Here is a 254,009-nt window from a genome sequence, read left to right on the forward strand (position 1 = left end):
AGACCAATATCGATTGGTGTAATGTATAAAAATACGAAACAACAAAATTATTCAGTTACCCTTTGTAGCATTGAACAATGTGTATGGCCACAGGGTCATCGGTCGTTATAAAAGCAGGCGGAGGCTCGACTGGGGCGAGTGCGTCCGCGGCGCCGGGTTATCATGCTCCAAGACGGTTGATGGTTCATAAGGTGTAAGGTCAAGAAGGCAAGCTCTTAATGTGGGTAGTTTCGTACAAACGCAACATTTTTCTGTATGAGCTCATTATGTTCTGTTTTTACGGCTTTTAAAAATGGCCGAAAAGAAAATACTTAACTCGTAAAAGTAAATAATTTTACAATACCTGGCTATCTCGGTAGTTAATATCTCGTTTTTACTCGCTAGAGCGAAAAAGGGCTACTGGTTAAAAAATAACCGAACATAAAGTGGCTGCTGGTTAATATCTCGTATTAACGCTACTGGTTAAAAAATGACCCGCAAAAATGACCGAATATAAAGTGGTTGCTGGTTAATATCTCGTATTAACTCGCTAGAGCAGAAAATGGCTACTGGGTAACATCTCGCATTACCTCGGAGAAAAAAATGGCTACTGGGTAACATCTCGCATTACCTCGGAGCAAAAGAATGGCTACTGGGTAACATCTCGCATTACCTCGGAGCAAAAAATGGCTACTGGTTAACATCGCGCGTTAACTTGGAGCTAAAAATGGGTCAAAGTTACGCGTCGTGTCACAACGCTTATAATAAAAATGTACGAGCACTTGCACAAAATAGTTGTTACAACCAACCTTGTGTTGGGTCTAATTCTCGTCACTTCACTGCACAACTTAAAATAATTACGTTTTTTGTCGGTAAAAACGTCCTGGTGACGTCACTTAAACATTTTTCTTATACTGCGTGCGGTCGTTGCGCGTGCGCACAAAGGAATGAGACCGCTCGGACACCGAGCCCACAGCGTGGTAGGGGTGGGGTTGCCCGCTCTTTTGTTTTTTACTACGCTGAATATTGTGTGCGGATTGGCTTGTCGTACAGGGGTACTACTACACGGTAAAATAAATCTCGGAGGCGAAAACAGGATAATAATCTTCTTGACAAGATAAATCGTCAAACAACTTTGATCTGAATAATTTTGAACTTTACTGACGACCAGTTAAAGATTATTTTCTCTTACTCGAGATCATTCTGTAACATAGTTTCAAAAGGTAATATGTGCTCGCGATTCGTTGAAGGAATCAATTTGAAAACTGACGAACCTTTTCATTCCGTGACTGTACCTATTCGATATTGCAAACAGTTATTTATTAGGTAATCGATTAAATAACTCGTTTTAAAAAGCCAGAGCGATCAGTAACTAGCGTCCTACCTAAAACAATTGATTAACAAACCGCTGTAACCCTTGTTAGCCTGGCCACCCTACTAGCGCGTTTATGCTGACGTCATATTTCGTGTGACGACACCTAGCGATTTTTATTAAGCCTGCACTGAACGTGCCATCACCTCGTAAACTCGAGCTGGTTTATAGGCGTTCGTTACGATGCCCAATCTGATCTAATGTGCCGGCCAGCGACATCTGGATGACAGATTGTATGGTCACTTACCTATTCTCCCTTTCTTATGATTATTACTTACGTTATAATAAACGTCACTTAATAATAGAGTCTGTGTTACGATTACTGACTGATTTGTCTCAATTAGTGACGCAAATTATATTGGGTTATTTCACACTAAATGCTAATTTTGACCAATTTTGGTTAATAGGACGAATTAATTAGAAATTAGGTTGACAACAACCATTTCTCATAATACTTTCCCTCCCATAATAATACTTCCTCTAAAATCTCAAAAAACATTTGCAAGGTTTTTTGTATCACTCTAATAGTCATCATAGCATAGCATCATACTGTCTTAATTAAGTGGAAGGAACATATAGGAAGTGAATCCTTCGAGTGATTGTAGTGTAATATCTGCTGCCAAAAATAAATTTACAAGTATAAACAAAACTTCAAAAACAAAGAGGACACGGGCCACCATTCCTTATATTTTAGCTCAGCCAACAAATATTGTGAAATGAAATGTGAAAATGTCAAGAAAAATGAGGCAAAGAAACGACGCAGCATTTTCTGGAATATATTCTGGTGTTTCGTGGCACGTATGCTGCGATACACGAAACAAAGCGAGCGCACGCTACGAACTAACCGAAATTAAACGGTGCACGTGGCAGGCCCGATGCATTTACGCGCGAGCGAAGCGAAATATCAAATTACCCTCGCTCTGGGCCTCTGTGAGTGGCGTCGAAAAAATATCGAACAGGTAATGCGACTATCAATACCAGACGCCAACATTTGGGAACTGAAAGTTTGAATGGAGTTTTTGTTTGAAGCTGAAATCAGCACAAATCTATAAAGAGAGAGGAAAAATATCGTAATTTCGTTTATTTTATTCAATGAAGTTTTATCTTAGCACCAAATGAATATTGCATTGGTTAAAAGTACAATAATGTAGGAAAATCTAGGAAAATGTTTTTTCACACGGCAAATCACTTTAAAAAAGAAAACACAAACCTTAGGTACGGTGCAGACAATTTTCCGATAATAACGTACAATATTGCTACAGCTCTACTACTTTGCAAATGGGAATAAGCTACCTGAAGAACAATCAATCAATTTTAATTAATCATAATCAATATAAATTGGCTCTGACATCAAAGCTTTGGAACGAATTTTAGAGTAGCAAATACTTTCTTTATAAAACTCAGAATAATCTGAATTTATTAAAACAAAATCTCAATCCTTAATAGTATTTTCAGTAGGTCGATATTTGTTTGCAACGTTTACAGAACCCACGCAAACATTATCGAACAATATCAACACAGCGTTTGTCCCCGAATTGAATGCATTAGGATGGCCACACGGCCGTGACAAGAGGGACAAATCTGACTCGCGGTCACATTGTGACATTGTGAGTGATGTCTGCGACACTCTTTCATTTATATCCAGGGTCCATTTTTTGCAAATGGTATAAAATAAACTCTTTACGAGCATGTACATCACAGCGTTGAAACTGTTTACATATTTTGTTCAAAATGTCTGACTCTACCTAAAGCACTTATTGAGACAGTTTTTTGTCCTTTAGTAAGATAAAGTTTAAAGTTAGATGGCTTAATCCAGATATGGCACAAAAAGTTATAATTAATGGTTTAAACGTTGGAAGTTCGAATGATCAATTCTCAAAATATGTTCAAAATCCAGTTTAAATCTTAACTTAGATAACAATTAAATTATTTTATAATACACTTTTTACCTCGAATACGCCATCAATATTAAAATTTTAATTTCGGCATTAGAATACACACTTTAAATGCGGCTGTGACAGCATTTGAGTTAAAAAATGGCAGTTTAATATAATCTAAATTACCTACCACTTTTTTTTTTATCCTTTTCCTAATGCTATAAATAAACAAACAACGATCAAACCGGTCACATTTCCACTGTTATTTTATCATTGTTTATCTATATTTACGGCAACAATGGTGATGTTTACCAAAAGCCCCCACAATGCCGCGAGGCGTTTGACACGGAATTGTGCGCGTTGAATGGACAATCCGCTGTGACGGACGCTGACGGACCGATTGCGGTCACGCGTGTATGACGGACGCTACTCCCGGCGAATACATAACGTTGGCTATGGCAAACTTAAATCGAGATATTCCAGCCTTTGCCGAAGCTATTTTAGAATTTAACTGTCGACTGATATTCTAATAATTGAACTGATTGTCAAGGTAATACACTCGAAAATTAAATATTAAAATGAAAGACAGTTGACGCCAATAATTTAGCTTTGTGAGCGTTGAATAGGACGCCGTGACGGACTGATAAATCGAGATATCTGCAACCTAAGGCTAATAATGGTTAAATAATTCAACAGGACTTCAGAATAATACGCTCAAAATTGTCGGTGGGAGTTGGCGTCAATAAAATTGGCTTAGGCTGCTAATTCCTAAGTCGGAAAAGGGAGTTTATCAACAACATTTTACTGTACGTCCATTGAAATACCGTTATAAAAATTATAATTCATACTTAATGAGACACTTCACCCTCATTCCAATCATATTTGCTTTTCAGTAACAATCAGAAGGCACCATAGTAAAATCTGCTTAAACTCTAGCTAGGCATTTGTTTAAAAACAGATTTTTCAATTTTAAAATGCTCTTTAAATATTATTGTGGTTAGTGGTTCGAGGACAAAGATAGCATCGTGATAAAGGCCGACACTCAAGACAGGTAGGGTTACTAGCGAGTTTTAAAATTGTCTTGGAGCAAAAGGACAGCGAGAAAGCCCTCCGTAAAACCACGTGTCGAACCCATTTTGGGTGATGTGACAACAGCTTTTCTAAGGGAAGATAGCAAAATAGCTCTTATTTTTCTCTATTTGGTTTTATTCTATGAAGCGAGTATTTTGTAAAAAAAAAAATATAGGTGAAAATGGAGGATTTTAAACTTAAACCAGCCAGCCAGTATTTTTAGTCGGCTTAGTAAGGTTAAATAAAATTGGAATAAGGTTGTGTTTTCAACTTTTTGGTCATTTTGGGTGTCACGAACTATTTGACACTGACTGTACCTACTGATAATAATTGATTAGAATCTACGGCCTAGTTAATCTCATATTATCATACTGATTTTAACTGGACATTAAACATCGAGTTGTAGCTGTGGTTGTAGTCCGTCTAATAATGCCACTTGGTAAACTGTTTCAGCACAAACCTAACACACTGGCTTACGTAATAAAATAGGTGTTATTTTGACCAAAATACAGACCTACATGCTGTCGACTGTACATTATCACACCGTTCATCACACTACTACAAGCACTCACCGCGGTGACGTAGGCTGACAGCCGGGACACCGTGGACGTACCATTTACACCTGGAATTTGTACTTGAGAAGGGCGCGGCGGGAGTGCAAAAAGATTTCCATTCCACATTCAATTTCGAATTGGAAAAGGGATCATAGTATTTTTCCATGGATAAGTTCTTATGTTATGGTCCCGGTGTTTTGGATATTGCAAGATTGAATGAACCTAAGTTTGAAAAAAATAAAATAAAATGTCTCGGAGCTATGTCAGACGCCAATGTCATTTAAATAGTCTGATTGTGACCTTATTTGTTACAGTTCACACGATAGAAGAAGCGGAAGATGATGATGAAATAAAAAGAACGAAAGTTGTTGAAAAGGAAAGAAAAATCATATTCAAATCAGTAGTCAGTCAAATCACGTCATGATAAATAAATAAGGTCAAATTTATTTATTAAGGAAAAAAATACAATAGCTATTTGTACAATTGTTTTGTAAGCCACAATTTCGAATTAACCAAAATGCAGAACAAGCGAAACCCAATCGCGTGGGTAAACAGACATCGCTTTTAAGCCCGTAAAATGCATCACGAGAACAATAATTCCCGTGTCCCTAATGAATATTGTTTGCGTTGGTCGTTTGACGTTACAAATGAATGCGCATGGACAATTTTGTAAACTACCCGAGGCCGCGATAAGTTCGGGCGAGTCATTATCTCCTGCCTGCTGGCAACATCGATGACATCACGGTGGAAATAATAAATGACGATTCGAGTTTAATGTTGGCAACACTGTTAAAGTGACAGCAATCAGATAAGCGTGTTTTTAAACGGCAATTTTTTTTATATTCTGAAAAACGAAACAAAACTCCAATAAAAGAAAGACCTCGACTAATATCATAAATGCGAAAGTAACTCTGTCTTTCTGTTACGCTTTCTCGCCTAAACCACTGATGTTGATGGTTATTAAAGCTAATTGATTCCATGGAAAGGGACATAGGATAGTCTTGTCCCGGTTTTTGAAACAGGGACGGTCGACGGTCACGATAAAAAAATTCTGTAACAGAGCGGAATTTCACGCCGGCGAACACGCGGGATAAATCTATTATGTACTTGATAAATAAAACGTTTGCACTATTGATAAGGTTACGGCCTGCCACTGGTTGATTTTAATGGAAGCCAGGAAATTGGATCACCCTCTATCGCAAATCCTGAGATACCGCAACTGTCAGTCGGCGACATCAGGAAATTATTGCTGTAATCGTGTTTCGCTACGCAGCAGATTTGATTTATAAATCGAATTCAATCGTCCTCGTGCTAGCTGTTATTGTCTGTCACAAGACGTTTTGTTGTAGAAGAGCATCTGTTAGCATTTTACTCACCTTAAATAACTTACATTTACAATTTACCCTGAAATTCAGGTAATTTGAATTTCTTTAAATTCAGAATAATTTTGAAAAATTAATACTTACTCTAATACATATTTTTTTACTGTTGTTGTACTGTACTATAAGGCTGTAACTTTGTAAGCATTTTTAGTATGGAAATAGTTCGTGACGTCACTGTCTCGTGTAGTCAACGAACGCTTCAGAAACAGTAGGTTCCTAAAAGAAGCTTGACCGCTAATGATATTTAACCAACTAATTCATTTTTTTATCAATATGTAGACCTTTTTAGAGCACTTATACGCCCTATTATAGACTGATCCTCGTATACCTTAGTCCAAGATCCTCAAAGCCGTAGCCTGAAGGTAGACAATCAAACAATCCCAATTAGAATCAAACATGGCCGCAATTTGGAAGGACCGAGCACATCGTTAGGTATGACATGGATTTAATAAATGAGATAATTTATTCAGATTAATATGTTAAAGGTCCTTGCTACACAATAATGTACAAGCACATTTTGCGTCGAATTATTTCTTGGCGAAATATAATGTCCTTATCTTATTTATATTGTTCTCCTTTTCTGAATTGTAGGAACAATTGAGATCCCATCCCACTTAACAGTCTATTTTTTCAATCGTCGGTTGAAATCACTATTTGGCTGGTTAACTTTAACTTAAACTTAAAGTTAACCGTAATCCGTAGATAACTTAACCAATGGTCAAACTTTGCCAACAACAATTAAATAATCAGCGAAACGCATTTTTATACGCGGAACAAATAGTGATTTTACGCTATAAGACTTTAGAGTCATAATTCTCTTATCACTGTAACACGTAGGCACCTTTTTCTATACAAACAGCAATTCATTGAATCGAATCTTATCGAATTACGAAAAAATTGACATGGAAAAGGGAATGTAAATTCTCATCCCTTTCGAACAGTTGATTTTTGAAAAGGGAATCCAAATATAAGTAGATTTTTTCTTATTTACGAGAATTTTCCAAGTGTTCTCTTCTCGATCGTCACGTGTTACACCAATGTTTGAGTTCAAACATTTGATCAAACATTGGAACTCAAACAATACATTATCATTGGCTGATATTCGGAAGAAAATCCTCCCGCATTTCTTATGTAAATACGAAGAATGAAACTGCGTTTAATTGGAAAACTTCGATATTGGTTTCATTTGTGCGTCTCTGAGTGTTGATGTTTATTTTTTCTTACTGAATAATTACAAAACTTTTAAGTAGCAGCGTGAAAAGTATAAATAGCTTTTTAGCATTAATTAACATTGTTAACAATTAAATTGGATGTCTTACTGTATCGTAGGTATTATGTTACTTAGCACAATCGACAGGAATAAGTACATAAATTACTATTTAATACTTACAAGAACGCGTGTAACTTTAGATAAGGTAATGCTATAGAGAGAAATATTTTAATCTTTAACAATCATTCACAAAAGTAAACATTCGTAATAATAACTAAAAATATAGCAGCCTAAAATGGCCGGCCATTTCTGTCGCAAAACCGATGAAAGGTTGAGTAAACGAGATTTCGAGCGACCACGTCTCGGCAAACTTAGTGTAGCTCCGGCTCGATAAACCGACGACCTCAAGAATAATCTGGCAGTGGCTGGAGGAAATAAGCGGTAGATATGGCTTTTTGACGCGCCTTAGGAGAGTTATTTACGCCCGTATACTATGAGGTCTCACAGTGCGCGTGGACGCACAGGGTGACATATGAACCAATCACAGAGCTCTATTCAACGCTGTGCGTTCGATTTGCTACTTCAGTTAAGCAAGCATCGTTTGTGAATACGGGTGTTAGGTCCAGCTGCAGTAAACTTCAATGGAAATGGTGATGATGATGAATAATATCATAGATGTAGCAATTTGTTGGCATGCCCGAACTTTTGCGTCATTCCGATTACACGCTGTGTAAATTACTAAGTGATATTACAAATTGACTTCAATTTGCCTAACTTAGGGCTTAATTAATAGTGTAACTGTAGTTCCCTTATTCCATTACACAACTAGTTAGTTCATAAGTGATCCGTGGCAAGTGACAAACTACCCAAACGCACTTCTTATACTATCCATAAATTATTCCGTTTATGTAACTTCTATTAACTGTAATACGGGTCAAAGCACACGAAGATAAACCAAGAATAGCTAATCTTCCAATACTGATAGGGTTGTTTAATCTATAATTCATGGACCAACATAACACGCGGGCAGTACATTCATATCGGCGGTGAATATTTAACATACTATCATTTGCACGTCCCTACCCCTTACCCTTTTCATGGATCCCAAGAAATGTAAGGAAACAAGCTTTCGGGCCTGCACAATGGAATCTGTAATCCTATTTGGATGAAAATTTGTATGTAACAACGGTGAGCGGTCGACGAAATAGGTACTATCGCCCTGGGGTGTGCCCCGGCTATACGAGATTAGTGTCGTATGTAGTTCAGGTGAGTTCCCATATTCAATACAAACTTCCCTGGAATCTGGTTTGGTTTTGATACTGACAGTATCGCTACTAATGGGCGTCTACTAGATGTTTTAAGGGTAAGGGTAAAACTGAAGAACGCGCGTTTGCTTGAACCGAAACAAAAGCGAGATTTGTGATCCAAAACTTGAACATTTTATTTTAAATAAGTAAACAGCAGTACTTTTAACTATTCTATTAATTAACCAATCTCTCGACTCCCACCTAATGTGCCAAACACCGATCGCAATTTTATTATTTAAATATACATACCTACATAACAATGTATACAAGCCTGTGGAACTTTTAACGAGTCGCTGTGGGGTTTTCAAAAGTGCCGAAGTATAAATCGTGTATCGGCGAACCGTTGCCAACATACATTGTTACAAAATTGGTTCTTGTCGCAAACATTAGTTTACTGGGTTTTGTTTGTACGTGAATATATTTCCTTTTAGCGTTGATTACATGCATATTTAATAGGATACTAAACAATTAACGTACCTTCCATAACACGGAATCACTTTAGGACAATCAAGATGATACTAACTTGCAATGCCCTAAGTAACTAACCAAACTAGAACAAAATTAAATACTTACTAAAACTAAATTTTTCTTTTATTTCTGTATATCATCTGGGAATCGATCCAAGGATTTCCAACTCTCTACCAACTACTAGGGCACTATTTAAGTTGTGAGCCTCGACAACATAACGTGTTGTTAGACGACATCTGATACTTTTAATGAAAAGTTTGACATTTTTGACTACAACTTTATTCAAAACTTTTTATCATTTGAGTACGTTTTGTATTATTAACATTGAATTGAAAATTATCTTGACTACAAAAACATGAAATTGACTTGCGGAAATTTTCGCGCGAAGATTTATTATGACTTTCGACGTGGTTAATCAATACAAAACTGAAGCGGTCAGCTAAATTTCACTTTTGGTGATAAAGATCTGTCCTTTACCATTGTAAAACGCTAGTTTAAGAAGTATAATATTGTATTTCATTGGCTAACCAGTGAACTTTGCGAAAGTCGTCCAAAATGACTAATAGTGGCGGAAAACATTGATGTTGTCAGAAAAATATAAGAGAAACCTCGTCATGTGATATATCGTAGGATTGAGATAATCCTAGGCATTAATTCCACTAGCAGTAATAAAATATTGTATGACCATATTATGGTTAATACGTTTTTTTCTCGCTGGATGTCACAAAAATTTTCAAACACTCAATAGGACGCTTGTGTCGTTTAGTCCTTGGAAATGTTTGATAAATACGTTTAAAAAGCTTTTAAAAGCCGTTTTTAAAATTGTGACAGTTGACGAATTAAGGATCTATGCATAATGATCCTGAAAATAAACAGCTATCGACTATGGAGGTGTTTTAAGATGAACCAATTCCAACAAAAGTCCCATGCGCTCGGAACACTTTGAAACTTACGGTCGCCTATTTTTCCGAAATATCCAATTATATATCAAAAACGTCACTAGAGAAATTTAGAATGTTTAATTCTTAATAGTAAACAGTCACTTTGTTCCAAAAGTCTTCAGTTTAATAAGGGAAACTGACCAGCATAGTCGAATCGCCATTAGTGACGAAAATGTGAGCTTTTACACGTCTCGTCAAACAACTGACTATTTGAACACTCAAAATATGAAATAAACAGGTCCAACGCTACAAAATTCTTGCTTGGAATCTAAACACTTCTTTTGGTACCCATATATTAAAATTAAATGCGTGAACATCGATTTATGTAGCCAGAAGCAACTGTCGGTGCGGTCAAAAACCATGCTTTGGAGGTGCCTCAAGCTGAGTGGAAAAAATGCTATGAAAAGTGTTTTGGACACATTAAAAAGTACATAAATCATGAAAGACAATACCAATAAACGCAATCAATACCATTTTAATAATAAACTACTTTGTTTTCATAGTTAGGCTCACAACTTAAATAGTGTCCCACGTAAACTATAGTGGCATCTGGTAAAAAAGCGTTATGCTGTCAAGATGTGTACCAGCGTCAAAATCTGGATCTCGAAATACGAAAGGCACTAATTTATGATTCCGTACTTGCGAATAAAAGCGCAAAAAAATATAAAACCTCCCCAAGCACCGATAATCAAATGACACAAGAATCAGGGAGCATTCAAACCCGAGTTGAACCGGGGCAAAACGGCAAACGTAACGAAATCCTAAATGACGCTTTCAGTTGACTAACACGGATTCTGGAAATAAATTAATCAAGCACGGGACAGCCCACGTAGCGTAAATTTACGAGTAACCTCAATTCACCCCTCCGTACACAACTCATCAATTTCCTCAGGACACACGACTTGGAGTCCTGTTAATTAAACTATGCCGCCAAATTAAGGCAGAACAGTTGAGGGAGAATCGCGGTTTTAGAGCGTACGGCGAAAGTATGTGCATTAGCGTCTAACGATCAAAAGTTGGGAAGAATCGGCTACCGACCGGCAAGCTAAATACAGCTCAGAATCGGCACCCAACTAAATTCAGACCGTACAGAATCGGTACCCGAACTAATTTCAGACCGCACCGAATCGGTACCCAAACTAAATTCAGGCGGTACAGAATTGACACTCAAACTAAAATAGACAGTGTACGCCAGTTGTGCCGTTTATACGAGGCTTAATTGACCTGCAATGAGACAACTGAGTCCGTGACTGAGTCCACCCTGCTTATAGAATGAGAATCCTATAATTGCTCGAATTTGAATAGTCTAAATCTAGAAAGTATCTTGATAAATCTCTAAAGATTATACTTACAATTGTAGCTCTCAGAACCTGTAGCACAATAAGCGTCTTGTCAAAGAACCTTGGCATACTTGTTTCAAATTCAAGAGCTAAAATTAGTTTCAAAACGATAATAGTTACCTAGCCCTTTGCGAGAGCAATTGTACAGCTTCACGGAATGTTTCAGTAGTAAAAGTTTCTCGTTAAGTGCCGTTGTATTGCAACAGAGGGAAACTGTTGCCTGTAATATCCTATTAAATCGTACCGACTTTGTATTCTGTTACAATGAAGAATACGAGAATACCATCCACTCTCATTTCGTTTTTACGAGCTTTTATTTAGCTTCACCTGTCCCGTGTCTTGTAATCAAATCTTGCAATTTGTACCACTTCTCGGCGTTCGATTGAACTGATATCATGGAGTGTTGTACTCGGAAATTTTTTTCTGATATTTTGCATGGAAGGAAGGTGGATGGCGTCTGATAGAAAGAATTGTCTTGAAAATTGATTTTGGTAATAGTTTTTGCTGGTGGCTTTTCCCGTATATGTAGATCCATATTAGGTACCTATAGAAATTCTCATCCCTTATTTCATCCCCTTCGTGATATTTTTTGCAACAAAAATAACAGGTTTCAACTACAGAATTACGTTCAACTAGAGGTAATATTTATAACACGAAAATAGCAATTTAATTACGTGCTTTCCTTTTAATTACATCTCATTTATTGTAGATACTCACGACATATTATTATGTAGGCATAATTATTACCCATTCCGAAGGAGACTGGCCTAAAGCGGGCACTCCGCCTAAAGCAGGCACCCCCCTCTAAACTTACACTCATTTGCTCGACTTGTTGTTTTGTCTTGTTAACGTTATCCCCCCGCCCCGCCGCTCCCGCGGAAGTCGTATGCGCCACCTCCGAGTGACAACACCACGCGTGGACAGCGATAAACGAAATTCGTCAATTTTATTTGAAAACACAAAGGTATGTTCGTTGTGTTTTGGATTAAACTGAGTGACGTACGTTATTATCAATGTATGCGTAATGTGTTGCACCTACTTTACCGTGTTTTAAGGATATTTCCTTGAAAATTATTTAAAAGGAATTATAGTTTATGTTTTATGAAACGTGGTGTGGCGCAAAAGGCAAAGTGAGCAGGGCAAAATGAGCATGCTCACTTTACCCTCTTCATAGCCATATGAACTAACTTGCTTTTATTGTTAGTCCTCTATATTTATCGTGTAGGTATAGTCCGTTTTTCTTTGCTAGTCGAACAATGTAAACAATCTTTTTATAAATTTTAAAGTAATATCAGTGAAAAAAAAAAAAAAATTATATGATTTGAAAAGATATCGGTGTTCAACGATGACTTACCTATGTAGGTTGTGAGCTTTGTATTTATCTTATTATAAACGAATTATTTCGTTAAAAAGAAATATTAAGATTGTTTACAATATTGGACAAGCAAAGAAAAACAGACTTTAGTGTAGACATTAATCTCTTATTATTTGACTTTTTAGATGGTAAATAAATATAAAAGAAAATCACAACAAGGTTCTTGGAGTGAAGCTGTAATACTTCAGCTCAAAAGCTTCAAAATACTAGAAGATAATGATTCAAGACTGCATTATTCAAAGAGAGTTCCTTCTGATTAGTTTTATGTTTTAATTTTTATGTTGTTTGATGACTTTTTATGTCTAGAATCTATTTTTTTGCAATAAAGAAAGTATGATTCTCATTCTGTGTTTGAATAGAGACATTCCTTATTATTCAAAGGTCAAAATTATATAGTAAAAATATAAAAAAACTATTGTCCTCTGCATGCCCGTTTTGCCCGTGTGCCGGTGCTCGCTTTAGGCCACCCCCTCGGGCAAAGTGAGCAAGTGATAGTGTTTCGTATTTGAGTGCCTACTTTTTATATATTAGACAAATGAATGATTTGAAAACGCCATGTCAAACTACAATAAATGTAGTAACTGATCACGATAAAAACTTATTCCGTTTTGCTTATTCTGTGTGTTTTTTTCCTACTTTACCTTAAGGTGCCCGCTTTGGGCCAGTCTCCCCTACTGTATTAAATTACGTTCATTAACGTGTAATTATTGCGAAAATCATTTTCTGTAAAATCTTTTTAAGCTTAAAACTCGTTAACGTAGCATATTCGACTTCAATACATTATTATTATGGAAGTATTAAAAGCCCTGCATTATATTAAAAAGTTTAATTATGAAAATAAATATTAATGTTAAAATTATTTCAAGTAGAAACCAGCCAAAAAGCGAAGCAACTAAAATGCAGTGCTCTCAATACGACAGTATGATCAATGATAGAACTTCACGGGCTTTTACAGATCGATGACCTTCTGACTTATTTATTAGACACAAATCTATATTAATAAAAGCGAAATGTCACTGATTGACTGACTGACTGACTCACTTACTCATCACGAAATCTTAGAAACTACAAGTGCTAGGAGTCTCAAATTTTGCAAGGGGGTTTCTTTTAGAACGTAGGTGCTAACTAAGAACGGATTTTACGAAACGAAGGGGGTAAAACGGGATCCACGCGTACGAAGTCGCGGGCGGCCGCTAGTATTATTATAAATTGACTAAGCGCTTTTAACTGTAATTCGGCATGTAGATACCCAGTTCCTCTGTGGTTAAGAAATCCGGGTGAAGGTCACCTCCGCTTCGGCCTGATCATCACTTTTCATCAGGTGAGATGCAAGCCAAAAGCTTCTACATATTGGGTAAACAAAATATTTTCCACGCTTTAGACATTCTGAGCTTTTTCCGTATCGCTTGCACGAGCTTTCAATTAAGTTCCCTTTTGACTTTCGCTCTTTATTTTGCAATCCATTTGTCACGTACACTTTTGACCTATTAACATGCTCAAATACGACTTCATTAATTCTTAGGCTGAGTTGCACCACCTTATTTTAACCGTAACTATAACAATAAAAATAATATTTTTTGTAGGAGTTTTATAGACTGTTGAAGTTTGTTAAAGTTAAAGTAAGATGGTGCAACCCAGCCTTATACATTTACAGAAGCAAATAGACTGACTATTGAGTAATACGTAACAAGTGTAACCGCATGCCGTCTCGGCCGTCTCCACCACACGCGTGGTCGGGGCATCTGTTGGTGGCTTCCGACAATTACCCCAATTGTACTTGGTAACATACTCTCATTTGTATGTGCTATGATACAGCGATTAGATCTAGGAAAATGTACTTGAGTTATAAGTGAATGTTTAGTTGAATGATTTATCCATATTCATTGCGAGCGATTTCCTATTCAACCACTTACTTACGATGCGGTGCGGAGTCTGAGCGATATTTAATAAATATCAACACGTGGTTGTGTTCTAGTACCGCAATGCAAGCACGCCCCAGTTGTAAATTACGGGTATATAAAATTAATTCATGATTTAGGCCTAAGTTACATTGCACAATCCGCAAGAGATCTTAATTTTAATATTCAACGTTTCAGCCAAAAGACACGGACATCTTATCTTTTGACGAGAAAATCTAAAGGATTTCCACTACCAGTTCTGCCAGCATCCAGGCGCTTCTCGCAACCTTCACGAGATCGTTGGCTCACTGAGTAGACATCTACCGATCCTCGGTCCCCACTCAAGAACCATTTTGCCCCACTGGCCATCAGTTCTACGAGCTATGAGCCAATTATGTACATTGTTAAAGTAAAATTGCCACGCTGCGTCGCATGGTTAAACCCAGTTTTTTCTCTATGGGACAGGAGACATAGACATGCGCATCCCCGGGGGAGGTGTGCGTTGCCGGGCTTTAAGGTAGTTCGCTCTCTTCTTAAAAGATTGTAGGTCATATTCATATCGGTCTGGAAATACTAAGAACTAATGTAAAGCTAGACTTTAAACAAGATGCAAGTAACTTACCGATCAAACTGTGCCGGCTGGCGCCGAGGCTGGGCGCGGGCGGCGAGCCGGCCGCTCGCAGCGCGCCGAGCGCGCCGCCGCCGCCGCCGCCGCCCAGCGCGCCGCCCTCCAGCGCGCCTGCAACAATAAACAGAATTAATGAAGTCTTAAAACTTCAAGAACGGTTTTTGTATTTTCTAGATCACCTACGGATCTAACATAATCATGCCAATAAACTTATTGTCTACACTGCTGCACATACTCGTACGTAAGTAAAAAGTAAGTAAAAAATGTTTTATTTGACAAACAGAGCGACATCAAATTTACATAAATTACAAAAAGAAGAAACATTGTGCCCTGCTGTCAAATAGGGGCCCGCTCAGCATTTTCAGCGGGTCCCTTGACGTTGCTGCGCCCTACCGCCGAAGGAGAAGCACTCCGTAAAGTACCTGTCCGTCGGCGGGAACACGCAATAAGGGGGCGGCAAAAATGTAGGTACCCATAAAAAACAAACACAAAAATCTAATACAAAAATCAAATAAAAAATAATAAAAACAAAACAACAAATAAACAAAACCAACATTTATGCAATCCCATTGCCATCCACGACAAATCAGGGTGGCCATGACCATAAGTTCAATCCAATCGTCGGGACACAACACTATCTTTGTGTTGCAGAGTCCGTACTGTACTCGTACAAATCCTTCCATAATCATCTTCAATCTAAGAATTATTTTATCTTTCGACCGACAGGTCTAGAATGCCCGCTATGATTATATCGATTTTACATTTTGTCCTTTATAATCAATAAAAAATAACAAGATAAGATTTTATCGTATATCCTAGACCAGAAAGAAGGTCTTAAGATTTTTTTTTTCTGAATAGCATCTGCACTGCCACAACCCCATTCATATTCTTTTAATTTCAAACATAACGATGTCATAAAATTATTTTATTATGAATTTAAAGTATGACGATCAAATTATATAAATTCAGGAAGATGAGCTTAAGTTAGGATCATAGAATAGGTGACGTAATGTGTTTTGGTAGTTAATTTTTGTGTATTTACGAGTATACGGAACCAGTAAAGCGCATTACGAATGAACGTTGATTACACCAGTTTTAACGGCCTTCGACGGGACCCTAGCGGATGCCTTTTACGATGACGTCTTTTATAGTAAGCCTTCATTCCTTTGGGGCTTGTTTCCAATAAACCAGTATAATTCAATTCCATTATAGAATTTCAAAATAAATAGGTACCTGAATTTCATCATACAATGATTGTCAATACTAAAGTAGGGTTATTGGTAGGTATTAAACCTTAAAATTTTAAATCATTAAAAGGTATTTTAAAGAACCATCACTACCACACTACATTAAAGTGACCCGATCGCGTCAAAAACTACACATTAGTACACCACATATTCAAAGAAAATGTATGCACAAGTTCTCACCCATATAAAATGATATCCATATCAATGTCAATGAAAACTATCCCACTAGAGCAACGTCTGTAAATTTAATTGTCAGGGAACGTGGGAACACCGTCATCGACCGCCGAATGGCGACAAAAATGAGACAGGAAATTGATAGGTCCTTCGGCATCGGCATCCAATAACGCGTCGTGATAAGCGGGACTACTCCGAAAAACGTTCTCCGAAGTTTAATATGCTATCCCTTTCACGCAAAGCGAGGTACCAGTATGAGCGACTGTGACAGATAGAACCGACACTACGTAAATAGCGTTTCTTAGTAGTTCAAGGCAACTCTCTGGGGAGCTGTATCCTTGCTTTATGTGGAAACCCAGCGTTGGCCACCTCATCACAGATCCTGAAGTAAATTACTGTTTTCGACCTTTTTCTTGAATTGTCCATTATCGGCGAGAGTCCTCTATTAGTAGAATAGTAAAATCTTTCAGTAGCTGAATAAGGGTCTTACGGTGCACATAAAAACTCAATGGCCTTGGTTTGTCCTCTGAATCGCTGGCGATTGAAGATAGAGTCACTTTTGTTTTTGTTCATATTACGTGATATTACAAATATATGAAAATATCATAGTAAGTAGTGTGATAAATCCACGATGATAGAAAAGTGTTTTTCACAAATTGATGGCAACAGAACGACAAAATACTCATACGTAGCTACTTCAAGCAAAAACACATTAAAATTTTACCAACGTGTCTCGAGTTACATATAACGCATCTTAAGATTACATAGCTGAGTGCTAATGGGGAAAATATTACCCGGAACGTACAGCACATCAAGGTTAAGTAAAACAATATATCCTATTGTTGTTGTAATAGGTACTATTTTGCAACTGATAAGTAAGTCAAGTCTGATTTGTTGACTGTACATGAAACGAAAAACCAGGAAGTGCTGGAACTCTGCAGAGGAAAATAGGCCATAATGCTATCGACAAGATGTCTTTACGCCATCCTTGTTTATCCCAAAATAACAGTTTATTAAAGCCCTAAAACTTAATGTTGTATATACGACCGCTTCATTTTTGCTTATTTATGGCCGCCAGCGTTTACATAACAACACGAAAATAATTCATCCATACTAAAGTGGTAATGTAGTTCGCTTCTCAGCCATTTTCTTGTAAGCCATTAACTGAATTTATAAGCTTAAGTACCAAGCAGATATTGTTTACACGTGGCTTTTTTAATATCAGCTCAGAATCAACCCTTTTCATTTGTCAAAAAATAGAATGGTTTCATTTTTGTAAAAGAAATAATCACTTCCATCTTTTATTTCAACCATTCAGTATTTTTCCCAAAAATCTGCCAATAACGTTACTGAAATAAAGAAATATTTTTGTTTATTTCCTGTCGACCTGTAAGTGACAGCTCGAGAAAACGTTGACAATCAGTAGAAAGAGTGACTCATTCTCCGCAATAGAAACACCAAAAATCCAAGTAACTAAGGTCCCAAATGAAAAATAATTCTTCCAAAACTTATCCAAGAAAGACAATGCGATAATATATTAATTAGTCAAATGTATACTAATATTGTTCGATTTAAAAATTGATTTTGTGTTGGATAGCCTATTTATCGAGGAAGACTTTAGGCTAACATATCACGATACGATCAATAGGGGCGGAGCAGCGATGAAAAATGTTGCAAAAACGGGACAAATTATTCAAACTATTATCACGCGTACGAAGTCGCGGGCACACTAGTCATTCATGTATCGAAAAAGTACAGCATAGTACAAATTAAACAGTAAGTCATCTACAGTTTCAAGACGGCACACACTTCATAGTTTCATAATGTTACCCCGTTCCCAACCACAGTCTTTCCACACGCAACCCAAATATCGCCGGCTTATTTCCCAAAGTCCAGTCCTTTGCTTTTATGGGCCATGTGAAGTGAATTTATTGCTGTAATTTTTCCACATTTTCTATACGTATTGTTTCGTCTGGTAATATTTTTATGAACATTGTTATACTGGTGCTTTGATACCATATGCTGTAATCATTCCGTTTTATGAATTCATTGTTTCAGTTTTATGGGGCCGATGTTGCGGTACAACTTGACGGCGGTTATTGGAAAGGCTGAATTTTCATAGGTATTTTTAAACGATGTTCATACGTTTTTATATGATCACAAAGTTTAGGCGAACGATCACGTATCAAAATCTTTTGCACCGCAGACATAAAGTTGTAACTAAAATGGATATGCTTATTAAATTTGAATAAAAAATCCTAATTGCACATTTGGAGAGAACAAATATAGGTACCTACTGCGGGTTTTAGAATCGCTGAAAGGAGAAAACTGAAAAATTAATAGATACCTACGCCAAATGCAACTAAGTTATAACGACAAACTAATAATAGACCTAAAATAAAAGATGGGGCCTACATGATATTTTAGAAACAGACTAGATAAAACACAAGAAAAACTTTTACTTGCTGAAATAAATGAAAATTATGTCTACAGTTTACCTATACATATGAAACACATAATTTGGAACTTCTACAAAGTTACTGATATATTCTCGCTGTGTACATAAGTAGGTACGTCAGATTTCGATCCACGTGCCAAACATACCTACTCGTAGATTGTATCTAAAGGTATAATCAATCAAAGTTCACTAAAATAAACTGTATCAACACTGATAAAGACTATTATACCTATGTACAACATGTACTCTTTGCTGTAGTTAGCATTATGGTGCGTCCAGACTGGGCGAACGGGCTCGCGCGGCAAACTCGACATCTTGCTCACTCAAGAGCAGGGTGAGCAGGATGACCAGCGAGCCGCGCGAGCCCGTTCGCCCAGTCTGGACGCACCATTACTCGATGCCTTCATACACAGCTCAAGTTGTGCTTCCGTTCTGAAATCTGCCCCAATTTCCTGGCACCAATCAGACAAACCAACATGTCCTTGTTATTCCTGTGCAAATTACTTTACCGCCTGTAAATTTCATTTGCGAGGGAATTCATAATTCGCAGCACATTTTTAAGGGTCCCATATCATGGACCAAAAACCAAATGATAGCACTAAATATAAAACTCTGTTTCATAAGCAAAATTTCAGCAACTCTTCTAGAGTTGAGACTTCGTTTGAGTTGTCAGAAAATGAAACTTATTTGGGTGGTAGACAAGTATTCGTCTAACTTAATCACATTTTAGCCCCTAAATAACTTATAACTATATATTTTTTTTCGGTACACTTTTAACTTAGTTAACGTACTGAACCGTAGACCTTAAATCTCACTCGTTCCTCACTATTTTCGTGTAGGTACGAGTATCATGCCCTGTGACATCCCGCCACGAGTGTAACGAACAACCCGATGAAAATGCAAAGTGAATGTAGTTGAAACATTTACTTCTATTTACATATTCAACACGCGTCTCGGGCGTATTATTAACTTTAACTCATAGTGGTTAGTGCTCAGAGTTCATTTTGTTTACTGAGCAAAGATTTCGTCGAGGTTTTTAACTCATATCCCAGCTTAATTTAATAACTCTGGTCTCCAAGTTTTGAACACTCCGAAACTCCATCTTCTTATGTACAGCTTTGCCGTACATGGATAAGTTCAGTTTACAAAATTATATTATATCCTCCTACTCATACATAGCCACTTGTTATGAGATGTCTGTGTACTTCAACATAAATTATACTGTGAAGTTCTTTTACCCTGTTAGTTGTCTGAAAGAAATATATCCCCTCGGGACTATGACTTAGTTACGTCATTGATTCACTAAACAAACTTTCTATTACCTACAATCTACCAATTCTCAGACTTGGAAACTGTAGTTGCAAACAAAACTATTGACTTGATAAAACTTTTTAACGTTTGACAGTTTAATCAATACAAATTCAGACTTACCAACCTACACTCACTGAAATTCGTGAATTGGCTCACCATATGAAATATTTTCTGGTAAAATAATATCGTTGGGAATTCGGAAACTAAATTGCTTTCAGACGAATTGCCAAATGTGGCGTATCAGGCACACAAGATTGATAACCAATCTATCTCACAGTATTGAACGCGTTAACAATATCGCAACTGCTACTCAAGCGATCTTTAGGTTCATCAGACATTCGCTGACCTGAAAGCGTGATTCTGAACTAATCAATTAACAATTCCGTTAATACACCCAATGTTTTAAGTCTTAAAGTTCAAAATTGTGGCCAAAGGTCGAGCTTGTTGACCGCGTTAAGCCAAGCCATATTGCTTTCAAAGCTTAATTGAATTAACAAAATTGACAGGACCCTTGCAATTTGAATCGGTGCGCACTTAAGCAATCAGTCCGAAGTATGAAGTCATTTATTATTCAATTTATGTTTGGCAAATAGCAGAAACTTTGGCAAGTAAGTAAATGGTGATGGGTTTATCCAACGTAATCTTTGCAACATTGGTATAATTATTTTTATTTAGCTAACAATATATTAAGATTTCTCATTCCTGCTATGTGATCAGTTTTACGTAGGTACTCTTATAGATCGTATATCTACTAATGGATTTTCCTCCAGTTACTAAGGGCACGTGAGGCACACTCGGTGTCAACGAGTGAAGAAGAAAACGTTAAATAAAAAGCGACCAACAAATCGTTCCCAATCCGATATGCTAGGTATAAAAAAGATGCCAAATAATGCGAACTGGGTATGTTTCATATTCGATGTAGCCGCGGCCGAAATTCCAGCAGACGGGGAATTTCATGTCCTGTCTGTTAGGATCTGTCAATATCTCAACACGTGTCGAAGGTTTCATATTGGTAGATATACTGACAAGGTACTTATCGAGTAAGATGCCCTTGAGTTGTCAATATAGTTTAGTACTTAACTAGTGTTATAAGTATGTGGCACTTATATGATTTAGTACTAGCCTATTGCAAGTTACTCGGACATGGTAACTCAAAGGTACTCGTACATAATGCTCATTTAGTTATGCATTAAAAAGGTGTTTAATGCTCCAACCATATAATGTCTCTACCGTTTACGTAGCCTGTCAGTCAATGAGTAGAAGTTCCAAGTTTTCTTATCTAGCTCTTAATCAAAATCTTACCCAAAGGGTGCAGATGCAATCTATGACGAAGCGAGCTCCAATCGATAAATTGAAGAGGCTTAGTTCCTATGATAATGAAGGAGTCTGGCTGTAAGAGCAATCGCTTGAGCCGTTGAGGGTACTAATTGATCTAATGTACCTATTAGCGAACAAATTTTCCAGCAAAAGAACTTTTAATTTCCAAACACTATTATGCTTTAATAATGAGTATCTAAATGATCAATTATTAGGCTCTAAATTCTAATACATTTTTCGGTTGATCAAGGGTGGTCGGTCCTCCTCTCTCCTAATTGCCATGCCCTACAGGGCCCATAAAATATTGAGTATTGAATAAAATAAAAAAATAAGAAAATCTAGCCACATAAAAGGGTGGACCACACAAATACCATGATATTTTCCAATCATGAACATATTAACGCAGACGAACGAGCATCCAACATTGTATTTGCACTCGACTTATCGAGAGTTATCTAAGGTTTCCAGCTCTGGATTCCAAAGCGTCCAGTAATATGGTTCGACAAATTTATGAGTTAATAGCCAACGTAGACGTGGGTCGGGAATGGCCGCTTCCTAGAGATACGGCGCCAATACTACAGATATACATATAGGGTGGGTCAAAAATGTTTGCAAATAGTAAAACACGATTTCTCGAAAACGGTTCGAGGTAATTGGTGATGGGAAACTATGAATATTTTCATAAATTAGTCAGCGCTCCGCTTCACGAAACAACATCGAGCTGTTTGTGTATTTTTTTTACAAAACAATGATTCCTATGTGACTGTACAATGCTTGTTTGTAACAGTCGGATTACGCCGTGTAAGTGAATCTCCAAGTGTTAATTTAATCAAAGCTTGCGTCGAGAAGTTCGAGCAAAACGCGATCGACAACGAATATTAAACTCTAAAGAGCTGCATCGTACAGAGGTTGCTTTAGTAAAAAAAATACGCAAAAAGCGTATACTCACTCCATAGTGACTAAAATTTAATGAAATGATGCATAGTTTCCCATCATCTACACGTGCCTACCTCGAACCGTTTTCGAGAAATCAAGCGTTGCTATTTGCAAAAAATGTTGGCCCACCCTATACTTATATTGTGCAGATAAATTTAACTTAATAGTCCCGGGTTGTACTGCGGTTGCGTAAGTATAACTATTCATCTCGGTAGAACAATTTCCCCAAATGGAGCAAAAAGTTTGTTGCAGCCCGTTTTAACGGTCTGTTAATATCACTGAGGGTGATAACAAAAGCAAGGAAAGCAACCATCATAAAGTCTACAAGTTTCTAACTGCTATTGTTGTTAAATACCTACAAAATACAAGTTATAACATCTGAAATCGTCATAAATATTATTGACTCTACTTAATATTTTCCTATGCACCGCATCGGTTCGCAACGCAGAATTATAAATTTGTTGAAAATTTAACTCTACTTTGTATAAATTATACTACATTCCTTTTCGGTAGAGTTATTTCACTGAAAACAAGCAACGACAGACTAATCTATGATTTATTCTGCCATGTTTAAAATAATGAGCGCAATGATCGATGGCTAAAACCTCAAGCAGCTTTCACATAATATTTCGCTATCATTTTTCTTTACAAACCAAAAACAAATGGTTACAAAACACCCTCACATAATGTGTCAGACAACTTCGAAACTACATTGCGTGCAAGTCTACCAGTTTTTTATGAATAAAACATACTGTTTACTCGCGCGTAGAAATAAAAGTTAACTCTATCATTAGCGATTAACACTCACGACTTGCTCCGAACAAAAATGGTAGAAAGTGGTTGATTAGTAACTGCAAAGTTTTGTCTTCTTCCCTGGCAGCCAGCCAGCTAGAGAAGCGAGTTAATACAGTATATGTACAAGCGATATAAGTACAGTAATCCAATGAAAAACGGTCCCAGTGCGTCGAGTGCGGCTGGGAGCGGCATTTGAGAGCGGCAATGATTCAAGAATAACTTCAACGGAGTTTTAAGTGAAAGATATTATACGATATAGTTAAAAGGAACAAAAAATATCTCACAATTAGTAAGAAACGGGTTGGAAAAACTTTATAACGAAAAACATTAATTCAATACAAGTGATTGAAAAAATCTTAAATTACGACTAATTAGCCTAATTAGGCTTAACGTAAAAAATACAGTGTGGGATTTTTGTTTTTCACAACAAGACTAATGATTAATTAAAATCGCCCAATTCTTTTACCTTATTGTGAAATACTCTTCAAAGTTAAATACTTTTTAAGACCCTAATTATTGAAATAAACCTTTGTAATGCTTGTTTACCTTTAACTAAAACTAAAAACTGAGTTAAATGTACTCTCGTATTCTGATAAAAGTAGATAACTAGGTAGTATTAAAATGGAATATCCTTAAATACAGCACTTTTCCATCGCAATCCGTTATCTCCAAATTGCGTTTCTGTGTTGACATTCATTTACTCGTTACCGCGATTTTATAGGTAAATGGTCGTCGGGCTCTCCAGGAGGATGACGGTCATATCCGGCCGTGCTGGTCGTTGATTAAAATATAAATTACAGCAGATGCACCGAGGGCCTGCCTATAAATAAACCCTCGGCCATTACGAGGTATACAGGTTATACACCCAAGTTCTGACGTTGGTATGATACGCTTGGGTTTCGTAACGTAAGGGCTTTAACTGGTATGGTGTCAGACTTTAGATTGACATGATTTGAGCGCTAATTCTGAAAAGAAGTTCAAAATTAATCTTGGTTTTGAAACGAAGCTCAATAATTAATGTACTTCAATAAGTAAATGAGACCCTAATTAGATAATATAGTATTGTTTCAGAATGTTTATTGGACTTTCATTTGAACTAAATACAAATAAATAATTAAATAATATAATAACTAAATAAAAATAAATGCTCGTTTGCCTCATGTCACATAAAAAAAAGAAGAAAAAAAAAGACTTGCTATTGCCAGCAGTAGGTAGATGATGACACATAAAGAAGTAACAAGACAAATTATTAACAAACCGTTGACTTATCTATAAATTAACATCCATCTCACAGCAATTTCCGGCATCGGAGATACACAGTCGAGTTTTGACGTTAGCCTGATAGTTGATACGGCATTGTGATATTCTCTGATATAGAGATAGACTGGGAATTCAAAGGCCGACTCGCATTGAAGTTTGAGACAGGTATTATGGGAATAACCTATCGTGGGTGTGATTGACGTAAAACTAAGATGAGTACGAGGGAACGACTCGTAATTATTATCCAGTAAATGTTTATTTTGGCTGAGTATGATTTATTCAACTCAAATTTGAGTACGGTATATATTGACACCCAATTACGTAGCCCCAAAATGAGCAAGAGACACAATAACTCAATGGCAAGATTGCCAAGAGATCACACCAATTTATAGCCCCAAAATGCTTATATGGTGCATTTATAAAAACATATTATTATATGAACATACTCATCTGTGGCTCATAACACTAACATTTCACCCTGTGGAGTTCGAACCGTGTGGTCCCGTATGCGAACCACCAGGAAACGCATTAAATTTTTGAGATATTTTTAAGAGTCACAGAATTCTGCCTAAAACATGATGTTTCTTACTTAAAAGTTTCTAAAACAGCACCTTACAATATCGTCGAGTATATAAAAGTCGCCATTTCCATCTAATAAAGAATTGTAATTATCAAAACGCGCATCAACGCGCGGGCCAAGTTCTCAAAAACCACTCGAGACACTTTTGGCACGCCGCGAACTCCTTAATTTGAGAGATGCCAAAAGTGGCTGGGCGCAATAAAGATAAACAAGCACCGCCAGATATCCTTATGTACAAGGATTAACCGTGTCAGACGCAGCCAAACTTTCAAACAGTGTTTTCAGAAACAAAATCTCAAATAATCCAATTACTTCATTAGCAACACCCCTGTCTTCTCATTATACTTTAGAACATTCAAATTATGTGGAATTGAGTTACGAAATGTTCAAGTACAAAGTACTCACAGTGTTTGGCCAAAAATTGTAATCAAGTTATTATTACATAACAATTCCTTGAGATCTTTTTGTCATAATAATATATTATGATGGCGTTTACTACAAAAGGCACTTCTGAAAAAAACAGTGAGCTTTCAAATTATTTCAAATTGCCTATCTAGTTCATTAAATGCTTCAAGAACGAGTATTTTATGCTACAACACATATTACAATTACACGAAAACCGTATTTCCATATTTTCCTTTTAATGTATTACCTTACATGCACCGCACGCCTCTGTGCAAAGCCACAAACAAAGGTTAAAAAACCTTAACTTAAAACTTTTGAATGGCAACCACGGGTGACTAGAACTGTGTGCTTTAAATAGATACGGCTCGGAAGACCTTCTTAAAGATCCCTTATTTGTCCTAAATAACAGTGAATGTGGGACCATTTAATTGATCACCCATACACAGAAGAGTCAAAGTGCCGTAAGCTCCACCCGTTTGCGGTTCAACAAATCGCAGACCACATGTGAACGTTGAAGGATCGACGTATTTCACTATAGGTAGGTACTTAATCTAGTTCTATGTGTTACATTTTATTGATTTGAAAGTTTGCACAAGATGGACTTGTTTCTTTTTTTTTATTTTCAGCTGTTACTTGTATTCGATCAATCAAGAAGATATTAATGGTATATTTATATGATAATATGGCATATGATCATAAAAGTGTCTTTTTTTTAATGCCTAAATTCAATGTTTAGGCACAAACAAAATATTGTAAGTTCAAAGGATTTTAATATCATGTTATTCGTAGTTCGGTGTACAGACTTTAATTAAGTCAGAATAAAAATGGCGGACCATTTCAAACGTTCTCGGAAAAAGCTGTTTTCATGTTATTGGTATTTCCATGAATTTCGATTTACGCTGTTGAAATTCCTGTTCTAATATTTCGTTATACCTAAATGGTGATGTTGTTTTTCATGTCTATCATTTCTGAGTATCCAACAAACCAAATAATATGTACATACTACACATTTACGGTATAATTAAGTATATTACTACGAGCTACGAGTGTTTACTCTATGCTTAGTATATTTTGAAATTTAAAACGCTGAAGGAATTTTGATAAATGGTTACATAAATGTACATGAACTTTCCTATTAAAGAAAGACTTCGCAAGAAAGTTTGAAAAGGGGAAAAAAAGATGATAAATGATAAAAATAAACATAGTATGGTAGGGATCCTATCATTTCTCAATTTGGGAATATGAAAAGAAACAAAAAATTTTCACGCCCGTATTCTCAAACATACTTATAGTGCGCGTGGACGCACAGGGTGACATACGAACCAATCACAGAGCTCCATTCAATGCTGTGCGTTCGATTTGCTGATTCACTTAAATAAGCAAGCATCGTTTGTGAATACGGGCAGCAGTGTGTTTTGTCGTAAGACGCCCAACAAGTGAAGAAGCAAATGTTTGTGAATTAACCACGCCACTCTTTCGAGTCGCAACCTATGACGAATAAATGTACCTAGTTATTTGCAAAAATTTAATCCCAACGATAAAATAACAAAATCTTAAATTGTTCAAATATTCTCGTTACACTACTGCACGTATATCACAATGTCAACGTTGACGCTTCCAGTTGGCAATTATACTTCGTATCTCTCCCGAAGATGATTATGTTTTACATGCAGCAGTACCTGGGATGATGCCGTCCTTATCACACTTTTAGAGAATATTTATTTAAAAATATAAGTTTTAAATATAATAAAGTACGTGTTTTGACTCCTCAGCACCGTAGTACATTCCGCGGTCCGCCATATTTCTTGTCATTACTTGTGTTGGTGTTCGTCCGACTCACACGTACTTTTTCAATAAAAATAACTTAGCGTAAAAATGGGTAAAAGGAAACGATCAAGTAATGGTGATAATAGTGATATGGTGAAAAGTTTGTTAAGAAACCTCGTATGTACATAGACAACGACAAATTATAGTTTTATCTGATGATGATGAACCAGAAAAAACATCGTTGTCTCCATCGTGCAGTCACTGCAGATTTGCAGACATACATACATACATACATATTTAAAACATTCTGGTAAGTTGTGAATCGTGTATTTTGAAATTGTTATGAAATAATGTGAATAATTTCTATTTTTTGTATTAAAAATGAATATTTTCAACTACCCTCCGTGGTAATACTTTGTGTCCCGACTTAATCGTGTGTGGATACTAAACTACACGTACAAAAATCGTGTTATACAAAATACATAAACATCCCGACGTAAATCGTGTGTGGATGATTTATTGCTTATCCCGGCGTATATCGTGTGTGGATACTAAACTACACGTACAAAAATCGTGTTATACAAAATACATAAACATCCCGACGTAAATCGTGTGTGGATGCTTTATTGCTTATCCCGGCGTATATCGTGTGTGGATACTAAACTACACGTACAAAAATCGTGTTATACAAAATACATAAACATCCCGACGTAAATCGTGTGTGGATGATTTATTGCTTATCCCGGCGTATATCGTGTGTGGATACTAAACTACACGTACAAAAATCGTGTTATACAAAATACATAAACATCCCGACGTATATCGTGTGTGGATGCTTTATTGCCTTTGAGCGTATTAATTATCCCGGCATATATCGTGTGTGGATAAGATATTTTTAAACTGATTGCATTTTGCTTTGATTATTTTCCTAACGTATTATCATATAACGTGGGTAGACGTATCAACACGTCGTAAAATAGTATAACATAATTATAAATATAATAATATACAATATACATGGGGTATTTATAATTTGTTACCCTATCAAATACAAAAATCTTTATTGTGAAGTATTACTAAAATAGCATACAATAATTACCTACATCAGACGAAAATACCGGGTATTTTTCAAGACAAAGCCTTTCAAAGACTTTCACAAGGATCTAGCAACAGGTTGGAAAATATTGATTAATGGATTACCTACCTACACAAATAAAAAAGACTTGATGAAACATTATTTACTTGCTAAAAATTGCGCATAATAATTACTTCAACAAAGGCAGCAATACAACTGAACATCTGATTCTGCTTCTGTTTGCTGTACGCATCCTTATTGCAACTGATTTCACCGAGCCTTCAATATGATTATTGATGACCTAGCTATGTCACAAATGGAATAATATTCCGTAAGGAATTATGAAAACCTTGAGCGATGCTGGCGGTTACTTTGTGACACTCATTAGAGAATCACTGTCAAGAAGATACGCTATCACAAATTCCATTAGCAAGCAAAAAAAAGAGATATCATAAAAGGTTTATCAAAACGAATCTCTTGTTTGGTTCAGATTTATCAGACCACTCGAAATCATCTATGACTAATATAATTCAGTAATACCAGCCCAGCACGTCTACAACTCATCAGACTTTAAACGCAAGGGGGGCATTGTGAGCGGCAGCCGCTGAGCAGTGAGTGAACCCCGGCCAGCCCAGCAGCCGCCGGCTCCGCCGCCGCCGCCTGCGCCGCGGGGCCGTCTCCGGTTAACCCGAGACCCAACTATCATCAACCGAATCGGAGATGATAATTTTATTCAGCAGATAGGCACCAAGGTGCTAGTAACTGGTAGACTTAAATACTACTAAAATAAATGGCTTACCTTACATAACAAAATTAAATGATACTACTATTTTGTCCTGGATCAGGGTTATAAAATTCCATTTTAAACTTAACCATGCCAAGTTGGAGTACCCCAATGTAGGTCACATACTACACCTGAGGGGAGTAGTAGGTATATTCGACAACTGTACAAAAGCCAAATTGTAGACATAGATTTATTCTAAATTTAAAGGAATTAAATAAATTCATTAATATGAACTATTTTAAAATGCAATACTACCACTGACTTTACATAATTAATTATATAACAATACATTTTATTATGTGAAAACCTTAGATTTGAAAGACTCCTATCTTTTATTACCAATTGCTGAAAATGGATGAATTTGGCTTCGTTTGTCATGGAACTCCAAGCACTTTAATATTCAGTTGTTTGAATTTCTTCGTGATCGATCGTTTTTGTCTTACATCCGCATGGTGCCTTTTGTCTTTACAAAATTATTAAAAGCAGTTTTACACTTTTTGCAATCACTCGGCCATCTATCTGTACCAATACCTGTACCAATTTTTATGTATTGGAACGGTCAGAATGCTGGAATAATATTCAAACAACGGGAGATTTATAAGAGCAACTAGGGTAGGAGGACAAAAGATTTTTTATCTAATCAAAATAATAATGTTACCTACATTTCTAAAATTTACATTTAATACGATAGAAATTAATTTAACTTAACAAAAGTGCAAGACACTGGTAATGCTAAAAACTACGAAAAATATCATTCCAGTAATTTGCTTCATTCTTGGGGTTATTGACCTCAGCGTGCCCCGCCGTTAAAATTACGGCTGGATGTACACGAAGTTACCGGGAAAAACATCTTGGCACTCAATTACTCAAATAACTACAATAAATATTATAATGCATCTGCCAAGTATTTAAAACATAATTTAGCATAGTGGAGACTGGAGAGATTACATTGACACAGCACATCATGTACCCTGCAATCAAATGATTTGTTTCGATGCCTCAACCACTGGTCAACCTCAACCGCAATCGCGCATCGTGTAACAGCCATCGGAAATTGGTCCCAGTTACAGTTACTTTTACATTTAAATACCCTGGAATTGCTCGCTGCACTATATGATCTTGAAACATTTGCATCTCACCTACTTATTAAGAATAGACAATACAACGGTTATTGCCTAATAAAAAAAAGGGGTAGTATACAGCACACTTTAAATAATACTGTTCGAGAGTTATGGAATTGGTGTGGTTGGGTGTGAAAACGCGGTCACAGATTTCGAATCTCGTCAATCAAATATAGACACGTACTATGAATTTAGCAGACTACGCATTTACAGAAATTACATTACCTTTTGGTATTCCAGAATTCGTCTTATTTGCAAGTACATTTACTATTCAAAATCACCAATGTTCTACGAATGCATCTTGGGAGTTAGACCATATTTCCGAAGTTATTGATACTTTCACATTTAATGTAACTTTCTAAAGTTTTATACAAAAAAAAAAAAAAAAAAAGAATGGCGCTAAGGGCATAGTAGTAGTACCATTCTGACCTACTACCGTGGTACCTATTGTGGTCAAAGCTCCTCGTTTCAAAAGTCATACGTTTCGAACCTAACAAAAATCTGTTGTGTTCGCCCTTCAGAGTTGATCATCCTCTCCATGCGGATTTAACCCTGATGGTCGGCAACTTATCAGGCAATCGCAGTTGAGGCGAGGCGCACCTACTAATTCTCTGGATATGTTAATGACATCTTTCTCACATAGTACATACTAATATTATACAATATACTTCAGGTCTAAAATCATGGTTGTAATTCCAATTCAGCTCATTTATTGGAATACTCAACGGACAAATTAAATTATTCGTGTTAGTTACAGTACAGTACTCTCAATGGTTACCGTTTGACTTTATCTATACTGTTATATCAGGATATTACTACTAATGACTGTATTAAACGTTTTCTCAAAAGCGTGTTTCGCCTCAGACCGCCTAAATATGACACTACTTGGTATTAAATTATCATTTCCCTGAAAAAATTTACTGTTACCTCTTCTAGTTCTGGTTTCTGCACAGATAATGAATACTCCGAGTTTATCTAATAATATTACTAATAATATTTTATTGTATCCAGACTAAATATAAATTAGAGTAGGTAGATGAAATTGATGAAAACATTAAAACCGGACTCGATTAATTTTATCAACCATTTATTATTGTACCTATATATTACCGTACATTATGGACAACCTTGTACTATGCCCAGCCTCAACACTTAAATGTTACATTGACAGGACTATTGGTATACGCACAGATGATAATCTTTTTGTCAGTTACGAAAAACCACTTAAAAAGTGGTAACTCAGTGGAACTTCAAATTTGATAATATCGATTTTTATAGCGCTCATAATACCCGCCATACGGGCTACGTCTGCGTCCACCGGGCTGGCGTTAATTTATTAATAATAATTTAAAATTTGTAAGTCATTCGTAAGGCTTGCAAGCTGGTGGACCGAATCTTGTCAAGTATGCATTTCTTAAATATTAGACTAGAAACTTACTTAATTTAACTTTTTGTGTGATTGTGATTTTGTTAACTGTTCGTTTCAAAACCATCATTAATTATTACGAAAGTAAACAATGTTTTGTTTATTTACTAAAATACCTTGAACAAGTTAATAGTTTCTACGGTTGTAATTTTTTCGATGCTCTAAACATCTGCATGTAAAACATAATCATCTTCGGGAGAGATACGAAGTATAATTAAGAATCAAACGAACTTACCTGTGATGTTTGATATCTAATTATACGAGTGTCTTGACCGAAGATGATTACAGTCCCACCTCACCCGAGAATAATTACCCTTAACCGATCGAAAAAATTTGCTCTAAAATAATGACAAGAAATATGGCGGACCGCGGAATGTACTACGGTGCTGAGGAGTCAAAACACGTACTTTATTATATTTAAAACTTATATTTTTAAATAAATATTCTCTAAAAGTGTGATAAGGACGGCATCATCCCAGGTACTGCTGCATGTAAAACATAATCATCTTCGGTCAAGACACTCGTATAATTAGATATCAAACATCACAGGTAAGTTCGTTTGATTCTTAAGTATTCTCATAACTGGCTGGGGTGAAACGATTTATGAATGGACACTTGCCAAGTTCATCCTTAAAAAACTTGGATGTACGTATCTACGGTAACTCAAAACACGTGTTTCAAATGTTCAAGATTAGGTATTTTGTTAAAATCTCTCTGACGTTCTTATCACTGTGTTTCAGAAACAATGTTCAGTCAAATAGTTCCTGAAAATATAATTTTGTGTATATTGAATGAATGAAATTAAATTAGCTGAATGACATATGTGTTGCATAACTTGTGACAACGATATCAAATTATGAAAAAACCGAAAACATTTTACACTCGGAAAAGTACCTACAATAAAACAAGAGGGCCCAATGCCCAAAGATAGATGCCTTCCCAAGCAGAAGTAGCTTCTAATGCACAAACATTATTATGGACCTAACAGACATACCTGGATAAACAGGGAAATCTGTTATGACTGTACAAAAACGGGTACCTAATTAGTTCGAATTTGAATACTACATAAAACTGCGGCATTTCGAAAACTGCCAACAAGTTCATCAAACTTTACTAAAGGGACTTTTTATGGAATTTGGTGTGCCGCCAACAGCGTACCAATGCGGACGTGGCCTATTTTATTTTAAGGAATTGATTAAATTAGAATTTTAAAAAAGTTGTATTTTTATGGCGGCTTCCGATTCGTAAATGCATTGCCATAATCATTATTGCGTTCGTTTGTGATTATTATTAACTGTAAACAAAGTGAATAGAGAAACGATTAGATTTTAATTCTCTGTATGTAAACTGGAATGTTAATATTTTAATGTATGATCATAGATATCACCGTCTACTTCCCATGTGTTAAAAATCCCAATTCAAAAGACCTAATTCAAGATAGCTTTGCTCCACGAATTTGGTTCAATTTTGGAATCCGGATAAAAAATCCGGTGAATCGAAATTAGACGCTAAATTCCGACCAACAATTTCACCAGTGGCAGCACCACTGACCAGCCCAATCTCCGCTGCGTCATTTTGCACACCTTTGCAAAGTCCCTCAACTAGGGTTGCCATTTGCCAGGTGTCCGAATTAACTAGATTTTGGCTGTTTAGTAAACAGCAGTGTTTACGCCTCAACCAAATTATCAACGTGACCGGACGCGGACAGTTGCGTTACACTTTTCACGATTTTGACACAAAAATTCAACCGACAATTTTTCTTAAAAAACTGGTGACTAACACAAAAGTTCGTCATTTGTTTCTGCTGGATTTGGGAACGCTCTAGTTCGATTCCCGTCGACCGCGACACAAGCATTAAGTATATTTCGCTTATCGAAGGGTTATTAGGGGTATTAGTAATTAGTTTGTCAAAAAATAAGTTCTAAAAAAAGTTAAGCACCCGACTTAACATAAAACACGAGTCCAGCTATAATTTTTCAAGGGCTGACATTCCTGCCAAAGTGGTAACCCTGACTCGACAAACCCGTCGATATCGCTTAAGCCAACGCTGATTTATATTCAATCAGATTGGGATTCCCTTTTTTCAATTTGAAACTCTTTAAGCCTATTAATGTTAAATTAAACGATAGGTAGATTCGATGCTTAGCTCTCACAGCCCGTTTGCATCAGTTTTATCCGCAAGATTCCAAGTGAGATGAACGGACAGGTTTTTTGCCTCATTTAGGTATAGAACAAAATTACACCATGTGTTAGAAATAAACTCATTTTAGATTGCAATGTGACGTGGAAAAATGTCATTTTATCGAATAAGAGCCTATCATACAAATGTTCGTAAAAATCGCCACAAAAATGTATATCTGAAATCAATTTCAAACCAGACAATTTAGCTTATCTTTATACCTTGAATGAATAGCGTATGATAATTATGATAGATAAACGTACTCTGTTTCAATGGGTAAAGCCATAAAAATGTAGGTACGCTCATCTGACGTTAAGAAAATCTTATTTCATCTAATTACTAAGTTCTTTAAGACCTCTTCTACATACAATACTATTAACACATTTGCAATAGATTCTCACTTTCCCAGTAAATAATAAATAAGGCCAAAAAACTATGTTACAATAAAAATATTTTATAGTAAACGACATTCAACAGGAATTACGGCAGTCAATTTACATTTAAAATGAAATTTACACACCACAGTAGCCGTACAAAATCCATATTCGACCGCAGCAGACGCGGTAATCCAATCCGACATGCCCGCCCGCCCTACACTCCTGTACCTCTAGCACGAAAAACTTTCGTCTTCAAATTGTTAGCGTATTCGAATCGCTGCCATCGAAAAGTTAGATTTAGGCCGAGTTGCACAACCTTATTTTAACCGTAATAATAACAACAACCGGTGCTTTTGTATGGAGTTTGACAGATTTTTGACGTTTGTAAGGACTTATTACTTTAAGTAAGATGGTACAACCCAACCTTTGTATGAAAACTTAACAGCGCCCCTACGGCCGTATTGAGAACTAAAAAACAATATCACAAACAATTATGACATTATAGAATAGTGAACGTGATGTAAAGTGAACTTAGTATGAGAAATGGCAGTACGAAACTAATTTTGACAATCGAGATCGTCACGTTACATCTTTGAATTCGAAAGCTGGGTATTGAATTTTGTTTCGTCAAGAAGGTTGAATACGCAAACGATTCGAAGACGACAGTCTTTAGTGCTAGGGGTGCTGTCCACGCGTGCAGCCCGCCTTAAATTGTGTCGTACAACTTTATTAGGGCAAACTAGGTGTAGGTAAAACGCATAATCTAGGGTCTATTTCCATTTTACGAGTAGGAATGTACGCACGGTAGCGGCAATAAACATGTGTAGTTTACGATTGTAGGGCGACGTACTCGTACATCGTTGTGTGCGCCCTGGGGGTATCATCAAAACCTATTTGTCTAAGGTTTGAATAATGATAGGCATTTCTCGCGGGTAGAAGATACTTTGGGTACCTGCGTGGGTGAAAGGACAAGTTTTAAAAGAGACAATAATTTTTATTGAAGAGTACTTATTGAGTGGAAAATACCTTTGAATACATTTGCCAATTCAAAGTTCTGGCTACATAAAATAGGTAGTAAGTAGTTTGTTCTAGGAATATTAAAATCACAAAATCTTGAAGAATATGAAAATTCTTACTCATGGATGAGTGCTTAATGACAAGACCGCATGGACTTTTGCGTGTTTATCTTTCTCTGGTAACAAATGACGAATTTTATGAAGTCTAATGACCAATTTTGATTAGCTCTGCGTAAAAACAGTAGGCAGTACCTACACAAACAAGCGGCGCGGTCATGCAGAAGACAAACCACGTACGATAATATTATTGAATCGATATGTACTCAAACCGAGAATCCTCCATTTCCGCAGCCGCATTCGCTCCCCGTTTATTTACAACGATACATCCGAGTGCGAGTAATATTTCCAGAAGAAACTAAAATGAATAACAAAGTGATTCTTAGACAGCTGACTGTTACGGATAGCAGGCATTTATTAGGGCACGAAAAATGTACCATTGTACGTCACAAAGGCTCAATCCATTTACTTTCAAATGATGCCCCGACTCGATAGTACCCAGGCCCGAGGGAGGGCCTTGCGAAATTGCAAACATCAGATTTTTTCCTTCAACTGTGGTTTTGGATGCTAAGGTTTATTCACCAAGTAGGTCCATAAAATTGTCCATTGTTACACTTTGTAACTAGTTATGTACGTGAGGACTGTTTTGATAGGTGTTGTTGCGAACTTCGGCGGGGTCAAGCACGAACTAAATTAATCTTCGGCGAAAGTCTAACTAAAATTAAGCTTCGTGTTTATTGCTTTGGGATTTGATTTTGCTAACAAATGTAGGTTATTTAATTCAGACGCTCCAGTGTTGAGTGAGGAGATATCCGTTGGAAATAGCCTATTGATCATTTGGACGTTTGTTGAGGCACTCCAGGATTAATATAAAATTGGCAGGGAGGATGAATGTTTTCAATCGAAGGCTTTCAGCAATTATCTTAAAGACAAATGGGGCCGAAATTGTTGAGGCTTTTTCATCAAATATTCTTGTGGGCATTTTAACAATAAATTATCCTGTTTTCGCCTCCGAGATTTATTTTACCGTGTAGTACCCCTGTACGACAAGCCAATCCGCACACAATATTCAGCGTAGTAGTAGTAAAAAAACAAAAAAGCGGGCAACCCCACCCCTACCACGCCGTGGGCTCGGTGTCCGAGCGGTCTCATTCCTTTGTGCGCACGCGCAACGACCGCACGCAGTATAAGAAAAATGCTTAAGTGACGTCACCAGGACGTTTTTACCGACAAAAAACGTAATTATTTTAAGTTGTGCAGTGTAGTGACGAGAATTAGACCCAACACAAGGTTAGTTGTAACAACTATTTTGTGCAAGTGCTCGTACATTTTTATTATAAGCGTTGTGACACGACGCGTAACTTTGACCCATTTTTTAGCTCCAAGTTAACGCGCGATGTTAACCAGTAGCCATTTTTTGCTCCGAGGTAATGCGAGATGTTACCCAGTAGCCATTCTTTTGCTCCGAGGTAATGCGAGATGTTACCCAGTAGCCATTTTTTTCTCCGAGGTAATGCGAGATGTTACCCAGTAGCCATTTTCTGCTCTAGCGAGTTAATACGAGATATTAACCAGCAACCACTTTATATTCGGTCATTTTTGCGGGTCATTTTTATTAACCAGTAGCGTTAATACGAGATATTAACCAGCAGCCACTTTATGTTCGGTTATTTTTTAACCAGTAGCCGTTTTTTGCTCTAGCGAGTAAAAACGAGATATTAACTACCGAGATAGCCAGGTATTGTAATATTATTCACTTTTACGAGTTAAGTATCTTCTTTTCGGCCATTTTTAAAAGCCGTAAAAACAGAACATAATGAGCTCATACAGAAAAATGTTGCGTTTGTACGAAACTACCCACATTAAGAGCTTGCCTTCTTGGCCTTACACCTTATGAACCATCAACCGTCTTGGAGCATGATGACCCGGCGCCGCGGACGCACTCGCCCCAGTCGAGCCTCCGCCTGCTTTTATAACTACCGATGACCCTGTGGCCATACACATTGTTCAATGCTACAAAGGGTAACTGAATAATTTTGTTGTTTCGTATTTTTATACATTACACCAATTGATATTGGTCTAAATACAAAGGCTAGTAAGAAAGAAATAAGTATCAGATCAAAATACAAAGTGCATTTATGTAGATTCATTACTTGCTATTATAAGGTCAGAATAAAAGATAAATAAATCTTAGGCCGGTTTGTTGACCGAACCGAGTCGAAGTGGAAATAAATGCCTACTTTATATATGAAGTATGACAGTATGTCGTTTTTTCTATGCAACGACTCATATTAACTGACATTGTGATTGTGAGTACTTATCAGTCTCACATTTTTTTGTTGGAAACTTACAAAGATCTTTCTACATTTCCGGTCGGTCGACCAATTACATCGACGGTCGACAACTATAACTCATTATAATCCTCTAAAACGGGAAAAGAGGTATTTATTTGATATGACAACTAATCCAGGCTGCTGCATTGAATATATAATTTAAGCTTTAGCCGTTCGCATAACTGTGTGAATCGAGGCTTTATACAGAGGCCGTACCGACAAGCTACGCCCTGCTGTATGGTATGATGGGCTAAGACCTATCACCCGCCCGCGGCGCGACCACGCCGCCTTCCACAAGCGCAGGCGCCGTTATTTACGCCACAGCGCCGCGCCGCCGCCGCCGCATGCCCAGCGCTGCCAGCGCAACGCGGGAAGCGCCATTAAAGACCGACCAGAACACCAAGGTAACCCGCGTCCCTAGACGACGCGCCATCTATGTACAGGTATGTGCTGGCCGCTTAAAATATTTTTATTTTAAATGCAATGTACCTAATATCCGGTTACAGAATTTATTGTACCGAGATACCTATTCGATTCCCGATTCGAACCCAGATGAATTTTTTCATAATCATCATAACCATGCGAGTAAACATAATTAATTATACATAACAAATAATTATACACGTCGGCGCAGAGACGTTGATATTAAGAATATTCTTAATCGCATCCGTCGACACGAGTACATTCTGAGATTACCCACTTGTTAAAAAAAAAATGTTCCTAGATGGTGGACTTAGATAGCGTTTATATAAGATGCTAAACAAAGTTTATGTGGTTTAAGCACTTCAAAAGGGATGATATTTTAACCGCAACTAAACTTTTAACAAAAGATTCATTTATGGTTTAAAGAAACTTATTAATATATGTTTATTACATAAACACGATAGCCACTGAAAAGCAAATAGAATTATGGTCTTATTTTAACGGATGTTTGTTTGGATCTGAACAAACAGGCAACATTTTTGTTTGTCTCTTTGCGGCCTTTCTTTTGCCCTGATATTTTTACAAAGTTTATTTTTTTATTCATGACGTCTCACCAGCTTGTATCTATAAATAATATATAAAATCTAAGAGCTTCCTTAAACTGTATCGGTATCGGTACATAAGATGACGTCATTTTTTCTTGTATTGGAAAAACATTATTATGTAGGTTTGTACCTACTAATCAATGTATGATTAATGCTAATAATACTATTGATAGTCTTACAAAGTAAGGCTTCATCATCATTATTATTATTTATTTACTAAAAAAAAAAAAAAAAGAGGTCAGTTTTAACTCCATGTACTGTTTTACAATTGGTTCGTATAAATTATTTATGTTATAACGTTATAATTCTCATAAGAAGAGATGCGACATCATGAAATACATTGAATCATTTCTTATCTTGCTAAATCTTTTAGACAAGCAAAGTATCTTATTATGCGTTAAAGCGATAATAACTATGCCTTTATAAATATATTAACACAATAATAATTACATTGTAATCAATGTAATAGAAAATTATTGACGCATCAAAAAAGAAATCGGGCCGCTTGTAATAACAACCGGACTAGTGGACTTTGGTCAGTCAAAGAACGAATCAACCACATAAAACAAACTATGTATTATGTAGGTACCTACCAGTACTACCACTACTTGTAACCTTTAGTTTAGATTAAGGACATTTTTTAATAATACCAAAAAATAATGCGATATTATTTTACGAATCGATAACGCTGCCACAAACTCATAATAATGAATGAGTCTTTCTTCCCTTTCTATGAAGTATAAATTGAGAATTAGTATTTTGTTATTTTTTCTTAGCATGATTATAAAAATTCAATCATCACAGTCATAATACTGAAGCTGACTGAATCAAGGTGTCTGAATAAAGACACGGAGTAGGAGCTTGGTTCAATATTGTCTCAGAAAATGTTAGACGCTTTGGTTTCAGTACATGACATAAACCTATTTTTTGTTTCTTGAACTTTGTTTGATATTTAGTTATAATTCATATTTTATCGTCTGGCGTAGAGATTTCTACACGATTAACATGAATTAATTCCAATTAATTCGCCTTAGAATGGCGACCATTTTTTTTTTAGACGTTAATACGTTTCTTCACTAAAAAAAAAAAAAAAAAAATTGAATGCTGGGGCAACAGGTACATCAGTAGTACCATATTGCCCATTTAAGCTTACCTTCCTTTGGCAGTGAGTTTTGTATTTGGCAGTCGTGGATCAAACAAAACGTACCAGACTCCGCTATACACTCCGCAAATAATAAATAAATATCCTTCCTTCGACATTTTACACTACGCTCCTAGTCCCAAACTGAGCAAAGCTATGGGTCCTAGACAACGGATATAAACATACTTAAATACCGTTTTTATATACATAAGTACATAATTATACATAGTAACACCTAGACCCATCACAGAAATTAAAATGTATCAATTCAATTTCTGCCCGGCCGGGGATCGAACCCGGGACCTCTCGGCATAGTAGTCCGTTTCGAAACCACTACACCAAATGACTGACAAATAAATATTTTTACAATGCTCAATTACATCATTGTACCTACCTTACTCTATTTTCTTAGCATATTCTAAAGTCGGGTGCATCCTATAATAACATTAAATAACCACCGCTTAGCAATATCATTAGTGAAATCATATAATTTATTGAAATATATAATTATTTAAATAAATATTATAATTTATAGGTCAGGTTTCAAGAATCAAAAGATTGCTATTAAAAGGTGCTATTAAATAGAAACCAAACTTTTTCCTCGCAACAGTGTTACTTGGAATCCAAATTAATACTGTTTTGGAATACTGGTCAAACTGTATCCAAATAAATTAATAAGTTTTAATTAACCACATTATTTATTTATTTAATTAAAATGCAAGTGAGCTTATGTTTTACAAAAATCAGAGTGTTAGCCTTGCAATCACTGTGATCGATTCGGTGTTAACCACTACCGTCGTCAAGCTCAGTTCTGAGATGAAACTGGATAAATATAGGAAAGGAGTGTCGACACGAGGGTGTTCGGCCCACACAGCACGCGACACGCGGCAGTATTGCCTGCGGTTTGCGCCGCTGTCAACGTTGACACAATTAGCTAGTGTGCTGGATAGACAGGATGCTCTGTCAACTGTCTTGGCAACTTTTTACAATCAGTAGTCGTACTTAACAGTTAATAGAAGTACAAATAAATGTATAATAATAATACTCTTTAATGAACAAAATCTTGTTGAGACCGTGATACTTGTTATTGTTATGAATAAGTGATGCAATACGATTATAATACAAAAATATTGCTCTATTATGTATTTAGTACATTGACATTTACTCTCTTAACCATTTAACATGGACATTGATCCATGCTCTAAACATCTACACGGTAAAATAAATCTCGGAGGCGAAAACAGGATAATTATATGATCAAACGAACTTACCAAGTGAAGTTCGATCTGAATTATCCTGTTTTCGCCGAAGAGATTTAAGGTCCCTCCCAACCCGAAGATTTCTATATCTTCTTCCCTAGAGGTAAACGTCAATGTCATCTCTTCTCTAAATATAATGAGACCGCTCGGACACCGAGCCCACGGCGTGGTAGGGGTGGGGTTGCCCGCTTTTTTGTTTTTTTACTACTACTACGCTGAATATTGTGTGCGGATTGGCTTGTCGTACAGGGGTACTACACGGTAAAATAAATCTCTTCGGCGAAAACAGGATAATTCAGATCGAACTTCACTTGGTAAGTTCGTTTGATCATATAATTATAACTGGTGTCAGAATGCATTTGCTGAGTTTTTAACATGGGTATTTTAACGTGGTTAGTTTTCTTCTTAAAACTAAACTGTTTTTTTTTTCAGCTTTTTTGAAACGTAATCATTATTCTTGAGTTTTTATTTTCATAATAACGATATTTTAAGATAAAATCAAGTCTTTAGGAATCTTCTACCCATAAAACTTATGCAAAACATATTTGGTAGCCGATATTAGCCTACACAACTTACTAGGTACGCAAGTCAAATGTTTAACATGCTTTGAGCAAAGAGTGAAAGGGTTAAAAATATTTACTTTTGCATTATCGTCTCAAGTCCTCTACAAACAGGGGAACAACACGGCTTTAATTATACCCGCCAGTTTCACCGAGGCATTAAATTTTAACTAGAAAACAGGCCTGCTAACGGCTTCAACATGCTCACGTAAGCAACTTTCAGATGGTTTATTTTTCTAATAGTTATAAATAGAACATGAGAAAAAGGTTTTTGTAAATATCAACAGCGGACGCAACATGGGTCCGAGCGAACGCAGCCTATACAAACTAACAAGGGTTTTGTAGCGTTTTAACTGAACTGCCTCCGACTCTCTCATTTTCTTCGACAAGTACCTTAACTTATTCATGCATGTCGTAGAGAAAAGTTCTCGTTGCCAGGGAACGAATTTCCACTCATGCATGCCGAGAGGGCTGCCGAAAACTTGCCAAGGCTTTGTAGTGAGAACTTGAACGAACGCTCAAATATTTCTGGTTCGTTTGTTTATAATAAACCGCACACGAAAGTCTTTCCGAGAATTTAATGTAATTCAATACGCTTGAACCTCAAACTCGTGCAAACGAAGTGAGGCTCGATTGGCTAAATAATAAATAAGTAAATGTTTTTACAAAATTTTACTGACGTCAAACAAAATACAACCCCACGCGTTGTCTAGATTGCCTCGTCTAATCTTCCCTCATTCGTCGCCGTCTTGCCCCATTTGTAAGTTATTTCTATTCACCAGATGTCGCCTCTAGGGATTACGAAATCTGCGGTTTCGGCGACGTATATTTTTTTCAATATCTTCATAACAATGGGACAATATAGCCTCACAAAAGACAAAAGAAGTCCCCTGCGAAATCACCTCATTCACGTCAAACGGTCCAGTTACCAAAGCCCGAACGCGCTGTTAATAAACGGGGACTTTGCCAAATTAAATGTTATTCAACAAAAATATTTTATCGACTCCCTGGAGGCGGGCACTAACTTTTTGTATTATGGTTCTCCCTTCAAGTTGTGCTTTACACAGCTGCTGGCCGGTCGTCAAGGGAGCGTTCCAAAGTTTTCAGGAAAGGCAGTTTTGCACGCCCCGTCCGTGCTTAATTAGCCAGTAGGCCGTTTCATTAGAAAAATTAATAAGCATCACGCTTGAGTCCTGACCTTAACGCTCCGTGAATGAGAAAACTCCGCTACACTTGAAGCGAACCAGTTACCTTTCTGAAGGAAGATTTATTGCAACTCAAAAAAAGAACACTCGTGAATTTTTATTACACTTCTTACGTTCAAAGTTCAGGGAATATACTGGTAATAGCGAGATTGTATACAATGTTTACATAATGGATTTCAGAAAGTCTATCAATGGTTACGGTTAAGAAAGTAAAGAAAATAACTAAAGCGACTGAACGAAGATGTCCATGAAGTTTTTACATAAAGAAGTTTGAAATACTGATTTAGATTATTCAGCAGTTATAGTTAAATTCAGTAAAAGGCAGAGTTAGTGACAATAAGAGACAATTTGCGAGACGTCATGTCGTTAAACACAAATTGATTTCGCGTCAGCCAACGCCCGTGACTCCTAATTGTTGATTACCGGGAGAGACAAGGGCCATTATTACATTGGAACAAACGACAAATAAGTTTTAATGAGACGGGTATACGAACAAGAGTTATCGAGGAAATTTTCCCGGAGCTGGTGCGGCGTGTCCCGTTTTTTCCCTGGGAACGACGTGCAAAGGAGAGTTATGCGTTCAACAGTTCACATAATATGCCAGTCCTCGGTGGCCAACTGTTCAACTCGACGACCAAAATTTCCCATGGGCCTCGGTGAGGTCACGCTCACGTCGAGTGATCGCTGCCTATGTGTTTTGTTTGTAAACTTACTCTTATCTGCGCCCCAGCCCAGCAATGTTAACAAAACAAGTCCCAGAGGACACCTGAATACGTCTTGCAGAGCTTTTTATTCGTAACTAAGTGGCGGTAAAAAATATGCGAAAAGTTAACTATACCCCGGCCTTCGCTGAAATACACGTAGCAAGAAAAAGACATAAACCTTTTTCAAAGTAAACTGGGAAAATCTGGAATACGGAAATCATTGTAAAACGGCGGCAATGGAGACTCAAAAAATTGGCACGATAAAGCCTTGAGGTGGACATTCAAATTTCCGTTCGCGAAATTGATATCTAGATATGGATTCTGGCTTTTTATTACAAAAATTTCGTTCATATCTCTCTTTAAAATTCCAAAACTTGAGACAAATTCCAGATTAATTTAATACACTTTTACGAAGTCAAATCTAATGCTTAAAGTTTTTCGAATGAAGTACCTACCAAGCCGCGGCTGAGAGTGACTTTATTGTATTATTCAAAGTTATCGTTCTGATAAAGCCCTCTAAAACATACCCATAATTTGGACGTTGGCTAAGTTTTGCAGATATAATTCGATATCGGCGACCCTTGTAACTAAGTTTGTGAATTAGAGCAATCTGTTGTACGTCAGGAACACCAACCGGCATGGTTTAACATCATAAATATTCTTTACTGAACCCATGGTTGGGTTAAACCTATTTCCAACTGTTTGGGGAACTACAACTGTGAACTAACCAACTGTTATTATTTAATCCAAATGGGTTAATGCAAACTAAGATTTACATCCAAACAGCATATTTTATTCATACCAGCTAACTACCACTTCAGTCAAAGAGTTAAGAAACGATACCGTCGTAATGTTTTGGCAATTTGGGATCTTCAAAGCATCTAACTTCACAAATGTAACTAAGGTAAGGTGTCTCTCCCATTTTAAGCGGCACTTAACAGTACAAACACACATTAGTGACAAATCCTATGTATATTTACCAAGAACAACAGGGTATTTCTTGGGCGAATTGCTACAAAAATCTTACTCGCATCGGGAGTAAGTAAAGCTGTTGTTTAATCAATAGAGCGAAGCGAATGTCTGATTCTGCCCTACGATAAATTAGACGCCGCGACGTCTGCATTTATCTCAGTATATTTAGTACCCCAGTTACATTATGTATCGTACATACATTACGAAGGGAAACATAAACACTGTGAGCTTTCCTTGCTATCATAGGGTCTACTGTAAACCAAGAATTTTAAATGTGTTTATCTTAATTTATATGATAGGGTAGGATAAAACAAATTTTGTTCTGTATTTATCACATATCACGTATGACTTTGATCAGATTGAATGCATGACGTTAGATGACAAGCGCCTATAAAGTCTGACGCCAGGGTTTCATGACCTTCGTTGTTATAAGCCACACTGTAAAAGAACTATTAATGAGCCGGAACATTCGCTGACGTATGGCTTTTGTTTCAGATGTGGATCTCACCCTTGGATTTGCGCCTTGCAAAGATTGGAAAAAGCCGGTACGGTAACCTATACGTAGATTTGTTACGCTAACTTCTAGAATATATCGGTGATGTTTCAAAAATGAACCTTAGTACCTATGTAAGACTGGTTATTCAGTTTTCATGGTGGTACGTCAACGAGCGGCGCAGGAGTAGCTGCAATTGAAGGTCCCACTCATATACGAGTATTAAGCGGTGTACATGTTGGTATGTCAAATTGATATGTAGTGACATTTCAGCAAAGAAGGTGTATGCCAGCTGTCAGGTAATCTGTGAAGTGTCCGTTTGGCCTAACCCCTGAATATGGCGCTGGTAGTGCGATCGGATGCCATGATCGTAAGGAACCTAGGGAGTGGGTGGGCGCAGTTCAGCTAAAAGGACTTGACCAAAGGATGCACGCTTGATGCATGATGCGGGACTATTGCCACCTCTCGTTCCCACCTCTGCAACTCCTGTATAGCCAGGGTCTACAGCTTGACCGCCAATAAAAACCAACCAGTGAAGGTCAAGTTTGTCCCGGGGGAAAGTTAAACTGTCATTGGACCCGCAACGAAGTTAAGGTTCGACTTAAAATAGTAAGACATGGGTCTTAACGCGATCACGACGCGACGTTTATTATTGAGTTACATTATGTACTCACGGCTTGACGTTTCGGCTTCCGCCCGCCCGGACGACGCCGCGAACCGCCAGTCTGCTTGTGACCACGGCTGCAGCATCGCAGCCGAAACGTCAAACCGTGAGTACATAATGTAACTCATTAATAAACGTCGCGTTAAGACCCGTGTCTATTTTAATTGAAATGGAACGCGATAATTTAAAATCTTCCGACTTCCTTCCATTTGCAAAGCGGATGACAGGTGACAAACAAAGGTTTATGAACCTTTATGAACCTTGATGCATGATGGTGCGATAAAGTGTCAGCTTGTGACTCACCCGTGAATGTGGCGCTCGTGGTGCGATCGGCTAGGTCGGGGCGGGCCGGCGCGCCGCCGCCCGCATGCTATCAGCTGGCCGGCGCGGCCATCTCTTGCCCGCGCGCCTCTGCTCACCGCCTTGCACCTATTGACAGAAAAAAAGACAATCAGAAAAGAAACTAGCCATAATATGGACATCTTTAGGCAGTCACATCAACGATAGCCACATTGCTTGCTGTGTACCTTTGTTCAGTATAGCGTCTACCTACTGACTGACCACTGATACGAGTAACTAGTTACTGACCAGAACTGTGAACTGCTCTGGCTTAGATAATCCGTTATCTGATATTTCATAATAACCCATAGGAATTACATTGATTCTTGAATACCAAAAAACAGTACAATCTGTCTCATATTTAAGTATCAACTTATTCCCGGCCCGAGAGATTTCAATCTTTATTAATTATTACGCTTTTGTTCCAAAGCCAGAGCTACATTTGATATTTAAGCACTGACCCGTAGAATCAAACCTAATATGAAATACAGCTTTGTTTGAAACAAAGTAAACATCAAAAGAATGTAAATACAACAAAAATGTGAAGCCTCCAAAAGGCAGTCCGCGATGTCCGTTACAGGACAGAACAATTTGATTCAAACGCAGTCAGTTGTTTGCGAGCAGGTTTTGGGAACGTTATACTTACACTATAAACGTTTGTTAGTTGTTGAAAAATGTGCTTAATTTTCGGCAGTGACAAAGTATTTAGATTTAAGAAACTGAAAATAAATAGGTTTTGTGGAAAATATCCAGACTTCAGCGCCAGATAGATCATAAATCCTGTAAAATAATCGTAGCTTGGAAAGATAGGTACTCGTATCTTTTAAAAATAAAGCAGCATTGGATCATGTTATAGAGAAGAGTATGCTATACGGAAGATTTATTCACTAAAAATAAGAGTACCTACGTATATTGAAGTTGCATAATAGAGATGTTTTTATGGGAAAGGAGGCAAACGAGCAGACGGATCACCTGATGGTAAATATTACCGTCGTCTATGAAGACATCCGCAGGCCCGGGAGCGTTACAGGTGCGTTGCCGGCCTTTAAGATGTAAATACGCGCTCTTATTGAAAGATTGTAGGTCGATATAGCGTTGATTAGAAACCAACAATTCGAAAAATTCATTTTACAGACCACCAATTTCCGATCGATCTTATCAAATTGACGACATTTGTTATATTTAAACCTCCAGAGATATCTAGATAGGTATAACCTACGTATTTTCTCTTCTTTAATTTCTCTCGTATTAAATGTACTTAAGGTTTCACGTCGTCTAAAAGCTAATCAATGTGAGTAGTTTTGATTAGGTACCTAATAAACGAGTAATGTCTTACTTGATAAAGTTACCTTATACGAGTAAAAACTGGTTTTTAAGTTACGTCTCTAATGCTCGTTTCCCATATGATCAATCCTTGTCCAAATCCGAATTTCAACTGCCAAAAATTCAGTTTTAGATTAAAATATCCACAATTTTCGGTGCCTTTACACTTAAACATTGTTTTATAAACATTTAAAAATGTAAAAACATCGAAAATCGCATAGTCCAGTCAATAAAGCATTATAGATGGAAAACTGTAGAACACAATTTCTGATTTCAGGACTTTATTTAGACTAGTTAGGAGGTGAACATAGCAAAAGTCCCCGCCCTTAGCCCTTGAGCCGGCGGGGAGAGGGGGGTTTAAAGGTGCCACTTTTCGGTTTTTCGCTTAATCCTCGGAAACTATGCATCCTAGTGACATGACTACTTTGAACCAAAAAAAGCATATTCAATTTGCTACAGGTGAGATGGACAAGTTTTTCTAGAAATTGTATAGTTTTCGTGGCATCTGCTCTAGAAGGTCTGTAATATTGGAAATTTTATTTTTGTCTTACATGTTCCCATCAGGAGAAAATCGACTAAATCAACATTGAGCAATCATTCTAGACATGCGGGAGCATGTTAAGCCTAGTACCAGGGAGGGGACTGCACCGTGCGTATATTTAGACGAACCACTTTGAGCCACTTTTGACTCCTCATCACTCAAAAACTACTGTGCATTAACACTTCAAATTTGGCTCATGTGTTGAGACTCGCAAGATATACATCAGTTTCAAATTTCATAAATATGCCTCAAACGGTTCTTTAGATATTGACGTCCAAAAATCTACATGTCTGACCTGTAGACCAAATTCTAACCACTTCCAGATGACCTCGAAGGTTCAAATTTGGCATCCAGAAAGGTAGTTATGTAAATACAAAGGAACAAATAAAAAACCAGTAAATTTCAACATTTCACATGTGATAGATAGATTTTAGTGCTCTAAATATCGATTTTTGAACGTCAATACCTAAATAACCGTTTGAGGTATATTTATGAAATTTGAAGCTGATGTATATTTTGCAAGTCTCAATACATGAGCCAAATTTGAAGTGTTAATGCACAGTAGTTTTTGAATGATGAGGAGTCAAAAGTGGCTCTAATTGGTTCGTCTAAATATACGCACGGTGCAGTCCCCTCCATGGAACTAGGCTTATCATGCTCCCGCATGTCTAGTGTTTGCTCAATGTTGATTTAGTCGATTTTCTCCTGAAAGGAACATGTAAGACAACAATAAAACTTCCAATTTTACAGACCTTCTAGAGCAGATTCCGCAAAAACTATACAAGATATAGCAAAACTTGACGGTCTCACCTGTAGCAAATTGAATAAGCTTTTTTTGGTTCATAGTAGTCATGTCACTAGGACGCATAGTTTCCGAGGATTAAGCGAAAAACCGAAAAGTGGTACCTTTAAAACCCCCTCTCCCCGCCGGCTCAAGGGCTAAGGGCGGGGACTTTTGCTATGTTCACCACCTAACTAGGCTAAATAAAGTCCCGAGGTCAGAAATTGTGTTCCACGGATTTCTCTCTACACCGTCGTTAAGGCATTCATTGACTGGACTAGCAGATATTTTGACCAAAAACAAATTTGATTTTGACAGTTGACGGACGGATTTGGATTAGGATTGATAGAAAACCAGCATAAGCTGACAGCTAAACGCGCTCAACTCAATAATCTCCTCTACCCATTGCACTATCTATTGCAGTGACGAGCATTGAGCCAGCCCTTTGATCGGCATAATCGCAGGCTTACTATGGCTTAGTGTTGGCAAATGAACTACGTCAATAAATTAAGGGCCTATAAATTGCACCCTTTATTTGACGTCATTTGAATGACCTTGGGTAAGACTCTTGTCGCTGATATCTGGTAATTTGTTCAGGAATTTATTTAGCATATTACATTTGATTGTTAATTTTGGAAATTTTACCACACAGCTGTTTTTTTAAAGGTTCTTTTAGATGCTATTACATTTGGTTCTTTTCTTTCTATGTGATACCTATTACGAGTAAGTACAGTGAGTACAACACTATGCCTTTATTTTGCAGTAATTGTAAACTGGGAAATTTCAGTAGGACCATTTTAATAAATAAATTAAATAATGTAAGGCACAAGCATTAAGCCATAAAGTTTTTAGAATGCGACAAATAAAAATTAACAAATTAATGTGAAAATATTAAAATAATTTTGACGTCTCAATAATGTTTCATGAAAGGAAATAAACAGAATACCTACATCACATATTTTTAGTTAGGGGACAAGTACAGTACAATTGACAAATGCATTACAGTCTACAATAGCATCGGACCCTTTGACCGGCATAAGCTGAGGCTCACGCGGATTATTACAGATCTTCGCAAATGAACTCTGCCCATTACAGGGCTTACATTCGTATTGACATCACGTAGCCATCCCATGGCAAAGTATAATGAATCTTACAAACAAGTCGAAGAAGAAAATGGAATAGTAAGATTTTGTTTTCTCTTCCTCCACATCGTAAAGTATGTAACTCCAAAGTACAAAAGTTATCTACCCTATGTTACATTATAATAAAGCCCTCTTTCGAATTAGAGTATGTCTCGCAATTTGGGGTGCCTCTTGGCATACTAGGCCTCCTCCAGCTCCTTCCACTGGGCTCTATCCTCCGCTACCCTGGTCCAGCATGGTCCCAAGGTAAGGCGGATATCATCTTTCTATCTTCTTTTCGGACGCCCTTTCCTTCTACGGTCTTCTCTTGGGTACCATAGGGTCACTTGTTTGCTCCATTTGTTTATCTTGCAGCGCAGTTTATCCTATTTTAAGTGGTCTACCTTAGTTTTCCTTCTTACTTTAGAGTTTCTGATTCTGTCGCTGAGTTTTATTCCTAACATGCTCGCAAATGAACTCTGCCCATTACAGGGCTTACATTCGTATTGACATCACGTAGCCATCCCATGGCAAAGTATAATGAATCTTACAAACAAGTCGAAGAAGAAAATGGAATAGTAAAGATTTTGTTTTCTCCTCCTCCACATCCTAAAATATGTATCCAAAGTACACAAATCTACCGTATGTTACATTATGGTGATGCAAATAAATATATATCTATCAACTTACTTTTTGTATTTCACTATTTAGCGACTACCTACACGATTTGAAAACTTTAAATAACTTGAAAAAATCTACCTATCATGGATCCCACAATGGAAGAGCAGTCGCTCTACAAGCGAAAGGTTGTGTGTTCGATTCCCGCCTTAGGCAGTTCGATTTTTCAAGTTATTTATAGTTTTCAAATTAGTTTGAGATGCAACTCTTAATACTAAAAATTAAATAACTACCTACACGATTGACCTGACTATATGAAGTGGGTCGATTGGTGGTAAATATAAACCTTGACAAACATTATCGAGTTAAGTTTTTTCAAAACAACTTATATTAATCAGGAAATATTTATTCTAAGTGGGTAATACTACGTCATAATTTTATTATGTTATAGTTATTTATTATGCACTCTTGGTATTCTGAGCAATATACATAATACAGTTTGATTATCTCAAAAAGGATGTAATTCGGAAAGAAATCGACTGAGAGGATTGCCTTTGTCCACATAAATTCCATTTACATTGTATGTGTTACGGTTAATGTGATAAATTGAAAATTATTAATAATAACCGGTTATTATGAATAATTCCCGACAGTCGCGGTAAAAGTGATAAATTAATCACATTTAACAGTGATTATTTAATAATTCAACCTTAGTACTAACAAATTTCATAAAAGAGAACAACATCTTGTGTACGTGTTCGTGTACAGCCAAACTTTTGAACGTTTTGATATCATATATTAATATAATTTGACATAATGAGTTTGGAATGTTTCTTGCATAATATTACTTTTCCATGATGCCTATAACATAATGTTTTGATTTAAAGTGAAAAATAGGTTAAGGTGCGGCGGGGGTGGCCCTTGGGCCACCCCTAAGCCGCCTATTTAGTTTTATACACACATAAATGACCTCATATTAATCACATTTACCAAATCATGCGGTAATTATTCATAATAACCGGCGATTATTCATAATTTTCACATTTATCACTTTGACCGTAACATATGTACAAAAAACCCTTGTCCGACCCTGGTCTTTCAGTCCTGACAAAACCTAGTTTAAATAAAAATAACTGCTGGTTCCATTTTTGCTGGCTCCCCGCGATCAATACTTGGTATTAATAACGCTAGGCGTGGAGTGACCTGATCTATTTACGTTGCCCCTTTAGAGCCATATCACACTAACCTTCGTCGAGTGACAGTTTCTAAGGGCGCGTATCCTATAGGGTACTCTGGGTGGTAAATAAAAAAATATGAAAATCAATACACAATGAACTTTATGTAGAAATAAACATAGTTATACTGATTTTATGTCGTAAATATACATGATTTATTTATTATGTTAAAATTAAAAATTGATATTTTTAATCTGTATATCACGTGACTAAAAACACGAGCCGCCATGCTGTGACGTCATAATGGCAATAATCATTCGCTGTCATCTGTCAACAACTTTTTATTTTCTATTCGCATTCTATGCGTCAAAATTATTCAGTTGATATTTATTTAAATCATACGAAATAAGTTAAATACTACTAAAAACACGAAATGGAAGCCGGTTTCGTAAAAGCAGATAGTACGAACTTACCAAAAATCTACACGATGATGGTTGCAAAGTTCTTTGCTTTGCATGTAATCCAGATTTCTGTTCTGCCGAATTCCGGAATATATAAACATCTTTGTAAGTATTACCTTTATTATGTTGTTTTTAATGAAATAACAGCTATATAGGTATACCTTATTTGTAGAAAAATATCGGAAAGTTATAGGTTATGTTTTGTTTTCCAATGTTAATTAAGACTTGGTTATCCACAGATCTGCAAGAGAATCGTATGGCGACGATGCTATCGGATACGTGCAACTACAAAGGACCCAAGTTTTATGTACAATATGTCCGGAACATAAAGTTCGTTCCAAACCACATTCTGCAACTCTCATTGTAGATGATGTGCTACAGGTGACATGCCATGATTGTCCTGTGTCTGCCGGTGGATGTAAACATGCAGTAGCGTTTTTAATGTGGTGTCATCGTAGAAGTGAAGAGCCATCATGCACTTCAGTCCAATGTTATTGGAAAAAATCGACACTATCAAAGGTCGGATCTTCAATAAAAATTATGACAACGAAAGAAATGACAAAAAAGAAGCTAAAAAGTGCTGAAACTAATATAGGTGACAGTGTAGTTGAAGATTTTATAATTAAATCTAAAAAAAGAAAAATTACTTCTTGTCAATATTTAAAGCATGAAAATGACAATAATGTAAATATTATAGAGATTGCATATGATCAAATATATGTGTCAGAACTGCTCCACAGTGTTATTTCATTTTGGAAAAGAAATATTTTTCCCATTTTATATGAAACTGTACAAATATAATAAAAAAAAGTACTTTAAATAATAAGCAAGTCTTTTATTTTACTCTTAAAATACCTAAATGTTAGTTTACAAAGTATCAGTTGCTATCAGTGGTGTTCATTAACAGATAAAATAATAGTTTACAATATACATAACGTAGGTATACAGGTGCTCCCACACTGTTGTTAAAAAAGATACTAACATTAGCATACATTGTCTTAACCAAAATTATGACTACAAGATTAAGAAAATACTAAAGGAAAATATTTGTAGATGAAAACTATAAACTAAACATAATTACAACAACTAAATAAAATATGTACCTACTACGTCAAGTTTTGTTTACATGCCGAAATGACGTCATAAACATGGCGGACAGCGCAGAAGCCTGTTTTCGCGGGAATAAATATATTCAAAATTTTGAAGTATTTTTATGGCATGAAAGCGGGTTTATTTCGCCGAAATATTTTTTTTGGTGGCTTTTAACGATGAAAAGAACATATTATAGTACTTTGCCAAACAGAGTGGAATACCCTATAGTCTATTGTCTCTTTTAGGGCGAGATATACGGAGGGACATAATGATATCTTGTTATTTGGTTTTTTAAATGTTACTAAAAATAACTTGAAGTTAATCGCTAAGAGGCTGAAAATTTTAAAAAATTTTTGCACTGGGAATCTTGGACTTAATCTAGTCTAAAATGTATTACATGGCATCCTTATAACGCGCCACGTTCAAAAGGAAGCCACAATATCTTAGGACGCCTCATGGTCATATTTGAGGTCAAATGCAGTCAGTCCCATGTTTTCACGTAAGACAGACAAAGGCTCTACTATGTGCCCTGAAGCGCTCGTAAGAAGTGCATATGTGTGCTCTGCCGCTGCGTCTAATGTGCCCTCCCCATTATTCCCGCTCAATGCCAGTGTGATACCTCTAATCTATTTATGTCCCTAACCCCACCGACGCGGGTAACCCGTTTCACGGCCCTTGAGTGTAGTGGACTTCTAAAGAGAGCAAGGATATGAGTGACGGCTGGTGAGAGTGACGGCTCGTATTACGAAGTCTTGAGTCTATAGTTGATTCAAATAGGTATTCTTATTCTTTATTAGTATGTAGACTCTTTTCAGGGAAGCACACAACCCAAAATAGCTTGCCCTGCCACCACTTCGGGGCAACAATTCAGCTGATGTTGAAAAGAAATAGCGAACTTACTCGTATGCACCTACCTACATAATGTATGTTGCACAACTGTAATAATAAATCGCCTCTTCATAAGTTCATGTAACAATAATAAACCAAACCCAAACGAAGAATCCAGATGAAAAATTGTTTCACTTAAATGAATACAAACCGAAACACCTTTAAAATATTAAATTACATCATATTCGGATAAAGCAAACAATATTAAAAAATTACATTTATTTCTGATTCATTATTTCGCAAAAATAAACAATAAATAACCAAACGAACATAAAAAGAAAACATAAATGAAATTGGAGTGGATTGATTCATATTAATGTTTTAAAAATAGCTTCGCAATACAAAGGATACTCAAAGTTTTATTGCGGTCCTGCAGCTTACTGTTTACGTCCTCCGTTTATAACCAACGAGATATTTTTACGGACCTCTGCAAGGAATGCTGTAAAATGACGTTTAGATTACAAGAATTGCGACCTCATTTTTTTTGAAATTAGAATGTGGGCAGTAAAACAAACTACGATCTCAAATGCTAAGTTACTTTTACCACAGATTTTACTTCAACTGCCTCTTGCCCTTTCAAGAATAACGGTGTATTATCATTGGTGTAATGCTTTTTTATCGAATTTGATGTTGTTCCTGTAGGAAAAGTTGTTGCATTAGAGCAGTAGAATCAACTCGTTTTGTTTGATCAAGTAAAAAACACTCCGAGATAGGCATTTTATTTTTCATAAATTTTGAAATATCTTTTCTTCGCGTTCACGTCTCTCCATAAAGAATTACTGAATAATTTATTGCCGCAGCCTTCATTTTCCTTGTCACTTCCGCACATACAGTATTCCGGAATTAAAATACCAGAACGTGAAAATTCAAAATGCCTTGACTGTTTGAAACTCAATTTGGGACATATCGCCGTGGGTTTAAGATCTATTTTCGAAGAGTATCATTTAGGTTAGGAGCTGGCTGGCATAATGACGGTTGCACGCTCCGAAGAATCTTCAATAGGAAACATTATGACGCGTTTATGTAGAACGGAGGCCGACGTTTACAACATTGCACCTATTAATAGCCGGCCTACCCCTGGACATGTGAGTAAGGTCACCATAAATCTCTTTTATGGCGCAGGACAAGGGTGCGTTACGTTTTTCTCGTAAATGCAATATATTTTGTAAGATTATGGACGAAGTTGTCTATCTGTGGCGATAAATCTAGACGACCATTAAGAATACTTAAGGTTTTTTTATGAAAAAGCACAGTTTGGGATCCTGGGCCGATAACGGAACCCTTAAATTTTATAATGTCCCCCAACAGCCATTTGTAGAAGGCGGGAGTCGGGTATAGATAACGCGGAAATAGATACCCAACCTTTTCCGTTGCTTTGTACAAGTTTTCTCGAAGAAGGGATACATTTTTAAAAATGTTTGCATCTTCTTCCATATTGTAGCTCGAAAAACAGGTTGTACACAAACAGAACTTATAATAGGTATCAGAATCGGTCAATTAGACGACAGTTTAGCTTAACTTCTGCTTACTCGTATTTAAATGTTTTTATCAATAGTTAATGCACTACTAACTACTGCAATTTTAGTTGCAATTTGTTGACTAAGCTCATACCAAAAACATACTAAACTGTAAACTCTATAATCATAAATCCAAAATGCCCCCAGGTAGTTTCAAACAGCTTAGAACTAGTCGTCTAAACCGAGGCACGTGAATAGCTAGTCATAAATGCAGCTACTCCTCGCGGACCACTAAAATACAGAATAAGCAATGTCCTTAGAGAGATAGTTATGATTTACGTCCCCATTTTGTACCTAGATTTAATAGGCAGTGCCTTTATAACAGAACATTAAACAAAGCTTCTAACAAAGCAATCCAATGCAGTCGCTTTTTGTTTTTTTTTTAGTTTAGAATAGTATTCTTACAGATTCACTTTAATAAACAGAGTTCCGTTATAAAGAGAAAAGAAGCTTACCAAAGCTAATAAAGTCTTGTAATATAATAATAACAAAAGAATCACTATACCAGCATCGATAATGCTCAAACTGCAGACTTTTCTATTTTAACGAAAATCTTGCTGGCAATTCAGCGTAAAGGAAAGATGTCTAGGTGTCTGTCTGCTCTCAGACCGCGAAGCGAATCTATATCTACTCCGACTTGCATTTATTTCACGCCCTTTAAGTTTTCACTGAGAATTTCCAATATTATTTTCTTGGGAGAGAACAAAAGCTTTTATGAGAAGTATAAATTAGCTATTTGTTGTGCACAAAGTGACGCCCCTCAAAGATGAAGTCGGCTAGACGGCGATTATCGTAAGTAGGTATACTATACAAGTGCCTATGGGAGAGATACATATTCATCCCTCATTTGGAAATAATAGGAGCAGGAAGGCGCTGGATGCAGGCCGCTACCAACCGGGCGATATGGAAAATCATTAGGGGAGACCTATGTTCAGCAGTGGACGTTCTGTGGCTGAAATGATGATGATGATGATAATTTGGAAATAAAAAACATTACTTGCATTTGGATATGGTAAAAATTTAATATAGGCTAATACCAGTAAGAAAAGTTAATGGAATCTAAAAATCCTTTTCGTTATTTTACGCTGTTATATCTACTGCAAACTCAAGCCACGTGCAGTGTCCGCGGCAAAATGTATGGTTACCCTATTCCTACACCCTGTATACCTCCATATAACGAGCTCAGGGTAGCGGCGAGGCGCTTTGCAGTCTGCCTAAAAGCTTTGCTACAATCCACTAAACTATATTCAGTTTAACCCGCGTTTACGCACTTTGTGTACTCACCTTTATTTACCTATTCTTTTTGTTTCATTATTTTATGCCCAGCTTTTGCTTTCAAAGGAATGTTTGTGAAAGCGTATGTAAAGTACATAAATGTTCTTTGATTCGTTTATCGTTTTGTTAGCTTTATGTGGACTGTGATAAAATAAGTCAATAGCTTATTGATGCTTTTGTTTTGTTGTCTATGGACTGCTAACAAGAATTGACAGAGCTAAACTTTTTCATGAAGTCTAAAAAAGAAACCATTACGGACTGACACAAACTGCTGAACGAATGGCGATGAAATTTAGTTATTTATAACATAAGTAAGCCTTCGATAGGATTTTCGAAAGGATGGAACGGGGGTCCTAAGTTTACATGAAGGAAGCTTTTAGTGAATTAACAACTACATAGTATCTGTACCATCGCAGAAAAAAAATACAATAAAATAATGACATCAAGCTGGCCAAAGAATTTGCAAATAAAAAATATTTTACACGACCACATGAATCGGGTCAGTTAGTGAGGAACAATATCGTCCAGCCAAAAGGATTTTCGGCATTTTCATGGCATCATCAAAGCCGAACCACAAATTTTGTCCCGTCCAAAAATGTACAATGCTAAACTTTCGCGGCGCAGGTTTCAACTGGACAGTATAAAAGGTATGCTTTCCATTGGGATTGAAATCTGGAATTCTTTTTCGAACTGAGTCCTATGTTTGTATTTTAAACTTAATAAATTCATAAATAATATTTAGACTAGGTATCGCTTCGTCTACGTAGAGTTAATAAACGACTACACTTATTTAGTCTCTGTCAACTGTGACCTCTTTGTCTAGGACTTGATAAATTAGAAGTTGCACTCTATAAGTGAACCCAATACGCTGTATCTTTTATTGAAAGCGAGATATGAAGACATAACCAGAAGCGACACATAATGACATAACTATTAATGTGTCAGCTAGTGGTAATTGTAGACTCTACATTTATTGCATTCAAACATGTTATTCGAAACAACAGTGAATCTGTATCTAACAAATTCTTATGCCTATTACTACACTGGGCAGGAGTATCTCATTGGATAACCCATTAAGATACTCCTGATAATGTCTCTAAAATGGATTATTAATATCTTAAAACACAATGCCCAAGAAACAAAAACACCAAAGTAGAGTAATATTTAAATTGGCTCGTCTTCTTTCGGTTGGCTGAATTTAAGCCATTTCTTTTACCTAATAATCTTCCCCTTCTCATCTCTAAAAAAGGCAAATTCAATTGCAAGTCTTAATTTTCAAATCCAAGTTCGGAACAATATGACGCAAACGAGTCGCTCTCTGATGAAAAATTCAAGTAGGGATCGTTTAAATTCATGCAAAAAATGGAGACACGAAAATGAGTTTACTAGGAAAATATTCTGCACGAAAAATTAGCACACATAAGTATAGTAGCTCTACAAAACTGATAATATTAGTCATTATAAACCCATTGAAAATAAATTGTTATCTCCCTTACTTTTTTCTTCTTCAGATATACATATATGTTGGTATACATACGAGGACCATCCAGTTTTGACCCCTGGTTCTCTCGACTTATTTTGTACCTCTAGGTCTAGTATAATCCCCTTTAAGGAATAGGTCGAGTTTCCCTGTCACCCTGTATACTAAGTACAATATGTAATTATGTACTGTACACAAACAACTCACAATATCAGAGTTTAAGTAGGCACTTAAATGCTTGCATCTGTGACTAAGTTATTCTAATGTTAGTTCTACAAATAAAGCCGTTAAGCCCACGTGCTTATCGCAACATACAGCTGACACGGAAAATTAAAATATATGTTTATATATAGCAACTTAACACCTTTGCTGCGGCAGTAACTTTCTAATACTTTCCATTCCTTCGGTACAAGGTCAGTAAACCTGGTATTAAAACTTACATTGTGGCGGCACAAGGCTTAAAGACCTTGTAATATTTAAGATATATTAATTTTATTTTTGGCTTCATGTTAACAGATATTGTGGTTTTTTTCTTTGAATATTAATAATAATGCATTTATTGACATACACCTGAAGGCGTTCGTGAATAACTTGTTTAGTATAAAAATTATAGCTATATTCAAAATACAAGGCTTATGCACCCTGTGCCGCACTGAAGTAGGGAAGTCTGGTGGGTATTCTAGGGATGTGAAATACAAATATCGATAGTTTAAATTAAGTTTTAATAAAAATTTAAAAAAGTAACAAACAAAGATGTTTTAATAATTTAGTCTAAATATTTTACAAATAAGACATACGTGCATAAATACTTAAATAAGCTATATTTAAAGAAAACATATTATTTAATAACATTTAGTTACAACTTCAAATGTTTGTCACGAAAAACATTATTTAAATTAGCAATAAATCGTGTAGAAAATTAAATTATAATCAATTTGCAGTTTTGATTTTGTTTGGTTCTCTTGACGCCATGTCGACATGTGCGTTTCTTACGAATGCGAGGCAACACTGGCTGCACGAAGCTAGCGTGGGGTGCGGTACCAGGTGCGCAGGGTACAAGGTGCTTCGACCTGGTTTCGCATTGTGAAGACATTTTATTACTTCCGTGCGGTACCAGGTCTAAAAACCTGGTATTAAGGTAGGTACATCATTGGATTCTATTTTAAGAATACATCATAAATATATATTCATCACCTTCCTACACCGGACCCAATTGAAGTTATGCCATTCGCACGACAAGGAAGACTATAATTTTCTTAGCCGCACGGTAAGCGAGACGTACACAAGGTCTATAGACCTGGTTTCGCACTCAACGTGTTAAAGCGCTGAGAACCGCTTAAAACATTGCTCACAGACAACAAAGCAGGAGCAGACGCTTTCTTCAAAAATGTATTTCCTTTTCCAAGAGAATTCATTTGATTTCGTCTCATAAGGCTCTCCTCATCTACATAACTGTGCGGTTCTTTCTCTACCACTCTCTTTGTGCAATCGATATCGGGAAGATAGGCTATAGAATAGACTCTACTACTTTTTATTAAGGTTAAATTTAAAGCTCCTTTTTAATACACCTTTTGTTTAATGCCCTAAATAATCAATTAAACTATACCTATACAATTAAAGTGAAGTGAAGATTTTATTTTTCAATTGCTATAAGTGATTATAAGTCCAATTTTCTGATTTCTGATCGTCATTTCAGACAATCGCAGTTGCCTTATTGTCTCTAGTTTAAAAAAACATGTTAAAATAAATTGTTTTTGAACTCTAGCGGGTCGTCCGTGTGCCAGTAGCTCTAGACTTTTCTATTGTGTGTTTTCCAATTGTTCATGTTGCTACAATAGTTTTCACTCACTATACGAGAAGGTCTCTAGAGCTAATCCAGGCTCTACTATACTGTCATGTCCACTATATGTACCTACATAAGTTCTAAGTCTAAATCAAAACTACATTGTTTCATTTTAATGCTGGATAGAGTTATTTTTAAAATTGTTAATAGTGTGCAATGCACTGTGTATTTTTGATGTGGTGTGTTCTCTATTGGTGTGGATTAATAATATTATTGTTTGTATTCTTAATGCCTGTGTCTAAGAATCAGACTATCCGACTAAGCAATCAACGAGATAATAATTACTTATCATCAGCACCATATCGCAAACTACAAAATCTTAAAGTGACATGTAACCTAAGTTATTCCCTTTGTTGGCATTCCATTACCACCGAGGTCAGTTCAAACATGGCCATTTGATCGTGACAACCACACTCATATTACCAAAGTGATCCGAAATTCGAACCTTTGAATCTTACCCAATTAGTAAATGTACAATACTCTACAGTGTAATCAACTTGTTGTGTTCATAAATATCTATTTTGAGACAACGAAGCAATTCTGAATGAATAGTCCAAGCAATGTCACCACTATTTTAGTTTACGTCTATTGTGGGCAATTAACTGTCACGGGCTTTATCAACCAACGCTGCAACGTTCTAATTTGTTAGAATAAACAGCTGAAAACATTATTAAAAGAAGAATTATTATCGTAAATCAACTAGAAAACCCGTTAAAATCTAAAGCTGCTCTATGATCTCCATAAATCAGACAATCTCTACATTATTGTGGGTGTGAAAATCCTACTCATTCAACACATCTCCAACCTTGAAACAGAAACCTACTTTTATACACTTACATACATGTAAATACAAGTCATTGTGTACTTACTAATACGAGAACATGAGTAGCCTTTACCCGAAGCCTTACAAATAAACACCTTCGTCCCTTTAAATAGCAAAAATGAGATATCTACCACTTTTAAATATCATTTAAGTGATACTGGAAAAAATATAGAGTTACTAGACACTGTTCCGGAAAATGTTCTGAAGAAATGTGTTGCCAAAATTTTAGAGATAGAATTTAGATTGTAATTTTAAGTTTTTTGTTAGTAGATAAAATTTTCAAGTAAACTTGATACTCATATCATAAAGATTGTTTGTAGCCATCTCAAAAATTTGCAGAATTTATTAAATCAAGAGCCGGAAATAACAATGAAATATTCTAAATATTTCCATCAAAACAGTAACATCTTAAGAGAAAAATAAATAATATCTCAACATAAAAAATCATTATTAATGAAGTTACTTGTTCGAGTCTCACTTCTTGGAGGATATTGGAACTGGTGCATAAAGCTAGTCTCAGAGGTGCTGGGTGCTCTTAGTTTTAACTCAACTAAAGACTCGATTACAAATTAGTTGATTGAAGAATCTGCAAACACAAGCTATTTGATGTGCCCATTCTTTGAACGGATAATAAATTCAGTACTTAACTAAGAATGTACTTGAGGGGAAGGGTTCGAGGATTTGATTACCCAACAAAAACAAACGGTTTGTTGAAACCGATAAGTTTGTAGGTAGGATATGAGCTATCGCATTTTGATAACTTTCCTGGAAAATACCCTCACTTGAATTAAGTATTCACCTATCAAGGAACTAAATTAAGGTAACTCATGAGATTCTAGGAAAATTGTATTAGTGGAAAAAGGGGCTTTATGTTTGTGAGCGACGTGACAGTCAACGTGTTAAATTCTGTACTTCTTATTGTACCTAATGTGATTTGTTTTCAAAAGTATAAACTAGAACTGCATAATATGGCCTTTTGAAATTCCCTATACATTTGTAAGGCGCCTTTTTGATATTTGTATGTCACTCAAACTGAAATGGAAAAAACCCTTTCTGCCCTTTTGTATTTCGCCATTTTTCCCTGCAGCTTTTAATTGAAACAAGATAAACGTGAATTAAAAAAGGTTGATATAAAGCAACAATCACGGCATTGCACATACAGCGGTTGACAAGGGCCATCAAAGCTGGTAACAAAAACAACGACACAAAGCGAAGGGATACGCGTGTGAACAGCGACAACTAAAGAGAATCACTCATTTGAGAGTCGCAATACAAAAGTACAATTAGCACCGTCGTTAGTGAAGTTGATAGGAGAAAGGAGAATGCAAAAGAGTACAACACAACCATTTTATCAGGCTACATAGTAATGAGCAGAGAACAATGAAGTGTGTTCTTTTAATTGCATACTAATGACTGCAACACAGCTGTGTGCAGTAGAATACATAGTAGATGCGTTTGTGCATTACATGAATGCGCAAGAGTTGGAGTGGTGTGGAAAGATGTACGATGCATCAACGAAAATTGAGGTTAGTAGTGGTTATTTATTATTATAATTCACTGAACTACCTAAATAATTAGTATTTACATTACAGATTTTATCATTTCGATACAAAGTAATGACATTTGCCCTGTAATTAATTTCAATTCACCCGGCTCTTACAACAGATGTCTCTCATCGGTCCATGGGAGTATTTTCAGGATATTTTTCACAGATAATCATTTGCCGAAAATCTGTTATTGTAAATAGATTGAAACCAGTTTGAAATGTCTTTTAGCTGTGACACATTTCGTTTTTCGCTTACATTAACGAAACTGTTTGCGTTTAACACCAAACACTACATTTACGTAGCTCTACCCCGTGTGCGTGCAAAATCATATTGATTTTTATAACAATCCGTGATTCAATGTCAACCCCAGTGGCATGGGCATAGTCGACACCTGTTACATTTCCAATATACCATTATCGACGAGCTTCTCCAAACGGCAATAACGTTAATTAACCCTTAAATATTTATTGTTTCTTGAGCTGATGAGATACTTGAGCGTATTCATTTTGATCGGAGCGGCAGCGCACGTGCGCGACCGTATCCCCTCCGGGTAGAGGTTAAAATACAACAGCAGCTCTCCCGGGCGGGAGCTTCGTAATTCATTCATTTTTATTCCGAATGCCACTCGCCAGAGCAGTTAGCTTGCGGAAAATCGTTACCGGCGAACTTCAATCGCCATGCGGGGTAGTGACATACGCAGCGCGCCCACTTACACATGGATTCACGGTCGCGGCTTCTTTACATCGCGCCAGAATCGCCGGTCCCGGGAAGGTTGTCACTGAGCTAAGAGGCACTAGCACTGCGCGGGGCCGCTCCGGCGTCAGCGGCGGGGTCACTCGGTTGGCGGCAACCGGGGCTCAGCACGAGGGCGTGTTCGCGCGGATCCGGCTCAGGTGGCGCGCGTCGCGGCGGAGCGGAGCGGAGCGGTGCGGGACGAGCGCTCGCGCGGGCCAGCGCCGACACACGACAGCCTCCGTCGCAATGACGAAGCGGCCGGGCACGCGCGCGCGCTCTGCGACGCAGCCTCCCGAATCTCCCCGACCACCCCCGAGATCTCGCGACGCCGGGGTGAACAAACCCACCGCGCTTCTCCTTCTAACACAGTCATGAGGTTAAGAAGGATTTAGACTTTCTCGTAGCATTTTACGGTTCGATCGCCGTATACGTCGTACGCTTTGAAAACCTAGACTGTGTCTTACTTTCGGAGTTGTCTGTGTACAAATGGAGGTACTGGGCGTGAGTGTGGATGTTATTACCTACGTAGCCGCTCCGGGGCGGCAACAATGGACTGAGCTGCGCCTCGGCCACGCGTCACGCTCTTCACATAAAAGTTCTATGAATAAACAGCAGCAACGTTCGTTTTCGCAATAAATATTTAAGTATTAAAATACATTTCATGCTCATAAACTTTATGTTGTAATTATACTTCATAATAATGCCTAAATCAAAAGCTTAACAAAGAGTTCTGATTTGCATAATTGTTTCAGAATAATAATAAAATTTTAATGGTGACATTTCGGTGGTTTTAAATAAATGTGAATAAATTATTGATGACCTTTACGAAGTTCCATAAACACATTTATAAAAGCATTCCTGTCAACTTCTGTTTTCTTTTCTAAGCTCAGCATCTTTTTTGCATAAAAATACAGCTTACGTCGCGTTATTTTTCGTTAAACCATTTGAAATACAAGTTTATTGAACTAAACAATGTGGCATTTTAAGTAGTTGTGATAGATGCTAATGTGCAACTTAGTTTCTAATTACTCACGACTGTACGAGTACAAATATCCTTATCAAGTAGGCACACCCCTTTTAAAAACTGAAACCCCGTAAACAAAAGCGCGTTATTAGAAAACATCAATCAAGCTTACCTATAAGCCTCCTGAAAGAACTGTCGGATTACGAGCAAGGATCATTATCATGGTGCTAAAATTCATTGCATAGATTAGTAAAAGTGGGCTCTGTTCGTTTAATTTGGCATTTTAACAATTAAATTCCCCGTGGAACCTAGTGGTGATGAAAAACGATTAAAATGGCGCAAATTGATATTCGTGGGAAGGCGACAGGTGACGCGGCCACGCTACGGGAAATCTCTATTGTGCTCGTAGCTACGGGCTACGGGCTACGGACTACGAGCAATTACGTAGCTGAACGATAATATTAGGTGCTTACCTGTGCTTACATTTTCTCATTGATTTAGGAGTTCTCTAAAGTAAATCAATGTTGATTCTAATTATAGTAGAGTTTTTCGCTTTATTTTGATAACTAAAATTTCGTTCTACAAAACATTTCTATTGTAACATTTTTATTGTGGTGTGTATATTTTTAATGCATTGTATTTTTTCTGGCACTTCAAGTTGAAATAAATATCTTCTCATAACTTCACGTAGTGATGAGTCTTCAATTACGCCAGTTTCTGAACCTATTAATTTTGAACAATAAACTTAACACTTAATGCCTAATATCATATTGTGGTAAGTTTAAATGCAGTTAGCAACAGTACTTACTGTCGGTCAACTTAAAAAAACTGCATAACATATCGTACTAATAGCATATTATTGTAGTGCGAGATCCGTCTACGCCAAATATTTCGTAGCACACTCGTAGCACACTCGTAGCACCGGCGCGATGCTACGAGTGTGCTACGAGTCTACAGCCCCTAGCTAAGAAATAAAGCGCCGCTCCCGTTTATCCACGAAAACTAAACTTTTTAATAGTTTCTCTTTTATTTTTAGTAGCTGAAACACAAAAAGTGTGTAAGTCCATAAAATTCGTATTTCTTTTGTTTTTTATTTTGTTACAAATATACCTACTTACCTAAATGTAGAATACACGTTGATGTAATTAAATTAACAACGCATATTTCACATCACCTCGCAAGTGATGTGGGATCTTAGCAAAAGCGAAACCATTTTTAATCAACCTTAGTTTTCCTCGAGGGCCCATTGATTCGCTGCGTTTCCGTCGCTAACGTTCTCGTAACTCGCTAATAGCAATTTATGCAGACGCTAACGTTTAATCTATAGTAAGTAATTTTCTTCTAGTTCTAGTTTCTCTACTCATTGATTAAAAAGCGGTTAAGTAGACTTTCAGGGCGTTGCTGAGAAGCTTTGCAATTTAGATTTAATTACGCATGAATCTTTGGGATGTTTGTTATATGTATAAATTGTAATTTGTTTAATAGAGATAGGTCCACTAAGTTATTTAAAATAGCCTAAATACAAAAAAGTTGTTTGATAATATTTAATCACGAAGAAGAGAGGAAGAGAAAGACCTCAAACCACCTGGATGACGAATGTCCAAAAGGTGATAAAAGTATTGGGACTCCACGAGCAAGATGTTCGAGACAGAATTAAATAGCATGTTTGAAATATCGCGATCCCGCGTAATGGGATAAGGGGAGGAAGAAGAAGTTAAATACAATTTAGCGCTAAACACTGGTTTACAGTAGAACGACAGTAGAGCATTTGCAAGATCGCGGTCGGAAAATTGAATGACTTGTGTTGGGACAAAAATACAAAGAGCCCTACTATGTACTATAAATTCATTTCCTATAGGCCTAGGATGCGCGCCGCGGTAAGCTTTTTATCGATTTTACGTGATAATCCCATATATTTGTCGTCTAAAATCGTCGATAAGATTTTATCACGGCGCACATCCTATCCCATCCCGGCTGGTGCACGTCAGGTGTTATAGTTTTGCCGTCTCCTGCACCTAATGCATCATAGAGCAGAGTTGTTTAACTCCGGGAGATTGCCGGCTGCTTACGCTGAATGTGTCGCAGACGGGGAGTTGAATTCGCTAGTCAGTTAAACAGCTAGCTAGCGATTAGAAACGTCCGCACTGCATATGTAACCGTCGGCAAAGGTTTTAATATCAGGTGGTGAATCTAAGATAAATTCTAGTCTTAGACGGAAAATTTAAATCATCGGATCATTTGCTTTTTACTACGCGGACGACCCTCAAATAGCATATAATCGAAATGCACGCTCCAGCGATACCTAAAAACGTGAAAACACTTAATTTTTCATGAATTCATAAAAGCATATTAGTTGAGCATAAGTGCTTATCTACTTCACGCCAACCATTTACGGGTCTAGCCGTTTAACTGTCTATCTAATTCTACTGTTCCCCCGCGACAAATAAATGGATGAAACTTACCAAGTTGAATAATGCATTCTCATACTAACGGACCGCTAAATGAAAACAAATTATATTAGTAATGAGCCTTGAATTAATAGTTCTGTTCAAAAATACTTATGTTCATATACTTAATGACACGGGCAAAATACTTTAGTTCCCTTTATAGAAATCAATTATTATTATGTTTTAAATCATCATCATCATCATCATTTCAGCCATAGGACGTCCACTGCTGAACATAGGCCTCCCCCAATGCTTTCCATGTTGATCGATTGGTAGCGGCCTGCGTCCAGCGCTTCCCTGCTACCTTTACGATGTTTGTTTATGTTTTAAAGTTATGTTTATATTCGTTATCTGCACGCACAAAGTATATTAGAAGGTATTTTTAGTTTGGAGCAGAGCTTACATCATTTAAAAAGAAACCCTTATTTATTTACATGTTTATTAATTTTCCTACATTTATACGGACAAAATAACATTTTCTTTACAAAATTATTTCTTTATTATATGAACAGAATACGTACGTTAGTTTCGTGACGAAAGCTTCATTATGCCTTAATTAATCGTATCTTAAATATATAATCACTATCGTATCTTAAAAATAGCCGAGCCACACCACCGTAGGTATAACACTAAATGATCAGCTAGTCATTTAACCAGCGCAATTATATTCCAATTTGTATGCAAAGCTCTACACGTGAATACCGCGCCGGGGAAGCTGATATTTCGCAAATTACTGAGCTAAATGCATCAAATAGCACTGCTACACGATCCGCTATTAATTCCGCGCTGCGCTCTGCTGGTCGATAAAAATGAAACAAAAGCGTTACAGCTTACAGCTGCATAATGAGACAAAATTGACTGTATCCTCTGAAACTTAATTAATAAGTTTTTAGGACTATGTGCAGAAACACATAGATATCCAAATAATATGCAAAATTAAATATTTTTTAGGTAACGGTCGATATTTTTTGCCAACTTTATTTTTATTTGCAAGAAAGCTTGAAATGGCTTCATAATGCATAATAATTACAAGTCCAATTGTAAATTCAATTCGGTATCTCTGTATTTAAATTGACGACACTATAAAAGGCTATTGGAATTATTAACAACTTTTTTGCATGTTCCTAGATAGTGGTTTTTGCTGAAATGAAAATTTTAATACATTTTCAATTAAACCGGATAGCAGAGCACAGTGTGTTATGGGACTGTATAAACGGACATTCTCATTGATTTGATGAAACGTATAGAGCTCAGTTATACAAACATGATAGTAAAACTCCCGTTTGAAAATTCCAAGTAGTTTTAGCGGTATAAAAATTCAAAGTTACCTATTTTTTTACTTCAAAATTATGAAAAAATATTCTCACTCGTTAACTAATAACATTTAATTCAGAATTGTTATAATACTTCATAGAGCTCTTAAAACTACACGTAATAAGCGTATTAAGTGCTTCGTAAACGCATTCAGTTAATTAGGAAAAATGATTTTAGTGATTTTAGTTTTTATTTTTTTTCTCAATTATACCTTAATATATGCAAACATTTTTAATTGCAAGATATAGTCTGATATTTAATCTAATTGTATTAATAAAATCAGCTTTAAACTCCGTGATATATTTGAGAAAAAACATAAAACGTCTTAATAACGAGTCTAGGGTTGACAATTTTGGAAGGAATAATTCATGTCTAAAAAGTTTCAAATCCCGCCTTTTATGTGCATAGTGTTGAAGGTTCTAAAAAGTCACATTCACATTGTTTTTAACCGACTTCAAAAAAAGGAGGAGGTTCTCAAGTCGAGTCTTTTTTTCTTTTTTAACACTCTTATATTAACTTAAGTTGTATGTAAGTAACTAACTAAAAAACGTATGTAAACAAATCTAGGAAGTCGAATTTATCCTACCTTTAATAATTTTCTCATCGATTTGAAACCCATGTAAATCGAATGTCAATACAATAAATAATTTGGTACAATCGAGCTGATGATATTTAAACATCCAAAAGAAATATTGCTATTAAAAAGTGATGGGAAATTTACAATTCTATATGGCGTATATTTTCAATTTGATTTTCCTCAAATATATCACGGAATTTAAAGCTAATTTTTTTTATACAATTAGATTAAATATCAGACTATATCTTGCAATTAAAAATGTTTGCATATATTAAGGTATAATTGAGAAAAAAAATAAAAACTAAAATCACTAAAATCATTTTTCCTAATTAACTGAATGCGTTTACGAAGCACTTAATACGCTTATTACGTGTAGTTTTAAGAGCTCTATGAAGTATTATAACAATTCTGAATTAAATGTTATTAGTTAACGAGTGAGAATATTTTTGCATAATTTTGAAGTAAAAAAATAGGTAACTTTGAATTTTTATACCGCGAAAACTACTTGGAATTTTCAAACGGGAGTTTTACTATCATGTTTGTATAACTGAGCTCTATACGGTTCATCAAATAAATGAGAATGTCCGATTATACAGTCTCATAACATACTGTGCAGAGCCAAAACAAGGAATGGTTTATAATGTATAAAATTTCCATTCAAACAAAGTCCGTGGAACGAACTAATTAAAATGAGCTACATAGTTGTTGCGGCGAGCCGCACTGGTGTTTTATCGATTTTAACAATGGATAAGGTCAAAAACTACTAAGTTTTCTCAAAAGCTGGCATTTTTAGTAGCGTGTAACTACCGCACTTTAGATAAAATACTTTTGAGTTACTATCCTAATTCCTCCGGTAAGTATTTCCTTTTGTTCCGTTTCAATGAAACATGTTTGGAATAACTCTGTCTACGCTGTTATGTATTGAGAAACTCAAATACGTAGCATTTACAGTTTCGTAGCAAGCTTTGTTAGGTACCCCTTCGTGCAAATTAATTAAGGTAAATTTCCTAGTAAGGTTTTATTAGTTTAGTTATAAAATCTTAATTTCGATTAAAGCATCGTCATTCGTCATAAACTTTGTTGAAATCCTAAATTAATAATGAAATTCTCTTGACATTTGATTACGATGGACAAACACCTCTAAAATGTTCATTGTAATTAGTAGAACCCACTTGCATTAAATATTGAAATGCATTATCATTCAAAACTAAATCTTCATTTACAATTTCAGATGGACGCGAGTAGACGCGCTTAGAAATCAGCATTTCAATTGGATTTCTGGATAAACAGACCACAGCATAATTATGTTCAGTAGTATTGTGTGAAACCTAATATGAAAATCCAATTATTCTGTCTTCTTCGTTGTTGGATTTTCGGAGACAGGAGTAAACTTACATTAATACATTGATGGTCATGCAATAAATTAATAAGTATTGAATGCAACTAACTGCCACCTAAGTAAAGTCACCACAGAAAACTAGATGGCGTTGGCTGTCATTTGACTCGCAGTATGAAACGGTCGCTCGTTTTTCCTTAAAAGACCAATCTATTCTCGTGTATGTGCTTGAGTGCAGTTTCATAATAAAACCTTAATGATGTCTGCGACAAAGATTAAGATACGCCCTGTTTTGGTTCCATGTTATGAAAACGAAAAAACATAATAAAATATACGACTTTATTACGAATTTTGTTAATACATCACGATTTTAGAAACAAACATCAGGTAAACTATAGTCAACGGTTGTATCACAGTCTTTAATTGAAACAACGCTTTTGTTATATTCTACGGACATTTCAAAAGCATCACGATCTTCAGTTAATTTGTCAAAGAAGTAACTTGTATTGACTTTACTTTGTCGCGAATTGTTTAGACTTTGTTTAAAATTAAAGCTACTTCTTCTAATCGGGCTACCGTTTGGCGTAGAACAATGATTATGAATTTCATTCAATACACTTTTCCGCAGCACTGATTTTCGAGGCGTTGAAAACTTATTTTGGAAAACAAGTCTTACTAAATTATTGTTCATTTTAGCAGTTTTAGCGTGTGATGTTCTAGAGACGATATTGTCTATGATATCGGATAAATCATTTTCATTGTCATCATCGTCTATGGTAGCGTCTAACATACTAAGCAGATGATTTTCTTTATCATCGCATTTTATGGGGTTTTTTTCACACTGAAATGAATTTGCATCCAAAAATTCACGATACATGTCCTCGGGTGCGTCCTTAATCGACATATTTTTAAGACTACATCTCAACGAATTCACTGTACTTCCTATGGACTTTTTGCGTTTCTTGGCTATAAAACTCTCGATTGTCTTTTGTTTCTTCTTTGAGTTTGTCTTCAGTTTTCTTTTCAGTCTATTTACCGACACGCTCAAGTTGGCTTTGCTAGAGTTGAGATCACACGCTTTTGTCGATAAGTCGATATTTCTGAACGAACCGCTAAGATTGGCCACATCAGTATCGATAACTTTTTTAGTCTTTTTAGTGTATTTTCTCTTTGGTTTCTCGGGTTGATTGTCGTCTTTCTTCTTTTTTGCTCGTGTCTTCTTTTCTTTTGGTGGTTTCTTGATAGACTCTTCATATGCTTCTACGAGTTCTGGATAGTACTGGCGCATAAGGTCCTGCCTTTCTATTGTTGTCCATACTGACTGTGGGTCCGCATCCTCTGTAGCAATGAAAATAGGACTTTCAATGTCATATTATTTATAGTTAATAATCAGTATAATCACATAACTCAATAGTAAATAAACTTAACTAAACTAAATAAACACTTACCATCAAACTGGTCATCTGGTATTATGCCTTCATACAGGCCATCTATATCCTCCCAAATAACTTCATAGCTGGGGACACCTGCAAGAAATTTTGTTCTTATTATTTTAGCATCTTCGATATAAGAAAGCTTTTTATCCGACTGCGCCAGAAGGAGGGTTATGTTTTTAGTATTCTTACCTCTAGGGTGTCTTTTCTTTTTTATAACCATAGGTTTAATTGTTCTGCGAGGTACATTTTCTTGAAGATGCCACTTGGTGAGCAAAGGTAGAAATTTTTCAACGCAATATTTCTCCGACCATTCTAGTTTGTTTGACATAAGTTTCTGCAAGGATAAAACAAACTTGTTATTATAAATTATTTTTATTTTAATAGCACTGTATGTGTATTGAAATTACTACTACAAAGCATGGGCGATCTCTGCACAGAACTAATCCCATCAGTAACTCTTTTAGCCAGGGTCTACAATTTTGCTCCAATGAAACCCAACCAGTGAAGGTTGAGACTACTCAACCAATGCCAAACTATACGAGGGGATATCTGACTGTTTTGGAACTCGCAGTAATTTTAATGGGAAGAATGGTGTAGTTCAAAGTATAACATCAGGAGCCTCCTCATTGCTACAAAAACCTCTATTTAATACAAAAATCTTACCATAAATTGTATCAAACTAGGAGGCGTGGCCTTCATGCGTTCAACGTCTATTTGTTCCGGGATATTGTTGAGGAACTCCTTCATAACCTTTGGTTCCGGGAACGGCATACCGCAGGAAACTGCGCGGGAGCGGAGCGATAACTCTCGCTTCACTTCTGCTACTTTTGCTCTGGTGAATGGAGAGTTGTAATCAGAGAATTGAGGTTAATGTCTACATTGCTACGTGACATGGGAAATGATTTTAAGGCCCGGTTTCCACCTAGGCGGAGCGGAGCCGAGAAGTGTCGGGCCGTCAAATTTTTCTATAGAATAGAATAGTGGAAATAATAAATTCGGATTAGTTATTCAACACACTTTTCTGCTCTGCTCCGCTTTGGTGGCCGATTTCCACCTTACGTGGCTCAAATGGAATAGCCATTTGATTCTTGAGGTGCGTGCGCAGCTGTTATTAACCTTTTGTTAATTAAATGGCAGCACAAAACTTACTTATGTCCCAAGTCACTGCACCCCTTGTTAGTGCCACAAACGGGACAGCCATTCTTGAGGTGCGTGCGTCCCACGTGCCCGCAGCGGTCGCAGCGGCCCGGCGCAGACGCCCAGCGGGACAGCTCCTCGTAGCGGTCAGGGTCACTCACCCAGGATATTAACTTACTTATGTCCTAAGTCGCTGCATCCCTTGTTAGTGCCACAAACGGGACAGCCATTCTTGAGGTGCGTGCGTCCCACGTGCCCGCAGCGGTCGCAGCGGCCCGGCGCGGACGCCCAGCGGGACAGCTCCTCGTAGCGGTCAGGGTCACTCACCCAGGATATTAACTTACTTATGTCCTAAGTCGCTGCATCCCTTGTTAGTGCCACAAACGGGACAGCCATTCTTGAGGTGCGTGCGTCCCACGTGCCCGCAGCGGTCGCAGCGGCCCGGCGCGGACGCCCAGCGGGACAGCTCCTCGTAGCGGTCAGGGTCACTCACCCAGGATATTAACTTACTTATGTCCTAAGTCGCTGCATCCCTTGTTAGTGCCACAAACGGGACAGCCATTCTTGAGGTGCGTGCGTCCCACGTGCCCGCAGCGGTCGCAGCGGCCCGGCGCGGACGCCCAGCGGGACAGCTCCTCGTAGCGGTCAGGGTCACTCACCCAGGATATTAACTTACTTATGTCCTAAGTCGCTGCATCCCTTGTTAGTGCCACAAACGGGACAGCCATTCTTGAGGTGCGTGCGTCCCACGTGCCCGCAGCGGTCGCAGCGTCCCGGTGCGGTCGCCCAGCGGGACAGCTTCTCGTAGCGGTCAGGGTCACTCACCCAGGATATTAACCTGTTGAAAAATAATCTTTTATTTAGGGCCCTCGCCCACGGCGTTTACGAAACGCGCGACAGCATCGCTAATGCACTACAGAAGTGATGCCAACGCGCTACTAACGCGCTACAGCAGCGCGACTGCATCGCTACAAAAAGTCGCCGTGGACGAGGACCATTAAATTTATTGAAATAAGCAATAAATTCCGAAGTATATTTTTTTGTGCAAATAAGTATACTTACCTAGGAATAATGTCTGTTTCGTCGACAGTGTGAATAAATGCAACGGCAGTGTTTATCGAGGATCCACATGCGCCTACGCCGTAGTCGCACCCGCAGAGCATAGCTAGCGCCACCATTTTATTGCGGCCAAATCCTGAAACAAGTGATATGATAGTTACTGATAGGTTTTTTACGATTAGCCAGTCAACATAATGGTGTGGACTGACACTTGCCTTTACCATAGCGTTGCCTACTCTGCCTAATGGTTAATCCAGCCCTGTAGGCTCCTATAGTCCAAGGCCAATGTATCATCTAAAGGGAAATTCTCTCAAACGTAAAAGAATCCAGTGCCCAATCTCAAAAATATACCTATGGTTGATATTGGTTGATAGGATATTTGATTGTAAACCTACCGTTAGCCCTCAACATCTTGTCGGCGTCATAGCAGTCCACGGAACCTTGCATGGCGCCGCCGCCCGCCGCGCTCGACACGCTAAAGTTGCGGTACACGCGCCGCGCACCATACGCGAAGCAGTCCGAGTCTTGCGATATCACTGCGTCCACTAGCTGGAATGTTCGTTTTATTTATTATAGCACTTAACAATCTTATTTAATTAATTTGTATTTGCTTTGTGGTCCCTCTTGAAAAAATTTCTTTTTTTTATCCACAACGAGGAAGCTCTTGGCTTTATCTCACCTGATGGTAAGTGATGATCAGGCTGACATCAATGTAAAAACTGTATTACTATTCTATGTCAGTGAGAAATCAAGTTTAACATTACTTTTTTGTACATTAAGAGATCTAGAGCAAGGCTTCCCAAACTGTTTTTTGATTAACAACACCCTTTGAAATTGTTGGGAACCCATTTTATTGAAACTTATTAAAACATTAAAATATTTTTAATCTACATATAAAAATGTAAGTAAAATACAAACACCTTGGGCGTTTAGCTGGGCACAAGTAGCTTCAGCCTCTCCTCTTCCTTTTATACATTGTACACCCATGCATTTCAGCAGCGATTCACACTAAAAAAAAAATTCCCTAAAGATTAATAAATTGAACTAGCAATAGCATTTATTCAGCCATTATTTTACTGAAATAAAACAGGTTTATTCATACTTCTTTGAGAACATTTTTGAACCTTTTCCTTCCCACATCTGGCCGTTTATTTTTAACAGCAGCTTCAGACCGAGGTGCTGCACCTCGGAACTGAATGGCATTCCGAGCGGCCATTACATCGCGTTTCAAGTCTGGAGCATCACCTTCAAGCACGAAAATCGGATTTATATCTGCTAATAACAGGTAGATTGTTCTGAAGAAAAGATTTCTGAAAATTAAACAAGTTTCATTAGAACCAACAATAAACACATTCCAGATGTAGTTTACTCTATTCATAAATTAATAGTTCTACTCTTTCATTTTGCTACGGTGAAATGTTTACTTAAAATACAAATTTTAATTTACCTGAGGTATAATTTTGGTTGTACATAATAATCTGTAACATTTTGACTGTCGCATACCCATCCTGATAGATCTACTGCTATAGTTTCACCACGTATCTATAAATTAATAAGAGAATTAATTCATTTTCTCTAATGTTGTTAGAAAGCTATTAGCTTAGATTAGCTTTATTAATCTAAGGCTGTTAGGTTTAATTCCATTTAATAACCTCATGTAACGACTTCTTCTCACTGTAAGGTGTTAACACGGTCCACAATCCCTTAATACCCATATCCGTAGGCGTAAATTAATAGAATAAATTATCATTAATAATTACAAACAAAAAATTCAAACCACCAATTTTCAAAAAACAACAAACAACTAAAACAAGGCTTTTCGAGCCCGCGGTATACTTACTATGGAAATATAATGACAGCTTGATTTTTATTGGTCAAAATAAATTCTTATCTATTTTTAATTGGAGAGTTTTATTTGCTTCCAAGGCCGCATTCAATAGAAGCCTCTTCACATTGGCTGCGTTCAGCCGATAATATTGTTAGAATTTGCTAGCAAAATGGCGATTGCCATCTTGCCATGGCAACCGCCGAAAACTTCAGCATGTTTTCGGCTAGGACACGTTTGCTAAACTCCAAAAAAGTGACGTATCCAATACATTTTTTTTACGGTAACAGCCAAAGAGCATAAAAGAGTAAGAGACGGCACTCCATAGATATTTTTTGAGCTCACGCACACATATGCATTTTAGAGAACGACCCGCAAATCTTTACCAACCGCACAAACTACAGGCGGAGCTACCAACATAATGCCTTATTTTCTGACAGTATTAGTGACGTTCGTAATAACTTATCGATTATCGATACTTTGCTAGGGTTGTAATTGCATATCGATATCTAGTATAGGAACCTTCAATATTTTAATGATTACTATTTTTATTTTATACTATGTGTAAGTAAAACGAAGTTTTGTAACGTAAATTATTTATTTTGAAATAAAATAGGTATATTACAATAAGTATTGAACATGACATAGCAGTTGTAGGCATGAGGAATTATTGAAAATTATAACAAAGTACAGAAATGATAATTTTGTAAACTTTTATTTTCACAACTTTTTCTAAGAAAAAATAGGATTTTTATTTATAAACATCTTTAATTTTCTTATCAGCTGATCGAACCTCAGCCTCAAGATTACTTTTCAATGCTTTGTTGCTGTGCTTTTTTACTTTTGTCAGCAAAATTGTTTTCACTTTTTATGAAGCTGTCATTAATGATTTTACAACTTTTTCTTAGAAAAAGGTAACTTAATATTTTAAACATCTTATCATAAATTTCTTTATTATGTTGTTGACATATTTTAAACCAACTAAAATTACAATTTGTACTCAACATTAAGAAAATGAATTTTCCAACATTTTCCATATATATCTGGTCGGCAATATGGTCATGATAAAATTGTTTAGCTTCATTTACGGTGGTACATAATTGAATTGTTGGATAAACGAGACTTTTTTTATCATGCCACCATTCGCGAAGAGATATATATGCATACAAATCATTGTCAACAGGAGTTTTCACGCTCAAACACTCTTCACAAATTAAACAAGAACTGTTCTGTAATAGTTTGGCAGCTAAATACCCGCTTACATATACTACTGGTTGGTTTTCAAGGCTACACAAATTTTCAATGGGCTGTTCTAAGTTTTCAGGGTCCGGGATAGACAACACAGGATAAAATTCAGTGTCTGTGGAATCTTGAACATTAATTTTTATTTCTGTTGTTTTTAAATTAGTTTTTAAAATGTCTTTATATTCCAGCATATGTTTATTGTTGTCTGCTTCACAATTAGCACTTCTGCTATGAGGCACTTTCAGCCCAGTAACCATGCTTGTTTTAAGCGCTGCAGTAAAGTGAGTGATAGTGGGATTTCTATTGGTTACACTGTGTTGCCTAATGATTCCAAATAAGTTTTCCAGAGAGTCTTGGTTGAACTGACTAAGGTTCATATATTTAAACCCTTCGTTCTTTAACTTTTCCCAAATATCGTTTAAGGATTTGATAGATATTTGATATCCCTTTACGCATTTAACATTTTTTAGTATCGTGTTTTCTGCTGTTATAAATTTTATGGTTTTTAACTTATCAGTATAAAAGGTCCAAGACTCAATGTGATTACTTGATGTGGAAACATTTTCCCGGATCCCTTTCTTTACGTCATTTAAAGATGATGGACCATTTGTACAATCAAATAGTTTATCTAACTGTTCAATCACAAATGCTGTATCATTGCAATCAGAAACTTCTTTCCATGCCATCATTTTTAAAATAGCTGCCACGGTATTACTCAGAGCATGCGCAGCATACTTCACCCTCATCTTAGTTTTGAATGTTGGATTTACAATGGTACTAATCAGTTTTTTAAAATTTAAAAAATTTCTGTTGTGTTCTTCTGCAACTACCAAATGCCTCCATTGTGCAATTTTTCCATCGAAAGACATATTTCCACTTTTAAAGAAATTGTTTCGTAATGATTTGAACAAGTGAGGGATGTCATAGATTATAAAAATTTTGTCATTATTTACAGAGAAAAAGTTGCTATCTATGCCTTGTCCACAGTTTCTTTTTAACATGTTAAGAGCTCCTATATTTGTAGATCCCTGATCACAAACTGTTGTTAGAACCATAAATCCGATTTCTTTTAATTTTTTGATGATGTCCGATATAATTTTTGCCAGTTTTGCTGTTGATATTGTGCCTTCCACAAAATAGTGCGCAATATATTGTTTGTATTTATGTTTAGCACCCTGTATCATAAACACTAACGCATGGTCTGCAATTTTCTTTTCTCGTCCCATGTTCTCGCCCTCTCCATAATCCACGTAGCCATCCACTTTATCAGCAATTTCGTTATAAATTATCCGTTTCTTTAACGCCATCTCGTCAAATATTAACGAGCAATATTTATTTTCCTTTGGCATACTTGATGCTTTTGCCTCTAACATATCAATTATATTTTTATTTATACCAGGCTCCATTGGTATATTTTTTAAAATCCTTTGGAGCGTTTTAGTGCTTGGTAGCGTAAACAGCTTTTGCATATAGCGGTATGCTTTAGGGGACCGTTTAAATATAGCCAAAGCATATATTTTGTTGGCTAAAGTCCATCTTTTTCCTTGTGACTTTTTTTTGTTATTCTGCACTACATCCTTTACTATAGTCCGATTTTTAATTCGACGGAATTCTGACAGCTGTCATTTTTTGACAATTCAGATGTAATAAGCCTTTTTTGCTTAGAATTAATAATAAATAATATTAAATTAAATTTCATCAAGTACAACTTACAAGAATGAACTATTGTTTGTATTGTGAATTCAATGTACACTAATTATTATGTACATTTTAGAGATTAAATAGAAAAAAACGTGTTTTTAACACAGTAAAACAACATATTAACATAAACGAAAATATGTATTGATCATCAATCATCATTGTCGTCATCATAATCAACTTGGATTATAAAATTGGCATCTTGTTAAATTGATTATTTTATGAAGCTAAGATTTTATTAACAAAAGGATTTTCATAAAAAAGGTTTGTAACCCATGGATTATTGGGCAGGGATTCCAGTAATAGAAAAATAATTTCCCAATTTTTTTTGTAACTTCCATAATATGATAATAAAAATTCAAATTACCATTTTGAAATGATCAGTACATTTTTAAGCCTTAGTTTTTCAAGTGAAACCTTAAATTCAAGAAAGGATTATTTTTTAATTTGTGAAAATGCTCTCCATTCTTAGTGGGAATGTTTCAATGTTGACAACACTTCTGAAATGTCAAAATTCCGTCGAACTAAAAATCAGAGTTTAACGATGTCAGCACTTCCGAATCTAACTTGTCTAAATTCACTCTTGACTTCGCTATATTCCTTATTGTTTTTTTTTGCATTTTGTAACTGTCGCCAAAGCCTCTTCTCTTTAATTGTAAATGTTGATGAAGTGTCTGTAATAAAAACATTTCCATTAGTAAAAAAAACAACATTAAAGCAAATTGAATTGAATATTGGTTAATTAATCAGCAATTTTACTTAGTTTTTTAAATTAGGTATGTTTTATCTTACCTTTCATTTCAATGTTTTTCTTAGGTCTTTTATAACTGTGGACTAATATTTCTGCCTGTGCATCTTGATGGCAAATGTTTTTATCATCTGAAATATTATAAATATGCAAATTAGTTTAAAATTTATTTTGTTGTTTTATGAAACATATTATTTCCAAATCAATCAATCATTATCAAGTTTTAAAAAAATGCAAAGACAGGATAATGATAGCTCTTCTCATAAAATATGAAGCGTGGGCCCACCTTCTTCAATAACAATGACATAATATTAAATTAAAGGCATTTAGAGGTTTTAATGTTCTGCATTCTGGATGCGGTCTGCGGGTATGTCAAGACAATCTGTAAGTGGTCGTGATAAGGCAATCAGTCACGTGTGCTTTGCGTTCTTTGTACGTATCCGCACGGTCAAATCGCATTAATATAAAATGTACAGAAACCTAGAATGTTGTACATAATAAGTTCATTTTGACCTGACTGCAGACTGCAGAACGCATCCAGGGTGGCATTCTTTAGTTTGAGGGAAGGCATATTTTAGAAGGTAAATAATTAGTTTGTACACTTACCATGAGTAATGGGTTTATAGGTCATATGTTCTGGTGCATTGGAAGTAGAAGGAAGAGGTTCAAAAGTTGTTTTCGCAGAAATACCAGAATCTGGTATATCCACAGCTCCCAAACATGTTGAATTTAGTTGTTTGGTTGTAGTTGTAAGGGGAACTGAAAGCAGATAATGAAATGTGAATTGGGTAATAAAATGTCATGTTCTTACCCAACTTTAGGGTACAATCAGTCTAGTACATGTCTTGCTCACATTAAAAATTACTAGCTTATAAATATTATATTAAACTAGCTGACCTGGCTAATTAATGTAGATTGCCTAAAATTTTTCAAATTGGTCCAGTACTTTTTTTGAAGAATTTGTATTACACAAATTACTAAAGTCCCTCTAACTCAACACACATTCTAAGCTAAATTGTGTTAAGCTAATGGGTTTACTACAATATTCAAGCTGTGGGGTTCTAACCCGCACTTTAGGCTATCTTGGCTTCGAGTTACGGAGCCGATCAAATACAAACAAACAATTAAATATTTCCTTTTTATATTATTAGTATAATTTTAGATAAACATACCTCGTTCAACTGGATTTGACTTCTTTGGAATGCAATATGAATGATCATAAAGAACTGTAACAAAGTATAGATATAATTAATAATTGAAATTATATATTATTTATTGATAAGCATACAACACATGTTTGTGGTTACAAAGAAAGAACCTTGTTAAATTGCATTCGGTTGGTTTGTTTTGGAAACCAAAGAAAATTAATTAAGACATCTAAATAATTCAGAAAAATTGATAGATAGTAAATTAAATTTAAAAAAAATAATTGAAGTCATCATCATACCTGTCTTGAGGTTTTCTTTATTGGAGTCTTTTACATGAAGAGGAAACTCTGTCAAAACTTCATCTGGCAAGATGGGATTTCTCAATTCCAGTGTTGGAATAGCTGAGTTCTTCAGCCGAGTTCCTTTGGCATTGAAGGATTCAGGAGTGAAGTGCCCACCACAAACAAACTTCAGTTGGTGTAACTTTTCAATAGGTACATATGCTAAGTCTTCTATGCCAGCATTTTTAACCCACATTCGACAACTGAAATAAGAAATACCTATTAGAAAAGAAAAAGAATAACAAACTGAAATTTATTCATCAACTAATTTCTTTTAGTATTGTTATGCAATTCATTTACAGAGTACGAAACAAAATACTGAAATTAAAAATTGGTTATGGTTATTTACTGTATGATTAAAAATATTAATCCCAGCCTTTAAGTTTACACAATCAGTAAAATTATCTTGTAATAAATGAGTGTTATTAGAAACTTACCGGTCAGAATCCAGAGGAAACCTACTCAAAAGTAAGGGTGATCCACCACGACTTCGCCTCTTATTACAAATAACGCACTTCTTGTTGTTTCTACTCTCCATTATCAGTAGAAGCCTAAAATGAAATAGGTATTAATTAAACAAAGCCTATAATTTCTCTCCAACCAGTGTCAATGCCCTGGTTCATGCATTTACCAGTTTTGAAAGTACATTTACATTTTCATCACATAGGGTTGTTTTTAATGAAAAATAGATTTGTAATAGATCTAATATTTCAAGTAAGTAGATAACATACCCATTAAACAGAAAAGTAAATAAGAGTTTAAACTTCTGTAGAAGTTGAAACACAGCTTATTTAAAAGAGTCTCTATCTCACAAAAAACATAACACTGAACAGCAAACTTTATCACGCCCGATACGGAGGAACTTAATCAACTCAACGTAAACGACAGAAAAGTTTATTTACAGTAATATTGCACCAAATCTGAGAAAATAACTTCACACGAATCAATTCGCCGGTTAAAAACTCAAACTCAATTGACAGACATTTTTTTTCATTTGTCAAACTAACAAAACTACCAACATAAGGACACTAACAATTATTTTTAGTATGGTGGTATTGATCCGCGGGTTCCCCTGCTATAGTGAAATCAATCCAAAATGCACTTTATTGCTTAAGGGATAAGGTTGTATATCAATTGCTACATATAGAGACTAGTTTTTGTATGAGAAGTGTCTACCCACTGGTAACAGCACTTATCGCTAAAGGGACGCCATTTTACTTGCTAACGCTATTTTCCGCCAAACGCCCCCATTTATTCAATATAACCATCGACGTTTATCCTATGGACCGGGGTACCTCGGTACATTCACGATTTGGGAAAGGAACATGGCCGCAATATAATGGGAAACAACTGAAACAAGATGAAAAATGTTTGTGTTTGTGTGTGTATTTACCACCACCAGTGCAGTGGGTCTAGACGATTTTTGAATCCGTCAAAACTCAAAACTCCATAAAAAAGGGCTTTCGACCATCTTTTAACTGGTGTGTGATTATAAAGTGAACTTTGTCTAGACCCACTGGTGGAAGTGGTGGATCCTTAGATTAATAAAACCTAGATGGATAGTCTTCATACAAACGCTTCGTCAAGAGTGAGGCAAAAATCTTATGTCATTAGTGTCAATTTTGTTGGGGAGTGTAGACAGTGAAGGCGATTTTCCCGAAAGTAGGGAAATTTTTAATACGTTTTTAATTATTTTATAACTAACAAAAACAAAACGCATCATGTACTTACTTATTTATTGAATTCAAAGTACCTACCTAATTACAATAAGATAAATCGACTGAAAAGTCTCGATTTCATAAAAAAGGAAGTGTATTTGTACGGCGAACAATTGGGAAATAAATTTTCTTGTTACTGGTATCATTCCCGTATTTAATTTTTGAAAGCCAAATTCAAGCAAAATACGCGTCGAATCGTAGTACTTACTTATGAAATGTAACACTGGTCACTTTCTTTAGTTTTTCTGATGTATTTAGACACCCTTTCACAGCACAAACCGTCTTAATTAATTAAAAGTCGTCGGACGTGTTTACCAATTTTTCACTTTGACAGGTCATGTGACGTTTACGAGTAAGCCATTCTGGCTTACTAAAATCTGCCTCACCTTTCGTGCACTGACTATCTATCTAGGTTTTATTAATCTAAGGGTGGATCTAAAAGTGCCACTTGGTATTGTCTAAGGGGGATTATATTGCGGCCATGCTGCTCCGTTCCCACAACGCTGCAACGTGTATGTACAGAGCCCCGATTACACGCTTCTCGATTCTGCGATACGATTGGTCGTTCAACAGCGTACGTCAGCTGTTTTGACCAATCGTATCGCAGAATCAGAAGCGCGTCTGGATTGGACACGTTAAAAATTACCGTAATCGGGGCTCTGAGCACGTTTATTATTTTATAGCTATGCCCGGTTCATAGTTTATACTTTATGTCTCTTACCCTCTCAAGTTAGTGTCAAAACTGTCAAACGTCATCGGTACATTTTTGTTGTTTTTTTTTTTTTTTTTTTTTTTTTTTTTTATGGCTCGCGCGGTTTGCGCATTTGCCAATGTCAAGGTAGGGAAACGGATGTCAATAAAAAAGCGGAATTTCGGAATTTAGGGCTAGGATCAGTATAGGTAGGAACTGGTAGGAAGTGTTAATAGGAAATTAGGAAAACTAAACCTTTAAATTATTATTAGATAAATAAATAGAGATACATTTATATATAGAGAGGTCGTTCGTATATGAAAGAGAATTAATGCAAGTAGGAAAAGGGACACGGAGGGTCAGTAAGGAAGATATAAAAGAGGAGCGGTCATATTTAGGGCATGAAAATAGACAATGGTTTAGGTCACCCACTTCATTTGCGTCTCCACAGTCGCATTTGTCGCTATTTACAATCTTTAATCTAGCCAAATGAAAGGGGAGGCAAACATGACCCAGTCGCATACGAATGAGGCTACTAGTCCCTGCCTTATCCAGCTTCAGTTTGAAAAACCACGGTTTGAGAGGAACATGTGGTTGAATATTCCTGTAGTGTTTCGCTTTAGTTTGACTGCTGTCAGTCCATTGACTTTCCCAAGATTCCCTAAGGGAGAGTTTGGGAAGTGAAAGTAAGTCATGACTGTAATTTTTATATGGAAACAGGTCACCACAGGAAATTGCATCATTAGCTAAGCGATCGGCCCTTTCATTCCCGGGAATATTACTGTGACCAGGAATCCAACCAAATACAACTTTCAAATCTTTTAAGAAGCAATTGTATAGTAGCCGCCTGCAATCCATGATTACAGGGTAGAAAGTATTTGACTTAAAAGGGAATTTAACAAGAGCTTGAAGAGCACTTTTTGAATCAGTGAAAATAATAGTTTGTTGCAATTTCATAATTAAGATGTATTCAAGAGATTTGAAAAGCCCGAAACATTCAGCTGTAAATACAGATGTTTCTGGGGGAAATTTGATTTTTTGAACTATTTTTAATTGCTCATGATAGACTCCAACGCCTACTTGGCTATTGGTAGAATGCTTTGATGCATCACAATACATGTGTTGCCAGTTAGACCAATCCCTGTCAATCATAAAATTAAAGTTTGTGAGGGCATTTCGATCATATTTGTAAACACCCAAATCAAAATAAATCTCTGGGGAGAACATTAACTCTTCATATTTACTACAAAAAATTGGCAGATAAGAGGAACTATGGGTAGGAGCTTGCAGAGATATGTATTTACGATAACTGATTACTAGACACGGAGGAGATTTGTGATACCAGTATGAGGAAGATTCTACATATTCTAAAAGAGCTGTAAGTTTTGAATGGAGAGGGTGATTCGAAAACTGTAATGCTCGGAATAAAAATCTATCACTTAAGTATTGACGACGTAGCTTAAGAGGTGGATCGACACACTCGACTTGAAGAGCAATAATAGGGCTCGACTTCATGGCACCAGTTACTAATCGAAGAGCTTTATTTTGGATCAAATCCAATTTACGAAGCCCCACTATACTGCAGGGTTCAAGAAAGAAAGTTCCGTAATCGAGGATACTCCTGATAAGGGCATTATATAAAAGCTTTAAACAGAACGGATGAGCGCCCCACCAGACACCAGTTAGACATCTGAGAATATTTAATAGTCGCTCACATTTAGAACTGATGTAATAGAAATGCGGAAGACCTGTCATTTTGGAATCTAAAATGATTCCTAGAAATTTGGCTTCATTTTTAACCGGGATTGGTTGATTATCAAAATAAACACTAATTGGGGGTGGAAAACGGATTCTAGAAAACAAAACTATTGAGCTTTTAGGAGGGGAAAGGCTAAGGCCATTTTTGTCTAACCATGATTTTAATAGGGAGAGAGAATATGTAAGAGACTCACACATTAACTGTATATTATTACCACTAACATAGAGGAGCAGATCATCAGCATATTGTAAAATATGTGCACTGTTATTCATAGAAGGTTCTAAATCATAGCTATAGATGTTAAATAATAAAGGACTCAAGACGGAACCTTGAGGAAGGCCCTTACTTAATAACCTGGATGAGATTTTGTTATCATGAATAACATTTATAGTTCGCATAGATAAGATATTTAGGATGAAATTTACGAGCAAACCGGGAACTTGTAGTTGTAAAAGTTTACTTCTAAGAACAGTTAACAACACATTATCATATGCTGCTGTTATATCAAGAAAAGCCGAAAGAACTGAAGCGCCACATGAAAACGCCAATCTAATATCAGTGCAAAAAATGCCAATACTATCTGCACAACTCTTCCCTTTTCTGAAACCGTATTGACTCTTGCTGAGCAAGCCTTTACTCTCCATAAACCATTCCAACCGGTTTTTAATTAAGTGCTCAGCTACTTTCATAAGAATGGATGAGAGTGCAATTGGTCTGTAAGAGTTGGAGTCTTCTCGTGGCTTATGGGGTTTCAAAATTGGAATTACTTCCTGAGATTTCCATGAAGGTGGAACGCAACCAGAATTGAAAATAGAATTTACAAGAGTTAGATAATATAACAAGCTAGAATTACTAAGGTTACACAGAAATGAGTAGGGGATCCCATCGCCACCCGGCGCAGAGTCTTTAACATAAGTTAAAATTCCTTTAAGCTCAGAAAGTGAAAAAGGGTCGCTAAGAACTGTATGTTCAATGTTTGTAAATAAAAAAGCATCATTGGGTATAGAAAGATTCTCAGCAACAGAAGGTGGAGCAAGTTTATCTAAAAATTCTTCAATTAAAGTATCATTAAGAGACGGCGGCTGGGATTCTTTAAAAGCAGATCTAAATTTTCTTATGTTAGTCCAAACAAAAGAAGGGGAAACATCTGGCGAGATGGATAAGCAAAAGTTTCTCCAGCCTTCCCACTTTTTGCGTTTTAATAATTTTTTGGTATTTGACATTATTTCAACTAATAAGTTAAAATTAGCTTCTGTTGAAATAGCACAGTAATTCTTTTCCGCTTCCTTTCTTTTCCTAACAGCATCTGAGCACTCGCTATCCCACCAAGGTGGTGAGGGGATTTTATTAGTATGACGACCGTTTTTAATAGGAAATACCTGATTAGCAGATTCGATTAATAAAGAGGCTAAAGCTTCAGCACATGCTGATTGATTGTTTTCACTAACAACCGGTAGAGATGAAAGACCTTGTTCCACCTTGTCCTTAAATAGGCTCCAATCAGCTCGGTCCAGTCTGTATTTCATTCGAGGTTCGCGATTATTCACATTCCTATTAATATCTGGGAATTCAATGACAACTGGGAAATGGTCGCTGCCATACGATGAAGGTAATGTTGACCATGATAATGACGAGGCTAAATTAGTAGAACAAAGAGATAAGTCAGGAGCGCTCACTCCTTCATGAGGCGCAGTCCTGCGGGTTGCAACCCCAGAGTTTAAGATACATAAATGATTGTTATCTAAAATTTCTAAAATCCTATTACCGTAATAATTAGAACTACTACTTCCCCAAGCTTCATGTTGAGCGTTAAAATCACCCATAATAATAATAGGATAAGGAAGGTTGCCAATAATGTTATCTATTTCATCATAAATGTGGGAAGTAGGATGAGGAATATAAATTGAGACAAAAGTTATATGATTTACTGAAACTGCAATAATAGAAAAATCACTACTGTGCTGAGGAATTGGGACATGGGAAAAAGGAGTAGAGTGACTAATAAGAATAGCCACGCCTCCATACCCATCACTACGATCTTCTCTAACACAGGAAAACTTAGGCACTTTAAAAATGGAAACAGGCTTAAGCCATGTTTCCTGTAGAGCAATAATAAATGGATTTTCTTTATTTATTAAATATAAAAGGTCACTTTTTTTAGTTAAAATGCTGCGGCAATTCCATTGAATTGCTGAAGCTTTGTTCGTTATGTGAAATTTTGTCTAATAATCTATCTTTGATTGAGGCAGCGTTGGACGGTAGGGATGACAAATTAGTTTGCAGAGAATTAATCAGGGCTACAATTAATTCTTTTAATGATAAATTACTTAAAGAGTTTGAGTATTTCTCATCGCTGTTAATTAAAATACTTTTACTTGGAGAGATTTCAGAGTTATATCCTTGAATGATTTCATCATGAGCAGATTTATCATAACCTTTAGAGAACCTAGGAGGAGATCTAGGCTTTAAGAAAACAGTTTTTTTGTATGAGGTCTTATTAGAGTAATTTGATGACACATGATTGTATGAATTCTGAGGTGTAGGAGATACTAAAACATCTGCATAAGATTTAGAACAAGGAGGGTGTAATTTAAGTGCCTCAGCATATGTAATGCAGTCTTTTGCCATAGATTCCTTTATGTTCTTTTGCCTATTATATTCAGGACATACTTTGCTAGTAGCCATATGAAGACCTGAACATAAACAACACCTTATTTCATCTTCCTCCACTGAACAGGTATGTCCTGAGTGGCCTAGACCACACTTAAAGCATCTAGGAGTTGAACGGCATTGACTTTTCACGTGGCCATACCGACAGCAGCTAAAACATTGAATGGTGGGATAGAATACAGGTCAACGGGCAGTGAGTTAAAACATAAAAACACTCTCTTAGGGAGGACCTGACCGTCAAAAGTTAACACCACTGTTTCTATAGGTACAAACTGAGTCTCACCATTAACTATATTTTTCCTTTTAAGACGCCTAGCTTTCAGAATTTTCCCACAACCTATTGGTACTGAAATATTGCTCACAATCTCTTCTTCAGTCCAGTCTGTCGGCACACCTCTCACCACACCCATACGTGTCACATTAAAAGAAGGTATGAACGCTTTATATTTATTGAACTTCAAACTCCCGTTATCTAGAAATGAGTTAGCATCTTCAAATTTGGAGAAAGATATTGATAATCGGTTCCTTCCAATTCTTTTTAAACTACCATCAATGATGTTTCTAATCCCATTCTTTTTTAAGAAAAAGCCAAATGATATAGGATGAATGGTGCAGTTTTCATTAGGGTCAGATGGAACTCTTTGTATGTGAACAACATATGGTGCCAAATCTGAAGCTACATAAGAAGGTCTAGCAACTGGGGCACTTGGGGAGTTGGTTAAGTTTTCATTGGCCGACAAATTCGCAGTGGATGGAGATGGATCTAATGAAGAAACTATGGGCGCATCCTGTAATTCATTAGTACTGCTACTAAGAATACACTGACATTCAAAAACGTTTATTGAATCGAACACATTGGATTTATTATGACGGCTTCTCCTTTTTTTGTTACAATGTTTGCAAACTTTTCTAGATAAAGTTCGTTTGCGTTTTGCATGCGAAACATTTGACTCACAGTTATTATTATCAGTTACCGATCCTTCAGTGTCCAGACATGAACTATTACGTGAAATAGTAACGTAATTAGATACCGGGGGGGCTGTCCCACCCGGGTCATGAGGATCGTCGTCCATTGGACGAAATGGAAAGTTAAAAGTTAAAACTTACCCAATATGTGATGAGATATGATACACTAATATGATATATAAATAAAAATTAAGTTAACAAACTACACTGCACTACTTATCTGATCCTATAAATAGAAAATTAATGAAAAAATAATTTCTCCAAAAAAAGACGTCCACCGAAACCGACGTTTCCCGCGCTTCTCATTTTTGTTGTTGTTGAGCACAGAGCTAAGTAATAACTATTACTTATTCTGTGGTAATACATTGTTGTTGAGTTTGTTTACAAGTTTATTGAACAAGTTGAGAAGTTGTTTTGTTCACATTCATGATTATTTTTGAAGTAAGATGATAACAAGATACATTAATATTACATTCCATTATTTAGGTTACATAACGTGTTGAACACACATAATTTATATTGGAAAATTGGAGAGCTTACTTCTACAAACGAAGCTAATTTCCAAATATAATTAACTTGTTAAGTAAATGACCTTCGTAAGATTATTTAAATAGTGATAGCAGCGTTTTGACGACAGTTTATCGAACCGTACCCACCTCCATAATCAGTAAATAGCTCGTCACTGAGGCTCGGGCCTCTGTAACGTACGTAATTATCTGTAGCCCACACGAACTGTGATAACGATAAAACTGATTGCGCTTTGATATAATTACTCTTTACTACCAAATCTGGGCCTATTATCATCATGTCTTACATAAAGCAGATGAATCGAATTTGGTGAGTAGTTTTACATGTTTTCTACTTGTTTTATAGCATGCCTTATTATTATGTAGATCATATTTAAATTATATTCACAAGCTCTTAACCATTGTGTTTAAAAGGTCTAAGATCATTAGCATAAAATCCCTTTACTAATAAAAAGAACTTTATACCTTGGTATTAAGTCAGTTTTCTCAAAAAAAATATCATTAATGTTTCATCATTTTTTAGTCAGTGAACTGTTTATTTAACTGCAAGACACGATATCTTAGACACTTATCAGTTACTTAAACCAACATCTTAATTTAACTTAATTTTTGTTACAGCCAAACTTTAAACCTCAAATACTCAGCAAGGTTCAATCATGCACGGGTACTTAAAGAAGACATTCAAAGGCAGCAGATCAATAAAGTGCTCATCGCAAACCGCGGTGAGATCGCTTGCAGGGTTATGCATACTGCGAAGAAGTTGGGCATTCGGACCGTAGCAGTGTACTCTGATGCCGATAAACATGCAATGCATGTAGAAATGGTATTTATAAAATCATATTTTTTATTAGAATCGAAACAGCTTATAAATACATCAATAATATAGGAATATAACTTGTCCAAAGCCTAGAGATTCCACCTTTACGTAACTAAGAAATATATCAATAATTTTTATCCCTAAAAATTTATATCACACTCTCTATCTGTACTGGCTGTCCTTATGTCTATTTTATACATTATTTGCCAGTCTTATATTCGTCTTTTAATTCCATAATTTTAATTTATAAAAATAACTTTCTTCATCTATAGGCTGATGAAGCATATCACATTGGGCCAGCGGCTTCAACACTAAGTTATCTGAATGCAGCAAAAATACTTGAAGTGGCAAAGAAATCCAACAGTCAAGCCATTCATCCTGGCTATGGATTCCTCTCTGAAAATGTAGAGTTCTGCGAAAAGTGTTCTGATGAAGGAGTCATATTTATTGGTCCCCCACCTAAAGCTATCAGAGATATGGGTATCAAGAGGTGAGGTCAACTTTTACTTAGGCATGCCACTACAACTTTTAGGTTTAAAACCATTATTAGATCAGCCATCTGATCCTTCAAATGTGTATAGGTTGATTTTAGCAAACAACACTGAAGTATTAGTATTTCCACAGAGTCAAGTGTTAAAATCCAACTTATAGATATAATTCAAGATATGGGTCTTAGTCAGTCCCTCAGTATTGTGGAACTCTTTTCGATATATTTATTTGAAATCATTTTATGAATGAATGATAGAGCAGTTTCATCTTCAAGATATTTGCAAATGTTAGTGATTAACACCACTGTCTTATTTTATTTTTAGTACATCAAAACATATCATGTCAAGTGCTGGGGTGCCCATTGTAAAAGGTTACCATGGAGAGGAACAGAGCATTGAAAAACTACAGGCTGAAGCTCAGAGGATCGGGTTCCCGCTGATGATCAAGGCAGTCAGAGGAGGAGGTGGTAAGGTATGAAACTAAAATGGCTATAGGGATAGGAAATAAAATTTTTGCGACGACGAAAATGGCGATTACTGTCGTCTTTTTTTTCAATCTCATCCTTTTCTGGTGTGTATCTACTGAAACTTTGAAGAAAAGAGTATTTAGAACTTTGATAGTGAGGAATTACACTTATAAAATAACATCTAATTATTGACACTGCTGTGCTAAAATTGAAAGTACCTAAGCTAATCCATCACTGAGAATGTATAAGAGATAGACAAAATATTATTTCATCATCAATTCTTTTTTTGTAAAAAATATGCTTATTAAAATGCTTATTTCAGGGTATGAGAATCGCCATGACGGAAGCCGATTTCTTGCCACAACTGGAATCCGCCAAGAGAGAATCGCTGAAATCTTTTGGAGATGACAACATGTTACTTGAACAGTACATCACAGATCCTAGGCATGTGGAAGTACAGGTACGTAAGTGCTAAAATAATATAAAACCAGAATATAATTATTTGCTGCCAAAGTCCTTTTGCGCCGGAAAGAGCGACATGTTTTCGACTCACATTATTTGCACTTTCGTGTCTGTTTATTAAAAACTATAGAAGTTAAAACTATTTTAGTATTCAAGTGCTAAAACATTGTTTTAAAGTTAGTGTCCTTGTCACAAACTTTGATATTTTATCAGTTTTGATCCAATATTTTCAGGTGTTCGCTGACAAGCACGGCAATGTAGTCCATTTGTTTGAGAGAGACTGTTCTGTTCAGAGAAGGCACCAGAAAATCATTGAAGAAGCACCTGCGGTATGTATCCCTATGTTTTTATTGAACGCGGAACAAAGATTAAAGCTAAATGGTGATTTGAAAAATAAAATTATGAGATGATTTGATTATTTCATCGCACGTGGCGCCGATTATGCCTATTAAAAAAAAAGTAACTGAAAAAAGTCTAGTCTCAATAAATAATAATGGATAATGAGAGACATCGGCGCTACTGTAGAGTAAGATCCTGTCACTCCCTACTGGCTAAGACAATGGCATACACTAGTGAGCGCTGAAGCGAGTGAGAACGAGTGGCGCCATTGTAAAGTTCTGCCACTTGCTTCGCTAGTGTCTGGATTAGACAGTGGCGCCAACATGAGCATTAAAGTGCCACTGTAAAGTAAAATCCTATCACTCGCCAGTAACGTCAACTGGTGAACGTAAAACGATACCCCTTTTCCGTCGGGAAATCCATGAACATGCATTCCCATTATAACCCGATGGTGTCCTTCTAAGCCCAATGAAACGCAGCGCGAGTTATTATTGTAACCTGGACATTCATCCGTGGCAAATACGATATCTCTTCTATAGTCCGGTCCCTGAGCACGTAGAATTTTGTCCAATGACATCAAGCTACCCATCCTTATCGCTTGCGCGTAATTATATTGCTGTTGCGCACGCACACTCACTCGCAGTTGCGACAGCAATATAATTACGCGCGAGCGATAAGTATAGGTAGCTTGGGGTCATTGGACAAAATTCTACGTGCTCCGCGACCAGACTTTACCACATTTTCCCCCAAGCCCCCTCCTTTTCTAATTCAACCACATGTTTTCCCCCTAGCCCGGTCTCAGCGAAGAGACCCGTCGGTCTCTGGGCGAGGCGGCGGTGCGAGCAGCTAGGGCTGTGGGCTACGTAGGCGCGGGCACCGTGGAGTTCATCCTGCATAGACAGACGCATGAGTTCCACTTTATGGAGATGAACACTCGGTTGCAGGTCGAACATCCCATCACTGAGATGATCACTGGTAAGACTTGACTTTTATTCATTTGTTTTTTTGTTGTAACATTATTGTAGCTTCTACCACAGAATAATAATAAGTACTACGTACAGAAGTTTTACTTCGCGAAGGTATTTAAAAAAATGTATGCTCAATGTCATTAACAATATGGTGTAATTTAGCCTGTCTCAAGAGTCAAGCACCATTTTGTTGACAAACGTCAGTGATCGGCACTGCGCCGAAGCTATAGGGCTGACTTCGGTAAAATGATGTGACGTGAGGTGCCAAACTGCGGAAAATGGCGGAGGAAATACATGATTTAGCATGAATTATCATGAATAATATTAACTACTTATTTACCTCTCAGTGTCTTGAGGTAACTTAAAAAAGTACATTCTGTCTTTTTATTATTATTTAGGCAGTTAAATACTGCACAGTATTTAGTACACCATTTTCTTTATTTTCTTCCATCATACACAATACGCGTGTGTGAGTCAATGTTCGCTCGTATGTGAGGCCTTGTCGAATAGTTACCTGTAGGTGGGCCATCGTGCGTGTTTTGTTTTCGATGTAAACTCGCGGAGATGAACAGGCCTGCTTCTACTTGCTTCTACGTGAAAGGTTTATGAAAAGTGTGGCGTAAGTGCTCAGCTATTTTCTGATCCCGAAACATTACAGAGCTATTTCTTTTACATAATTAAGCTTTTGAAACATTGTTAAACAAATAAAATAATGTACTATTTTGTGAAAGCACTTCTGCGTCCATAAAACAGATGTGAAATATCTAGTGACCGACCGAATATTCGTTTTCGTTTTCGGCCATTTTCGGCCAAAAAATGGACATTCGGCCATATTTTCGTTTTCGGCCAAAAACCAGCCGAAGCTTCGGCCAAACCGAATATTAGAAATACGTGAATAAGATGGTGACGTTTATCGTTCCGATATCTTCGGGAGTGAATCTGATGCACTCATGGTTCCAATCAGACTTGAACGGACGCGGTATTGTCACGCTCTTTTGAAGTTTTGAAGTGAGGTTACATTGTAAAGGTTGTCCAGCGAAAATTTTCCAAGTTCAAAATTGAATACAAATAAAACCAAAGAGTTTTCATTAAGTTTAATTGTTTCAAAATAGAGTCTAATGCGGATTTGAAATACGCCACGAGTCACTGGTCGATGTGTCTTGCTTCACAGCAAGAAGGTGTCTCACCACACACGGAGAGTACCTCGATGGAGACACTGAGGACTATTTTTTCTAGCCGCCTCGGTCATCAGATCTCACACTATGCGACTTTTTTGGGGACTATCTTGTGGGGATATCTCAAGTCAAAAGTTTACAGCAAAACAATCCTTAAATAATTCAGGTTCTGTAACAAAATATCCGCCGTGAAGTTGCAGGAAAATTATTAGCGCGATTTGCTCTCGCATAGTTGCGAATGTAAGGGTCCGGCTGTGAGAGTGCCTATAGTAAAACGGGCATCATTTAAAAGACATTGCCTATAAAAAAATAAATCCGCATTGTTAAACTCCAGTTTGCATTAGTAATAAATAATAAAAAATCATTAATTTATTTGTATGAATCATTTTTGAAGTTGAAAAATTCCCACTGGACACCCTTTATTTCTTCTTCACTTCCCAATATTTCAATATACACCGGAAATAATATTCTACTAAGAATTCATAATTCAATTTTTTGTGTTTTAATGCCGGTTTTGTGTTTCAATCCTTATCAAAAACAACTGTCAAACATCATTATGTTTTTGGTCAAAACATTAACGGTTTTCAAAGTTTTTACATAATTTCAGATTGAAATTTGAGAGTTGAAGGTCATTTTTTTTTCGTTTTCGGCCGAAAATGAGACTGCAGCCGAAGCTTCGTTTTCGTTTCCGTTTTCGGCTGAAAATCCATATTCGGTCGGACACTAGAAATATCAGTAGTTATATAGAGGCGAATTTGCAACATCCTCCTACGCCGACATCAGCGGAGCGATTTTTGTCATCGCAATGCCATAATATAATAATGAGTATTTATTTGCAATGCGTTGTCTCATATAACATAATGTATGTACCTATGTATATGTACGCTTGGCTGACGTACGCGACCGACGTCAGAGTAGGTAGAAATCTTAGCAGCAGTTTAAGCCAGGCGTCACTTTAACAATCACTTACCATTACCAGGTACGGACTTAGTAGAGTGGCAACTAAGAGTAGCGGCCGGCGAGCCGTTACCTCTAACGCAAGAAGAAATCATCCGCCGCGGTCACGCGGTGGAGTGTCGAATCTACGCGGAGGAACCTGGTGCAGGGTTCTTACCCCGCGCGGGCACGTTGCATCGCCTCACGCAGCCTACCAAGGAGCAACATGTTAGGGTGAGTTCAATTTCAAGTTTATTGACAAGTACGATAAATGCTGTCCGTTCAGTTCAAAGTGTTTGAGTTATTTTGCTATATTTTATATCAAAAAGGGAAAAAAATGGTGCTAGGTTTATTTCCCATATTTGGGAAAACAAACATAGACAATGCCAGGGCCTCTAAGCCTGAACTTAAGACTCCAGACTTTTAATCGGACGATAGTTGGGCCCGATTCGAATTTGTATGAAGAATCTGCCGACATGTACACACTTTATACAATGTCCTACTGATTAACAGCCCGAACCAACTACCGGCCACAAAATGTCGGTGGTCTGCGCCTAGCCTATAAGTCGTATTTTTTCTTCAAAAACAAAACAGAGTGTATTTTACATTTAAAATAATTCCTTTTTGTTTTCTCTTGCACTCTAACTTTTGTCCAAAAACAAAACACAACTTAATTTATAGTTTCCTTTTTCAAATTTTAAACACATTCGTTTGCTTTTTCAGGTAGAAACCGGCGTCCGTGAAGGCCAGGAAGTATCAGTGCACTACGACCCAATGATCGCCAAACTGGTGGTGTGGGGCCGCGACCGCAACGAGGCGCTGGCTAAAACCAGGGCCAAGCTCTCGGAATATAAAGTAAGTAAATAGAATCTAGACTCGCGGGAGCGTGTCAAGCTAAATTCCAGCGAAGATACGCACCGTGTGTATACTTACACCACCGACTTGTAGCCACTTTTGAACTCCTCATAAGACTTACACGAAGTCCTCTCCTAAAAAAATATTTGAGTTAGTCGACTTTTAAGTCTTATTTTAAACTAGCGGCCACCCGCGGCTTCATAAGCATGGATCCCGTTCTACCCCCTAAACTCTGATTTTTAATTCGACGGAATTTTGACATTTCAGAAGTGTTGTCAACATTGAAACATTCCCACTAAGAATGGAGAGCATTTTTACAAATTAAAAAATAATCCTTTCTTGAATTTAAGGTTTCACTTGAAAAACTAAGGCTTAAAAATGTACTGATCCTTTCAAAATGGTCATTTGAATTTTTATTATCATATTTTTGAAGTTACAAAAAAAATTGGGAAATTATTTTTCTATTACTGGACTCCCTGGCCAATAATCCATGGGTTACAAACCTTTTTTATGAAAATCCTTTTGTTAGTAAAATTAAGCTTCATAAAATAATCAATTTAACAAGATGCCAATTTTATAATCCAAGTTGATTAAGATGACGATAATGATGATTGATGATCAATACATATTTTCGTTTATGTTAATATGTCGTTTTTCTGTGTTAAAAACACGTTTTTTTCTATTTAGTCTCTAAAATGTACATAATAATTAGTGAACATTGAATTCACAAAACAAACAATAGTTCAATCTTAAAAGTTGTACTTGATGAAATTTCATTTCATATTATTTATTATTAATTCAAAGCAAAAAAGGCTTATTACATCTGAATTGTCAAAAAATGACAGCTGTCAGAATTCCGTCGAATTAAAAATCGGACTATAAGGCCTCAGCCTCGAACTTAGCGGGCAGCGGGGCGGCGGCGGCGGCGGTGCGGGAGCGGGGCGGGCAACGCAGACCCGTTCTCGAAACAAGCGGGCAGCTCGCGCGGCGCTTTAGCGGCGAAGTGTTGTGTTCGGGGTTGTGTTGTCGAGATATTTGTTTTTTTTCGCAAACGAAATGTCTGAACAACGGCGACAATTTTATTTCGATTCAAATTTATTCCTAACGCTCGATTTATTGTGGGCAAAAGAAGGAGTGCGCTCCCCGCTCGATGCCCGCTCCCTCGCCGCTGCCCGCTCGTTGCCCGCTGCCGCGCCGCTGTTTTCGAGAACCGGTCCATTTGATTTTACGCATAAGATCCTGCCGCTCCCGCGCCGCCGCCGCCGCCGCCCCGCTGCCCGCTAAGTTCGAGGCTGAGGCCTTAGGGGTTGAATCTTGCAAAATCCCGTCTTAGTGAGCACCTACGTTCTAAAAGTAACCTCTATGCAAAATTTGAGACTTCTAGCACTTGTAGTTTCTGAGATTTCGTGTATGAGTCAGTCAATCCTGTCAGTTAGTGACCTTATAGATGATTAAAAATAAATTGTTCAATGTAAAGTTTAAAATAAAATAAAATTTACAACTCTTTGGGTAGTCTGGAAAAGATCGCTTCCTAGCGATAAAGCCTAAATGTTATACCGTTTCGATTCCAGGTAGCCGGTCTAGAGACAAACGTAAACTTCCTTCTCCGATTGAGCGGCGCCAAAGCGTTCGTAGAGGGTGACGTCCACACCGCCTTCATACCACAGCACGAAGCGGAGCTGTTCCCATTGACTAGCGAACCCGCTGTGGAAGAAAAAGCCATCCAAGCTGCCCTTGGGTTTGTAAGTACACTATATTTTGTATTGTTGATGGAGGTATACCCGCTTATACCCGCTTTTTTAAAGATTATTAGTAATTTGTTATTACACAAATTACTAATAGTCCCGTTAGCCCCTCGTACTAAGCTATATATGCTTGTATCACGAGTGAGCCACAATAGTCGAGCGGCGGCGGGGACCGAACCCGAGTTCCCCGGATCACGAGTCGGCCAGTCTGACCCCTTCACCGTTCGGCTAGGTATAATGTTGAGATAATGTTTTGTTGATAAGCGCTCTTAGCTTGTTTTTTATCTGATTTAAAGTGTGGAATAATAGTATAATTTACACATTTATTTATTATGTTCACCTTTTATTTGCACCTTTACTGGTGGCGGTGGCTTTCGCAAGTAAATCCGATCCCATATGTTTGTCTCGTAGCGCTGGTAGAGCCCAAAAGATGAGGAGACATGTAAAGTGCCCCATAAGGGCTACCTTTTTTTTTGACGTTCACAAGTGCCAAAATATTGGTCTAAACGGAATAAAATATTTTTTGATTTGATTTGGACCTCGATCTGTATTTGTATTTACCTAATTATGTCTAACGTAACATGTTTTTCCTTTCCCAGATCTTAAATGCCCAAAGACAACAAGCTGTAAACGACAGTTGGAAGGGAATCTCCGTAGAACCAGCCGGCTGGAGGCCCAACTACCAGCTCAAAAAGACGATTCCGCTCAGGTTTGACGAAAAAGGTAACTGCGGTATTTGTTACTTTTATGTTGTTAATGATAATCATCATACAGCCACTAGGTATATGAGATTTGGATTATAAAGTATATACCATAACAAGAACTATATTTATTCGTGCTCCGCATGTACTCGGTAAAAAGGCTGGTTCCGTGTAAAGATATTGTGTAGATTGGACCAATAGCTAGGATTGCCGCTCTGGCCGCTCCAGTCTTCATCCTATTACCGTGGCGACTTTGGTGTAAAATCGTAACATATCAGACTCAGCTACTTTCTTATTTATAACGCCATCCATTCTCTTAATCCACAGATTTGAAAGTGATAGTAGAATACGGCAGCGCCCCCAACACCTACAAAGTTCAAGTGAACGATGGCGAGTGGAAGCAAGTCGAGGCGTCTCTGAGCAACAACCAACAAGGGCTGCAGCTGAACACGCTACTCGGAGACAAGACCACCAAAGTCGGCTTGCTGACGTTTGAGAACGAAGTACACATCTATGACGAGGTAAGAAAACAACAGCTACTGAGTCCAAGTAAATGACGGCAAGTGGAAGCAAGTCGAGCCGTTTCTGAGCAACAACGAACAAGGGCTGCAGCTCAACACGCTACTCGGAGACAAGACCACCAAAGTCGGCTTGCTGACGTTTGAGAACGAAGTACACATCTATGACGAGGTAAGAAAGCAACAGCTACCGAGTTCAAGTGACAACGAATTTTGATATTGATTTTGACAAAGAACAAGGGCTGCAGCTTAATACGCTACTCGGTGACAAGACCACCAAAGTCGGCTTGCTGACCTTTGAGAACGAGGTCTACATCTATGTCGAGGTAAGAAAACAACAGCTACTGAGTCCAAGTAAATGACGGCAAGTGGAAGCAAGTCGAAGCGTCTTTGAGCAACAACGAACAAGGGCTGCAGCTCAATACGCTACTCGGAGACAAGACCACCAAAGTCGGCTTGCTGAAGTTTGAGAACGAAGTACACATCTATGACGAGGTAAGAAAACAACAGCTACCGAGTCCAAGTAAATGACGGCAAGTGGAAGCAAGTCGAAGCGTCTCTGAGCAACAACGAAAAAGGGCTGCAGCTCAATACGCTACTCAGAGATAAGACCACCAAAGTCGGCTTGCTGACGTTTGAGAACGAAGTACACATCTATGATGAGGTAAGAAAGCAACAGCTACGGAGTCCAAGTGAACGATGGTAAGTGGAAGCAAGTCGAGGCGTCTCTGAGCAACAACGAACAAGGGCTGCAGCTCAACACGCTACTCGGAGACAAGACCACCAAAGTCGGCTTGCTGACGTTTGAGAACGAAGTACACATCTATGACGAGGTAAGAATACAACAGCTACTGACTTCCAAGTAAATGACGGCAAGTGGAAGCAAGTCGAAGCGTCTCTGAGCAACAACGAACAAAGGCTGCAGCTCTACACGCTACTCGGAGACAAGACCACCAAAGTCGGCTTGCTGACATTTGAGAACGAAGTACACATCTATGACGAGGTAAGAAAACAACAGCTACCGAGTTCAAGTGAACGACGGCGAGTGGAAGCAAGTCGAAGCGTCTCTGAGCAACAACGAACAAGGGCTGCAGCTCAATACGCTACTCGGAGACAAGACCACCAAAGTCGGCTTGCTGACCTTTGAGAACGAAGTACACATCTATGACGAGGTAAGAATACAACAGCTACTGACTTCCAAGTAAATGACGGCGAGTGGAAGCAAGTCGAGGCGTCTCTGAGCAACAACGAACAAGGGCTGCAGCTCTACACGCTACTCTGAGACAAGACCACCAAAGTCGGCTTGCTGACGTTTGAGAACGAAGTACACATCTATGACGAGGTAAGATAACAACAGCTACCGAGTTCAAGTAAACGAAGGTGATTGGAAGCAAGTCGAGCCGTCTCTGAGCAACAACGAACAAGGGCTGCAGCTCGACACGCTACTCGGAGACAAGACCACCAAAGTCGGCTTGCTGATGTTTGAGAACGAAGTACACATCTATGATGAGGTAAGAAGCTGCTAGCAGAAATATAGAAAAGGATTCTTTGAACGAACTTCAACCCTATGACTGTACGAAGATAACACACCGATTGTCACCATTTTTTTAACGTAACGCTTCGGTTCTGCCATTTTTGATTGAATACCTACTTATAATGTATTACCAGGCCTGTTCATCTCCGCGAGTTTACATCGAAAACAAAACACGCACGATGGCCCCCTATACGAGCGAACATTGACTCACGCACGAGTATTCTTGTGTATGATGGATAAAAATAAAGAAAATGGTGTACTAAATACTGTGCCTAAATAATAATAAAAACACAGAATGTACTTTTTTAAGTTGCCTGAAGACACTGAGAGGTAAATAAGTAGTTAATATAATTCATAATAATTCATGCTAAATCATGTATTTCCTCCGCCATTTTCTGCAGTTTGGCACCTCACGTCACATCATTTTACCGAAGTCAGCCCTATAGCTTCGGCGCAGTAACGATCACTGACGTTTGTTAACAAAATGGTGCTTGACTCTTGAGACAAGCTAAATTACACCATATTGTTAATGACATGAGCATACATTTTTTTAAATACCTTCGCGAAGTAAAACTTCTGTACGTAGTACTTATTATTATTCTGTGGTATTACCTCAATCAAATATAAAGTCAAGTTGAAGGGAAATTATTTGAGAATCAATAGAAAAATATATGAGAAAGATCTTCATCATAAAAAGATTCGTTAGACTTGACTTATAACCTTGTTTTAGGACTATGTTTCAAGGACAAGACTGATGAAACTATATGTGATATACTCGTCTTAAAAAAGATGTTAGTTTGTGTTTCCTATCTTTTTCACTCACAACTCCAAAACTACTAAACCAATGTCTTATTCCTCTTCATTAAGGCAATAAACTCATTATTTTTATAATTTTATTCACAGAACGGCCAGACAGTTCTCAAAGTGCCGCTGCCCAAGTACCAGGCCGCCGGCGGCGCCGACGCGGCCGCTTCTGCTGACAGCGCGAGCTCGCCCACGCCCGGTATCCTCGAGCGAGTCATGGTGCAGAAGGGAGACAAGGTACTGATTAAAGACCTTATCATCATCATCAGCCTACTTTAATCCACTTTGGGACTGCCCACATTATCGGGACGGCATGGCAAGGGATTGGTTAGCAATAATACCGCTGCCCAAGTATCAGGCCGCCTCTGCTGACAGCGCAAGCTCGCCCACGCCTGGCATTCTGGAACGAGTCATGGTGCAGAAGGGAGATAAGGTACTTAAATACATGTACATAGTCATTATCATCATCAGTCTACTTTAATCCACGTTGGAATTGGCCACATTATCTGGACGGTACGGCAAGGGATTTTTGGTGAGCAATAATACCGCTGCCCAAGTACCAGGCCGCCTCTGCTGACATCGCGAGCTCGCCCACGCTTGGTATCCTCGAGCGAGTCATGGTGCAGAAGGGAGACAAGGTACTGATTAAAGACCCTATCATCATCATCAGCCTACTTTGATCCACTTTGGGACTGGCCACATTATCTGGACGGCACGGCAAGGGATTTTTGGTGAGCAATAATACCGCTGCCCAAGTACCAGGCCGCCTCTGCTGACAGCGCGAGCTCACCCACGCCTGGCATTCTGGAACGAGTCATGGTGCAAAAGGGAGACAAGGTACTGATTAAAGACCATATCATCATCATTAGCCTACTTTAATCCACGTTGAAACTGCCCACATTATCTGGACGGCACGGCAAGGGATTTTTGGTGAGCAATAATACCGCTGCCCAAGTACCAGGCCGCCTCTGCTGACATCGCGAGCTTGCCCACGCCTGGTATACTCGAGCGAGTCATGGTGCAGAAGGGAGACAAGGTACTGATTAAAGACCCTATCATCATCATCAGCCTACTTTGATCCACTTTGGGACTGCCCAGTGCCCACATATCGGGACGGCACGGCAAGGGATTGGTGAGCAATAATACCGCTGCCCAAGTACCAGGCCGCCTCTGCTGACATCGCGAGCTCGCCCACGCCTGGTATCCTCGAGCGAGTCATGGTGCAGAAGGGAGACAAGGTACTGATTAAAGACCCTATCATCATCATCAGCCTACTTTAATCCACGTTGGAACTGCCCACATTATCTGGACGGCACGGCAAGGGAATTTTGGTGAGCAATAATACCGCTGCCCAAGTACCAGGCCGCCTCTGCTGACAGCGCGAGCTCGCCCACGCCCGGTATTCTGAAGCGAGTCATGGTCCAGAAGGGAGACAAGGTACTGATTAAAGACCCTATCATCATCTTCAGCCTACTATCCACGTTGGGTCTGCCCACATTATCTGGACGGCACGGCAAGGGATTTTTGGTGAGCAATAATACCGCTGCCCAAGTATCAGGCCGCCTCTGTTGATAGCGCGAGCTCGCCCACGCCCGGTATACTCCAGCGAGTCATGGTGCAGAAGGGTGACAAGGTACTGATTAAAGACCTTATCATCATCATCAGCCTACTTTAATCCACGTTGGGTCTGCCCACATTATCGGGACGGCACGGCAAGGGATTGGTGAGCAATAATACCGCTGCCCAAGTACCAGGCCACCTCCGCTGACATCGCGAGCTCGCCCACGCCTGGTATCCTCGAGCGAGTCATGGTGCAGAAGGGAGACAAGGTACGTCTAAGTAAAGTCCCTATCACCATCAATTTTCCTCAATCCATTTTATCTTATCTTAAAGGTACAAGTTCGTAGCTGACTCCACGCAGCAGCGGCAGATGACGTGTCGTCACGACACCACTGGTTAATATTTCTATGAAACACCACCCGTAGTAAGCGTCGTATGACGGTATTTCATAGAAACCTGTGCATTGTGGGAAAACGTTGTCTGCTGCTGCTGCGTGGAGTTGTCTACGAACTTGTAACTTAAATGTTACATAAACCTTTGTTTGTCAATGTCATCCATCAGCTTTGCACTGGGGGAGGCGATCCTTAACTTCGAACTCCTATGTTCTAATTCATTTCGTTGCGGATTCAATTACAGTTTATCTTTCACTCGGGGCAAATTTGACCTACATTCGCTGGGTTTTTATTGGCGGTCAAGCTGTAGATTCTGGCTACGCAGGAGTTGCAGCCATTGGGAATAGTCCCATTCCTAAATCCACTTACAATGAAGTTTGACCCTGAATGGGGAGGTTTTCAGCGCAATCCTGTGTCATGCAATTGAACTTACTTTTGCTACACTCAATGTCTCAACTTACTTATTTTCTTTACAGGTAGTGAAAGGTCAGCCTCTATTCGTAGTAATAGCGATGAAGATGGAATACGTAGTTCGTTCGCCGCGAGATGGCGTGGTCTCCGGGCTTGCGTCGGTCAAGCTTGGCGATCCGGTCGGCAAAGGCGCACAAATTGTTACGCTAGAAGGAGAAAATTGAACAGAAATATCCAAACAATCCAAAGTAATAGTCAAAGCATTTAATTAGAGTATATAAGACTTAATGGTTCACATTCCTTTAGTTAATTGACAAGCTACATCGACTTCTAGACAAAACTTTAAAATTTAGCTGTCCTTGTCGCTCATATCAGCATCTCGCTACGACAGAGAAGGATTTAAAGATACAAAAATATGAAACCGCTGTCAAAGAGTACCCTAGTTGGTGTATTCTAACCGAAGTCATCGTTTTAATTTAGTATATAAGTTTAAACTATTTAGATCAAATATGTACAAAATGAATTCTTTATGAATATGTGCATTTATTCTAAGTCTTCCAAAAACTATGTTTATAATTATGATAATTGTGTTATTGACTTGCCATCAATGTTGTGCTTATAAATAAATATTTTAAATTTTATATTATTAGATCAGAATGCACACGGGTGAAACTATGTGATAATGTTAAATAATATTGTTGTTATATTTTTGTAAAAAATTTAATATACATATTTGTTATTAAGATACCATGCGTTTTTATAAAAAGTTTAACCTAATTACAAAGTACAGTGTGATAGATATTATTACTCATTGACTATGACAAAATTTATAAATATCCAAATGAATGCAAACAAAATTATAAATTATTTACACTGTTCCTAAATCCGTAATAACATAAAACAGTAACGGCTTTCTTTACATATCGTGAAATTAAAAGTACATACGTAGCTCAGCTTTGTGACGAACTGACGACAATACCGATTAGACCACATTCATTAAGTGACGTCATCACGACGTGCCATATTGTTTCTTCGAGGACCCCGGGCAATAAACTAATAAACAAATTAGTTAATCATTTCCTTGAATTTTTAAGGACAAAAGATACTTATTACTTATTAGATTAGTACCTGGAAAATATTATTAATGACTCTAAATTACAATTTCACTAATGATGGTTACTGTCTTTTGAAGTCACTTAATTGTATTCAAACACGTGTTAAAAATTATGGCCCAGTGCCAAAACTGGACAAAGAAATTTACTCCTTCAACCTTTACACAAAGACAATGGGAAGTAAGATTTACCTAAATGTTTTGATGACGAATGATGATAAACGATTACTTCTTGTTATACGCAAATACTTTGTTTGTCCGCTGTTTATTCAATTTAATTTGATAAAAAAATAAAAAATATGAATATGTGTTATCTATGTTTTTAACAACACATTCTCAAACCACCATTACTTACATGCTACACAACTTCTAATTTCATAACACATTTAGTCGATTTTCATGAATGATCACTTAAGTTGGCTGATGCCCGAACTCGCTTCAATCTAATAAATAGTTTATAATATTTTTCTGATAAGTATACTATTACGTATTTTGTAAAACTAAGAACAAATAACGTTGATTGTACTTTTTGTTGCAAAATATTCATAACACCTACATAATACTGGTACAACTTCCTAAGATCCCAAAGTACTTTGCTTGAATGCTGGCGTGAGCGTCTTTATACGTAGGTATTTACACCCGTTTTCTAAGGACAAGGCGTGACGAGGTCAATAAGAAAGCGGCCGTATTCGGCGGAAGTAGCACTGCAGGAGGTACGCACATTCTCCTTTCATCAACTGCCTTGTAGATAACCATGATGATAACGCTCACCTTGGCACGTTTGTGAAAGTAAACTTCGCATTGGTAGCCATTTGCTGCGTAGATTGTGTAAATGTACGCAATCTTGACACCGACACGACGCGCGCACAATGTTATTGAATATTTCGCATTCACTAGCATCAGGGGGCGTAGCTCAGATGGTAGAGCGCTCGCTTAGCATGCGAGAGGTACCGGGATCGATACCCGGCGCCTCCAATCTTTTTGTTTTTTTTTTTGTTAAATAAATGTTTTCTTCTTGTTTTTTTTTAATAATATTAAAAAAAATACCTATTGATATAATTTTAAATCTGTAACGACGTTTCACGATGTGAGAAAACGTGTCCCTACCTAATAAATAGACTTTATTTTTTATCTTTGAGACTGACTTCTAAGCTAATAATAATAATTTAGTCAACCACAAAGGAAATAGGTATAATACATATTTAAATTATTTTGTACCTACTATCGCCTTATCATAGAAAAATTGGAATAACAAAAAATTCCCAGTAATTTTACGAATTTTATGGTTTGTTATTGTGGTTTTGAAATTGTTTAGTCTGCAGCCGCAGAGACTTGTTATCGAAAATAATCGTGGTTTGCTAGCTTTATCTCGTTAAAGATACGTCCATGCACACGTTACCTATTTATATCAAGGCCCTTTGTGGTATGTGCAGGGAAAACACTACATAATTTCATATTAATTTTAACCTCACACGCTTGCTATCTTCCTTTTCGCTGCTCTTTAATGGTTTTGATTTATAGTGATACGTAGCAAGAGCAAGTCGGAAGTGTTCGCGGTAGCTTTGCCTACCTTGGTGCAGTTACACTATGCGGGAAATTGATCGAGACCTATAGTGTAAACACCCACTTCTGTTAATTTCGCCGTGGATCGCCCATACTTCGGTGCGCGTGCTCACGCTACAGTTCGATCAATTTCCCGGCTTTTCCGCATGTAACTGCGCCATTACAAAGAGATGATTTTCCAAGAAATTCAACGCGCAGTGGCTAGTCGAATAAACTGCGTCATAATAGTGCAGTGTTGGGAAAAACAAGAATCTTTAAAAATAGCTTGAACGAACTAACTTTATTCCGGATAAGTAACAAATAATGCTTAATAAAGCTTATTAGCAGAAACTAAATGACTTATTTCGCAACTTCTGACGTCACTGTTCGTAAGGGTAGTCCTACCTACGAAAAATCTGCCAGATGGCAATACGTAGACGCGAGGTCCAAATGCTGCATGATCGGTTATTTTTTGACATGACATTGACAGATATGTCAAAATCCACCAATCATGCAGCATTTGGACCTCGCGTCTACGTATTGCCATCTGGCGGATTTTTCAATGACGAAAACCCTCATTTTAGAAAATAAATTTCGTAGATATGTAGTTAACCAATATTTTTACAAAGCATCTTCGTAACTATTATATCTATTGATTGCCATTGTACATTCATTTACCCTTACTATTATACACATTTTAAAGCATACACTTTAAACATATCAATTACTCACAAACACAATGTAATGCATCAGATCTAAAACTTATGCGAAGTACGAGTACTCTATCTAATTAGATAGTACTTATCATTTATTGGACAATAGAGGAAAGCCGTAGACAATTTTATATTTGCCCGCAACATTCGCATTGGGAGGATAATTGCCCTATTGTCATTTGCCCAGGCCCACCAGGAAATGACCGCGTAATAAACGAGGAAAAGGATAATGATGACCTGAGGAAGAATCATGCGCAAACAGTGTTATTAAATAAACTAGGAGTGCGAATCGACTAACTGGAATTACTAGAGGTTAATTTAGTTTACCTGCTGCCTTTTTCCTGATCAAACATAATTAGTATAGGCACAATAAATAAGAACGTTAAAGAAATAAAAAGGTAAGAAATAAATTGCTTAATACATAAGTACTTAGACTGCAGTAAATTTTTACCAGTTTTCGAGTTTTAGTGATCTTTTGAAAAGCGAGGTAGGAGGCAATTACAATGAAACCATTTCACCAGAAATATGTTCATTTACAAGTGCAAATCGGTTTAAGAGACCTTCGTTGGTCTTGAGGCCATTGTATTGATTTCTTTGAAAGCATTTTTTTTCCTCTTACTGGAAAAAGAAAGACAAACCGCCCTTCAAACGATATTAGATTTTATGGGCACCTTTGTTATTCGGATACAAATCTGAACTGTCCTTCCGACTGCAATGGTTTTATTTTTTGTCCCTCCAGAAGATTGAAGCATTCTAGTCTCTATGAGGGTGGTGTAAAGATGAAAATTGATGAAAGTTTTCAACAACAATATTGGTTGTCTTTTTAACAAAAAACCAGGTAACCCTGGTGGAGGGACTGCGCCGGCGCAGGATTTGTTGACGTTTTTTGTTCACATTCCGGCAACAGCTGATCGGCACAACAAACCCACGTGACCGGTTGTGCCGGTTCCCATTGGCTCAACTCACCCCAACTTTAAATTTTTGGCCGGCATTTTACAAGAATAATTTCCAGGTACATAAAACCTTCCAAGAGGGGTACCTACTTTGTAAGCAATTTTGTAAATGCATTCTGCTGCAGTTATCGACTAATAATTTTGGGTCTTATTATCCTGCTTTGTCTCTAGTAGGTAATATTTTGTCCAATTTCAGAATATCACATGTCGAGCGACATGTTTACCTATTTCATGCGATACTCGTACCTTATACCTACTTCTGCATGCTGCAAAACTAATTGCAATTTTTACAGCCAGCCGCCTACCCCACACAACACCAAGTTTTTGGCAATTAGGAACAAAACGTCTTTGACAAAAAATACACATGCTGTCCCAAAAATCGCGTCAAACGAAACTCGAGAGGTGCGCCCGATCAACCCTTTGCTATTTTTTGCACTTTTAGTGTACACTTTTTTTCGTTTTGTATGCTTTTTGCCACCTACCTCTACATACAAGGCATTATGGTAACAAAATGAATTTAAGAAATCGGTTTGCATACTTGGGGTTGGTTTGGATATCCCTTAGGGTGCTCTATCTCTGAACTTCCGCTCGGTACTATTTTTGGAATATCCTGTATATTTTTCTAAGTGTTAGGTGAATTATTGCTCATCCCATTAACTCAGTTAATGACATAGTTATCCTGTACCATAAAACTCATTGACCAAATTATTTGTATGTATCTAACGCCCTATAGGCCAGTAGAATTAAACACAAAAATGAATTAAATCGGAAATAATTCCTACTAAAGATTTATGTGCTTTAATGGCTTCATTAGTTGCCCATAAAGACTCTCCTAGGTTTTCGACTTCGACGGAGTTGTGCTTAAGTGGTGGGGGCCCCCGAAAGGGGCGCTTTTTCGGTTTTCCGGTTATACCGCGTAAAGGACTTACCCTATCGAAAAGTGGTCTTCCTAGCGGTTGAAGGGCATTTAATCCTGCATTTAATAAGACCAAATTCATATGTTTTGAACAAACCATTCTCGTGCAAATGTTCGGCAAAGTAGAAAATATGTGTATAATTAATGACCCTCTCCACGTCCAATGACTCGTTACCCGCAGGCTTCCAAGTCTTGAAAAGGAGCGCCTCAACCAGTGTAACCCTATCAAGGCTTACGAGCTGGATGCGCCTATCCTTGTTCGTCCCAGCCGTTCCTTAACTGCGGTTGCTGCACCTCTTCCTGGCACTCACCTGAACGACTCTGTGTTACCTACTGTGGCTGCCCCTCTTCCTTGTATCCTCCTCCACGACTACGTTGCCTAGCCGTATGCCTGGTCTAAAGTTCGACGCCAAAAATCAACAACAACAAGTTCATATTAAAACGCTGAAGAGTTTTTTGTTTGTTTGTTTGATCGCGCTAATCTCAAGAATTACTAGTTTGATTGAAATAATTATTTTTGTGTTGAATAGCTCATAAATTGAGGAAGGCTATAGAATATATACAATCACTCTACGACTAATAGAGGCGAAGCAGTAAAGAAAAATGTTGCAAGCACGGAAAATAGTATTTAAACTATTTTCACGCGTACGAAGTTGATTTTGTGGCGTCGAACCTTGGACCAGGCATATGGTTAAGCAATGCAATCGTACAGGAGGGTACAAGGAAGAGGGGCAGCCACATTAGGTAACACAGAGTCGTTCAGGAGAGTGCCAGGAAGAGGTGCAGCAACCGCAGTTAAGGAACGGCTGGGACGAAAAAGGATAAGCGAATCCAACTCGTGAGCCTTGACAGGGATACGCTGGTTAAGGCGATCCTTTACAAGGCTTGGGAGCCTACGGGTGACGAGCTATTGGACGTGGAGAGGGTCATTAATTATACACATATCTTCTACTTTGCCGAACATTTGCACGAGAATGGTTTGTCCAAAACATATGAATTTGGTCTTATTTAATGCGAGATTAAATGCCCTTCAACCGTCAGGAAGACCACTTTTCGATAGGGTAAGTCCTTTACGCGGTATAACCGGAAAACCTAAAAAGCGCCCCTTTCGGGGGCCCCCACCACTTAAGCACAACTCCGTCGAAGTCGAAAACCTAGGAGAGTCTTAATGGGCAACCAATGAAGCCATTAAGGCAATAAAATCTTTTGTAGGAATTATTTCCGATTTAAAAGCTAATTCTACTGGCCTACTAATCATTATCCTTAGTAACTATGCTATTTTTTTTTTACTATATTCTGCGCTAAACTCAGAGGCGGCTCTGGCCCATGTAGCGCGTACAATCAATACCCTGGCGCCCTTTTTGTAGGCCGGTCAAAATGGAATATTCTCCAGTGAAGGGAAATTCGGGTACAAAAGGTGAATTTCAAATAACTTAATATCGTAGCAAAGTACACGGTACACCGGTCTCTTTGGAGGTGAAGTGAGACTCTAGGATCGCATGTGCACTGCACACCTTGCACCATAGTAAAGGCGGGTCTGGATAATTCGCAAGTTTACAAATAAAGGATAGAAATAATTTACTTTTGGACAACAAAAGATAGGTTTAGCAAAATAACTAGATAAATAAACAGTGGGGTTTAAAATTAATCGCGTTTATTTTTGTTAGTAAGATTTCCAGATTCAAATGCATGAGGCATGCTAGATGAGTGAGCAGCCAATGAAAGATCATCAATCACTATTACTGCACACCTGTAATGAACTAAATTCAATTTCATAAACCAAGATAGGTACATTTAACGCTTGTATTTGTAATAACAATTGATCAAGAAACGAGGTCACTCGCAATGAGTAATTAATGCGTTTTGGCATATTGTGCAAACAATTTAACGACTTGTATGTAACCAAGTAACCAATCAGTGAAAGCCTTGGTGACACACAAAGTTGTGTTGAATTAATTAATTACCTATTAAATAACAATTATCCGTGGCTAATTCCCTGGTTTGTTAATGTAAAAGTAGTTGTAAGTAAAAACTATATTTTACGATTTCATTTTTTATCGTGCTGTTTTGATTCAACGGTTATAATTAGTAATGGATTATAAAATCAACACAAGAGATGTGCAAATAATAAGCTTAATAGATCTAACATGTATTGTACTAATACTAACTATTGTTTTATACACGATGAATGCACCTAACATTGTTAAATCCTAAACATTGAATGGTATCCTATCATTAAGCTAGACTGAACTGTTTGTTAGTTTACTGTTCTGTTAATCTAGAGAAACTTTTCCATTAGCCATAACCTATAGTTAGATCTATTTCAAGATTAATCTCATACTATTGGTCAATCAGAAAGCAACTGTAATTACTTGAAAAAGGTATAATCGTCATACAACTTTTGCCTAACTTAAAGCTCAGCTTACCAACCTATCTCATGGTTGCCATGGATACATTGCGCGTGATATGCGTCAGGGGCCGGGAACAGGTTGTAGAGGGTAAACAAAAAAACATAAAAACGCAAACACCTGGGCGGTTTGGCCGACGAGAGGGCGCGCGCGCACAGAGACAGGACTCTGTGTGCATTCATCGAGCCACTTTTGTTGGTGGTATCCATGATAATACAAGCTGAACACAGCATCTTATGTCTAAAGGCCGATTTACACGTGTTAAGTAGATAAGTAGGTACCTACTTAATTTTTCGGGTAAGTTGAGTTGGTGGGCGGGGCTTATCAATCAACACGTTTTGACAAGCAGTTTCATAGTAAACAAGAGTTTGACTAGGTACTTAAATACTTTTTGATATAGACTTAAAATTAAGATAAAAAAAGTTACATAACTACCTACCTACTTAATACGTGTAATCAGCCTGTAAGGTTATATAGTTCAACAATAAGTTCAAAAATAGCAATTTTGAACTTATTGTTGAACTTAATGTATGTTTATGTTAGAAGGTACTCGTATGTTGTCTTTGCTCTTATAAGGGCTACATACAAGATGATTGGAAAAATATTTATTAAAATCACCCTATTATAGTAAAACAGTGTCCTCTAGACATTCCGTTCGTGATTAGCAATATAAACATCTAACTTTTAACTTTTTGGTCCGTAGTTGGCACTAATTTTGAATTTCAAGTAAAGTCTACCAAACAAAGTTTCAGGTCGTAGTTTAAAGACACCGTCGAAAATTGGTTATGGAATATCTTGAATATTATAATTACTCTGAGAAATATCGTTTGTCTTTTTAACGCTAAAATAGAATTGGGATTCAATAAACTAGGTTATATACAATACATACTTACTTAGATATTTCTGGAAAAATTACTTTAACAAAATCGCAATTTTTATCATTCTCTCTTATAACAATTGCTTATTATCCACCAGTTAAATTACCAGCAGCATCTAATTATGTAGGTATCCGCTCCTTTTAATTTCGTATCTTTCTGAATGTGTCAATGATGACCATTCACTTAATTAGAAACTTAAAAAAGCAATTGTGCCGCTACTTTCAATGGCGTATGTGCTTTAATCTTGAAAATAGTTACATGTTGCTGATGGCTATCTCAAAATCTCTACTTAATAGGTACCTGCGCCGCAGTGACTTTCACTACTGACCCCCTTAACTGGGAAGCCTTTGCCTTTGATTATTGTTAATGGGCAGGTACCTCTCTTGCTAAGGCTGCAATTGCAAAAAATGGTTAAGGTATTGCGAGAATAGTTGGCTGAGTTCCCATGTTCAAATAATCGTCTCTACCATCTTAAAGCTCTCTCAGTAAAGTTTGTACTGAGAATTCTGCAGATTATGCAACTGACTTCAAAACTTTTTCTGAGCACATAATTATTTCTATCATCAAGGTTAACTTTGTAAACCGAAGGTGTAAAGGTCAGTAATGAGCTTACACATCGTTAAGTAAATTATCTACTTTGGTTGGCACTTCTGAAGAAGTAGATCATAAAGTGCAATAACAACACACTCGTACGTTTGTTCTTAAGTTATACGCAACGTTCTCAGGTCGTACGTGCTTTAGGGGAATATAAATTTCATTATTATAAACATCAAAACGTGTTCAGATTAGATTAGTGCACACGTGATGCAACCCTTACGTGATCATTGCTTTGAATGCTTGAGAAATTGTGAAAGAAAAAGAAATGCATTTATCTTTATTTAGTTTTTCATTGATTTCGTTACAATTCCTAAGATATTGCAGGTATATTAATTTAAGTTATTTTCTATCTTTGCCTTTTTTTTAGACCCTTAAAGTCTGGGTATTATTGCTACCTATCATTGCTGACAGCGATATCTTAAAATGAATATTCATTACTAAAAGTTATTTCTTAAAATGTAGTCTGCAATTTTGTATATGAAGGCTACTTCTGATATAATCGTTCCTTATCGTCAGTCAAGAGGATATGAAACCAGTATCGAAACCTTCTTTCGCTCGATTTGCATTCATTACCCTAAAATGAACGCTTGCCAGCCCCGGCGATGACGATGTTTCTCACAAACCAGTGCTAATTTTAACCTTGTGTCTTCGTATTTCCTTCAGTCTTGTAAGATAACTAAATAAACTAAGTAATCAAGAACCCCTAAAAATTAAAGAAACACGTCGAGAATTTAAGATTTTTTATTGCTTTTAACTTTCTCTGAGTTGCACTCCTGCAGGAGACGTTATACGCTATTGATTTAACTCAACAGATACGGACCAGTATAAACTGATTCTAACGTATAACCTTCAAAGGGAAGGTCAGCTCTTCTAATCTAGTAAAAGCTCATCCTTGCAAGCCAGTCAAGGTTTTGACCTTACGAAGAAATATATTTTCACTTTACAGTCTGCGAGGAATCTCAAACATGTGAACCTGACATCAGAGACAAATAAACTGTCCCATTGCCAACTGTGATACGCGTAACATATTCTCAACAATGTCGAACAAACATAAACCTCAATATTTAACTGAAAACAACAGAGAAAAGCAGAAAACAGATTGTCATCGTAAAGTAATGCAAGTTGTGTCTTAAGATGTAAGTTACGAGTTAATCTGCCTATCAGCTATAAAGTACAAGAACAGGTGTCCTGGCAACACTGGCTAGTAACTAAACGTGAGTGCGAAGTTACGTAACTGTTACCTTACTTTTGATTACTGTAGCTAATTCGCACACCTACAAAATAACGATAAATTGCAGATTTAAATCCAATGTTCTTAGCTGAAAATATTGCAGAATTGTCATTTACTAGTGAGTGTAGAAAGACATGCCTTTTAATCTGCATTTCAGCGGTTTTGTAATAACTTTGTAATAATCGTTACTTGACTGCGTTAACAAAATTTTATCTCTCTTCTTAAACGAAAAAGTATTTTTTTTATTAAGACTCTTTTCAAGGCACCTTAACACACGTCCTAAACGTCATAGCTTGTCTTACCACCAGGGGTCAACATTACTGTAATCAACTAGTTTGAGAAGAAGTGATGGACTAACTTGTAATCTTGATAGAGCCATTGGAAACCTAAAATCATAGTAATTTAATACAATTCCTACGAATACAGTAATTTAAATGAATTGTGATTACATCACAAACGCCGTGTAAGGTACAGTGATAGGATCGGTCCGTGACCAGATTGTTTTATCAACATCTCGCCGATTCCGTTCCTGTCCTTACAGACGGTTATCTAACGACTCTACATAGGTACAATATAGGTAGTTATAATTTCCCGTCACTTTATGTAACTTTATTACATTTTCTATGGATTTTCAATAGATTTTACGAGGTATCTGAATATTGCCAATCAATATTCATATTTTAGAGAACACTAACTTACCTGGGTAGTATTAACATTTCAATAAAATTATGAGCTTTCGAATTAATTATAATCAAACTCTTACTATCTTTTGGTAATTTATTTAAATGTGCTGGGGTGTTTCGGAAAACCATACTTATAACACACATGACTATCAAACCTAGTATTTACATATTACACTAAACCTGCACATTTTTCCAGTTTTATAGCTAAACTGAATGATTTATTACAAATCATTATAACTATAGTTTATTTCCTGTTAGATTCAACATTGGCCTCTTGAAACAATCGCTTTCCTCGCGATATTATTAAACTGTGATAAGATTTCCATACGCGCTACCTATTCGCGTTACCAAGGTACCGCGATAAGATCAATGTCACACCATTGACATTATGATAGATTTATTCATAATATACAGTTATCTTTAACACAAACATTAAATGCATCCGAATCAACGTTGCAAAAGTGTACCCTTCTCAGGTATCCTTATGGCAATAATTTAATTGTATTCAATTAGTTAATAGACATTATTAATGTACATGTGCTTAAAATTTTAACTATTCATTGAGTTAAAAAATGTTTGTGCCTAAAACATTGATATTTAGTCACCGACAGTAAGAAGTTAGGCTAAAAGAAAAACCATTCGAGAAGATAGATTCAGGACACAATATATAAAGAGCAATTAATAACTACAACAATTAATAACTAAATACAAACACCATTCACGAAGATAAGACTATTATTGTATTTATCAAGATGTAGGTATTATCAACTTATGTCAGTATTTATCGTTAATTTTGGATACTCCTAAAATAATCTGGATATTCCACGTAGGTCCTGAACTTGATGACATCTATTGACACATTGAATAATTTAGTACTCAGTAATAAATATAGAAATATTTCAAAGATTACACATGGGAGAAAAATTCATAAGACGTAGAATGTAGAGCTTCCCAACCGCGGGTGATGACGTTCTTTGTCCGATAATAATAACGTAAACATGCTTATCAAATTATCAATTATTATATCTGTTGGATAGTTTTTAATCCTATGTTAATGAATTAAATATTGAAGGGCGTATTAATTACAGCGACATTGGGTTTATTCTGCGGAATCTACGTAGCGGTCCGGAGGCGGAAAACTTTATCTGCCCTTTTAAGACGAAGTCGACTTAAGTGTTATCTTCATTGCCTTTGTCCTGTTACTTGGCAAATATCAAGATCAATTAGCTGGTGCGACGAGATAAGTTGGTTTTCCTGAGTTAAGTTTACAGTTGGTAATTTGAACAATTTTCCTATCTTGTAATAATTAAGTCCGTTGAGTTCCCCATTTATGCAGAATTACTTGGCTTGGCATTGCACACGTTATGTTGATGCAAGGTGACAATTGTGTTAATTAAGAATCTGTTTTGTACAAATGGCTCTTCGGCGGAATTAGTTCTACAAATTGCTTTTAAATGAAGCTAGCTAACATGATCTGTGAAACTGCTTGCGAAATAAACGGTAATGATGCGTGCTTATGTAATAAAATTTCTAATTCAAATCTCTTGAACGCTCGTTCGCTTTGATATCTAAGTACGCACATGCCTCGTCTCTCAGCTACGTCATATCGATTACATTCTCTCGTAGCTCACAAGTCCAAAATTCCGTCCGCACATCACCGCTACGGTACGTCAACCTTGACATTTCATTGTTTCATGGAGGAGGCATATTACGAAACCTCTTCAAACACTTTCCCTTGTTTACGTTAGTACCAATTAAAATATTACGACATAAAGCCCTTGAAGTAAACAATTCAATCATGATTTGACTTGAAATATTTTGACTAATAATAAAAAGTATGATAAAGAGTATTTGGTAAATTGACGTGACAATAGTTTTTATTGCATTAGTTTTACTTCACCACTAATAAATTATAATTATCACGCAGCAATTTTCAACAAATTATCACTAACGTGATAGGTAGAGTTCGTCAACAATTTTATGTAAACAACTGACCATCAATTTGCCTTAGAAATGTGAAAGAAACGTGGGCAGTGTGGGCTCTGTTTACTGTGCTAACCGTAAACTTGACAAAAAGTAAACATTTTAATTTTAAATCTCAAAATGCGCCTTATTTAAGGTTATTACTGGGTGACTATAAGATGTAGAGCTAGAGCAGTAAATTCCGACATAGTTACTGAACTATTTAAGTTAATTATGTCATAAAAATACTTTTTGAATATTTTGATGACAAATGCTAAAGTTCGAGACAGTTTAAAAATAGAGACAGATTTGTATTTACTTAGACAGACGTACAAGCAAATTGTATTATGTTTTAAGTAATGGCTTTAAAACAAATACTGTTAATGAGATAAAATGACGCAAGTCCGCATATGTACCTACTATATGAATATAGAGTGAATGCGTGTTTTTCTTTTACGATTATGTTAATTTGCATGTCTTGTAGTCGTTTTTCGTAGTATATACTGCATGTTCTACACGTGTGAACTAGTACAATGCAGATTGGTAGTGATAGTACTCGTAAAGTGAATGAAATAAACAGATTATCAGCTCTACTTTCTGGATGATACTTAGTATGTAATCGTTATTGCATAGTAGCCTAATGGCTCAGTGCGTAGTCGGCGGGGTCACGCAAGTTGCATAAGTGGGTGCATCTGCTTGACATTTGAATCGACCCCGAATCCTAATAGAAACTGTGTCACGAATTAACAGCGAGCGGGCACCGGCGAGGTGCGTTGTGCAATCCCGTTAGTGCTCCACGTGCGAACGAGGCGCGCCTCAATGTCGCCCGTGGGCGGCCCGCCCGCCCCGCCGCCACCCGCCCGCTCTAAATAGCGACCGAACCCGACCGAACTTTCCCGGCTCTGCCCGAACCGTACACACGAGTACAGCCTTCCCACTCCCTCACATCGAGCCCGCCGCGCGGCGTCTCGCTCCAGCAAACAGCTGAGTATCAAAACAAAAGAGTGAGATAGCCGACGCCGATCCCGCTCGCCGTGCCGGCCGGCCGGTGTCGGCGTCCGCTATTCGCGCCACACGCACGCCAGCCAGTTCTCATCCGAACCGCGTCAGTTGAGGTCGTTCGCTGTGAGCTCACGTGCGAAGTTTACTATCGCGAAAGGATTCCCCTTTGTCCCAATCGAGGACCCGCCCGCGTATTATGTTTCCGCGCGAGACCCGCGACCAGCCCCGGCCCACTGAAGTGCCGGAAGTGCAGCGTGAATCGCGTCGAAATCTGAAATTCTGCGACGGCTACCCCGCGAAACGCGTTCGCCGGGCGATTTGAAGTTGTGTATCGGTGTTTGGACAGTGCTGTGTGGACTGAAGAGACGATGTCGACAGGCAAGCGGCTGGCGAAGCGGTCCATCATAGGGACCCGCGTCGCGGCCCTCGGGGAGGACGGTTTATACTACTCGGGGATGATTCAGGCAGTGAAGACGCCGGCTCCTTTCCCGGAGAACAACAACTGTATTAATCTGACGCCGAATACTCGTTATACCGTGCGTTTCGATGGTGGCAAGTTGACCCGGGAGTACCGTGATGCGGAGCTGATCGGGCCGGGCTTCCGCGGCATGGCGGGGGTGCGGCTGCGGCCCGGCCAGCGCGTGTACCTGACCTACAACGGGCGCGAGGTGCGCGCCGACGTGCAGAGCCACGACCACGACACCGACGAGCTCGGCGTCCTCGTGCATGCGCCTGCCGCCGAGGTTGGTACCTTTTGTTCATCCCTCTGTCAAAAGCGCAACTCTACAATCCGCGCCGGCCGAGATTTCTCAAGCGTGTCTCTACATGACTAGGATGTTTGTGTGAGCTACGTGTTGCTTCATAGAATTTAACACATAATATTTATTATTCCTCAGAAATTGGAAAATCCATGTGCAAATAACACTTAAACGCGTACGATGCGACGCTGTGATTCAATGCGGACAATTCGTTTTATATCATAACAAGCTGTGATGTAATACATGACTGAATAGTTTATTTGTGGTATTTTCCCCATACAAATATTTTATTTAAATAATTATTGTAAGTTAGTAATTTTAATTTAATTTGTCTCGATCGCATCCGAAATCAAAACGGCCCTAGAAAAGACATCAACGAATATTTTTTTCAAAATTATTTTCAATTAATTATTCAGTGCGGTGATATTTTTCGTTATCTCGCTCTGTTTTTGCAACAATAGTGCTAATTTAGCAATCGTATTTCTGTTTTTAATATAAATTATGTTAAAGAGGTTCAAGAATAGTAAATTTTATCTCAAAACCAATTTATAAGTGACGTTTTACGTGATCTAATCAAGTCGTGTCAGTTTTAATTTGCATATTCAATATTACAAACAGCTTGAGTTTATTCCCTGCTCACAAATCCAATGAAAGGAAATGCCAAATTAAGTCTGTCGGTTGATCTGCGCTGAAAATATGTAAATTCAAAATTTAAGGCATAAAAAAGGCTGTTTCTCCACGCGCTCTAATCGCACCGGCAACAATGTTGCACGCAAACAAAGACGAATGCACATTGCGCGGGCGCAGCGCGGTGCGTGGACAAAGCGCTGCTATTGACCCTTCCACACGTGTAGCAGCCCTCCCCCCACCCCGCGGTGCCATCTGACGCATGCTACAAGATTAACTACTAATTACTTGGTAATAACTCGACGTTTTCATGACACCGATTGTTCCATTTATCATAAGTCTTGATCACGATTGCCGTTTACATATCAAAGGAGACTTCATCGTCTCTTTGTTTCATTTCTTTTTAATTTTAACGTACTGGCTTCCTCATTTGCAATGCAATTAAAAGTTGTGCACCTCAATCTTTCTTTGTAAGTTTTCAGTATAACCACAGAATAATAATAAGGTATAACTTGTATGATACATTCCCAAATTTTAAATATTTCGACGAACATTTTAGGCTCGGTTGCACCTTCTTACTTTAACTTTGACAAACGTCAAAAATCTGTCAAACTCCATACAAAAAGCACCGGTTATCGATTGTGTGATACATTCCCAAATTTTAAATATTTCGTCGAACATTTTAGGCTCGGTTGCACCATCTTACTTTAACTTTGACAAACGTCAAAAATCTGTCAAACTCCATACAAAAAGCACCGGTTATCGATATAGTTACGGTCAAAGTTAGGTGGTGCAACTCAGCCTTAGAATTTCGTAGTTAAATATGAAACATAATTATTCATTAGCAACTTCACAGAAATTAATCACACCTTTCTCATTATCCTTTATTTTGTATTTTCCTTTCTGTCATTCGGCATAATGGTCATCATATCACTTGCATGTAGTTTTAGGTTTTGAGTCCCATGGTCCACTTTGTTGTAAAACATGCTGCGGTGTGATAAACGTTATCGTGGACCGATACAGTACCTATCTATGAATAGGTAGGCAAACAGCCTATAAATCTACCACTATGCGGTTTTCCGTAACTTCGAATGATTACTTTATCGTAATAAATGACAACATAGATACCTACATTAGAAGCCGAAGTGACATATGTAACTATTATGATATGTAATGAAGCATTCACATGAATGCAGTACAAGGTCCGATTTGACACGTTTTGAATTAAGATTATTGGCACGTTCCTTCAGTAATCGGGTTTGAAAGTAATCCTTCTCTTACCAGATAATTTATATTAATGATAGAGTATATCATTTTGATAATGGCGAAGGTTAACGTTATCATATTATTATCATTATTCCACATCTTAACCACGCAACATACATTTTGGCACCTCAAAAAGTATGCACTGCTTATTTAAAGATAAGATATACAATGGCTTCCGCTACGCAATATGTACTAACAAACAAAAACATTACTGCTTTCATTGATAAAAGTGATTTAAATATAACACATCATAAGAAATATTGCGTTTTATGTTACAAGCTACGGCGCAGTAGTAAGAGAGATTCTAATATTTTTTACAGAAGTAGGAAGTAATAAACAAAATACTCACTATTATACTTCGTAACATGGCTAAACTCATTTGTATTCTATGCACACTTCTTGTTGCATTGTTTTTTTGCAAAAAAAATAACGGCATAGAATAAATACAGGCAGTTGACGTAAGACAATCCACTAATCAATCACAATTAACATATTATTAACATTCAGGTATATTGGATATGTCTGATACACTACTAATTTCAGCCAAATCACTTAGATAAAAAGTGACATAACGGTGATTCAGTTAAAAAAAGTTGTAAGCATTCTTATGATGGGCTTCTGTGCTTCAGTAACAAGGGGCTACTTAAAAGCCAACGCTCGTTCCGAAGCTCGTAATGGCTAGTGTGCGCTAAATTCTTAAATTCGGCCGCACCGTTACTCTACGCACCGGTCTTAGTAACAGGTAGACGCCTCTGCCAGCGCTAATAACTATCATAATGCCGGTACATCCTATTGTAGAGTCTAATCATATAAAACTTTACCACAGTAAAGCTAAGGCTGGGTTGCACCATTTCACTTTACCTTTAACCAACGTCAAAAATCTTTCAAACTCTATAATAAACACCGCGTTATCGTTACGGTTAAAGTTAGATGGTGCAACTCAGTCTAAATGTACCTAATGGTCAAATCAATTAAATTCCTACTTTTTCATGTAATCTTTGTTTTATATTTCAGTCGTAGCACGTGAGTCATTTGTTTTGTTAGAAGAGCTTTTGCTATGTTGTTAATTTTGTGTCGCTACGCCATTATGTCATGTTTATAGCCATTGTGGAGTTTTGCTTCAATTGTTTTTAAATGTACTTTGGAATAACACTCTTTTGATTGGTCTTTTAAATATTTTAATGGTTTCATAAATAGCGTAGTTAGCAACTGAGTACAACGAGGCTAGGCGTGAATGTTTTCAAAAGAATGAGCGCCGGCCGGCGAGCTCCCGCGTCATTACCGCGTATCTCGTGCGCTTATCGCCCGAATATTAGTCGACAATTAGTCCCAACTATTTGTATTGTACACAACAATATCGAATGTACACATTTTCGAGATAAATTATAATCACCCATTTGACCCGCTACCCGCAGCCGGTTGCGATCGACAAGGTCTTTCGAAGGTTTGATTTCAACTTTATTACCCGGACGCTGACTCTTATTTACAATATTGAGTAAAAACTGCTTTTATGGTAATGCACTCGATCGTTAAAATGTATAAAATCCGTTCACAAGGCCAACGGAACGATAAACGTTTACAAATAAGATATGAAGATGTTTGTAAAATACGATTATCATTTAATTGTTTTTGGGCTAATTCTAATATATTTTTGCTACGAAATATGTGTCTTAAAGTAGCATAATAGAAACCTGACTTATGAAAGTTAGAATAAATTATGATGATGGCGCATTAGAGGTGTAGTGTAGCGTGGTGACACAACTAGGAAGCCGGCCGGCAGCGCCCGCGCATCGCGCTGCGTAGATAGTGACGTAGCACGCGATATTAGCATGACGCGCCTCGTGCCACTGCACTTTTCACTCATAAAATAACATTTACAACTTATTTAACGATGCATGCTTTCAAACACGCGCTTAACGGATTCCTACTCACATTTTTCGCTTCGACCATTTCTCTATCACTTTTAATTTTATTCAACAATAAATAACAATGGCTCGTTGTTAACTGCAATTCCACGCCAGGTAATTGACTTTCATTACAATGCGTCGATAACTTTTACATAACGCCGACACTGAACGCATTTAAAATCAGATATTTATCAAGTACCTATTGGCTTATTTGAAACAAAATAACCACTTGTTTACACCTTGGTTATTATGCCTATTTATCGTGTAACCTGTTGTGTAGGCAGTGTGGTTTACGTCACGCTCAGATAAAACATGGCTCTCGAATCATCAAAACAAGTCGGAAGATAACAAATAAAATAATTATGTCTCTAGCTAAATGAAATGCGCACTAGCGGAAAGCCAAATAATGACGTCATCAATTTAAGGATAATTGCTGAAACTGGAATTTTCAATGCACAAGTCATCGTTATCAGATTTGTGACGCGGTATTCCCCGCTGTATGCGCACGCGTCGCTCGGAGCCGCCTGCGTCACTCGATATTTACACGGGCGCGAGCGGCGACCGGCAAATCCGCTCGCATGCTACGCGAAATCAGCTCAATTGAACCTGCGACTGACTCACGCCGACGCCGGCCGGCGAAGCTCGTAAACAACCTCACTCTATTTTACCGGCTTCCAAAGCAAACATGAATAGCGTTACGTAGCGCGCAAAAAATACACATTCTCAACTTGTCAACTAGCAAACCAAATAGCGGTTCATTAACAAGTGGCTCAGTCACGGAACCGAGCTAATTTCAGGTGACGATTGAAAGCGATCCGCGCCCTACTTTTCTCATGCGTAATACCGATTGCGGAGCAGCGTTTCGGTTAATTTTAATAGCACTCAAAATAACGTAAACGGTAAGCAAGTCAGCGGCTATAATGTGTCGGGCAATAAGATACAGAAATAAAGAGTGCGCGGCCGAGAAATAAGGTCAGCGGCAGGCCCGGAACCGAGTAACGGTATTCGTTACAAAATCGCGTCAAGAATTATTTTCACGTGCGCGGTGCCGGTCGCGGGACCGTTAGCCGCGGTGGCTAACATCAGCTAACCCGGCCGGCGGGTTGTCCGCGGCTAAGTGGCACAAGAAGCCGCTAATGTCCATGACAACTCGCACGGAAAATAAACAACAACCTCACTCTGATTTCAATCGCGCCACAGTTGCGGGAGGTCAAGTATCAGGAAAGCCATTCGCGAAAGCTGTAACTTTTGCGTAATTTCATACAATCGTGATCTCCCGCGGCCTAGTTATGGACATTTCGTACAAGCCTCGGGTGTCCCTAAAGAGGACGGTCGACGGGACGCGGCTCTACGAGTGTGAAAGTGCACCTGTGTAACTAATATGTAGGTATAGATTGTTTCAGATTCACTTATTTTAAAACAATGCGACATTGTAACAACTGAACAATGTTACTGTGAACAATGAAAAGTGATTGTCTTTTTGAAAGCGAGAAAACAAATTTGACTAAAGGTAGAATAAACATAGATGATAATTAATACATTGGAAATACTTCACCAACGTTCAGAATTGAAAATGCGTGATATCTTGCGCTAATACAAATACCAAACATGGTCTCAATTAAAGCATGAATTGGTATCATAATAAATCAGTTTTCTTTTTACGCGTGCCACAACAATTCCGAATCGCGAGCGGAGGCGAGCGGTCTGAACTGGCCAACGCTGTAATTAATATCGCATTACTTGAATAGCAGGCGAAAGCAGTTACGACTTAAAAGTAAATTATAGATGCGTTTTCCAGATTTTCCAGTCCAGTTGAGTTTTTTTTCGATAGAGCGAAAGACACTTACGCTCATGGCGACTAGCCTTGCGTGGAGCATCGCGTGCTTGGCGCGAATTTCACTTATTGTACTCTGCGTAGCTCATGTTGCTTCCAAAAGCGACAAATTGGTTTCATAATTAGCCAAATGGAATAACATAATAACCGTAATTGCATCCAAAATCACGAACCAGCTATAAATCCGACTACGCAACGCAACCTGTCCGGAAAAACAATAGGAACTCTACATTATTATAATGTATCTTGCATGTAGCAGTAAATTCATTTTTATTCGAAGAATGTTTCCCTATTTAACTTTGCCATGAACGGCTAATAATAAACTTAAGTGTATCTCACGCACTATATGCCGCTACAACACTGCAAGTGTGCCGCCGGATCCGATACAATTTACAAGTTTCTCCCTCGATAATTTCTAGCTTTACGTGAGTTTTTTTTGCCATAGTGTGTGAATGTGTTAACGGAACCGGCGAGCATCGGCTATTGGTGAAGAAAACCATGGGAAGAGAAAACGCCGCCTGCGCAGCCACGGCTCGAGCGCTGCGCCCGCGCCCCTGCCCCATTGTTGCATCATCTCAAACGTTGATGCAAACAAGCTTTTGTTGCATCATTTAAAGATGGACACTGATTTGAAAATTTTAATCAAAAGTATGATGAAATAAAGTAACTGATATTGTATTGTTGATCATAAATATAATAATAACACGTTCACAAGTATAATTTTAAAGAGTAATTAAAAGTTTATTGTTCAAATAATGTATTCGATTCTTTCAAGAGCGTCTTTTTAAATCTTCATAAACAAAGTAAAGCCTACAAACAAAAAATGTTTTGCATTCTGCGTCACCGGCGCGACGCTTCCAAAAATTTCGTAACGGTACCATGATTAGGTTGCCCTCACTGCGGCCAAGTATTTGTGAAAAAATTCTCAAGCTATTTACTCGTATAATGTATAATATAATGCATGTAATCATTAATAAACTTAACGTATACCAATGTTTTACAATATAACAAATTACAGACATAAAATTCCCCGTTCAATGCAGTAAACGAGGCTTGGGTACAAGTTGTTGAAGTTTCCGTAATTATGTAGTTTAAATTGACTCGCTAATTAAAAATTAAAAGGAATTCACATAAAATTCACACGTAATTAATTACAACGAAGTTTTAAATAGTCTTATCGGCTACGGTTGTGTGTGGTCACATAAATAGTACAATGTATGCGACCCAATTTGCCTCGAGTAGGATGATTGACCATTTAATGAAGACAAAAAACGCTCGAGAATTTTCATACTGCGATTTATATCGTCTGTGTGCTAATTTCATATTTACGTGACGTGCTTTTCTGCTTTTTATTTTAATTTTACTCTTGCTCTTTGCTCCCAGTGCAATAATTCTCATATTACAAAGTCAGATCCTTGATCCCATTCCCAGCGGTCTACTTACAAGCATTATACAATAAAACTACTCTCTACACTGAGATGTAGAAGTTTCTCACCATGAAAACCAGTGAAAACCATAATTATCATCTCATGAATCATTGTTGTCAACCAAGAAACTTAAATTAGACCAAAACAAAAATACTTCCTCTCAAAATAAACTATTAATAAAACGTGAATCTCTAAGACCTTGATATATTTCGTCGAGCACCTAGTAATGGTCCTCCCACCAGCTACCAGCGAAGGCAAGGTCGGCCCTTTGTGGGTGACCTCATTGCTATCGCCTTGGAATAGTTACACGATACGTGCACTCTTATCTAGCAACTGGCAAACGAAGTGAATCTCAATTGTGATTTCAAGTGGCGTACTTATTTGAAAGTTTTGTCGAATAAGGCTGAATCCTAATCGGGAGTTGAGGTTGTAACCGGATAACTGGTCCGAGGCGTTTCGCGTCACGCACGGCGTCGCGGCCTGACTCAGCGAACGAAATTACTCGTTTTCGGGCTCGAGCTAACAGTAATACACCACAACCGTTACCACGTGGGCGAATGTCACAAATTACAACAGTTACGACAGCGCTCGCATCCTTCCCAATCGGAGCGTGCGGGGTCAATTAAACATGGGTTAGAAGTATAGATAGTAGAAAAACAATGGAACGTCAGTACGTGTTCTCGGTTTTAAGACAGCGAAGGTTGTTTGTCGGTAGTCGTGCTGACACGACCATGGGCGCTATGCAGATTTGGTTGGTAGGGTCAAATAGTCGAGGGTCGTTCTCAGCGTCATGTGTTGGTGTTGGTACGGCTGCTGCGTCACGCGGCTAATGTGTCGGGATGTTTTTATGCGAGTGAAGAGTTGTTTAATTGCAGTGGCGGGGCGCGGGCCGCGGGCCTCTCCGGCACGGTGACCCACTGACCCAGAATTGCTGATATTGAACCAGCGACGCACAGCCCGTATTCGAAACTCGACCTCCACTTGCGTTTTCCTTGTATCATAATTCGCTAAACAGCTTGTATCACGCGAATTAAGGCCATAAGTTTTACTTCTTGTAAATATCAATTTCCTTGAATCAGCGTTCGTAACAAAAACTAACAATTCTTAGATTTTGATTTCTTTCGAGAAGCATATTCAAAACTTCATTTACGAGTACATACGATCTGTATGTAGGTATACCTACCTACCCCAATATTATTTGCAAGTCTTAGGCCCGGTTTCTGAATTGAGATTTTTGACTTGAGAGTGCTCATCTTCCAATCAAGTATGAACTTTTCATATTAAATTCATCCTTGACTAGAAGTTGAGCAGGCTCGAGTGTAATTCCTAATTCAGAAACCGGACCTGATAATCATTATTCTGCCTTTTATGAATACAATATAACTGAGCTTAGGATCCAAGGATAGATGGGCCTGCAGCTAACTAAATGATTGGAAAGCTCGTAGAGCGTCTTCGGGTCAGCTGAGTAACGGTGGTATTGGCAATGCGTATGTCGTAGCGCTATATGAGTGAACAGGTTCCCGTATCCGTTATCAACTGGTACTCGGGGCGCGGTAGGTCGGACTCTGTTTTTGGGTCAGGCTGGGTCACGACGCCTGCGTGCTCGCCACTCGCCCCCTCAAATATATTCACCGCTATTTCGATATCTAAGAATAGAGAGGGACTATGCTTACAGGCATCTCAAGGTGAAACGCTCACTTTTCTAAGCGTCGCACGTAAACGATGCGATTATGGCATCACGGCTGTTGCAGTGTCGAAACACCGAGTACGCGTCCTTGTGCAGATTTCACGTTCAATTACGTAAGACGGACGCCGGCATGATTTTATTTACGTGTAAGCCGACTACCCATGATACGCGCCGCCCACACGCGCCCTCCATGGCGCGGGACGAGGTAGCTTTTTACCCGTGACGTCATCGCCGCGACGCGCCTACACGAATAGCTCTCGCCAACGCACTATGACGTCGCTTGGAGAATAATTTCGCTCTGAACGGTCTGTGACGTCACAGCTCTGATTAAAACCTCTGAACACCCACTATCTGGAGCGAGCCATAGATAAAATATTAGCGTACACACGTCTTGCATCATTGTCAGTGCTACGCAATATCAGTTTCCTGACGCCGATTGACGTTGACCTACATAGTCGATTGGCTTTATTGTACTTTTAAATAGATTTCTTACAACATTTATCATAAGAAAAGTAGGTACAAATACCATACTTTAGTGGATCATATTATCTGCTTAGAATCGACTAATCGCAATGAGTAGGTAACTGCATTGCATCACGTTTGAATCCATTGTTTAAGGAAATAAAGACAGATGACATAATGGCAATGAAAACGATTGCATGTCACGGTTAAGCATTGCGTAAATAGGACAGCTAGTACTTTGCAGTTGGTGAACAGATAATCAGAAACAGAGCATGTAGGTTAGCCGGGCTGCAAATACAGGCCGCCCGATGCTAGGACTGCGACCTGCGGCCCCGGCGCCAACTAGGCCGCCGGCTCGTCCTGTGCAATCGATGACGCTGACCCAATGGACCCGTTTCAGTTTCCAATAACTCTGCGTGCAGAATAATGGGAAATATCGATGAATCATTGCAATGGTAAATCCATTGTTTCCACACTTGTGCAACAAATCGAATGCGTCTGGACGAAACGCTTTAGAAATATCACGTTACTTAAGAGGTCATTTTTTGTTCAAATTATGTGCTGGTTAACAGTAAATGAAATGGTTTTCAAGGAGAATTACTGTAATAAAAACGCTGACTGCATTTTGACGTTTGAAATGTGGGTCACGGATTTTTGGGGCAAGGTTGGCTTGCAGCGGTGCCGACGCCGCCGGCGCGTTGCGTGGTTGCTCTGCTTCCACCGCATCCGCCACGCTACTCGGGGTTTGTATTCGCAAATCGTACAAGGCTGTGCCGATTGGTTGCCCGGCCTAACCGTACACATCCGATCGGAATGCCTAATTCAACGCCGATCAATATGTATGTGCACAACGTGACTTGTCAATTACGCTTCATTAAAAACCACAGCGCGAATGTTTGCAAGACTTGATTGGTCTTGAAATCTGCGTAATGTAGACATTAGCGCTTCCGCTATTACGAAATTATCAGTTCTAAACTGGGTCAAATCGAGATTGATTTATTGAACAACCATAACCTTGGTTAATCAGATTAACATATTGCAATAACAATTAATAACATTTTACTTCAACAATACCAGATTTACGATTCATACGATTACCAAGAACATTAATAGAGACGCCTACTACGTAACCATTCAGTTTTGTTAATGTTGCCAATGCATAATTTATTTATCGTAGAATTCTCACATGGTGATGAAACCTAGACACCTGTTGAGAAAGTACTCTACACTCTACAGTGCAATGCAGATATGCAACGTTGTTTTACATTCTTGTTTCATTCATGACTTATTAGTTCAACAATACCTCTTGATTATTACAAAAATATATAAGCTATCGGGCGTTTACATTTGCTCTACATAGTTCATTGCTCTACCCCTTTGTCGTCAATTGACATTGGATCTTCATTTGTCCCGAACTTTAACCAATAGATCTTGAAACCGATTACCAGTCAAAAGTATTTTAAGAATAGAGGGACATTTAAATGTCAAGTAGCTCAGGCAATGTAGGGGCGTGCTTTATTTATCTTACCTACGTGCGTAGAGTCGCTAATGCCAAGCGGATTTCAGGTCTACCCACGCAACATTTTCTACCGTTTTGTGTTTACGTAGCGCTAGAACGTGTTCTCGGACAACTGCATCCGAAACACTTTCAAAGGTACGTGGTAACATTGGTAACTTATTAACACAACGACAGCGTTATATGAAAGAAATTTTAAGGCTAAGACGCATTTTCGGGGTTCCAATTTCTAATGTTTATAGTTTGGGTTGAGTAATAACGTGCAACGCACAGAAGGGGCTCACAACGCGCCCATTGTGAGCTCTTGTGTCCGTAGCTATTGGCCTATTACTTTATTTTATTGGAATTGCTTATGCATGCGTATCTACGTGACTCGGGCTGCAGCCTCACTGAATATCAAATAAGAGTATAATCGCTGTCTATCTATCACCCAGAATTTCCGTTCGATATTTTAGTCTCTTCGACCCCACTGATGGCATCTTAAAGATTAGAATTGATAAGCAACTAATGCACTTTGTTACACAGACAAATGATATTCCAGATCTTTTGCTTATGAATCACGATGCATTCAAAGCCTTAGTTTTATCGGTCGACGCTGCCGAAGTAATCTATTGTTTTCCCCACCCCAACGTGTAGCGTGCATTGTCCTGCAACGAAGAAACGTCATGCCTGTACCTATATTCGATAGTCGTAAAATATTTATACCTAACAACGAACAATCCCTGAATGAGCATCGTTTACTGACTGGATACATTTTTGAATTTTTTATCAAGCTGTCAACTGTCAACCCTTGTCCTCACCGAACGAGGTTAAAATTTAAAATGTCACATCTGAATTCACAGTCGCTTTTTCACATTACAAAAAAAATATGGCCAGATGAAAATGGAGAAAAAACAGGCAATTGGTTAAATTAAGATAAAAGTGACTGGCTAGAAAGAAGTTTTTCTACGCGAGTCGCAACGCAACTAGCATTAACGATGATCCCGGATCATTTGTTACATATGGTGCGTAACGCTGTTGCAAAATGGTTTTGATTCTTATTGTTGGGGAGCTAAGACTGATAGTCGGGTTTGAGCGTCGACGGGGTGTAGGTAGAAACTAGCTGAAGCCGGCCGGCCGGCATTTTGCCGTCACGCACCCGCGAGGCGCGCGCCGGCCGCCTACAGCCAATGACACGCCGATGCAGTCAATGCCACTTGTTTGATAACTGCATCGACTTTCGCCGCAAACTATGCGTGTGTCAAAACTGCTTATCGAATCGTGCGAATATTGGAGCAATCCAAGAAATTTGCTACGCAGGAGAGTATGGCATTTTAATAGAGTATCGTGTCAATCATAGTGGCTAATTGGTTTAAAATTGCTTTATTGTATTAATAAAAGCACTTTATAACAGTGCAGTTTCGACAGAAACGTTACAGGCATGGATAATCCGTTCTGCGCAGGCAGCGGCAACATCGATGCGCAGTAGAGCGGGCCGGCTTTCGCAACCGGGTGCCGGCGCCCGGCCCTTGTGTGCGCTCGTTATTATTTCTAACTCTTTGCCTTGAACTTACTAAACTTGAAACAATATTTTATATTAACCTAATCACATTAACAAGTAACTCCCTTTTTAGATTGTGTATCTATCTATAAAGTTAGTCCGTAGAATTTTTGGTAGAGCGTTTTAAATCAATTACCTTTTCTGTTTCATTTAATGTTCTTAATGAAGTGTCCGATATCTATTTTTCTTAATGATAATTTAACGACTTCTTACAAAACACAGAATGATTGTTGCATTATTACAATCTGAGAGAGAGATGGACATTCAATAAATTAAAATATAGATTTTCAACCAACTTGATTGAATCACAGACTATCAATTGAAAAGATCCAATTTTTTTTCGCCTTTCTACTTCTAAGGTGTCTTAGTGAAAGTGTATTCACAGTCCACAAAAAAAAAGAAACCAAATGTTACAATGCGCTTATTACTCTCTACACTTTTGGTCTTTTTAAAATCTTTTGTACACTTAGGACTTTAATATACGAAACCTAAGCAATTTCACTAAAGAGCATAAACCTCTTCGACTGAGCACATTTTGATCTTGAATGAAATGTAGGGCAGATGAAATAATGTCAGTATCATTGTCACCAACTACTTAATAACGGGTTATACACAAACTCGTCATAACAACAAGTCTGTGCCTTAATGAACTAATACCATTCTAACGTGCAGTGTTACCATGCCGAAGTCACTCGGTGGCTTTCACGACGTAGCTGCGTAGTTTCGCCATTGGATAAAGCCATTGTGCAATAGTTGACACTTTTTACATAACGCCAGCTCAGCAGGCGATAGTGACGACTGATAGAGGAACCGATGTCAGACAAATTGCTCTCGTTATCACTTTTTATATCGCCGCTGATGTTTTTGCCCGAAACAGGCTTCTGCCAAAAGAAACCAACAAGAGAATCCATCAAGTCAATAATAAAAATATAATAACTATCCACATTTTTCAAGACGTAATAATTATAAGCTAATTGTCCGATTACGTTATTATATCTAGTTTTGACAATTAATTACAACAAAAACTAGTTCAAACATAAAACAATTAATACTAATAACAAATATAAAGAATTTCAATATTTGTTACCGGTTGTTTGCTTTACATGAACGCCAGAAATCTAATATACCGTTCCAGATAAATTTTGTAACAAACCAAACACAATTTCAGCTGGAAATTGTAAAAATACAGTAAGCTATGTGGTGAGTGGTCTATTAAATTAAAACTATATAGTTTGTCTGATGTAGCTGCCTCTAAGTCGTTTGTTGCTTGTTTTCTTGAGTTAATTTCGAGGTAGGTAGTCAATAAAACAACTTTCATTGTTCCGGTACGGGGTCTTGGTGTAGAAGCACACTCACACGAAATCGCTTAAAAGTGAAAGTATGATGTGATCAGCGCTCGCCGGCGCGGGCGCACCCGGCTTAGCCATTTAGCATTACACGCAATAAATACTTGCAACAATATATCGCTGGTAGAACCAGAAGTTCGTGCGTGAACGCCTCCTCAATTTATGCCAGCACCATTAATTTTGATGATGCTTCAAAACGATTTAATACTCGCACTAACGAGGCGGTTTAATGCATATTGATGAAAATCGTTATTAACAGTCAAATATACAAATCTCTGTCCATCATATTAGTCATTGCCATGTATGGAAATGTAACGAGCGAGATGAAATTCAATGAGCGTGAGGTTTTAAAGTGAAAGGAATATTTTAAGTGTAATTTCGTAACACAATTTTGAAAACGAGTTCCAAGGATTACTTTGAGTTATGCATTTGGCACTTGGTAATTTCAAAATGATTGTTCTGATTTGTTCAAATGACTGGAAATACCCAAACTAGCATTATGTACTTTAAACAAATACGCACATAAGTTAACAAAACTAGCTCGGCGCATTCAGGTTAACGTTTTCTGGAATAGGTCATCGCAACCATTTACTTAACGAGGCTAAATGCGTTTGTCGTCAATTTACGTTAATTTTATCGCTATTTAATAAAGTATTACGATTGTTTAATCGCTTATCTAATACAAAGACATAATAAATGCGTGACTTACAATAATATATACGTACAAAAACCGGTCGTGTATTTCCATGCACGGAGAAGCCGATATCGTCATGATAATTTTATTTTTGTAGGTGTTACTTCCCGTACCTCAGAGTTAACATTGTGTACAGCCAAGTAACCCAGTGGCATTACATGACAAGTAATGACGTCAACCGAGCCGAAAGTGACAGTGATTTTACTGAGAGCCGTCTACTACCATATACCACACTACTTTAAACATTGAGCGTTAATATTAATGAGTGAACAACTCGTAAATTTTCTGTTAAACAAGGCTTTTAAAGTATGGCCTTCAGCTTAATATAAAGGTTTCTGAGCTAAAATATTTACCGACTTTACAATTGAGTTTGCACGTGTAAGTTTTATTGTTGTACCCGCCTTTATAGTGAAGTATGACGCAGTCCAGCCTGTACACTTAGATAGAAAAGTTGACCTTTACGTTATAGGCGTTATGCGGAAATGCAATGTCATTTTACACGTGCAAACGCAATAAACATTCGCCGAGCAACACATTAAGTGCACAGTTGGAGATATGGACCAGTTCACCTCTACATAACCGCACATACAGCGAGATATTTCCTGATCTGAATCATGTGGGCCTGCGTTTGATTGAGTTTCCACGGTCATATGAGAATTTATTATGCGGCTAGCATGTCGTATTAGTCCATACATTAGGAGTTGCAAATAAGCTTACCGACAGGTGTTATCCTGAATTGAAGGTTGGAAAACGCAGTTTCATAATGAGTGGTAATTGCAGGTTTTGCTAATCTTAGCCGCAAGGTAATCAAAATTTCGACGACTGTTTACAAGAACGTTCCAGTTTTAATTAATCTGTATTTGTATGAAATTGCCTGACATATTCCACGGCTGAATAAGTGCACAATGTCGTCATAAATGCGGAGCTTATGACATAGAAACTCATCTCAGCCCAGTTGCAAGCCGGCGGTGACGTCACGCCACCCAGCGGGCCGCGAAGGTCGCCATATTGATCTCGTGCTCACACCCACTTACTGGTGCATGCATGCAATGTTATATCTCTTACGTACCGTGCTGTAACTATGCAACATTTTGTATGGTCTAATTAATTTGACACGAACCAGTTTGACTATTAATCAGTCACAAATTACACTTTCGTGAACGCTGCGCAGCTAGCGGCCATGTTGTTCATGACCTCATATTACAATGGATTCTTCCCAGAAACTATTCAAAGCACGATTTTCTGATAAACTGTGATATTATCATACCTAAGATACCATTTATTCTATTGCTGTATTTGAGGTGGTAAAACCCAATGAGGTTTCGGCAACTCTATATTAATTTCAAGTTTTCGTAGTCCTATAAAAAATCTTTTTTTTTTTTCTTCAATGTCTGAAATTCCTTTTCTTTTGTCCTCAGGCGCCAATAGAGCTGAAAAAGAGGCTAGATGAGATCAGGCTGCTGGAGTCGCGTAAGTCGGCGCGCTTGGCCGACGTGGACACCGACTTCGCCCGGCTCGCCGACATGGCCGGCGACCGCCGCCGTGTCTCCGCCACCATCGAGGTGCCGACACATCCCATGCAAGGGTAAGTAAGAAAGGTGAAAAGACCAGTATCTGCTGCTTTAGCTACGTGCAGGGACGCGACCAGCCAGCTCTTCTAGATTAGGAATGGACTGAAATGTGCTGAAGTATTCTCCTAAGTAGCTCTACTGTAATGTTAGTACCCATATTTTGCAATACCAGTAATGTTAACCAAATCCAAAACATTTTTGGGAAGTCATTGTTAAAACATTGGTATAAATATCAAAAATTATAGCGGTATAATAACGTAAATTTGATTGCATTGGGACTTTGCATCGCTACAATCGTATTCAGTTCGCCGGAACATCAGCAGTCGCTTACGAAATAAGCAAAGCAATACCGTCTTAAGAATGAGGGGCAACACAGTCACGACTCTATCTACAGAGCCGTAAATCTGCATATTACGGGTCTGTATTAACAAATATCGATGCTGTTTCGCCTTGAAGCAAGCTCGCCTCGCGCCGAAGGCAAGGAAGGCCACCACTTTTCTAATACCCGCAGTTTAGCTGCTCTACACGGCTCACTATAACCGATTAGCGCTCAACTTGACTTAAATGTAGATGAAAATGATAAGAAAGTGATCAATTACAGTAGAAAATGACTTCACTAAGGCCGTAAGTATAAAATAAGATTACATGAAACCTTTCCAAAGAATGTACAGCGCCGAAAGTCAAAAAGTCACGATGTGCTGAAAAATCTCATTACAATTTCGACCGAGACGGAAATCTCACTTTTTTCGTTTTGCATGACACTTTCGAATGAAGTTAGTTTGGGTTATTGTTGTGTGCGAGTGTATACAGCGGTGGGTTGCCTTGCAGGTCTAGGTGTCGCTCGTGAAGCGTGCATCGGCGAAGTGAAGTGGGGCTGGCGCGGGCGCGGGCCGTTGCGAAATGCGCACCGAGCACGTTAGAAACTGGATGGAAGTGTTAGCGCGGAGTACAGGCGTGTCCTTGTCACACTTGCCTACATTCTGCGGCCGGATCCCGCCGCCCGCGGCCCCCGCGCTCCCCTGTACGCACACAGGGACAGATAATGCAACATTGTGAGAACGATTAAAAAATTCCAGCAGATTACATAAACTCTATTACGACCATAAATCCAGCGAAAGATAACGTCTAATAAGCCGCCGTGGACGCGTGAATTTGAATTACCTGTGCACAAACGCTTTCTTAAAAGTTTTGTTGGGGTCAGCGGGAGAACTGTATAATGCATTGGAATAGAACCGGAACAAACGGCATCAAATGGCTGCGCGACGTGACGCTCGTCGACGCGCAGTTTCACTTTTCATCATGATCGCGGTGAGAGGCGAGACCTCAGCGGTCCAAATTTCACAACACCAGCCGAAACCGACGCGAGAGGGTAATCTGCGCTCAAATCGCCACAAACGATTTATCTCTACCAACTACTCACCGTTATTCTTGTGAGAATTAACAGCTCATTGTAAAGCTCAATAGGTAATTTGAATGTCAGAATTATTGTGGAAATGGAAACAAAAGCGGCTCTGGGTCTCTAAGTTACACAATCAACTGTTGAACATGTTTGTAACATAAAGTACATATGACACTGCATGACATGATCTCGACCTATGGAATATCCTTTTGGGAACTGACCTTCATCATGACATGAAAAGACGGATACGGAAAATCAGAAAAGCCGGCATGAAATTATTATTATTATGAGTAATCTTAAAAGCCAGTTGTTGATATTTAAGGCAGAGCCAAGTTAAAAACCTGTTTTTCTCCGAGTAGTTCAGTGAAGGCATTGACGACATTATCTGATTTATTAGAAATACAGAGACAACCGACATTCTGTGATTGATCGGATAGTAGTAAGTCATTGATATAAATTGTTGCAATTGTATCATAGATAAGATTGAAATTCTATTCGTGATTGGAACAAATTTCGCAATCACGGGACCGGACCACGTCGAAGTGAAAGTTTGCCAACAATCGTTTTCTTTTGACTCGATGGACTTGCAACTTCTTGCAAGAGAAGTAAAGAAATAAGTCTGCACTTTGTGAGACATGAAAAACTAAGAACAGCTACATGTGCGAACAATGCTGTAGCTGAGATATTATAAGCTTTTCGTTTCTAAAATGTCGTCAACAAAAAATAAATCAACCAAATTCAAAATGCCACGCTTACAACTGATACTTGGCGCGGGCACCACCTGACACAGTGACCTAGTTTCAAAATGGAATGCCACACACACTAGCTAAAGTGATATCGAACAATGTGCCGACGCCATGAAGCGAGACCAAAATAATCAATGTAATGAATTTATACTTGCTAATGACTTTGACTTTCGTTTCTATCACATGAATCTTGAAGAGCGTGTCACTGAGGACGCGCGTCAAATAATTTGCGTACCTTGATACGTATTTGGTGAGGCGCTGCCGCGCTGCCTGGTCTGATAGGTGTGTCTAGATATTGACGTGTGGCAGTACTTGTAGCTGGCAGATTGTATCCTAAGTACAGTAGGTCGCAACGTGGCCCGCATTCAGATGTTGTAAGTCGAAAAGTCTTCGCTGTCGAGCAAACGTTGATTTGCCTCGCCTTGTCGCTACGGACTCCTCAATGCCGTTTATTATAGTGCAATGTTTGATAAAGCTTCTCAGTTCAATCTTTAAAGCAATGTTAAAACGAGCTTACTAAACTTTACGATCTTGTTAGCATGTTAACTTTGTTTTGTTGTCAGAATCAACTACGAAAATAAAAGGACATCAGTTAGCTTTTCCTATGAGCCTGTAAGTTGCGCCGGCGCAAATTCCGCAAGCGTTTGCGTAACATGCAAAGAGAAGGCGCGCGCAGCGGTGGTGGGGCCACACTTTCTCGTGGGTATACCTACGTTTGCTTTCGTTGGTGTTGTGGCCCGTTATCTCATTTGGCAGGTGCTGGTATGCCGCCTTCGTCTAGAGAAAGTGTTACAGCAATAATTTGTATTCAATATGTATTATGCAAACAATGCAGGTTCCATTTTTCAAGGCACTTCAAGGATTTTCTATGTACAATGTACATGTACTCATTTACATGATACTACACAATCTTTGGTCATTTATAGCCAATCTAAATTTCTAGGAACGCCAAAATTAGACGGAAGGTTCTTGAAGAGATCTTCCAACGCCTAATAGGAAGTTAGACGAAAGTAAAATAAATAACAAAACTTTTGCTAATGTAATGTAATCAATTCAAGCTGATATCCACTCATCATCGAGAAACTTAAAGAAAGTAACAAAAGCCAGACGCGCACAAAGGGATGCTCATTAACATATAATTGTTACGATCCCGGTAATTTTCGATACTGGGTACGATTACTCATATTTGACTTTCCTTCAATCGACCCGCAGGTTATTCCACCGGACAAGGTACAAAAACCACGCAAGTTTCTTGGAAGCAGTTAGGATAAAGAGACCGTGCTCGGCGCTAATAGCCGCCTGATTGTAGCTCGCTCGGTGGAAGCGGTTTGAAACATGACAAGTACTAATGTTGCCAAGCTACGGCTGCCGAAGGTGACCTCCATTTTGACCGGACAACAGTCAAACGTAACTCGTTATTGTTTTTAAACAAATGCTCAAGTTCAATGCGTTACGTGGCTTGACATAACGCGCCTGTATTTGTCAGCGTCGGATTCAATGTCATTATGAATAATTTATTTCAATCCTATAAGCTGAGCTTGAGGGCGATGATCGGAATGATCGGCTGGGTGGGACAATTAAGGCGCTACATTGTTTCTGTTCTGCTACCAAAAATGGCGGTAGGTACGCGTGAAGATCAGCTATCATAAGTGCTGGGCCGGCAGAGCAGCGAGCCAAGTTCAGCGATGACCTCACCGCGGAGCCGGGCGGGGGACTGTATAGTTAGCTCGATCACATCGGACCTTGTTTTTACAGCACTAAAAATTGCGCCCCGACCTACATCAACGCTTGCAAAAAACCCGTCGCTTTCGAGCTCGCCGAATTTCATCGTACAAGCAATTTGCACTCAAACGGATACAGTCTTACGATTGATATTATAAATTATCATTAACATCTCGATATTGAAGTCTTGTCCGGTGAGAAAGATATCCGGGAAAGGAATGTTACGTGATTGGTAAAAGAAATCATTTTATTGAAGGCTGTTATTTTGTTTTTTAATACATATTTGTTCGAGCAAAATGGTTGCTACCGCTATTATAACAAAAGAAACCATTGTTTGAAGATACTAGGCATTACGCACTGTGCCGCAACTAAATATAAAGTTGTAGAGTCGTATCTCTACATAAATAATAATGATGTCATAAAAATGCATGCTAATATAAACACATTAAAATATTTAAATATCAGGATTGATAAACTAAAGATCGTGTCGTGTTTTGTTTTCGTTTTTTATCGTAGTAGATATTATTATCGAATCGATGTAGCGGCAGCGAGCACAGGCGAGCCACAGCAAGGTCGTCGTCAATGCTAGAGCGTGCAGCACCGGCGCCTGAGCCGCTGTGTGCACAACTGTCGCCGGCCGGTGACCGTGGCTAAATGTATCAAAGCTTCACTCACCTACGCACTTGCAATGTGTACGCTTTCACGACGCACGCTCGGTGAATAATGTGCGCGTGATGTGTAGTCATCATGTCTTGACTTGACGTCAATAACGCGAGCAAACCCACAGAGCATTTTCGTGACGCGACGCCAACAATTTACAGCACAAAAATCCGAGAACTTCCTGACTGCTCTCAAGAAATTATCGTCATCAGTAACCCACACGAATTATCGAACTGTCTACTTATTTGTAGCCTGTTGTATTATGTCACGGCTATTTCTATATCTGTTTTGGGTGAGCACTCCTGGCTGTAGCTAAGGGATAAGCAATGTCACCTCGTCTCGCCAGTAACCGATAACAACCCCTGTACTACGACACCTAGACGGCCTTTACGAAAGGTGAAGAATCGATAATTGACGGTAGCAGTTACCTACTTTTGTATTCTGAATATTTTAATAATATCTACATACGAGTAAGTGCGATTCATTTAGATTTTAATTTGATTACAAATTACGTAGATAATTGAACGATTTGGTAAAGATAATTAACATTATGCGTATTTTTAACTTTTGAGCGCATGACTACATAACAGGACTTCTTGTCATCACATTCGAATTATTTTAACGCGTAGTGCGCGATAAATGTCCTGCGTTGGATATGTTACAACAATCTATTTTAGGCTGGATGCCCACGATTTAGTAAGGAAGGTCGCGCCGGGAGCCGGGTGAATACACCTTGCAGGGTGCGTCGGCAGGTCAACGATATCATTCATCACGAATTTCGTCTTTACTCAATTATCAATCACAAAGGTTCTTTGTTTTCTTTAAATATATTTCTCTGCTAAATGTCACCTTTCCAAGAATTGTAAGACGAGAAAGTGTACACTAAAATTAATTGCCATTTACGAGTATACTGATAAGTTTAAGAGCTTTGATTTAATTTGTATGAGTAACATTTTTACGGCTTGAATTTAAATCGGCCAATTATTTGCTAATTGCCTTCAGACTGAAAGTCTAGTCCCAAGTGCAAGTCACAACTTTAGCTTTGTAAAGTCAATGAGTTGTTTCTTGGGAGATTTGAAATCTGGGTGCCGTTCTCTAGCTGGGATTGGAAATGTGCGTAGAGTCGTCAACCGCCGGCGGTCGTAGCTCTACGAGTCAACGGTCTGGGCGGCCGCCCCCGGCAAGGGCGGCCGACACATCCCAGCCTCCGACCCTTAACCCCAAATCTGAACTAGGTAGTCTACGAGTTCGAACGTCACTTTTTCGGCTGCGAAAAAGTTATGTGATATCGACCTTTGTACAAAGTTGGAGCGATGTGAATGTACTTCGTAGCCTGGTGCATAGGTTGAACGCCTTTCGCGAAGTATTGTTGTAGGTAGGTTAAACGTGGTGCAGAAGTTAGTTACGTACTTTATGTTTTAATAAGACTATTGTTTATGTATACCTACATGCCAGCGATAGGTTGTTTATACTCATTATTGTTATTTTATGTAAGTACACATGTATTATTTATTATTTTGTTATGTTTCATATTTAAGATTTTTTTTAAATGTATTTAACAAAGGGCTTTAAAACCGTTTCCAGTATACGGTTTTTCAATATGAACTCCTAAACCTTGAGCCTTGAGAACTTAAGGGCCAAGGCAATGTGGCCAAGGCTTCCGCCTATGAATTTTTTAAAACTTGTTATTCACGTTGCGAAGTAGGTACTTATTAGGTTTGGGTTTTTTCTATTATTTAATATAACTAAAGACAAATCGATTCTGACAATAATTATGATTATTTTATTTTTATCGCTGCATAAACAACCTACGTAAATGAATTATTTGGTTTACACTTTTTGAACCGAAATTATTACGTAGGTAAATCAATTCAAACACTTCCACTTGTCTTATTATTTGCATTTCCAACTGTTTGTTTGCGAATAGTATAGGTTGATCTGCGTCATCGCAGTCATTGGCAGCGTAACATTGTTAGCGTGTTCCCATTCAAGCTGACATTGATTGAATCATATGCCGAACTGTGTAAAACTGCGTAAAAACTCAGTTTTTGCAACGTTTTACAGTACACGGTGCTTGCTGTGAATGGCTCCTCGTCATTTGCGATTTGACCGCATCTAGTCAAGGTTGATTTTCGTTTTCAACCTTTCCGCTGAATGAATTTGAAGGGCAAACATGAGCTCGTACATTATCACCGAACTCCAATCTTGCATAAAAAATAATGTGTAAGATTAGCGGTACCAGGGTGTCGATGGAACATAATTGAGCTTATTGACACAGATTAAATATTGGATCGCAAGACGAAGGCCGCCGACAAATTAGTCAGCTGAGTCTGTAGGTACAAGACCCAGGCGGACAGAGCGAGCTGGTACACGCGGCGGGCGCCAGCGGAGGTGAACGGCTCTCCTTGTGAAGGTGATACGGGGTGATGAGACCGGCCGAGAGCGTTGACTGCAGGCGGCTGCACGTGTTTCTGGGTCGCCGCCGGTTGCGCAATACCCTCCCTCAACTCAAGCCACCGCCCCGACACTAGGCAATGCCATCCACAAACTTAATAGTGCAAAGGTCGACAAACCAGTCTAGACTTGTTGATTTCATTGTAAAATAGCCGGAGACGCTCTGTATATAGGTAATTTGAATTCGAAATAAATACAGAGTATGTATTAGCGAAGTTCAAAACTTTTAATATTTGATACACTCGTACTACGGCCAGGTCTTCTGCATTTTGTTATCGATTTTTCCCGGAATGGTATACCGTTCGCTGAATTATCGATCGGTAGCTTAGACATTGTCGCACGTAAGCGACTGGAGTAATTTGCGGACACGGACTTCATGTCTGATATCGAAATCGTTTTCATATGAAGTGAATGTTTTAGTCACTAATGGAAAAAGATATTACGGCCGCGTTTACATACGTTTTTATGTATAGGTGTTCGGAATGTGAATTGATGGAATTTTCTTTTACAGGTCACGCAAGAGAGGTCCCAGCAGCTCCTGCGACCTCGGCTACGGAGAGCGTGATGAACAGATGAATGAGTGCAACGCTGCGCTCGTACTGATGTCACTGAGCTGCTCTCCAAACTCGCCGCGGCCCAGTAAGTCTTCACGCACCACGTCACCGACGACTTCTTTATGTGACGTCACTTAACACCATAGCTGGCACACTGGTCTCAGCTATCCCCTCACAACATAGGTACATTTCACACAAAATACATCATATTTTATTATATTCTAACTCTCTACATTTATTGTCCGTCATATAATGTGAAGGCGTGATATTGCGTCATAGGCTTGGATCTGCTACGTAAACGCAGCGTACGTAAAAGATACGTTTACGATGACCATTTACATAATACATACTCGTATATACTACCTTTATATAAAATACACATATAAATACTCAAAGTGTATATGAAAAAGCTCTTTTCGCGTAATCGCAACAAATGAAGTTGGGACTGTGGATTTTGTAATATAAAATAATACTTTTAGCACTTGGTCCAGGTTGTGTTTAGTGCAAAATGTATGAAACGTCTAGACAGTCTGTCTAGACAGTGTCTAGACAGGTATTTGGTGTACGTCTCTCGTGATGAGCTCCGACCGAATGAGTCCTTCTTATTTAACTTAAGTATATCTCTACCAGTTGGTACCACTATCTTTATTACAATCTTGCATTAAACGTAACAAAAGCCACTCAAGTGTCTTATTACATCTGACTTTAATAATAACCGCGTACTTAGTTCTCAATTTCAAGATTAATAACTTAGTAAAGTTAACGATTTAAGTGCTAATGCATTGAATTCCTAAGTAAAGTAATAAGCACCAGGAAAGCCTGATAAATAGTTGGTATTACATTACAATTATATGCTCCTTATAAAGATAGCCTACTTACCTGCGCCGCGGTCACAAAGGCTTTGTTACGGTATCGTTTCTTACGTAAATGGTGAAATCCGTTTCAAAGCCACATTCATAAGTGGTGCATGCGATTGGTATATGATTTATCTAATTAATGGTTGCAGCAGGTTATTTATGGAGGCAATTAAGCTCCAAGTAAAGGTTCGATTAATTAGGAGTGATATACCGTGAGTTGTGGGATCTGGAGGTGCGTTATGCAACCGCAGAAGCACAGTTGGCGCGTCGTAAAGTTGAGGTGATAATCAAAAGCATCTAACGGCGCTGCCCGTGCTTCGTGCGAGCCGCAAGCAATAACAGCTCTGCAGTGAAAGTGACCGTCGTAGTTCCGTTTCGTAATTTATTGTATTTAATTCCTATAAACCGTTACAACTCGATAGCACGCCATCTAAATTCGGTTTACCATTGATTTATGATTATACATGTTTACATTTACATTATCCGCTCAGTGGTTTCTCGTGGAAACCACATAACTGTACATGGATAAGTAAGTATATTGTTGCGCAATAGCAGTCTCTAGATGCTTCTAAACGAACTGTTCCTCTGGTCGGATGTTAAATGTCTTATACGCGTGTAACACACATTCAAACTAAACGATTTTATATAGTTTTTAACAGCTTTTGCATGCACGTGTAGAGTTAATACCTTAAACACGAAGTTAACTACTTTAGGAAGATTTTTAAAGGAACCATCCGATTTCACAGATAAATCTTCAAGAGTCCTTGTAAGGACTTAGCACCCGATCAAAAAATCTAAAAATTAAGCCACGAAATCTAACTAGTAAAGTTTTTCTAAATCGTATGATGCATCAAATCATATAGATTATTAACACTTAGGCCACGTAAGCTTTACTAGTTGTCTGATGATGCACCAGTTAATCCAGATCATCAACAACTAGGCCAAGGAAACTCAACCAGTATTCTGATGATGCATTTCCCTGCAGGTGCATGGGGCGGTCGCTCGTCAGTGTCCCCTGGTGCCAGCAGCAGCTCAGGCTCGTCATGGCGTTCAGGGACACCTTCTCCACCGCCGGCATCCTCCTCCTTCAGCGACGAGGGGATCGCCATGGATTATGAAGAACTGCCTCCCCGCAAGAAAAGGGTAAGTTACTTTGTAAACAATACTAACTTTTAGGTGTAGGGGAGGCCTGTTCTAGGCACAGAACCATTTTTTAAAAATTTTATAAAAAAAAATAAAACCGACTCCAAAAAACCTACACTAAAACGTAGAAAAATAATTACTAATTACCTACTTATTTATTAGGACGAATTATTAATATTTATGTAGGTATACCATGATTGATACTTCTGGAGTCGGTGCCAAGATTATGAAACATGTAAAGTTTGCCTGCACCGACTCCAAAAGTATCAATCATGGTATACCTACATAAATATTAATAATTCGTCCTAATAAATAAGTAGGTAATTAGTAATTATTTTTCTACGTTTTAGTGTAGGTTTTTTGGAGTCGGTTTTATTTTTTTTTATAAAATTTTACTTATTTCTTGCTTTTTAGTTAACTAATTATTACCTTGATGTTACCACTGAAGGTAGGCAGTACACTGAGACCAAAAAAAATTGGTTCATAATCGGCGGAGATATTGCGTATAAAAAAGTTCATCCCCAATTTTCCACCCTTGGGGGTGAAATATTTTCTTCAAATTCGCATGAAACCACCCTTTTGATAATACCTATTCAACAAAAAAATAATCGTTCAAATTGGTTTATAATCGGCGGAGATATTGCGTATAAAAAAGTTCATCCCCAATTTTCCACCCTTGGGGGTTGTTTTTTTTATTATTAAATTTAAATGGGACCACCCTTGAGGTAATACCTATACGCCGAAAAAAGATTTGTTCAAATCGGTTCATAATTGGCGGAGTTATCGCGTAACAAACATAGAAAAAAAAAAAAAAAAAAAAAAAAAAACATACGGGTCGAATTGAGAACCTCCTCCTTTTTTGAAGTCGGTTGAAAAGTACATCAAGTTTGTTACATTGTTGAAATGAAAATTAAACCTAACCACTCTGCAGGAACAAGCAAATGACTGCAAGACTGGCGCCTAATTAAATTGTAATTACACAAATTGCAAACCAATATTCAAACTTAAATATCAGATTGATATCTAGAATCAATTATTATTAAACTACTACTACTAAGTGATTTTGAAACGCTTATGATTTATTTGACACACAACATCCGTCCTCGTAGCAACCAAACCAATTAAAGTGAGATTCCGGTACCTAATTACATCTGAATAACAAACAAAATTATCTCAGTTTGCCGAAAACATGGAAAATCAGCACTGTTGCAATTAGTTACGATCCCATTTCATAAAGTTGCGCTTCACAAAGAGGCGTAACGGTCCGTCGTGGAGTCTAAACTCTAAATTACAGAGATATGTCGTGTGGAACGTGCCCAGTCACCAGCGCAGGCTTCAATTAGACCGTGACACACTTCGTGCTCGCTTTCATAAAGTCTACGAGGTGTGGGCCTAGCTTTGTTCCGCTCAAGGATCTGGCCATTGTAAAGATCAGGCCCGCAACATTATGAACCTAACGAGAAATGGGATAATGTCATGAATCAGAATGTGACTCACAAAGCCCTTCAGGGAGATAATTTGCACTCGAGAATCCTGTATGACTACGATAAGTTCTCTTTTTTTATGAAATTCTTTCCTTTATTCAGCCTAATCGTTTCATATATTATCCTTCGTTGAATAGAAACCTACTTTCACCTAACAAGACACCTGTTATTTACTGACGGCAAGTAAATTTATGCCATTATATCACGTCTCTTAGGTATCTGTAATTTCTGTTCCTGGTTTCGTAAAGCCGCACGGACTCTAGCCATATTTTGCAAATGGCGAACTCTCTAAGTATTTTCTTGAGCGCATATTGGTTACGGCTCTATTGAAGCTTTTAGTTCCAAAGTAATGTCCGTGGAATATATTGAGCTTACTTTGGTGTAACTTGCTGTGGTGCATTTAACTCTATGTAGGTAGATAGACGGCCAGAATATTCCATTTGTTGTTAAAACACAATGCACGTAGTAATGACCCATAAAATATAATTACCTATCAGTGCACAAAGTCGTGGAGGAGATAAGGAGTCACTGACATACTGTAATATGTTTACTTGACTGTTTGTCAAAGTATTGAGTACACGTGTTGCAAATAGTGATTGATAACTCTGAGGCTTGTTTAAATTAATGTACTTAAAGAATTAACTGTGTCCAGGAGTCAGCACCTGCAACTTATTTTACATTACTTGATTACTCTCATATTTTTAATAAATTTTAATGTGTGGTTACTGGTAAATGTTTCGTAACCACAAAGTGTATTTTAATAAACCCAGGAACCAATCATAGATCGCTTTAGAAAACCATTAAAGGCAAGTTCTAGGTGGGCGGCCTTCGATGCTAACGATCTTGCAGTTTACATTTTTACTTGCAGAGAAACAAATAACTCTCCGACTACTGGAAAATTTTCGTAGCTATATTAAATAGTATAAAACTGTTTTGCTTAATCTTTAGTGATATTCATATCAGAGAACAGTATAAATTGCACGAGCCAAAAGTGTGACCTTGCATAATTCGAAATCAATCGGTTCTCCGAGATTGTTCGGTTGCAGCGACTGTAACGTATGCGTATGCACATGCCTACATATAACTATTTATGATTTACGATCCACGTGCACAGTTCAGTGTGTCGTACAATGTCAAGGCGCAGTGCCGCGGCCGTCGGTTATGCAACCCATTGTAAAATTGTCATAAATACGTTTATGAGTGCGTGAGCGCTCGCCGCAATCAGCGTGAGCTCATGCCTCTCGAGTTACAGACACTACCCAGTGACACTTAGCAACGTTAACCTGCGTCCGATAACGATAACGCGTTGCATAAAGCAAACGCTGCAACCGGGTTTCATTTATCGTGCTGCTTCATTACGAGAGGCGTATGATTAATGACATTTTGTCATTTAGAAATCATGTTGTTTTAATTACGTACACTTATTTATTTTAGCGCTCTACATGTCTAACTGACCAGAAAAACATGTCGTAGAGACATCTTTTACAGAGATTTAGTACGTTTTCATAGCTTGTTTTAATCGCGATAAATGAGACCGGCTGAAAATTTCAGTCTTTTCTAAAGTTGACTGAATGCTGAAATAAACCTAGCTACGAAACAAGCTTTCCTAACAATATTCCGCCCCCATGGCGCGCGTTCTGCAACCTAACAATTGAATGACAATAAAATAAATTACATGACAAAATCTTAACGACTATCTGTCATAGCTCTTGTATCATAAAATGTAGGTCAAGAACAATCTCAGCGACACAGGCAATCATTGTTTTAATAACCTTTTAGGCGTACGCTACGAACTACGCAACAAATTGAATTTTTATACCCTCTGAGGCTTATTATAATATGACGCGCAATTATTATGTAAGATGCACTGCCGACTATGCATTAATAAGCAAAAACGACAGTACCCAATCTGATCAAGGTTACAATTTTATGCATTCCAGTCGCCGCAACGAGCTGCGACGTTGACAGATGATTGCGAGCCTACTGCGTAATTGTATAAAATATCCTTGATATTAGCTTAGAACTGGAGCTTTGGGATTTGCGTCAAGTTCTGGTTTCTGGTACTGAGTTCTCTGGTCATAAAAACAATAGGTGTTATATTGTCGTATTGGCAATATTTTCAGGCCCACGCTCTGTAACCTTGTACACTTGGCGGCCAAACGCAGCTCGTGGGCGGACCGGAGACGCGCGTGCTACTATTACATACTTCGGTTACGTAACACCTATACCTTGATTTTTTAGAATCCAGCAGAGATGTAAACAAACACTTTCATACACAATTACACCATAATCACTTACGTGTTCATAATATCATACACATTATTTAACAAGCCCATGAAACCAACTTTATTTTCACGTTAATACAAGTTTGAAATCAATCTATAAAACAAATTATTTTAGCATAATACGTGGACGATGAAAATTTGTGGGACTTGTCAAATTGACTTGACGTTTAAAATCATGTGTTATCTCCATATTGTCTATGACTTGTCTCTGACACATCAGTGCTGTAACCTGTGAGTCATAGACAATAATCTGTAAATTTAATCGATATATTTTAAGTATTCACTTATTCCGATTACTGATTAATATTAAATAAAAAAAAAATAAAAAAAATATACGATACTTTGTTTAGTTTTCCAGCGATAACTTCGACAATATTTGAGATAACGTAAAATTATTTTTCTACTTTTAGTGTATACTTTTTCGGAGTCAGTTTAATTTTTAGTCGGTTTTATTTAACACGTTGAGTGCGAAACCAGGTCTATAGACCTTGTGTACGTCTCGCTTACCGTGCGGCTAAGAAAATTATAGTCTTCCTTGTCGTGCGAAAGGCATAACTTCAATTGGGTCCGGTGTAGGAAAGTGATGAATATATATCTATGATGTATTCTTAAAATAGAATCCAATGATGTACCTACCTTAATACCAGGTTTTTAGACCTGGTACCGCACGGAAGTAATAAAATGTCTTCACAATGCGAAACCAGGTCGAAGCACCTTGTACCCTGCGCACCTGGTACCGCACCCCACGCTAGCTTCGTGCAGCCAGTGTTGCCTCGCATTCGTAAGAAACGCACATGTCGACATGGCGTCAAGAGAAACAAACAAAATCAAAACTGCAAATTGATTATAATTTAATTTGCTACACGATTTATTGCTAATTTAAATAATGTTTTTCGTGACAAACATTTGAAGTTGTAACTAAATGTTATTAAATAATGTTTTCTTTAAATATAGCTTATTTAAGTATTTATGCACGTATGTCTTATTTGTAAAATATTTAGACTAAATTATTAAAACATCTTTGTTTGTTACTTTTTTAAATTTTTATTAAAACTTAATTTAAACTATCGATATTTGTATTTCACATCACTAGAATACCCACCAGACTTCCCTACTTCAGTGCGGCACAAGGTGCATAAGCCTTGTATTTTGAATATAGCTATAATTTTCATACTAAACAAGTTATTCACGAACGCCTTGAGGTGTATGTCAATAAATGCATTATTATTAATATTCAAAGAAAAAAAACACAATATCTATTAACATGAAGCCAAAAATAAAATTAATATATCTTAAATATTACAAGGTCTTTAAGCCTTGTGCCGCCACAATGTAAGTTTTAATACCAGGTTTATTGACCTTGTACCGAAGGAATGGAAAGTATTAGAAAGTTACTGCCGCAGCAAAGGTGTTAAACGAAATTATTTTACTTTTTTATGCAATAATGCTTACGTATTGTTCCATTGCTTATTTTCCTATATAAGTAAATAAAAGAAAATAAAAATCTTCTTTCAATTGAAAGCATCATAAATTACCTCCCTAGCGGAATAGAGCAACAAAGAACTGAGCGAGCGAGATGTCACTAGTAGCAACACTGTCAAACAGAACTTTTTGCAACTATTTGAAGTTTAATAACTTTACGGATATCATTGATTGTTTTACTGTCCAGTGTGTTTTTTATTATTACATCTGTGCATACAGTTTGTTTCCAGAGCCCCGATAACGGTAACTTTTAACGTTTCCTATCCAGACGCGCTTCATCGATTCTGCGATACGATTGGTCAAAACAACTGACGTACGCTGTTGAACGACCAATCGTATCGCAGAATCGAGAAGCGTGTCTGGATTGGAGACGTTAAAAATTACCGTTATCGGGGCTCTGTTCTGGAAAATTTCATAATCAGTTCACATTCAATGTTGCGACTTTGTTGCATATTTTTAGTATTTTGACGATCACCCGGCGATGATACGCAAGTACTACAATAACTTCACTTCGCGATTAACGAGAGGTTTTGTCGCAACACTAGTTTACAGACTAAAAATATTTTTATGTCAGTTGGCCATTTTTGATGACATTTCTGCTGATTTCTAAAAAATTAGACTGTATTTACACTAGCGACGATAACATCTACGCTCATAGATCTACAGGTCGCCACTAATTGTTTATTAACGGTCGCAAACATTTCCTTTAAACAAAATTACACCTGTATTGTTCCATCGGACGATGACGCAAGCATGTTTACTTACCTGTTTTGCTGTGAGAGCGATCAGAGCGAGCATCTACCTGTTAAGGAAATCACCGGTTTCGAGGGTCATGTTGTGGACTAATAAATTACGAAGTAATGAAGCTTAAGTGACGTAAATTGTTCGATAAAATCTTTCGCCGCGTTATCGCAGACTGATTTTTAATCTGTCCTTTCATGGCAGCAGCTTACTTATTTTGTCGTGTGTCCTACGCAACGTGGCCAGTGCTATGCGCTATTATCGATGCAGCTCGACACAATGGCGTGCCCCAGACGCGGCGTCGCCGTGCTGAATTATCGCATTTGCCAACACTAGCTAGCATTGCTGGCAGCGGTTCCGTCACCGATTCGCGACTGACAGGACGCGAGCGCAGTGCAGGCTGAATTTGTTTTCTGTGACGCGTTTAGAAATAGTTTTTAAATGCGCTAATCCGTGACACGTTTGATTAGTCGCCCTGGTTGGCTTAACTGATGTTAGTGGTGATCCATAGGACGATTAGTGGTATCGATAGAGCGTCTTTTATAGCGTTTCGCGTTTGAGTATCCCTCGTTTCGGTGTCACCAGCCGGCCGGCCGGGATTATCGTCCGGGGGGTCGGCGACCCGCACATGTGATCCGTGCGGAACCAGTTCCTGCACCACTTGCCGCGGCCACTGCCCACCGCTCTAGCCGGAAAAAAAAACTCATTATTACACAGCCTACAGCATAACGCCCGGGTCTTTCCATTATCTGTGTTATGCCTGTGCTAATAACATGTAACTTTCAAGCCGAAACAGGCTCTATCATTTCAAAAAACATGAGTACATTTACAATAGCTTACAAGAAAAACGTTATTAATAAACCGATTATTACATCATGGTATTAGAAGCTCTACATCCCTCCATCCATCAACAAGGCTTATCCAAGTGATTGGCTCAATGAGTCCGCCTTATACGGTTATGATATTTAAATTAATTAATATTTAATGAAGCAACGACTCGTGTAGGCTAAATAATCAACCCGCCATAAAACATTGTTATGTCATGCAGTCATTTGCTAGTCGTTAGCAGCCGGCTAGATGCAAAATCTCTTGTTACCGAGTGTAGGAGTGTGACGTCAGCCGCAGACCTTGGACAAGGACACAGCTATTAGAGCGAAGCAAGGTCTTGCCAGCTTTCTGCATGCAACGCAAACAGTTTATGTACTCTTCTAAAACCGAGCTATTCCAACGAGTTGCAGATGCTACATTCTGTGGATATTTTTAACATGAGACGTGTAATAACTTGCATTTATTTATGTTTGCTGTTACTAACCGGCTTGCTTACTTTACATCGAAATGCACATGAACTGTTAAAGAACAGAATAGTAAGTGCAATATGTGTTATTCATTGGTTCCCATGGGGCGCTTTGTTCTGTGTAACGTGCGGTGATAATGTCGACCGCTGTCGTGATACGAGCCGCCTACCCGTTCCTTGCTTCATTATTCCTTTCCAAGAACGAATTGCGGCGAAACTATTGCAGCGGTCGTAATGAGTGCTCGCGGACTTCGTATTGAGCACACTGCGTTCAACTATGAAATTTCAAAGCACTTGCGTTTGTTACGTACGAAACCGTTGTCATTTGCGGGTAATAGAAACATCATTTCCACTGCAATCATCTTTGTATTAACACATTATTGTGTATGTGTAAATAATGCTGCGAAGTATCGACGCAATTATACTCGTACTTGCATTAGAAGTGTTTTTGCTAGGCAATGCGATAAGCAGACTTAGAAAGTATCAAGGACACAAACGTGAAAACCCCAGTTAGATTACGCGATACGCAGATTGCTAAAAATGTCGGGGAGTACAGCGGGGCGTCACTTGACAGGCGACATTGAACACGGCGGCACGTGCGTCAGCTGATAGCAACTCTTATCAGTACAGTATGTAATCTGGCTGAGCACAAAGACATTTTACTTCTGTTAGGCAATACGCACTTTCAGCTCAATGGGACACAGCAGATTCAACTTAGTACACGTTGCCGTTTTCTAATACATATTTCGATAAAAGTATAGTGTAAAAGTTTCGGGTTAAAGTTTCAACTATATTGATGAACGTCGATAACATCGTTCTTATCGTCTGCTGTACCTGCTCTCACGTGATTTCAGCGATAAGAAACCATATTACGCTGAACAGTACTTATAAATTCTCACTCGACCCTGCATAAATGATTTATTGCCGATAACTCGCCGTGAACTGCCGCTGACAATGTGTTAATGAAATTATAATAAGTACTTTCTGTCAAGACCATTAAACCAAAACATCACGAGCGGTATATTTGCTACTTAACGGCCGCTGCGAAACCTTGATAACCCGTTTCACGTGTAAATGTCACTACCGGCGATTCCACACCAAGTGGCTCTAAACGCACCACTTGGGTAATAAGAGCATGGGAATGGTCTAAGATACCTAATCATTCCACTAGAGTGAATAGACATTAAGACTGGACAACTTGTTGAATTCAGACTGATATTTCAGACACTTTTTAGAAGTCACTGAAAATAATGATACGTATGATAAAATCCATAAATATTAACATTCTGAAATGTTATGAGTAACTTCAGAATAAATAATAAATAAACGAACAAAGAAAGTTGAGGACATCATCAAAGTTAAAGATAACCTGAATTTAGGCATAACAAATTATCACCTCACTGCCAGACAAGGTGACTGTGTTGTTTACTATAATATTTAGTTGTATGACATTCAGCTTCACTAATTTAATGCAGTTGCAGTCGCAAAAACTCTTAAGCATTTGAATAGTCGATGATTTATCACTCAATCGTAGTCTTTAAACTTAACTCAAATATTTCTATGTTTTAATTGCTCATAAAACATTTAAAAATGTAGAGTTACTAGTGTATTGTTTATAAATAATAACAACTAAAAATGCACAATCTGGAACAAAACTATATCATATTTTATTTGTATTTCACATTATGTAACTCTGATGAACCCTGACATAATGTAGGCAACAATCGTTACTAAGTTACGAAAGAAAACTAAGTTCGCAAAAAATAATGAGCTATTTATAAGTTTGAAAAGAGTCGCGAAATAGTACGAGTACCTACGTAATGAACGGAGTCATAATCACTAGCCTTGTGTGTAAATTGTTTGTAAAATTTTTATTGAAGACTAACTCATACATGCTCAATTTCTAACACAATCATATAAACGAACTAAGTAGTGAAATATGAAACACGAACCGAGACTTACTAACTTCGACGGTAGAGTCGCAATAAGCGATTGCGAAGGCCATATTATCGCCTCGACTGATAAAATACACCAATTGTTATCTATATAGCTGTCGAGGTGACTTCCGTGTGCCTCTCATGGCCACTGTAATCAGCCGTTAATTAGAATCGTCATTCGTCGCCGCTTCTCCCATGAAAGACTCTCTTTGTGTTAATAATACCCTTCGTTTTTGTCCCGACTCGCCGCAGGGAAACCGGGATGAATGGCGTCTCTACATTCTTCCGCCAAAGCGTTTGCTTAGCGACATCCATTGTTAGATACTTTAACAATATCTGCTTATTAGTATTTCATATTGGGTTACTGAAAATCGGGTGATCGACTGAAAAAATATCTTTGTCTTTTATCAAGTGCGCAATATCTCATTTGTTTGTCAAGTAAATTAAAGAGGCTAATTTAAAACTAAAGTGGTTTTGGAGTATTCAAAAATAAAATAAAAGCCATTCCCTTCCGCATAGGTTCTTTCAGGAATTCCCTTGCAGGAAATGCAACAATCTTTCTTTGATGAATCGAGGTGCAAATGGGCCGTTACAAATGTTACGGCTGGTGATATTCCGCTGACTGGAGTGTGTAACAGTTAGTTGGCGTGCCCTATCTAGTGTGGAGTATCAGTGCGATACGATTATCGATAAGAACCGCAGATCGGCGCAGGTTCGCCGGCTCACGTGAGCGGGGAAGCTGGGCGCGTGCGCAACGTGACCGCTAACCGCGAACACGACAATTTGTTTGCTTAGCTTTTGCCAGACCTTGGCAGCATCTTGAGTGTTTACTATAGGCATGTAGAGCCGTCAGCTACATGTATGCGTTCACACTTCGTGATGCGTTTCTAGTGGAAAGCGCACGTTCAGCAGTATTAATTTTATTTACTCGTATATACGATAAGTAGGGCGGGCTACAAATACTATGCTTTCATGCATTCTAATATTCAACAACCAACACTGCTTTCAGCGACAGTATGTCATCACTTCACTATTTCGTTGGCAATCAATGTGGCCGGTGTCAAGCCAAAGCGTACAGCTACACATTTTTTTACTCGGAAAATTTTATCTACGACGCTAACAGTAAACAACGAGTAACTAGTTTTGACGTAAGTTCCAAGGTTCGCTCACACATTGTGTTTAGTGCGACTGAGCGGTGGCGCGGCCTTCGCAGGCTATAATAAAACGCGGAAGACATTGCCGCATAGAAGCGCGCGGATCGCTCCCGCTCGGTAAACAGTTATATTAGGACTGTAAGGAGTGTAGTGCTGGCAACACTGAGCACTGCCAGCGTTATAGCAGTCGCGGAACTGGTCCAACTGCCGGCACCGCCACGCTTCGCGCGCATGCGCCAACGCCTGATTACGCATTGTACTATGAACTCCAAACAGTTTATATAGGCCACACAGTCAATTAAAAATTTACTAATGTGCATTTAATTCTAATGTTTTATTTAAACATTGATAAAATTATGTTTAGACAAACAATATTTTTCGAACGATTCAATCGCACGGAGTCATAATGATCCTTCGAACCGGATCTTACTTGCTAATGTTTCGATGCAGCATACGATAATCAGATAAATTATTCGTAGCACAGCCCGTAGACATGGTGTATTAACATACTATTTTTTAACAATAGCGTGAATAATCAACATAAAGTTAAATAATTTAGGGAGTGATAGTACATTATACCATTTTAATGTGCTAATGTATGGTGGGACATCCGGCGTGCAAGGGCCGGTGTGTCACGACCCTGCGCCCGCGCGTCGCGCTGCCGCGGCCACAGCTTTGTTAACCAATTACCGGGCAATTTATATCACATTACATAATCCCACTGATAATAAAAGCCAGAATGTGACGTACTCTACACATATTAACGCCTTTTGTTAACGTGTCATATCAATCATTATGTAGAGTCGATATCATTCATGTTTTAAGTCATATAATGACAGTCCTATGCTGTTTTCAAATATCTATGCGTTATTAAACTGTAAACAAACATATTATGGAAAATTACATAATGAACTTAACGGTAACAACTAGTAAACAACTTCAGCCTCACGCAATTCCCTGTAGAACAACTATGATGATTTCAATTCCTGACAGCCGTTATCAGGCGACCGCTTCACTGGTCTTAATCGTTTTAAAATGCATATTCTTAATAGCAAACAAATAGACTTATGTATGAGACGTTTAATTTTGTGGTCTTCCGGGTTTACAGTAAATAAAATAATATTTAATTTGCGAGACAAACTAGGTAGGTACTTAATTGTGCTATAATTTGTTTTGCAATAAGTCGTTTGTAAAATAAAACCTAGAAAAACAAATGACAGTCGAGAAAACATAGTTTCCTGAAAATGGCATCGTAATGGTTCAACTATAAACCTGATTTTCTGATCGCAGTTTCTGGAGAAAACATGCGTTTACGCACAGTTGCGTAGAAAGAGTTTTAAGACATTATCATTGGCGTAATTTAGTGGCATACCCGGCAATCTGACAGTGAAACGAGCACAAATGGGGCGCGTGCGACGCCGCGATTGCGGTATCGAAGTGGGCCGCGAATGTAGGCCGAGCACACACTTGCATTTTGCTGTCAAGAGTTATAGTCATTTTTATTTACGCTGTTGATAACTTAGTGCCCCTTTAATGTATCAGTCACTTTGCTTGCAAAGCTATTAGAATTTAGCCGCCTTTAATCAAATCTTTACACTAGAAGTATAAAGGAAATGATAAAGCGTACAAAAAGTATGTCTTAAAACGGACACTCAAGGCAATATCGTTCCATTTAGCTCTTGACTACGAGGGCAATAAAAGGGCATACCATGAATCCAGACGCGATGCAGCGGGCAAGCCTACAACATACATGCTCAATAAATAATCGATCGAGTGAGTAACTGGAACGTTGCTATAATGGCTCATTCGAGTGCTCGGTGAGATCGGGTTGTGCAATAGCTAAAATAGGTTACAAGCATCCACGAGTGACCTAGTTGCAGCGATTACATTAGGCTCTGGTACTACTCCTTTGTGCTGGCGCGGCGCTGCGTGGTACTCACCGGAGGCATAAGTCATTTCGTTTACATTAGCGTGTTCGATCAGTAGCCTCGGTTGCGTTCTCTTCTTTCGACAATAATGTAGAGCCAAACCGAACCTTAAACAACACCAAATCGAATTGCTAATGGCTGCGTTTTTTATTATAACGTGCTTATTATCTGCAAATTGCTATAGATATTGCAAAATTATGACTTTTACAATAGGTACCTGGATTCTGAAGTGAAATTAATTACATAGCAAATTGTATCAATTCATGTTGCTATGCTAACCGAATTATTGTAGAGCTATGCATTTTTACATGACAAATGGTTATGATAATTTAAACATAATGATGCATCCGGATTTTCCTTGGACGTAAAATTCATTCTTTTTTAGAAACTGATATTCAAATAGTAGATCCGGGCCTTAGCATGTGCATGCACGGTCGTGATTTATGTCAACGATACGTGGCCATTATAGTATAGTTTTGGACCACTGTCGTAATTGTATGCTAAACAGTTCTGTTTTCGTGCGTTTAAATACTGAAGAGGCGTGAAGAAATCCAAATCAGAGGCACGTCGTCATGTTTCACACTTTTAAAATGGATTTGAATCGGCATTTTATGGGCGGATAACTGCGGCGTCACCGGAGCAGCCCGCGCGAACTTCAATGTTGTTGTCGCTCTATCTCGCTCTACGGGTCATCGCCCCACACTACTCCCCCGTTCTAATAACCCTCCTCATATCTTACAAATTATCATTTCGCGTAAAACCAGCCAGTATCCTCATTACGCACGTCGCAAATTAATCGGTCATCAAAAGCAAAGCGCGGGCGCGGGTCGCGCGGTGGGCGCCATAAGGTTCATGTACCCTATCCTTGCGACCTTGGTACGGTCAAGCACCCCGTCAGCGAAGACATTGACCAGTATTCGGTGGGCACGTATACCAGCTGCGGCTACGGTCATTATGGGTGTGTAACCACATTGGGCAATTACTTCTGCTACCTTGCACAATTAAAGTGAACAAAGGAAGTGCTACGGTTACTGTTTGCGTGCTACACGACACTTTGCGGGTGGCTGTCATTTAATTTATTACTATTCGATATTTTGCCAATGATCCATATACACATAGAATTTCACAATACATATTACTAAATATACTATGGGAGATCACAAACCCTTTGTAACATACTCGTATTCCTGACAAACCTGTCTGCACATCACGTGCCCCACCATTATCCCAGTATCCATTCGCCATTTAGAATCTTTTCTGTAGAAAGCATCAAGCGGGAGAGATCGGTATTTCTTGAGGCAAAACGCGTGTAGTTGCGACGGCAGATAGATGGGGAGCAATGCGTTTTTTTAACCCGCATCGACGGGGCAATGACACCGCAGCCGGGGCACTGTCCGTTCTTGACAGTTCAAATGTTTACACTTCGCATCTCGAAGGACAGCCCGCTTACTTAGTGTAATCCAGTTTTTTAAAATTAGGAGTATTCAGTTAGAAAACAGCTATTTTAATAACATCGTACCGTTACCGGCGACCCAATGACGTCATAGCGCGACACTGTTTTGTCTCCCTATTAAAATAACTTAGAGAGATAAAGGTGAACAAAAAATTGTTTTGTCGTTTTAGTTTAATGTGTCAGGGCTTTAAAAAGTTGAAGGTATTGTTTGTAAGTGGGTACGTAATGACAAAATTACATAGCTATATGCGGCAGCGAGTATCGCCGGCTGGAACAATAGCAGCGACGAGTTCATCAGACGCGATAATGAGTAGTCCCGCGGGTTCAACAAACTTCCCATTTTACAAATAAAATCGTGTTTATTGCAATATCTTGTGCGTCGCAACACGAATTTTTCGCTACAATAAATAAATCGCTTGAGTGCTCGCCAAAAGTCATTATGTCACTGCGAAGTGGGTTTACAATTATTTTGCACCAGCACGAAGATACCACGCGTCGTTGGATGATTAGGTTTATTCGTAGCGAGTCATTAAACCGGCAAGCGGCGGCTCACCGCGAGTTAAAGAGGAAAAAGTGAAATTGTAACAAGTCAGAACCTGCAGAGGTCGGTGACCAGGGAGGCAGTCCTCGCACGGCGATTGGCGACTGCCCCACTCGGCTGATTCATCACTCGTGCTCACCACCTCTCAGCCGTGAATCACGTTATGCGTTTATTGCAATTGCACGGCTATGACCAGCCACTCGGGACTGGCATAATGGGCTAATCGTTTCTTAAACGGATAATGAAAAGTCAGTGCCACTGTTGTGCTACGTACGGCGTAGCGCGGCGATGACGCACTTTCACGCAGCGCTACACGGCGCGGCCGTCAATTGACGTGTTTCACCTTTGACACGCTCACGTGCTCTACATTAACGTTTCAACGACAGATAATTAATTAAAGCTTCACTATTTAACTACGTTCAATTGGTTGATAAATAGTAATTATGTATGCTGTTTAATATACGGTAGCCTTTAATAGTAAAATAAATCGATAAAGTATTCAAATTACAAACATTATCTTGTCATAATTTAAAATGTTGTAACCTATTAGTGGTTCTCTGGCAAACCTAATTCAAAATTGATTCAATCGAGATCTCTATCATGTTCTGAGATAATCAAAGTAGAGTCGGTATCCAATAAGTAGTTTGTTCGTAGCAGTTGTGGTTCATGTACGTATGTGCAAGTTTTGTGTGTGTGCGTAGGCAGAGTAGTGAAAAACATGAAGTGACGAGGGGGTAGAGCCGGAGGCGCATGGCGGGGGCCGGTGCCGGCTGAGGGGAATGTTTTTGATCCGAGTTCAATGCATCCGCGACGCCACCTGTAGAATATTCTTTGTATAGACACACACAACTACCTCTAATAATCTGATACAATAAGTAATAGTGTACCTTTACACCGCATGGTATCTTCTAGCTTGATTTATAACGGAACGTCTATCTGAATCTGAATCACAATTTCTTATTCGCTGCTGCTATTGAACGACCTGCCTCTGGTGACTCTATCTATATGAAATCTTAAGGCAATTTATAACACTTTCTAGATTATTTTATCGAAACTTTTCTCTGCTTTTGTATCCAACCAAAATCAAGAACCACCGGGGGGCCTAAGTTAGAATGGCGAAAGTAGTAGGGGTAAAGCCATCGTAAGTTCACTGACCTGCAATGCTTTTAGTCCCTTAGCTCCATGGGGTGCCGGTGCCACTGCATGGCACATTTCGCGCCCTCTCGCTCCAAACATACCGCTATCTCATCTAATTCCTTTGTGTCACAAGTTTCGGTTTATTTTGTCAATCTATGCATACAGATACCAAGTTGTAGAGTCGTTTACTTTGCATGAACTAACTTTTGAGGCTGGTTGTTATCTATCTTACCCCAGAAATGTTTAAATTATCTCAAGAGTGGCGTCATTCATACTTTTTAAAGCTGGTAAACCTTAGGTTGAGTTATTTTGAGCAGGTTGCCTTTATCCTTTGTCTCCCTGAACTTGGCATAAACTGTAACCTCAAATCAAAAGTCGCAAACTTTTATTTTGTACGGAAACATTTTCTAGTGCTTACTTTTTAAACAACTTCGTTAAAACTTTGTTTGTAAACACGTTGTTGGACAATGCTTGTTTTGAAACAAAGCTTGGGCACTGGGGCGGCCACGTGATGCCGCTACACAGCTCTATATCTCCTGAGCTAACATCTGCGTACATCATTCTAGCATAATTAAGGCGTAATATGTTTATGGAAAATGATAATTGAACTTGTTTAAACATAAAGTCCAAGTACCTACGCAGCTGCTTATCAATTTGATGTAATAAAACAAATGCGAAACGGCTGTTTACATCTTATTTTGATGAACAATATTTTGTAGTAAGATTTATTTTAATATACGATATGTAGGTAATAATGATAAATTCAAGTTCTGTAATTTAGCCGACATTGTAAAAACCTCTTTAACGGCATAGGTAGCAACCAACGAGTCTTTGCCCTCTTAACTTTCAGTAGTAGACGGGCGTTACTATTAAACTGCTATGAGTAGAGATATTACTCGTATTATGACGAATGACTTGGCATCAACTATTGATTCTACACGCGCTGTTAAATTGGGAACGCTATACAAATAGAAAATTGCTATAACTCTAAATCTTATGTATTCTGAATCTGAAATAGAACCAGGAAGTCTGTTAGCAGATGCGCCTGCTTTTAGATGGACACTATAAACAGCAAGTAGTTTAGTAGTACAAATCTAATTTTACTGCTCATAATATTATTTGCGTTCACTCTACATATTTACCTATTCTATTTCAGCTTTTAGTTAATGTAAAACTTGCGTAAATAGTCGTGTGTTATTCAAATTGTTAGTCCAACAAAGAATTTAAAGGCCTTGAAGCTCAAAAATGTGTATTTTAAGTTGCTTTATGTGTGCTCTATAACTAGCCAGCTAGTAGCTGATAAATAACGCTGCGTCACGACCGCCCGTCTGCTTCGATCCTCGTTCTCATAACAACACTGACACACACCAACGCACGAAAGTACCGGCCGGCACCACGCAGCAACGCAACACATCAGCCTTTAAATGGCGTCTTCCTCATTCGTTTCTAACGCTAGAGCGAGATGACACGAAAACAACTTATCTGACCGCGTACTTGAAGTATAAATAAGGAAGGTCATGCCGGCGAGACAGACTTATGCCGAACCATACGAGGAAAAGAGACGCAATGCAAACAAATCAATATCATCTCGTCGTTTCGCAGTAGAAAGAGATAGCGCAACAACAAACCGGCATTTTATGCCGGTTCGTTATTCATACCACACAGTTATACGAATATGCGCCTTGCCACTGTGTGCTTGAACATAGTTTTCCGCTACACGAATATTGTTTACAGTCTTAGAAACAAGAACGTAATTATTTTCTCGGTGGTACCGTTGTGGAATTTTATGGGTTATTACACGAAGCATTTTCACTGTCGCAAATAAAATTAATAGTATTTAAAAATAATTGTGAGCCGAATAACATCACAATGAGTGACATTACGAAGAAATTTCTACTTTTTCATAAGAATTATCGTAGACTACGAGACGTAGACGTACTACGAGACTACGAGTATAATGTAGAGTCGACCATCTTTTTACATGTTACAACAGCTTGTCTTTTATTTAGCTTGATGTGCTGTAGACTGTACAAAGAATAGTTCAATAAGAAAACTAAAACGCAAAATTCGATTCTCGATAGTCGAGTAGGTACCACAGCGATCCCCCTCTCTTGGCCTCGTGTACCTCGTGCCAGCCTCCCCCCTCCTTCCGACACGTGCATCCATCGGCTTTTACCGTTCTGTGCCAACGCTAGAAAAATGATTTCATTCGGATTAACCGCAAGACGGAAGACTACAACGAAAATAAACAAGAATATCTTGTTTATTTCAATGAATGAAAGAAGGAAAAACATTTGGATTTGAAACTAACATCTTCTGAATTGACTCTACAAATAACGTTTTATTATGGCCACGAATAGTCCTTATGAATATTAATTTCCTGCAATTTTTGACGCTTGACCTATAAATATGGAAAACACAAAACGATCCCAAAACCTATTTCCTTGTAAGAAAAACAGAACACGATCCCAAAAATCGAAGCACTTACTGCAGTACGACTTAAAAAGCAGTGAACTCTCCGAAAACAAAGGCAATCAGCGCCCAACTCAAACAAATAAGGCAGTTCAACTTTGATCGTCGAAAAATCACGTTCTCTATTTATTGTGGTAGGTAGATGCATCGGTGCACACAGCGGGCCGCGCGGCACGTGTAAGCCGTCTGCACAGCACACAGGCGCAGCCCGGTGCAGCTATTCAGGACGCCACAACTACGACGCTCTATAACCGCGCATGCATTTTAAAACTGAATCTATGCTGATTGTTCTGGCACGCGAAGATTAACGTCGTGGTGATCGGTTTATTTTTGGTTTAATGCATACCAAGTTGGCGTTTGATTCACTCACGGTTTTAATTTTATGCCTTTTCCAAAGCTTTCAAAAACGAACGACTTACAATGCTTTCCTGAAATCATTAGACGATGTGAATCTTACAAAGTACATGAAATAAATCTCAAAGTATGCAATACTTGGAGATAATCTTCAACGTAAGTAGGAGCAAAAATACTTTTCTAGGTATATATATTACAAGTTTATTGAAAGCTGAAAGTAGGTCAGTGGTGCAGCGGAGGGAGGCTCCCCGAAGCGGAGCCGTCCCGCGTCACTCGCCCTCCCGCCCTCCTCACCTCTATTTCGCAAGGGAATGTATCCCATATTAAAATAGCGATCCAGTCAAACTACACCGCAGTCCCTTAGTAAATCCAACTTACTTTATCTAAGAGGTAATAATACCGTGAACTTCTACATTACGAACTTCGTTAAACTACTATTATAAAGATACGAATATTGTTACCAACTAAGTACACTGAAAAAAAAATTGTCGGTTACAAAATCTTCAATATCTTCAAAAGTACCTAACCTGACTTTATAAAATAGAGACTGAAAATGCATACGATTATGTTTTGTTTTATAAAGCTTGGTAAGGTACTTTTGAAGATATAGATTTTCTAAACGACCCTTTTTCTTTGCGGTGTAAATAGACGGGGCTATCCTTAACTCCAAATCGCTTTATTTTTGTTTATACGTTGCCATAACTTCTGTCTTGTGAAATACCTTCTAACACAGTCCATGGGAGCCATGGGGGAGGTGCGTAATGTTCTATAAAATAGCAAACAACGCAAACCTTGACGCAGTATTGATCCATATTCTGCCCGCTTGTCGAACGACACGAATCACCCCGCAAATGTAAAGTGACTTCAAAAATCTTATTTTTTATGCTTCGTCACCAATTGTAAATGTTGATACTGTATGACCCAGTAAACACCCGAATTCCAACAATATAGTTTGTACAAAGTGCAGCGATGATATTACCTCAAAATAATATGCGTCATAGTTATGAATCATCGGTCAGTATTATGGCTAGTGATGAGTAAACGCATCATGAAGTCACAAAGGGAAGCAAACTGATAATTAACAAATTCAAGTGGTTCTTGTTAATTTCTGAAACCTTGCGGGAAACGCTGACCAAGTTTAGCACCTCAATTAAAACTGAAGTGGATTGTTGCTAGGTATGCAGAGCTGTGCCCTCAAATATGACAAAGGAAAGCAACCTTCGCAGACCACCCTTGGCCGTGGTGCTGCGACCTAGATCCCTGCCGCCCCCGCGCCGGTGCCCCGCGACCTGACCCACTTACCACTGCACTTGATATAGCCTCCGTTTTCAGGCGCAGAGCAGCGTTTTCCCTCGCGCAACCTAATTCGCTAACAGTCCCTGACACAGCTCCCTTCCACAGCCAAGGTTCGACCTATTTCTAAACTCTTCTAAGTATTCAAGAACTTCCATTTCAACCAAATTCCTGCAACAATTGCAAGAAAATTTTTCAGTTTCACAAGAACCGCTCGGCGTTAACCTTCCTTAAAATCGTTAGCCACCTGAAAATAATTCACCAGAATTCACCAAAGCAAAACGAAAACGAAGTACGTAGACGTCAGATCTAACTATAGCTTTGAGCGGCATGGCAACAGGACGGTTGTCGGCAGCAGCTCAGCCCGGGTGGCCAAAATAATGTGGCATTGGGCAGAAGGTCGATGCAGAATCTTTGGCAAGCCGAACAACTGCGGCCCCGAGCGCTTGCGCGCCTCTGTCACACCTTCAGCACATTCAGATGCATTTCGATTTCCAACTGGCGATCGTTACGAGAAAAATACCGCAACCAATTACAGCACATTCCGTGCTGTGCATTGAGAATGAGTAACTAAACTTCGGTCCTGCGTTACATCATTGGTCGATTTAACAAAGGCATTGTGTTTCCTGAGAATCATCGCTGATTCTATCGTGTGCTGTTTGATTAGTGCACGGTACTGTGTAGATGCAGCGATGGTCACGGTGAGCGGGTGTGGCAGGAGGCGCGCTGCGGCGTCAGCAAGGCCGCACTCGCGACCTAGAACCGTTTCCGTCTCTGCTCGCTTGTTCTAACGAAGCTCATAAACGTATTGTTTTGTTATGAAAAGACGCTCATGACAACCTTGTTAATCCCGGAGAGTAGGTATTGTTAAAAGGCATCAGCTTGGCCAAATTTTGCGCTGAATAGGGTCACGTGTTTTTTAAGGTTTTCAGGTTAAACAATTCGCTATTGTTTTCAGATTTCCAGTTACTGACATTTAAAAAAACTTGTATTCTTAGTAATCGTTGGCGGAACGAAACAATATCGAAACCGCTATTAAAATATAGGTATTTTCCTAAAAAAAACTTGTTTGTGGATAAAAAAGGTGTTTTTGCCGTACTGTTTATAATTTATTCTGTAGAATTGTAAACAAAACTTTTTTTATTTATTGTGTTATCTTGGCTTGTTTCAGATTAACAGTGTTGTGTATCAGTGCACTTGGCGCGGCTGCGGGCACACCACCAACACTTGCGTCGCCATCGAAACTCACATCAGAAGCGCCCATTTAGGGTAAGATTTTGTTTGTTTTACATTAGAACTCAAATCATTTGAGTCCCACACAACACCACAATATCTACAACTAAACTCTAGTAGTATATTTTATTATATGCTTATCGCTAAGCCGATAAGTTACACGTTTTACCCAGTCGAATGAATTCTTTAATCTATGCAACTGCAGTGCTCGACTGAAACTCAAGGTTTCACCGGTCATAAGTTATGCAATATCGGCATAACGCGTTGAATGTGATTGGATGAGAGACAAATAACGTATTTAACTGGCACGTGCCGGCTTGTCACGTGTGCAGGCGATAACACGTGTAGTGCAATAATAATTGCACAACCAGCCAGCTGGCGGGCGTGAGTGAGTAACACAGTACATTTCCTATGGACCATCTTAGAACTCGAGATCAATTTAACTGCCTAATACTCAGATAAATACGTTACCTTCGAAATGGCAACCTCAATAAACGTCAATGTCAATTGCTCCGCGAAAAGAAACAAAGCAATAAAAACAAAAGTTAGTATCCATTGAAAATGTGTGGTGACCTTTACTCTGTAGCTACTGTGTAGTAGCTACACGTTAGTATATGTAGTTAGAGGCAGAAAGGCCCTCCCTCGGCGACCCGGAAGCGGCGATGCTTGGCGACAAGGTTGCATGCGCGGTCGGCGCAAGGCCGCTGCCGCCCGCCTCGCGGCTTACGTAACCTGCCCTGTGCTAAATGACGATAATACTTCAAGATTCCATCCACACGACTCGGTTACGGATTTTGATAGACAAACAAACCTTATTATAATAGCGATTTAAGTATACCATATGCCAATATGCGCGTAAAAACTTACAATAATATCTCTACGGATAACCTACAAATAAAAAGTATGAATTCACGATTTTGTCTTTAATTTTATTTTTTTACGCTGAGATTTATTAATAATATCTATTAAAAATAAAACCGACTTCAAAAAACCTACACTAAAACGTAGAAAAATAATTACTAATTACCTACTTATTTATTAGGACGAATTATTAATATTTATGTAGGTATACCATGATTGATACTTCTGGAGTCGGTGCCAAGATTATGAAACATGTAAAGTTTGCCTGCACCGACTCCAAAAGTATCAATCATGGTATACCTACATAAATATTAATAATTCGTCCTAATAAATAAGTAGGTAATTAGTAATTATTTTTCTACGTTTTAGTGTAGGTTTTTTGAAGTCGGTTTTATTTTTTTTTATAAAATTTTACTTATTTCTTGCTTTTTAGTTAACTAATTATTACCTTGATGTTACCACTGAAGGTAGGCAGTACACTGAGACCAAAAAAAATTGGTTCATAATCGGCGGAGATATTGCGTATAAAAAAGTTCATCCCCAATTTTCCACCCTTGGGGGTGAAATATTTTCTTCAAATTCGCATGAAACCACCCTTTTGATAATACCTATTCAACAAAAAAATAATCGTTCAAATTGGTTTATAATCGGCGGAGATATTGCGTATAAAAAAGTTCATCCCCAATTTTCCACCCTTGGGGGTTGTTTTTTTTATTGTTAAATTTAAATGGGACCACCCTTGAGGTATTACCTATACGCCGAAAAAAGATTTGTTCAAATCGGTTCATAATTGGCGGAGTTATCGCGTAACAAACATAGAAAAAAAAAAAAAAAAAAAACATACGGGTCGAATTGAGAACCTCCTCCTTTTTTGAAGTCGGTTGATAGAATAATAGTTAACTTTACCCACGTTATTAAATAGGGCAGATTGTTTTTATTGTTCCCTTTAATGATTAAAAAGGTTTACCTAAAAAATATGTTTTTTTTTATTAAGTACTGTATAAATTATTTTAATACCGAAATAAAACAAAACATTCCAAAATCAATTTAGTGACAGAACACATTAATATTTTGTTTACACACACACAGAGAAAGTTCAAATTGTCAGTTTTGACAGCTCAAAACGCCGGCCGGCGTCCGGGAACAATACGCCGTGCGCTCAAGATGGCGCGGGGACACGCTCGCTCTCGATGCTAAACTCAACGCAAATCAAAAGCGATTTGAAACGGTCGTCTCATTAAAATCGATTTTTCTTGTATTAAAACTAGAGTAGCAACTGGAAAAACATGTCACATCTCGATTACAAGCGTTGGATAGAAAAAAGGTATTCAATATTGTTGATAATATTGTGACATGTTTTCCTAACCTCGAAGTTAGCTAACGCGTTTCCCAAGAGGCAAACTTTAACAATGCGCACTCAGCGCCTCAAGGTCGGGCCCTTCACAGTGTTTGTACTTATTAGCGATTATACTTTGCAGGCCAAAGAAGGAGGGAGAGAGCGACCATGAGGAGGAGTTCTACTACACAGAGCGCGAGGTGTCGACACCAGCGCCCCCACCCACGCTGTCCCACCGAGACATGTGCCGGCCACCGCACGAAGACCCAGAGTACCAAAGGCAACTCGTTGGCTCATTTAGGTTGGTACAATCTTTGACATTTGCGCAGACGCGCTTTTGTAATATTGAACACGGGGTGGAAACGCCATAGAGTTTGACAGCTCCATAGAGAGTGAATTTTTTTGACAGTTCCGAGAGGAAGTGACTTTTTTTATAGTTGTCTTCCTTCTGTATGCGACAGTGGTCTTTTGCATGTTAGAAACCTTAGAAACCTTTTCGAATTACAACTTCAGCTTTTATTCATAAATTATTTTATTGAATCTATGTGATTTCTATAAATTAAATGGTTATTTAAAAGTATAATAATTCAAAGTCGTAATTTTCACTTTAATCACTTTAGTTCCGTCTCAAGTCTACAACTGTGACATTATTAAAAAAAAAAATAAACGTCAAAAATTTTTCATCGAAAAAACGTGTTTTTCTACGATTTTTAATTGTTTCTAATTGAAATCAATAATTTCTCAGTCATTATTAATAAGAACTACATGTGCATGGATTGCCTGTTGGATTGATGTTTGTTTACGAAAAAAATTCTCTCAAGTAAACATCATGTTTTAAGTATTGAACCACACAAAGGATTAAATCTTCATTACAAAATCATTCATAACTCCATTTAAATCAATGGAAACCAAATATGGATAGTTTCATGGAGTAACAACATACTTTGGATTTTGGACATAAAATACAATACAAGTAGGTACATTGCAGGCATAGATTGCAGGATACAGTGAATGATACGTGTTTTATACAATGAATCTAAGTACCTATTTGTTTCAGGTTAATATCGAACTTCGAACTTATAAAGTGTTAAGCAGCAATTACAATAAAAGTGCTTGCTGTGGAATCACTGGTGCTGCTCATTATTGTCAACTGTTACTTAAAAAGGTCCAGATGAACCAACATATTCAATGAAGTTTAAAAGAGACCTATTTAAACAATAAAACAAGACCAAAAATGCTTAATTACAAATGATGAACTCATTTCATTTGCAGGTTATGCCATGCATTAAATTAGGAAGATTTGTGTTGGATGAATTACCCAGATAACAATTAAAACAACTTCTATTTATAAGAACATTCGGTAAGTACCTATAAAATTGAAAAGACCCTCAAAATCATTCTTACCCGTATCTTCTGACGCTTTTCATCTAGGATCAAATAGAAAGACCTAAAAGTTAATTATTTGATTACAGATTGGTGGAATCCAGATTCTGTGAATATATATTAAGTAATTGATTGACAAGTACACATTTGACAAGGTAAATTAATTTTCATTTAACAAAGTAGTATGAATCTAGAAACAAAACAGACAGTAGGCATGGTAGATAGATAGATCGATCACTTGTTTATATGCTGTACTCTTTATAATATTAGTGTAGAATGTAGATGTAGAAGATTACAGACTTACGGTGACTCTTTGCTCTAAATTTACAAATATTTCATATATTTTACAGGTGGTGAGAAACATGTAGATCTGGCCTGCTTACAGTGGAGTGGACAGAACCAACGTGAGAGTGAACGTGTGAATTTATGGAGAACATTAAACTATTTTACTATAAGTCTTAACGCAACATATTTTATATGAGTTACATACAAATGTCAATCTGTGAGTACATAATGTAAAAACTAAAACAATGTACTGTTATCACAACAGTAACTGTAATCTTTTAAAATCCAGTAGTTTTATTGCTTATTGATTTTCGTAAACAAAATATTTCATGTTATATTTCATCAATAAAGTTTTATTGTATACTTCAATAGTTTTATTTTTAAACACATTACATGAAACGGAACGGATCATAAAAAAAGTATGAGAGGTATATATTTAATCTGTGGGCGGCAGACGCCATATTGTTTACAGCGCCACCTACTGGACAATCTAGCTCGGTACCAGTTTGTTTATCGTTCAACAAATACTAGGGCCGTTTCCTATCTGTCTTTAGACATACTCTCTAATCTGTGATATTGAACCTTATTGACATTGGATTGACACAGTTTTGTAGCGTTTATCGATTACTTTTAAATAAACAAGTAGGTATCATTAAATCCAAAAATACTCTTTTCCAAGAAATACTTATTTGTTAATTTAATCGTGTTTCGTTTTGAACAACGCAATGATGAGAAGGTTACAAGTTCACAAGAGAGGTCAAGATTATTTCAGTAAGCAGACAAATCTGTGTAAAATAACGCAGTAGAATTAATAAACTCTAGTAATAACTGATTATTGAACCGAATATTTTACCGACAAAACCAGTTAATAAAACAGATGTAATATTTTAATCTGACAAGTAGTTATACCCCAATAACTGATTGACGGTAATTTAACTGGGCTGTACTAGCTATGTACCTACGTAACTTAATTCAATTTCCCTCCGGTGCCGGTACATTTGCAAGGACAACTAACCGGCTTATGTTCCGGCCCGATCACCAGTTTCACAGTCACATAAGTACCTGCACATAGGATAGGAATATTCCGGGCTTAATATTGTTGATACACTGATATGATAGCATCGGATATTAAGATATTATTACTATGCCACTTAGAACCGGATGCGTTGTGGTTACGGTAACTGCTACGATACCTCCGAGTTAAATGTGTGACATTATTGAGGTAATGTTTTGTTTTTACAGGCAAGGATTGCTCTCAACCATGCAGAACGGGTCAGCGAGGCCTATAAGCATTCCTGTATCGCATTCCTGGTCCAACTCACATTCACCGGTAGGTACACGTTAATAAAGTGTTGTTTCTTTTGTTTAATAATTGGAGAAAGCAAACCCTAGAATATTCCGCTCTACGAAGCGGACGCCCTAATACATAAGGCTCATGTATTCATATTTAATTTCTATTTATTTGTCAACAGAAGCATATGAGGCTCTCTGGTGCAAACGGGTCCCCGGGCAGCCCTGGCAGGCGGCCGCGCTCCGACAACAAAAAGTGCCGCAAAGTGTACGGCATGGACCAACGCGACCTCTGGTGCACCCAGTGCAAGTGGAAGAAGGCTTGCACGCGCTTCGGCGACTAGCGCGCGCGCCGGTTCTGCGTGCGGTACACGCCGCTCAGAAACTGCTACTGATGACCTCGCGGAATAGACAATCGCGAGTGCCGAACTCACCGAGTGCGAGTCGTGATTACAATAAGTTAGAATAACAACTTTTTATTTGAAAATGTTAATTTAACACTAATATAAATCATTATATTGGATATGAATTGCGAAGGAGACATATTTTTGCTCTTCAAATGTGGCTCGTTTTGTCAGCATTGCCCACGTATTTTTGTAGCGCAGTAGATTCGCCTTTACTGTGACGTGACAGCGGAGTCGTGTGTCGCTCTCGGCTGCAGACTGTGAATATTAGCTCTAAGGATTATGTTTAAGGCTTGACTGACGCGGAACAGTCTGAAAACATTTCAAATGTCGCGAGGCGCAGATGAACTTAATACTAATTAATATACATGGTAGAGACGAGAATACCGCAATAATCGTACTTGTTACGTCACTCGCAGATTCATAATCAATCTAACTTATGCAAAAGTTTAGTCACAGGATATAATTTTCCAATAATTATTACCATTTTCTATTAGAATAGGTAGGTACCTATATCAGTGACGACCTCACACTTCAGACCGAAATAAAGTATTATGTCTTTGTTTTTATTTATTGTCGTTTTGTTGTCTCCACCCTGTAAGATTAATAATCATGAAGACTATTGAGATCAGATTCATGCTGCGTATTGTAGCGATTACTATCCATAAAACATAAATTCCAACTAGGTATAAACGTTTACTGTCAACAGTTTTATAACTACTTTCGTTTCTAAGTCTGATAAACACTTTTTCAGCCAAAAATACTATACTATCTATCTATAGTTGTTAAATGAAAAATATTATTTTTATATTAATACATACCACTATTAAGTGTCTACTCTTGATATAGTCGCTACTGTAAGATGCAAGTAGGTAATATTTTTGTACATGACTGTCCTTGGCTTCGTTGACGCTTCAAGTAGAGAAAACTATTCCAGCATTATGAAGTCAGTATATTCCGTCCACATTTTCGAATGTGCTTCAGAAAGTGCTACGTGGTCGTGCGCATTGAAATGTTTTCACACTGTCCTCGCTGGGCGGGGAAGCGCGAGGGCTCGCTCGCTCGTCCCGCTCCCTCGCCCAGCTGATTCTCGACTCGGTAAAATATTCCAGTCGACAATACTTCAGTGATATTATTAATCACTTAATATGAATGTATATTGACTGAATTATTAGATAATAAATAATGAAACAAAACTATGTATATGAATTAATCTTTAAGAATCAATTCGACTAAAAGACTACTTAAAAATGTAAAAGATTAGATTTAAAATTTTATGAACATATCTGTCTTTAGAAAGGGAAGACAATACTCAGCGTCGCACGCGCAGCGTTCGCAAGCCGCGGGCCACGCGCAAGCGCACTGCCGACCGCCGCGGACGAGGAAAGCGACATCTGCGCCTTTATTGCGACCGCGAGATGAGAACAACTAATACTATCCAATCGGATAGCTATTCCAAGCAACGATGTAAGTTTCTTTTGACTAGTTTGACTAAAGATTAAGCATATACCGCCAATGTCGCAAACATCTCATATTTGACTACTAACATAAAGGAGCAGAGTCGAATGCACGAGAATGGAAATTGACGGAAACATCACGGTTAAGACCCCGCAATGGTAGAAACTTATACATCACATGTGAATGTATCGGTGTGATCACGGAATGGATATTTGTACATATTGGACATTTCTTTATAGAAAGGTTGGGACCGACACCGGCACCTACGTCCAATACCGCCTACTGTACATGTGATATGAGAATCGGAATGTGAGACATACTTTAAGAGTCTATGAAACAAAGTGAAGGCGATGCGAGCTGCAATATTATATTGTAAGTATTATTAAAACGATGATTAAATTTGTAAATATAAATATTGTAATTATTATAATATCGAGGAATATATTATAAAGTTAAACTTTACAAGCAATGTGTAAAATATATATAAAACTATTATTAGTATTGTTACTTACTGAGTTAATGTGATCGTTTAAATTTATTTTGTACGGTGGCATTATTAGGATAACGTGTTTGGAAATTGAGATAGTATAAATAAAAGCAATAAACACGTTCGAATCTAGTTTGCGTTGAGCACATCACAGCGCGGTATTTCAGATCAATGTGTAAGTTACCTACTCCAACACTCGATTTCTTACGTAATACTCGTAATAAGTCGATATGAAATATTTTTAATAAATCCAAAATTCTACAAAATTACAGATTGTTAACAAAGTGCCAATCAAGATTATGACATTATTTTTAATGATTTTTATATGTCTCGTTCTGTTAGAATTCCTTTTTAGGTTCTCTAGGTCGACGTGTAAAACCCTAAACCGTAGTTACTTCAAATTAATGCATCGATTTTAGTTTAAGCTGATGCTGGCCATGCTACGAGCAGAGCTTGGGCTTGTGGAGTCAATAATAGTGGGCGACGTTGCTAGGCCTATAACCGGTGCTGACTCACAAGATTTATTAACGCACAACTATGTTAAATTGCACTTCTGTGACCAAACGTGAAACTAAACAGTCCGGTGCAACGACAAAATCCGAGTAGCATTGGCATAAGCATAAACGTTGATTTTAATAAAAAATGCAAGTACAGAAAGCAGTCGTAGGTTAGATTAGATCGTAAAAATCAACCAGTCAATTTACAAAGACCAAACACCTAGTTCACTGTTGTCGCGATCCCGCTAATAATGCTATCTTTATACGTAAACTAAAGAAACTGTTGGATTAGATATACCTTTATTGATAATGCTCACGGAACAGTTTCACCAAACATGTGATAAATCCGTTTACAAAATGTGATACTGTGATCAATCAAAAATATTAATACTTACTTCATAAAGAAATGCCCACATTCACGATTTATGTAATTTAGATCTCAGCCAATAAGATAATAACAGATAGATCTGACATCAATTTAAAGATTGTCCGTAACGAGAACACATTATGTTCCTACGCATAATAAAAGCTATTTTCAATAAAATATGTCTTGCGTTCGTTATTTCAGAGATTGTTTTATTTTGTAGAAAGTTAGTATTTAGAAGATTCTCATACATTCAAAGTAATTTTTATCTACTAAAACCGTCAAAAATATATGCGTAGCAAAAAATTAAACTCTATTTTAATATGCTTCAAAGACATATTTTTGGAACCGAATTTCTTAATTATAAATTCAATATCATATATCACAACGAAAATACATCAGGAAAATATCTTGCCAAAAATCAAATTTGAAATGTTGCAGGGTGTTTATCGCGTATTATACCTCTGAAATGTTTCGGATTACACAACACTTCGAAAATATGTTTAATGTATGTATTACTTTACGTGACGTACCTGCGAATATTACCAAATATACATTTTCATTGCAATAATGGTTGTGATAAAAACATCATAAATGTTGTCATTTTAGCAAATCACTCACTTGCGTTTGAAGCAACGAAACACCGCGCTCCAAAAACCAAAATGATCACTAAAGTTAGTTTGTACGAATATCTTTAGCAACAACTCAGCTAGCGATTTGACAACTGCCATATTGTAAGGATCTAGATTTAACAACAGAATAGATTTTAATATAGGAATAGATACAGGGTGGAAACGTTAAGTGATCTCACTCGATTATTTCTAAACTATACAAGATATTATTGTACCCTATTATTGGTACTGTTTGAAAGAGCTCATGAAGCACTTTCAGGATCAGTAACTAGTTTATTGATATCTTGTATAGTTTAGAAATAATCGAGTGAGATCACTTATCGTTTCCACCCTGTATATTTTAAGTTGAAGTCATAATAATAGTATTTAATAGATAATATTAGATACATACAATAGTTAATTATGTTACATTTGATTAATTGTATTTCTCTATACAGTGAAGTTGAACATAATATTATGGAGCGATTTCTAATGCTTTGCTAAGACTCAAATTATTTCATGATATTGCTTGTTTTTCTTTCAATATTAGTGTGGTCATTCCCGTTACTCTTTCTGGTGGCTCATCCTTTGCAAAGCTTGGTAATCTTTGGCGTTATGGTATGGATTATTTTCACTGAATAGGTTAATAAATATTCGGTAATACTGTAGAATTAATGATCTTCTAGCTAATGTGTGTTGTCCAGCTCAAAACACCTAGCGTGTCTACATTTCGCCAATACACAATCGTAAACATCCGTCGAATAATGTGCAGTCTGCGCGGACGCACGGTAGTTTCATAAACGTAATAAGTATACCGATCTCAATTTATATTCGAAGCTATTAGTTACGTATTCATAAATCATAGAATTTTTCTTATTTTATGTAACTTATTTAGGACTTAGTTGAATTTTATTATTTTTAATAAAGACAATTTATTTTTTATTATTAAGCCACTTGTAAATATTTTAATTGTTAATTTATTTAGCCAAAATTTTGCTCAATTTATATGCACTCAACACCAAAGTCATAATATTAAACAAAAGTAAAATGTAAACATATCAGTACAAAAGAGCATAATTGTGAAATAATCATTTATGATCAAATTTTTCCCCGTTTTTGTTGTTCAGGATTGAGTTGAAGTTGGCTTTTAAAATTTTAGAATAAAATTGTAAAAAACAGCGTTAACGAAGAACATGTGTATTTTCGACTTACGCGCAGGTCCCGCGCGATACTGGCCGCTAGTCGACCTCTAAGTCTTATTCAATATTGTGTTGTTCGGTTTCGTCTCATAATGACGCATTGATTAATTTTTATACTGAATAGTTTATCATTATTATCTTTTTAATTTAAGACACAATAATTCATATACTTAGTTTAATACACCTGCATTATTTTAGACATTACTTAGTGAAATCTTAAGGCGCATAATATAATTATATTGCGCTTTGTTCCGTACTTAGATCATAAATACATACATCATTCGTTCATTATACCATGTAAAGTATCAATGCCTTGTACAAGTTATTTACGATATCTTAATTTGTGTTTATTGCTTGTTATAAACTAAAATATACTGTTATGTGATACATGAAAATAACATCACAATAACTCAAAAGGAAGATTATTAAATCTTAAGCAATGGGACAAAGTTGTGAAATGGTTGAATATTCGTTTCAGAACAACTTTGTATTTATGTAAATTGTGCCTATCACGTTATATGTATTAGTTTCTGTGTAAATCCTTACCATGTAAATATGTAAATTCGCAATAATTAAGGTCTTTTCAAAGTGGATAATTATACAGGGTCCTTCTAAACTAGCTACATTCCTTTTAATGGGGGCATCTATACGGTACACTGAACAAGTTCACCAAATTTGAGTATGTGTTTTATAATGATTTTACAAAGTTACATTTTCTAACAAAAATAAAAATTCATTTCGTCTTACTTAATGGAACATGCTGTATTTTTTACTCACACAACAAAGCTGTAGTGTATTCATTCTGCACAGGAACACAAGACACAACACACACAACGCTCACTACCACTGCACACTTTTTTGTTGTTTACACTCACGTCATAACAACTCACAGCAGTCGTCACAGCTGATAGCCGATTAGCTGATCGACTGATTGGGCGAGCTATCACTTCAATGTTGCAGGCCTACTCTCATATCGTTGTCTATCCTTATTATCTTATGTTAATCACAGTAAAACGGACTCACGATACCATCGAAAAAAGGCCATGATTTTTAAGGCGTGTCTTAGTAAATTTATTTGCATTTGTGCACCTGTGCGTCATAGTTCACTTCACGAGCACTACAAAACGCACCTTCACACAAGAAAGCTAGTCAAAAACTGAATTAAATCAAAGCGCACGCGCCGACAAATGCCGACAAGCCGCACGCCTTTTGTTGACACAAAGACGCCGACGCCGCCAAAGCAAGAGCCGAAAAGTTGGCATAAGCGTACAGTCACAGAATACATAATAGTAGCAACAGAAATTGCACTCCTTTGTGTAGGATCAGATGCCGACATTTTAAGGGTAATAATAATAATGCAAAATATCCAACGCACATGGTGCATTCGAAATCGCACCTTACCACTAAGCTCACAAGAGCGCAATTTTTTTGTGTTCAGAATTGATCTACCTCACAGCTCAAGCGTCAGGGTTGTAAAAGCAAGGTAAAATAAATAAAAACTTAATTTTAAGAAGCATTTATTGTATTTACGATTTTTTTTTTACAAAGTTTCACTTTAATCTAGTGGTGTTTGTATAATCGTACCATCTCTAAACCTATCAATAAACTTCAGTGTTGCGATAATTCGAAATTGGACAAACAGTTTTAAAAGGTGTACTTAGTGTCGGAAAATAGACACGGTGAAGTAAAGTTAATGTTTTTATTAGCTAAAATAATCTTTGCTACAGTTTTTTGTCATAAGTATTTCAAAATTATTTAAAAAGTTTAGTTTTTTTTATTATTTAAATCACTACAGTTAATTATTATTCCTAAATATTACGATTTTCCATTAAAGAAGAATAACAGTGCTGTTGGAACAATAAACCTTGATTGCGACGATGATCGACCGAGCGTGTATAGAAATACGCGTGTGCTCACAGGCGCGTGGCGGCCCGGACTGATTTGCAACTTGAAGTTGTCGCGCGCTGTAGGTAATTATCTCGGCCGGCATAGGCGAGTGACGGAGGCCTGGTACAGTCGACAAAAAAAAACTTATTTGTTTATTATTTTATCTGCTTGCTTTCGATTTCAATTGATTCGAATCTAAATTGTGGTGTTGAGTATTTCATGGTAAAATATCCTTTAACAGATAATAATTAAAAATTAATGAAACTTATTGTTTTGTGAAGGTAATTCAATGGCCTAGTCAATTATTTAGAAACATTAAATTAGACCATTGAAGCAAATAAAACTCTTGAATTTGTTTGTATTGATATTCCATTTATCCTAAATCAAAGTCCATTCTTAAATTAATCGTTAATGTCATCATTTCTATTACAATAGAAAAGTAGTGAGGTAGGTACCTAATTAGTTAAATAAAATTTCCGAATCATTTCCGTTCCAACTTGGTATTTATTTATGACCTATCTTATGTACCTGTGATTTAACAATAAACACAATTTTAATTTGAATAGTAAAATAAAGTTTGTTGCATTTCTTAATTTTATTTTGGTGAGTGTACATTGCGCTAGCCGGCGGCCGGCGGCACGTGTCTAAAGGCGGCGGCAAGATCACGACCACCATCTTATCTAAGTCTGTCGCCATAACAACAATGTTAACAGCATTGTTGTGTTCCGGCAGTTGGAGGTAAGATAGCCAGTTCCTCTGTGATTGAGGATTCCGGGTGAAGCTCGCTTCCACCTTCGGCCAGATCATCACTTACCATCAGGTGAGATACAGGCCAAGAGCTTCCTCGTTGCGGATAAAAAAAAAAAAAAAAAAAAAAGATCGTTTGCTGCGCCGGCTAGTGTTGTACGATACGACACTCGAGTCTTGGAATCTTACTTATTAAAAGTTTGAAGAAAATAAAATAGCAATGAATTAAGACTGTGTGTTTATTATTTTATTGGACCGTTTTAACTTTTTGATTACGAAAATCGTCAGTCTTTAGATGGATACTTCTGATTCGATTATTTGCGTTTAATGCAATTTTATTGATATTACATTTGTATTGTGCGATTTATTTTATTTTCAATTAGGATATAACATACGGATGATGATATGAAATCATTCATTATTGCCTATTAGTATACACCAACTCAAGTTCATGTCATGATTCAGTCTAGCTCAAAGAACTTAAAATACTCGAAAGGACTCGGAAGACTCAATTATTCATGTGACTAACGAGTCCTAGTCTTAAAAATAAACTCAAGTCTCGAAATAAAGACTTTAAAGACTCGAGGTTCTTACAACACTAGCGCGGTCGGCTATTGTGAGGGACGGCTGTCTTTGATACCACCGACTCCGCCACGCATAAATAAGGATGTCAACTCCAAAATTCTTTCTAATCTTAACAATAATAAAACTATCATTATTTACTTTTATATTTTTTTTTGTTTCTACGATGATTTTAATGATTATTATTTCAGTTTAAAATTGATAGTTGGGAACAATTATTTACTTCGGAATACTAAAGACTGCCGATAATCACAGGTAGATAATTCAATAGCGTTTAGTTTCTGCTATGATCGAGTCAATTACGAATCACATTTTTAAATTGCTAAGGGGATATTAAGCCTGCTTTATCGTAATAATAACCGTAATTCTAAATTTCATAGTCATGGTAACTATCCCATTTGTGTATGGCATAAAAATAAGTCATTGATTTCGGCAACTAACTTTTTTGCTTCGTTTCGTTGCTACGTTTGAAATAAAAGATTTTTGCAAGCGCAAAGGTATTTTAACGAACTTTTGAATAAACATCATTCCATTAAGGCCACTAAATAAGTACTTACCACATAAGATTTTTTTATGTTACCAAAAATAAATAAACTTTAATTTTCTGCTTAATTTAATTCCTTAAATAACTAGTAGTAGCCCTAGAATAGCTTGTGTGGCGGCACTCTTGTGTTCGCGGCCAGTGGCCCAACGGCAGCACAAGCGCAATGGCGGCCATTACGTAAGCTCGTGTGCGTGCGGATTTTTGTCAGTGTAGTAGTGAATCAGCTGAACAGGGTGTTGTATTGGGTTGATAAGAAATGAAGTTGTTTCCTTAATTATCTCGGAAACTAGCCTGAATTTTTGGCTCAAACTTTGGGAACGTATTCAGTGTGACGTATACATGCTCCCATTAAACGGAACGTAGCTGATTTAGAAGGACCCTATATTACTACTTGTAGGCGAGCCCTGCCTCGCCGCTTGTTACTCAAAGACGATCAATTTGACCGCAGAGGTAAACTTTCCCCAATATGTAAACCTTACAAATTGTGAAATTAGAAATACTTAATACTTCCTTATTTTTCACTATGTTTAGTACGTTAAAGAATAATTTGAAGTTATCGTTAGTACCTAACTAGCATGTATTTTTCTCTACATACATAAAATATAGAATTACGATACTATTGTTTCATAAATTATAATATCTTATTATCTACGAAAATGTACCATTATATAATAATTATTTAATCGTAATTTGGTTCATACGATTCGTATTTTAAAATTTGTAAATAAACTGTATTAATTTTCTATCCTGTTACATATGAAACTTTATGTGGGCAATCATAGTTTATGAAAATATGTCTCCTGCTTTAGATTATATAGATCTCCTACTCACCATACAACGTGTCGGAGCACATTTGATTTTCAATCTTTCAAATTTTTGGTTGGTAAATATCGTGTTGCCTACCTTTATTCTTTCCACGATGATCTACTTTGTGCTCCAGCAAGTTGTGTATACTGAATGGACCTTAATATTAAGTTCGTATTACTTACGGTGATATTATAAGTTTCAACGCATTGGTTTATTGCTCTCAAATAAATTTTGTCTCATTGTTGTATTACTCGTATATTCATGCATTCATGTATCTATATTGACTTGTACTGTTCTCACATGTTCCCATGTTAATTTCAATAGAGTGTATAGTGTCATAGTTGGCCCTTAGAGCCGGGATTTATCGATGCGTCATCTTTATTATGGTTACCAGTAGTTTTAAGGTTGCAAACAACATTATGATCAAATAAATGTTGTTTCGAGAATTATAAAAATGTTCTTCATTAAGTACTTCATCGTTTAGTTGTCAATATCACAGCAGTTTTTACCGAGACTGTCAGCTGAATTTTTAATGAGTATTTCTGTGATTCGTAAAATAATTTTGTCGATTAAATCTCTAGTTTAGCACGCACACTCAATGATGCCCATCTTTTTCTAGTACAGTTCAATCAAAATCATAGTAAATGAAACTAGCTGGCAGTTACTCTACTGTGATATTAATAATTTTATTTATTATTTCTAGAATTATTATTTATATCTTAATGTTGAAAGTGACTGTGTGTTGATAAATTAGATTAGGCGATGTTATTTCATAATGTACCTAATGCTAAAGGTCCAGAATGTGTTCCAAATGATTGATTTTATGAATTATAGATATTACCTATTGAAATGTTTATGTTGATGTGTTGAATGAAAATGTTGGAGAATGTAAAACTTTTAAATAATCAAAGTTGTTAGTATTACTTATACAAAAGAAAATATCGTGAGCTTCACAAATGAATATGAAACAGCGTAATCGCACTATGCTCTCTAAGGAGTCGACGCTAAAACGTGCGCGGTTCCGATTGTTGTTGCGTGCGCGGCGCAGATCGGTCGCGCCCCAACCCCGCCTAGTTTTAGCGTAGACCCCAAACCTAAATGTTAAAAATATAAAATGCATTTTTCGATTGAAATTTGACTGTGAGCCTGTGTACCTACTCAGTAAATGTTATACGGCGAGGGATCTTTAAGAGGAAATGTTATTATTTTGTTACGTGCTACTAATATTAGTGCACTGTTTGCCTGAAATATTATACCTCAATAAGTTTAGTATGGATTTTGTGTGTCTTAAAAAATATATTTCGATTATTAGAATCACGGTGGCATTATTTTTCATTCCTTTTCAATTAACTAGTTGAATGACTAGATAAACCTGTTGTAATTGTACCCTTTAACATCATCAAATTCTACCCTGATTGAAAACAAAGTAAAATAAATCATGAAATTACCTTAAAGTACGTCAAAACAAAATATTTTATATCGTAGTTCTACATATTATAGATATAAATAAACAGAGGTGAAGTATGTTAAATGGAACAACTCTAGACCTAAATTAATTTATTTCAAAACGTGTTATTTTATTCATTGATTATATATTTACAAATATAAACTTAGATTTTAATAAATTTTGTTTCAATCACTTCAAATCCTTTTCAGTAATCATTTATTTTATACTGCTCACGTCGTAGTGAGTATGTAATAGAAATGAGTTAGGCTAGGTTCGAGTCTCAGGATCAGACCACGACAAATGGACAAAATTGCAGAGAAGAGTAAAGTGTAACAATTTTGAGTCAACCTAGATAATTATTAGGTTGTATGATTGTGTGTGTAATAAAGGTAGAAGCAGCTTAATTTCCTTAAAAAATACCAAACAAAATAAAAAGCCCCATGGATGAAAAAGTTGGTATAAAACGCTACGAACTACGATACTACGACCGCGACTACCACGGACTACGATTCGTAGCAGTGCATGGTCGTAGCCGTAGACACGGAAAGAGATACAACCGTAGCCATTACCGTAGCAGTCGTAGCTTATCGTAGCCAAATGTGCGTAGCAAAGGTCTGTAGAGGTCGCGTCGCGTCGTCGTCACTTGTGTAAAATGGAAAAATTTAATGAGTATTTCTCAAAAAAAATGTACATTTTGAAAAAAAAAAGTGTGCTTTGAAACAGTTCAAAAGTTTTATGTTTATAAATCATCACACAAAAAAAACACACACACAATTTTGAAGGATGAATATTAATCTTTAAGTTAACGAAGAATTGTAGCTATAATCCTACTTATTACCAAATATTTAGATATTTTAAAAATAGTCCTTTTTTACCTTTCATACAAAAACCTGTTTGCCACCCTAGCTTTTTCATGTATTTTTGTTTCATAAAATGCGATACGTAACTAAATTATTGTAAATTTCTTTGTATTATCGTTCTACAGTAATCGCAGTTTCTGTATCAAATTGATTTTCTATGGGGTGTCATAATGAATTGGCAATTTAAAGCAAAAAAACAAAATGAGTCGCTCTCATTTACTATTTCGTTATTTACTCTTTAGTTACGATTTATTTCTACTTTCCCATGGTTTCTGAACAATTCCGTATTTATTTTACACGGACAACAATAGCTGCACTCTGAATGGCTGTTGGCCTGACGTCTCCGCCATAACATCTATCGCGAAAATTAGTGAAAACGTGTGTGTTTTGTGGGATTACTTTTTCGTAACAGGAAGTAAAATCAGCGATTTTATATAGAACGGTAAGTCTTCATTTAACCATTTTTTGTAATACGTGTGGTACGAACATTTAGTAAGCTTTTATATTTGCTGTAACAGCTTTTATCAAAAAAATACTTGTGTCTGATCTCATTTTGTCTAATATTTCGTTACGTTTTTTACGAATTTCGTTACGTTACGAAAAAGTACAACATAATGCTGAGTGTATACTGTTATTACCTGACTAAGCATAGTAATATTCACTACTTAATTTATTTCAAAAAATATAGAGTGTCAATAACAAATGGATTGGATACTATCTGCTTTACAGAAGTGCCACCAGCAAAAAATAATCAAATCATTTAGATTACGTTTTTATGTGATTACTTCTTTTGTTTTTTTAGGAATGCCGCCAAAAACCAATGCCGAAAGGCAAAAAGCTTACAGAGAACGACTCAAAATGGATAAACATGATGGAACAAAAATAATTTTATTAAAATAGTATGAATTATTACTCCCTTATTTTATTTCTAACCCCTTAATATTACCCCGTATTTGGGTGCATACTTACAAATATCTCGAATTGAATAAATGAAGAGCATTCACAATATTTCGCCAATGTATAACAAGCCTTATGGCCTTACTATTTCGTTAATACCGTTTCGTTACGTACATTTTTTTTGAGAAATACTCTAATTTTGGAAGACGTAGGTAAGTTTATATTATAAAGCCCGGTCTGTGAGCACGTAGAATTTAGTCCAATGACCCCAAGCTACCCATCCTTATCGCTCGCGCGTAATTATGTTGCTGTCGTGCTCGCACACTTACTGCGGGCGCCCGTCGCACAGTCGCGACAGCGACAAAATTCTACGTGCTCACAGACCAGACTTATAGAGAATAAGAACCATGGGTTATCAACACAATAATTAATTAATTAATTTAATAACGCACTGATACCCGTATTCACAAACGATGCTTGCTTACATAAGTGAAGCAGCAAATAGAACGCACAAAAACGTTGAATAGAGCTCTTGATTGGTTCGTGTGTGACCGTCCACGCGCACTGTGAGACCTCATACCTACTGATGTTTGTGAATACGGGCATTATTCTAGGACGACCCTTTTCATTTATATTATTATTCATATTTTCATAAGAAGGAAAAAAGAAAGTTGAGAATGAGTAAATACGCTCTCAAGTCTAGGTTCTCTACTCCACGCCTAGCTAGGCTGTAATGTGTAGTACCTAAGGCGACATAGTCATATAGGTAGGAAGGAATAATTTGTAATAAAAAAAAACAAGAATGAATGAAATACACAAAAAGAGACCGTACAATTTAGGCGGTCTTATCTCGAAATAAGCGATCTCTTCGGGGCAACCTGAATAGAGGACACTTCTAACTATGTATAGCCCGACCAGGAACATAAAAACCCTCGCCATGTTGCGGAAAACTAATGGTACTAATAACAAATCAAACATTTTTTTTATAAAATGTTTACGTAATCCAAGGTGTATGTATATCAGGTATCCGATCCGAGGTATAATGCATTAATATATTGAATGGCTGTGTAAAAAAATACCGAGTAGATTTATTAAGATTACTACTGAATTGAGTTCCTTCGGAGGAAGAAGAAAGTTAAAGAAAATACAAAAAATCTGAACAAGAGTAGATTCAGCTATGCTAGCGCCACCTTCAGATGTTCACTGTGAACCAAGTTAAACTTTTTAAATTATTTCTATCTCTGTCAATTACTGTCTCTCCCTTTCTTATTTTTTTTTTTAAATTTTACGATTCTGGGTTCAAACTCTTTTAATAGGACAATGCCAAAGATCATTACAAAAAAATGTCTTTTATAGTCAAACGAATCTGAAACGTTGGCCAAAATTGGAATTAATGTTAGTATTGACAGTAGCGCCCTCCTACAAATATCCTAATTTGATGGAACCCTTCCCTGGCAAGAATTGGAACTATTAACCGAGTATCGATAGAAGCGCCCTCCTGTCAATTTCACAAAACTGTGAACTGGAACAGTTCAGTGTTGGATTTAAATAATTATATTATCTTTGCTACTTATGTCAAAACTGACAATCACGCTTAGTGACAGTGACAGATATTGTTTGGATTTGGGAATGTGTGAGTGAGTAATCAAGTTTCGTGAATTTATTTGCGAATCTTATTGATTTTTCTTATTTTCTCTTGAAATCGCAAGTGTTGTAAAGATTCAGTCAGTGTACAATTAGTCGTGGTCAACGATGGGTGCAGCATTGGGTCTTTGTTCAGCAGCTCAGGTACGTACCCACATAATGGATTTTCTGGTTTACTTTTACAAAACAGCACCTACCTATCAGTACACAAAGACTTTCTTGTGGTTTTCTAAATCTAGATCAAGAATCAAGTGATATCCTTTTAGTACTATTTGATAAGAAAAAACGTTCTAATTCAATTATAGCTCAGCCATGCTACTGCAAGGAATAATACAATTCTGATAACATTACGACCTTACACAACAAACCAGCCATTGCCACGGAAATTAAACAATTCAATTAATAAAATACTAACAATTACGAAAAGCTCCACAAAAGGAAGCTAAAAAGTGCTGGAGGCATCTATCATGTACCAACCATGTACTAATCCACCAGCTCGCACTAAGCGTTTCGATGACTCTTTTATAATGCGAACAGCTAGGGACTGGAATTCGTTGCCTGCTGCTGTCTTTCCCGAAAACTATAATCCGGGCCTCTTCAAGGCGAGAGTGAATAAGCACTTACAGGGCAGATATGTACCATCCTAGACTGCATCCCACTTAACATCAGGTGCGATTGTGGTCAAATACCTGCCTTGTTATGCATAAAAAAAAAAAAAAAAAACTACCTACCTAACTATGAAAATCTTGTATTTATAAAATGTATTCCTGTAGAAAGTCACTTTATTTATATCCTAAAATGTCTTCCAGAAGCATATTATTTTGAAAGTACTAAAATTAAATATATTTCCTTTGTTGTAATGTAATAATAAATTATATTTTCAAAAACGTCTTATCTCATTGTGTATTGAGTGCTTTTGGTTTACTTTTGTTATCTCTGCTTTACAACGGCTATTACTAGTTACAGTACTAACACATCAAACAATCATCTGAAAAGCCTTTTAGTATAGTGTTCATTTTATTATGTTTGTAGGACTTTATATTCTCTCAAAGCAACAATAAAAATACCCAATTAGGGACTAATTTTATCTATAACTATATTTATGTCATAGATAGATTTTTTTCCCTTTTTTCTACTGGGCACTCTGGGCACATGTTCAGAGCCCCGCAATCCAAGAAAAATGTCTGCCCTAAAAATATTAAAAGTAAATTGTGAATAACAGACTAACAGTCGTGCATAAATTGATGAAAAGACAAGTTACAGCTAGATTAATTTTTTTAGTAAAAAGGACTCCTTAATCCTACTCCTTAATGCCCAGGCCACTCATAGTTAAAGTTGGCTAATGGAGAATGATTCATAGTAAAACCCATCTTTTTTCCTTAAATTAGTGATTGCATCATCAGTCTTCATTCAACACTTGTGTTTCCGCATTATAATCGGTAAAGAGCACTAGTTACAGATAAGTAAAGAAAATTAAGTCCTACATCTCCGTTTGAAATGTTTTTGTCAAAACTTTGAAAATGGCAAGAAACCATGTTGCCAAACATAGACTGTAATAGTAAAATTAGGAAACTTTTTGACTTGCCTAAATTTGCTAACATATCCTTGTCAAAGTGAAAAATAGTTAATGCATATTTAACAGATAATAGGACTACAAAGTATGACCTTGGTCTAATAGTCATTTAGCATGGTGTGTTTTTTATTTTAGACTAGCTTTCCGCCCGAGGCTTCGCCCGCGTGGAATTTGTCTGTCACAGAAAAACTTTATCGCGCGCGTCCCTGTTTCAAAAACCGGGATAAAAACTATCCTATGTTCTTTCCCGGGACTCAAACTATCTCTATGCCAAATTTCATCAAAATCGGTTGCGAGGTTTAAGCGGGAAAGCGTAACAGACAGACAGACAGACAGACAGACAGACAGACAGAGTTACTTTCGCATTTATAATATTAGTTGGGATTCAGTCATGTCTAGTCTACTTCCTTTATTTGAGAAAATTGATAAGTAGGTATGCTTAAAGACTTAATGTGTGGACTGTATAAATAATTTATTTTCATTGATGAGAATATTTTAAATAAAACCACCGAATAGAGACATTAAATATTACTTTATTCACTACAGCAACAAATACATAATTATTTTGTTAATTTAATGCATGAACTCTGCAAGAGCTCAATAATGAAGACTACACATACCTAGGGCCTACCCAATACACCCTACGAAGTCCACCGGAGCCTAATACCTAACTTGGACTTATTGTCATAACTTGGACATTAGTCTGCAGCTCCATCTCAGGATCCCCTCCCTGAGTCGTTTATCCTCCTCCTATCAGGTCTTTAGTCTCCACTGCAGGAGCACGACCCTCTAATTCACCAGAGGAAATAGAGGATTTGGCCTCCCTACATAGGTCGTTTGTATAGATATAGATTGTTTCATCCACGAAGACGCGCCCCACCATTCTTCCGCTAATGTTTGAGGGCTATCGGTACACGCTAAATTATCCATAAGTGCACACGCACACTACAATAATGTCGCTCGGATTGCTCGAATCAAACTCCCCGCACCCCGCGCTTCCCTCGCCCCAGATATTGGTGGGGCGCATCTTCGTCATCTATAAACAGCAAAATTGTCTGGCATCCAAACATCCGTTTGTATTCCAGCTGGCATGCTGCTGCGGGAGCACAGCTTGCTCGCTGTGCTGTGCAGCGTGCCCTTCGTGCACCAACTCCACGTCTTCAAGGTTGATGTACACGCTCATGCTACTGGTAGTGATGGTAGCGGCCTGTGTCACGCTCGCGCCGGGATTGCAGAACGAGCTACGGAAAGTGAGTATGTTAGGGTGGCAATAATCAGGTTTCTAGAGAGGACATACTATTTCAATTGGTACGCCCATGACGTCAGTTATTTGTGCCCGTCTTGCACCAACTCTACTTCTTCAAGGTTGATGTACACGCTCACGCTACTGGTAGTGATGGTAGCGGCCTGTGTCACGCTCGCGCCGGGATTGCAGAACGAGCTACGGAAAGTGAGTATGTTAGGGTGGCAATAATCAGGTTTCTAGGGGGACATACTATTTCCATTGGTACGCATATGACGTCAGTTATTTATAAAATCTGATACCTGCTGCGTGCCCGTCGTGCACCAACTCTACTTCTTCAAGGCTGATGTTGTAGTACACGTTCATGCACTGGTCACGCTCGCGCCGGGACTGCAGAACGAGTTACGGAAAGTGAGTATATCAAGCAGAAACCTTCTACAGTGGGCCACCGAAATGAATAGCTAGAACTGTGAATCACTGTCAAAGCCAGGGCGCTTATACACGTCCCAAATAGCTAGGCCTACCACCACTTCGGGATAACATAATATGGGCTGATGCTGAGAAGAAGTGGCAGAAGAAACTCGGTCACCTTTGTCACTGTACATTATGTGCTGTCAACTGTACATCAAAACAAAGCTGGCCTCTTGTTCCAGCTCTAAATCCTCATGGTTCCTTTATTACACAATACACAAGCATGTAGCAGCAGCAAGTGGTGCTTATGAGTGACAGAAACATAACTCATTAATTTATTTTATTTTAGGTACCATTTTGTGCTAATTCATCGACGGCGTCTAACTACGTAGTACCTGGAAGCTTAAAGGTGGATTGTGATCAAGCTGTTGGATATTTGGCTGTATACAGGTATTTATTATTTATACTAAATTACTAGAATAATTCTTTATTTTATATTGTATTACATAAATCGCAAACATTCGTTCGAATTAATCGCTTAATTTATTTGCAGAATCTGTTTCGCAACATGTCTCTTCTTCGTTCTCATGGCGCTCATAATGATTGGTGTGAGATCATCCAAAGATCCTCGAGCTGGAATACAGAATGGGTAAGCCTGTTTTTGTTCTGCTCTACAGCAACATAATGTTTTTCCTATAATTTGTACAGAAAATGAATACCAGTAGGCCAAGGATGCGCGCTGCAAAAAGCTTTTCTCGCGCCATTTTATCGATTTTACGCGATAAGCTCATAAATCGATGCGGGTCGCAGCTGAAGACTGTTCCTTTCCTATATGAACTAAGTTGGGCTATATTATCATTATTAAATCGTAATAACAATTTTATTTCTATTGTCACCCAGGTTCTGGGGTATCAAGTACCTTGTGGTGATTGGCGGGATAATAGGAGCATTTTTCATACCGGAGGGTCAATTCGCTTCCACGTGGATGGTTTTCGGCATGATCGGTGGCTTCTGTTACATAATCATCCAGCTCATTCTGATCGTTGACTTCGCTCACACCTGGGCTGAGAAGTGGGTTTGTAAGTATATTTTTTTGTTTTTGCTTTGAAGTTTTAATGAATAAAAGATTTGGTAATTTCGCTGAGCATCGACGTGACAATATAGCAGGAATTTCTTAATTAGATAATTAGTCTAATGAAAGCGACGGAAATAATTTATCCGTATGTCTTAGCATACACAAGAAGAACGGTCACGCCCCATACAAAAAAAACCCAGACCCGACAGAAACGAGACATACCTCATTTTTTTTGTCATGTCTTAATTAGTTAAATTATATATTTTTTATATTCGAAATCTATGTATAACACCAAAATATTACCCTTTGTTTTTGTTCAGGCGTTATACAAAAACTAATACAAAATGCCTATTTATCACCAAAATTGGTAAATGTATGTATCTAAATGACTATTACAGCTGCTATGGAATGTATCTAGCTGACCTGGAGATACAGCCGGATTATACAGGGTGGAAACGAGAAGTTACAAAATCCAAAAATTCTATGTTACCAGCTTCCATAATCTGTAACCTATTATTTGGTACCATTTGAAAGAGCTCGTGAAGCACTTTCAGAATCAGTAACTAGTTTTTCGATATCTTGTATAGTTTAGAAATAATCGAGTGAGATTACTTATCGTTTCCACCCTGTATAATCCGGCTGTATCTCCAGGTCACCTAGATACATTCCATAGCAGCTGTAATAGACATTTAGGTACATACATTTACCAATTTTAGTGATAAATAGGCATTTTGTATTAGTTTTTGTATAACGCCTAAACAAAAACAAAGGGTAATATTTTGGTGTTATACATAGATTTCGAATATAAAAAATATATAATTTAACTAATTAAGACATGACAAAAAAACTGAGGTAGTCTCGTTTCTGTCGGGCCTGGGTCACAGATGACCGTTCTTCTTTATGAGAGGATTGTTAAAATTTTGTTACAGCAAAGAATGAATGAAAAGTATTAAAATTCAAGGCTCTTATGCATTAATCGTGAGTAACGTTAAATATGTGTTACTACATGAAACTTTTTAACGAGTTCTACGAAAGTAACAAATATGTACACTGCTTACGCCGTGTGGTTCCGACAGAGTACAATAAGATCAGCTCCCACATTTCCCGTGGATATCGCGACTATGCGATCATCAGCTCTGCCCAGGAAGTGAGCTGAATCTTCCATTTAGAGGGAATGGAGGATTCGACCTCTAATATTGACAGGCAAATTAGAGGATTCGGCCTACACTCCCTAGGGAGAACTTATAGGCGATTATCACACTGCGCCGCGCTCCACCGCGGTCCGCGTGATTTCATATAAAAAATCCCGCGCGCAGACGCATTGTCAGTGTGTTGTGCCGCGCGTGTTTTCTATACCTACAAGATGAGGTACTTGCATACAATGATTAAATCTGTCGTCCCGCGTACCGCGGCGGAGCGCGGCGCAGTGTGATAATCGCCATAGATATTCAAGAGTCATGCTCCTATAGTGAAGACTAAATGGTTTCATGATGATGATGACATTTAGTGGACGCTATTATGTTCTCCCCCCAGCCAACTATGAAGAGTCGCAGTCGCGCGGCTGGTACGCGGCGCTGCTGCTGGCCATGCTCACGTGCTTCGCGCTCGCGCTCACCGGCATCGTGCTGCTCTACGTCTTCTACACTAAGGTACTGTCCCAACACTAATGTACGGTCCCAACACTAAAATACTGCCCTGATATTAATGCACTGTCCCAATACTATGATGTACTGTCCCAACACTAATGCACTGTCCCAATACTATGTACTGTCTCAACACTAATGTACGATCCCAATTCCCAACACTAAGCCTTAATCTTTACACACACGAAGGCTATTATGTATTAGGCTTTACGTTTTCATCATCATCATCATTTCAGCCATAGGACGTCCACTGCTGAACATAGGCCTCCTCCAATGATTTCCATGTTGATCGATTGGTAGCGGTCCAGCGCCTTCCTGCTACCTTTATGATGTCGTCGGTCTACCTTGTGGGTGGACGTCCCACGCTGAGTTTTCCTGGTGTAAAAAACGCGAGACCGAAGGCTAAGCGATTGTTCGAATTTCGAAAACCAGCAAGGCTTAAAAGTAATGCATCAAAAAAGTACGGGCACTGGGAACCAACCTTGCGAGGCCGAAGGCCGAGCGCCGCGTAGGGTATATTATCAGCTAGAGACCAGCTAGGCTAGTTATTACAATAGGCTAGATGGCAAAATTTCAATTATTTGTCCGTCATACAGATATAATTAGAAAATATTAGACTCATATTTTTTATTTTCTTTCATAATTAAATAATAACACTGCTCGAGTTGAAATGTCTCGTAACGTCACTTTTGAGTAGATTTTTTACTCAATAGTGACGTCACGCGACATTTCAACCCAATATAACGCTGTAATGATTCGATACGTGTCCAATATTTTTTATTATCTGTCTTACGGATTAAATCGAATTTCGATTTCATTACCCAGTCATCATCCCAATTAAGCATTGTGTGATCATTATAACTGTATCAATGCAAGCTTTCAAGAGGAGAGCGTATCTTCACCTTAACGGCCAGCAACGCACCTGTAACGCCCCTGAGTCTGCGGGTGTCTATGGGCGACGGTAATCACTTACCATCAGGTGATCCGTCTGCTCGTTTGCCTCTTGTCACATAAAAAAAAAATTACTGTACAGTCGGACGGCTGCGGCCTGTCCAAGTTCTTCATCTCCATCAACCTGCTACTGGTGGTGGGCGCGAGCGCCGTGTCCATCCTGCCGGCCGTGCAGGAGCAGCAGCCGCGCTCGGGGCTGCTGCAGTCGGCCGTGGTGGCGCTGTACGTGGTCTACCTCACCTGGTCTGCGCTCGCGAACGCGCCGGCTGAGTGCAACGGTGTCAATAGCGGCAAAGATCAGGTATGTTGGTTGTTGCTGTTGTTTGTTCGAATTTATTGATTAATTTTATAGACGACTGCAGTATATTAGATTACATTTAAGCCTTGGGCAGACCAAACGCGGGGCAGTAGCAGCGCAGTTTGAATGCGGGCCCGCGCAAGTTGTAATACAAGAAACTCTTTGAAGTATGTCACACCAAATGGCAATGCCAGATTTTGTATGGAAGGTGGCGTCTATTTTTTTTCGCGCGGCCATCGACCAAACTTTTTGATTACAAAATAGTGTACTAAACCAAACTTACTATGACATGTATACCTCTAAACTCAGTCTGAACTGAGTTACGAGCGTTAGAAGTTTGATGATTTACATACTAGATTTGCTTTTTGCGCGCAAGTTTTGTAAGAAATTGCAACAAAATATTGCGCTGATTCTGCTCCACACTGATGTCTGGAGCCTTTAATGGATGGTATTGTTTGTTTACACATACAATGTCACTATTTTGTTGCAATTTCTTACAAAACTTGCGCGCAAAAAGCAAATCTAGTATGTAAATCACCAAACTTCTAACGCCCGCGCTCCAACCGCACCGCACTGCAACTGCCGAAATACAAACGAGGCGGCGCGAACGCGGGCCCGCGCTGTTGTATTACTATGGCGGCCATATTAGCATGACACACCGGACGCAGGGCGGTAGCAGCGCGTTGAAAGCGGTTTTCGAATATTTAAATTTTTGACAACCGCCCGCGTTGCAACTGCTTTGAAACTGCGCTGCTTTCAGTGTGCCTCAGCCGCGTTGCAACTGACCCACACTGCTTCTGACCTGCGTTTGGTCTGTGGAAGCCTTTAGTATGCTGTGGCCTGTAGCCTTTTTTCGCCAAAGCAAAGATGAGGCGAAAGAGAAAAGACGCGATAAGCAATTATTAGAGTTTCATTATTTACACGCCTCGTATCCGCTCTGCTTCAGTGAAAACTGTTGAGCAGAACTCCGTTCCACTTCAGTGGAAAACTGCCCTTACCAGTCTATTTACTATATTTAAGATATCTATGTGACAACATGAAGCAATAAAGATATGACGAATTGACGACTACATGTTTGATGAACAGATGATTGTCTATGATATGTCGCAGTGTTAGCCTAGGCGCAGATCACTGACTTTTAGTTGGGTCGGGCTGTTAATCACTATGGACACGTATAAAAGTGCGCATATTACACCGATTTGGTATCGGACAATTCTCCATACAAATTAAAATCGAGCCCAAGTATCGGCCAACTAAAAGTCGATGGTCTGCGCCTAGGCTTAATCTTGATGTGTCATCGTCTGATCGATCGAACCAAGATGTATAATGTAAAATTAAAACCATTTGGAGAAATGAGTCATTATTCTGTAGTACACACAGGCCCCTATTCAATGTTACAGTAACACAAAGTTGGAAAAGGCATTTAAATGTATCATTGAAGCCTCGTCTGGGCTTTTTAAACTCAAATATAGTAGTGTTCCCCTCAATGGCGTCAATTTAAGATAACAATGTAAATTACCCATTCATCTATTGAACATGAATGAAATTTAAAAACGGTACAAATACCTTTATACTTGCGTAATTTCCTGTTGCCAAAATCGATGAAATATCTATTATATGTATGTAAGAAATGTATTGTCGTATTTGTTTATTATGTAAAATATATTACACGCATAAACATAACACATAATTTTTTGAAAATGCATAACCAGGAAAAAATGCCGCAGTTTTGGGTATGTATGTGGTGTGAAACAGCTTTTTTCTGTAAAAATAGTTTTCCATTCATCTCACCAAGTCCCATATTATGCATTTGTCTAACTACTTAAATCTTGTATCATTTATTTAACTTTTCATCCAAATAGTGCACTGAACACATCTTTTATATTTACAAACCATCTGTACAAAAGATTGCAATTTTAGATTATTTTATTCAAACTTAATTTAGATAGACTTTTTCTTTACTGTACGATACCGTTAACCAATTTATTCAGTCTTATTTATTCAGATTTCGCATACATTTTACTATTTTTATACAATTGATATGTATTATGATAAAGACCGACATAAAGACTTCAGAGAGAACTTTTATACTTTAGATAGATTCTACTTTTTAGTCTAAAAGGGTCTGATTTTACCTTAACCTGGCATACTGACAGCCACTATTTTGATTTACTCTAAGCGTAGTTTTTACTATATTATGTAGATTTTCCATCCAATTTATCTCGGAATGTGACCCCTCAATGTACTTATTCATAATTAAATATCTTTATTGTTAGGGCTCTTTCAGATTACCTTTTTCTCGTGTGTATCATCTCGTTTATACTCGTGTATCAGACATACGTCTTGTTCACTACTAAGGATAATGCGCGGGCCGCTCACGAAAGTTCTAGAGAAGCATCAAAGACGTGCGGGTGCGCCAAAGTAAGCACGTAAAACAAATGAAAACGCATCAAACATTATCTGAAAGAGCCCTAACTTTCGTTTCGCGCCGCCGCGACTTGATTTCAAAATGGCGGATTACCAAATGTGAAAATTAAATCTATGTCAAAATGATTTTAAACCTTAACCCTTATCTCCACAGTCGTCTTTCGACAAGCAGCAAATGATCGGCCTGGCCATCTGGGTGTGCAGTATGCTGTACTCCAGTATGCGCACCGCCTCATCGTCCTCCAAGATCACAATGTCCGACCATATTCTCGCTAAGGAAGGAAATGGAGGTGATTACAATGTTTTTATTATGTTACGTGTCTGTTTTACACACAATACCTACTCGCTTTCTAGTAGAGCCTGATTTTCTACTTATTAATATTATTCTGTCTGTGGTAGTACGTAACTCTAAAATTGTCAAAAAAGTGTTGTTTTAATGAGAGTTCGCTGGAGACATTAGAAGTAAATATCACTTCAGATTTCAATCTCAATCTCTCTCCTTTTATTCTTTTTCGTAACTTATGTTTAAAATAACAAAATTCTCCATCAAAAATCAAGTATCTAAAGTCTTTTATAAATTCTTCGATAAATTTACATTAAATTATTTACCTATCTACAGGCACAATATTGGTCTAATTTTGTTTAACATTTATTTATTGAACTCGAAAAGTCTCTACTAGAAAGCCAACACTGTTTCCTTGCTTTACAAATTGTATTCAATTGTTGTCACCAATCACGACGTGCTAACAAATCTCCTCTGAAACAAGAGAAGCACAATGTCTGATATCACGGAGACGGTATCATATCTATTATCTTTCCTGATTTCTGTACTTGATTTCCTTGTGTTTATTATATTTATTTTCGTGACACTAACTCGAATATTGTGCATTCCTTGCGGGCGAATCGCGCGGCGGCGGCTAAGGGCAAGGAGGGCTCATTGCTAACGAAGGTAACGCCTTGACTACATTAGCTTGCCCCACCTTGTATTGTCGCCATAAGTTGACAGTGTAAAGCCGGGTCTCCAGCGCGTGTTTTGCCCTACATAATCAACAAAAATATGTCAACATTCAACATTTTTGTAGGCAATGAGGGTTTTCGCGTATGAAAGACCCGCTTGATGGCGGGACGTGGATGTGGGGTCTGACTGCTGCGTGATTGGTGGATTTTGACATATCTGTCAATGTCATGTCAAAAATAACCAATCATGCAGCATTTGGACCTCGCGTCTACGTATTGCCATCTGGCGGATTTTTCATACGCGAAAACCCACATTTCGTTGAGTGTTGAGATGTTTTTGTTGATTGCGTAGGGAAAAATACGGGCCTGGAGACCCGGCTTAATGTAGCTCTAACACTATCACAACCTCATGCTGCCATGGGATTCTGCTGTGTGGTAAATTATGAGTATTGTCATTTATTACGTAAAAAGGGTGCACTAATGACAATATTTGCCTGATGTCTAGTCCCCCATTTTTATGCTGATAAATGTTTATGTCAGCTTATGTCTATGCAAGATAAGTGACAATATTTTTATGTTTAGCCTTGTCTGTTTGACTGGACTTTTACGTGTGTTTCGATGGTGATGGATTCTTCTGTAGTTAGAGTTTTAATTAACAATATCGCAATTCGCAACATTAGAACGTAACTAGTTCGCTCTTCATGCAAAAGTCAGTGTCATAACTCTTTTTTTACACGCGAGATATAATCCTATGGTCCTTCGTAAAACTGTATCATATTCTTGTTCATTTTTAGTTCTTTGACAGTGAATAAGGACGAATGAAATCAATATATTCATCCTTTTTCCGAAGCACGACGGGAGTAACGCATATTTCAATAAAATGAATGGTCAGAACAACACAGTAACAAAATGTATGAAGTTTTTTTCCTAAAACTAGAAGATAACTAGGCTAGGTATATCAGTGTTTAAATATATGCCTAGTTATAGCTACCATATAATACCTTGAGTGATGATTACAAATATCTAAAATCTTTGGGAATTAAGTTTTTGATTACTTGAACGTTAACTTGCTAGCAATCAAACCAAATAAAAAATATTCATTCAATTTTCACCAGTACTTTAGTACTTATGAACGTCAAAGATAATAAAAAGGGGGGCACTTTACGTGTCTCCTTATCTTTTGAACCCTACCAGCGATTTTCAGTCATCACTCAAGGTACCGTCCTTTGACCAAAAAGCTAATAGTCGTCTCTGTGGCATGCTCACGAGCAGGGTATGATTGTATAGAGGGCGCTGACGGCGGCGAGGCGGGCCGCGAGGAGGCCAAGGTGGTGGACAACGAGGGCGACGGCGTGGCCTACTCCTGGACATTCTTCCACGTCGTGTTCGCGCTCGCCACCTTGTATATTATGATGACGCTGACTAACTGGTTCAAGTGAGTATTATGAAGAGAATTTTGCTATCAGTACAGTCAGCGCCAAATGTTCATGACACCCAGTAGCCAAAAATTTCGCATTACGTCTTTGTGTGTCAACTGTTGGCCACTTTGGGTGTCGCGAACTATTTGACGCTGACTACCCCGCACGTTACCCGCACCAGCATGTTACTTTTTTAACATCAACTTTATAAACAAATGAGTCCGATAACAGTAATTATGATTACGTTTTTCAAGATCAAGTTTTTTATGCAGCCAAAATGTAGCTCAGTCAAAATGGAAGCAGCTGAGCTAAAAATCAAATCGTTTTTATCTAAACACGGCCGATTAAAAAAAAGCACGTTTTCCAAACTAAATTTTTTGTCACAATAGACTCGGAATTTCTTAAAAGTACCTGTAAGATAAAACTCGATTTCGGAATCATAAAATTAAATGTTAGCATTTCCATTATTCTTTGTGAAAAACTGTCTTATTCATTCTAGAAACACTACATACTTCTTATTCTTTAGTAAATTAATTGTGGCTAATTATTATAATAAAAAATATTTATTACAGCCCAAGCTCAGAGCTGTCCAAGGAGAACGTCGCTTCCATGTGGGTCAAGATAACTTCCTCGTGGCTCTGCATCGGGCTTTACGTGTGGACCCTCGTGGCGCCCGCCGTTTTCCCCCACCGCGACTTCAGCTAAGCGGTTAGCTCCTCCCAAGTTACACGTCACAATAACTCAATATAATCAGTAATCGGATAGCCGTGACGTATATTTTAGTATTCTTAGTACATCATACTTATACTTCACTAGCAGGGCACGTCGATCAATTGCCTATGATAGGTATCAGCTCAAGCTGCATCTTACGTAATCATAAGTACATAATTTTTAATGTTTCTTTTTATATTAAATGGAAAATTAAGAAAAATGCGTGATTTGACACGAGAAAAAAAATTATTCCCTCGCACTGTTTGTGCATTTTATGGATTATTCTATTTTATGCATGGGATCAAGAATATAATGTGGTTGAAACAAAGATCTCAAATTTCGTTTTATTAGTCATAATTAATCCGTGTACATTTCTATCGCATTTGGGTATCTTAAATTATATTACAATTGTTTATCAATATTTCTTTAAATTGTTTGACTTGTCATTAGTTTTACTATAAATGGTAGAAATAGATTTCATCAGCTTTACTGTAGACATTAAATTTAATATACTACCTACTCCCAACAAGTTGTTTCATTGTTCAGTAAAACACCTTTTTAAAAATATTACTTATATTTAATTATAAATCGTCATGATATGCATTTATTCTTTTTAAATTACTATCTTTGACTACATCATATTTCACTAATTTAGAATATTTCTTTAGTAACTTTCTCCAGTAACATTGTACATCTTTGTCAGTTAAATGCTCCCAAATATGTTCAAATCCTCTTTCAGCGATATCTCTAGCCAAAGAATCATTTTCTTTGAAAAAGTTTATGTATCTTTCTATTTCTAGTTGTGATGCATTTGGAGAAATAGGTACATAATGCACCCAGGGCTTGAGGGATGGATAGAAAAATTCTAGCCAGTCTTCACCCACATGGAACACTAAAGATTTACATAAGAACAGATGTTTGAAGCGGAAACTTGCAGCAACTCCTCTGTAATTGAAGAGGTACTTGTATCTGCAATGTTCTTCAAATGACACTTCTGAAACTGGCTCAGCATAAAGAGTATCCTGAAAAAATTAAAATATAATCAGATAAAGAACAACCAAATTGAAAGAACAACAACAAATTAGGTATACTAACTGCTTCAGATTTCCAAGCCTGATTTTTGGTATATTGAGCATCAACAAGCTCTGGCTTCGAACGAGACAATAATACGAGGGCATCTCTCTCTTCACTGGTTCGGGAACCACGGAAAAAAGCTTTGTCTAGCTTTTCATCCCATGGCCACCTAAAATAAGAAGAAATATTTTAATTAATAAAAAAAACTATCTGCTTGTCTGCCACATATCACATAAAAAACAGTGATGAAAATATTTACAAGTCCCATACTTATTAGCTGCAGTTGCAGAAATTGAGATTCTATGCTTATCCCAACGGCCTATTCCAGTTGGGTAAAGTGATATGGCAGGACCACCTTCCCAAAAACTCCAAGTGGGATACATAATGTCATAGTAGTCCTTTGTCTGTAAAAAAATATTTTTGGTCACAACTTGATGATTCTATTTTGCCCATTAAAACATACACAATCAATAATACTTATTATGACCTTACTGAAGGAGAAAACTGGTGCCTTCGGATGTCCCCACATGTGGTTGACCTGCGGCCAATCTCTGGTGTTCAAAGAAATTTCCAAGTTTGGCATTTTAGGTGCTATAGCAGATAAGTAATGCTCGACGCCTGCACATCTTGCTGGGAAGTGGCAGTCTTTTTGTCTGTACAGCTTGCCATCTATTATCTGAAATATATTTAGAAAAACACTCTTAAAAGTTTACATACTTGATTAAAAAGAATAATTGAATGCCTCTTTTACAACCTAACACTAAGTTATATCAAAAAAATACTGACACATTTTTTTCATCGTAACCATTAAACCATTCCTTGCAATCCTACCTGGTACTTGGTGCCTTTCGCAACAGCTATGGCAAATTGTTCTTTTGTGATACCATCACTAAAAGGCTGAAGGTCTTGCTCAATAACTGCACTGTGACAAGAACAATGTTTCTTCTCACAGGGGGTGTATTTTTCTAAGGCTGATTTAATTTGTTGATTTACTTTTGTACTCCAGTGATTGTTTTCTGAAAAAATAATTGTTTACTGAATGTGGTACAGCAGTATGCTGTCATTCCAATTAATAGTAGAATTAACTTGTAGATAACAAAACCATTACTGTCCTACCTTTACTGTACATCCCTTTGTTCGAACATTCGCCTTCCTTGGTACAAAAGTTTTCTTCGGCTCCAGTTTTCGACGAAGTCACAAAATATAACAATGCTAAATATAGCCATGTCATTTCTCTGGCTTATTCGCATAAATGCAATTAGTTATATTTTACTAAATAACTCTCCGTTAGCGTATAATTTAATTAATAACAAAAATTACAAAAACTACTTTGAGGTTATGTTTTGTTTACTACGACGCCGATATTTTAACGTTTGTATGAACTGTCAGTGCAGTTGTCACTGTTAGTCAAAATAACTGGAAAAATGTATCTGTCACCGGAAAATAACAAGACTCGTAAGTTGATCAATTTTCTAGGAAGTTGATCAACTCTCGGAAAATAACAAACGGCAGTTGAAATGTACTATTTAACGCATCGAATTTTAGCTAATTGGTCAACTTACGGTACCTAGCCGTAATTTAATAATTAACTATATTGCTACAAGTAAAATCATCCACAAATGGGCCAATCGTTGCCCAGAGTACTATTTGACGGTACACTATTAACCGTCACTTAATACACTTTTCTCTGATTGGTCGACAGCATTAATTATAAGCATTTAGCAAGTGTTTATTCATTGAGTTACAAACACTTAGATTATATTGTTTTAATATTTACATTTTAGAGATAGGGATATTAAAGTTCGTCTATGCTATATAGTTAAATAAATGAAAAATGTTTAAAAAAAAATATTGGAGCTTAGAGTTTTATTATTGTAAGTTATATTAATAATAAATAACTAAGTTTGTTTATTTCTACTACTACAGACTGCATTTCACTCATCATAAATAAAATGACGCGTTATAATGAAAATTATTACCACACAAAACAGCAATTGCTAATTTTACTACTATAAAACTAATAGATAGATTTGTTTACGTTTAAACCGGTAATGGCGGCGGCCGGGTGGCGGGGAGCGGTATAAAAGCACGTGAGTGTTTTATCCAATCAACGTGCACCTTGCCTTTGTCAGATGATTTAACGGCAAGACACCGTAAATTAATCAACTTACTAAAATACATACGTTAAATAGTACATTTCAAATGCCGTTTATTATTTTCCGAGAGTTGATCAACTACCTAGAAAATTGATCAACTTACGAGTCTTATTATTTTCCGGTGACATATCGATCATATCGATAAATCGGTAAAATTAGCAATGAAGAATGTTCACTAATTTTGTTTTTTAGCTTTCTGTATTCTCTGTTAAAAATAAAAAATACACGTGAAAGAATTATTTCGATACGTTAATTAGTTTCCAAGATATTGAATTTTAAAAGTGCGGGCGGCGGCCGGCCCGCCATTTTATGCGCGTGACGTCATATTACAACGACTGGCTCATATTTGTATGGGTGGAATCTTGCAAACTGAATTAAGACCCACTTCCAGGCAACCGATTAAGCTGAAATTTCGCAAACACATGTGATTTGGATGACCATGCAATATTATGATGACATGGAGCTGATCTGATCATGGAGCTGGAAGGTGGCCATAGGAACTCTATAATAAAACGACTTAAATGCATCGAGCTTGGGCTCGTTCGTTTTGTATTGATGAGTATTTTAATTATATATAGTAATCGGGGTCTAATGATGGAGCTGGAAGGTAATTCGCAATAAAACGACACAATCGCATCAAGTTTGGGTTTGGTTCAATTTTAATTTCTGTGATGGGTCTGGGTGTTAATATGTTTAATAAGTTTGTATTTACAAAAAAAAAATATTTAAGTATGTTTATATCCGTTTTCTAGTGAGCGGACGCTGTGAATGTACGTCACACGGGGTCACGTGACCGTCGGCGGGACTCAATATTTAAGCGAACTTTGAATGCCTATAAAATCATAACTACTGGGTATTTTTGAATGAAATAAAAACTAATGTATTTGTAAATGTAAAAGCTTAACTGTAACATAGGTTTCAAGTGATTTTGCATACCTAGTAACATTCTCAATTCTGTTGAATTTTAAAAAAATGGTCTAGGACTAGATCTATTACTAGATTTAATACCTAATTTTGTTAAGTATGCATGAGCATGACTATAACAATCTCTAATGGTTTTGGATCAGCTGTACTTACTTGAACTTCATTACTTTACTCATAACCCTCTAATCTGTGCTCTAATCCATATCTGTGACTCATAACAGTAATAATTTTATTCCATTCTACTCCAATCAAAACCTACTGAAATTAAAAGTGCATAGATTCTAAGCTAGCATGGTACCTATTATAATTTGGAAAAATAAATTCAAGAAGAGTCAACTGAGTATTAAAACTCAAAGAAAATGTAAAAATAAATTTATTTACGGAAGATAAATCATACATACAATAAAAAATAATAAGGCACATTAAATCTCGAATCTTTAAAAATAGGGATTTGTTAAAATGTATTCAGTAAGATACAGTTTCACTTCTTACTTCTAACATTGTGTACTTATACACATACAAACTTTTCTTAACATAAAAAGTTTTTTGCCATACTTTGATTCCAGCTCAATATTTCAAAACTAACAGAATCATTCAGTCTTCCAAAATGCTATCACAAAATCAGTTAAGAAACGATTGCCTTCCTGACTTATAACACTGTTCTGACTTATTATCTAAGTATCTGTTTACAATAAATACAATCATGTACTTTTATTTAACTAGATTTTGTGCAACACCGCCAAAAATTAAACACTATTAAGTTCATTTTATGGAATCTCTTTTGGACTTTAAATTCCTGTAATATAATCAAGAAGCAATATTAAGAAAGAATGTATGAGGAAGACATTCAAAATAAATTGATTTACTTAAAACAAATTGGTCTATCACTTCGACGACAGTTTGCGCTCCAGTTGATCGGCGATGGCTAGCAGGAAGTCTTCAGTGTGCAAGAACATGCCTTCCTTGGTGTTGGCCAAGCCATGGATGCAAATAACCAAGTCCTTGGTCATTTTGCCGCTGTCGATACACTCCACGCAAGCCTATAAAAGAATACAATTCACAAATCAACATAATGATTTAAAAAAGATTGTAATCGTTTAATTCAGTGGTGGCATAGGTGGTGGTCAAGATTTTTTGATAATTCATATTATACAAGTGATAAATATAGATATTAATATAATTGTGTAACATCTTGATTCACAGAACTTAGTCGGCTGAATTTATCTAATCTAATAAAACACGAGACACGTATCACGTAAATACAATCTTTCGAGAACTTATTTATTTACTGCGTACAGCAACACAAATTTGTTGCAAAATAGCTCCTGTTAAAACTACAATAGATACCAAAATATTTAACTTGATGCGCTGTCTTGTGAACTGTAGATTACTGACATTTTTGAAGAGATAAAATTAAGCAAACAATTCCCTGACGTCATAACTTATCACTGCAATTAAAATGCCAACTGTAAATGCGGCATAATATTGAATACTGATGCAAGTATTTCAGTGAAAGTGATTTTAGTTTCCAGATTTATGCATTATGCATGATTTCATGTTCTTGTTAAATAAGCCCCATTCGCTTTGCAAGCGTGGGTGCGATGCATAATGTCTGTTCACACCGGATGCGCAAAAGTCGGTTTGAAAGCAATTATGAAAAAAACACCTATTTTATAATTGGTGATTATGAAAAAGCACCTATTTCATAATTCATGGGCACTTGTTTTAGACAAGATAATTAATAAGGAAATATAAAAATGAGTTCCCTGTAGCAGTCTGTAACGTTATATTCGAGATGTTTTGTCTCGGAAAAAGGTGGCGGTACAACAAAATTGGTAGACACAAGTACGTTTGCTATGTTTCTGAACCTCACCTCTTCAAGAGAAAGCGCGAACCTCGCCAGTTCGGGCGTTCCGTCCAACTTAGCGCGGTGGATGAGCCCTCTTGTCCACGCGTAGATTGACGCCACCGGGTTGGTAGAGGTGGGCTTGCCTTGCTGGTGCATGCGGTAGTGTCTCGTCACGGTACCATGAGCAGCCTCAGACTCAACTGTCTTGCCATCAGGACACATCAGCACTGATGTCATCATTCCCAGAGAACCGTAACCCTGAAGATTGAGTTAAGCTTGAGATATTGTGATAAGGTAAAGCTACCTGCACTTAACGATTTTGGAGGGAATTTTATATTGTTTCAAGAATCGTGTGCAATATTGATGGTTACTGAGTTCGAATACAAACTTACATGCGACAACCCTATGGAATATGTAAGTGAATGACATATTCATACAATATCTAAATTAGCTAAGTGCATAATTTTGAAAAACAGACGACAGGAAATAACGTACACGAACTGTGTCTTTAAAATAAAAGAATATTCTTTAATCCTAAGCTAAAAATAAAATGCAAAGAACAAAGTAAAAAAGGTTACATACAATATTTGACCTAAGCGCAAGTGATAAGTATAAGCGGGATTTTTAATACCAGTTCAAGTGCTATTATCAGTTATACTTTATTGTCATTGTCATTGAGAATATGCGGTTTTAACTCGGTTACAGGCAGATATTTTTTATCGGAGAAAATGGTGTATTAACCTTTTAAGTGGCTGGACCCAGATCTATGTCAAGGCGATAGTGAATAGGCACTTACAGGGCAGATATGTACCATCCTAGACTGCATCCCACTTACAGGTGCGATTGTGGTCAAATATCTGCCTTGTTATGCATAAAAAATACGGGTTCCTAGTGTGTTCAGGGGTTAAGGTCAGATACCTGAGCGACGATGTCTGACTGCACATCTCCGTCGTAGTTCTTGCAAGCCCACACAAAGCCGCCTGAGCTTTTGATCGCTTGAGCCACCATATCGTCGATCAGACGGTGCTCGTACCAAATCTTTGCATCTTCAAACTGTTTCTTGTAGTCACTGAAATAGTAAAATAATCTCAATACCTTTGTAGCAGATTTGCCAACTCATTTCCTATTGTGCAGCAGACAGCACCAGGAAGCTAAATATTGTGGCGTCTTATTGCAATATTTTACAACAAAACTATAGTATAATGTGCTGTCTACAGTTAATAATAAAACAATGAGAAAAAACATTTAAAAAAACGTTTAAAAATATACCTCTGATAAATTTCTTCGAAGATATCCTTGAAGCGGCCGTCGTAACGTTTCAGAATGGTGTTTTTAGTAGATAAATAAAGAGGCCATTTCTTTTGCAACGCCACCTGAACAAATTGAAAGAATGGTAAAAACAATAACACATATTCATGGTTGTAATTAAATGCTGTAAACTTGTGCATAAAATATTATTACTTTGATATTAATGAGGTTTAACTTATTCGTGATATTATTTTCTTCGCAATATAATAGATAAAGTATCAATTTAGATTTTAATCACGTGCCGCTTATTATTTTTAAACTTTCTGCTAGGTAGGTAGGAGTTACATTATCACTTCACTATCGCTCTGAATCAAGAAACAATAACCTTACTCCAAACGGATAGTACAAGTTGAAACAGCACCAAAAACAATAGCACTCGCTTTTTAGGAACACGATGTAACGACAATGTTAATGACACGATATGAATATTAATGTATACAATTTTCCTGTATCACAACTTCACAAGAAAATATACATGACATCAGACAGTTATTATTATGAATGAATGAAATATAATTTTCACCTGGAAACTAGAATGGGCGAAGCTTCTGATGGACTCGTCGATGTTGTACATTCCCAACGCTACGCCAGGGGTTTTGAAGTCGTATAGCAGGGTCTTGGTGACTTTTCCGTCATTTGTTGTGTAAACTAATTCCACCTGTAAAGGAAGTCAACGTTTTTCATGAAGTTCTTCAGTGTTAACTGCTAAAAATTAAGTGCAGTTGTTATGCTCAAAATTTTCTGTTCTAATTTCCCCTAACTGATTTGTCGAATTTTTCTGGATGCGGACAACACAGGACTGGTCGTTGTGCAAATCCTTGGAGAAGATCTTTTTCCAACACTGGAAGTCCTTTACATGAAACGGATACTCTTAGCCATAAGCTCTCTATGAGTCGAGTTTTGACCATTCCTACCCCGGCACCAGTCGCAGGATACTCTTGTACAGGATCGGCTCGCTACACGGTGCTCCAAGGATATTCTGGATGGTTACGTTCGAACTCAGCCACATCTGTCTCCTTACCTTCCCTGGTTGCGGAACCACGAAGTCCTGCGCCTTGTACTGGTCTCCGTGCGCGTGGCGGCCGATGACGATGGGCTGCGTCCAGCCCGGCACCAGCCGCGGGATGCTCTTGCACAGGATCGGCTCGCGGAACACGGTGCCCCCGAGAATGTTCCGGATTGTTCCATTTGGACTCAGCCACATCTTTTTCAGTTTGAACTCTATAATCAATCATTTTATACTTTAAAATCACGCCGTTCTCTTGATTGTTTTAGATCTCCCTACTCCTAATAATATTTGCAAGGTTTGGTAAACTTTTGCAGCTCTACGGTTACTTTTGATATGCGAGCTTTTATGTGAGTTTACTAGTTTGAATGAATATTGTTTAAGTATTCATATCTATAATATGGGCTAGTTATAGGCTCATTTAATATTGACAGATTAATTATTATTAAAGTCTATTTTTGAAGCTCAGGCTGCAGGGAAAACAAAATTGGTTTATAAGTTGTTTAAAACAATGTTCACGTGCATTCAACTCTATCAACTCGTAGATAACGTAAGCTTTGCTGTTTGGAATGTTAATGGGGCATTATTTTAAACACTTTTTAAACAGTAGATAACATTAACGTAAACGTTACGTTACCTCAAAGAATTTGCAAACAAGATATCGTACCGGTTCTTGACGTTCTCGTTCATTTGCTTGTTATGTAACCTGCCATTTTAATGCAAGGTCGAATGAAATAAAAATAATAATATGAATAAGTACTAACGCGTTATTCAAAAGGCGTAGAGTGGCAAAAATAAATTATTAAGTAGTTACTAGGTTTTGACTCCGTCCGCATAAAATTTGACAAAAAAGAAGCGGATAAGCAAGTAAAACAAAGTTTATTTTTTTTAAAGACTAATGTGTGAGTCCGCGATCGCGCCGAAATCAAGAAGATACGTGGAGGTGACATTAATTTTTAGTGATAACCTAAGTAGGTATGTATGTAAAATTATACTAAGTAGGTACTGCTTCAAACAGAAAAGTTGGTTACCAACTTTAATTTTGAAACAATGTTGTGTTTTTGTGTCTGCAATAATCCTATTGGAATACAAAAAACTGGCGAGTGTGTGGCGACCACGAACCAGAAGGCAACCTCGCTCGGTGAACCAGCGACCGTGAATGTTGTGGGAGATGCCTGGATGCAGGCAGCGCAGAATCGGTTGTGGAAATCCTTAGGGGATGCCGTTGTCCAGCTGTGGACGTCAGACACGATGGACTGATGACCGTGAAGGTTATAACCCAACATACCCTCAACTCTCTGCTCGTCGGGGGTGATGGTGGCGCACTTGATGCCCACATTGTGCTTCAGTACAGCATTTGCTGCGTCGATGGTGACCTGATCATTGGTAGCGTCTCGATGAGGTAGCCCCAAGTCGTAGTATTCACAGTCCAACTGGGTAATAAAAAATATTAATCAATGAGTAAATGGATTTACAAGTAGCGCCGCCCTTAAAGCAAAGAAAACATACTTATTTCGCATGACGTGCGTGTACCAAAATTATAGTGTAGACTGTAGGTACACTGGACTAGACTGCTAACGTGTAAACTGTTTGAAGGATCATATATTTTCTAAACTGCTATCAATATAACAATGTAGCCGACTAAAGAAGGAAGTGTAATATAGCCTGACCAGGAACATAAAAACCCTCGCCATGTTGCGGAAAATTAATGGTACTAATTTCTTTTAATGGCAACAGTAACTGAAAACTTCATTGACATGTCACCTTGCATGTCAGTCTATTGCTGTCAAAGTGTAAACAAACTTTATTTTAAATGTGCGCAATTGATTTTGGGAATTAAATTGCTAAAATCTTTTTATAGTCGTGAAAGAAAAGTGGTTCATAATGTGTTAAAGTATTTGTCGAAGAGAAATACTAAGGGTTCGGACAATATTTTCATTGAATAATGTTTCCGACAAAGGTTGTCAAATTGACTGACATGTTTATCGTATAGTACAGTCAACTATGAAAATTAGCTGTGGTTTGTTTCAACTACCTATATTAAAGTTTTTTGTCACTTTGTAAGTATTGAATTTTATGGAATTGGGAAAGAAGTACCGAGTTTGAAGCGTTCATGAGCAGACATTGTAGTTGAATATTCAAGTTCAGAATTTGATTATTGATGAATAATAATAAAATCCTACTTGCTCGATTGATGGTTTCATTTAATTTATTTAAACCAGTTTACCTATTATAATATAATACGTTTTTGTTAATTTATGAAAATATTAAATAAGCCTATAATCCTGAATCCTGATACATAAAGTTAGCCTATTAATTTAATACAGGTACGACTGTACCCAGTGTTGCACTATCAAATGCAATTGAAGCGCCTCTATGCCAGGGTTTTTATGTTCCTGGTCAGGCTATACATGGCATGACACATGACATGTTCACATCCAGTTACACGCGTCTTCTGTCGGTTAAATTGTTCGGTTGTTTTAATTGTGTGCAAAACACCACTCCTCTCTGTCATAAAAATTCGATCATTTCGTGTCATTTCATGATTTGGATTTCGTATTTTTTAGATTTTTATTTAAATACGAAATGAGTTCTTCTGGTACCTACACGTACTACATGAATATCACGTGATGTTTTTGAGTTCATAGAACAAGTTTTAATTGAACCTAACAAGCGGTTCAATTGGCTTGGGCTTGACAGTGCGATCGGGGAATGTTTTCAATTACTTATCTCGTTTAAATTGCAGAAAATTCGTTGATAACGTTTACTATAATATTCGATGCAATAGATAATGAATGATATTATAAAATTTTCAGATTAATAGAGTAAACCGAACTGCCGACAAAGGACTGTCGTTAGTAGCGCTATAGCGGTCATAAAGATATTATAATTGATTACTACTTATTCTATGAAGAAGAAACAATATTTAACGTTGCAATAATGCCAGTCAGTTACAAACATTGACAAAGTCGGTATTCGATACTGTTGTTGCAGTTTGCCGTATTTCATAAGTTTTCAGAGTATTGTGATACTATCTTTAAGCCAAATAAGTAAAATATAATTAAAAAGATATCGAATCTTATATTTTAAGTTCATCAATCGTTGATTTCGTGTAAACTTGCTAATATTGGCACCAAACCGCAGAGGGAACCTAACACATCCGTTCGTGCTGCGGCCATCCAACCTTATCGTGCGGTTAATATTAATTTATGCTTTCATACGACAGATAAGACTTAACTTCTTGTGAATTATTATTTACCTAGTGAGATAAGACTTATCAATCACTGCAATAAAACTTTTTCAGGTGCCTTCAGTTATGTAAGTTTGGAAACTTGCTTTTGGCATCGTCCACGCAAGTTTAGTTTTCTTACGTTTTAAGAATCTCCTATTTTTGTACAGGTTTATAATTTAAGAGAAGCTTAACCCAATGCAGTTAAGTAAGTTATAACTTCACCGTAACCGGTTTTCTTTTGTCTCATTTATCCTGGAAACATGTTGTCCTCAGAACAGTTTGCTACAACATTCTTCACTATTTTTAAAAATAAAGCTAAGATATCCACACCCATAGCGGGTCAATACATCCTCTGTCTCACGGTCACCCATCGCCATCGTTGAAAAATAACAACCGTCGAGTCATTGAACTTCATCACGTGCGCGGAATCACAAAATACAGATCGGGCGCCAGGACGTGTGGACATTTTATACCTACAATGGTAGGCGTGGTGTTTACATTATTTTAACAAGTTGTCTTTCTTGTTTTTGGAGAACGTACCAGAGCCGACAATATCAATAGATCCTCCAAATTTTAATGATAATGTTAAACTTGTATCCAACAATAGATAGTTTGGTAACTTAGTAACACTTTCGTTCGTTCGTTTCAGCCAAATGATGTCCACTGCTGGACAAAGGCATCTCCCAAGCATTTCCACAACGACGGTCCTGCGCCGCCCGCATCCCGGCACCTCCTGCGACCTTCACCAGATCGTCGGTCCACTACACACTACGTCTTCCTTCCTTTTGCCCTAGCGGCCATCAGCTCTTATGAATTATCAAGTTATGTGCCCCACCCACCGCCACTTGATTTTAGCAATTCTGCGAGCTATGTCGGTCTAGTAACACGTTATACCTTTATTTAAACTTTCAGCCAGTTGGTTCGTTGTTGCAGTCAGCATAAGTGAAACTTTTCGTTCGTTCTGAAGAGTTGTAACACAAAACGATCGAATCCTCTCTCCAGACCTCTGCGTCGTGCCTGAGTAAAGTAAGAACCAGCGGGACCGGTTTTGTTTCGAATGTAACATTACTGGAATGGTTTTTAAAAAAAGCCACTAGCCTGTCCCCGTTAAGCCTTAAGTTACATGGTTGGTTGAAGTTATTTATATCTTTGTGTACGGGGTTGCCGTATATATGATTTGATAGGGTTGATTTGGAATGATAGAAGTGTTTGTGAGGTAAAAATAACTTGTATTCTAAACTGATACGCTAGATATGGATTTTGATGGTAAGGTGAGAACGCGCGACTTAATGGTATGATGTATGCGAACGAACTGAAGTGATTTGTACAAAAAGTAATTGACGCGTATTTACAAAGTAGGTCAAAATATTGATGATGCGGCGTAATGTACGTGCTTGCCCGTACATATTCCCGGGCGAGAAAGATGAGGTTAGTAGGAGTAATGAGATGCTGATATGATTACAAGGGTGAGACAATTTGTTGCTTATGCTAATTATGCTATGTGTTTTCTAGTGTTAGTGTTGTAATGAATTACAAGGTGATTGACAATTTTACTTCTATATACTAATTTTTGCGCTCATCCGAAATACTGAACACGGACCGAAGCACTACAGGGGACGAGCACTTGTTTTGTTTTAACACTCGCGCACTTGTATTAGGAACTTCGCGCACTACACTATAAACATCATTAGACGCACTACACTGAACACTTTGCACACTGTCTCGCGGAGCTGGGAGCGGCGCAGGCGCCGCCGCTGGGGCCGGCGCGGCGCTCGCTCCCGCGCGCCTGCAGCGCCGCCACGCCCACACGACGCCGGCGACTCCGATGATGCCGACCAATATGTATATGGCCGCATAGTGATGAACGTCATTAGTGTCCGACCGAATGTTCGGTTTCGGTTTCGTTTTCGGTTGAGTTTCGGTAAAAATACGAGTTTCGGTTTAGTTTCGTTTTCGGCGGCAAACTTGCCGAAACTACGACCGAAACCGAATGTGCATTCGGGAGTTTCCGCGCTGTTACCGGTCATGTTCGGCGCGTTGAATGAGTGAATGAATCCGATCAGAGCCAATGTCGTGATTCGCTGGCTTGTTTGTTTGCTGTTAATTTTGTTTTGTTGTGGTGGCGAGTTTTCGAGTGATTTCTTTGAATTTGGTAAGCTTTATCTCGTTTTATGTCGTTATAATATAAGAGCCGGTAGTAAACATCAAAAAAAATATTCAATATGACTGATAAAAGTATAATGAAGTTTAATCTAACCTATAATTTTTTTTTGGTTCGCAAATGCTATACGTAAACAAACATTAGTTAGGTAGTTAGTAATGACTATAGTGCATTTCATGGTGATAATATTATGGATTCAGAGTTTCAAAGTTCATTTTAGTATTTATGACCAAGGTATCCAAGTGGCAAGTACAGTAGATACTAACTTACGTACTACCAATAATTTATGTGATTTAAAGAGAAAACAATAATGACTGACTGATTATAATAACGTTTTCCTTATTTTATTTATTTATTTTCGCAACCGCAATTTTTCCCTCAAAATATGAGCCTTGTAAGGAAGTTTCGGTTTCGGTTTCGGTTTCGGCCGAAATAGACACCGTTGCCGAAATTCGTTTTCGGTTTCGGTTTCGGTCGTAAAACTAGTTTCGGTCGGACACTAAACGTCATGAAAGGATACTCCGTCATACAAAGCTGGACTTTCTTTCATGGTTTTTATGCTTTCTTCGATCTTCTGAAGTTTCATATTGTGATCTATCTGATCTGATTGATTGGTAGATATAATAATGTGTGGTATTGAGACATTGATCAGATGATTTATTGGTGAAATATCTGGTGAATCAATTTTAGAGTGTATACTAATTTTGCTGACATCTTGCCTATGTGAGTAGACAAAGAAGTCAGCTGATTTGATAGTACAACCTCGGTCGACATTAAAGAATCCCGAGTGAGTCATTTGTATCGCTGAAACTTGATCGTCGCATAGGAGCTTTAATAAGCACTGTTCGCAGCAAAAATATAAATATGAATTGATTTTATTCAGCTGTTCCCATCTGTTGGTGCATGGACTTGTGATTGTTTTGCAGTGTTTTGTTGTAGGCAAACGTTCACAAAAGTTTTGATCATCGGTAATGTGAAATATTGGTCTCTTGATGTGACATAGCATCGTTTGGGAGTTCCTTTGCAAGCAGGACTTTAACTCTTGATCAGTCACGGTAAAAAACGCATCTTTATTCAAGTTGATAGCGACGTAATTTGCTATCGGTACTACGACCGCTACTTGATTACTTGTTGTTAAGTGAGGAATAGGTATGATTTTTAAAACTTCGTATAAATCGCCACTGACTAGAGGGATTTTTATTTCAAATATGATGTAATTGTTTGTGATCCTTGCTCTGACTTTTAAGAGGTTGTAAATCTCTGATAGGTCTCCAAAGTTGTTGATAGGTATAGACAGATCCTTCGGAAGCTGTCCGGCGATTACGCTGAGTTCCTGTCTCAACTGGTCTGGTGGAAGCAGATGAAAATTGAATTTTCCATTGTAGATATTGGTGATAGTATCTAGTAAGGTCTGCTGAATGTCCTTTAAACGGAATAAGATGTTATTGGCCATTATAGAAGTTGTTATAAATTCATTGATGATAGAAACATTTTGGATTTCGTTCTTGATCTGATTTACTGATTGTTCTATAGCGTTGAATTTCTTGTTAATTAACTTGTGATTTTGGTCAATGATGTTTTCTGTTCGTTTCAGTAGATTGAACTCCGCCTCGACTACTGAAGTCTGATTTTTCCAAAGTGCTGCCAAATGTTTTTGATTTTTTCTGATAAGGTCAATGTCTTGTTCGTATTTTTCTGCAAAATTTTGATCTGACTCCAAAAAGGGTATTTGCAATAGAGCCAACACCGTCAATTAGACCACGTCGTCGTCGATGTCCTGTGGGTTCATTGATGTTGTGGTTGTGACTCATTAATATGTTATTATAATGTTGCAGTTCAGTCACCTCATGACGAAACTGTAATACGATCCCATAACAGTATGCTTGAATAGGGATCCTTGAACATAAATCTTCTAGGTACTTCATGTATTTTGCTAGCGCTTCATTTCCATCTTGATAAGGTTGTGTGTCATAGTAGACGATGAGGCGCCAGTCGTCTCGTATCAAATTGACGTTTGAAATGTGATCGAAGAATAAACTGTTGTTATTAGGTAATGAAGTTATATTGTATGAACAGCTGATCGGCGAAACGAAAAACAAAAGTAGCATTAATGATATGTACATTGTCGTAAAAAATGACTTCTTTTTGCATGATGTAGGTGATTTCTCTACTTGTTCTGTTTCTTGTTTCTCTGTTTTAGAGATTTGTTTTTCCTCTTGATGTACTGGTAAAATGGATAGTTTTATTATGGGCCGCTTGATGAACCCATTTTTTGTTTTAAGGGTGACGACTCTTGTATAGCCGTCCGCTCCAGGGTGTAGCTGTACAACACGACCTAAAGCCCACTTTCCTGCTGGTAAGTTGTCATCTTTGATTATAACGACGTCGTTCAATTGAATGTTAGTTACTGGCTGTCTCCATTTACTCCTTGTTGAGAGTTGAGTAAGATACTCACTGCGCCAGCGACTCCAGATGTCATTGAATATCTTTTGTGTGAGATGCCATCTTGTTCGCAAGTCTGTTTCAGTATCATATATGATTAAAGAAGGTCCACTAGATAAGAAATGAGGTGTCAAATAATCTAGTTCGTCTGGATCTTCTGTGAGTGGACAGAGAGGGCGAGAATTAAGGCAGCCTTCTAATTGAGTGAGAATAGTGGTAAATTCTTCGAATGTCAGCTTCTGCTCGCCGATCACTCGCTTCATGTGGTATTTTAGGCTTTTTACTGCGGCTTCCCATAGACCACCTGCGGATGGCCAAGACGGCGCGTTAAAATGCCATTCTATGCCCATATTAGCTACCTCTGTCATGAATTCTTGATTGAAGGAGCTTTGTAGCTGTGCTAATTCTTGCTGTAGAATGTTGTTAGCTCCTATGAAGTTGGTACCTTGGTCGCTGTAGATGTGACCTGGAACTCCTCTCCGGGCCGTCATTCTGCGTAATGCTGCAAGGAATGCGGAGGCTGTTAAATCTGAGACCAGCTCCAGGTGTACAGCCTTGGTAGACATGCAAACAAAAACTGCTACATATCCTTTGGTGGTTTTGATCCCACGACCCTTACTTGCTTTAATAGCTATATGACCTGTGTAGTCTACTCCGCAGTGATAGAAAGGGCGTGAAGGATTTGTTCTTGATGAAGGTAAGTCACCCATGAGTTGATGTTGTTGACTAGGACTATGCTTCCTGCACTTGACACATAGTCGTAAACGTTTTTTAGTGGCATTGTTTCCGCCAAGGAGCCAATACCTTTGACGTATGAAGGCCGTAGTCAGGCGGGCCCCACCATGGAATGTGGATTCATGCGCTTGATCTATGATAAGATCTGCCAGTCTGGTACGGCTTGGTATGATAGCCGGATGCTTCATCTCAGAATTCATGTTTGCAGTTCTGAGTCGGCCACCGACGCGTAATATGTTGTTTTCGTCTAACGTAGGATTTAAATTATATATTTTGCTTTTCTTGTTTACACTTTGGTTGTTAGATAAATTGATTATTTCCTCAGGAAATTCTTTGTGCTGTATATGTTTTACTATTAGTAGTCTTGCTTCGCTTAACTCCTTTGATGTTAAATATTTCTGCTTCTGTTCTTTGCTTTTTAATCTCAGTATCCATGCTAAGATTCTTGTTGCTTTTGTTAATGAGCTTTGCTTCTCTAACATCTGTTCTATGATCTCACTTCCTGTTGTTATTTGTGTTACATTAACTTGTTTGGTTTGTTTCAGGTCCTGATTAGTGATATATGATTGCTTTTCTTCATCTTTTGGTTTGTAGGTATTTATTGATTTAAGCCACGTAGGGCCTTGCCACCACAGAGAGTGATCCTTGAGCTGTGATGGGGTCAGGCCTCTGCTGGCGCAGTCGGCAGGGTTCTCCTCTGATTTGATATATTGCCAACAACTGGGGTCCATCGACGACACGACTTGTTTAACTCGGTTGGCAACAAAAGGTTTCCATCTATCTGCGTCACCATTGAGCCAACCTAGTACTACCATGGAATCGACCCAGCCATAGACGGTGATGACGTGATTACTTAGGCATTCTTTGACTTTATTAGCCAGTTTTGATAGTAATACTGCCCCACAAAGCTCTAAACGAGGCAGTGACGTAGTTTTGTTGAGTGGGACTAATTTTGTTTTCCCCGCAACTAATGTTACTGATGATTCATTGTTTGGTTTTATTATTTTACAATAAATGACGCATGCGTAAGCTTTCTTGCTTGCGTCACAAAAACCATGTAGTTCAATGCGATCTCTGTGTTTCGTTTGCAGCCACCGCGGTATTTGGTATTGGTTGATGATGTCTATTTCTGATTTGATCTTTATCCACTTTTCGCTGATATCTGATGATACTGATTCGTCCCACTCAACATTCGCCTTCCATACATCTTGAAATAGTATTTTCAGCTTTATTGTGAGGGGCGCGAGCCAGCCTAAGGGATCAAATATCTTTGATATGTCTGACAACAGTGATCTCTTCGTAATTTTTGATGCTGATATGGGAATCTGTGATTGAAAGATGAATTGGTCTTGTTCGGGATTCCACCCGAGTCCTAAAGTTTTTGTGGATTCTGCTTGTTTAAAGTCAAAATCTTGAGGTTTCTGGTCAGCATGTACACCTTCCAGAAGTTCAGGTGCATTGGACTTCCATTTTCGTAGATGGAATCCTCCTGATTTTAAAAGATTGATCATATCGTTTTGCAATTGCTTAGCTGCTTCTAGCGAATGTGAACCATGGATTAGGTCATCCATGTAGAAGGACTCCTCGAGGACGCTTGGAGCTGAACTATTTTGAAAGTTCGGCCTTTCATCCTGAGCCAACTGTTTAAGCGTCATCATGGCAAGAAATGGCGCTGCTTTCGTCCCGTAAGTAACAGTGGATAATTTGTACTCCCTAAGCTGATCTGTAGGATGATCACGCCACATGATCCTCTGCAAGTCTTGGTCTTTTTCACTCAGCCAGATTTGTCTAAACATCTTTTCGAGATCAGCTGTAAACGCGAAACGATGTTGTCTCCACTTGATGATGAGATTCTGAATGTCCTGTTGGAGATTTGGTCCTCGGCACATTACGTCATTCAAACTTAGTCCTGATGATGTTTTATTGGAGGCATTGAATACAACTCGTAATTTTGTTGTAGTCGGTTGTTCGCGTATGACGCAATGGTGAGGTAAATGACATGTAAGGCGAGGAATGTTGTCGTCAGCAGGTATCATGTGTCCGAGCGAAATGTACTCGTTTATGAATAACTTATATTCTTGATCGATATTTTTGTCTTTTGATAACTTTTGTTCTAATCTGTAAAATTGCGCTATGGCTTTTGATCTTGAATGCCCTAATTTCTCCTGATAATTTGGTTTCAATGGTAAACAAACTTCGTATCTTCCGTCTTCCCTTCTTTGTGTGGTTGACTGATAGAAGTCTATGCATTGCTGATCTTCGGAGGATAGCTCTGATTGTTCAGCTACCTCCTCTATCTCCCAAAACTTCTGAATTTCATCTATGTTCTGTAGAACGACGTTGCATTGAAAAGTTTTTACGTTGCCGCTCAGAATCCACCCGAGCTGTGTCTGTTGAGCTGTCGGGAGGGATGAACTTGCTCTGCAGATACCATCCATTAGGATAGTTGAGTATACGTCGGCACCTAGCAAAATATCTACCGGCCGACTTAAATGGAATTCAGGGTCGGCTAGTCTTATATGATGTAGGTACGACCAATCTGGTTTGGTGAATGTTTGATTTGGTAAGTGTTTGATAAGTTGTTTCATTATAAGAGCATCAGTTTCAAATGTAAAGTCACTGACCATTGATGAACACCTTACACTGATGACACCCTTGCAGTTGCTCTCCTTGTCTCCTATACCTGAAACGATTCCCTTGCATCTCGTTCTAGGTAATTTAAGGAGCTGGGCTGCATGTTCTGTTATTAAAGATGTTTGTGAGCCTTGGTCTAGTAAGGCTCGCATGATGTGATCAACACCGTCATTGGCTTGTATTTTGATCAATGCAGTTGGAAGTAGAACTTGGACGGGTTCATTAACCCATGCATGTGTCGCTTGCGAGCTGTCGCCGACTTGAATTCCAGCGTTAGCACTTTTGCTGGCGTTTCCCCCTCGCGCGCCCGCAGCCCCCGTTCCGGTGTCTGTTGTCGAGCGTGGCGATTGCGAAAACGCGGCATGTAGCAAGCTATTGTGGTCTTTATTGCACTCGCGGCAAACATAATCTGATAAACATGGTTTTCCATGGTGTCCATTGAGGCAATTAGGACACAGGTTTAATCTGTTTACGGTCTTGAGTCTATTATAGGGTGGCATTTCTAAAAATTTTGGACAGAAAAAAATGCCGTGTTCGTTATTGCACAACGAACACTTGGTGTTTTTTGATGACACTACTTTAGTGTTGTAGGTAGGTTGCGGAATTATTTTGGTGTTTGTAGAAAATGAATGTTTGAATTGATTATTACTTTGATACTTTGACCCCTGATTTGATGCTTGATTTTTTGGTATGACGTTATCTTGTTTTCTACGCGCTGATTCCAGTATGGTAAATTTGGTTTCTAAGAAATGTAATAATTCCTCAAGTGTTGGTAGTTCTCTAGGGTCGTTTACAGACTCCACGTAATCTGTATATGATTGGGTATCCAATTTTTGTGTTAAAATATGCACAAGAAGAGGATCCCACGAGCTGATGTCAATTCCCAAATTTTTTATGGCGTTGAGACATTCCAGAGTATTATCGTGAATACGTTTAAGATGCGCTGCTGTTTGTTGATGCGCAACCGGGATGTTCATTAGGATATTTACATGAGATGTAAATATAAGTTTTTTATTGTTGTATCTCTGATTGAGAATGTCCCAACAGACGGTGTAGTTGTCAGAACTGACGTGTAAGTGTTGGATTAGCTTTTCGGCTTCTCCTTTCACTTTTGTTTTTAGATACTGCATCTTTTGCGCGGCTGACATTGAAGGATTGTTGTGGATCGTTTCAGTAAAAAGGTCTTTGAAAGAAACCCAGTTTAGGTAGCTTCCACTGAAAGATGGTACTTCTAATCTTGGAGTGGATTTTTCTTGATGTGCTACAGACCACATTTTTTTGTTTATGGCCTTTTTGATGTTGTCGTATTCTTGTTCATAATACGCAAAGGCTTCCTCATACTGCTTGTTTGACCCGTTAAGTTCGCTATCTAACTCCCAATGTAGAGTGTCAATAACGCCCCAACGAGTGTTGAGAATGCGTAGTAGATCCTCAAACTCCCACTTTTCTGTTATTGATGCTATGTTTATTTTGTTTATAGTTCGTTGAAGTGCTTTAAAATTGCTCTGCTGTTTCTTTAACACCTCTTCTGTTCTACTTGATGCAGAAGAGGATGTTTTGGTAGCGGTTTTGAGACTGATGTGTGACTCACTCGGATCAGGAGCCACAAATGTTGGAGGTTTTAATAATGGTGTCTCAGGTCGAGAGACGACAGGAGACTCTTTTGATGTCTGATAGTTCTGGATTCCAGCTCTAATGATATCGAATCTCTCTTTTTCTTGTACATACTCTTGATCTATTTGATTTCTACTTGATTCATCTAAATCTAGCTGTGATAACATTCTGTAGTTTTTGTCATACTCGAACCAATAACTGTCCAGAGTATCCAATCTACGCTTGATATATCCTGCATTTTTTCTATCTGACCCGTCTTTTTTGAAATTGGAATACACGTTTTCAATAGCTGATGATAGTTGTTGTAGAGTAGTAAGAATATCGCTGATGGAAGACATTGTTGGTCGATAGATGTAAGTAATAAAGGACTGATCTTACTTGGATTGAAGATACTGCCCGTTGTTTCTGGTATGCCGATGCTGATGCGGCTGGTGTGGCAGTGGAGATGCTGATGCTCCTCCCGCCGTTGTAGCTATGCGGACGCTGCTTGTTACGTCACGCACGGCCGTTGATCGCCTCGGGACGCCGAAATTTGATTGCCGGGTACCGAGTAGGCTGTGCTTGATTGCACAGTATTGAAGGTGTTGATCTGCTGCACACTTGATAGCGCAGTGATGAAGTTTTGGACACGTGATAGGCCGCACACGGAAACTCACTGACACGTATTCAAGTCACTGAAGAACGCGTTAGAGGTCCCGCCACGGTTGCTCGAAGGACCAATGTACGGGGTTGCCGTATATATGATTTGATAGGGTTGATTTGGAATGATAGAAGTGTTTGTGAGGTAAAAATAACTTGTATTCTAAACTGATACGCTAGATATGGATTTTGATGGTAAGGTGAGAACGCGCGACTTAATGGTATGATGTATGCGAACGAACTGAAGTGATTTGTACAAAAAGTAATTGACGCGTATTTACAAAGTAGGTCAAAATATTGATGATGCGGCGTAATGTACGTGCTTGCCCGTACACTTTGTATGGGCGGGCCTACTCTGAGAACAAGTTCCGCGAACTTCACTTCAAAATAAACCAAGCCTACATCTTTTTAAGTTAAAAATATATATTTTAAAGTTTCTTTCAAGGGTCTTGAGAACCTGAAGATTACGAGAATACGACATTTCTAGCAAAATTAAATAATTAATGAACATGTTCAAGTGATAGAATTGATATCCTATAATAGGTAGGTATATCTCCTCTATCTATGCAATTTAAAAAATACATTGGATGACTGGGTGAATAAGTTATCATCCTGGGACTAGGTCAAAATAATACGTGCACATGTATTTTGTATGTAGGTAGGTATGCACATTTTCCACTGGTATAACATTGGCCTAGTAAATTATAGATAAGAGATGACATTACACAGTGATAACCTACAGTGATACATTTAGGTTCATAATCATAAACGTGATCATGTAAGTAGTTAGGTACCTAGGTACATATTATTTGCATAGAGGATCATTTTTAAAGTACCAGCTATTAATTGTTATCTTTATTATTTGCTTTTATCAAGAAGCTAAATTTAATGCCAGCATTGCTTTTGGTAGAGCCCCACAAACTCGAGGCGACGAAATTAATAGAAAGCAACAAAATAAAAGAATTAATTTTATAAATGTACGGTCAACAGCACGTCAACGTAAACACTGTGGTATCTTACGTAGTTGCGATAGGGGCGACTTTGCAACGAAAATGTATAGCTTGATGTGCTGTCGACTGTACTAATTGTGCAAAAAGCCGTAAAATGGCGCTGCCTGCACATTAAATCGCGGTGTCAAATTTTATTATCAATGTCCTTGACCTCAGATTTGCATGTTCAATATTAATTAATATTTTTAAAGCACTTACGATTTTTATATTAAAATAATCATAATGTGGACAACATTAATAAATACTATACAATAAAATTTTTAAACTATATTATACAATACATACCTAAGTGGGCATGTGTGGATGTAGGTACTCATTTTCATTTCAGCTAGTACAGTCATAGGGTTGCAGATAATTAAAGTCACAGTCCAATTTACTGGTCATTGCTCTGTATCTCGTTTCTAAAGTAGGTTGGTGTTATCATAGTGTAATGTGATCATCATTAAAACTATGGGCTTATAATGTAGTAGTGTTATATTGTTGGGAGATATTTAGATTTGTTATTTGGTTGATGCATAAATATGCAGGCTATGAAAGATTTAGCTGTTCATTTTAAAGTACTAGCCACTTTAATGTAACTTATTTTAATAAAAATATTTAAAAAGAAACATAATTACAGTTCAGTCATCAACATGTGCAAGCAACAGTATAATAATAACATAAATACTGCGTAAGTAATATTAATTTTTATTTTTATTAAAAATTTCAGCTGTAGTGTAATGATGCTACGTGGATAGGAGTAATGTTTTCATTAACCCAGTTGTTACGGATATCCCTTTTTTCTTACGATTCCTGTGATTTTGCATATACCGGCTATTTAATGCATCAAGGCAACAGAAAAAAATACAATAAAAAATATTGGTCTTACGGAAACGCTGGAAAATGGTGTTTGATATACGGAACGCTAGTAATATGTACGGCCACTTGTATGAACTAAGAGATAATACCTACTCTTTGCGACTTGCGTAAGTTATTAAAGTATTTGCATAAAATATGGAATATTCATTAATAAAAAAATATTCAGAGTTAAATTTATTATTTTTCAAATTAATTCCAGTAGTGTGAACTGTCTATTATGTCCAAAACATTTTCTGGGATAAAGGGTAATATTATATTTCTTACAAAAAAACATTCCATTTGTATAGCGTGAGTTTCATAAAAATGTGTGTTGTCACTGAATTTGAGATGTTAAAATACTTCTCCTCTGTTTATGTAGCGGAGAAAATCTCTTGGTTTTGACAGTTGGCGCAATTTTCAATGCATTTGAAGCAACTGTAACTAGGTACACTAAATCATCTCATTTACAAACAATAATTTCTTCATAATCTTCAAACATGACTGACCCTGTCTAGGGCATAATTGGCTATCTAAGCTAACGGGATGCAGTCTTCTTCATCATCACTGGATGAAGAATTCTCTAGTGATTTCTATGTGGGCTCTCATTTGTAGTCCAGGCAAATCTATTGACACTTTATTGTCATCACCAGAGTTCTCTTTGGTTAAGTCACCATTACAATTTTCCGGATTTTCCGGCGGGAAAATTGTGATTGAGTTAGGGATACACTCATCTTCATTTTTCTACAGTTCTTCAATGATTTCATTTAAAGGAAAGGGCCTCAAAGGCAGGCGCTAAAACAACAAAATACCGCAGTTCATATTACTAGCGTTCCTTATACGGATCAATAAGTTTAACGTTGAATTAGTAACAGTTACTATAAAAATGTTTATAATTATGTTATCGATTTACAAAAAGTGGGTTACAAACTTTCATATTTCGGCAAGAAATACTTTAGAATAAATACTTATCATGTTTGTATTCACCTTGAAAGAGTCATCGTAAAATTTACGAAAACAACAAAACGCTTACGATTGAAATGTGACACCCAATGGAGAACAGAACACTTCTGATGGACAAAGGGACCCCACAGCAATCGTTTAACATAAACAATGTTATCACAAACCACCCTCATTGTTTATAATAATTTAATTTTTATGTTGATCCGTATATCAAACGCTAGTAACAAGTGGGTTAATTTGGTTACTAGACAATTAATTTCTATCGGTCCATACTTCCCATTACGTAACATACTGAAGAACATTGCAGATCTTTAAAACTTTTTCAACTTTAAATAACTTACGCAGCAACTTTTAGCTTACCTTGACATAGGGAAAGATGAGTTTCTCCTTGATTTTTTCCCAAATGATGCGAGTCATCTCATCACCGTCCATCTCAACAACAGGTTTTGACGCCACCACCCTCTTTGCAGTGCCATCTACAAGATATATTAAAATTAAAGGAGGCTGAGACAATAGTGACTGAGTTTCTTGTGCTGTTTCTTATTTATTGTCTCGAAGCAGTGGTTGAGTTAATTCTGGGACGTGTAAAAGTGCCTATTAGCAAAAATAAATGCGTTTTATAATATAGGTCAACTATTAAGCAATGTAGAAAAAGAAGCTGTGAGTATTTGGAATATATTGTTATTTTATAAATGTAAGTAGGTAGGCATACAATATTGCCTACATAATAATTGCTTTAAACTGGCCATAAAAAATAACCACTACTAAAAAAAAATATTATGTGCATTACTGCATTTCGATATAAAAACTTTAATCAAAAAAGTTACAGATAACTGATAAATTTAACTTTCGTTTAAAATGTTACCTAACCAACAAAAAATACAATAAGAAAAATACTTACAATTACGGGAGCACTGTGCTGAAACATCAGACACATATTTAAACAATCTTTTGCTGTTCTTACTGGCCATTATGAAAAACTATTTGAATTTTCTTTATTGGCGTCGGTTTAACTAACTTTAGTCACATACACAACATTCACGGCGAGCACCAAAGAGCATAAAAGAGTAAGAGACGGCACTCCATAGATATTTTTTGAGCTCACGCACACATATGCATTTTAGAGAACGACCCGCAAATCTTTACCAACCGCACAAACTACAGGCGGAGCTACCAACATAATGCCTTATTTTCTGACAGTATTAGTGACGTTCGTAATAACTTATCGATTATCGATACTTTGCTAGGGTTGTAATTGCATATCGATATCTAGTATAGGAACCTTCAATATTTTAATGATTACTATTTTTATTTTATACTATGTGTAAGTAAAACGAAGTTTTGTAACGTAAATTATTTATTTCGAAATAAAATAGGTATATTACAATAAGTATTGAACATGACATAGCAGTTGTAGGCATGAGGAATTATTGAAAATTATAACAAAGTACAGAAATGATAATTTTGTAAACTTTTATTTTCACAACTTTTTCTAAGAAAAAATAGGATTTTTATTTATAAACATCTTTAATTTTCTTATCAGCTGATCGAACCTCAGCCCTAAGATTACTTTTCAATGCTTTGTTGCTGTGCTTTTTTACTTTTGTCAGCAAAATTGTTTTCACTTTTTATGAAGCTGTCATGCCACCATTCGCGAAGAGATATATATGCATACAAATCATTGTCAACAGGAGTTTTCACGCTCAAACACTCTTCACAAATTAAACAAGAACTGTTCTGTAATAGTTTGGCAGCTAAATACCCGCTTACATATACTACTGGTTGGTTTTCAAGGCTACACAAATTTTCAATGGGCTGTTCTAAGTTTTCAGGGTCCGGGATAGACAACACAGGATAAAATTCAGTGTCTGTGGAATCTTGAACATTAATTTTTATTTCTGTTGTTTTTAAATTAGTTTTTAAAATGTCTTTATATTCCAGCATATGTTTATTGTTGTCTGCTTCACAATTAGCACTTCTGCTATGAGGCACTTTCAGCCCAGTAACCATGCTTGTTTTAAGCGCTGCAGTAAAGTGCGTGATAGTGGGATTTCTATTGGTTACACTGTGTTGCCTAATGATTCCAAATAAGTTTTCCAGAGAGTCTTGGTTAAACTGTCTAAGGTTCATATATTTAAACCCTTCATTCTTTAACTTTTCCCAAATATCGTTTAAGGATTTGATAGATATTTGATATCCCTTTACGCATTTAACATTTTTTAGTATCGTGTTTTCTGCTGTTATAAATTTTATGGTTTTTAACTTATCAGTATAAAAGGTCCAAGACTCAATGTGATTACTTGATGTGGAAACATTTTCCCGGATCCCTTTCTTTACGTCATTTAAAGATGATGGACCATTTGTACAATCAAATAGTTTATCTAACTGTTCAATCACAAATGGGGCATTCCACGCGAAGCGGACAGGTAAAAAAAGTCGATGTTTCCGATTTCAGTAATATTTGAGTATGTTCTACCTATACATATTATTGATACGTGTACCAAATATTTTTGTAATATAATGACTAGTTTAAGAGTTATGGGTCTTCGAAGTTTTCGACAACCGGTTGGCATGCAGTACTTCAAAGCCGATTATGGAGTCATAAAATTATATATTAAAATAATTAAACCACGGGATTTATTACTTCATTTACCGTGCTTTTTAACTGTATTTTTGGAAACGAAAAAAAAATTATTTTTTCCTAAAAAAAATGCAAATTAATTTTTTTTTCTTGATTTTCACAAAGTTCGACCCTTTAGATTTTTTTGATTTTTTTTATTTAAATAGCTAATATTGTGTAGAACATTCATGCCAACTTTCAAAGTGGGCGTGGAAGTGGATTCGGAGCTAGACTGAAAATACTGCCCAAGGGTGGCGTCCAGCGCCGCGCCGCCGCGCTGCCGCGCCTGAAGCCCGCCGCCTGTGCGCGTTTAGTGAAACTGACAAGCAAATAAAATCACTTTTGACGGAATGTTTTGTAGATTTTTAATAACACCAAGACATTTTTAATACCTATTAAATACTAAAATACGTTATAAAATAAAGTAATAGTAGTAAATAAAGTTGCGTTTTTCCGTATCGTGAAAAATAAATTACATTACTCGTAACTGTGAATATTTCCTAACAAAAATAGAATGAGCTGTTATTTTTATACCTTTCGAGTTACAAAAGGCGATTATGTGGGAGGCAGACGGTCGTCAGTGCTTTCATGCTATTCCTATGAAATTAAGTGGCTCATAATAATTTTTAGATATAATGAATACTAGACCTTTCATTCTATCTAGTCTTTTGAAAGGTCGTAAATTATTGGTAATTAGAAGATATTGTGGACCGGATTAATAGATCCACCAGTTAATTTAGGTCAGGACTAATACCCAGAACCGAACCGAACCGGCCGTGCCGCCCGGCATGTGCGGATACGCCATAACTAGGCTTGTGTAGTACATGTACTATGTACTAATAGGAAGCAATTCCTTTAATTAAGTGAACGAGAACGAACTATTCCGTCTTGGTCGTTCAAATCGGTCTTCTAGTTCACTTTAGTACAGCCGATCACTAATGAATAGGTGTGAACGAGACGTGAAATTGGTGACAACCGCGCGCGAGCGAGATGGATTCGGCTCTGTGAGTGTGTAGCGAGTATTTTTCGATATTGGACCATAAATGCATATGAATAAAGACTTTTTTCGTTCGATCTACCTAATAGAATCAGTGTACTAAAATGTGCTAGTTAATAGTACTAGAAGACCGAACTAGTTTATTTGACCGATTTTCGGAGTTCGGAGTGATCCTTTCAGTGTCCGAGTAAGAACAAGCCTGGCCATAACGTATTTTTTAGTATTTAATAGGTATTAAAAATGTATTGGTGTTATTAAAAATCTAAAAAACATTCCGTCAAAAGTGATTTTATTTGCTTGTCAGTTTCACTAAACGCGCACAGGCGGCGGGCTTCAGGCGCGGCAGCGCGGCGGCGCGGCGCTGGACGCCACCCTTGGGCAGTATTTTCAGTCTAGCTCCGAATCCACTTCCACGCCCACTTTGAAAGTTGGCATGAATGTTCTACACAATATTAGCTATTTAAATAAAAAAAATTTAAAAAATCGAAAGGGTCGAACTTTGTGAAAATCAAGGAAAAAAAATTAATTTGCATTTTTTTTAGGAAAAAATAATTTTTTTTTCGTTTCCAAAAATACAGTTACAAAGCACGGTAAATGAAGTAATAAATCCCGTGGTTTAATTATTTTAATATATAATTTTATGACTCCATAATCGGCTTTGAAGTACTGCATGCCAACCGGTTGTCGAAAACTTCGAAGACCCATAACTCTTAAACTAGTCATTATATTACAAAAATATTTGGTACACGTATCAATAATATGTATAGGTAGAACATACTCAAATATTACTGAAATCGGAAACATCGACTTTTTTTACCTGTCCGCTTCGCGTGGAATGCTCCAAATGCTGTATCATTGCAATCAGAAACTTCTTTCCATGCCATCATTTTTAAAATAGCTGCCACGGTATTACTCAGAGCATGCGCAGCATACTTCACCCTCATCTTAGTTTTGAATGTTGGATTTACAATGGTACTATTCAGTTTTTTAAAATTTAAAAAATTTCTGTTGTGTTCTTCTGCAACTACCAAATGCCTCCATTGTGCAATTTTTCCATCGAAAGACATATTTCCACTTTTAAAGAAATTGTTTCGTAATGATTTGAACAAGTGAGGGATGTCATAGATTATAAAAATTTTGTCATTATTTACAGAGAAAAAGTTGCTATCTATGCCTTGTCCACAGTTTCTTTTTAACATGTTAAGAGCTCCTATATTTGTAGATCCCTGATCACAAACTGTTGTTAGAACCATAAATCCGATTTCTTTTAATTTTTTGATGATGTCCGATATAATTTTTGCCAGTTTTGCTGTTGATATTGTGCCTTCCACAAAATAGTGCGCAATATATTGCTTGTATTTATGTTTAGCACCCTGTATCATAAACACTAACGCATGGTCTGCAATTTTCTTTTCTCGTCCCATGTTCTCGCCCTCTCCATAATCCACGTAGCCATCCACTTTATCAGCAATTTCGTTATAAATTATCCGTTTCTTTAACGCCATCTCGTCAAATATTAACGAGCAATATTTATTTTCCTTTGGCATACTTGATGCTTTTGCCTCTAACATATCAATTATATTTTTATTTATACCAGGCTCCATTGGTATATTTTTTAAAATCCTTTGGAGCGTTTTAGTGCTTGGTAGCGTAAACAGCTTTTGCATATAGCGGTATGCTTTAGGGGACCGTTTAAATATAGCCAAAGCATATATTTTGTTGGCTAAAGTCCACCTTTTTCCTTGTGACTTTTTTTTGTTATTCTGCACTACATCCTTTACTAACGATGTCAGCACTTCCGAATCTAACTTGTCTAAATTCACTCTTGACTTCGCTATATTCCTTATTGTTTTTTTTGCATTTTGTAACTGTCGCCAAAGCCTCTTCTCTTTAATTGTAAATATTGATGAAGTGTCTGTAATAAAAACATTTCCATTAGTAAAAAAAACAACATTAAAGCAAATTGAATTGAATATTGGTTAATTAATCAGCAATTTTACTTAGTTTTTTAAATTAGGTATATTTTATCTTACCTTTCATTTCAATGTTTTTCTTAGGTCTTTTATAACTGTGGACTAATATTTCTGCCTGTGCATCTTGATGGCAAATGTTTTTATCATCTGAAATATTATAAATATGCAAATTAGTTTAAAATGTATTTTGTTGTTTTATGAAACATATTATTTCCAAATCAATCAATCATTATCAAGTTTTAAAAAAATGCAAAGACAGGATAATGATAGCTCTTCTCATAAAATATGAAGCGTGGGCCCACCTTCAATAACAATGACATAATATTAAATTAAAGGCATTTAGAGGTTTTAATGTTCTGCATTCTGGATGCGGTCTGCGGGTATGTCAAGACAATCTGTAAGTGGTCGTGATAAGGCAATCAGTCACGTGTGCTTTGCGTTCTTTGTTCGTATCCGCACGGTCAAATCGCATTAATATAAAATGTACAGAAACCTAGAATGTTGTACATATAAGTTCATTTTGACCTGACTGCAGACTGCAGAACGCATCCAGGGTGGCATTCTTTAGTTTGAGGGAAGGCATATTTTAGAAGGTAAATAATTAGTTTGTACACTTACCATGAGTAATGGGTTTATAGGTCATATGTTCTGGTGCATTGGAAGTAGAAGGAAGAGGTTCAAAAGTTGTTTTCGCAGAAATACCAGAATCTGGTATATCCACAGCTCCCAAACATGTTGAATTTAGTTGTTTGGTTGTAGTTGTAAGGGGAACTGAAAGCAGATAATGAAATGTGAATTGGGTAATAAAATGTCATGTTCTTACCCAACTTTAGGGTACAATCAGTCTAGTACATGTCTTGCTCACATTAAAAATTACTAGCTTATAAATATTATTAAACTAGCTGACCTGGCTAATTAATGTAGATTGCCTAAAATTTTTCAAATTGGTCCGGTACTTTTTTTGAAGAATTTGTATTACACAAATTACTAAAGTCCCTCTAACTCAACACACATTCTAAGCTAAATTGTGTTACGAGTGGGTTTACTACAATATTCAAGCTGTGGGGTTCTAACCCGCACTTTAGGCTATCTTGGCTTCGAGTTACGGAGCCGATCAAATACAAACAAACAATTAAATATTTCCTTTTTATATTATTAGTATAATTTTAGATAAACATACCTCGTTCAACTGGATTTGACTTCTTTGGAATGCAATATGAATGATCATAAAGAACTGTAACAAAGTATAGATATAATTAATAATTGAAATTATATATTATTTATTGATAAGCATACAACACATGTTTGTGGTTACAAAGAAAGAACCTTGTTAAATTGCATTCGGTTGGTTTGTTTTGGAAACCAAAGAAAATTAATTAAGACATCTAAATAATTCAGAAAAATTGATAGATAGTAAATTAAATTTAAAAAAAATAATTGAAGTCATCATCATACCTGTCTTGAGGTTTTCTTTATTGGAGTCTTTTACATGAAGAGGAAACTCTGTCAAAACTTCATCTGGCAAGATGGGATTGCTCAATTCCAGTGTTGGAATAGCTGAGTTCTTCAGCCGAGTTCCTTTGGCATTGAAGGATTCAGGAGTGAAGTGCCCACCACAAACAAACTTCAGTTGGTGTAACTTTTCAATAGGTACATATGCTAAGTCTTCTATGCCAGCATTTTTAACCCACATTCGACAACTGAAATAAGAAATACCTATTAGAAAAGAAAAAGAATAACAAACTGAAATTTATTCATCAACTAATTTCTTTTAGTATTGTTATGCAATTCATTTTCAGAGTACGAAACAAAATACTGAAATTAAAAATTGGTTATGGTTATTTACTGTATGATTAAAAATATTAATCCCAGCCTTTAAGTTTACACAATCAGTAAAATTATCTTGTAATAAATGAGTGTTATTAGAAACTTACCGGTCAGAATCCAGAGGAAACCTACTCAAAAGTAAGGGTGATCCACCACGACTTCGCCTCTTATTACAAATAACGCACTTCTTGTTGTTTCTACTCTCCATTATCAGTAGAAGCCTAAAATGAAATAGGTATTAATTAAACAAAGCCTATAATTTCTCTCCAACCAGTGTCAATGCCCTGGTTCATGCATTTACCAGTTTTGAAAGTACATTTACATTTTCATCACATAGGGTTGTTTTTAATGAAAAATAGATTTGTAATAGATCTAATATTTCAAGTAAGTAGATAACATACCCATTAAACAGAAAAGTAAATAAGAGTTTAAACTTCTGTAGAAGTTGAAACACAGCTTATTTAAAAGAGTCTCTATCTCACAAAAAACATAACACTGAACAGCAAACTTTATCACGCCCGATACGGAGGAACTTAATCAACTCAACGTAAACGACAGAAAAGTTTATTTACAGTAATATTGCACCAAATCTGAGAAAATAACTTCACACGAATCAATTCGCCGGTTAAAAACTCAAACTCAATTGACAGACATTTTTTTTCATTTGTCAAACTAACAATACTACCAACATAAGGACACTAACAATTATTTTTAGTATGGTGGTATTGATCCGCGGGTTCCCCTGCTGTAGTGAAATCAATCCAAAATGCACTTTATTGCTTAAGGGATAAGGTTGTATATCAATTGCTACATATAGAGACTAGTTTTTGTATGAGAAGTGTCTACCCACTGGCGAGCACCGTATGTGTATGTGTCAGGGTGTGGAAACTTCCATACAACGGTCATCGAAGTGAAACTTGCTTCCAAACAGCGACATCGGTGAATAAATTCAAATACTTTTTAACTACCCTAAAACGCTCTAGATGTCGCTGCTCCTGTTTCCTTCATATTTTCATTTTTTTCTTAATTAAAATATATTTGAGAATATTGTTAATTACAACGTGAAAACTTTTTTTAAATGAAATTAATTTGTTTTAATTTAAAACTGAACATTGACATTTTTGTTATAATTTACATAATAGAGTAGTAGAAATTACTATTTAACATATGGCAACTTTGTTTTTCCTCCAAAATGGCCGGTGTTGTTTTTGTTATGTTAAATGCATTCTTGTTTTCTTAGCCATCATTTAAGTTTTCTGTGGCCCTATTAAAGTATTGAAGAGTCGTCGAGTCAAATTCAAGTTCATTCCTTCGTACCTGCTGCTGTTCTGGTTCATCGGAGTTTTGTTCGTTCCTTCGTGAATCGCGAAGAAACTTTCTGTTATGTTCACAAGTGATCTGAGTTTTCTCAATGTGCAAATGCTTTTTTAGTGTTGTTGAAAACTTTGCGAAAAGACGCTTTTGGTGTATAATATTATGTGTGTTCATAAATAAAGTAAAATTATTAAATTCAAAAGTTTTTGTTTACTTATTTGCATTTCCATGTGCAATGTAGAATTTTCCAAATCCATTGTTTTGAAAATAATACAATACGTACACCATAAAGATAAATATTTTCAAAATAATGGATTTGAAAAAATTCTACATTGTACATCATAAAAACAATAATTCTTTGAAGGTTATGAGGGCCTATGTGTGCGTGAACTGTGTGTATGTGTGCGTGGACTTTATGTATGTATGTGTGCGTGTACTATGTATGTATGTGAGCGTTACGTACGTAGGTTAAGTACAGGGAATTTAACACCAGGCTGTCAATTAGTAGGTTCAAAAATTTGACAGAGAGGGTTCTCTATTTCCTATGTATTACTTTTCTTTATGGTATGTGTCAAAAAAGTATGTGACACCCACTACCTAGAGTAGTGATGTGTAAGTTAACTAAATACTAGTCGACTAAATTAATTAAAAATATACATTTATAATACCTACTGCTGCAATACATAAAAAGTTATTATCATGCACAAGTTGCCAAATGAATTTTAAAAATAGCTGTTATCAAATTATTACAATTATTTATTTATTGCCATCAATAGTATATTACAATTAATTAATGTTATAGTTGATTTTCGTTTAATTCTACAACTAAAAGTATGTCAATTGACTAAGAGTGAACTGTTTAGATGGCGTCACCACTTTTTGGTGGGGGTGGTTTAGTTTAGTAGTTGTCACTTACTTACTTTATCAATTGTTATTTGTTGCTCAGTTCTCCCCACAGATGGTTGGTTCTCTCTCGATCGTTGAAAAGGACGGTTGTACTTGTGTTGTGCTTCGCAGTGCCAGTGGCGTAGCTACCAAGGGGCTAGGCGGGGTAGTGCCCCGGCGCCCTCAAGCAAATTAAGTCCTTAAAAAAATTATGCTGTATCAGGGAATTCAGGGAGTAAGTAAGCTAATGTCAATATACTTGATAAAATTTAACCAGTTTAGATAGCAGTGGGGCCCCATTTTTTTGCCTCAGGGCCCTTGGTTACCTAGCTACGCCACTGCGCATTGCTCTTTATACAATCACAGTACTCACCACGTTTCTGAAGCACTATTTCTCAGAGTGCCAAAAAGTGCCTCCGAGTGGTTCTGTTTGACGTGACGGCAACGGCATGCCGTCATGCCGGCATCACGCATCTCTTTTTATCAAACAGTGTTGCTGATAGTGACGTTTCGCTCGCTCAGTTCTTTGTTGCTCTTTTCACTTAACACAAAGATTATTTCCGAATAATTGTTGCCACTAATATTGATCGACTAATAGGAAACTACTTGTATTATGTCGCATCACTATTGCTAATCGATGCTGCTATCGCCAGCCGGGCGCCGGCAGACCGGTGAAGCAGTTGTGAGTTTCGTTTTCTGAGAACCGTATTTGTATGTAGTATTTATTGTTTGTAATTTCTTTGTTTCTTACTCCAGCAATTTTTAATATTGAGCCCAGTAAAGAAGCGAACAGCGGGCTTAGTCACCCACCCCTACAGTCGGCTGGTAAGCTATCGAATTTTTATTTACTATTTTACAAGTTACAAGCTAGGTACCCAATATTTCGATTTAATTACAAACTGACCCAACTTCTTTGTCGTGGAGATAACAAGTTGCAGATCCAGTTTATTTGAAACTGTAAGTTCAGAAAGAATTTTATTATCATTACGTAGGTACCTACGATGAAATTATTATTTTGTTTCAAAATAACCAAGTGATAAATATTTTTTTTAATATTCGAATATTGTAATATTTTTTTTTTGTTGTTGTTGTTAGTATCGTTCACTAATAATATTAGCAGAGATAGAGCTAAAATTATATTTTTGTCTGTCGTAGTTGGTAGCGTTAGTTAGTGGTACCTCTGTCTTCTATGATTAGAACTGAAACTGAAATACCTACCTGCCCCGGTGAATATCTCCGGGTAGTTAGTGCATAATTATGCCAAGGCCGACAGTGGGCTGTTTTAAATGCAATGTACTTTTCTAAACACTACAAAAGAATATTTTTTGCTCATCTCCCAGGGACTTCCATAAACAATAAGATGCTTTTGTTGTTGATAGATGACGAATGACACTGACAGGTACATTTTTAAAATAAAACTAAACTGTATGCACTTCTAAATAAAGCTTATTTTTCGGCGCCTTTATATTACTTAGGGTAGAGGTACCTGTTTTCAACCCTTGATGGGTTCATTTTTTCAAACCACACAAGTCTCGATTTAGGTGCTTCTGCGTCACGTAGGTACACACACTTCACGTGCGTTCGAACGCGTCCAACGTGTGGGGTTCATACTCGTGTGCGTGTGGACCAACTCGTAAACAAGTCAACGGTCTTTAAAAATGTATGAAATGAGTTACCTACCTAACTAAATGATCATTCCCATAAATCATTTTGTTGCGCGCGCGCTGGCGCGCCGATGGGAAAGTGGGTGTTTAGAAAAGTATCTACCCCTCTAGTTAGGTAGGATTATGTTAGTAGTTTTAACTGAAATACAACATTGATCCGTTGATGAAGATATTATTTAATCATTTGATTGAGTGGGTGACATTACTCATGTAATTATGATGGACATTTTATTGATCTTCTATTACAAGATTCAACCGTTAATTTAAATGGTTTTTCAGTTAAACAATACATAATTTTGCCTGACAAACTGTGCAGACACAACATAAATATTCTTTATTATAAATCTTTATTTCAAAACCAACTTGAACAGAATTTCAAAGTACCTACTTAGGTAAATTAGATATTTACACAATAACAGTATCAATTTTTAGGGTTCAATTTCACGACAACCAGACTGCTACGGATTAAATGAATTAAAAAAATACTTAAGTAGGTACATGCCTTTTACTTTGGTTCTCCTGCGGATCTCCTCATTTCTGATTCAATCACGCAGGGAAACTCCGAGCATAGCCCGCTCCATCGCCCTTTGGGTGACCTTGAGCCTTCTTATGAGGCCCATAGTAAGCGACCACGTCTCAGATCCGTATACCATCACTGGCAACACGCATTGGTCAAATACTTTCGACTTGAGACACTGCGGTATTTCGGACGTGAGTGTAATTATGGCGAAGCTTCCCGAACGCTGCCCATCCGAGTTGGATTCGACGATTGACCTCTTTCTCGAAGTTGGACCTACCTAACTGGACTGTTTGTCCCGGGTATACATAATTGTCAACAACTTCGAGTGTAGAGTCTCCAACCTTCAGAGGAGTGGGTGCAACACGGACATTAGACATGATTTTTGTCTTGAGATCCGCAGGAGAACCAAAGTAACCGACATAGCTCGCATCAAGTGGCAGTGCAGTGGGCGGGGCACATAGCTCGTAGAGACGATGGCCGTTGGGGCAGGAAAGTTCTCGAGTGGCGACCACGGGCTGGAAGACGTAGCGTGGGCAGGCCTCCTACTAGGTGGACCGACGATCTGGTAAAGGTCGCGGGAAGAGCCGGCAGCGCAGGACCGTTCATTGTGGAAAACCTTGGGGGAGGCCTTTGTCCAGCTGTGGACGTCATTTGGCTGAAACGAACGAACATGCCTTTTGCCTGATAAAAAAGTACCATAATTTAGGCTTGTAGTCGTCATCGCATATTCCTCATTATTTTTAAAAAAAAAAGGTTTTAGGTACAAATAATCGTTCGATTGAGGCGCTTATCATCAGCGGGCCTACCACTACCAAATACCGATTTCGTATCTACTTTCGAATCTATCTATCCCTCTCACTTGTAACGATAACTACAGTGCCAGACGGAACCGAAACTACGAAAACTACGTTAAGTGCAAAAACACGATAAAAGATAAAGGTGTATTCACATAATCATGTAGCATACGCCGGGAGAGCGACCATTGATTAAACCATGGAACCACCCGTCCGTGTGAGATGCGTAGTTTGTAGATTGCTATTTATAAACTAGCCGTTTTATTTTGCAGGTAGAATAAACCAAAATGTGTGGGTGTCTAAAGGTGCTACGTATTTACAAACCACTACCGCGAACTCTACACTGCAGGCTCTCTAGCTCCACTGCGGCGCCTCCGCAAGTGCCGGGAGTGCCATACTCTAAACTTTCTATAGGAGTTCCAAAAGAAATATGGCAAGATGAAAGAAGGTACGAGTACCTTAACTACACATGCATCGTTTAATTATGTGTAAAAATGTAATAAGGGTTATTAGCCTTAGATTAATAAATTATTTCTATGAATAATACTTCTCTTTCAGAGTTGCAGTAGTACCAGCAGTAGTTAGCAAATTAGTTAAAAAGGGCTTCACTGTAAACATAGAAGAAGGAGCTGGAGCCTTAGCCAATTTCCCCAACACGACCTATGAAGAGGCTGGTGCCAAGGTCACCAGTTTGAAAGACACATTCCAATCAAGTAAAGCAATACATAATTAATTTTTCAGAAGTGTATTTTTTTTATAAAAAAACCTCATTACTAAGGTCATTACCAAACTATTTTCGGCATGTAAGAGTAGGCGCACACCGTTGATTTTTCGTCGGCCGATAGTTTAGTCGGGCAGTTGATCAGTATGGGCATGTATGGGAGTGCGCACACTACGCCGATTCTATTTGGCCGATTCTTCATACAAATTAAAATCGGGCACAACTATCGGCCAACTAAAAATCAACGGTGTGCGCCGCCTACTCTAATTTTTTTCTTAACGTTATTTCCTTTGTTTCCAGACATAATTCTTAAAGTCCGCCCACTAGTGGATTCCGAGGTCCAAAATGTACAAAATGAAGGTACACTTATATCGTTCCTTTACCCTGCACAAAATCAGGATCTGGTCAAAAAACTTGCAGAAAAAAAGGTCAATGCATTTGGTAAGATACACAACTGTCATTTTCGTTTTTTTTTATTATGTTTAGTTAAATATTAATCATACTTTTGATTTGGTTTAAGCTATGGACTGCGTCCCGCGAATCAGTCGAGCCCAGGCGTTCGACGCCCTTAGCTCTATGGCAAATGTCGCAGGGTACAGGGCAGTCATAGAAGCGGCTGCACATTTCCCTAGGTTCTTTTCAGGTAAGATAAATCATTCAATACGTAATTAACACCATAATTAAGTTATGTACTATCAAGAAGTCCACACGATCCAAAATTGTATGGAGTTGATTTAGGCGATTATCACACTGCGCCGCGGTCCGCGTGATTTCATAATAAAAAATCCCGCGCGCAGACACGTTGTCAGTGTGTTGTGTTATGCTGCGCGTGTTTTCTATACAAACTGAGGTACTTGCATACAATGACGTCCCGCGTACCGCGGCGCAGTGTGATAATCGCCTTACTGTGGTCGCAGTAATGGATTATTTAAAAAAATATAGGTATTTGAAAGTTTACTTGTTGATGTTGTGTGAAGGTTAAAATCTGGTATTCAGATGCCGCGACAAAATATGTATTGAGATTACCGGTGGGTTGTGTATTTTCAATGTTTTGAATTTGAACAGCAGCAGATCTTTGCTGCATACTATTTTGATGTTTATTCAGCTGATGCCTTACAGTTACAATAATTAAATCGAGCTTTACCGACTCACAATTTATGGGTTCGATCTCCAAGCATGGAAAATAAAGCCGTAAAAAAGTAATGTTCCATTGTCCCATAAATTTATCGCGCCGATAGTACTAGGCTTGAGCTAGAAATAGCTCGAAATGAGTTTATGTCCACGCATGTTCGTCTCATTTCACTGAGCTAATTAAATCTCGGATTATCCGTTAAGCCTAGCGATGCTTATCAGATGGCTACGGCATGGCAGCTTATAAAGGAGCTGGTCTACTTAATCTGTCGCTCTTGTGGGATATGACTTTAAAAGAGGGATGTAGGCATTGATGCATCAATGGGTGTAGGTATTAGAAACACTGCAGCAGCAATCTCTGATGCTATGTATGAACAGCAGACTGTAGATGTACAACGGTAATGGACGCAGACCTTTAGTAGTATGTGAATGATCACAATACAGAAGGTTAGCTTCCACCACACCAGCACTGAAGTTAGTCGTTAAGACTCCCCGCAGACTACAGTGTTTGTCGGCGGTTAGTCTGGTCGGGCTGTTTATATCATTATGAACATGTATAAAAGAAAATCCGCACATTACACCGATTTGGTATTGGCCGATTCCTCATACAAATTAGAAGCTGACCAAACTCTCGGCCGACTTAAAACTGTAGTCTGTGGGGAGTCTAAGGCTGGGTTGCACCATCTGACTAACTTAACAAACTCCAAAAATCTGTCAAACTCCATACAAAAAGCACCGGTTGTCGTTAAAGTTAGGTGGTGCAACTCAGCATCTAGACACAATAAATAACCGGCTACCGCTTGGGGGCTGAGAGGTTAAAGAAGGTATGCCATCGCCACACAGACCAGGTTGTGTGGTCTATGGCCATCGCTAAACCACGGCACGGCTAAACTAAATTGACGTTCACAGGTCAAATGACGGCCGCGGGTCGCGTGCCGCCATGCCGCGTGCTGGTCATAGGCGGCGGCGTGGCGGGACTGGCGGCGGCGGCTCAGGCGCGCTGCATGGGCGCCGCGGTGCGGGCCTTTGACACGCGCCCTGCTGTGCGCGAGCAGATCGAGAGTCTGGGCGCGCAGTTCATCACTATGGATATGAAGGTATGTGGGCTCCTTTATAATAATTTCCATAGATGGTCTTCTCCTTGTTGTGTGGAAGACCGCCTGAACTTGGCCGTTTCAACCTGTTGTATTACTTGTACTATCTATACAAGCACTTCGACCAACTCACGCTTACTGCTCAAGATGTCTAGTCAGATTAGATGGGGTCAGTTTCCTTTCATGTTCAGAAAATTATTTAGACTCACCAAGGTGTATAGAGACCAGAATAATAGACACTGGTAGAATCGATACATCGAAGTGCTAAGTGGGTACCATCAAACCTTACAAGCATAATAGAAATGCTCACTCACCATCAATGTACTGGATGTTAGTATCGTTTTGCTTAGCTAAGAGGAAAATGCAATTAATCTTGGCAGACACTAGACAGACAGCATACTTTCTCGTTCAAGGCCGTCATGCTTTCTGCATTTTATCAGAACTCAACGGTTCGCCTAATATTAATTAATTCAAATGTAACAAAGAGTTGCATTTACATGTTGTATGTTACAAAGCGCGATATTAGTATTACCTTTATCTATTGCTTTCACGCGTCCCCGTGGTCTAGCCTATTCAATGACCCGTTTGCGGTGTACAATGCGTATCACGTTTCCCGCCGTGCATATTTACTCAACCGATCCGCGTAGATATGGTTATTGATATGACATTGGAGTGCTTATAGAACTGTTTGCTTTTCAGCGGTGGGCGTGTCCTAACCCTTAGTTAGGGCGCAGCCTCCACCCTCACCTTGATTGCAATCGACGGTAATTTACAAATCAACCATTTCGTAGATTATTTTTGAGTGTAGAGTGCATTATCAGTTCTGATAATCTTTGACTATCACCATAATATGCATGCGGTACATTCGATCTTATAAATATCATTATGTAATTAAGATGGTAATCTTGTATTTATGCTATAATTTATACCCAGAGCCTTACGTAATTGTTTCGCACCATTTGTGGCTTTTCGTAAATATTTGTTATTTCACTTTTATATTAGTCGCTTTGTTTGCAGAGTCTGTTTATTCGAGCTATGTGCACTTGTGATAAGTTTTTAAATATTTGTTTTACTATACTTTGTCACTAAGAATGGCAAATTGAAGAAAGAAAAACGTTGTTTTCGCTAGTATGATTTAACAAACTATGTAGCTAGTTTAGACAAATTAGATAGAAAATGAGTGGATCATACATTTAGCTACTTAGTCTTTTCTTCACTTCGCGACAACAATTTGTCTTGTATTCCTCTGACGGATTTACATTCAATGGCATGTTAAGTTTTAAGTAAGTATGTGGTTGTAAGGCAGTGGGGCTGTTTTCCACAATGGCATGTGGGTTATTTTAAGTTAAACTTTGTTACTATAACCAAAATCAGTCAAATGCAATATTGTTTCCGAAATATGCCGCAAACGGCGACAATTTGTCTTAAAATTATTGCTATCCAGTAACTGCCGAATAAAAATACTGGCCTTGAACGAAAATAAGTAACATCAAACAGCGTCGTCCCTAAATTCGTCTCCCTACTCTCGAGCCCGATTCAACCGTATTGTCATTGGAAATTGACATAACCATGGACTTTAATACATCGCTATAAGGTTGCAATTATCAATCGTACTGATCATAACAGGATTAAATTAGGGTAGCCCGTCTCGCCCCTTGCCCTTGACAATGAGAGCGATGAATCGAGCCCCCATGTCCATGCCTCAATGTTCGTCATTTCGTATTCAGCGGCCGTACTCGTAGGTTTGTGACCGAACATGCATCGATTGGATTTTTTATGGCTCGGTAATCTTTATTTCAATGGATTTAGCTTATTTATTTTAAAATCTGTTTATTAAAATATTAATATCTTTAACTACAGGAAGAAGGTGCGGGAGAAGGCGGCTACGCCAAGGAGATGAGCCAAGAGTTCCTGGATGCCGAGCGGGCGTTGCTCGGTAGAGAGGCCAGAACATCCGACGTCGTGATCAGCACAGCTCTCATACCCGGCAAGCCGGCACCGATTCTCGTTTTAGAGGTAAAAATATTATGCTAAAGTTTGTTAACAACTGAATTTTAATTAATATCTCCGTGAAAATTCGTCACACAATATTTTAACACAACTTGCTGATATGTGCGCTGCTTACTTTCATTTTCAATATTTGTATGATTCTTGAATAGAGTCAATTTCAGTTTTCTACTATGTATAGAAAACTGCACTTTGTTAGAAATATGTACTTAGACTAGATTACTTAGTACTTGTACTTAGATGAGATATTTTAAGGTACTTTTTGAAAATATTCTCATGCTTTAAAAAGTTTGAAAATCTACAAAACTGTTAATAATAACCTGTGAATGCCTGGTGAAGGCTGAGCTGCCTGCGTCTAGAGATAGATATATTTTCATTGCGCGAATTAATGAACTATAAACCATCAAGCCTAGTTACTATCATGTTATTATCTCATGATAATACATAATTAAGCGAGCCGCGTTTGCCACGTGTTTAGGAATAGTAGAGTGGTGTTGTGTCTGGCCAAAGTTCGCAACTATCTCGTCTAGCCTTTGCTCTTAACTAGAAGGCCATAGGTAATCCATCAGATTGGAAAATTTATCGATACTATTTTCCATTCATGAATATCATGTTTAATTGCATCATAGTACTGCTACATAGGGAAGTATTCTTTTATTTACATAATGGTGTAACGAGCACGATCGTCTTCAGCCTATGTCAGTTTACCTACTATCAGCTAGACTTGGATCTCTCCTAATATGCATCATTTGATCCTGTCTTCAGCTTGTCGCATCCAGCTAAGGATAGTAATGCTCCGCAATGTCGACTTTATCACATTGTGTATTAGATTCACTATGGAAAACTAATTATACTTATGTTTTTAAAGCTGGAATGAAGTGTCACTAAAAGCAAGTTTTACTTTGTAATCATTGGTTAATGTTGTCAACTCCCCAATTTACAGGATGCGGTCCGTGACATGGCACCTGGCAGCGTGATCGTAGACCTGGCAGCCGAAATGGGCGGCAACGTGCAAACCACCAAGAAGGGAGAGATCGTCAAAGTGCACGGCGTCACTCACATCGGCCTCACTGACTTACCGAGCCGCATGCCTGCCCATGCGTCCACTCTCTACGCCAACAACATTTCAGGGTTTCTATTCAGTTTGGGTAAGTAAAAATACGTTTAAATATCGGCTGTCTCGCGAGAATACACCGGATATGACGTATTTACAACATATTATTATGAAAGAGGTTCGTCAATGTTCATAAATAAAAACCGTGTTTAGTTTAAAACAACGTTGCGTCTGTTCGTGAAGGTTATTGCGTGAATGATAAAATATTGTTTATTTTTTGCGTTAATTACAAACGTGATAGATTGCCTGTATCTTTTACTATCAAAAGCAATAAATTAATTGCGGTTTCTTTTTGTTTATGTTATCGTCGAGTAATTCTACTTCAGTACTGCAGCGCGTATGTTATCTCTGTCTTATCGCCGAACCGAAATCCAAGCTTATTCTACATTAGTTATTATAAATATGTGGTAATTAGTATGACAGTGTTAAATAATAAAAACATTTAAGGAAAATTGACCGACCATGACTGCTGCGATAAACAACAATAAGTCACTAGTTCGTTAGATATTAACTTCAGCTATTACATAAGTAGTGTTTCTGCGGGCTTGACAACACGGTTGAACTGCATGTTTTGTAAAAAATGAGAGTCGAGGTTAATTGCCTTTACCTTATCATTGCATTGTCTTATTTAATAGCTTTGAGTGTTGCATACATGATACATGCATTAGGTACTTATTTTTATCTCGACTAATATAAAAATACATTGGTATTCTTATGAAACCAGACTATATTAAATGAATATGATAGATAAGAGAAATAGGTCAACGAAAGAAATAAAAGTAGTTATTTTGTATCAATCCATAGAATATTTTCAACACGAAAGTTAAGATAGATGATTGTCATTCCTTCAACAGTTTTTATCGCAAAAACTGCTGAATGAATTTCGATGAAACTTTGCAATATTATAATGATGTACCATCGGCAACAGTGTTAACTGCCCATTGCCGGTCATGTCGTCTCGTTCTATCGCAAAGAATCACCATTTGATGAGAGCGAAAGCAAAAACGGAAATGGATAGTTAACACTGTGGCCGTGTGTAAAAGCACAATTATAATAGTACAGCTTTACTCAGTTTGTCACCACATAGCGCACTTTAGCGCAGTGTTAAATGTCCAAAAGGATTTTTAATAACGTAGGTAAAGTAATTTATCCTGTATTACTTAGATCCTTTTGTTTATTCTCAGGCACAAACGACCACTTTCACATCAACCTCGAAGACGAGGTGACCCGCGGTGCTATAGTTTTGAAGGCAGGCGAGCTCCTGTGGCCGCCACCGCCGCCGCCCAGCATGGCTCCCGTGCAGCAACCCAAGCAAGCAGCTGTTGCTAAGGCAGAACCGCCCAGTCCATTCAATGAGACGCTGAAAGACACCTTCTTGTATTCTACAGGTGATTTTTTCAGAATATAGTTTATTGTAAGGTACCAGATCATGGCCTCCTCGAAAGAACACAATTTGCAGAATGCTATGTAGCTAACCAGAACTTTAGGAGTCGTTTGAAATACACAAAAACTGAAGCGTCACGTCATATCGCGGAACCTTAATTCCCTGAATAAAATGCATGAGTCGCTTAGAGCGGTGTGTGACGCGGACATGAAACTAAGGTGGATTAATAATATTAAATGGTGGTTCTTTCACAGGTTTGGCCAGTTTAATCGGTCTTGGTATGGTGTCACCAAATCCAGCCTTCACAACTATGACTACAACACTGGCTCTATCTGGTAAGTTAGCCAACTTCCGCATATCTTACGCTGTTCTTGATAAGAGTTTTTTCGTGCGCCGAAAAGCCGCGAAATGCTGCATATTTATTTAAAAAACAAAAGAACTTCTATAACTAAGCAGCAACTTATATTTCTTGCAAGTTGTGTATACTCGTACCTTTAAGTGATAGTGCAATTAGCTTAATATTTTGCATATTTAATATATTGTGTATTGTTGTACCTATCGTTGGTGTACCTAATAAATAAAATTAAAAAAAAAACAATTAACGTGCCCGTAAAATCCCGCAAAATGAAAAAAAAAAAAACAAAAGAACTTCTATTCAATGATTCTCTATTGAAATGCTAACCAGGCGTGGTGGGCTACCACACGGTGTGGGGCGTGGTGCCGGCGCTGCACTCGCCGCTGATGTCGGTCACCAACGCCGTGTCGGGCATCACGGCCGTCGGCGGCCTGCTGCTCATGGGCGGCGGGTACGTGCCCGAGACGCCGGTGCAGGTAGGGTAGCATGCTATGTAGTTGTAATAAGGGTGATTTTGCAACAAAAAATTGAGTCCGATGTGCTAACTAAATACTGCCACCTTAGTATGGAGTTGATAAGGGCGATTTTACAACAACTAACGGGTGTTTTTTTTAGAGGTATACAACTTTAAATTGGTTACACTGTTTCTAGTGATATTTAATTTGATAGTTGGTGGTACATTTGTGGACAGTATGTTTTGCCATTTCATAATTAAATAGAATTAATTCGGAACAACGTTTGCAAATAGTGCAAAAATGTATTTTAAAAATCATGGTTCAGTTTTCCATACAAACGTCCATATTACGGTCGACGTAATTTTCGTAACTTTTCATTCCTCAGATGAATGCTATTAATGTGGCAGAGCTATGGTTTCAACAAGATGGTGTTACCATCCAACCAGCACGCGACACATTCAACTTATTGCGGGAAACATTCGATGAGCGCATAATTTCACTCGATGGATCTTTGAATTTGCCTCCACAATCGGGTGATCTCACACATATGGATTATTTTCTCTGGGGATATATGAAGTCCACTAATGCGCAGATAAACTACGGAATTCAATGCCAACATTCGTCGCGTTATTGCCGATGTATGGCCCCAGTTGCTCGAAAAAGAAATTGAAAATTCGACACCTCGATTACGCTATATTTGCGCCAACCGTGGCGCCCTTTGGCCCGAAATCATTTTGAAGCATAAATGGCATAAGAACATCTTTTAAACAAAACCAATACCATGTGAATCAAACATATTTTTACATATTTTATTTCACTTTAAAGTTACCTCTAAAAAAACACCCTATATTTTCTAAAATGTCGTACTCTAATACGATGTGCATTTATCTTTATTACTTGGGTATAAGACTTGCTTTTTCTCCACAGTGGTTAGCGAGCACGGCCGCCCTCATCTCATTCGTCAACGTTTTCGGCGGTTTCCTAGTCACACAGAGAATGCTTGACATGTTCAAAAGGTACGAAGGATTTTTTTGCAACTTTATCACTTTATTAAAGCTTCATCATGAAGCTAAAGGAAGCCTTTTAGCCCTCATGAGTACGTCAAGTTTGAAAAAAAAAATGCTGTAATGTGTTTTAAATTTCAATCATGTTTCAATGTTAGGTTTCATTCGCAGGCCCGGTGACCCACCGGAATATGGATACCTGTACGCTATTCCTGCAGCTGCTCTTCTTGGAGGATATATGACCACAGCTATGCAGGTACAAAAGTAATATATTCAGTCTTATTTAAATTATGGAATAGTTTAGTTCGGGCCTTCAGTTTGTCTATTTAGGTTACCGCCTCCTACACTAATGTGAGCCTTGTTTGACGCCTATAGCTAGCCGCAGTAATCCGTTAATTACCCGTAGTTACGATACTAAAATGAAGTAGGTCTACAAAAACTGCAGGTGGCATGCGTCACAACAGTCAATGGCTACTATTATATTGGAATGTTGTCCGTCACAGAAAAACTTTATCGCGCGCGTCCCTGTTTCAAAAATCGGAATAAAAACTATCCTATGTCCTTTCCCGGGACTCAAGCTATCTCCCTGCCAAATTTCATCAAAATCGGCTCAGTGGTTTAGGCGTGAAAGAGAGACAGACAGACAGAGTTACTTTCGCATTTATAATATTAGTATAGATTTAACTTCACAACTGTACCTTTTTCAGAAATCCTAAAAGTATTGTCTTTCTAATTGCAGGGTTACCCAGAAGTACATCAGATGGCATACTTGGCGTCTTCGCTTTGCTGCGTGGGCGCACTCGCTGGACTTAGCTCCCAGACCACCGCCAGAAAAGGAAATTACCTTGGAATGGTGACGTACATGTTTTTAATACATAAACATTTATTTCTCATGTAAGATTTGCAACCGATGATTAAAAATGGCGTAAATTGATAGGTTAGATTTGCTTATAGCCCAAGACCCGCTCACTGGAAAGTACTCGATGGTTCAAGCATCAATCTTTTACCATTATAAAGACAGTGAGACAGCATAGACAAGGTTAGGTAGGGTTAGGTAACAAAATTATTTCATTATCTCTTAAATTATTCTTTTTTTAAATTACCAGTAATTTCTCTTTTTTTTTTTTAATTTCTTTTGTATATTTTAAATTTTACACAAAACTAACATTCCTCTTTTTTTATTTAAAAAATAATGTAATAATTCTGTTTTTGTCTGCCAGTGCTATTAAGTAGCCAGTTCTTTTGAGACTAAGCTGACTTTATTAGGTACTTACACATTCCCGAATACCCCACATTACAATAGATGCACTGTGATGTAAGCAATATTTGTGCCATAGCTAAATCTGTGGATGCAATACTGTTGTTAGCTATAGTGCATCTAAATGTGCGTTATTCTTATTCCTTAACGTGGCAACTTGGGCTTGCCATAGCATAACAACCAATGTACAATCCCAAATTTGATGATACTACCAATATGAGGTTGCAATTTTATAAGAATCGCGTACAGTTATCGACTCTGTTTCCATGACTGAAAGCTTTATTTTTGTTTGGTCAGATCGGTGTGTCGGGAGGTATAGCGGCTACTCTTGGAGCGTTGACTCCAAGCGCAGAGGTTCTAGCCCAAATGGTCGGTGTCGCTGGCATTGGCGGTCTACTCGGTGCTACCATCGCTAAGAAAATTGAAATCACGGATCTACCACAGCTCGTGGCTGGTTTCCACAGGTAATTAATTATACAGGCTGTCCCAAAATTTGTTATTCACACGGACACTGGAGGTAGCTGGGCCTAAGACTCATCAAACAGCTTAATATGTCCATAGATAGAAAGGTGATGAGATTTAAAATATTAACAATTTGTAATTTTTAAGACACATTGAAAAATGCGTCCAAGGCCCATCTACCTCCCCGGAGTCAGTTTGACGTACTAATTTTTGAACACCCTGTTTATGTATCCATCAGTCAACCAAAGATTCAATCGTATTCTATTTTTAACTAGCACTTGCAGGGCCGTCTTTAACCTACTAGGGGCCCTGGGCATTTAAGGATTAAGGGGGGCCCTTGCCCTTCGTTCGTTCGTTCGTTCGTTTCAGCCAAATGACGTCCACTGCTGGACAAAGGCCTCCCCAAGGTTTTCCATAATGAACGGTCCTACGCCCTTATCATCTGGAAAAAGGTCTTAATTAGCAGATGGGGGCCACCTCGGTCGCGGGGCCCTGGACACGTGCCCAAAGTGCCCAGTGGGAAAGAGGGGCCTGAGCACTTGTTTATTAAAAAGAAACTGTCTACCTTCATCACAGTATCAAGCTTATGTTGAGTGGCACTACGGTACCACATAACTTTAACCGGTAACTATAAAAGGCATGAAATACGATGACCAGTGTTTTTTGTATGGAGTTTGACAGATTTTTGACGTTTGTTAAAGCTAAAGTAAGATGGTGCAACCCAGTCTTAAAGTTGCGTTTCCACTGAGACGGTAACCTGAGCGGTATTCTCATTTAAGTAAAAATGGAAAATGCCTATCTATGACGTCAAGGGTATATGGAACTTATTTGCTCCAGCCTCGTGGGTATGGCAGCGGTACTGACGTGCCTCGCGACGTACATGCACGACTTCCCCGCCATGGCGCTCGACCCCACCGCCGCTACGCTCAAGACATCGCTGTTTTTGGGAACTTACATCGGCGGTATCACCTTCACGTGAGTATCTTTTTCTTATACCAAGGCTGTTCAACCTTTTGAAGAGTCGAGCCTAACGGTGGATTCAGTCGTTAACGACTGTTAACGACGGGCCACTTACATTTCTGACAGCTAACTTCAGAGAGGTCATAAAGTTAAAGTTCAAGTTTTCGATGGTAACTCATGGTAGAGGTACAGAACGGATCAGAAGTGTCATATTTTTTAATTTATGTGTTTTGCCAAATAAAATGTAATATAAATATGTAGTATCCTTAATTTTTTTATTTAATTACTTAATATGTGGTATTACTAACGATTATTCGTCACTTGATATTTCGTAATGCACCCCAAACGAGGTGAAAACACAATCACAGATTGCATTCCAGTTTGTCAGAGTAGTGGGGGAACAGGTTATAAATGGTCGGCCAAACGTCTCGGACAGTCATTTGATCTCGGTGCTTAGTGCGAGTAACATCTCTAGCAAAAACTGACCGTTTACTTATTTGTTCTTACATACTTTATTGAACCTCTATCCTCGTAGAAGGTATTTCATGACCCCTCAAGTGGGTCTGTCGACGCAAAATGAGGACTCGACTCAAAATTAGATTTTCGAAAAGTGTGCATTTCGCAAAATATTCATTAGATTTTTTTTTATTTAATCATCCAGCGGATCCCTGGTAGCATACGGCAAGCTGCAGGGCTCGCTGTCGTCAGCACCTCTGATGCTGCCTGGACGGCACGCAATCAACGCGGGACTACTGGCCGGTTCACTGGGCTGTGGCGGCGCACTGCTGGCCTTCCCAGAGGCGCCCGGCCTACCGCTACTGTCCGCTGCCGCCGTGCTCAGCGGTATCCAGGGCTTGACGCTCACCGCCGCCATCGGAGGTAGGCTATTTTTTTTAAGCTCACCTGATGGAAAGTGATGATCAGGCGAAAAATGGAAGCTAGCTTTACGGAATCCCCAACCACAAAGGGACTGGCTATCTTATCTCCAACTGCCGGAATACAATGCTGTTAACACTGCTGCAATGTTATAATGATCTAGTATCCTAGACTGTTCGAAACCAATAACATGGATTCTTGGACCCAAGAAATTTATGAGGCATTATTGCTCGGCGGTACCCGAAGTGGCGACTCCTACTGACTAAAGAAATGTGCAAATCTGTCCCATCCTTTGCTTACAAAACTTTTATTTGTTTTATTATTAGGTGCCGACATGCCAGTGGTGATCACAGTGCTGAACAGCTACTCGGGCTGGGCGCTGTGCGCGGAAGGCTTCATGCTCAACAACTCGCTCATGACCATCGTGGGCGCTCTCATCGGCAGCTCTGGTGCTATCTTGTCTTACATCATGTGCAAGGTAAACAATCTTTAAGAGTTCACCTAGCCTAGTTGTACTTAATACTGCTTTTTTTATCCACAACGAGGAAGCTCTTGGCCTGTACGGAGGTCACCTGATGGTAATTTTTATACATTTTCCTTATTAAATGCCTGTAGGTATGTTGTAGCCTTGTAAAGCTAAAACGTTTTTGGACCCTTTCTAGTATCGCTGGGCTGAGATAGTTATTTCGGTCTTCTTCTTCTTCTTCTTGTCGTGTCGACAACAAACCTACAGTGTCAGACCAAAACTCCGTTACAAGAGTGCTTTAACGAGAGTTATTTCGGTATTATGTCTGACTGAATTGATCCTAAGAATATTTTTTTAATCATTTAGGCCATGAACCGTTCCCTGCCTAACGTAATCTTGGGTGGCTACGGCGTGGCCACAGGCGGCTCGGCGCGGCCGGCCGGCGCCACACATACGGAGCTCAACGTGGACTCTGTGGCTGACCTCATCCACCGCGCATCCAATATCATCATCACGCCTGGTATGTTCTGATTACTGTATCAAAAAATAAAACACTGTGTGCCTCGCATGCGTGAGACGTTTCCACGTTAATAGGTGGGCGCACGTGGTGGGTCTAAACCGGTCCGTTTCTTGCACCCGCGCATGTTTAACGTAGGCCCTTGGCTGCCTGTCCACCGAAGCGGAACGAGGGAGTAATGCAGAGCAGATTGCGAACTGTTTTTTTACATTCGCGAAGCAAGGTGCGACCATGCAACGAGTCATTTGTTTTCCCCACTTCGCTTCTCGGATTTGTGTGAGTTTTTAAACTAGCTCGCTACTCCCTGTCCACTGAAGTGGAGCAAAGATTTTATGCATTTTTACCCTGGTTACTGCTCCATCACCTCGCTACGTTCCTGTGGTCAGGCAGCATTAGTATCCACGTTATCCGGGGCGGCTATGGTGTGGCCTGGGAGCGTGGGAAATACTGTCAACATCCAATAGGTGCAGAGTTTTTCGTAAATGAGTTTCTTATTTACATTTGTGATGGTCCTTCCATTTTCCCCTTAAAAATAAACAATAACATTTCATACATTGATGCACAGGTTACGGACTGTGCGTGGCGAAGGCGCAGTACCCGATCGCCGAGCTTGTGGACCTGCTCAAGGGCATCGGCAAGAGGGTGCGCTTCGCGATCCATCCAGTTGCGGGTAAATATTTTTAATCCAAGTAAAAACTAAACAAACTATTCAATCCACTCTTCAACGGCAGTGCGTGTAGATCTATCTATTTATTTATTAAAATACTTTCCGAAATCGGCCAATAGTGTCTTATATGCCGCTTCTTCCCCTTTATTGCTGGAATTTAGTCCTATATCTTTTTGTTGGTATAAGTTTCCGTGAGTACCATTTGGGTACGTTACCGTAATAGTATTCGATGACATTTTTTATCGCAGGTTGTTAAACAAATGTTGTTTATCGTAGGTCGTATGCCTGGCCAGCTGAACGTGTTGTTGGCAGAAGCTGGAGTTCCATATGACGATGTCTTTGAAATGGAAGAAATCAACGATGACTTCCCCGAAACTGACCTTGTGCTTGTTATTGGTAAGTTCTTATAAAACTGTATTTTTATTTTATTTCGATTCAAGTAGCAAAAATGTGTTAATTTAAAGCCTTTTAAGGGCGAAGTAAAGCTTTCACATAAGGAATGTGGTTCAGAATGTTTTATTGTTATTATGATAAGAGACATTTTTGAGAACTAATATTATTTTGCAGGTGCTAACGACACCGTAAATAGCGCAGCTGAAGATGATCCTAACTCACCAATCGCAGGAATGCCGGTCTTGAAAGTATGGAAATCAAACCAGGTAGGTTTTGGGTTCTCAAATGCAAATTGAATAGTTGGTTGACCTTGACTGGTTTTTTTTGGTGACCAATCTGGTTCCACGCGACTTTAAGTTTATCTTCCAAATGGCTGGCAGAATAAATAAACATTGAAGAATTAATTTTTAAAACAGATCATCTTCAATGATAATTTTTATCAAAAATGATGTCTGGACAAACAGATTAAGAATCACGTTGTCCCATACAAACTTTAACCCCATTTATCACCCCCTTAGGGGATAGAATTTTGTAAATTAACCTTTAATTATGATGACCTAGGTGGTGGTTATGAAACGGTCAATGGGCGTGGGCTACGCGGCGGTGGACAACCCGATCTTCTACAACCCTAACACGGCCATGTTGCTCGGAGACGCCAAGAAGACGTGCGACGCCCTTCTGGAGAGAGTCAAGCATCTGGCGGCTTAAGCCTTGACTAAATGGTACAGTCGACAGCATGTGAGAATATTATGCATGTTTGTTGCATAGTAGCACCACAGATAATATAATACTGTAGCACCTAATAGCAACTACTTGAGATGCCATAGTGTATGGCACGATGTTCTGTCCTCTGTACATTTCTGAAGGTAGCTTGAATCACATTACAAAATGTGAGTATCTAGGAGGATTATTATTAATATACTTTTAATAACTTTAAAACACCATAAGTACAGATAAACTAACCATATAAAATGGTTTTCCGAAACTTAATTTTGAATTGCAATTCGGCAAGATTATTGCACCGACAATGTTGATTGTACTTACGATAACCGTTAAGTATGGATTTAATATGTGATAAGAAATATTAACTGAAAAAAGCGGTGCCATCGAACCCATGTTGCTGATGATATTATAAAATACCATAAAGTTACATGATACGGTATTATGAATACAATGCTATTCCCTAATGTATGCTGACTTTTTTCTAAGATAAAATTAAATCGGTTTGTGTGAAATCGATTTGGATGTTGCTACTTAGAAATAATACGTACTTATAGTAGTAATTTTAAAGTTTAAATATGTGCCTTAAATCATCAATTTTTTGAGACTTATGACAGCTAGTCTGTGTAGTATGTAATTTTTTAACATTTTATAATTCGAATTTTATTACAATTTTATTACAATTTATGTAATTGAATGTCAATATTATTAAAGTCTATCTATAACATGTTATATATGAGAGTTTAAGATATATAGTTTAATTATATTATGGTCTTATTGAGAATCTATTGTATTGTTATGGCCACTACCAACCTTTTAAGTATTTTTTCCCTATCCTGCCATTATGCATTCCAAGTACTTCATGTTAAATTCTGCTGCCTGCTATAGAATGACTCAAAGTCGGTATTTATGAAAAAAATACCCTTAACATCTCGTGCTTGGTTTTCCTTCTGGCACAGTGCAATATCATTCCATATTTATATGATGTGTTCTTGATATAAGTAGTCAATATCGCTAGAATGATATTCATAAGCGTCGAATGAAATATAGTGGCTAGACATTATCTGAATCAAATTGAATTTCTTTTAACTTTATTATTACCATTTTGAATGTATTTTTGAGTTTGATCAATTATGTATTGTAATTTTAAAAATAAAAATGGATTTCCGATGGAAATGTATATTATTATTTTTCTTATTTTACGTAATAAGTATGTTAGTGCACTGACATACCATACAAACACAAACACATTACAAACATTTGTTAATTTACTTATTAGCAACGTTAAATTCTTGAATGGCTTGATGATATTGCCATCGAATCTGAGATAGTTGGGATTTCAAGTTGTTCATTATTTCTAAAAAGTCAATATCTTTATCTTTCTTGCTTCCTTTAGTATTTATAAGATCTACTTTATCAATGGCAATGAGAACTTCCAGACGAAGTCTCTCACATATATCTTTGTAGATATTCATGACTGGAAGACAATACAAAGTTTTGTTACGTTCCTCAGTTCTTATGTTCATTAACAATTCATCTAATTGCAGAAGGAGTTTGTCGAAAGTTTGGAGCATCAATGCATGCAATTCTTGCGACTTCTCGTCTACTAAAGTATCATTGATTTGACTTCCACCATTATTGCCTTCCACAAACGGCACCACTAAGTTGTGGCTAGAGCTAACTTTAGTATTTTCATTGTATTTCGATTGGTGCGTGAACAGAATTCTGCTCTTGATTATTGGATTAATTACTCTTGCCAACCTCTGTGGTCTTATTAATTCCGGGCCATAAGATTTATTGTTTTTGTTCTGCATACTTATTGATCAATTTGTTATTCATTTAATACAAAAGCAATGCAAAAGCAATACAAAAATTTAGTTCGAGTGACACCCAATGAAAATTTTTAATCTGACGAGAAGAAAGTGGTGACACCTAGTCATACTGTCCTTAATCTATGTATAGTTCCAAAATACTGGACTGTCCTGTCGATGACATTGACAGTGGGGCGCCACCGTCAATACCGGATCGCTGGTTCCGATTTTTGCCATGTTGGAAACCATATAGTTGAACGATGGTAGCGCCCCCCTGTCATTGAGTTTGGCGGGACAGTTCAGCGTGGGTCATCTAAATGAGGTTCATCTATGCACAAATTGAAAGAAAATAAAGTCTTTTTGGAGTAAGTGGTGCGAGATTCTACGGGTGTCCCAAAAATCCCAACTAATATTATAAATGCGAAAGTAACTCTGTCTGTCTGTCTGTCTGTCTGTCTGTCTGTCTGTCTGTCTGTCTGTCTGTTACGCTTTCCCGCTTAAACCTCGCAACCGATTTTGATGAAATTTGGCATAGAGATAGTTTGAGTCCCGGGAAAGAACATAGGATAGTTTTTATCCCGGTTTTTGAAACAGGGACGCGAGCGATAAAGTTTTTCTGTGACAGACAAAATTCCACGCGGGCGAAGCCGCGGGCGGAAATATCAAATAAAACTCCGAGGAAAACTTGCTATTCTTATTTCGCAATCCTCAACCCAATAAAAATCAACTACTTTCAACTGCTGTTTTTCAAACTGGGTGGGGTACGGAACGGTCTACTCCATGCCGCAGCTAAATCATTTACTCGGCGGCCCCCCGAAAGAATGGGCCCGGGTAAATGCCCCTTGCATCGCGGCCCGGGCAGATGCCCAGACGGCCACCGCACGGTGGTCTGAAAATGAAGCTCCCATACCATAGAAACTTAATGTCAGAAATTAATAAATAAAAATATGCATTGTGTTTAGTATACCTCCCTTTGTTTTACTAATATAGTATGAAGGGTATGAGTAGCTCCATGTGTGAGAAAAAAAATATTTTTATTTTTTTTGTATGGAAAAAAACACTTAAAGTGGATTTTTTTAAAATTGAATAGAACTGAAGTGCTGGTACTCACATGAGCTATTGCACCATACACGGCGATCAAGATGACATACAATTCTTGTGCCTTTGGGTGCCGCTTTGCATGTACCAAGCTTTGGAAATTTTGAATTTTCGGTAGGTGATCTTTCAAGTCTTTGATGTTATTTTATGAAGTTATTAACCGCTTTCAATACGAGAATAGTATGTAAATTAATACTCATACTCATAATAATAATTAGGAATATAATAGGGATATTTTTAAATAATATTTTTAATTTTGAAAATATAAAAAAATAAAACGTTTAATCATTGAATGAAGTAACCAACCAGTTGATAACTGACATTGTTATTAGTTACTAACATGTTAATGACGTTATAATGAAAATAATAGAAATCAATATTGATTAAATAAACAACTTAAAAAATCGAACTGCCTAATAGGCCAGTAGAATTACATTTGAAATCGGAAATAATTCCTACAATAGATTTTATTGTTTTAATGGCTTCATTTGTTACCCATTAAGACTATCCTAAATTTTCGACTTCGACGAAGTTGCGCTTAAGTGGTGGGGGCCCCCGAAAGGGGCGTTTTTTCGGTTTTACGGTTATATCGCGTAAAGGACTTACCCTATCGAAAACTGGTCTTCATGACGGTTGAAGGGCATTTAATCCTGCATGTTTCTGCCTATGCCTATGTTCAGCAGTGGTCTTATTCAATGCAGGATTAAATGCCCTTCAACCGTCATGAAGACCAGTTTTCGATAGGGTAAGTCCTTTACGCGATATAACCGTAAAACCGAAAAAACGCCCCTTTCGGGGGCCCCCACCACTTAAGCACAACTCCGTCGAAGTCGAAAATGTAGGATAGTCTTAATGGGTAACAAATGAAGCGATTAAAACAATAAAATCTTTTGTAGGAATTATTTCCGATTTCAAATGTAATTCTACTGGCCTATTAGGCAGTTCGATTTTTTAAGTTGTTTATTTAATCAATATTGATTTCTATTATTTTCATTAAAACGTCATTAGCAGGTTAGTAACTAATAACACTCCTGGAATGGAAAGGATTCGGCATAAACATTAATGGCGAGTACATCACTCACCTTCGGTTTGCCGACGATATTGTGGTTATGGCAGAATCGTTGGAAGATCTTGGCACAATGCTCGAAGACCTTAATCGAGTTTCCCAACAGGTAGGCCTGAGCCCCGATTACGGTAACTTTTAACGTTTCCAATCCAGACGCGCTTCTGATTCTGCTATACGATTGGTCAAAACAGCTGACGTACGCTGTTGAACGACCAATCGTATCGCAGATTCGAGAAGCGTGTCTGGATTGGAGACGTTAAAAGTTACCGTAATCGGGACTCTGAGGATGAACATGGACAAAACGAAGCTTATGTCGAATGTCCATGTTGCGCCCTACCCAGTTTCTGTTGGGAGCTCAATTCTCGAGATTGTCGACAAGTATGTCTACCTCGGACAAACGATCCAGCTAGGTAGGTCCAATTTCGAGAAGGAGGTCAATCGTCGAATCCAACTCGGCTGGGCAGCGTTCGGGAAACTACGCAACATCTTTTCGTCCAAAATACGTCAATGCCTGAAGACTAGAGTGTATAACCAATGTGTGTTACCAGTGATAACTTATGGCTTGGAAACGTGGCCCCTCACTATAGGCCTTATACAGAAGCTCAAAGTTGCACAGCGTGCTATGGAGAGGGCTATGCTTG

General features: G+C 37.8%; 7 protein-coding genes, 2 long non-coding RNA genes and 1 other non-coding gene across 17 annotated transcripts; 7 read left to right on the plus strand and 3 right to left on the minus strand.

The window, feature by feature from the left end:
* Positions 1-70,565: 70,565 nt before the first annotated feature.
* LOC135077724 (flap endonuclease GEN) lies at positions 70,566-75,618 on the minus strand. The gene is made up of 13 exons (XM_063972301.1): positions 75,528-75,618; positions 75,323-75,417; positions 74,978-75,185; positions 74,794-74,883; positions 74,271-74,424; positions 73,879-74,011; positions 73,493-73,654; positions 73,161-73,304; positions 72,829-72,972; positions 72,343-72,511; positions 71,869-72,013; positions 71,692-71,769; positions 70,566-71,581 (listed from the first exon to the last, which is right to left on the minus strand). The coding sequence occupies exons 1-13, from the start codon at positions 75,588-75,590 to the stop codon at positions 70,614-70,616; spliced, it is 2,553 nt and encodes an 850-aa protein (XP_063828371.1). The 5' UTR covers positions 75,591-75,618; the 3' UTR covers positions 70,566-70,613.
* Positions 75,619-89,098: 13,480 nt separating this feature from the next.
* Positions 89,099-103,992, plus strand: LOC135078590 (methylcrotonoyl-CoA carboxylase subunit alpha, mitochondrial). The gene is made up of 21 exons (XM_063973123.1): positions 89,099-89,521; positions 89,830-90,034; positions 90,301-90,518; positions 90,841-90,988; positions 91,306-91,443; positions 91,679-91,774; positions 92,576-92,759; positions 94,907-95,097; positions 95,587-95,718; positions 97,290-97,460; positions 98,063-98,186; positions 98,492-98,685; positions 98,729-98,854; positions 99,052-99,177; positions 99,221-99,346; positions 99,390-99,515; positions 99,560-99,685; positions 99,729-99,854; positions 100,074-100,193; positions 101,120-101,257; positions 103,449-103,992. The coding sequence occupies exons 1-21, from the start codon at positions 89,490-89,492 to the stop codon at positions 103,605-103,607; spliced, it is 3,006 nt and encodes a 1,001-aa protein (XP_063829193.1). The 5' UTR covers positions 89,099-89,489; the 3' UTR covers positions 103,608-103,992.
* A 1,404-nt stretch (positions 103,993-105,396) lies between these two features.
* Trnaa-agc (transfer RNA alanine (anticodon AGC)) lies at positions 105,397-105,469 on the plus strand. Its single transcript has one exon. It is a non-coding gene; the product is annotated as a tRNA-Ala (tRNA).
* Positions 105,470-117,441: 11,972 nt separating this feature from the next.
* On the plus strand, positions 117,442-173,480 carry LOC135082799 (zinc finger protein 395). The gene is made up of 8 exons (XM_063977563.1): positions 117,442-118,122; positions 133,862-134,028; positions 141,507-141,634; positions 143,392-143,549; positions 164,276-164,373; positions 166,677-166,835; positions 169,445-169,532; positions 169,675-173,480. Exons 1-8 carry the CDS (start codon positions 117,748-117,750, stop codon positions 169,834-169,836), a joined length of 1,335 nt encoding a protein of 444 aa, XP_063833633.1. The 5' UTR covers positions 117,442-117,747; the 3' UTR covers positions 169,837-173,480.
* Positions 167,195-168,549, plus strand: LOC135082809 (uncharacterized). 2 transcript variants are annotated; one of them, XR_010259487.1, is made up of 5 exons: positions 167,195-167,354; positions 167,592-167,699; positions 167,807-167,894; positions 168,007-168,072; positions 168,268-168,549. It is a non-coding gene; the product is annotated as an uncharacterized LOC135082809 (long non-coding RNA). The 2 variants fall into 2 exon arrangements; XR_010259488.1 differs by lacking the exon at positions 167,195-167,354 and adding an exon at positions 167,364-167,507.
* A 7,708-nt stretch (positions 173,481-181,188) lies between the features above and the next one.
* On the plus strand, positions 181,189-182,298 carry LOC135082847 (uncharacterized). The gene is made up of 2 exons (XR_010259501.1): positions 181,189-181,828; positions 182,189-182,298. It is a non-coding gene; the product is annotated as an uncharacterized LOC135082847 (long non-coding RNA).
* Positions 182,299-183,888: 1,590 nt separating this feature from the next.
* Positions 183,889-197,163, plus strand: LOC135082862 (probable serine incorporator). 5 transcript variants are annotated; one of them, XM_063977651.1, is made up of 10 exons: positions 183,889-184,071; positions 186,586-186,750; positions 187,504-187,604; positions 187,708-187,803; positions 188,055-188,233; positions 189,763-189,878; positions 190,906-191,124; positions 193,703-193,838; positions 195,793-195,940; positions 196,496-197,163. In XM_063977651.1, the coding sequence occupies exons 1-10, from the start codon at positions 184,036-184,038 to the stop codon at positions 196,626-196,628; spliced, it is 1,329 nt and encodes a 442-aa protein (XP_063833721.1). In that variant the 5' UTR covers positions 183,889-184,035; the 3' UTR covers positions 196,629-197,163. The 5 variants fall into 5 exon arrangements, with proteins under 5 accessions (XP_063833721.1, XP_063833693.1, XP_063833702.1 ...); XM_063977623.1 differs by lacking the exons at positions 183,889-184,071; positions 186,586-186,750 and adding exons at positions 186,850-186,950; positions 194,471-194,497 and having other exon boundaries at positions 195,778-195,940; XM_063977632.1 differs by lacking the exons at positions 183,889-184,071; positions 186,586-186,750 and adding exons at positions 186,850-186,950; positions 194,471-194,497.
* LOC135082895 (O-glucosyltransferase rumi homolog) lies at positions 196,967-199,138 on the minus strand. The gene is made up of 6 exons (XM_063977661.1): positions 198,825-199,138; positions 198,540-198,724; positions 198,196-198,384; positions 197,979-198,112; positions 197,730-197,877; positions 196,967-197,656 (listed from the first exon to the last, which is right to left on the minus strand). The coding sequence occupies exons 1-6, from the start codon at positions 198,937-198,939 to the stop codon at positions 197,216-197,218; spliced, it is 1,212 nt and encodes a 403-aa protein (XP_063833731.1). The 5' UTR covers positions 198,940-199,138; the 3' UTR covers positions 196,967-197,215.
* Positions 199,139-201,145: 2,007 nt separating this feature from the next.
* On the minus strand, positions 201,146-222,274 carry LOC135082903 (isocitrate dehydrogenase [NADP] cytoplasmic-like). The gene is made up of 9 exons (XM_063977672.1): positions 222,117-222,274; positions 221,576-221,691; positions 206,240-206,384; positions 204,967-205,166; positions 204,469-204,603; positions 203,907-204,010; positions 203,556-203,706; positions 202,662-202,895; positions 201,146-201,828 (listed from the first exon to the last, which is right to left on the minus strand). Exons 1-9 carry the CDS (start codon positions 222,184-222,186, stop codon positions 201,673-201,675), a joined length of 1,311 nt encoding a protein of 436 aa, XP_063833742.1. The 5' UTR covers positions 222,187-222,274; the 3' UTR covers positions 201,146-201,672.
* A 9,195-nt stretch (positions 222,275-231,469) lies between these two features.
* On the plus strand, positions 231,470-250,573 carry LOC135082913 (NAD(P) transhydrogenase, mitochondrial-like). 3 transcript variants are annotated; one of them, XM_063977687.1, is made up of 24 exons: positions 231,473-231,513; positions 231,588-231,656; positions 234,082-234,257; positions 234,368-234,522; positions 234,831-234,971; positions 235,051-235,173; positions 236,571-236,758; positions 238,616-238,771; positions 239,706-239,910; positions 241,061-241,264; positions 241,515-241,595; positions 241,946-242,091; positions 242,998-243,086; positions 243,246-243,330; positions 243,814-243,927; positions 244,630-244,796; positions 245,632-245,769; positions 246,416-246,633; positions 246,957-247,108; positions 247,463-247,616; positions 248,179-248,283; positions 248,557-248,676; positions 248,848-248,939; positions 249,235-250,573. In XM_063977687.1, exons 3-24 carry the CDS (start codon positions 234,097-234,099, stop codon positions 249,379-249,381), a joined length of 3,141 nt encoding a protein of 1,046 aa, XP_063833757.1. In that variant the 5' UTR covers positions 231,473-231,513; positions 231,588-231,656; positions 234,082-234,096; the 3' UTR covers positions 249,382-250,573. The 3 variants fall into 3 exon arrangements, with proteins under 3 accessions (XP_063833752.1, XP_063833757.1, XP_063833765.1); XM_063977682.1 differs by having other exon boundaries at positions 231,470-231,656; XM_063977695.1 differs by lacking the exons at positions 231,473-231,513; positions 231,588-231,656 and adding an exon at positions 233,039-233,206.
* Positions 250,574-254,009: the final 3,436 nt, after the last annotated feature.

Source organism: Ostrinia nubilalis, chromosome 2, assembly GCF_963855985.1.
Source record: "Ostrinia nubilalis chromosome 2, ilOstNubi1.1, whole genome shotgun sequence".
In the NCBI taxonomy this organism is placed as follows: domain Eukaryota; kingdom Metazoa; phylum Arthropoda; class Insecta; order Lepidoptera; family Crambidae; genus Ostrinia; species Ostrinia nubilalis.

Bases quoted from the DNA above. Each gene is read 5' to 3' on its own strand.
- LOC135077724 (XM_063972301.1), bottom strand. From the start codon at position 75,590: ATGGGTATTAAGGGATTGTGGACCGTGTTAACACCTTACAGTGAGAAG. The intron at 72,014-72,342 runs GTAAGATTTTTG...TTATCCTTGCAG, and splicing joins CTAGTTTGATACAATTTATG to AAACTTATGTCAAACAAACT. The intron at 71,770-71,868 runs GTAAGAATACTA...AATTTCTTGCAG, and splicing joins AAAGAAAAGACACCCTAGAG to GTGTCCCCAGCTATGAAGTT.
- LOC135078590 (XM_063973123.1), top strand. From the start codon at position 89,490: ATGTCTTACATAAAGCAGATGAATCGAATTTG. The intron at 99,178-99,220 runs GTAAGAAAACAA...AATGACGGCAAG, and splicing joins AAGTACACATCTATGACGAG to TGGAAGCAAGTCGAAGCGTC. The intron at 101,258-103,448 runs GTACTGATTAAA...TTTTCTTTACAG, and splicing joins TGGTGCAGAAGGGAGACAAG to GTAGTGAAAGGTCAGCCTCT.
- LOC135082799 (XM_063977563.1), top strand. From the start codon at position 117,748: ATGTCGACAGGCAAGCGGCTGGCGAAGCGGTCCATCATAGGGACCCGC. The intron at 118,123-133,861 runs GTTGGTACCTTT...TTTTGTCCTCAG, and splicing joins TGCATGCGCCTGCCGCCGAG to GCGCCAATAGAGCTGAAAAA. The intron at 164,374-166,676 runs GTAAGATTTTGT...TATACTTTGCAG, and splicing joins ATCAGAAGCGCCCATTTAGG to GCCAAAGAAGGAGGGAGAGA.
- LOC135082862 (XM_063977651.1), top strand. From the start codon at position 184,036: ATGGGTGCAGCATTGGGTCTTTGTTCAGCAGCTCAG. The intron at 184,072-186,585 runs GTACGTACCCAC...TTTGTATTCCAG, and splicing joins GTCTTTGTTCAGCAGCTCAG to CTGGCATGCTGCTGCGGGAG. The intron at 195,941-196,495 runs GTGAGTATTATG...TATTTATTACAG, and splicing joins ACGCTGACTAACTGGTTCAA to CCCAAGCTCAGAGCTGTCCA.
- LOC135082895 (XM_063977661.1), bottom strand. From the start codon at position 198,939: ATGACATGGCTATATTTAGCATTGTTATATTTTGTGACTTCGTCGAAA. The intron at 197,878-197,978 runs GTATGGGACTTG...TTCTTATTTTAG, and splicing joins TCTGCAACTGCAGCTAATAA to GTGGCCATGGGATGAAAAGC. The intron at 197,657-197,729 runs GTTAGTATACCT...TAATTTTTTCAG, and splicing joins AGGCTTGGAAATCTGAAGCA to GATACTCTTTATGCTGAGCC.
- LOC135082903 (XM_063977672.1), bottom strand. From the start codon at position 222,186: ATGGCCAGTAAGAACAGCAAAAGATTGTTTAAATATGTGTCTGATGTT. The intron at 204,011-204,468 runs GTGAAAATTATA...CAATTTGTTCAG, and splicing joins TCGCCCATTCTAGTTTCCAG to GTGGCGTTGCAAAAGAAATG. The intron at 203,707-203,906 runs GTATATTTTTAA...TTACTATTTCAG, and splicing joins TTCGAAGAAATTTATCAGAG to TGACTACAAGAAACAGTTTG.
- LOC135082913 (XM_063977682.1), top strand. From the start codon at position 234,097: ATGTGTGGGTGTCTAAAGGTGCTACGTATTTACAAACCACTACCGCGA. The intron at 241,265-241,514 runs GTGATTTTTTCA...GTTCTTTCACAG, and splicing joins CACCTTCTTGTATTCTACAG to GTTTGGCCAGTTTAATCGGT. The intron at 248,940-249,234 runs GTAGGTTTTGGG...ATGATGACCTAG, and splicing joins AAGTATGGAAATCAAACCAG to GTGGTGGTTATGAAACGGTC.